This window comes from Biomphalaria glabrata, chromosome 11, assembly GCF_947242115.1.
Source record: "Biomphalaria glabrata chromosome 11, xgBioGlab47.1, whole genome shotgun sequence".
In the NCBI taxonomy this organism is placed as follows: Eukaryota; Metazoa; Mollusca; class Gastropoda; family Planorbidae; genus Biomphalaria; species Biomphalaria glabrata.
This window is the reverse complement of record NC_074721.1, coordinates 14,468,277-14,756,634: the sequence shown is the minus strand read 5'-3', so window position 1 is coordinate 14,756,634 and position 288,358 is coordinate 14,468,277. Positions and strand designations below refer to the sequence as shown.

At 34.8% G+C, this 288,358-nt stretch overlaps 4 protein-coding genes and 3 long non-coding RNA genes across 8 annotated transcripts; 1 reads left to right on the top strand and 6 right to left on the bottom strand.

The window, feature by feature from the left end:
• Positions 1 to 4,099: 4,099 nt before the first annotated feature.
• LOC129921830 (uncharacterized) lies at positions 4,100 to 7,401 on the bottom strand. Its single transcript, XR_008773812.1, has 2 exons — positions 7,145 to 7,401; positions 4,100 to 7,110 (listed from the first exon to the last, which is right to left on the bottom strand). It is a non-coding gene; the product is annotated as an uncharacterized LOC129921830 (long non-coding RNA).
• Positions 7,402 to 12,076: 4,675 nt separating this feature from the next.
• On the bottom strand, positions 12,077 to 31,804 carry LOC106054833 (uncharacterized). Its single transcript, XR_008773596.1, has 2 exons — positions 22,901 to 31,804; positions 12,077 to 22,854 (listed from the first exon to the last, which is right to left on the bottom strand). It is a non-coding gene; the product is annotated as an uncharacterized LOC106054833 (long non-coding RNA).
• Positions 31,805 to 101,804: 70,000 nt separating this feature from the next.
• Positions 101,805 to 103,938, bottom strand: LOC106054832 (uncharacterized). Its single transcript, XR_001215463.2, has 3 exons — positions 103,313 to 103,938; positions 102,614 to 102,756; positions 101,805 to 102,263 (listed from the first exon to the last, which is right to left on the bottom strand). It is a non-coding gene; the product is annotated as an uncharacterized LOC106054832 (long non-coding RNA).
• Positions 103,939 to 114,554: 10,616 nt separating this feature from the next.
• On the bottom strand, positions 114,555 to 124,023 carry LOC129921680 (eIF5-mimic protein 2-like). 2 transcript variants are annotated; one of them, XM_056004047.1, is made up of 12 exons: positions 123,891 to 124,023; positions 123,059 to 123,123; positions 121,255 to 121,431; positions 121,059 to 121,168; positions 120,809 to 120,874; positions 120,561 to 120,696; positions 118,243 to 118,352; positions 117,395 to 117,565; positions 117,214 to 117,279; positions 116,727 to 116,946; positions 116,289 to 116,411; positions 114,555 to 115,574 (listed from the first exon to the last, which is right to left on the bottom strand). In XM_056004047.1, exons 2-12 carry the CDS (start codon positions 123,117 to 123,119, stop codon positions 115,543 to 115,545), a joined length of 1,272 nt encoding a protein of 423 aa, XP_055860022.1. In that variant the 5' UTR covers positions 123,120 to 123,123; positions 123,891 to 124,023; the 3' UTR covers positions 114,555 to 115,542. The 2 variants fall into 2 exon arrangements, with proteins under 2 accessions (XP_055860022.1, XP_055860024.1); XM_056004049.1 differs by having other exon boundaries at positions 123,854 to 123,977.
• Positions 124,024 to 127,826: 3,803 nt separating this feature from the next.
• LOC106054829 (probable 39S ribosomal protein L45, mitochondrial) lies at positions 127,827 to 138,068 on the bottom strand. The gene is made up of 8 exons (XM_056004518.1): positions 137,916 to 138,068; positions 134,452 to 134,589; positions 133,534 to 133,681; positions 132,612 to 132,676; positions 130,490 to 130,638; positions 130,068 to 130,122; positions 129,261 to 129,410; positions 127,827 to 128,833 (listed from the first exon to the last, which is right to left on the bottom strand). Exons 1-8 carry the CDS (start codon positions 137,961 to 137,963, stop codon positions 128,549 to 128,551), a joined length of 1,038 nt encoding a protein of 345 aa, XP_055860493.1. The 5' UTR covers positions 137,964 to 138,068; the 3' UTR covers positions 127,827 to 128,548.
• Positions 138,069 to 141,449: 3,381 nt separating this feature from the next.
• Positions 141,450 to 278,317, bottom strand: LOC106054831 (zinc finger protein GLI4-like). The gene is made up of 20 exons (XM_056004516.1): positions 277,704 to 278,317; positions 251,054 to 251,738; positions 161,250 to 161,513; positions 159,137 to 159,260; positions 158,132 to 158,298; positions 157,453 to 157,581; positions 156,907 to 157,110; positions 156,081 to 156,274; positions 155,834 to 155,954; positions 155,087 to 155,232; positions 154,315 to 154,464; positions 153,684 to 153,848; positions 153,116 to 153,274; positions 152,542 to 152,637; positions 152,225 to 152,407; positions 151,129 to 151,255; positions 150,189 to 150,323; positions 149,957 to 150,071; positions 149,275 to 149,601; positions 141,450 to 148,932 (listed from the first exon to the last, which is right to left on the bottom strand). The coding sequence occupies exons 2-20, from the start codon at positions 251,154 to 251,156 to the stop codon at positions 146,619 to 146,621; spliced, it is 5,223 nt and encodes a 1,740-aa protein (XP_055860491.1). The 5' UTR covers positions 251,157 to 251,738; positions 277,704 to 278,317; the 3' UTR covers positions 141,450 to 146,618.
• LOC129921737 (octapeptide-repeat protein T2-like) lies at positions 260,743 to 262,331 on the top strand. The gene is made up of 2 exons (XM_056004329.1): positions 260,743 to 260,823; positions 261,978 to 262,331. The coding sequence occupies exons 1-2, from the start codon at positions 260,743 to 260,745 to the stop codon at positions 262,329 to 262,331; spliced, it is 435 nt and encodes a 144-aa protein (XP_055860304.1).
• Positions 278,318 to 288,358: the final 10,041 nt, after the last annotated feature.

Here is a 288,358-nt window from a genome sequence, read left to right as displayed (position 1 = left end):
TACAACACTAAGCTGTACATAGCCGACACGTTGTCCCATACAACACTAAGCTGTACATAGCCGACACGTTGTCCCGTACAACACTAAGCTGTACATAGCCGACACGTTGTCCCGTGCATACAACACTAAGCTGTACATAGCCGACACGTTGTCCCGTGCATACAACACTTAGCTGTACATAGCCGACACGTTGTCCCGTGCATACAACACTTAGCTGTACATAGCCGACACGTTGTCCCGTGCATACAACACTAAGCTGTACATAGCCGACACGTTGTCCCATGCATACAACACTAAGCTGTACATAGCCGACACGTTGTCCCGTGCATACAACACTAAGCTGTACATAGCCGACACGTTGTCCCGTACAACACTAAGCTGTACATAGCCGACACGTTGTCCCGTACAACACTAAGCTGTACATAGCCGACACGTTGTCCCATACAACACTAAGCTGTACATAGCCGACATGTTGTCCCATACAACACTAAGCTGTACATAGCCGACACGTTGTCCCATACAACACTAAGCTGTACATAGCCGACACGTTGTCCCGTACAACACTAAGCTGTACATAGCCGACACGTTGTCCCATACAACACTAAGCTGTACATAGCCGACACGTTGTCCCGTGCATACAACACTAAGCTGTACATAGCCGACACGTTGTCCCATACAACACTAAGCTGTACATAGCCGACACGTTGTCCCATACAACACTAAGCTGTACATAGCCAACACGTTGTCCCATACAACACTAAGCTGTACATAGCCGACACGTTGTCCCGTGCATACAACACTAAGCTGTACATAGCCGACACGTTGTCCCATACAACACTAAGCTGTACATAGCCGACACGTTGTCCCATACAACACTAAGCTGTACATAGCCGACACGTTGTCCCATACAACACTAAGCTGTACATAGCCGACACGTTGTCCCGTACAACACTAAGCCATTTACTGAAGAAATATTGAACCTCAATATCCAACAAATCGTCGATATTCCCGATCCACTGCTAGACCGAATTAGAAGCGAAACAGATGCTGATGAAACTCTACAAGCTTTCCGAAAGACCATTGAAGACAGTTGACCTGTTAAGAAAACTGCCGCGGGCTGTAGATCTATAAAAAATGTTTTACATATTTCGGATGTTCCTTCAGAGTTGAAGATAGTTTACTTCCTAGTCCAAACCTCCCGCAGGACGACGGGGGATGGGAGCGGGCTGGGTTTGAACCCTCGACCGTCGATAAATCCGAACGACAGTCCAGCGCGCAAACCGCACGACCATGCAGCCATCCACATGTTGTTTCTAAAACAGTTGTCCTAGCATATGGGATGAGGAGTGTGCCTTTATCTTTGTGTCTTTCTGAGTATTTTATTAAATTTTGTATTTGAAGATTATGGTTCAGTGTTTTATGTATAATTGCTACTTTACTTTTATGAGTCTTCTGTCCTGAAGGCTTTCTAAATTTAGTGATTTTACCAAAGGTGTTACTCGAGTCAAATGTGAATATTCGTTTGTTATGAATCTCACTGCTCTATTTTGTGTTTGTTCCAGTTTCTTAATTTTTTCTTGAGTTGAGGGGTCCCAAACAGAGGATGCATATTCTATTATTAGGTTTCTTATAGTTATGTTTTTTGTTTGGTGTAATGCACAAATTGTAAGACAAATTTCCTTACGGATAATAAAGATTATTATTATTATTATTGGCCTAACCAAGGTTAAATAACATCATAGTTTTCTGTTCTTATTTGATTTATAGAAATTGTTTTTAATAACCTCTAATGCTTTATGTTTGATTTTTGATAGTTTCATCAATGTGGGGATTCCATGACAGTTTTTCATTTATTATAACACCTAGGTATTTTTCGTTTTTAGTCTGTGTTACCGTACTGAATAAGATAAGTGGAATTAATTTGTCTTAGTTTTTTGTTACGGTACTCTTAATAACTGACATTTTTCTGGTTGGAAAGACAAGCTCCAATTTGATTCCCATTTCTGTACTTCAACTAATTCTATTTGTAAAATTTCTGTATCTTGTGTTGTTTTTATTGTTCTATATATTATGCAATCGTCTGCAAATAATCTGACTTTTGTTCCTGAACTAATGCAATTTGGTTAATCATTTATGTAAATTAAAAATTGTAGTGGACCTAAGATTGTTCCTTGAGGTACACTTGAGTTTACTGTTATTGGTGTTGATTTAGAGCCATTTATTATTACAGTTTGTTCTCTCCCTATCAGAAAATCTTTAATCCACTGATGCAATGGACCATTAATGCCAAATTTTTTAAGCAAATTATGGTGGTGAACTTTGTCAAAAGCCTTAATGGAAAAATCTAGTAAGATAGCATCTGTTTGCTCACCATCATCTAAACCTTTTGAAAAATCATCAATTAGTCCTATTAGTTGTGTTTCTCATGATATATAGGCTATTTCCTAAAGCCATGTTGGTATGGACAATGTTTGTCTAGGTGGTTTATGATGTTGCTACATATTATGTGTTCTAGGATTTTACATGTGATGCTGGTCTGTAGTTTCCTGGGTCAGATTTTTCTCCTTTTTTAAATGGGGGGGGGGAGTTGTAACATTAGCTTCTTTCCAGTTCCTTGGTACCTCTGCCCTGGTTAAGAGATGCCTGAAAAAGTATTTTGAACATTGGTGGTAGCTCATTGCTTAGTTCTTTGAGTAATCTAGCTGGATTACCATCAGGTCCAGATGCTTTATTAGGTTTGATGTTGGCTAATAGTTTTTGGATTCCATTTTCTTGTACGTCTATATTTCCTATGTTGTCTACTTGGTTCAAATTAAGTAATAAGTCTTTGTCTCCTGGGGCTGAGAATGCTGATGCAAACTATGTATTTAGGATGTTAGCTTTAGTTTCATTATCATCATGTGTGCCTGTTGTTTCCATTTTCTTAGTTTTTAATTAAATTTCATAGGTCATCGACTGGTTGGTTAATGTCTTTTTCTGATAAGAATGTTTGTTGAAAGTTTAACGCCGCTTGGTGTAGTTGTGTTAGGTTGCATTCATTCCAGAGTAAAATTTTTCTATTGGGTTTTGTATTGTCTACTGCTTTTATCTGACTGTGCATTTCTTCAGGGAGAAAATTATCGGTTGTGGATCTATTAGGTCTGAAACCACACTGGTAGTCACCTAGGATTTCTTCTGTATAAGATACCCGGTACTTGCAAATCTCTTAGTACCCGGTAATAATCTTTGTTAGGATCTTATACATTACATTCAAGAGAGATATTACTCAGTAATTACAACACTTTAGTTTGGATCCTTTTTTTATGTGTATGTTATTGGGTTACAAGTGCTGTTTACCATTTTCTAGTCCTCTAGCCAAATTTAAGTTGTTTATTTTAGACCGGTACAGGTACTTTGAAAAATTATAATGGTCAAACTAGAGTTTTCCCAGTGTGGCCAAGTAGCTTTTCTCAAAGATATACACCAGCTGTCAAATTTCTAGGAAAATCGTGAAAACTGTTTTCAAGATTCGTGTCCGTTTTTTCCAGGTTACTCGAGTAAAAAAGTTTCCCTTCAGACCTTATGGTTTATAGCAGATGATGTTAAGGTAATCTGTTTCTGTGGCCTACGGTTTAAGAGGGTGTCATGTCAACCAACAGCCTTTACTTTTCCCCAACTGATGTCAGAGCTGGGTGGACTCAGTGGCACCCAAAGATCCTGAAATTAAAAATCCCAGTCTTCACCAGGATTTGAACCCAGGACTCCCGGTTCGGAAGCTTAGCGCTTACACTCATTGCAGCCACCGCGCCTCTGACTTGAATAAAGAAATTGTAAAAATAATTTAAAATAAACTTATCAGTCTAATTTATAATGCTACTTATTACAACAATGACAACAAAATTTCAACCTTTCAAATTAAAAATTAAGTTTAACTTAGTTTTTAATTTTAAAAATTTAAAAAAGAAATTAATCTAGCCCATCTCATTTCTAATTCTTCTATATTAGTTGTTTGCAATTAGAAGTCTGTTAAAAATTAATATAGATGACTGAGATAGTGGTAGCTATAGAGAATAACAAAACAATGTAAATAAAAATAAAAAAAAATCCAGAAAAAAGATAATTAATGGAAGACAGTAACTTTATTAAAATATCATTTGTTATAGTCAAAGCATTTGATAGCCATTTACAATAAGAAATTATCTTTGAGAAAGAGGGTAGGATTTCCATCGGCTATGCAGACCTTGGTCTGGCTTCATAGTTTGTAACACGACTTAGTTGATTACTCTCAGGGGTCATTGAAGTTTTCATTGCATTGTTTGCACTGGTTTTCAGTTGGAAGATGCCCTAGAAGTCTCAACTCTTATGTGTTTGTCTTCAATGAATCACTGTTAGTAAAAGTGAGTTGGTGCCTGAACTGGTCTTTAAGCATTTCCAGAATTGATATTGCCACTACCATATACAAGCCTGTGATCTACTCCGATCACTATCATAGTATCATTACACTCTTTTGGAAAAGAGTACTTTATAAAATAAATTTGAATTGTTTGTGTTGACCTCACATACCACAATTGTTTTTGTTGTAAATTAAATGATAGCTTTTCTATAGCGCTACTTTCTTGCTTATAGCATGCTCAAAGCGTTATGGTTCAATCTCAGTTGTGGACCAGTGGGAGAGAGATTTTCCTTGCTGCCTTTAGGCGCTTAGTAAACACAACTCTGCCCGTGTCATTTGGCGAACCTCGAGCCCCCTTCATAGGTAGCCAAGCCTAGCGTATTTAGCCTTTAAACCATGCTTCCCAAATTGTCATGAAGATCATTTTTTATCAAAATGCCCTATTGTTGTTAAATAGCTGTTATGTCCTTGATCTTTGAAAATTGGTCAAAGCTGAATTCTTTATCACCATGACTTTGATATATCATTACTTCATTGTTTCTGTCATTTTATCTTTGATCATTTCATCCCTGATTATTTTATCCCCCAGCCATTTCATCTTTGGCCACTTCATCCCCTAGTCATTTCATCTTCTGATCTTTTTATCCAACAAATAATAATTGAAAAATTGTGAAATTAGCAATAATTAAAATATTTATTTTTATTTACATGACAAAAAGTGTACACATAAAAAATGTAATGCCACTAAAAACTTAAATACATCTACGTCTATAGATATAGGAGATAATGTAATCTTTGTGTGTGTGTTTTAATCTAAATCATGGAAAGAGAGCATAAAAGAAGGGTCTCAAATTGCAGATGCCTTACACAACAGAAGCAGAAAGAAGGGATAAAATGCAACGGTGCCTGTTGATTACGTATGCCCAACCTGCGACCCCAGCTGTGTATCAAGGATTGGCCTCTTTAGTCACAAGAAGTTGCAAAGGGAAAAGATCACCTCTGAAGACGTAAAATGCCTTAGAATAGAATCTAAATCAATAAGATTGATAACTGATAAGATAAGGCAATTGTTCGTAAGTACAGAAAATGGTCCATTGATTCATATTGTTGTACAATGTTGGTCATTCTTTTGGCTAGTGTTACATATTTCTTCTTTGGAATCTAAATCAATAAGATTGATAAGATAAGGCAATTGTTCTGAGAAACAACGTCAAAGCCTGGAATACCAACAAAGAATGTTGATCAGTTTTTGTAGATTTTGTACATCGGAATCAATCTGAAAAATAGGTAGAAAAAGTCATCTCATCACAATTTGTCCAGATTCAGCGACTTGTCTAAAGCAAATCAAGATATTGTGTCACAACAGACGGTGGAATTCTTCAACATTGAGACGGATATGAGATTAGGGTGCATCTTATCCTCATTTCTCTTTCTTGTAGCCACGAGATGACGGATAAATACGCCCTCAAAGTTATGCATATTGGATGCAGGTTACACAGTACACCATCAACATTGTTCCTACAGATCCTGAACAAATAGAAAAGTTCACCTATTTAGGCAGTGTCATCTCAAGTGATGGTGATACATATCATGGTGTTGCATGTCGGATTGGAAAGCAGTCTTTCAAAAATAACAGCATATCTGAAGAAAAATCAAATTAAAATACACCTACTAATACAATCATTATCCCAACGGCCACCTAAGTTCGAGACGTGGAAGGCTGCAAAGAGGCTAAGCAGTGATGGCTGAGCTAGAAAAGGATGCTACGAATAACATACTGAGATAATGTTACGAATAGAGAAATCTCTCGGGCACAGACTTTGCCTCTAAGGAAAGTGGCAACTGAACTCCGATTGACATTTGTAAGAAATATTAGACAAGACGAAACATTTTACCAAAGTCAGACTTAACATGAAAGCCGCAAAAACATGGCTGTCCACGTCTAACTTGGCGTCACACCTTTTTAAAAGTTCCGAATTTCATGGGAGCCAGCTGGGAAGTGGCTGTGAAAGTTGCCTTGGACTGAGTTATGTGGAGAAAACTTGCAGCCCTATGTGTCGAATGGCGTGCAAAAGGGCTTAAGTTTACATGTTTCTCAAAATTTCACACAAAAAATGTTACGTTTGTCACTAAACTGGTCAGATAAGATGTTTGAAAAGCTCCTTAAGCTCACACAGAGTTGTCCATGGCAAAACCCCGGGCGCCAAGCGTTTGTCTACATTTCTGAGCTTCAGAAACTCTTTCTCCTGGCGTCTACAGCGCATTATTTTTCCTATAATAGAAAGATTACAAGTCAAATAGAATTAAATTAAAAAAAGGTTTGAACATGTTGATACTAAACTTATTACAGAATGGGCGACAGTCGAGTCTGTCACTACAATGATGTTCTCCTTAAAACCGATGAAATAAAAAGTTTGCATAAATCTTCTCAATCCCACCATCACGTTCCCAAACGTTGCGATCAAAGTCCGTCTACAAAAGTGTGTCTCTAAACTAAGTGCTTCACAAAATATTAGATGAAATGAGAGCTTAAAGTCAAAGTCTTAACAACAAAATGACATAATGACTAAGAACAAAAATAATTGGGGATGAAATGAGTGAGGATGAGATGACCAGGGACTAAATGATTCAAAATGAAATGAAAGGGGATGAAGTGACAGAGAAAGAAATGACCAGTCGCCGACTTTATATATTGTGACATCACAGCAGCTTATCATCATGACTTGATACATTGTAACCTCAGAGCAGCTTATCATGATGATACATTTTAACATCAGAGCAGCTTATCATCATGACTTGATACATTATAACATCAGAGCAGCTTATCATCATGACTTGATACATTATAACATCAGAGCAGCTTATCATGATTTGATACATTGTAACATCAGAGCAGCTTATCATCATGTCTTGATACATTGTAACATCAGAGCAGATAATCATCATGACTTGATACATCACAGCTGCTAGTTGATGTTGGTAATACATTTTCCCTCCCATTTTATACGGGCTTGGGACCGTCTTAGGCATGGTTAAAAATGTATTACCTTTTAGTAAAAAGGTGTTTTGAAAACAGGGCTTTCAAATTACATTCTGGACAAAAAAAAAATTAGAAAAATGCACAATAAATTTAATGTTTAAAATGTTACTTTTTTTTTTAGATAAGCTTTACAAAATAGAATAATTGACTGTAAAAAAAAAACATTCAAGGAATATTTTACATAATAGAAGAAAACTTTACATGAAAAAAAAAATATTTTAAAAACTTTTACTAATGTATATGTAAAGTATATAAATGATAAAAGTGTACAGTATCTTTTACTTTTAACTTTAAGTGGGAAAAAAAACAAGTCAATTTTTTAAAAAATTTCAGCCCTGGTAAAAAAAAAGTAATAAAGATAAGTAACAAAAAAAAATTTAAGAAAATTGAAAATAATGATGATAATAATAAAAAATAATTAATGCACTTTTAATTGCTCTTATAAAATAATATAAAACTGATATGGTATGTAAAAGAAAAAAATTGATTTTTTTTATAGAAAAAAAACATATATGAATAAAAGAAATTTGATATAAAAAATATGTAATTTCTTTAATAAAAATAAAAAATAAAATATTGTAAAAAAAAAAAGGTTAGAAGGATATAACTCTGCAGCTGAAAAGCTATCCTAAAGAGCTGTGAGGATAATTATGCCATATTGAAATTTTAAAAATTGTATTTAGAAAACTCAACAAGTCTGAACTTGGAATATACAAGAATTGAGTTTATGTTTTAAAGTAAGAAGATTGATACAAGAATTCAGAAGTAAGTTGAATCAAATGTTTTAAGTAAAAAGACTGATACAAGAACTCAGAAGTAAGTTGTATCAAATGTTTTAAAGTGAGAAGACTGATACAAGAACTCAGAAGTAAGTTGTATCAAATGTTTTAAAGTGAGAAGACTGATACAAGAACTCAGAAGTATGTTGTATTAAATGTTTTAAAGTGAGAAGACTGATACAAGAACTCAGAAGTATGTTGTATCAAATGTTTTAAAGTGAGAAGACTGATACAAGAACTCAGAAGTATGTTGTATTAAATGTTTTAAAGTGAGAAGACTGATACAAGAACTCAGAAGTATGTTGTATCAAATGTTTTAAAGTGAGAAGACTGATACAAGAACTCAGAAGTAAGTTGTATCAAATGTTTTAAAGTGAGAAGACTGATACAAGAACTCAGAAGTAAGTTGTATCAAATGTTTTAAAGTGAGAAGACTGATACAAGAACTCAGAAGTAAGTTGTATCAAATGTTTTAAAGTGAGAAGACTGATACAAGAACTCAGAAGTATGTTGTATCAAATGTTTTAAAGTGAGAAGACTGATACAAGAACTCAGAAGTAAGTTGTATCAAATGTTTTAAAGTGAGAAGACTGATACAAGAACTCAGAAGTATGTTGTATCAAATGTTTTAAAGTGAGAAGACTGATACAAGAACTCAGAAGTATGTTGTATCAAATGTTTTAAAGTGAGAAGACTGATACAAGAACTCAGAAGTATGTTGTATCAAATGTTTTAAAGTGAGAAGACTGATACAAGAACTCAGAAGTATGTTGTATTAAATGTTTTAAAGTGAGAAGACTGATACAAGAACTCAGAAGTATGTTGTATCAAATGTTTTAAAGTGAGAAGACTGATACAAGAACTCAGAAGTATGTTGTATCAAATGTTTTAAAGTGAGAAGACTGATACAAGAACTCAGAAGTAAGTTGTATCAAATGTTTTAAAGTGAGAAGACTGATACAAGAACTCAGAAGTATGTTGTATTAAATGTTTTAAAGTGAGAAGACTGATACAAGAACTCAGAAGTATGTTGTATTAAATGTTTTAAAGTGAGAAGACTGATACAAGAACTCAGAAGTAAGTTGTATCAAATGTTTTAAAGTGAGAAGACTGATACAAGAACTCAGAAGTATGTTGTATTAAATGTTTTAAAGTGAGAAGACTGATACAAGAACTCAGAAGTAAGTTGTATTAAATGTTTTAAAGTGAGAAGACTGATACAAGAACTCAGAAGTAAGTTGTATCAAATGTTTTAAAGTGAGAAGACTGATACAAGAACTCAGAAGTATGTTGTATTAAATGTTTTAAAGTGAGAAGACTGATACAAGAACTCAGAAGTATGCTGTATCAAATGTTTTAAAGTGAGAAGACTGATACAAGAACTCAGAAGTAAGTTGTATCAAATGTTTTAAAGTGAGAAGACTGATACAAGAACTCAGAAGTATGTTGTATTAAATGTTTTAAAGTGAGAAGACTGATACAAGAACTCAGAAGTAAGTTGTATTAAATGTTTTAAAGTGAGAAGACTGATACAAGAACTCAGAAGTAAGTTGTATCAAATGTTTTAAAGTGAGAAGACTGATACAAGAACTCAGAAGTATGTTGTATCAAATGTTTTAAAGTGAGAAGACTGATACAAGAACTCAGAAGTATGTTGTATTAAATGTTTTAAAGTGAGAAGACTGATACAAGAACTCAGAAGTATGCTGTATCAAATGTTTTAAAGTGAAAAGACTGATACAAGAACTCAGAAGTATGTTGTATCAAATGTTTTAAAGTGAGAAGACTGATACAAGAACTCAGAAGTATGCTGTATCAAATGTTTTAAAGTGAAAAGACTGATACAAGAACTCAGAAGTAAGTTGTATCAAATGTTTTAAAGTGAGAAGACTGATACAAGAACTCAGAAGTATGTTGTATTAAATGTTTTAAAGTGAGAAGACTGATACAAGAACTCAGAAGTATGTTGTATCAAATGTTTTAAAGTGAGAAGACTGATACAAGAACTCAGAAGTATGCTGTATCAAATGTTTTAAAGTGAAAAGACTGATACAAGAACTCAGAAGTAAGTTGTATCAAATGTTTTAAAGTGAGAAGACTGATACAAGAACTCAGAAGTATGTTGTATTAAATGTTTTAAAGTGAGAAGACTGATACAAGAACTCAGAAGTATGTTGTATCAAATGTTTTAAAGTGAGAAGACTGATACAAGAACTCAGAAGTATGTTGTATTAAATGTTTTAAAGTGAGAAGACTGATACAAGAACTCAGAAGTAAGTTGTATCAAATGTTTTAAAGTGAGAAGACTGATACAAGAACTCAGAAGTATGTTGTATTAAATGTTTTAAAGTGAGAAGACTGATACAAGAACTCAGAAGTATGTTGTATCAAATGTTTTAAAGTGAGAAGACTGATACAAGAACTCAGAAGTATGTTGTATCAAATGTTTTAAAGTGAGAAGACTGATACAAGAACTCAGAAGTATGTTGTATTAAATGTTTTAAAGTGAGAAGACTGATACAAGAACTCAGAAGTATGTTGTATCAAATGTTTTAAAGTGAGAAGACTGATACAAGAACTCAGAAGTATGTTGTATTAAATGTTTTAAAGTGAGAAGACTGATACAAGAACTCAGAAGTATGTTGTATTAAATGTCTTAGGTAAGAAGCCAGACAAAACAAATAGTTTCCCCCAGACACATTGAAACAAGAAAACTTTTCTTTCAAATGAACTGCTACAACACAAAGACAATGTTTAAAAAAAAACTAGGTCCCAGGTCTGGTTAGGTTACAAAACACAACACTAGTTATACCAACAAAGAACCATGTTGCAAATTATAGAAGATACTTAGTTGATCATGAATATTGCAGCATTCGTGTTTGCCAGCAATTTTTAGATTTTATTTTATTTTAAATTTTGTGTTTGGAAAAAGAGTTAAATAAACTTTTCCATTTTAATGATGTAAGTCAGTACAAAGAATATTTGATTCTAGAAACTGTTAAGAGAAATTATTTAGTAACAAATAGCATGCTCTATTCAAGAAGATTTATAAAACTAGAACTGAGGTTTGATAGCATATGTCAACTGCAAATGATGTATCAATAAACACATTTGTTCTTAATGCCAGATATACACATGACAAAAATTCTTTAAATCCAGCTGAATAAAAACATGTTTTTGCAATGGGATGTTGATATGTGAATTCAACAGGTTAAAGGAGTAACATATCTTGATCTTGTGACTGTTCATTATGAAATGCAATACTTCTAATCGGCAGATAATATCGGATACTTAGTATTTTGTGTCGGCCAATAACAAGAGAATTTTAGAATGATATAATCTAGACTTGAACTGGTTACATTGAACACATTTTTAATACAAATTGTAGAATGTCACTATAAGTCACCCAGAAACTTAAATGATTAATATGTAAGTATTTTTGAAAATGGAGAAGACAATGGAGCTGTTCATCATTGGCATTAAGAAAGAAAGAAAAAACTAAATGCAGACAAAAAAACATTATTCTGTATTGTGCTCGGGACAAAATTAAGAAAATAAAGTAGCACATTGTACACAAATATTATTACTAGAGAAATGTTGTTAATAAAGCAACTCCAGGAAAAATGAAGTTCAGGAAATATTTAAATTCAAAAACGTGATTGATCAGACAAATAAGAACTCATGATGTGTGACCAAATAGAGATCTAATGTAATAAATACAACATTTATAGATAGATAGAATGATTAGTGAAACATTTATATTTGAGAAATGAGCATAATTAGATTTTTGTTTTTTAAATTAAGGAATTAAACATTAATTTAAACCACTATTTTTTTTTAATTAAACAATTGATTTATCTTTAAAAAATGTATTATTTTGAAAGGTTTCTTTTTTTTTTTTTAAGTGAAATTCCCACGAGCACTTTTAGTTTTCAAGTTTAGGCCAAATTGTGTCAGATGTCAGAGCTATACAACTCAATTCTAAGTTGTCTACCCCTGTCTGACTGTGCTCTCCACCACCCCCAGCTTGTCTTCATTTTTCACATAAAATTAACTCCCTCCTCCCCGTGGCTATTCACCCATTATTTACTTTTAGTGAAAATTCTAAGTAATGTTCAAAAGATAGCATAAATATAAATTATCCAACCATTTGAAAACAACATGATCTATTTTATAATTGTCAATGTTTAGATTTTTTTTTTCATTTTGTTCCTTTTTCATTGAATTAGTTTAGTAATATGAAGACAAGCTGGACTGTCAAAGATAAACAAACAGAGACAAGCATCATGGGATTCCACTAGACAGTGGTAAAGGGTTAGAGGAGTTCCTTGACATTCAAATAATACAACCAATAGTTGTATTTAAACTAAGAAGGAAAGTACAACCTGAATAAGTCAATAACTTCAAAAAATATATTTGTAAATACCACCTAAGATTTTATTATGTTACTAGTTGCTATGATTTGTTTAGAATAATCCATTGACTAAGTAGATAAATCAACAAATGATGTATGTTTAGAAGTTGAACAATTTTCATAAAAGAAGATATCATTTTGAAACTTTGATATGTAAAAACTTCAATTGGTATATATTAGAATAAACCTCTTGAACAATCTAATTACTAATAAAAATAATTGCTTCATTAAAAAAAAAAGGATAAATTATTCTCTATTTCAAGTTCAGTAGTCTGGAGTCATCTGTACTTTTAGATACTTAGAGATATCGAAACTTTTTTTTTGGTAGGGGCTTGTCTCACATTTGTTTATCTTAGAACACAATGGATCAGGTTGTTAGCCAAATATCCTGATACACTGTGATGTTTACTTTTGCTTTAGAGTTGTTTGAAGATTTACTAATAACCTACATGTCATGATGACTCTATAAGCAGGATTAGTTTTAAAGTATTTTATAGTAAACTCTTCTACCTAATCCATTACTGGTATTAATGACAAATGTAATGAGAAGACCTTTATGACATACTGCCGCAGAGACAAGACTGAATTTCAGATAAGATTTGAAATAATGTTTAGTCTATTAATGAATTCTTTTCTAACTTTATACAAGAACTTAAGCCAGTTTATTACAGGACAGGAAGCAGACAAATAATATAAATATGTTTGTATTGGTTGACATAACTAATAATATAAGGTATGTAAAGTATAATTTATGTATGAAAGTTTTATTAAAAAATCAAAATCATTTGACCAATCTTGATAAAACTTTGCTTAAATGTTTCTTAGATACTAACAATAAACTGAAGACCCTAGGTTGAATAGCCATGCTGACATAGCTCCTTAGGTCATATCCTGCTAGTATATATAGGAGATGTTAGTGTTTGATATATAGTATGTAGATGTTTTGAGTTTATATATATTATATAATGTATGTGTCAAGGTCTCATGATGTGTAAATAGGATTTTCCCTACACATTAGTTTGTACAAGATATGATACATTTCTCATACTACTAAAACTAAACACAAATTATTTCATTAGTACAGAAAGTAGCCAAGAAAGTTACAAAAATTTTTTTTCCTAAGTTAGAGAAGACAATTTTAGTTAGGATATATAAACAAGAGAAGATGATAAAAATGGTCAGTCAGGTTCATAATAAGTATTAATTTTCTGTTGTTATATTATGTGTTTAGTGAATGTACTATTGAAATCAGGTTTTATTATGTGTTTATTGTGTGTATATTTCAACTTGAGGATTAAAAGTGTTTAATTTTATTTAGGATTTCTGTTATATCTTCAATTAAACAAGTATCTCTGACAACATGGTGGAATTTAGGTCAGAAGACATAGTTCTGATATTACTAAAATATTATTAACACACACAATTCCATTATTACAATATAGTTGGATATGTTTGTGTTTAGATACATGTAGAATGGTGATGCTTGTGTTTAGATATACATGGTATAGTGATGTTTGAGTCCACTTATAAATTCAGTATGAAAATAATTGTTTATTGATATATATATATATATAGGATGAAGATGTTTGTGTTTATTGATACAGAAATGTTTGAGCTATCTTTGTAGTAGAAGATATATGTGTGTATTGATGTATGGAGATGTTTGCATTTATTGATGTAAATAGTTTGGAGATGTTTGAGCTTAATGATGTATATTAAATGGGGATGTTCATATTTATTGATATGTATAGTATAATGATGTTTGTGTTTATTGATATTTAAAGTATGAGGTTGTTTGTATTCATTTAATTTTTTAGTAGGGAGATATGTGTTTATTGATGTAAATAGTTCGGAGATGTCTTAATTGATCTATATAGTAGGAGATGTGTTTATTGATGTATACAGTTAGAGATGTTTGTGTTTATTGATGTACATAGGATGGAGATGTTTGTTTTTGTTAATGTAATTGTTTCTAAAATGAAAGTACCAGTAATAAAAAGTATTGGGGGTTAAAGAGACTTATATGTCAACAAATGGCTTACCATACAAAATAAAATCATATGTGTTATGATTTCACTGAACTCTTGTCTATAGACAGTTGAGATAGTGAATAATATTGATACGATACACTGGCATAGATACACTGGCATAGAAGACGTTGAAGAGAGAAGGAAGGTCCAGATATGAGATAATGGTACAAGAAAGATCGGTAGAAAAAGGCTGGCTCCTGAGAAAGATAAGTTATATAAATAAAGAATTAGAGAAAGGAAGTTAGATATGAATAAGAAGTGAATGGATAACTAGCAATAGAAATGCAAAGCTTATCTAAGGAAAAGAACAGCTAACTATTGTCATTTATCTAAAAAATGACAGGGTTTAGCTCCCTTTCTGCTATATTAAAAAAAATAAACTAATTAGTACTAAGTGATTAACTAATTGGTTAATATTTGGATTGATTCATGTATTGGCATCAACTATGAATAATTATGCAAAATTTTAACTTGATCTGAGAATGGGAAGCAGTAGAAAAACGTGTCAAAACATAATTAAATCCATAAATACATCCACATCTCATTAAGTAGCATTCATTTCCCTTATTTTGATATCAAATAAATGATTAATCACCAATAATTAATGAACTAATTGATTAATTTATTTCAATGATTCATGTTTTATCAGGTATAATGAATACTTATGAAAAGTTTCCCCTAGATCCGGGAATGGGGAGGTAATGGTAAAGTTTGTTTTTGAGAGGGCAATGACAGCATTAGAGGGCAGGGAAAAGGAGCTGATAAAGAAAATTAATAAAACTTTTTAAAATACATTAAAAAAAAGAGATGAGAGCTACATAAGGGCAATAAAAATATAAGGGTGCAGCGTTTGACAAAGACAAAGTACGTGGATACTTTCCTTAAGAAATGTAATATCAAGATGAGGAAATTAGAATATCTAAAAATAAATATTCTTACATTCAAGATTATTATGTAAATAATGGTTTTGGTTTTACACAAGTACGAGAATGTTAGGAACATATAACTCTAGTTGGTATAATAATTAATTATTCATAATTATTCTATGTAAAAGTATTAATCTACTTTGCGCTGCTATTGATAAAAGAGCAATGAGAATACATGGCTGCCAAAGCCAAATTACTTAAGACATGAGATAAATGTACTAATCCTAAAATGTAAAATATTGAAATTGTGAAAATTATATAAATATTTGTTGTATTTTGTTGTCTAATATACCGGTAGAAATGTTATTGATGTTTCATTTTTCATCGGAGTCTGTTAGAATCATATATGGGAAAAAATGTCATTTGATGGACATTCAATACAAATCAAACTTGTTATGGTCTGAGTGTAGCATGTTGTGAAGGTCAGTACTGCAAATGTATTGAAAAAAAAAAAGGATACAGAGGAAGAAGTTAGAATGTAGATGTTTGTTTATTAATGTAATTATGAGATTCTTAAAGTACCATAATTAATTAATTAATGATTACAGTCAAATGAGATAAGAAATTTTTAATACCAGTAATTTAATTGACTGATACGCAATGATACAATTTTTAAGACAGTTGCTATTCAACTTTTTTTTTCTAATGAAGCTCTATTTCATTTGAATATTTATTAGAATGGGAAAAGTGACAGTGAATTTTATAGGTAACTACTTAATTTATTGAAGTTCTTTTATGGTGCATATTTTTATTTATTATGATTGTATTTTAACAAAAACACAAGTGTCAAAAGACAAAAATATATGTAACATAACACTAGTTAAAAACACTATAAGAAAAATTGCTGAAAAAAGTAGGATACTAACTTATGATATTAATTTGATCTAAACAAGAAACTACAAATGTGTAAAGGTTTTGCTAATACATTTAAGTATTAGGGTGTTGATGGGCCTTATCAAAAGAGGTCAATAATGAAAGTTAATCTGTTCACAAACTAAAACTACCCAGTACACCTTACTCAATTTCTCACCTCAACATGAATATTAGATAAGCATTAAAATGGTGCATCAATGACACAACAAAAGTCAAACATTAGCACTAAAGTCCATTCTACAAAACAGTTGCACAACAATAAACATCAGTCGTACAAGTGCAACAGTTGCCACAACGCAAGTCAGACAGAAAGTTATTGTTTTTTTAAAGGTTTTTCAAATTAAGTGAAAAACAAAATCAGGACAAATTGATGCGTATCAAAAGAAACTTTGTTTATGCAAGTGGCTTATAAAAATGTTAAAATCTAATAAGAAAGAGTATGAGTAAATAAGTTTTCAATAAGATAAGATAAGAATTCCTTTTCTTGACATTAAATTACAAGCTATCAGTAAATAGCAAATCAACTACCAATACTTGATATTTTGAATAAAAAAGGAAAAGAAAAAAGGCTGTTACAGAAGCTGTTTTCTGTACTATAACTTTTGATGTATGAAACAAAAATTGAAATGTTAAAGTTTTGTAAAGTACAATGATGTGTCCAATGTAGTCAATGATATGTGGTACCCATAGCTAAACATTTCTTACAACACAATGTCCAATGTAGACAATAATTTGTGGTAGCTTAACATTTTTTGTTACAACAAAATGTCCAACGCTGATATCACCAAGTCCCTTAAAAATGTAACAGCAATGTTACCAAGTCCCTTAAAAATGTAACAGCAATGTTATCAAAAATAGTTTCCATTTCATCTAATAATGCAACATTCTTAAAAACAAATAAACTGTGAAAAATAAGCATTTCCAATTTTCTCAATTCATTCTACAACTAGTGGTCTATTTACATGTATCTCAAATTGATATATATATATTTTTTTTTTCTTAGTATCTATCTTCTTTTCTTCTCATTTACATGCAACAAGCCATATGTTCAATGCTTTCAAAAAGAGCTTATCATCTGCACAAACATGGAACAAAGCCATACCTTCAATGTTTCAAAAAGAAATTATTTGTTCAAATATGCAACAAGTATTTAACTTTGTTTAAAAAATAACCAATCTATAATTTGTGCCTTTGGTGACCATATGATTTATTTCTGTAGAGGAAAGATATATAGCTCTAACCTATTTTTTTATCATTTAAGGAATAATGCTGATTAAATGAAGCAGTGCTAGTACAAATGCATGCACATCAAGATTCACTTTGAATGCAATATATTTTTACCTACTTTCCATATTAAAACTAAATAGATGAGGAATATTCCATTATATTTGCCCATAGTGATCAGGAACTTCAGTAAACAAATTAAATGACAGTTATAACTATCATAACTATCAATCTAGAAACCTTGTAAAGTGTTTTATTGATTCCCAGTTGTTATATTAATGACGATTCAAAAAACACTTGCATGTCAAATGTTCAGTTGAAAGACAAAAAAACTCCACAAATATAAAAGGGTTGAAGATCATTTGATCCAGGATGGGAAACAGTCTAGATCTAGTCTTTGTCACTACTATGAATTGTCTCAGTGAAAGCACTACCTCACTTTTTAACTGTTATCTACAGTTTCAATTATGTCACATCATAAAGTCTATCTTTTATTGCTATGTTCCTAACTATTACAGATTACATAATAGAAAATGACTCCGCCCCACAAATCCTTGATAATGGCACATCTCAAAGCAATGTTGATCAGAAAATGAGATAAACTGCTTGTTAAACCTAGCCATCTTCAAACGACAAGGAATAGGTCTATCAGACTCTTAAATTAAAATGTATATCTATGGAGCAGTGTGTCTCACAAATTTTCTGTATGGAGACTTAGGTGCTACCAATCTATAGAAAGCATCTTCTTTAACATTTCCACAAAAGTCTCCACCCCATTATGGGCTTACCATGGCAAAAGTATTCAAAAATAAATTTGTTCCGGTGGATGCCACTGTGAACAGTGTAATGTTTGAAAGCTGTGCTAGGTAAAACATCTTTTGCCAAAGCCAATCTTATTTGGATAGCATAAATAAGAAGGCCTTAAGTCAGGTGCTTAAAAACGAATCCAGCCTTAACTTTTGCATAAAAGAACACTTAGTGGCAAATTTCTTCCAACAGACCTTTTAAACATTGTAGAAGACAACAGCTTTGTATGTATTAGATGCCAGTCAGTGTAGCCACTTTTCCTTCCATTTTTATATTCTGAGACTACCGGTAACGCTACGTAAGAAGCAGCTGGCAAAAGATGGCCTCTGAAAGAGACAACTGGAGCATTATGACAAAGATTGAAGGATTTGTGCCCTTGCTGAAGATAAATGTAGAGTGTCCTTGCTTAAGATAAGTGTAGACAACCAGATTAAAAGCTCCTCAGTATGGCGCCTCCATGGAAAGGGGAATCAAATAAGCTAAAATGAGAGCAAACATAGCCTCCAGTGAGCTAAAACAGTATGTTTTAGAGAACAAACATTGCACATGATGAGGATTTAAAAGAGGTTTACTAACCCCAGTCCCACCTGTAGCATTATTTCCCAGTGGGGACCTTATGGGTGGTGATGATCCTCCCACAGTACATTATAGGAATAAGAAGTGTCCTCTCCTGGGCTTGGTCAAGGAGCTGTGTTTCATGTGATACATGGGTGTGATTAAATGATCACTGTTTATGAGGGCCTTCTGACAGGGAGGATGGTTAATAGCCAATCCTTTATAAAAGACTTAGAGTAAAACAAAAAGGGAAATTTCTCCACTCTTAAAGGACACTTTGATGAGGTGCAGAAGACAAAAAGATAACTTAAGAAGACCCACCATGGATGTGGTAAATATACAGGTAGAAACTAGGTTTTGTGAAGAAGTCTGATATACTGCACTCATTCTTATCTTCAGAATCAAAGAAATTGCCTATGTAAGCAGAAGCTCCAATATATATTGTTATAAACCTGGTGGTGGCACAGAGGGGGTAGTGTGGGAGTGTAGTCATCCGAGGCTAATTGCCCCAGGCCAGAGCTAGACGAGCGGTCAACCGTGACGAGTTACGACAGTCTGCCGAGTCGAGTGTCAACAGGGCGGTTCGGGAAGGATCGCCGTCGTGAACAGAGCTCAGGGGCGTCACGAGGGATGTAGTCATGTGACGAAGCTAGAAACGTCAAGCGATGTTCCATCCGGTTCTAGAAGGCCAGTAGGGACCCTATATAAAGAGCGGAGGTGTCCAGTCAAGACGGTTCACGAGAGAAGGTTTACGACAGGGGCTCAGAACACGGTCGACTACAGCACAGTTCAGCGGTGTGGTTCTGTACGGAGCATTACGACGGTTCAGTGCGGAGTACTGTCAAGTACAGTTGAGACGACTGGCGTCTTGATCTTGATCTGCGATCGAGTCCGACACAACGAGCCTAGTGTGTGAAGTCAGTCCTGAACTGTTGAACCCAGTGCAAGCCCGGAACGAGACGGAGAGGCCAGTGCAAGAGTTGATACTGCGGAACAGTGTTATCGGAGAGATATTTGTACAGTGTACGTGTTGCCTATTGTACAGTATTGGCTGTTATTTATTCAACTATTAAAGTGTTACGTTACTCTGGAGCCCTGAGTTGTCAAGTTCTTTAAGTTGGTGGTGTATGGTGCAGTTTGCAGAGAGCCTGGATAGTGAGATTCGTAACAACATAAATAATTAATTTCTTCCATTTTCTTTTGTTTCTTTGTTCTCTCTCATTTACTCGTTTCATATGTAGTTCTGCAATTTCAAAAGTTTGCATTAAACAAGTATCTGCCATTTCCTCGTTTAACAAGTTTCTCCAATTTTCTCCCTTGACATGTATCTATATTCTCCTCAATCTCTTTATTTAACATATGTATTCCATATAGTCTGTTACCAAGTACCTTCCAATTTCTTATTGAACAAGTATCTCGCCTTTCCTTTTTCAATAAAGTCACTCTTTTTTTTTTAAACAAATATGTCTTCATTTAGTCATTAATGAAGTATTTCCTCTATCCAATTTAATAATTATCTACTATTTCTTCATTTAGTGTCTTCTGCTTCCTGATTAATGAGTACATGTAACATTAACTTATAGAACAAGTTACTCTTTTATTTCCTTCTTTAAAAAATGTTTTCCTACTCACTCATTCAACAAATCTCTTTTACTTAGTTATTTAAAAAGTATCTTCCAAACACTTAGATGCAATAGTATTTGGCCAGCTATCATTGGTACAAAGTGTATAATATCAAAATAGATAAAAAATGTTTTCACCACAATGAATATGGAACTCTCTTTTTTCCCATCATATTCCAAAGGCAAAGGAGTAAAAAAAAAAGTGTCTAACAGTGATGGAAGAAATGTACCCTGGGAAGAAGTTGAAGACATCAGCCTTTCTCCCATGACAATGTTAAGGTGGGTGTAAGGAATGGGTTAAGAGACAAAGCACATTTCAAATTGCTGCTAACAAGTCCACATGCATATCTGACAACACTTGCAATGCAAACAGGAAATCACAAAAAGAGTTGGCTGCTATGAGATGCATGCATGGAACCATCACTGGCAAAGACCTGTTTAAATAACTTTCAACCATCATAGAGGATATTAGTAGAGTGACTACTGATGCACCAGAAGTATGGCTGGGTGTCAGACTGGCAGCAAGAATTATTAGAAAATTTGTCAAAAGGATGGTTTCATTGCATTATTTACAAACAGTGGCAAGAAGTTAACCCTGGGGATTATTTGATGATGGTGTCCAGCACAACAGATTTCATCAAATCACACAGACATTGAACCACATACAGGCATTGAACCACATACAGGCATTGAACCATACACAGGCATTGAACCACACACAGGCATTGAACCACACACAGGCATTGAACCACACACAGGCATTGAACCATAAAACTTTTCAAGATTTAATATGAATTCTTAATTAATGTGTTTGTTAAGCAAAGGAAAACTACTAAACTCATTTGAGACAAGAAATTGAAATTTTTATGATTGAAATCAAAGCTATTGCCTCAACTGAACAACTCCTCATGGTTGTGGGATTTGGCTATTTTACATGTCATCGCAACACATCTAAATCTCAACGCCAAACTAGATAAGTAAGATAAGTTGATCCCAAACAAAAATGCAGCTCTTTATCCTGTTAATAAATGAAAGAACTAGAAATAAATACAAATACCGCATTTTCTAGTGAAAACTCACAGCCACTATCTGCAATGAACAGGTATCTTTCAATTTCCTAATCAGAAAAAGTTTTATCCACACCCTTCTCATTTGGCAAGTATCTTCCACTTCATAATAATAGTATCATGTATCTTTCCTTTTATTTAGCAACACTATTCTTACCAGTTTGTAACAAGTATATTCCACTTTCTCATTTAAAAATCTATCTTCAATTAACAAATAGCTTTCACTTCCTTTCTCATTCAACAAGTATCTTCCATTTTCTTTTTAAATTCAAAAGGTATCTTCCATTTCCTTAAATGACAATTATCTTTGACTTCCTCATTTAACAGTATCTAGTATCTTTATTTAGCAACACAAAAATCTTTATGTACCTACAGTAATAAATAAATTTAACTTCCTAATTAAACAATCCTCTTAAACATATCTTTTCAATTCTCATTCCACAACTCATTTGACAAGTATTTCTACTTTATCACTAAACAGTATCAAACATCTTTCCCTTTATTTTTCTTTTCAAAAATCCATTTGTAACAATTATTTCCACAACCATTATCTCATATGCCAAATATATTCAACTTCATTTAACAAGCATCATCATCCTCTTCCTTATTGAACAAATATCTTTCACTTCCTCATTTGACAATTATCTTCCATTTTCTCATTCCATATTGTTTAATTGTGAGAAGGTTTCCGTGCTTCCTTTAGGGATGCTCAAGCCATACCCAAGCAGTTTTGGCCTCTCAGCCAAATATCCCAAGTTTTGACCATCATTCTCCATTGATCTCAGACAGACAACATACTACACTACTTTCAAGAAGAACATTAAGACCTATCAGTTTAAAACTTTTTTACATTTGTTAGTCATTGTGTTTATGTCTGTAATGTTATTACAGCGCCTTGAGCCTACATTTTGTTTGTTAACAGCGCTTTATAAATAAAATTATTATTATTATATCGGTATATTTAACATATGTATTCCACTTCCTCATTCTGAACCACGTTCCCATTTAATCAATCATAAAAAAATAGGTATGTTCGACTTCCCCATTTAACAATACTAAATTAACAAATATCATCCACTTCCTCAATCAATAAGCATTTTCAACAACCTCATTTCACAATATCTTCCACTAACTCATTTATTAACCTATCTTCTTCCACTTCTAATATCTTCCACTAACTCATTTAATAACCTATCTTCTTCCACTTCTATTGACAATCCTTAAGTTCCCTATTTAACTACTGGGGTATCACTTACAGGTACCTTTCACTTAGTTTCAGGTTTGACAAATATTCTGCCCTTTCTCATCCAACAAGTATCCTTCACTTCCTTAATAAACAAATACTGATATCTTTCACTTTCTCATATAACAAGTATCTTCTAGTTAAAGTATCTTTTACTTCCTCAGTCCATAAGTATTTCCACTTTTTTTCTCTCACGTATTCTCCACTAACTCATTTGACAAGTACCTATCTTCAATGTCCTCATTCATTCCACTTCCTCTTTAACTAGTATTCCCACTTTCTCAAACAACATTCCATTTCGTCATTCTTATCTTCTAAATTACATCCATGTGTTAATCTAGTTGTGTTAGAGACTTCAACTCTGCGAAGTCAGTAAGGCAGAAAACCCACTTCATGTTCTACTAGCATTAGGGAAGAAGGAGCTTTTGTACAAATTTGTTGTAGCATATGAAAAGAAAAATATGCCATTATCTCAATGTCTTTCTCAATATTTTATAAGGTTATTTTTTTTTTATATTTAAATGATCAGCTTTAGTATTTTATGTATTATTGCTATTGGCCAGTCTTTTGTCCTCAAGTGTATCTAAATTTAGAGATTTTACTAATGTTGTTACTATAATCAAATGTAAATATTTGTCTGTTATAAATCTTACAGCTCTATTTCACAGGATTCATATTAAATATTGATCTAACCAAGGTTAAATAGAGACACAGTGGCTGAATGGTAAAATGCTTGACTTTCACTCCGAGGCATCCCAAGTTTAAATCCTGGTAAAGACTGTGGAGTTTTTAATTTTGGGATCTTTAAGGCGCCTCTGAGTCCACCCAGCTAAAATGGGTACCAGACATCAGTTGGGGAAAAGTAAAGGCGGTCTTTTTACTAGCCACATGACACTCTCATTAACTTTGAGGTTAGTAGCATTTTAATTTTATGTTCTTGATTTGTAAAAACTTTTTAATAAATTCAAATACTTTGATTTTTTAAATAATTTCATCAATATGCGGGTTCCATGTTAACATTTTATTTATTAAACCATCTAGGCATTTTGAATTTCGTAACTAGTTTTTATTTTGTTCAAATTTTTTTTATTACTTTCATTAATAGGCTTTTTCCCATTTCTGAAATTCTTATAATTTTCTTTGTAAAATTTCAATACCAGTATCTTGTATTGGTTTTTTTTGCTATATATTATGCAATCATATGCAAATAGTCTTAACTTTTGTTCCTGAAGTACGGTACTGCAATTAGGATGGTCTCATTTATGTGAATTAGAAGTAGTAGTGAGCTTTATATTGTTCCTCAATGTACATTGAGTTATAGGTGATGGAAGCCATTTATTATTAGAGTTTGTTTTGATACCTATCAGACAATCCTGAATCCAATGACCAATGATATTTTAATCCAATGACCAATGATATTTTAACTTTTTAGGCTAGCTTTGATGGTGAGCTACCATTCAGATAAGTCTAATAAAATGACATCTAATAGATAAATCTAATAAAATGACATCTAATAGATAAATCTAATAAAATGACATCTAATAGATAAGTCTAATAAAATGGCATCTAATACACATTTAATTAAAGATCTTCCACTGCCTCATTTAAACAGTACCGGTATCTTCCAGTTATAATTAAACAAGTATCTTCCATTTCCTCATTTAATGAATATCTTCCACTTACAGTATATTCCATTCTCTTAGCTAACAATATCAAGTATTTTCAATACAACAATACTTATGCCACTTGTGCACTTCCTTATTCATCAAACATCTTCCATATGACATCCCCATTTAACAATTCTCATTTAACATCTATATTTCATTTCATATAACAATCCTTATGTCATTAGTTTATTCAATTTCCTCATTTGACACTTATCCTACACACTATTTTCCACTTTCTCTTTAAACAATCCATTTCAAAAGTTTCCTCTTCTTCCTCACTTAAGTATTTTCCATGTCCTCATAAACCAATTCTCAATTTAAAGTTTCCGTTTCCAAATTTCCTAGTTTAATCATACTTTTCCAAATTTCCTAGTTTAATCATACTAAGTTTTTAAAAAAATCTTCTTAATTAAACAGTTTCATGCCGTGTCATATTCATTTAACCTACTGGTACTGGTATAACGTCTATTCCTCATTTAACAATCTTACAATTATCTTCCACTTCCTCATTTAACAATCTTTAGGCCACAATTATCTTCCACTTCCTCATTTAATTAAAAATCTTTATACTACAAGTAACTTTTACTCCTCATTTATACAAGTTCTTTCAAATCCTTTTTTTTTACAATCGTGATTTAACAAGTTTTTCCTACTTTCTCATTGTATCTCCCATGTCCTCATTTATCAAATGTCCAGCAAATGTCCAAAAATAATATCTTCATCTTTGATGCAAAACAAAACAAAAAATAACACAAAAGCATACCAATAATATTCTCATTCCCTAGTCTACTTGTTGTCAAAATACTTGTACAAAAGATTTCCAGGTCCAACTTTAAAATGCCAGTGTTTTCAATTTAGGCTACTTTCATGTTTCATTATTCTAACACATTTCTTCAAAGCTTGAATATTTATCTTCAAAATACTAACAAGTGCATCTGATACTTCATATTCTTTCACATAACCCCCAAAACAATAAAAAAAAATTATTCCAATTACAAGTACCATAATTCATAACACAGAGTATATTAGGCTTTTAACAGAAATAATAAAGACAAGCATGATCGGATAGTAAGTTAATTTAAATAAAATTGTAACGTTTTTATGTTCTCAATGTAGAATGCAGGTCGTTCACAAACTCCATATCTTAAAGGCCAAGAGAAAACAAGGACCTCAGACTGCATGTACATACTAAAACAGAACTAAGAGGGGAAAAAATGGAACTGAGATCTATGCAGAAAATGTGGCGGTATGAATCTACTTTACCAGAAACACAGAATGAACACATCACACAGCTCAGTATTGCCATTTTACACTCATAAGAAAATAAGGAGTGTTTAAGAAGGCAACTATTTAGTCATTAAGACATCTAATTTATAAAAATACCAGAGAAACTGAACATGTGACAGATTTGAGGTGCAATAATCTTGTTTAAGTTGACAAACATTCAAAGACTTTGTGAAGTAGATCAATATCTTCAATCCACAATGGTTCTGGAGTTTCAATGCTGTGATATTTCCTTTATTGATGCTGATATGACTTTTTAAGACTGGTACCATAGTTAAAAGCTTGGAGACAATGTTGAGGCAAGTTTTATTTAGTTTTAAGGCCATAATATCAGTATGTGCACATAATTAAACTTTAACATTATAAATTAGAGTGCTTCAGTTTTTATTATTCCTCTGCTTTCAATTGTATTTTCTTTCTAATTACAATTATGAATGCTAAAATGTTTCAAACATTTTTTTTTATCTAAAAAATTTTTAATTTATCTAACATTGATTTAGAGTGTGTTACTTTCATTTGTAAGTATCTCCATTTATGACCAAATAATTTTGAGAGTTTTCACAGTGAAATGAAAGTTTATGATCAGGAGAGGTCATTTACTTAATGGGTATAAACAGAGATTTGTCTTGGCACTCTAGATATTCAGTCTTTTCCCCTATGATGACAGGTGCATTCAGGGAAATATATTGGAGATAGAAGAATTATGAGGTTTCAAAATGATTGTTGTCTCTTTAACCCCATTGACTCTAAGTCAAACCAAAGATAAAACCACAAGTATTAAGTGGCAAGACTTCAAAGAATACCTCCTAAAAACAGGGTTGTAAAGAACATACACAAACCTTATACAATCTCAACTAAGGTGGGCATGACACATCCGTTTTGGCCAGCTAGCAAACAGAAAGTAAGCTCAAAATGATTGACAAAAAGAACTCTGTCCCAAACTTGTAAAAGAAGCCTCTAGGGAGACTAAATCAATAGATACAACATTATGACACCATAAAAATCATTGAAGACAACAAAGCAGCCATTGCAGAAGAGTATCATAACAGAGTCAATCCAAAGCTACAATAGCATGCCCAGTATGCATGTCTCCAATTTTAGGCTCACATATGCAGCACCAGTCACAGACACAACAATGGCAAGCCTATATATCCCGAAGTGGTATAATTTTACATTTCCAAATTAATCTCCCATTAATTTGTTTTTCCTAATAACATTTCCTAAGCTCCATTGTTTTATTATTTCTATTTGCATTAAATAAACTCAATTGCTTTGTATTTGCTATTTGAATTTTCCTAATCGCCACTGTTTTGTTTTCCAGTGCATTTCTATAGCTCCACTTTTTAAATATCCTATTTACATTTCCTTAGCTCCATTGTATTGTATTTCCTATTTACATTTCCTTAGCTTCATTGTTTAGTATTTCCAATTCACATTTCCTTAGCTTCTTTGTTTTGTATTTCCTTTTTGCATTTCCTTCACTCCGATGTTTTGTATTTCCTTTTTGCATTTCCTTCACTCCGATGTTTTGTATTTCCTATTTACATTTCATTAGCTCCTTTGTTATGTATTTGCTATTTACATTTCCTTAGCTCCATTGTTTTGTATTTCCTATTTGCATTTCCTTAGCTCCACTGTTTTGTATTTTCTATTTGCATTTCCATAGCTCCACTGGGTTTTTTTTAATTCCCTATTTACATTTCCTTAACTCCACTGTTTAGTATTTCCTATTTACATTTCATTAGCTCCACTGTTTAGTATTTCCTATTTACATTTCATTAGCTCCTTTGTTTTGTATTTCCTTTTTGCATTCCCTAAGCACCACTGTTTTGTATTTCCTATTTTCATTTCCCTAGCTATATTGTTTTGTATTTCCTATTTACATTTTCTTAACTCCACTGTTTTGTATTTCCTATTTACATTTCCTTAGCTCCACTGTTTTGTATTTCCTATTTACATTTCCTTAGCTCCACTGTTTTGTATTTCCTATTTACATTTCCTTAGCTCCACTGTTTTGTATTTCCTATTTACATTTCCTTAGCTCCACTGTTTTGTATTTCCTATTTACATTTCCTTAGCTCCACTGTTTTGTATTTGTTATTTACATTATCTTAGCTCCACTGTTTTGTATTTCCTATTTACATTTCCTTAGCTCCACTGTTTTGTATTTCCTATTTACATTTCCTTAGCTCCACTGTTTTGTATTTCCTATTTACATTTCCTTAGCTCCACTGTTTTGTATTTCCTATTTACATTTCCTTAGCTCCACTGTTTTGTATTTCCTATTTACATTTCCTTATCTCCACTGTTTTGTATTTCCTATTTACATTTCCTTAGCTCCACTGTTTTGTATTTCCTATTTACATTTCCTTAGCTCCACTGTTTTGTATTCCCTATTTACATTTCCTTAGCTCCACTGTTTTGTATTTCCTATTTACATTTCATTAGCTTCCATGTTTTGTATTTCCTTTTTGCCTTCCCTAAGCACCATTGTTTTTCCTAACTCCATTAATTTGTCTCAAACCTTACTTTTGTGTGAATTATTTCCAAAACAAACATCCTTCTGACCATAGCCAATTCCAAGCATTCATCTCTATTCTTGTAGCTATATATATATATATATGTATGTGTATGTTAGATATGTTCTTTAATTAATCAATGATATTATTATGTCCAAGTGAACCAGCTCACTAAAATGTATTTTTGTCAAACAGCATTAGTAATTATATGTCTAGTTAATGTCTTTATTTCCTCAACCACTAAGAGATTTAGAATTGTAAGATTTATGAATATAACATAATATGGTAAGATACAAATTTCAAAGTTAATTATCCATTTTTCTAATGGCTTTAAAAAAAATTTGATAAAAATAAGAATTTAGATTAGAGTAAGATAAAAGTTTAAAAAATCAACTCTTTTCCCTAGTGGATCTTTTTAAACAATGATAAAGATAGAGTATGTAATTATTTCATCAACCACTTCAGAAAGAAATGTATAGCAAGATTTTAGAGTTACTTATCCATTCTTTTGTAATTTAAAATAAGCATTGGTAACATTGCCAAATTAGAACAGAGTAAGTTCAAACCAGAAGTTATCAATTCATTAATGCCTTTAAGAGAACTGATAAACATTAAGATTAGAGTAGACAAAGTTCTCCATTGTACGAGTGACTTTGAATGTGTAGTAATAAAATGTTCAATTCAGAGAGTAATTCATCACAGAAATAAGATTGATAATGATAGGAGGTTACTAATACAAACTTTGAATAAAAGTATGGCCTGAATGCGATGCCAAGCTTAAACATCTAGCTAGAAAAAACATCATATAAAAAATGGAACAAGGAGCATTAGCATTTATTTACCTATTAGTTATTAGTTAATAATTGTTTATTAAAACAGCCAACAAAGGCCATAGTAATAAGTCTTCAGGGCTTGCAAAGATTTTCATTCAGGGAAAAGTACCAGGAAAAAGAATAATAGACAGATAAAGCAATGAGAAAAGAATGGACAAATCTGCCATTGAAAGAGGTTATATCCAAGGCAAAATACAGAAGAGGAAAGGATTTTATCAACAAAATTATTTTTTGCATACCATTCTAATAGAATTATATTGGACACAAAGGTATACACCTTTTCAATTTCATCTATTTATTACTTATGCAGAAACCTTTTCATGATCAATATATTATTTGTAAAAATAAAAACAGACCATTCATATATTATTTTTGTGAAGTACCATACATTAAGCAAAGGTTTGTACACAATTTGTGCTTTGTCAGAAGTATATCATTTAACTAGGTGTTTTTTCCAGGCATTCACCTAACGAAGAAATATCTGGAGCGCAAAGGTATGATCTCGCTAAAACAAATGGGAAAATTAAAAACAAATAGTTTTCTGTTCTAATTAATCTGGACACAGCTAACGAAGAATTATTTGGATCGCAGACTTATGTTCTGAATAAACTATTTGAACAAAATACACCTTAGTAGAATCAGTATCTAGAGTGCAGATGTATGTTTTCACTAAACTAAGAGATCTAAATACACCTAGCAGAGAAGTATCTGGAGTGGAAATGTGACTTAATTAATTGGTCTCACCTAGCAGAGAAGCATCTGGAGCACATAGGTATGTCCCGACTAAACTTATTTATGTTTATACACCTAGCGCAGGAGCATCTGAAGCACATGGGTACGTTATGACTAAGGTCTATGATCTGAATACACTTAGCAGTGAGTATCTAGAGTACAGCGGTATGTTTTTATTAAACTTGTTTATCTGAATACATCTAGCAGGAACAATCTGGAGCGCAGAGTTATATTCTGAATACACCTAGCAGACGAGCATCTAGAGTACAACTATATATTTTCACAACTTACTTATCTGAAAACACCTAGCGGGTAGAGTACAGCGGAATGTTTTCACTTAACTTATTTATCTGACTACACCTAGTGGGAACTATCTGGAGCGCAGAGTTATGTTATTCATACACCTAGCAGAGGAGTATCTGGAGCACATAGGTATAGTGTGACTAAACTTTTTGATCTAAATGTTCCTATCAAAGGTCTATCTTGATCTGAATACACCTAGCGGAGGATTACCTGGATGGCATAGGTATGTTACGACTTAACTTATTCATCTGAGTTTTTCTACTGGAGGAGTATCTGGATCGCAGATGTTGTGACTAAACTAACTGGTCTGAAATCACCTAGTAGAAATACTATCTGGAATACTAAGGTATATTTTCAATAAACTATTTGATCTGAATACACCTAACATGGACTATCTTGAGTGCAGAATGATGTATCTGGAATGGAGATTTTTCTTAACTAACTGATTTTTAATACATCTAGATAAGAAGCATGTGGAGCGCAAAGGTATGTTCTGACTAAACATTGAGAGACAACTATAATTCTCTGCTACCCGAAGGGTGCAGTATTAGGATCATTTAGTGATTCCATTTTCAATAAAGACATTTCATACTAATTTTCCAAGCAAAAAAAAAACATTTTTTTTCTACATGATCATAAATTTACCTTACACCTAACCTTAATTTCATTCCTATCAAGTTTTTTTTAAATATATTTTTCCTAACACATAATCTATACCTATTTACTATTGACTGCCTTAAAAGCATATTTCATTTCTTTATCTGAATCCTACACTAAAGGATGCATTACTTTAATTTACAACCTACCACTTATATGTTGGTTTTTTGATTACTCAATCAATGCCGGTAATTAGTTCCTACAGCTCTTTCAATGCAAATACTGAAATATATTTTTACAAGGTTACTACAATAAGGAATTGGTTCAATACAAGGGATAAATCCCTTGATTCAGTCAACAATAGAACACATTTTTTTGTTACCATGTTCAATTGATCCTAACTTTATGATTTGGGGGGTTTTTTTACCGTACAGATAGGGTTACAATTATCACCATTTTAAACATATGTCAATACCCCTTTTTTATTGTGACTAGCTACATTTTCATTTCAGTCAGGTCAATGTCAGTCTTCGTCTTATTATTTTATTTGAAATTGTCGACATCAAAAATAAGAAAAAAATTCAACAAGAAGTATTATTATAAAAAAAAAAATAAATAAATATGCATTTATAAGAGTAGTACTTTGTCAATGACTTCTGTTAGAAAACAACAAATATAACTCTCTTGATATACACACATAAAAGATTTGTAATGATTCATTATGACAATTTTATACCGGTACCAAATCAGTGGGGACGCAAAGGTATACACCTTTTCAATTTCATCTATTTATTACTTATGCAGAAACCTTTTCATGATCAATATATTATTTGTGAAAATAAAAACAGACCATTCATATATTATTTTTGTGAAGTACCATACATTAAGCAAAGGTTTGTACACAATTTGTGCTTTATCAGAAGTATATCATTTTACTAGCAGGTGTTTTTTCCATTTTAAATGATAAGAACGCCTAAAAAATAAATACACTTACAAAATAAAAATATATAATGACCAATACAATGCAACAAGATTCCATATATCAACAGTTTTTTCACATTTGTTTTAAATACTCAGAAATAACGTACAAAAAAGTATCCTAATTTTACCTTGCAAGGCAATAATAGGTGCGCAGAGTTACTGGTTTAATATCAATACATTGGTGATACCAAATTTTTTTATTCCATACATTGAAAACCTACAGTATCAGGAGCGCATATTTATTTTAGTTCTAGCGAACCATTCAAAGGCATTGACCCAACGGAGAAAATATTGGAGTTCTAAGGTATGTTCCTACTAAGAAAAATATGGGAAAGATTTTTTTTTTGTTCTGAATAATCTGTTTACACCTATCGGACAAGTACCTGGAGCGCAGAGATATGTTCTGTCCTAAGTTATAGGATGTCTTCCTATATATACCAGTAGCACATATTTATTTTACATCTAGCAGACCATTTAAAGGCATTCACCTAACGAAGAAATATCTGGAGCGCAAAGGTATGATCTCGCTAAAACAAATGGGAAAATTAAAAACAAATAGTTTTCTGTTCTAATTAATCTGGACACAGCTAACGAAGAATTATCTGGATCGCAGACTTATGTTCTGAATAAACTATTTGAACAAAATACACCTTAGTAGAATCGGTATCTAGAGTGCAGATGTATGTTTTCACTAAACTAAGAGATCTAAATACACCTAGCAGAGAAGTATCTGGAGTGGAAATGTGACTTAACTAATTGGTCTCACCTAGCAGAGAAGCATCTGGAGCACATAGGTATGTCCTGACTAAACTTATTTATATTTATACACCTAGCGCAGGAGCATCTGAAGCACATGGGTACGTTATGACTAAGGTCTATGATCTGAATACAGTTAGCAGTGAGTATCTAGAGTACAGCAGTATGTTTTTATTAAACTTGTTTATCTGAATACATCTAGCAGGAACAATCTGGAGCGCAGAGTTATGTTCTGAATACACCTAGCAGACGAGCATCTAGAGTACAACTATATATTTTCACAACTTACTTATCTGAAAACACCTAGCGGGTAGAGTACAGCGGAATGTTTTCACTTAACTTATTTATCTGACTACACCTAGTGGGAACTATCTGGAGCGCATAGTTATGGTATTCATACACCTAGCAGAGGAGTATCTGGAGCACATAGGTATAGTGTGACTAAACTTTTTGATCTAAATGTTCCTATCAAAGGTCTAGCTTGATCTGAATACACCTAGCGGAGGATTACCTGGATGGCATAGGTATGTTACGACTTAACTTATTCATCTGAGTTTTTCTACTGGAGGAGTATCTGGATCGCAGATGTTGTGACTAAACTAACTGGTCTGAAATCACCTAGTAGAAATACTATCTGGAATACTAATGTATATTTTCAATAAACTATTTGATCTGAATACACCTAACATGGACTATCTTGAGTGCAGAATGATGTATCTGGAATGGAGATTTTTCTTAACTAACTGATTTTTAATACATCTAGATAAGAAGCATGTGGAGCGCAAAGGTATGTTCTGACTAAACATTGAGAGACAACTATAATTCTCTGCTACCCGAAGGGTGCAGTATTAGGATCATTTAGTGATTCCATTTTCAATAAAGACATTTCATACTAATTTTCCAAGCAAAAAAAAAACATTTTTTTTCTACATGATCATAAATTTACCTTACACCTAACCTTAATTTCATTCCTATCAAGTTTTTTTTAAATATATTTTTCCTAACACATAATCTATACCTATTTACTACTGACTGCCTTAAAAGCATATTTCATTTCTTTATCTGAATCCTACACTAAAGGATGCATTACTTTAATTTACAACCTACCACTTATATGTTGGTTTTTTGATTACTCAATCAATGCCGGTAATTAGTTCCTACAGCTCTTTCAATGCAAATACTGAAATATATTTTTACAAGGTTACTACAATAAGGAATTGGTTCAATACAAGGGATAAATCCCTTGATTCAGTCAACAATAGAACAAATTTTTTTGTTACCATGTTCAATTGATCCTAACTTTATGATTTGGGGTTTTTTTTTACCGTACAGATAGGGTTACAATTATCACCATTTTAAACATATGTCAATACCCCTTTTTTATTGTGACTAGCTACATTTTCATTTCAGTCAGGTCAATGTCAGTCTTCGTCTTATTATTTTATTTGAAATTGTCGACATCAAAAATAAGAAAAAAATTCAACAAGAAGTATTATTATAAAAAAAAAAAAAATAAATATGCATTTATAAGAGTAGTACTTTGTCAATGACTTCTGTTAGAAAACAACAAATATAACTCTCTTGATATACACACATAAAAGATTTGTAATGATTCATTATGACAATTTTATACCGGTACCAAATCAGTGGGGACGCAAAGGTATACACCTTTTCAATTTCATCTATTTATTACTTATGCAGAAACCTTTTCATGATCAATATATTATTTGTGAAAATAAAAACAGACCATTCATATATTATTTTTGTGAAGTACCATACATTAAGCAAAGGTTTGTACACAATTTGTGCTTTGTCAGAAGTATATCATTTTACTAGCAGGTGTTTTTTCCATTTTAAATGATAAGAACGCCTAAAAAATAAATACACTTACAAAATAAAAATATATAATGACCAATACAATGCAACAAGATTCCATATATCAACAGTTTTTTCACATTTGTTTTAAATACTCAGAAATAACGTACAAAAAAGTATCCTAATTTTACCTTGCAAGGCAATAATAGGTGCGCAGAGTTACTGGTTTAATATCAATACATTGGTGATACCAAATTTTTTTATTCCATACATTGAAAACCTACAGAATCAGGAGCGCATATTTATTTTAGTTCTAGCGAACCATTCAAAGGCATTGACCCAACGGAGAAAATATTGGAGTTCTAAGGTATGTTCCTACTAAGAAAAATATGGGAAAGATTTTTTTTTTGTTCTGAATAATCTGTTTACACCTATCGGACAAGTACCTGGAGCGCAGAGATATGTTCTGTCCTAAGTTATAGGATGTCTTCCTATATATACCAGTAGCACATATTTATTTTACATCTAGCAGACCATTTAAAGGCATTCACCTAACGAAGAAATATCTGGAGCGCAAAGGTATGATCTCGCTAAAACAAATGGGAAAATTAAAAACAAATAGTTTTCTGTTCTAATTAATCTGGACACAGCTAATGAAGAATTATCTGGATCGCAGACTTATGTTCTGAATAAACTATTTGAACAAAATACACCTTAGTAGAATCGGTATCTAGAGTGCAGATGTATGTTTTCACTAAACTAAGAGATCTAAATACACCTAGCAGAGAAGTATCTGGAGTGGAAATGTGACTTAACTAATTGGTCTCACCTAGCAGAGAAGCATCTGGAGCACATAGGTATGTCCTGACTAAACTTATTTATATTTATACACCTAGCGCAGGAGCATCTGAAGCACATGGGTACGTTATGACTAAGGTCTATGATCTGAATACAGTTAGCAGTGAGTATCTAGAGTACAGCAGTATGTTTTTATTAAACTTGTTTATCTGAATACATCTAGCAGGAACAATCTGGAGCGCAGAGTTATGTTCTGAATACACCTAGCAGACGAGCATCTAGAGTACAACTATATATTTTCACAACTTACTTATCTGAAAACACCTAGCAGGTAGAGTACAGCGGAATGTTTTCACTTAACTTATTTATCTGACTACACCTAGTGGGAACTATCTGGAGCGCATAGTTATGGTATTCATACACCTAGCAGAGGAGTATCTGGAGCACATAGGTATAGTGTGACTAAACTTTTTGATCTAAATGTTCCTATCAAAGGTCTAGCTTGATCTGAATACACCTAGCGGAGGATTACCTGGATGGCATAGGTATGTTACGACTTAACTTATTCATCTGAGTTTTTCTACTGGAGGAGTATCTGGATCGCAGATGTTGTGACTAAACTAACTGGTCTGAAATCACCTAGTAGAAATACTATCTGGAATACTAAGGTATATTTTCAATAAACTATTTGATCTGAATACACCTAACATGGACTATCTTGAGTGCAGAATGATGTATCTGGAATGGAGATTTTTCTTAACTAACTGATTTTTAATACATCTAGATAAGAAGCATGTGGAGCGCAAAGGTATGTTCTGACTAAACATTGAGAGACAACTATAATTCTCTGCTACCCGAAGGGTGCAGTATTAGGATCATTTAGTGATTCCATTTTCAATAAAGACATTTCATACTAATTTTCCAAGCAAAAAAAAAACATTTTTTTTCTACATGATCATAAATTTACCTTACACCTAACCTTAATTTCATTCCTATCAAGTTTTTTTTAAATATATTTTTCCTAACACATAATCTATACCTATTTACTATTGACTGCCTTAAAAGCATATTTCATTTCTTTATCTGAATCCTACACTAAAGGATGCATTACTTTAATTTACAACCTACCACTTATATGTTGGTTTTTTGATTACTCAATCAATGCCGGTAATTAGTTCCTACAGCTCTTTCAATGCAAATACTGAAATATATTTTTACAAGGTTACTACAATAAGGAATTGGTTCAATACAAGGGATAAATCCCTTGATTCAGTCAACAATAGAACAAATTTTTTTGTTACCATGTTCAATTGATCCTAACTTTATGATTTGGGGTTTTTTTTTACCGTACAGATAGGGTTACAATTATCACCATTTTAAACATATGTCAATACCCCTTTTTTATTGTGACTAGCTACATTTTCATTTCAGTCAGGTCAATGTCAGTCTTCGTCTTATTATTTTATTTGAAATTGTCGACATCAAAAATAAGAAAAAAATTCAACAAGAAGTATTATTATAAAAAAAAAAAAATAAATATGCATTTATAAGAGTAGTACTTTGTCAATGACTTCTGTTAGAAAACAACAAATATAACTCTCTTGATATACACACATAAAAGATTTGTAATGATTCATTATGACAATTTTATACCGGTACCAAATCAGTGGGGACGCAAAGGTATACACCTTTTCAATTTCATCTATTTATTACTTATGCAGAAACCTTTTCATGATCAATATATTATTTGTGAAAATAAAAACAGACCATTCATATATTATTTTTGTGAAGTACCATACATTAAGCAAAGATTTGTACACAATTTGTGCTTTGTCAGAAGTATATCATTTTACTAGCAGGTGTTTTTTCCATTTTAAATGATAAGAACGCCTAAAAAATAAATACACTTACAAAATAAAAATATATAATGACCAATACAATGCAACAAGATTCCATATATCAACAGTTTTTTCACATTTGTTTTAAATACTCAGAAATAACGTACAAAAAAGTATCCTAATTTTACCTTGCAAGGCAATAATAGGTGCGCAGAGTTACTGGTTTAATATCAATACATTGGTGATACCAAATTTTTTTATTCCATACATTGAAAACCTACAGTATCAGGAGCGCATATTTATTTTAGTTTTAGCGAACCATTCAAAGGCATTGACCCAACGGAGAAAATATTGGAGTTCTAAGGTATGTTCCTACTAAGAAAAATATGGGAAAGATTTTTTTTTTGTTCTGAATAATCTGTTTACACCTATCGGACAAGTACCTGGAGCGCAGAGATATGTTCTGTCCTAAGTTATAGGATGTCTTCCTATATATACCAGTAGCACATATTTATTTTACATCTAGCAGACCATTTAAAGGCATTCACCTAACGAAGAAATATCTGGAGCGCAAAGGTATGATCTCGCTAAAACAAATGGGAAAATTAAAAACAAATAGTTTTCTGTTCTAATTAATCTGGACACAGCTAACGAAGAATTATCTGGATCGCAGACTTATGTTCTGAATAAACTATTTGAACAAAATACACCTTAGTAGAATCGGTATCTAGAGTGCAGATGTATGTTTTCACTAAACTAAGAGATCTAAATACACCTAGCAGAGAAGTATCTGGAGTGGAAATGTGACTTAACTAATTGGTCTCACCTAGCAGAGAAGCATCTGGAGCACATAGGTATGTCCTGACTAAACTTATTTATACACCTCGCGCAGGAGCATCTGAAGCACATGGGTACGTTATGACTAAGGTCTATGATCTGAATACACTTAGCAGTGAGTATCTAGAGTACAGCGGTATGTTTTTATTAAACTTGTTTATCTGAATACATCTAGCAGGAACAATCTGGAGCGCAGAGTTATGTTCTGAATACACCTAGCAGACGAGCATCTAGAGTACAACTATATATTTTCACAACTTACTTATCTGAAAACACCTAGCGGGTAGAGTACAGCGGAATGTTTTCACTTAACTTATTTATCTGACTACACCTAGTGGGAACTATCTGGAGCGCAGAGTTATGTTATTCATACACCTAGCAGAGGAGTATCTGGAGCACATAGGTATAGTGTGACTAAACTTTTTGATCTAAATGTTCCTATCAAAGGTCTAGCTTGATCTGAATACACCTAGCGGAGGATTACCTGGATGGCATAGGTATGTTACGACTTAACTTATTCATCTGAGTTTTTCTACTGGAGGAGTATCTGGATCGCAGATGTTGTGACTAAACTAACTGGTCTGAAATCACCTAGTAGAAATACTATCTGGAATACTAAGGTATATTTTCAATAAACTATTTGATCTGAATACACCTAACATGGACTATCTTGAGTGCAGAATGATGTATCTGGAATGGAGATTTTTCTTAACTAACTGATTTTTAATACATCTAGATAAGAAGCATGTGGAGCGCAAAGGTATGTTCTGACTAAACATTGAGAGACAACTATAATTCTCTGCTACCCGAAGGGTGCAGTATTAGGATCATTTAGTGATTCCATTTTCAATAAAGACATTTCATACTAATTTTCCAAGCAAAAAAAAACATTTTTTTTCTACATGATCATAAATTTACCTTACACCTAACCTTAATTTCATTCCTATCAAGTTTTTTTTAAATATATTTTTCCTAACACATAATCTATACCTATTTACTATTGACTGCCTTAAAAGCATATTTCATTTCTTTATCTGAATCCTACACTAAAGGATGCATTACTTTGATTTACAACCTACCACTTATATGTTGGTTTTTTGATTACTCAATCAATGCAGGTAATTAGTTCCTACAGCTCTTTCAATGCAAATACTGAAATATATTTTTACAAGGTTACTACAATAAGGAATTGGTTCAATACAAGGGATAAATCCCTTGATTCAGTCAACAATAGAACAAATTTTTTTGTTACCATGTTCAATTGATCCTAACTTTATGATTTGGGGTTTTTTTTTACCGTACAGATAGGGTTACAATTATCACCATTTTAAACATATGTCAATACCCCTTTTTTATTGTGACTAGCTACATTTTCATTTCAGTCAGGTCAATGTCAGTCTTCGTCTTATTATTTTATTTGAAATTGTCGACATCAAAAATAAGAAAAAAATTCAACAAGAAGTATTATTATAAAAAAAAAAAAAATAAATATGCATTTATAAGAGTAGTACTTTGTCAATGACTTCTGTTAGAAAACAACAAATATAACTCTCTTGATATACACACATAAAAGATTTGTAATGATTCATTATGACAATTTTATACCGGTACCAAATCAGTGGGGACGCAAAGGTATACACCTTTTCAATTTCATCTATTTATTACTTATGCAGAAACCTTTTCATGATCAATATATTATTTGTGAAAATAAAAACAGACCATTCATATATTATTTTTGTGAAGTACCATACATTAAGCAAAGATTTGTACACAATTTGTGCTTTGTCAGAAGTATATCATTTTACTAGCAGGTGTTTTTTCCATTTTAAATGATAAGAACGCCTAAAAAATAAATACACTTACAAAATAAAAATATATAATGACCAATACAATGCAACAAGATTCCATATATCAACAGTTTTTTCACATTTGTTTTAAATACTCAGAAATAACGTACAAAAAAGTATCCTAATTTTACCTTGCAAGGCAATAATAGGTGCGCAGAGTTACTGGTTTAATATCAATACATTGGTGATACCAAATTTTTTTATTCCATACATTGAAAACCTACAGTATCAGGAGCGCATATTTATTTTAGTTTTAGCGAACCATTCAAAGGCATTGACCCAACAGAGAAAATATTGGAGTTCTAAGGTATGTTCCTACTAAGAAAAATATGGGAAAGATTTTTTTTTTGTTCTGAATAATCTGTTTACACCTATCGGACAAGTACCTGGAGCGCAGAGATATGTTCTGTCCTAAGTTATAGGATGTCTTCCTATATATACCAGTAGCACATATTTATTTTACATCTAGCAGACCATTTAAAGGCATTCACCTAACGAAGAAATATCTGGAGCGCAAAGGTATGATCTCGCTAAAACAAATGGGAAAATTAAAAACAAATAGTTTTCTGTTCTAATTAATCTGGACACAGCTAACGAAGAATTATCTGGATCGCAGACTTATGTTCTGAATAAACTATTTGAACAAAATACACCTTAGTAGAATCGGTATCTAGAGTGCAGATGTATGTTTTCACTAAACTAAGAGATCTAAATACACCTAGCAGAGAAGTATCTGGAGTGGAAATGTGACTTAACTAATTGGTCTCACCTAGCAGAGAAGCATCTGGAGCACATAGGTATGTCCTGACTAAACTTATTTATACACCTCGCGCAGGAGCATCTGAAGCACATGGGTACGTTATGACTAAGGTCTATGATCTGAATACACTTAGCAGTGAGTATCTAGAGTACAGCGGTATGTTTTTATTAAACTTGTTTATCTGAATACATCTAGCAGGAACAATCTGGAGCGCAGAGTTATGTTCTGAATACACCTAGCAGACGAGCATCTAGAGTACAACTATATATTTTCACAACTTACTTATCTGAAAACACCTAGCGGGTAGAGTACAGCGGAATGTTTTCACTTAACTTATTTATCTGACTACACCTAGTGGGAACTATCTGGAGCGCAGAGTTATGTTATTCATACACCTAGCAGAGGAGTATCTGGAGCACATAGGTATAGTGTGACTAAACTTTTTGATCTAAATGTTCCTATCAAAGGTCTATCTTGATCTGAATACACCTAGCGGAGGATTACCTGGATGGCATAGGTATGTTACGACTTAACTTATTCATCTGAGTTTTTCTACTGGAGGAGTATCTGGATCGCAGATGTTGTGACTAAACTAACTGGTCTGAAATCACCTAGTAGAAATACTATCTGGAATACTAAGGTATATTTTCAATAAACTATTTGATCTGAATACACCTAACATGGACTATCTTGAGTGCAGAATGATGTATCTGGAATGGAGATTTTTCTTAACTAACTGATTTTTAATACATCTAGATAAGAAGCATGTGGAGCGCAAAGGTATGTTCTGACTAAACATTGAGAGACAACTATAATTCTCTGCTACCCGAAGGGTGCAGTATTAGGATCATTTAGTGATTCCATTTTCAATAAAGACATTTCATACTAATTTTCCAAGCAAAAAAAAACATTTTTTTTCTACATGATCATAAATTTACCTTACACCTAACCTTAATTTCATTCCTATCAAGTTTTTTTTAAATATATTTTTCCTAACACATAATCTATACCTATTTACTATTGACTGCCTTAAAAGCATATTTCATTTCTTTATCTGAATCCTACACTAAAGGATGCATTACTTTGATTTACAACCTACCACTTATATGTTGGTTTTTTGATTACTCAATCAATGCAGGTAATTAGTTCCTACAGCTCTTTCAATGCAAATACTGAAATATATTTTTACAAGGTTACTACAATAAGGAATTGGTTCAATACAAGGGATAAATCCCTTGATTCAGTCAACAATAGAACAAATTTTTTTGTTACCATGTTCAATTGATCCTAACTTTATGATTTGGGGGTTTTTTTTACCGTACAGATAGGGTTACAATTATCACCATTTTAAACATATGTCAATACCCCTTTTTTATTGTGACTAGCTACATTTTCATTTCAGTCAGGTCAATGTCAGTCTTCGTCTTATTATTTTATTTGAAATTGTCGACATCAAAAATAAGAAAAAAATTCAACAAGAAGTATTATTATAAAAAAAAAAATAAATAAATATGCATTTATAAGAGTAGTACTTTGTCAATGACTTCTGTTAGAAAACAACAAATATAACTCTCTTGATATACACACATAAAAGATTTGTAATGATTCATTATGACAATTTTATACCGGTACCAAATCAGTGGGGACGCAAAGGTATACACCTTTTCAATTTCATCTATTTATTACTTATGCAGAAACCTTTTCATGATCAATATATTATTTGTGAAAATAAAAACAGACCATTCATATATTATTTTTGTGAAGTACCATACATTAAGCAAAGATTTGTACACAATTTGTGCTTTGTCAGAAGTATATCATTTTACTAGCAGGTGTTTTTTCCATTTTAAATGATAAGAACGCCTAAAAAATAAATACACTTACAAAATAAAAATATATAATGACCAATACAATGCAACAAGATTCCATATATCAACAGTTTTTTCACATTTGTTTTAAATACTCAGAAATAACGTACAAAAAAGTATCCTAATTTTACCTTGCAAGGCAATAATAGGTGCGCAGAGTTACTGGTTTAATATCAATACATTGGTGATACCAAATTTTTTTATTCCATACATTGAAAACCTACAGTATCAGGAGCGCATATTTATTTTAGTTCTAGCGAACCATTCAAAGGCATTGACCCAACGGAGAAAATATTGGAGTTCTAAGGTATGTTCCTACTAAGAAAAATATGGGAAAGATTTTTTTTTTGTTCTGAATAATCTGTTTACACCTATCGGACAAGTACCTGGAGCGCAGAGATATGTTCTGTCCTAAGTTATAGGATGTCTTCCTATATATACCAGTAGCACATATTTATTTTACATCTAGCAGACCATTTAAAGGCATTCACCTAACAAAGAAATATCTGGAGCGCAAAGGTATGATCTCGCTAAAACAAATGGGAAAATTAAAAACAAATAGTTTTCTGTTCTAATTAATCTGGACACAGCTAACGAAGAATTATCTGGATCGCAGACTTATGTTCTGAATAAACTATTTGAACAAAATACACCTTAGTAGAATCGGTATCTAGAGTGCAGATGTATGTTTTCACTAAACTAAGAGATCTAAATACACCTAGCAGAGAAGTATCTGGAGTGGAAATGTGACTTAACTAATTGGTCTCACCTAGCAGAGAAGCATCTGGAGCACATAGGTATGTCCTGACTAAACTTATTTATATTTATACACCTCGCGCAGGAGCATCTGAAGCACATGGGTACGTTATGACTAAGGTCTATGATCTGAATACACTTAGCAGTGAGTATCTAGAGTACAGCGGTATGTTTTTATTAAACTTGTTTATCTGAATACATCTAGCAGGAACAATCTGGAGCGCAGAGTTATGTTCTGAATACACCTAGCAGACGAGCATCTAGAGTACAACTATATATTTTCACAACTTACTTATCTGAAAACACCTAGCGGGTAGAGTACAGCGGAATGTTTTCACTTAACTTATTTATCTGACTACACCTAGTGGGAACTATCTGGAGCGCAGAGTTATGTTATTCATACACCTAGCAGAGGAGTATCTGGAGCACATAGGTATAGTGTGACTAAACTTTTTGATCTAAATGTTCCTATCAAAGGTCTAGCTTGATCTGAATACACCTAGCGGAGGATTACCTGGATGGCATAGGTATGTTACGACTTAACTTATTCATCTGAGTTTTTCTACTGGAGGAGTATCTGGATCGCAGATGTTGTGACTAAACTAACTGGTCTGAAATCACCTAGTAGAAATACTATCTGGAATACTAAGGTATATTTTCAATAAACTATTTGATCTGAATACACCTAACATGGACTATCTTGAGTGCAGAATGATGTATCTGGAATGGAGATTTTTCTTAACTAACTGATTTTTAATACATCTAGATAAGAAGCATGTGGAGCGCAAAGGTATGTTCTGACTAAACATTGAGAGACAACTATAATTCTCTGCTACCCGAAGGGTGCAGTATTAGGATCATTTAGTGATTCCATTTTCAATAAAGACATTTCATACTAATTTTCCAAGCAAAAAAAAAACATTTTTTTTCTACATGATCATAAATTTACATTACACCTAACCTTAATTTCATTCCTATCAAGTTTTTTTTAAATATATTTTTCCTAACACATAATCTATACCTATTTACTATTGACTGCCTTAAAAGCATATTTCATTTCTTTATCTGAATCCTACACTAAAGGATGCATTACTTTGATTTACAACCTACCACTTATATGTTGGTTTTTTGATTACTCAATCAATGCAGGTAATTAGTTCCTACAGCTCTTTCAATGCAAATACTGAAATATATTTTTACAAGGTTACTACAATAAGGAATTGGTTCAATACAAGGGATAAATCCCTTGATTCAGTCAACAATAGAACAAATTTTTTTGTTACCATGTTCAATTGATCCTAACTTTATGATTTGGGGTTTTTTTTTACCGTACAGATAGGGTTACAATTATCACCATTTTAAACATATGTCAATACCCCTTTTTTATTGTGACTAGCTACATTTTCATTTCAGTCAGGTCAATGTCAGTCTTCGTCTTATTATTTTATTTGAAATTGTCGACATCAAAAATAAGAAAAAAATTCAACAAGAAGTATTATTATAAAAAAAAAAATAAATAAATATGCATTTATAAGAGTAGTACTTTGTCAATGACTTCTGTTAGAAAACAACAAATATAACTCTCTTGATATACACACATAAAAGATTTGTAATGATTCATTATGACAATTTTATACCGGTACCAAATCAGTGGGGACGCAAAGGTATACACCTTTTCAATTTCATCTATTTATTACTTATGCAGAAACCTTTTCATGATCAATATATTATTTGTGAAAATAAAAACAGACCATTCATATATTATTTTTGTGAAGTACCATACATTAAGCAAAGATTTGTACACAATTTGTGCTTTGTCAGAAGTATATCATTTTACTAGCAGGTGTTTTTTCCATTTTAAATGATAAGAACGCCTAAAAAATAAATACACTTACAAAATAAAAATATATAATGACCAATACAATGCAACAAGATTCCATATATCAACAGTTTTTTCACATTTGTTTTAAATACTCAGAAATAACGTACAAAAAAGTATCCTAATTTTACCTTGCAAGGCAATAATAGGTGCGCAGAGTTACTGGTTTAATATCAATACATTGGTGATACCAAATTTTTTTATTCCATACATTGAAAACCTACAGTATCAGGAGCGCATATTTATTTTAGTTCTAGCGAACCATTCAAAGGCATTGACCCAACGGAGAAAATATTGGAGTTCTAAGGTATGTTCCTACTAAGAAAAATATGGGAAAGATTTTTTTTTTGTTCTGAATAATCTGTTTACACCTATCGGACAAGTACCTGGAGCGCAGAGATATGTTCTGTCCTAAGTTATAGGATGTCTTCCTATATATACCAGTAGCACATATTTATTTTACATCTAGCAGACCATTTAAAGGCATTCACCTAACAAAGAAATATCTGGAGCGCAAAGGTATGATCTCGCTAAAACAAATGGGAAAATTAAAAACAAATAGTTTTCTGTTCTAATTAATCTGGACACAGCTAACGAAGAATTATCTGGATCGCAGACTTATGTTCTGAATAAACTATTTGAACAAAATACACCTTAGTAGAATCGGTATCTAGAGTGCAGATGTATGTTTTCACTAAACTAAGAGATCTAAATACACCTAGCAGAGAAGTATCTGGAGTGGAAATGTGACTTAACTAATTGGTCTCACCTAGCAGAGAAGCATCTGGAGCACATAGGTATGTCCTGACTAAACTTATTTATATTTATACACCTCGCGCAGGAGCATCTGAAGCACATGGGTACGTTATGACTAAGGTCTATGATCTGAATACACTTAGCAGTGAGTATCTAGAGTACAGCGGTATGTTTTTATTAAACTTGTTTATCTGAATACATCTAGCAGGAACAATCTGGAGCGCAGAGTTATGTTCTGAATACACCTAGCAGACGAGCATCTAGAGTACAACTATATATTTTCACAACTTACTTATCTGAAAACACCTAGCGGGTAGAGTACAGCGGAATGTTTTCACTTAACTTATTTATCTGACTACACCTAGTGGGAACTATCTGGAGCGCAGAGTTATGTTATTCATACACCTAGCAGAGGAGTATCTGGAGCACATAGGTATAGTGTGACTAAACTTTTTGATCTAAATGTTCCTATCAAAGGTCTAGCTTGATCTGAATACACCTAGCGGAGGATTACCTGGATGGCATAGGTATGTTACGACTTAACTTATTCATCTGAGTTTTTCTACTGGAGGAGTATCTGGATCGCAGATGTTGTGACTAAACTAACTGGTCTAAAATCACCTAGTAGAAATACTATCTGGAATACTAAGGTATATTTTCAATAAACTATTTGATCTGAATACACCTAACATGGACTATCTTGAGTGCAGAATGATGTATCTGGAATGGAGATTTTTCTTAACTAACTGATTTTTAATACATCTAGATAAGAAGCATGTGGAGCGCAAAGGTATGTTCTGACTAAACATTGAGAGACAACTATAATTCTCTGCTACCCGAAGGGTGCAGTATTAGGATCATTTAGTGATTCCATTTTCAATAAAGACATTTCATACTAATTTTCCAAGCAAAAACATTTTTTTTCTACATGATCATAAATTTACATTACACCTAACCTTAATTTCATTCCTATCAAGTTTTTTTTAAATATATTTTTCCTAACACATAATCTATACCTATTTACTATTGACTGCCTTAAAAGCATATTTCATTTCTTTATCTGAATCCTACACTAAAGGATGCATTACTTTGATTTACAACCTACCACTTATATGTTGGTTTTTTGATTACTCAATCAATGCCGGTAATTAGTTCCTACAGCTCTTTCAATGCAAATACTGAAATATATTTTTACAAGGTTACTACAATAAGGAATTGGTTCAATACAAGGGATAAATCCCTTGATTCAGTCAACAATAGAACAAATTTTTTTGTTACCATGTTCAATTGATCCTAACTTTATGATTTGGGGGTTTTTTTTACCGTACAGATAGGGTTACAATTATCACCATTTTAAACATATGTCAATACCCCTTTTTTATTGTGACTAGCTACATTTTCATTTCAGTCAGGTCAATGTCAGTCTTCGTCTTATTATTTTATTTGAAATTGTCGACATCAAAAATAAGAAAAAAATTCAACAAGAAGTATTATTATAAAAAAAAAAATAAATAAATATGCATTTATAAGAGTAGTACTTTGTCAATGACTTCTGTTAGAAAACAACAAATATAACTCTCTTGATATACACACATAAAAGATTTGTAATGATTCATTATGACAATTTTATACCGGTACCAAATCAGTGGGGACGCAAAGGTATACACCTTTTCAATTTCATCTATTTATTACTTATGCAGAAACCTTTTCATGATCAATATATTATTTGTGAAAATAAAAACAGACCATTCATATATTATTTTTGTGAAGTACCATACATTAAGCAAAGATTTGTACACAATTTGTGCTTTGTCAGAAGTATATCATTTTACTAGCAGGTGTTTTTTCCATTTTAAATGATAAGAACGCCTAAAAAATAAATACACTTACAAAATAAAAATATATAATGACCAATACAATGCAACAAGATTCCATATATCAACAGTTTTTTCACATTTGTTTTAAATACTCAGAAATAACGTACAAAAAAGTATCCTAATTTTACCTTGCAAGGCAATAATAGGTGCGCAGAGTTACTGGTTTAATATCAATACATTGGTGATACCAAATTTTTTTATTCCATACATTGAAAACCTACAGTATCAGGAGCGCATATTTATTTTAGTTCTAGCGAACCATTCAAAGGCATTGACCCAACGGAGAAAATATTGGAGTTCTAAGGTATGTTCCTACTAAGAAAAATATGGGAAAGATTTTTTTTTTGTTCTGAATAATCTGTTTACACCTATCGGACAAGTACCTGGAGCGCAGAGATATGTTCTGTCCTAAGTTATAGGATGTCTTCCTATATATACCAGTAGCACATATTTATTTTACATCTAGCAGACCATTTAAAGGCATTCACCTAACAAAGAAATATCTGGAGCGCAAAGGTATGATCTCGCTAAAACAAATGGGAAAATTAAAAACAAATAGTTTTCTGTTCTAATTAATCTGGACACAGCTAACGAAGAATTATCTGGATCGCAGACTTATGTTCTGAATAAACTATTTGAACAAAATACACCTTAGTAGAATCGGTATCTAGAGTGCAGATGTATGTTTTCACTAAACTAAGAGATCTAAATACACCTAGCAGAGAAGTATCTGGAGTGGAAATGTGACTTAACTAATTGGTCTCACCTAGCAGAGAAGCATCTGGAGCACATAGGTATGTCCTGACTAAACTTATTTATACACCTCGCGCAGGAGCATCTGAAGCACATGGGTACGTTATGACTAAGGTCTATGATCTGAATACACTTAGCAGTGAGTATCTAGAGTACAGCGGTATGTTTTTATTAAACTTGTTTATCTGAATACATCTAGCAGGAACAATCTGGAGCGCAGAGTTATGTTCTGAATACACCTAGCAGACGAGCATCTAGAGTACAACTATATATTTTCACAACTTACTTATCTGAAAACACCTAGCGGGTAGAGTACAGCGGAATGTTTTCACTTAACTTATTTATCTGACTACACCTAGTGGGAACTATCTGGAGCGCAGAGTTATGTTATTCATACACCTAGCAGAGGAGTATCTGGAGCACATAGGTATAGTGTGACTAAACTTTTTGATCTAAATGTTCCTATCAAAGGTCTATCTTGATCTGAATACACCTAGCGGAGGATTACCTGGATGGCATAGGTATGTTACGACTTAACTTATTCATCTGAGTTTTTCTACTGGAGGAGTATCTGGATCGCAGATGTTGTGACTAAACTAACTGGTCTGAAATCACCTAGTAGAAATACTATCTGATATACTAAGGTATATTTTCAATAAACTATTTGATCTGAATACACCTAACATGGACTATCTTGAGTGCAGAATGATGTATCTGGAATGGAGATTTTTCTTAACTAACTGATTTTTAATACATCTAGATAAGAAGCATGTGGAGCGCAAAGGTATGTTCTGACTAAACATTGAGAGACAACTATAATTCTCTGCTACCCGAAGGGTGCAGTATTAGGATCATTTAGTGATTCCATTTTCAATAAAGACATTTCATACTAATTTTCCAAGCAAAAAAAAACATTTTTTTTCTACATGATCATAAATTTACCTTACACCTAACCTTAATTTCATTCCTATCAAGTTTTTTTTAAATATATTTTTCCTAACACATAATCTATACCTATTTACTATTGACTGCCTTAAAAGCATATTTCATTTCTTTATCTGAATCCTACACTAAAGGATGCATTACTTTGATTTACAACCTAACACTTATATGTTGGTTTTTTGATTACTCAATCAATGCAGGTAATTAGTTCCTACAGCTCTTTCAATGCAAATACTGAAATATATTTTTACAAGGTTACTACAATAAGGAATTGGTTCAATACAAGGGATAAATCCCTTGATTCAGTCATCAATAGAACACATTTTTTTGTTATCATGTTCAATTGATCCTAACTTTATGATTTGGGTTTTTTTTTTTAACCGTACAGTTAGGGTTACAATTATCACCATTTTAAACGTATGTCAATACCCCTTTTTTATTGTGACTAGCTACATTTTCATTTCAGTCAGGTCAATGTCAGTCTTCGTCTTATTATTTTATTTGAAATTGTCGACATCAAAAATAAGAAAAAAATTCAACAAGAAGTATTATTATAAAAAAAAAAATAAATAAATATGCATTTATAAGAGTAGTACTTTGTCAATGACTTCTGTTAGAAAACAACAAATATAACTCTCTTGATATACACACATAAAAGATTTGTAATGATTCATTATGACAATTTTATACCGGTACCAAATCAGTGGGGACGCAAAGGTATACACCTTTTCAATTTCATCTATTTATTACTTATGCAGAAACCTTTTCATGATCAATATATTATTTGTGAAAATAAAAACAGACCATTCATATATTATTTTTGTGAAGTACCATACATTAAGCAAAGATTTGTACACAATTTGTGCTTTGTCAGAAGTATATCATTTTACTAGCAGGTGTTTTTTCCATTTTAAATGATAAGAACGCCTAAAAAATAAATACACTTACAAAATAAAAATATATAATGACCAATACAATGCAACAAGATTCCATATATCAACAGTTTTTTCACATTTGTTTTAAATACTCAGAAATAACGTACAAAAAAGTATCCTAATTTTACCTTGCAAGGCAATAATAGGTGCGCAGAGTTACTGGTTTAATATCAATACATTGGTGATACCAAATTTTTTTATTCCATACATTGAAAACCTACAGTATCAGGAGCGCATATTTATTTTAGTTTTAGCGAACCATTCAAAGGCATTGACCCAACGGAGAAAATATTGGAGTTCTAAGGTATGTTCCTACTAAGAAAAATATGGGAAAGATTTTTTTTTTGTTCTGAATAATCTGTTTACACCTATCGGACAAGTACCTGGAGCGCAGAGATATGTTCTGTCCTAAGTTATAGGATGTCTTCCTATATATACCAGTAGCACATATTTATTTTACATCTAGCAGACCATTTAAAGGCATTCACCTAACAAAGAAATATCTGGAGCGCAAAGGTATGATCTCGCTAAAACAAATGGGAAAATTAAAAACAAATAGTTTTCTGTTCTAATTAATCTGGACACAGCTAACGAAGAATTATCTGGATCGCAGACTTATGTTCTGAATAAACTATTTGAACAAAATACACCTTAGTAGAATCGGTATCTAGAGTGCAGATGTATGTTTTCACTAAACTAAGAGATCTAAATACACCTAGCAGAGAAGTATCTGGAGTGGAAATGTGACTTAACTAATTGGTCTCACCTAGCAGAGAAGCATCTGGAGCACATAGGTATGTCCTGACTAAACTTATTTATACACCTAGCGCAGGAGCATCTGAAGCACATGGGTACGTTATGACTAAGGTCTATGATCTGAATACACTTAGCAGTGAGTATCTAGAGTACAGCAGTATGTTTTTATTAAACTTGTTTATCTGAATACATCTAGCAGGAACAATCTGGAGCGCAGAGTTATGTTCTGAATACACCTAGCAGACGAGCATCTAGAGTACAACTATATATTTTCACAACTTACTTATCTGAAAACACCTAGCGGGTAGAGTACAGCGGAATGTTTTCACTTAACTTATTTATCTGACTACACCTAGTGGGAACTATCTGGAGCGCATAGTTATGGTATTCATACACCTAGCAGAGGAGTATCTGGAGCACATAGGTATAGTGTGACTAAACTTTTTGATCTAAATGTTCCTATCAAAGGTCTAGCTTGATCTGAATACACCTAGCGGAGGATTACCTGGATGGCATAGGTATGTTACGACTTAACTTATTCATCTGAGTTTTTCTACTGGAGGAGTATCTGGATCGCAGATGTTGTGACTAAACTAACTGGTCTGAAATCACCTAGTAGAAATACTATCTGGAATACTAAGGTATATTTTCAATAAACTATTTGATCTGAATACACCTAACATGGACTATCTTGAGTGCAGAATGATGTATCTGGAATGGAGATTTTTCTTAACTGATTTTTAATACATCTAGATAAGAAGCATGTGGAGCGCAAAGGTATGTTCTGACTAAACATTGAGAGACAACTATAATTCTCTGCTACCCGAAGGGTGCAGTATTAGGATCATTTAGTGATTCCATTTTCAATAAAGACATTTCATACTAATTTTCCAAGCAAAAACATTTTTTTTCTACATGATCATAAATTTACATTACACCTAACCTTAATTTCATTCCTATCAAGTTTTTTTTAAATATATTTTTCCTAACACATAATCTATACCTATTTACTATTGACTGCCTTAAAAGCATATTTCATTTCTTTATCTGAATCCTACACTAAAGGATGCATTACTTTGATTTACAACCTACCACTTATATGTTGGTTTTTTGATTACTCAATCAATGCCGGTAATTAGTTCCTACAGCTCTTTCAATGCAAATACTGAAATATATTTTTACAAGGTTACTACAATAAGGAATTGGTTCAATACAAGGGATAAATCCCTTGATTCAGTCAACAATAGAACAAATTTTTTTGTTACCATGTTCAATTGATCCTAACTTTATGATTTGGGGGGTTTTTTTACCGTACAGATAGGGTTACAATTATCACCATTTTAAACATATGTCAATACCCCTTTTTTATTGTGACTAGCTACATTTTCATTTCAGTCAGGTCAATGTCAGTCTTCGTCTTGTTATTTTATTTGAAATTGTCGACATCAAAAATAAGAAAAAAATTCAACAAGAAGTATTATTATAAAAAAAAAAATAAATAAATATGCATTTATAAGAGTAGTACTTTGTCAATGACTTCTGTTAGAAAACAACAAATATAACTCTCTTGATATACACACATAAAAGATTTGTAATGATTCATTATGACAATTTTATACCGGTACCAAATCAGTGGGGACGCAAAGGTATACACCTTTTCAATTTCATCTATTTATTACTTATGCAGAAACCTTTTCATGATCAATATATTATTTGTGAAAATAAAAACAGACCATTCATATATTATTTTTGTGAAGTACCATACATTAAGCAAAGATTTGTACACAATTTGTGCTTTGTCAGAAGTATATCATTTTACTAGCAGGTGTTTTTTCCATTTTAAATGATAAGAACGCCTAAAAAATAAATACACTTACAAAATAAAAATATATAATGACCAATACAATGCAACAAGATTCCATATATCAACAGTTTTTTCACATTTGTTTTAAATACTCAGAAATAACGTACAAAAAAGTATCCTAATTTTACCTTGCAAGGCAATAATAGGTGCGCAGAGTTACTGGTTTAATATCAATACATTGGTGATACCAAATTTTTTTATTCCATACATTGAAAACCTACAGTATCAGGAGCGCATATTTATTTTAGTTCTAGCGAACCATTCAAAGGCATTGACCCAACGGAGAAAATATTGGAGTTCTAAGGTATGTTCCTACTAAGAAAAATATGGGAAAGATTTTTTTTTTGTTCTGAATAATCTGTTTACACCTATCGGACAAGTACCTGGAGTGCAGAGATATGTTCTGTCCTAAGTTATAGGATGTCTTCCTATATATACCAGTAGCACATATTTATTTTACATCTAGCAGACCATTTAAAGGCATTCACCTAACAAAGAAATATCTGGAGCGCAAAGGTATGATCTCGCTAAAACAAATGGGAAAATTAAAAACAAATAGTTTTCTGTTCTAATTAATCTGGACACAGCTAACGAAGAATTATCTGGATCGCAGACTTATGTTCTGAATAAACTATTTGAACAAAATACACCTTAGTAGAATCGGTATCTAGAGTGCAGATGTATGTTTTCACTAAACTAAGAGATCTAAATACACCTAGCAGAGAAGTATCTGGAGTGGAAATGTGACTTAACTAATTGGTCTCACCTAGCAGAGAAGCATCTGGAGCACATAGGTATGTCCTGACTAAACTTATTTATACACCTAGCGCAGGAGCATCTGAAGCACATGGGTACGTTATGACTAAGGTCTATGATCTGAATACACTTAGCAGTGAGTATCTAGAGTACAGCAGTATGTTTTTATTAAACTTGTTTATCTGAATACATCTAGCAGGAACAATCTGGAGCGCAGAGTTATGTTCTGAATACACCTAGCAGACGAGCATCTAGAGTACAACTATATATTTTCACAACTTACTTATCTGAAAACACCTAGCGGGTAGAGTACAGCGGAATGTTTTCACTTAACTTATTTATCTGACTACACCTAGTGGGAACTATCTGGAGCGCATAGTTATGGTATTCATACACCTAGCAGAGGAGTATCTGGAGCACATAGGTATAGTGTGACTAAACTTATAGTGTGACTAAACTTTTTGATCTAAATGTTCCTATCAAAGGTCTATCTTGATCTGAATACACCTAGCGGAGGATTACCTGGATGGCATAGGTATGTTACGACTTAACTTATTCATCTGAGTTTTTCTACTGGAGGAGTATCTGGATCGCAGATGTTGTGACTAAACTAACTGGTCTGAAATCACCTAGTAGAAATACTATCTGGAATACTAAGGTATATTTTCAATAAACTATTTGATCTGAATACACCTAACATGGACTATCTTGAGTGCAGAATGATGTATCTGGAATGGAGATTTTTCTTAACTAACTGATTTTTAATACATCTAGATAAGAAGCATGTGGAGCGCAAAGGTATGTTCTGACTAAACATTGAGAGACAACTATAATTCTCTGCTACCCGAAGGGTGCAGTATTAGGATCATTTAGTGATTCCATTTTCAATAAAGACATTTCATACTAATTTTCCAAGCAAAAACATTTTTTTTCTACATGATCATAAATTTACATTACACCTAACCTTAATTTCATTCCTATCAAGTTTTTTTTAAATATATTTTTCCTAACACATAATCTATACCTATTTACTATTGACTGCCTTAAAAGCATATTTCATTTCTTTATCTGAATCCTACACTAAAGGATGCATTACTTTGATTTACAACCTACCACTTATATGTTGGTTTTTTGATTACTCAATCAATGCCGGTAATTAGTTCCTACAGCTCTTTCAATGCAAATACTGAAATATATTTTTACAAGGTTACTACAATAAGGAATTGGTTCAATACAAGGGATAAATCCCTTGATTCAGTCAACAATAGAACAAATTTTTTTGTTACCATGTTCAATTGATCCTAACTTTATGATTTGGGGGTTTTTTTTACCGTACAGATAGGGTTACAATTATCACCATTTTAAACATATGTCAATACCCCTTTTTTATTGTGACTAGCTACATTTTCATTTCAGTCAGGTCAATGTCAGTCTTCGTCTTATTATTTTATTTGAAATTGTCGACATCAAAAATAAGAAAAAAATTCAACAAGAAGTATTATTATAAAAAAAAAAATAAATAAATATGCATTTATAAGAGTAGTACTTTGTCAATGACTTCTGTTAGAAAACAACAAATATAACTCTCTTGATATACACACATAAAATATTTGTAATGATTCATTATGACAATTTTATACCGGTACCAAATCAGTGGGGACGCAAAGGTATACACCTTTTCAATTTCATCTATTTATTACTTATGCAGAAACCTTTTCATGATCAATATATTATTTGTGAAAATAAAAACAGACCATTCATATATTATTTTTGTGAAGTACCATACATTAAGCAAAGATTTGTACACAATTTGTGCTTTGTCAGAAGTATATCATTTTACTAGCAGGTGTTTTTTCCATTTTAAATGATAAGAACGCCTAAAAAATAAATACACTTACAAAATAAAAATATATAATGACCAATACAATGCAACAAGATTCCATATATCAACAGTTTTTTCACATTTGTTTTAAATACTCAGAAATAACGTACAAAAAAGTATCCTAATTTTACCTTGCAAGGCAATAATAGGTGCGCAGAGTTACTGGTTTAATATCAATACATTGGTGATACCAAATTTTTTTATTCCATACATTGAAAACCTACAGTATCAGGAGCGCATATTTATTTTAGTTCTAGCGAACCATTCAAAGGCATTGACCCAACGGAGAAAATATTGGAGTTCTAAGGTATGTTCCTACTAAGAAAAATATGGGAAAGATTTTTTTTTTGTTCTGAATAATCTGTTTACACCTATCGGACAAGTACCTGGAGCGCAGAGATATGTTCTGTCCTAAGTTATAGGATGTCTTCCTATATATACCAGTAGCACATATTTATTTTACATCTAGCAGACCATTTAAAGGCATTCACCTAACAAAGAAATATCTGGAGCGCAAAGGTATGATCTCGCTAAAACAAATGGGAAAATTAAAAACAAATAGTTTTCTGTTCTAATTAATCTGGACACAGCTAACGAAGAATTATCTGGATCGCAGACTTATGTTCTGAATAAACTATTTGAACAAAATACACCTTAGTAGAATCGGTATCTAGAGTGCAGATGTATGTTTTCACTAAACTAAGAGATCTAAATACACCTAGCAGAGAAGTATCTGGAGTGGAAATGTGACTTAACTAATTGGTCTCACCTAGCAGAGAAGCATCTGGAGCACATAGGTATGTCCTGACTAAACTTATTTATACACCTCGCGCAGGAGCATCTGAAGCACATGGGTACGTTATGACTAAGGTCTATGATCTGAATACACTTAGCAGTGAGTATCTAGAGTACAGCGGTATGTTTTTATTAAACTTGTTTATCTGAATACATCTAGCAGGAACAATCTGGAGCGCAGAGTTATGTTCTGAATACACCTAGCAGACGAGCATCTAGAGTACAACTATATATTTTCACAACTTACTTATCTGAAAACACCTAGCGGGTAGAGTACAGCGGAATGTTTTCACTTAACTTATTTATCTGACTACACCTAGTGGGAACTATCTGGAGCGCAGAGTTATGTTATTCATACACCTAGCAGAGGAGTATCTGGAGCACATAGGTATAGTGTGACTAAACTTTTTGATCTAAATGTTCCTATCAAAGGTCTATCTTGATCTGAATACACCTAGCGGAGGATTACCTGGATGGCATAGGTATGTTACGACTTAACTTATTCATCTGAGTTTTTCTACTGGAGGAGTATCTGGATCGCAGATGTTGTGACTAAACTAACTGGTCTGAAATCACCTAGTAGAAATACTATCTGGAATACTAAGGTATATTTTCAATAAACTATTTGATCTGAATACACCTAACATGGACTATCTTGAGTGCAGAATGATGTATCTGGAATGGAGATTTTTCTTAACTAACTGATTTTTAATACATCTAGATAAGAAGCATGTGGAGCGCAAAGGTATGTTCTGACTAAACATTGAGAGACAACTATAATTCTCTGCTACCCGAAGGGTGCAGTATTAGGATCATTTAGTGATTCCATTTTCAATAAAGACATTTCATACTAATTTTCCAAGCAAAAACATTTTTTTTCTACATGATCATAAATTTACATTACACCTAACCTTAATTTCATTCCTATCAAGTTTTTTTTAAATATATTTTTCCTAACACATAATCTATACCTATTTACTATTGACTGCCTTAAAAGCATATTTCATTTCTTTATCTGAATCCTACACTAAAGGATGCATTACTTTGATTTACAACCTACCACTTATATGTTGGTTTTTTGATTACTCAATCAATGCCGGTAATTAGTTCCTACAGCTCTTTCAATGCAAATACTGAAATATATTTTTACAAGGTTACTACAATAAGGAATTGGTTCAATACAAGGGATAAATCCCTTGATTCAGTCAACAATAGAACAAATTTTTTTGTTACCATGTTCAATTGATCCTAACTTTATGATTTGGGGGTTTTTTTTACCGTACAGATAGGGTTACAATTATCACCATTTTAAACATATGTCAATACCCCTTTTTTATTGTGACTAGCTACATTTTCATTTCAGTCAGGTCAATGTCAGTCTTCGTCTTATTATTTTATTTGAAATTGTCGACATCAAAAATAAGAAAAAAATTCAACAAGAAGTATTATTATAAAAAAAAAAATAAATAAATATGCATTTATAAGAGTAGTACTTTGTCAATGACTTCTGTTAGAAAACAACAAATATAACTCTCTTGATATACACACATAAAAGATTTGTAATGATTCATTATGACAATTTTATACCGGTACCAAATCAGTGGGGACGCAAAGGTATACACCTTTTCAATTTCATCTATTTATTACTTATGCAGAAACCTTTTCATGATCAATATATTATTTGTGAAAATAAAAACAGACCATTCATATATTATTTTTGTGAAGTACCATACATTAAGCAAAGATTTGTACACAATTTGTGCTTTGTCAGAAGTATATCATTTTACTAGCAGGTGTTTTTTCCATTTTAAATGATAAGAACGCCTAAAAAATAAATACACTTACAAAATAAAAATATATAATGACCAATACAATGCAACAAGATTCCATATATCAACAGTTTTTTCACATTTGTTTTAAATACTCAGAAATAACGTACAAAAAAGTATCCTAATTTTACCTTGCAAGGCAATAATAGGTGCGCAGAGTTACTGGTTTAATATCAATACATTGGTGATACCAAATTTTTTTATTCCATACATTGAAAACCTACAGTATCAGGAGCGCATATTTATTTTAGTTTTAGCGAACCATTCAAAGGCATTGACCCAACGGAGAAAATATTGGAGTTCTAAGGTATGTTCCTACTAAGAAAAATATGGGAAAGATTTTTTTTTTGTTCTGAATAATCTGTTTACACCTATCGGACAAGTACCTGGAGCGCAGAGATATGTTCTGTCCTAAGTTATAGGATGTCTTCCTATATATACCAGTAGCACATATTTATTTTACATCTAGCAGACCATTTAAAGGCATTCACCTAACAAAGAAATATCTGGAGCGCAAAGGTATGATCTCGCTAAAACAAATGGGAAAATTAAAAACAAATAGTTTTCTGTTCTAATTAATCTGGACACAGCTAACGAAGAATTATCTGGATCGCAGACTTATGTTCTGAATAAACTATTTGAACAAAATACACCTTAGTAGAATCGGTATCTAGAGTGCAGATGTATGTTTTCACTAAACTAAGAGATCTAAATACACCTAGCAGAGAAGTATCTGGAGTGGAAATGTGACTTAACTAATTGGTCTCACCTAGCAGAGAAGCATCTGGAGCACATAGGTATGTCCTGACTAAACTTATTTATACACCTAGCGCAGGAGCATCTGAAGCACATGGGTACGTTATGACTAAGGTCTATGATCTGAATACACTTAGCAGTGAGTATCTAGAGTACAGCAGTATGTTTTTATTAAACTTGTTTATCTGAATACATCTAGCAGGAACAATCTGGAGCGCAGAGTTATGTTCTGAATACACCTAGCAGACGAGCATCTAGAGTACAACTATATATTTTCACAACTTACTTATCTGAAAACACCTAGCGGGTAGAGTACAGCGGAATGTTTTCACTTAACTTATTTATCTGACTACACCTAGTGGGAACTATCTGGAGCGCATAGTTATGGTATTCATACACCTAGCAGAGGAGTATCTGGAGCACATAGGTATAGTGTGACTAAACTTTTTGATCTAAATGTTCCTATCAAAGGTCTAGCTTGATCTGAATACACCTAGCGGAGGATTACCTGGATGGCATAGGTATGTTACGACTTAACTTATTCATCTGAGTTTTTCTACTGGAGGAGTATCTGGATCGCAGATGTTGTGACTAAACTAACTGGTCTGAAATCACCTAGTAGAAATACTATCTGGAATACTAAGGTATATTTTCAATAAACTATTTGATCTGAATACACCTAACATGGACTATCTTGAGTGCAGAATGATGTATCTGGAATGGAGATTTTTCTTAACTAACTGATTTTTAATACATCTAGATAAGAAGCATGTGGAGCGCAAAGGTATGTTCTGACTAAACATTGAGAGACAACTATAATTCTCTGCTACCCGAAGGGTGCAGTATTAGGATCATTTAGTGATTTCATTTTCAATAAAGACATTTCATACTAATTTTCCAAGCAAAAAAAAAACATTTTTTTTCTACATGATCATAAATTTACATTACACCTAACCTTAATTTCATTCCTATCAAGTTTTTTTTAAATATATTTTTCCTAACACATAATCTATACCTATTTACTATTGACTGCCTTAAAAGCATATTTCATTTCTTTATCTGAATCCTACACTAAAGGATGCATTACTTTGATTTACAACCTACCACTTATATGTTGGTTTTTTGATTACTCAATCAATGCCGGTAATTAGTTCCTACAGCTCTTTCAATGCAAATACTGAAATATATTTTTACAAGGTTACTACAATAAGGAATTGGTTCAATACAAGGGATAAATCCCTTGATTCAGTCAACAATAGAACAAATTTTTTTGTTACCATGTTCAATTGATCCTAACTTTATGATTTGGGGGGTTTTTTTACCGTACAGATAGGGTTACAATTATCACCATTTTAAACATATGTCAATACCCCTTTTTTATTGTGACTAGCTACATTTTCATTTCAGTCAGGTCAATGTCAGTCTTCGTCTTATTATTTTATTTGAAATTGTCGACATCAAAAATAAGAAAAAAATTCAACAAGAAGTATTATTATAAAAAAAAAAATAAATAAATATGCATTTATAAGAGTAGTACTTTGTCAATGACTTCTGTTAGAAAACAACAAATATAACTCTCTTGATATACACACATAAAAGATTTGTAATGATTCATTATGACAATTTTATACCGGTACCAAATCAGTGGGGACGCAAAGGTATACACCTTTTCAATTTCATCTATTTATTACTTATGCAGAAACCTTTTCATGATCAATATATTATTTGTGAAAATAAAAACAGACCATTCATATATTATTTTTGTGAAGTACCATACATTAAGCAAAGATTTGTACACAATTTGTGCTTTGTCAGAAGTATATCATTTTACTAGCAGGTGTTTTTTCCATTTTAAATGATAAGAACGCCTAAAAAATAAATACACTTACAAAATAAAAATATATAATGACCAATACAATGCAACAAGATTCCATATATCAACAGTTTTTTCACATTTGTTTTAAATACTCAGAAATAACGTACAAAAAAGTATCCTAATTTTACCTTGCAAGGCAATAATAGGTGCGCAGAGTTACTGGTTTAATATCAATACATTGGTGATACCAAATTTTTTTATTCCATACATTGAAAACCTACAGTATCAGGAGCGCATATTTATTTTAGTTTTAGCGAACCATTCAAAGGCATTGACCCAACGGAGAAAATATTGGAGTTCTAAGGTATGTTCCTACTAAGAAAAATATGGGAAAGATTTTTTTTTTGTTCTGAATAATCTGTTTACACCTATCGGACAAGTACCTGGAGCGCAGAGATATGTTCTGTCCTAAGTTATAGGATGTCTTCCTATATATACCAGTAGCACATATTTATTTTACATCTAGCAGACCATTTAAAGGCATTCACCTAACAAAGAAATATCTGGAGCGCAAAGGTATGATCTCGCTAAAACAAATGGGAAAATTAAAAACAAATAGTTTTCTGTTCTAATTAATCTGGACACAGCTAACGAAGAATTATCTGGATCGCAGACTTATGTTCTGAATAAACTATTTGAACAAAATACACCTTAGTAGAATCGGTATCTAGAGTGCAGATGTATGTTTTCACTAAACTAAGAGATCTAAATACACCTAGCAGAGAAGTATCTGGAGTGGAAATGTGACTTAACTAATTGGTCTCACCTAGCAGAGAAGCATCTGGAGCACATAGGTATGTCCTGACTAAACTTATTTATACACCTAGCGCAGGAGCATCTGAAGCACATGGGTACGTTATGACTAAGGTCTATGATCTGAATACACTTAGCAGTGAGTATCTAGAGTACAGCAGTATGTTTTTATTAAACTTGTTTATCTGAATACATCTAGCAGGAACAATCTGGAGCGCAGAGTTATGTTCTGAATACACCTAGCAGACGAGCATCTAGAGTACAACTATATATTTTCACAACTTACTTATCTGAAAACACCTAGCGGGTAGAGTACAGCGGAATGTTTTCACTTAACTTATTTATCTGACTACACCTAGTGGGAACTATCTGGAGCGCATAGTTATGGTATTCATACACCTAGCAGAGGAGTATCTGGAGCACATAGGTATAGTGTGACTAAACTTTTTGATCTAAATGTTCCTATCAAAGGTCTAGCTTGATCTGAATACACCTAGCGGAGGATTACCTGGATGGCATAGGTATGTTACGACTTAACTTATTCATCTGAGTTTTTCTACTGGAGGAGTATCTGGATCGCAGATGTTGTGACTAAACTAACTGGTCTGAAATCACCTAGTAGAAATACTATCTGGAATACTAAGGTATATTTTCAATAAACTATTTGATCTGAATACACCTAACATGGACTATCTTGAGTGCAGAATGATGTATCTGGAATGGAGATTTTTCTTAACTAACTGATTTTTAATACATCTAGATAAGAAGCATGTGGAGCGCAAAGGTATGTTCTGACTAAACATTGAGAGACAACTATAATTCTCTGCTACCCGAAGGGTGCAGTATTAGGATCATTTAGTGATTCCATTTTCAATAAAGACATTTCATACTAATTTTCCAAGCAAAAACATTTTTTTTCTACATGATCATAAATTTACATTACACCTAACCTTAATTTCATTCCTATCAAGTTTTTTTTAAATATATTTTTCCTAACACATAATCTATACCTATTTACTATTGACTGCCTTAAAAGCATATTTCATTTCTTTATCTGAATCCTACACTAAAGGATGCATTACTTTGATTTACAACCTACCACTTATATGTTGGTTTTTTGATTACTCAATCAATGCCGGTAATTAGTTCCTACAGCTCTTTCAATGCAAATACTGAAATATATTTTTACAAGGTTACTACAATAAGGAATTGGTTCAATACAAGGGATAAATCCCTTGATTCAGTCAACAATAGAACAAATTTTTTTGTTACCATGTTCAATTGATCCTAACTTTATGATTTGGGGGGTTTTTTTACCGTACAGATAGGGTTACAATTATCACCATTTTAAACATATGTCAATACCCCTTTTTTATTGTGACTAGCTACATTTTCATTTCAGTCAGGTCAATGTCAGTCTTCGTCTTATTATTTTATTTGAAATTGTCGACATCAAAAATAAGAAAAAAATTCAACAAGAAGTATTATTATAAAAAAAAAAATAAATAAATATGCATTTATAAGAGTAGTACTTTGTCAATGACTTCTGTTAGAAAACAACAAATATAACTCTCTTGATATACACACATAAAAGATTTGTAATGATTCATTATGACAATTTTATACCGGTACCAAATCAGTGGGGACGCAAAGGTATACACCTTTTCAATTTCATCTATTTATTACTTATGCAGAAACCTTTTCATGATCAATATATTATTTGTGAAAATAAAAACAGACCATTCATATATTATTTTTGTGAAGTACCATACATTAAGCAAAGATTTGTACACAATTTGTGCTTTGTCAGAAGTATATCATTTTACTAGCAGGTGTTTTTTCCATTTTAAATGATAAGAACGCCTAAAAAATAAATACACTTACAAAATAAAAATATATAATGACCAATACAATGCAACAAGATTCCATATATCAACAGTTTTTTCACATTTGTTTTAAATACTCAGAAATAACGTACAAAAAAGTATCCTAATTTTACCTTGCAAGGCAATAATAGGTGCGCAGAGTTACTGGTTTAATATCAATACATTGGTGATACCAAATTTTTTTATTCCATACATTGAAAACCTACAGTATCAGGAGCGCATATTTATTTTAGTTTTAGCGAACCATTCAAAGGCATTGACCCAACGGAGAAAATATTGGAGTTCTAAGGTATGTTCCTACTAAGAAAAATATGGGAAAGATTTTTTTTTTGTTCTGAATAATCTGTTTACACCTATCGGACAAGTACCTGGAGCGCAGAGATATGTTCTGTCCTAAGTTATAGGATGTCTTCCTATATATACCAGTAGCACATATTTATTTTACATCTAGCAGACCATTTAAAGGCATTCACCTAACAAAGAAATATCTGGAGCGCAAAGGTATGATCTCGCTAAAACAAATGGGAAAATTAAAAACAAATAGTTTTCTGTTCTAATTAATCTGGACACAGCTAACGAAGAATTATCTGGATCGCAGACTTATGTTCTGAATAAACTATTTGAACAAAATACACCTTAGTAGAATCGGTATCTAGAGTGCAGATGTATGTTTTCACTAAACTAAGAGATCTAAATACACCTAGCAGAGAAGTATCTGGAGTGGAAATGTGACTTAACTAATTGGTCTCACCTAGCAGAGAAGCATCTGGAGCACATAGGTATGTCCTGACTAAACTTATTTATATTTATACACCTCGCACAGGAGCATCTGAAGCACATGGGTACGTTATGACTAAGGTCTATGATCTGAATACACTTAGCAGTGAGTATCTAGAGTACAGCGGTATGTTTTTATTAAACTTGTTTATCTGAATACATCTAGCAGGAACAATCTGGAGCGCAGAGTTATGTTCTGAATACACCTAGCAGACGAGCATCTAGAGTACAACTATATATTTTCACAACTTACTTATCTGAAAACACCTAGCGGGTAGAGTACAGCGGAATGTTTTCACTTAACTTATTTATCTGACTACACCTAGTGGGAACTATCTGGAGCGCAGAGTTATGTTATTCATACACCTAGCAGAGGAGTATCTGGAGCACATAGGTATAGTGTGACTAAACTTTTTGATCTAAATGTTCCTATCAAAGGTCTAGCTTGATCTGAATACACCTAGCGGAGGATTACCTGGATGGCATAGGTATGTTACGACTTAACTTATTCATCTGAGTTTTTCTACTGGAGGAGTATCTGGATCGCAGATGTTGTGACTAAACTAACTGGTCTGAAATCACCTAGTAGAAATACTATCTGGAATACTAAGGTATATTTTCAATAAACTATTTGATCTGAATACACCTAACATGGACTATCTTGAGTGCAGAATGATGTATCTGGAATGGAGATTTTTCTTAACTAACTGATTTTTAATACATCTAGATAAGAAGCATGTGGAGCGCAAAGGTATGTTCTGACTAAACATTGAGAGACAACTATAATTCTCTGCTACCCGAAGGGTGCAGTATTAGGATCATTTAGTGATTCCATTTTCAATAAAGACATTTCATACTAATTTTCCAAGCAAAAAAAAAACATTTTTTTTCTACATGATCATAAATTTACCTTACACCTAACCTTAATTTCATTCCTATCAAGTTTTTTTTAAATATATTTTTCCTAACACATAATCTATACCTATTTACTATTGACTGCCTTAAAAGCATATTTCATTTCTTTATCTGAATCCTACACTAAAGGATGCATTACTTTGATTTACAACCTACCACTTATATGTTGGTTTTTTGATTACTCAATCAATGCCGGTAATTAGTTCCTACAGCTCTTTCAATGCAAATACTGAAATATATTTTTACAAGGTTACTACAATAAGGAATTGGTTCAATACAAGGGATAAATCCCTTGATTCAGTCAACAATAGAACAAATTTTTTTGTTACCATGTTCAATTGATCCTAACTTTATGATTTGGGGTTTTTTTTTACCGTACAGATAGGGTTACAATTATCACCATTTTAAACATATGTCAATACCCCTTTTTTATTGTGACTAGCTACATTTTCATTTCCGTCAGGTCAATGTCAGTCTTCGTCTTGTTATTTTATTTGAAATTGTCGACATCAAAAATAAGAAAAAAATTCAACAAGAAGTATTATTATAAAAAAAAAAATAAATAAATATGCATTTATAAGAGTAGTACTTTGTCAATGACTTCTGTTAGAAAACAACAAATATAACTCTCTTGATATACACACATAAAAGATTTGTAATGATTCATTATGACAATTTTATACCGGTACCAAATCAGTGGGGACGCAAAGGTATACACCTTTTCAATTTCATCTATTTATTACTTATGCAGAAACCTTTTCATGATCAATATATTATTTGTGAAAATAAAAACAGACCATTCATATATTATTTTTGTGAAGTACCATACATTAAGCAAAGATTTGTACACAATTTGTGCTTTGTCAGAAGTATATCATTTTACTAGCAGGTGTTTTTTCCATTTTAAATGATAAGAACGCCTAAAAAATAAATACACTTACAAAATAAAAATATATAATGACCAATACAATGCAACAAGATTCCATATATCAACAGTTTTTTCACATTTGTTTTAAATACTCAGAAATAACGTACAAAAAAGTATCCTAATTTTACCTTGCAAGGCAATAATAGGTGCGCAGAGTTACTGGTTTAATATCAATACATTGGTGATACCAAATTTTTTTATTCCATACATTGAAAACCTACAGAATCAGGAGCGCATATTTATTTTAGTTCTAGCGAACCATTCAAAGGCATTGACCCAACGGAGAAAATATTGGAGTTCTAAGGTATGTTCCTACTAAGAAAAATATGGGAAAGATTTTTTTTTTGTTCTGAATAATCTGTTTACACCTATCGGACAAGTACCTGGAGCGCAGAGATATGTTCTGTCCTAAGTTATAGGATGTCTTCCTATATATACCAGTAGCACATATTTATTTTACATCTAGCAGACCATTTAAAGGCATTCACCTAACAAAGAAATATCTGGAGCGCAAAGGTATGATCTCGCTAAAACAAATGGGAAAATTAAAAACAAATAGTTTTCTGTTCTAATTAATCTGGACACAGCTAACGAAGAATTATCTGGATCGCAGACTTATGTTCTGAATAAACTATTTGAACAAAATACACCTTAGTAGAATCAGTATCTAGAGTGCAGATGTATGTTTTCACTAAACTAAGAGATCTAAATACACCTAGCAGAGAAGTATCTGGAGTGGAAATGTGACTTAACTAATTGGTCTCACCTAGCAGAGAAGCATCTGGAGCACATAGGTATGTCCTGACTAAACTTATTTATATTTATACACCTCGCGCAGGAGCATCTGAAGCACATGGGTACGTTATGACTAAGGTCTATGATCTGAATACACTTAGCAGTGAGTATCTAGAGTACAGCGGTATGTTTTTATTAAACTTGTTTATCTGAATACATCTAGCAGGAACAATCTGGAGCGCAGAGTTATGTTCTGAATACACCTAGCAGACGAGCATCTAGAGTACAACTATATATTTTCACAACTTACTTATCTGAAAACACCTAGCGGGTAGAGTACAGCGGAATGTTTTCACTTAACTTATTTATCTGACTACACCTAGTGGGAACTATCTGGAGCGCAGAGTTATGTTATTCATACACCTAGCAGAGGAGTATCTGGAGCACATAGGTATAGTGTGACTAAACTTTTTGATCTAAATGTTCCTATCAAAGGTCTATCTTGATCTGAATACACCTAGCGGAGGATTACCTGGATGGCATAGGTATGTTACGACTTAACTTATTCATCTGAGTTTTTCTACTGGAGGAGTATCTGGATCGCAGATGTTGTGACTAAACTAACTGGTCTGAAATCACCTAGTAGAAATACTATCTGGAATACTAAGGTATATTTTCAATAAACTATTTGATCTGAATACACCTAACATGGACTATCTTGAGTGCAGAATGATGTATCTGGAATGGAGATTTTTCTTAACTAACTGATTTTTAATACATCTAGATAAGAAGCATGTGGAGTGCAAAGGTATGTTCTGACTAAACATTGAGAGACAACTATAATTCTCTGCTACCCGAAGGGTGCAGTATTAGGATCATTTAGTGATTCCATTTTCAATAAAGACATTTCATACTAATTTTCCAAGCAAAAAAAAACATTTTTTTTCTACATGATCATAAATTTACCTTACACCTAACCTTAATTTCATTCCTATCAAGTTTTTTTTAAATATATTTTTCCTAACACATAATCTATACCTATTTACTATTGACTGCCTTAAAAGCATATTTCATTTCTTTATCTGAATCCTACACTAAAGGATGCATTACTTTGATTTACAACCTAACACTTATATGTTGGTTTTTTGATTACTCAATCAATGCAGGTAATTAGTTCCTACAGCTCTTTCAATGCAAATACTGAAATATATTTTTACAAGGTTACTACAATAAGGAATTGGTTCAATACAAGGGATAAATCCCTTGATTCAGTCATCAATAGAACACATTTTTTTGTTATCATGTTCAATTGATCCTAACTTTATGATTTGGGTTTTTTTTTTTAACCGTACAGTTAGGGTTACAATTATCACCATTTTAAACGTATGTCAATACCCCTTTTTTATTGTGACTAGCTACATTTTCATTTCCGTCAGGTCAATGTCAGTCTTCGTCTTGTTATTTTATTTGAAATTGTCGACATCAAAAATAAGAAAAAAATTCAACAAGAAGTATTATTATAAAAAAAAAATAAATAAATATGCATTTATAAGAGTAGTACTTTGTCAATGACTTCTGTTAGAAAACAACAAATATAACTCTCTTGATATACACACATAAAAGATTTGTAATGATTCATTATGACAATTTTATACCGGTACCAAATCAGTGGGGACGCAAAGGTATACACCTTTTCAATTTCATCTATTTATTACTTATGCAGAAACCTTTTCATGATCAATATATTATTTGTGAAAATAAAAACAGACCATTCATATATTATTTTTGTGAAGTACCATACATTAAGCAAAGGTTTGTACACAATTTGTGCTTTGTCAGAAGTATATCATTTTACTAGCAGGTGTTTTTTCCATTTTAAATGATAAGAACGCCTAAAAAATAAATACACTTACAAAATAAAAATATATAATGACCAATACAATGCAACAAGATTCCATATATCAACAGTTTTTTCACATTTGTTTTAAATACTCAGAAATAACGTACAAAAAAGTATCCTAATTTTACCTTGCAAGGCAATAATAGGTGCGCAGAGTTACTGGTTTAATATCAATACATTGGTGATACCAAATTTTTTTATTCCATACATTGAAAACCTACAGAATCAGGAGCGCATATTTATTTTAGTTCTAGCGAACCATTCAAAGGCATTGACCCAACGGAGAAAATATTGGAGTTCTAAGGTATGTTCCTACTAAGAAAAATATGGGAAAGATTTTTTTTTTGTTCTGAATAATCTGTTTACACCTATCGGACAAGTACCTGGAGCGCAGAGATATGTTCTGTCCTAAGTTATAGGATGTCTTCCTATATATACCAGTAGCACATATTTATTTTACATCTAGCAGACCATTTAAAGGCATTCACCTAACAAAGAAATATCTGGAGCGCAAAGGTATGATCTCGCTAAAACAAATGGGAAAATTAAAAACAAATAGTTTTCTGTTCTAATTAATCTGGACACAGCTAACGAAGAATTATCTGGATCGCAGACTTATGTTCTGAATAAACTATTTGAACAAAATACACCTTAGTAGAATCAGTATCTAGAGTGCAGATGTATGTTTTCACTAAACTAAGAGATCTAAATACACCTAGCAGAGAAGTATCTGGAGTGGAAATGTGACTTAACTAATTGGTCTCACCTAGCAGAGAAGCATCTGGAGCACATAGGTATGTCCTGACTAAACTTATTTATATTTATACACCTCGCGCAGGAGCATCTGAAGCACATGGGTACGTTATGACTAAGGTCTATGATCTGAATACACTTAGCAGTGAGTATCTAGAGTACAGCGGTATGTTTTTATTAAACTTGTTTATCTGAATACATCTAGCAGGAACAATCTGGAGCGCAGAGTTATGTTCTGAATACACCTAGCAGACGAGCATCTAGAGTACAACTATATATTTTCACAACTTACTTATCTGAAAACACCTAGCGGGTAGAGTACAGCGGAATGTTTTCACTTAACTTATTTATCTGACTACACCTAGTGGGAACTATCTGGAGCGCAGAGTTATGTTATTCATACACCTAGCAGAGGAGTATCTGGAGCACATAGGTATAGTGTGACTAAACTTTTTGATCTAAATGTTCCTATCAAAGGTCTAGCTTGATCTGAATACACCTAGCGGAGGATTACCTGGATGGCATAGGTATGTTACGACTTAACTTATTCATCTGAGTTTTTCTACTGGAGGAGTATCTGGATCGCAGATGTTGTGACTAAACTAACTGGTCTGAAATCACCTAGTAGAAATACTATCTGGAATACTAAGGTATATTTTCAATAAACTATTTGATCTGAATACACCTAACATGGACTATCTTGAGTGCAGAATGATGTATCTGGAATGGAGATTTTTCTTAACTAACTGATTTTTAATACATCTAGATAAGAAGCATGTGGAGCGCAAAGGTATGTTCTGACTAAACATTGAGAGACAACTATAATTCTCTGCTACCCGAAGGGTGCAGTATTAGGATCATTTAGTGATTCCATTTTCAATAAAGACATTTCATACTAATTTTCCAAGCAAAAAAAAAACATTTTTTTTCTACATGATCATAAATTTACCTTACACCTAACCTTAATTTCATTCCTATCAAGTTTTTTTTAAATATATTTTTCCTAACACATAATCTATACCTATTTACTATTGACTGCCTTAAAAGCATATTTCATTTCTTTATCTGAATCCTACACTAAAGGATGCATTACTTTGATTTACAACCTAACACTTATATGTTGGTTTTTTGATTACTCAATCAATGCAGGTAATTAGTTCCTACAGCTCTTTCAATGCAAATACTGAAATATATTTTTACAAGGTTACTACAATAAGGAATTGGTTCAATACAAGGGATAAATCCCTTGATTCAGTCATCAATAGAACACATTTTTTTGTTATCATGTTCAATTGATCCTAACTTTATGATTTGGGTTTTTTTTTTTAACCGTACAGTTAGGGTTACAATTATCACCATTTTAAACGTATGTCAATACCCCTTTTTTATTGTGACTAGCTACATTTTCATTTCCGTCAGGTCAATGTCAGTCTTCGTCTTGTTATTTTATTTGAAATTGTCGACATCAAAAATAAGAAAAAAATTCAACAAGAAGTATTATTATAAAAAAAATAAAAATAAATATGCATTTATAAGAGTAGTACTTTGTCAATGACTTCTGTTAGAAAACAACAAATATAACTCTCTTGATATACACACATAAAAGATTTGTAATGATTCATTATGACAATTTTATACCGGTACCAAATCAGTGGGGACGCAAAGGTATACACCTTTTCAATTTCATCTATTTATTACTTATGCAGAAACCTTTTCATGATCAATATATTATTTGTGAAAATAAAAACAGACCATTCATATATTATTTTTGTGAAGTACCATACATTAAGCAAAGGTTTGTACACAATTTGTGCTTTGTCAGAAGTATATCATTTTACTAGCAGGTGTTTTTTCCATTTTAAATGATAAGAACGCCTAAAAAATAAATACACTTACAAAATAAAAATATATAATGACCAATACAATGCAACAAGATTCCATATATCAACAGTTTTTTCACATTTGTTTTAAATACTCAGAAATAACGTACAAAAAAGTATCCTAATTTTACCTTGCAAGGCAATAATAGGTGCGCAGAGTTACTGGTTTAATATCAATACATTGGTGATACCAAATTTTTTTATTCCATACATTGAAAACCTACAGTATCAGGAGCGCATATTTATTTTAGTTTTAGCGAACCATTCAAAGGCATTGACCCAACGGAGAAAATATTGGAGTTCTAAGGTATGTTCCTACTAAGAAAAATATGGGAAAGATTTTTTTTTTGTTCTGAATAATCTGTTTACACCTATCGGACAAGTACCTGGAGCGCAGAGATATGTTCTGTCCTAAGTTATAGGATGTCTTCCTATATATACCAGTAGCACATATTTATTTTACATCTAGCAGACCATTTAAAGGCATTCACCTAACAAAGAAATATCTGGAGCGCAAAGGTATGATCTCGCTAAAACAAATGGGAAAATTAAAAACAAATAGTTTTCTGTTCTAATTAATCTGGACACAGCTAACGAAGAATTATCTGGATCGCAGACTTATGTTCTGAATAAACTATTTGAACAAAATACACCTTAGTAGAATCGGTATCTAGAGTGCAGATGTATGTTTTCACTAAACTAAGAGATCTAAATACACCTAGCAGAGAAGTATCTGGAGTGGAAATGTGACTTAACTAATTGGTCTCACCTAGCAGAGAAGCATCTGGAGCACATAGGTATGTCCTGACTAAACTTATTTATACACCTAGCGCAGGAGCATCTGAAGCACATGGGTACGTTATGACTAAGGTCTATGATCTGAATACACTTAGCAGTGAGTATCTAGAGTACAGCAGTATGTTTTTATTAAACTTGTTTATCTGAATACATCTAGCAGGAACAATCTGGAGCGCAGAGTTATGTTCTGAATACACCTAGCAGACGAGCATCTAGAGTACAACTATATATTTTCACAACTTACTTATCTGAAAACACCTAGCGGGTAGAGTACAGCGGAATGTTTTCACTTAACTTATTTATCTGACTACACCTAGTGGGAACTATCTGGAGCGCAGAGTTATGTTATTCATACACCTAGCAGAGGAGTATCTGGAGCACATAGGTATAGTGTGACTAAACTTTTTGATCTAAATGTTCCTATCAAAGGTCTATCTTGATCTGAATACACCTAGCGGAGGATTACCTGGATGGCATAGGTATGTTACGACTTAACTTATTCATCTGAGTTTTTCTACTGGAGGAGTATCTGGATCGCAGATGTTGTGACTAAACTAACTGGTCTGAAATCACCTAGTAGAAATACTATCTGGAATACTAAGGTATATTTTCAATAAACTATTTGATCTGAATACACCTAACATGGACTATCTTGAGTGCAGAATGATGTATCTGGAATGGAGATTTTTCTTAACTAACTGATTTTTAATACATCTAGATAAGAAGCATGTGGAGCGCAAAGGTATGTTCTGACTAAACATTGAGAGACAACTATAATTCTCTGCTACCCGAAGGGTGCAGTATTAGGATCATTTAGTGATTCCATTTTCAATAAAGACATTTCATACTAATTTTCCAAGCAAAAAAAAAAACATTTTTTTTCTACATGATCATAAATTTACCTTACACCTAACCTTAATTTCATTCCTATCAAGTTTTTTTTAAATATATTTTTCCTAACACATAATCTATACCTATTTACTATTGACTGCCTTAAAAGCATATTTCATTTCTTTATCTGAATCCTACACTAAAGGATGCATTACTTTGATTTACAACCTACCACTTATATGTTGGTTTTTTGATTACTCAATCAATGCCGGTAATTAGTTCCTACAGCTCTTTCAATGCAAATACTGAAATATATTTTTACAAGGTTACTACAATAAGGAATTGGTTCAATACAAGGGATAAATCCCTTGATTCAGTCAACAATAGAACAAATTTTTTTGTTACCATGTTCAATTGATCCTAACTTTATGATTTGGGGGTTTTTTTTACCGTACAGATAGGGTTACAATTATCACCATTTTAAACGTATGTCAATACCCCTTTTTTATTGTGACTAGCTACATTTTCATTTCAGTCAGGTCAATGTCAGTCTTCGTCTTATTATTTTATTTAAAATTGTCGACATCAAAAATAAGAAAAAAATTCAACAAGAAGTATTATTATAAAAAAAAAAATAATAAATATGCATTTATAAGAGTAGTACTTTGTCAATGACTTCTGTTAGAAAACAACAAATATAACTCTCTTGATATACACACATAAAATATTTGTAATGATTCATTATGACAATTTTATACCGGTACCAAATCAGTGGGGACGCAAAGGTATACACCTTTTCAATTTCATCTATTTTTACTTATGCAGAAACCTTTTCATGATCAATATATTATTTGTGAAAATAAAAACAGACCATTCATATATTATTTTTGTGAAGTACTATACATTAAGCAAAGGTTTGTACACAATTTGTGCTTTGTCAGAAATATATCATTTTACTAGCAGGTGTTTTTTCCATTTTAAATGATAAGAACGCCTAAAAAATAAATACACTTACAAAATAAAAATATATAATGACCAATACAATGCAACAAGATTCCATATATCAACAGTTTTTTCACATTTGTTTTAAATACTCAGAAATAACGTACAAAAAAGTATCCTAATTTTACCTTGCAAGGCAATAATAGGTGCGCAGAGTTACTGGTTTAATATCAATACATTGGTGATACCAAATTTTTTTATTCCCTACATTGAAAACCTACAGAATCAGGAGCGCATATTTATTTTAGTTCTAGCGAACCATTCAAAGGCATTGACCCAACGGAGAAAATATTGGAGTTCTAAGGTATGTTCCTACTAAGAAAAATATGGGAAAGATTTTTTTTTTGTTCTGAATAATCTGTTTACAAATATCGGACAAGTACCTGGAGCGCAGAGATTATGTTCTGTCCTACGTTATAGGATGTCTTCCTATATATACCAGTAGCACATATTTATTTTACATCTAGCAGACCATTTGAAGGCATTCACCTAACGAAAAATATCTGGAGCGCAAAGGTATGATCTCGCTAAAACAAATGGGAAAATTAAAAACAAATAGTTTTCTGTTCTAATTAATCTGGACACAGCTAACGAAGAATTATCTGGATCGCAGACTTATGTTCTGAATAAACTATTTGAACAAAATACACCTTAGTAGAATCGGTATCTAGAGTGCAGATGTATGTTTTCACTAAACTAAGAGATCTAAATACACCTAGCAGAGAAGTATCTGGAGTGGAAATGTGACTTAACTAATTGGTCTCACCTAGCAGAGAAGCATCTGGAGCACATAGGTATGTCCTGACTAAACTTATTTATACACCTAGCGCAGGAGCATCTGAAGCACATGGGTACGTTATGACTAAGGTCTATGATCTGAATACACTTAGCAGTGAGTATCTAGAGTACAGCAGTATGTTTTTATTAAACTTGTTTATCTGAATACATCTAGCAGGAACAATCTGGAGCGCAGAGTTATGTTCTGAATACACCTAGCAGACGAGCATCTAGAGTACAACTATATATTTTCACAACTTACTTATCTGAAAACACCTAGCGGGTAGAGTACAGCGGAATGTTTTCACTTAACTTATTTATCTGACTACACCTAGTGGGAACTATCTGGAGCGCAGAGTTATGGTATTCATACACCTAGCAGAGGAGTATCTGGAGCACATAGGTATAGTGTGACTAAACTTTTTGATCTAAATGTTCCTATCAAAGGTCTAGCTTGATCTGAATACACCTAGCGGAGGATTACCTGGATGGCATAGGTATGTTACGACTTAACTTATTCATCTGAGTTTTTCTACTGGAGGAGTATCTGGATCGCAGATGTTGTGACTAAACTAACTGGTCTGAAATCACCTAGTAGAAATACTATCTGGAATACTAAGGTATATTTTCAATAAACTATTTGATCTGAATACACCTAACATGGACTATCTTGAGTGCAGAATGATGTATCTGGAATGGAGATTTTTCTTAACTAACTGATTTTTAATACATCTAGATAAGAAGCATGTGGAGCGCAAAGGTATGTTCTGACTAAACATTGAGAGACAACTATAATTCTCTGCTACCCGAAGGGTGCAGTATTAGGATCATTTAGTGATTCCATTTTCAATAAAGACATTTCATACTAATTTTCCAAGCAAAAAAAAAACATTTTTTTTCTACATGATCATAAATTTACCTTACACCTAACCTTAATTTCATTCCTATCAAGTTTTTTTTAAATATATTTTTCCTAACACATAATCTATACCTATTTACTATTGACTGCCTTAAAAGCATATTTCATTTCTTTATCTGAATCCTACACTAAAGGATGCATTACTTTGATTTACAACCTACCACTTATATGTTGGTTTTTTGATTACTCAATCAATGCCGGTAATTAGTTCCTACAGCTCTTTCAATGCAAATACTGAAATATATTTTTACAAGGTTACTACAATAAGGAATTGGTTCAATACAAGGGATAAATCCCTTGATTCAGTCAACAATAGAACAAATTTTTTTGTTACCATGTTCAATTGATCCTAACTTTATGATTTGGGGTTTTTTTTTACCGTACAGATAGGGTTACAATTATCACCATTTTAAACGTATGTCAATACCCCTTTTTTATTGTGACTAGCTACATTTTCATTTCAGTCAGGTCAATGTCAGTCTTCGTCTTATTATTTTATTTGAAATTGTCGACATCAAAAATAAGAAAAAAATTCAACAAGAAGTATTATTATAAAAAAAAAAAATAATAAATATGCATTTATAAGAGTAGTACTTTGTCAATGACTTCTGTTAGAAAACAACAAATATAACTCTCTTGATATACACACATAAAATATTTGTAATGATTCATTATGACAATTTTATACCGGTACCAAATCAGTGGGGACGCAAAGGTATACACCTTTTCAATTTCATCTATTTTTACTTATGCAGAAACCTTTTCATGATCAATATATTATTTGTGAAAATAAAAACAGACCATTCATATATTATTTTTGTGAAGTACCATACATTAAGCAAAGGTTTGTACACAATTTGTGCTTTGTCAGAAATATATCATTTTACTAGCAGGTGTTTTTTCCATTTTAAATGATAAGAACGCCTAAAAAATAAATACACTTACAAAATAAAAATATATAATGACCAATACAATGCAACAAGATTCCATATATCAACAGTTTTTTCACATTTGTTTTAAATACTCAGAAATAACGTACAAAAAAGTATCCTAATTTTACCTTGCAAGGCAATAATAGGTGCGCAGAGTTACTGGTTTAATATCAATACATTGGTGATACCAAATTTTTTTATTCCATACATTGAAAACCTACAGTATTAGGAGCGCATATTTATTTTAGTTCTAGCGAACCATTCAAAGGCATTGACCCAACGGAGAAAATATTGGAGTTCTAAGGTATGTTCCTACTAAGAAAAATATGGGAAAGATTTTTTTTTTGTTCTGAATAATCTGTTTACACCTATCGGACAAGTACCTGGAGCGCAGAGATATGTTCTGTCCTACGTTATAGGATGTCTTCCTATATATACCAGTAGCACATATTTATTTTACATCTAGCAGACCATTTAAAGGCATTCACCTAACGAAAAATATCTGGAGCGCAAAGGTATGATCTCGCTAAAACAAATGGGAAAATTAAAAACAAATAGTTTTCTGTTCTAATTAATCTGGACACAGCTAACGAAGAATTATCTGGATCGCAGACTTATGTTCTGAATAAACTATTTGAACAAAATACACCTTAGTAGAATCAGTATCTAGAGTGCAGATGTATGTTTTCACTAAACTAAGAGATCTAAATACACCTAGCAGAGAAGTATCTGGAGTGGAAATGTGACTTAACTAATTGGTCTCACCTAGCAGAGAAGCATCTGGAGCACATAGGTATGTCCTGACCAAACTTATTTATACACCTAGCGCAGGAGCATCTGAAGCACATGGGTACGTTATGACTAAGGTCTATGATCTGAATACACTAAGCAGTGAGTATCTAGAGTACAGCAGTATGTTTTTATTAAACTTGTTTATCTGAATACATCTAGCAGGAACAATCTGGAGCGCAGAGTTATGTTCTGAATACACCTAGCAGACGAGCATCTAGAGTACAACTATATATTTTCACAACTTACTTATCTGAAAACACCTAGCGGGTAGAGTACAGCGGAATGTTTTCACTTAACTTATTTATCTGACTACACCTAGTGGGAACTATCTGGAGCGCAGAGTTATGGTATTCATACACCTAGCAGAGGAGTATCTGGAGCACATAGGTATAGTGTGACTTAACTTTTTGATCTAAATGTTCCTATCAAAGGTCTAGCTTGATCTGAATACACCTAGCGGAGGATTACCTGGATGGCATAGGTATGTTACGACTTAACTTATTCATCTGAGTTTTTCTACTGGAGGAGTATCTGGATCGCAGATGTTGTGACTAAACTAACTGGTCTGAAATCACCTAGTAGAAATACTATCTGGAATACTAAGGTATATTTTCAATAAACTATTTGATCTGAATACACCTAACATGGACTATCTTGAGTGCAGAATGATGTATCTGGAATGGAGATTTTTCTTAACTAACTGATTTTTAATACATCTAGATAAGAAGCATGTGGAGCGCAAAGGTATGTTCTGACTAAACATTGAGAGACAACTATAATTCTCTGCTACCCGAAGGGTGCAGTATTAGGATCATTTAGTGATTCCATTTTCAATAAAGACATTTCATACTAATTTTCCAAGCAAAAAAAAAACATTTTTTTTCTACATGATCATAAATTTACCTTACACCTAACCTTAATTTCATTCCTATCAAGTTTTTTTTAAATATATTTTTCCTAACACATAATCTATACCTATTTACAAATGACTGCCTTAAAAGCATATTTCATTTCTTTATCTGAATCCTACACTAAAGGATGGATTACTTTGATTTACAACCTAACACTTATATGTTGGTTTTTTGATTACTCAATCAATGCCGGTAATTAGTTCCTACAGCTCTTTCAATGCAAATACTGAAATATATTTTTACAAGGTTACTACAATAAGGAATTGGTTCAATACAAGGGATAAATCCCTTGATTCAGTCATCAATAGAACACATTTTTTTGTTACCATGTTCAATTGATCCTAACTTTATGATTTGGGTTTTTTTTTTTAACCGTACAGTTAGGGTTACAATAATCACCATTTTAAACATATGTCAATACCCCTTTTTTATTGTGACTAGCTACATTTTCATTACCGTCAGGTCAATGTCAGTCTTCGTCTTGTTATTTTATTTGAAATTGTCGACATCAAAAATAAGAAAAAAATTCAACAAGAAGTATTATTATAATAAAAAAAAAAAAAATATGCATTTATAAGAGTAGTACTTTTTCAATGACTTCTGTTAGAAAACAACAAATATAACTCTCTTGACATACACACATAAAATATTTGTAATGATTCATTATGACAATTTTATACCGGTACCAAATCAGTGGGGACACAAAGGTATACACCTTTTCAATTTCATCTATTTTTACTTATGCAGAAACCTTTTCATGATCAATATATTATTTGTGAAAATAAAAACAGACCATTCATATATTATTTTTGTGAAGTACCATACATTAAGCAAAGGTTTGTACACAATTTGTGCTTTGTCAGAAATATATCATTTTACTAGCAGGTGTTTTTTCCATTTTAAATGATAAGAACGCCTAAAAAATAAATACACTTACAAAATAAAAATATATAATGACCAATACAATGCAACAAGATTCCATATATCAACAGTTTTTTCACATTTGTTTTAAATACTCAGAAATAACGTACAAAAAAGTATCCTAATTTTACCTTGCAAGGCAATAATAGGTGCGCAGAGTTACTGGTTTAATATCAATACATTGGTGATACCAAATTTTTTTATTCCATACATTGAAAACCTACAGTATCAGGAGCGCATATTTATTTTAGTTCTAGCGAACCATTCAAAGGCATTGACCCAACGGAGAAAATATTGGAGTTCTAAGGTATGTTCCTACTAAGAAAAATATGGGAAAGATTTTTTTTTTGTTCTGAATAATCTGTTTACACCTATCGGACAAGTACCTGGAGCGCAGAGATATGTTCTGTCCTAAGTTATAGGATGTCTTCCTATATATACCAGTAGCACATATTTATTTTACATCTAGCAGACCATTTAAAGGCATTCACCTAACGAAAAATATCTGGAGCGCAAAGGTATGATCTCGCTAAAACAAATGAGAAAATTAAAAACAAATAGTTTTCTGTTCTAATTAATCTGGACACAGCTAACGAAGAATTATCTGGATCGCAGACTTATGTTCTGAATAAACTATTTGAACAAAATACACCTTAGTAGAATCAGTATCTAGAGTGCAGATGTATGTTTTCACTAAACTAAGAGATCTAAATACACCTAGCAGAGAAGTATCTGGAGTGGAAATGTGACTTAACTAATTGGTCTCACCTAGCAGAGAAGCATCTGGAGCACATAGGTATGTCCTGACCAAACTTATTTATACACCTAGCGCAGGAGCATCTGAAGCACATGGGTACGTTATGACTAAGGTCTATGATCTGAATACACTTAGCAGTGAGTATCTAGAGTACAGCAGTATGTTTTTATTAAACTTGTTTATCTGAATACATCTAGCAGGAACAATCTGGAGCGCAGAGTTATGTTCTGAATACACCTAGCAGACGAGCATCTAGAGTACAACTATATATTTTCACAACTTACTTATCTGAAAACACCTAGCGGGTAGAGTACAGCGGAATGTTTTCACTTAACTTATTTATCTGACTACACCTAGTGGGAACTATCTGGAGCGCAGAGTTATGTTATTCATACACCTAACAGAGGAGTATCTGGAGCACATAGGTATAGTGTGACTAAACTTTTTGATCTAAATGTTCCTATCAAAGGTCTATCTTGATCTGAATACACCTAGCGGAGGATTACCTGGATGGCATAGGTATGTTACGACTTAACTTATTCATCTGAGTTTTTCTACTGGAGGAGTATCTGGATCGCAGATGTTGTGACTAAACTAACTGGTCTGAAATCACCTAGTAGAAATACTATCTGGAATACTAAGGTATATTTTCAATAAACTATTTGATCTGAATACACCTAACATGGACTATCTTGAGTGCAGAATGATGTATCTGGAATGGAGATTTTTCTTAACTAACTGATTTTTAATACATCTAGATAAGAAGCATGTGGAGCGCAAAGGTATGTTCTGACTAAACATTGAGAGACAACTATAATTCTCTGCTACCCGAAGGGTGCAGTATTAGGATCATTTAGTGATTCCATTTTCAATAAAGACATTTCATACTAATTTTCCAAGCAAAAAAAAAAATTTTTTTTCTACATGATCATAAATTTACCTTACACCTAACCTTAATTTCATTCCTATCAAGTTTTTTTTTAATATATTTTTCCTAACACATAATCTATACCTATTTACAAATGACTGCCTTAAAAGCATATTTCATTTCTTTATCTGAATCCTACACTAAAGGATGGATTACTTTGATTTACAACCTAACACTTATATGTTGGTTTTTTGATTACTCAATCAATGCCGGTAATTAGTTCCTACAGCTCTTTCAATGCAAATACTGAAATATATTTTTACAAGGTTACTACAATAAGGAATTGGTTCAATACAAGGGATAAATCCCTTGATTCAGTCATCAATAGAACACATTTTTTTGTTACCATGTTCAATTGATCCTAACTTTATGATTTGGGTTTTTTTTTTTAACCGTACAGTTAGGGTTACAATAATCACCATTTTAAACATATGTCAATACCCCTTTTTTATTGTGACTAGCTACATTTTCATTTCCGTCAGGTCAATGTCAGTCTTCGTCTTGTTATTTTATTTGAAATTGTCGACATCAAAAATAAGAAAAAAATTCAACAAGAAGTATTATTATAATAAAAAAAAAATAAATATGCATTTATAAGAGTAGTACTTTTTCAATGACTTCTGTTAGAAAACAACAAATATAACTCTCTTGACATACACACATAAAATATTTGTAATGATTCATTATGACAATTTTATACCGGTACCAAATCAGTGGGGACACAAAGGTATACACCTTTTCAATTTCATCTATTTTTACTTATGCAGAAACCTTTTCATGATCAATATATTATTTGTGAAAATAAAAACAGACCATTCATATATTATTTTTGTGAAGTACCATACATTAAGCAAAGGTTTGTACACAATTTGTGCTTTGTCAGAAATATATCATTTTACTAGCAGGTGTTTTTTCCATTTTAAATGATAAGAACGCCTAAAAAATAAATACACTTACAAAATAAAAATATATAATGACCAATACAATGCAACAAGATTCCATATATCAACAGTTTTTTCACATTTGTTTTAAATACTCAGAAATAACGTACAAAAAAGTATCCTAATTTTACCTTGCAAGGCAATAATAGGTGCGCAGAGTTACTGGTTTAATATCAATACATTGGTGATACCAAATTTTTTTATTCCATACATTGAAAACCTACAGTATCAGGAGCGCATATTTATTTTAGTTCTAGCGAACCATTCAAAGGCATTGACCCAACGGAGAAAATATTGGAGTTCTAAGGTATGTTCCTACTAAGAAAAATATGGGAAAGATTTTTTTTTTGTTCTGAATAATCTGTTTACACCTATCGGACAAGTACCTGGAGCGCAGAGATATGTTCTGTCCTAAGTTATAGGATGTCTTCCTATATATACCAGTAGCACATATTTATTTTACATCTAGCAGACCATTTAAAGGCATTCACCTAACGAAGAAATATCTGGAGCGCAAAGGTATGATCTCGCTAAAACAAATGGGAAAATTAAAAACAAATAGTTTTCTGTTCTAATTAATCTGGACACAGCTAACGAGAATTATCTGGATCGCAGACTTATGTTCTGAATAAACTATTTGAACAAAATACACCTTAGTAGAATCAGTATCTAGAGTGCAGATGTATGTTTTCACTAAACTAAGAGATCTAAATACACCTAGCAGAGAAGTATCTGGAGTGGAAATGTGACTTAACTAATTGGTCTCACCTAGCAGAGAAGCATCTGGAGCACATAGGTATGTCCTGACCAAACTTATTTATACACCTAGCGCAGGAGCATCTGAAGCACATGGGTACGTTATGACTAAGGTCTATGATCTGAATACACTTAGCAGTGAGTATCTAGAGTACAGCAGTATGTTTTTATTAAACTTGTTTATCTGAATACATCTAGCAGGAACAATCTGGAGCGCAGAGTTATGTTCTGAATACACCTAGCAGATGAGCATCTAGAGTACAACTATATATTTTCACAACTTACTTATCTGAAAACACCTAGCGGGTAGAGTACAGCGGAATGTTTTCACTTAACTTATTTATCTGACTACACCTAGTGGGAACTATCTGGAGCGCAGAGTTATGTTATTCATACACCTAGCAGAGGAGTATCTGGAGCACATAGGTATAGTGTGACTAAACTTTTTGATCTAAATGTTCCTATCAAAGGTCTATCTTGATCTGAATACACCTAGCGGAGGATTACCTGGATGGCATAGGTATGTTACGACTTAACTTATTCATCTGAGTTTTTCTACTGGAGGAGTATCTGGATCGCAGATGTTGTGACTAAACTAACTGGTCTGAAATCACCTAGTAGAAATACTATCTGGAATACTAAGGTATATTTTCAATAAACTATTTGATCTGAATACACCTAACATGGACTATCTTGAGTGCAGAATGATGTATCTGGAATGGAGATTTTTCTTAACTGATTTTTAATACATCTAGATAAGAAGCATGTGGAGCGCAAAGGTATGTTCTGACTAAACATCGAGAGACAACTATAATTCTCTGCTACCCGAAGGGTGCAGTATTAGGATCATTTAGTGATTCCATTTTCAATAAAGACATTTCATACTAATTTTCCAAGCAAAAAAAAACATTTTTTTTCTACATGATCATAAATTTACCTTACACCTAACCTTAATTTCATTCCTATCAAGTTTTTTTTAAATATATTTTTCCTAACACATAATCTATACCTATTTACAAATGACTGCCTTAAAAGCATATTTCATTTCTTTATCTGAATCCTACACTAAAGGATGGATTACCTTGATTTACAACCTAACACTTATATGTTGGTTTTTTGATTACTCAATCAATGCCGGTAATTAGTTCCTACAGCTCTTTCAATGCAAATACTGAAATATATTTTTACAAGGTTACTACAATAAGGAATTGGTTCAATACAAGGGATAAATCCCTTGATTCAGTCATCAATAGAACACATTTTTTTGTTACCATGTTCAATTGATCCTAACTTTATGATTTGGGGGGGTTTTTTACCGTACAGTTAGGGTTACAATTATCACCATTTTAAACATATGTCAATACCCCTTTTTTATTGTGACTAGCTACATTTTCATTTCCGTCAGGTCAATGTCAGTCTTCGCCTTGTTATTTTATTTGAAATTATCGACATCAAAAATAAGAAAAAAATTCAACAAGAAGTATTATTATAAAAAAAAAAAAACAAATATGCATTTATAAGAGTAGTACTTTGTCAATGACTTCTGTTAGAAAACAACAAATATAACTCTCTTGATATACACACATAAAATATTTGTAATGATTCATTATGACAATTTTATACCGGTACCAAATCAGTGGGGACGCAAAGGTATACACCTTTTCAATTTCATCTATTTATTACTTATGCAGAAACCTTTTCATGATCAATATATTATTTGTGAAAATAAAAACAGACCATTCATATATTATTTTTGTGAAGTACCATACATTAAGCAAAGGTTTGTACACAATTTGTGCTTTGTCAGAAATATATCATTTTACTAGCAGGTGTTTTTTCCATTTTAAATGATAAGAACGCCTAAAAAATAAATACACTTACAAAATAAAAATATATAATGACCAATACAATGCAACAAGATTCCATATATCAACAGTTTTTTCACATTTGTTTTAAATACTCAGAAATAACGTACGAAAAAGTATCCTAATTTTACCTTGCAAGGCAATAATAGGTGCGCAGAGTTACTGGTTTAATATCAATACATTGGTGATACCAAATTTTTTTATTCCATACATTGAGTACCTACAGTATCAGGAGCGCATATTTATTTTAGTTCTAGCGAACCATTCAAAGGCATTGACCTAACGGAGAAAATATTGGAGTTCTAAGGTATGTTCCTACTAAGAAACATATGGGAAAGAGATTTTTTTTTTTTTGTTCTGAATAATCTGTTTACACCTATCGGACAAGTACCTGAAGCGCAGAGATATGTTCTGTCCTACGTTATAGGATGTCTTCCTATATATACCAGTAGCACATATTTATTTTACATCTAGCAGACCATTTAAAGGCATTCACCTAACGAAAAATATCTGGAGCGCAAAGGTATGATCTCGCTAAAACAAATGGGATAATTAAAAACAAATAGTTTTCTGTTCTAATTAATCTGGACACAGCTAACGAAGAATTATCTGGATCGCAGACTTATGTTCTGAATAAACTATTTGAACAAAATACACCTTAGTAGAATCGGTATCTAGAGTGCAGATGTATGTTTTCACTAAACTAAGAGATCTAAATACACCTAGCAGAGAAATATCTGGAGTGGAAATGTGACTTAACTAATTGATCTCACCTAGCAGAGAAGCATCTGGAGCACATAGGTATGTCCTGACTAAACTTATTTATATTTATACACCTCGCACAGGAGCATCTGAAGCACATGGGTACGTTATGACTAAGGTCTATGATCTGAATACACTTAGCAGTGGGTATCTAGAGTACAGCGGTATGTTTTTATTAAACTTGTTTATCTGAATACATCTAGCAGGAACAATCTGGAGCGCAGAGTTATGTTCTGAATACACCTAGCAGACGAGCATCTAGAGTACAACTATATATTTTCACAACTTACTTATCTGAAAACACCTAGCGGGTAGAGTACAGCGGAATGTTTTCACTTAACTTATTTATCTGACTACACCTAGTGGGAACTATCTGGAGCGCAGAGTTATGTTATTCATACACCTAACAGAGGAGTATCTGGAGCACATAGGTATAGTGTGACTAAACTTTTTGATCTAAATGTTCCTATCAAAGGTCTATCTTGATCTGAATACACCTAGCGGAGGATTACCTGGATGGCATAGGTATGTTACGACTTAACTTATTCATCTGAGTTTTTCTACTGGAGGAGTATCTGGATCGCAGATGTTGTGACTAAACTAACTGGTCTGAAATCACCTAGTAGAAATACTATCTGGAATACTAAGGTATATTTTCAATAAACTATTTGATCTGAATACACCTAACATGGACTATCTTGAGTGCAGAATGATGTATCTGGAATGGAGATTTTTCTTAACTAACTGATTTTTAATACATCTAGATAAGAAGCATGTGGAGCGCAAAGGTATGTTCTGACTAAACATTGAGAGACAACTATAATTCTCTGCTACCCGAAGGGTGCAGTATTAGGATCATTTAGTGATTCCATTTTCAATAAAGACATTTCATACTAATTTTCCAAGCAAAAAAAAAAATTTTTTTTCTACATGATCATAAATTTACCTTACACCTAACCTTAATTTCATTCCTATCAAGTTTTTTTTAAATATATTTTTCCTAACACATAATCTATACCTATTTACAAATGACTGCCTTAAAAGCATATTTCATTTCTTTATCTGAATCCTACACTAAAGGATGGATTACTTTGATTTACAACCTAACACTTATATGTTGGTTTTTTGATTACTCAATCAATGCCGGTAATTAGTTCCTACAGCTCTTTCAATGCAAATACTGAAATATATTTTTACAAGGTTACTACAATAAGGAATTGGTTCAATACAAGGGATAAATCCCTTGATTCAGTCATCAATAGAACACATTTTTTTGTTACCATGTTCAATTGATCCTAACTTTATGATTTGGGTTTTTTTTTTTAACCGTACAGTTAGGGTTACAATAATCACCATTTTAAACATATGTCAATACCCCTTTTTTATTGTGACTAGCTACATTTTCATTTCCGTCAGGTCAATGTCAGTCTTCGTCTTGTTATTTTATTTGAAATTGTCGACATCAAAAATAAGAAAAAAATTCAACAAGAAGTATTATTATAATAAAAAAAAAATAAATATGCATTTATAAGAGTAGTACTTTTTCAATGACTTCTGTTAGAAAACAACAAATATAACTCTCTTGACATACACACATAAAATATTTGTAATGATTCATTATGACAATTTTATACCGGTACCAAATCAGTGGGGACACAAAGGTATACACCTTTTCAATTTCATCTATTTTTACTTATGCAGAAACCTTTTCATGATCAATATATTATTTGTGAAAATAAAAACAGACCATTCATATATTATTTTTGTGAAGTACCATACATTAAGCAAAGGTTTGTACACAATTTGTGCTTTGTCAGAAATATATCATTTTACTAGCAGGTGTTTTTTCCATTTTAAATGATAAGAACGCCTAAAAAATAAATACACTTACAAAATAAAAATATATAATGACCAATACAATGCAACAAGATTCCATATATCAACAGTTTTTTCACATTTGTTTTAAATACTCAGAAATAACGTACAAAAAAGTATCCTAATTTTACCTTGCAAGGCAATAATAGGTGCGCAGAGTTACTGGTTTAATATCAATACATTGGTGATACCAAATTTTTTTATTCCATACATTGAAAACCTACAGTATCAGGAGCGCATATTTATTTTAGTTCTAGCGAACCATTCAAAGGCATTGACCCAACGGAGAAAATATTGGAGTTCTAAGGTATGTTCCTACTAAGAAAAATATGGGAAAGATTTTTTTTTTGTTCTGAATAATCTGTTTACACCTATCGGACAAGTACCTGGAGTGCAGAGATATGTTCTGTCCTAAGTTATAGGATGTCTTCCTATATATACCAGTAGCACATATTTATTTTACATCTAGCAGACCATTTAAAGGCATTCACCTAACGAAGAAATATCTGGAGCGCAAAGGTATGATCTCGCTAAAACAAATGGGAAAATTAAAAACAAATAGTTTTCTGTTCTAATTAATCTGGACACAGCTAACGAGAATTATCTGGATCGCAGACTTATGTTCTGAATAAACTATTTGAACAAAATACACCTTAGTAGAATCAGTATCTAGAGTGCAGATGTATGTTTTCACTAAACTAAGAGATCTAAATACACCTAGCAGAGAAGTATCTGGAGTGGAAATGTGACTTAACTAATTGGTCTCACCTAGCAGAGAAGCATCTGGAGCACATAGGTATGTCCTGACCAAACTTATTTATACACCTAGCGCAGGAGCATCTGAAGCACATGGGTACGTTATGACTAAGGTCTATGATCTGAATACACTTAGCAGTGAGTATCTAGAGTACAGCAGTATGTTTTTATTAAACTTGTTTATCTGAATACATCTAGCAGGAACAATCTGGAGCGCAGAGTTATGTTCTGAATACACCTAGCAGATGAGCATCTAGAGTACAACTATATATTTTCACAACTTACTTATCTGAAAACACCTAGCGGGTAGAGTACAGCGGAATGTTTTCACTTAACTTATTTATCTGACTACACCTAGTGGGAACTATCTGGAGCGCAGAGTTATGGTATTCATACACCTAGCAGAGGAGTATCTGGAGCACATAGGTATAGTGTGACTAAACTTTTTGATCTAAATGTTCCTATCAAAGGTCTATCTTGATCTGAATACACCTAGCGGAGGATTACCTGGATGGCATAGGTATGTTACGACTTAACTTATTCATCTGAGTTTTTCTACTGGAGGAGTATCTGGATCGCAGATGTTGTGACTAAACTAACTGGTCTGAAATCACCTAGTAGAAATACTATCTGGAATACTAAGGTATATTTTCAATAAACTATTTGATCTGAATACACCTAACATGGACTATCTTGAGTGCAGAATGATGTATCTGGAATGGAGATTTTTCTTAACTGATTTTTAATACATCTAGATAAGAAGCATGTGGAGCGCAAAGGTATGTTCTGACTAAACATCGAGAGACAACTATAATTCTCTGCTACCCGAAGGGTGCAGTATTAGGATCATTTAGTGATTCCATTTTCAATAAAGACATTTCATACTAATTTTCCAAGCAAAAAAAAACATTTTTTTTCTACATGATCATAAATTTACCTTACACCTAACCTTAATTTCATTCCTATCAAGTTTTTTTTAAATATATTTTTCCTAACACATAATCTATACCTATTTACAAATGACTGCCTTAAAAGCATATTTCATTTCTTTATCTGAATCCTACACTAAAGGATGGATTACCTTGATTTACAACCTAACACTTATATGTTGGTTTTTTGATTACTCAATCAATGCCGGTAATTAGTTCCTACAGCTCTTTCAATGCTAATACTGAAATATATTTTTACAAGGTTACTACAATAAGGAATTGGTTCAATACAAGGGATAAATCCCTTGATTCAGTCATCAATAGAACACATTTTTTTGTTACCATGTTCAATTGATCCTAACTTTATGATTTGGGGGGGTTTTTTACCGTACAGTTAGGGTTACAATTATCACCATTTTAAACATATGTCAATACCCCTTTTTTATTGTGACTAGCTACATTTTCATTTCCGTCAGGTCAATGTCAGTCTTCGCCTTGTTATTTTATTTGAAATTATCGACATCAAAAATAAGAAAAAAATTCAACAAGAAGTATTATTATAAAAAAAAAAAAATAAATATGCATTTATAAGAGTAGTACTTTGTCAATGACTTCTGTTAGAAAACAACAAATATAACTCTCTTGATATACACACATAAAATATTTGTAATGATTCATTATGACAATTTTATACCGGTACCAAATCAGTGGGGACGCAAAGGTATACACCTTTTCAATTTCATCTATTTTTACTTATGCAGAAACCTTTTCATGATCAATATATTATTTGTGAAAATAAAAACAGACCATTCATATATTATTTTTGTGAAGTACCATACATTAAGCAAAGGTTTGTACACAATTTGTGCTTTGTCAGAAATATATCATTTTACTAGCAGGTGTTTTTTCCATTTTAAATGATAAGAACGCCTAAAAAATAAATACACTTACAAAATAAAAATATATAATGACCAATACAATGCAACAAGATTCCATATATCAACAGTTTTTTCACATTTGTTTTAAATACTCAGAAATAACGTACAAAAAAGTATCCTAATTTTACCTTGCAAGGCAATAATAGGTGCGCAGAGTTACTGGTTTAATATCAATACATTGGTGATACCAAATTTTTTTATTCCATACATTGAAAACCTACAGTATCAGGAGCGCATATTTATTTTAGTTCTAGCGAACCATTCAAAGGCATTGACCCAACGGAGAAAATATTGGAGTTCTAAGGTATGTTCCTACTAAGAAAAATATGGGAAAGATTTTTTTTTTGTTCTGAATAATCTGTTTACACCTATCGGACAAGTACCTGGAGCGCAGAGATATGTTCTGTCCTAAGTTATAGGATGTCTTCCTATATATACCAGTAGCACATATTTATTTTACATCTAGCAGACCATTTAAAGGCATTCACCTAACGAAGAAATATCTGGAGCGCAAAGGTATGATCTCGCTAAAACAAATGGGAAAATTAAAAACAAATAGTTTTCTGTTCTAATTAATCTGGACACAGCTAACGAGAATTATCTGGATCGCAGACTTATGTTCTGAATAAACTATTTGAACAAAATACACCTTAGTAGAATCAGTATCTAGAGTGCAGATGTATGTTTTCACTAAACTAAGAGATCTAAATACACCTAGCAGAGAAGTATCTGGAGTGGAAATGTGACTTAACTAATTGGTCTCACCTAGCAGAGAAGCATCTGGAGCACATAGGTATGTCCTGACCAAACTTATTTATACACCTAGCGCAGGAGCATCTGAAGCACATGGGTACGTTATGACTAAGGTCTATGATCTGAATACACTTAGCAGTGAGTATCTAGAGTACAGCAGTATGTTTTTATTAAACTTGTTTATCTGAATACATCTAGCAGGAACAATCTGGAGCGCAGAGTTATGTTCTGAATACACCTAGCAGATGAGCATCTAGAGTACAACTATATATTTTCACAACTTACTTATCTGAAAACACCTAGCGGGTAGAGTACAGCGGAATGTTTTCACTTAACTTATTTATCTGACTACACCTAGTGGGAACTATCTGGAGCGCAGAGTTATGGTATTCATACACCTAGCAGAGGAGTATCTGGAGCACATAGGTATAGTGTGACTAAACTTTTTGATCTAAATGTTCCTATCAAAGGTCTATCTTGATCTGAATACACCTAGCGGAGGATTACCTGGATGGCATAGGTATGTTACGACTTAACTTATTCATCTGAGTTTTTCTACTGGAGGAGTATCTGGATCGCAGATGTTGTGACTAAACTAACTGGTCTGAAATCACCTAGTAGAAATACTATCTGGAATACTAAGGTATATTTTCAATAAACTATTTGATCTGAATACACCTAACATGGACTATCTTGAGTGCAGAATGATGTATCTGGAATGGAGATTTTTCTTAACTGATTTTTAATACATCTAGATAAGAAGCATGTGGAGCGCAAAGGTATGTTCTGACTAAACATCGAGAGACAACTATAATTCTCTGCTACCCGAAGGGTGCAGTATTAGGATCATTTAGTGATTCCATTTTCAATAAAGACATTTCATACTAATTTTCCAAGCAAAAAAAAACATTTTTTTTCTACATGATCATAAATTTACCTTACACCTAACCTTAATTTCATTCCTATCAAGTTTTTTTAAAATATATTTTTCCTAACACATAATCTATACCTATTTACAAATGACTGCCTTAAAAGCATATTTCATTTCTTTATCTGAATCCTACACTAAAGGATGGATTACCTTGATTTACAACCTAACACTTATATGTTGGTTTTTTGATTACTCAATCAATGCCGGTAATTAGTTCCTACAGCTCTTTCAATGCTAATACTGAAATATATTTTTACAAGGTTACTACAATAAGGAATTGGTTCAATACAAGGGATAAATCCCTTGATTCAGTCATCAATAGAACACATTTTTTTGTTACCATGTTCAATTGATCCTAACTTTATGATTTGGGGGGGTTTTTTACCGTACAGTTAGGGTTACAATTATCACCATTTTAAACATATGTCAATACCCCTTTTTTATTGTGACTAGCTACATTTTCATTTCCGTCAGGTCAATGTCAGTCTTCGCCTTGTTATTTTATTTGAAATTATCGACATCAAAAATAAGAAAAAAATTCAACAAGAAGTATTATTATAAAAAAAAAAAAATAAATATGCATTTATAAGAGTAGTACTTTGTCAATGACTTCTGTTAGAAAACAACAAATATAACTCTCTTGATATACACACATAAAATATTTGTAATGATTCATTATGACAATTTTATACCGGTACCAAATCAGTGGGGACGCAAAGGTATACACCTTTTCAATTTCATCTATTTATTACTTATGCAGAAACCTTTTCATGATCAATATATTATTTGTGAAAATAAAAACAGACCATTCATATATTATTTTTGTGAAGTACCATACATTAAGCAAAGGTTTGTACACAATTTGTGCTTTGTCAGAAATATATCATTTTACTAGCAGGTGTTTTTTCCATTTTAAATGATAAGAACGCCTAAAAAATAAATACACTTACAAAATAAAAATATATAATGACCAATACAATGCAACAAGATTCCATATATCAACAGTTTTTTCACATTTGTTTTAAATACTCAGAAATAACGTACGAAAAAGTATCCTAATTTTACCTTGCAAGGCAATAATAGGTGCGCAGAGTTACTGGTTTAATATCAATACATTGGTGATACCAAATTTTTTTATTCCATACATTGAGTACCTACAGTATCAGGAGCGCATATTTATTTTAGTTCTAGCGAACCATTCAAAGGCATTGACCTAACGGAGAAAATATTGGAGTTCTAAGGTATGTTCCTACTAAGAAACATATGGGAAAGAGATTTTTTTTTTTTTTGTTCTGAATAATCTGTTTACACCTATCGGACAAGTACCTGAAGCGCAGAGATATGTTCTGTCCTACGTTATAGGATGTCTTCCTATATATACCAGTAGCACATATTTATTTTACATCTAGCAGACCATTTAAAGGCATTCACCTAACGAAAAATATCTGGAGCGCAAAGGTATGATCTCGCTAAAACAAATGGGATAATTAAAAACAAATAGTTTTCTGTTCTAATTAATCTGGACACAGCTAACGAAGAATTATCTGGATCGCAGACTTATGTTCTGAATAAACTATTTGAACAAAATACACCTTAGTAGAATCGGTATCTAGAGTGCAGATGTATGTTTTCACTAAACTAAGAGATCTAAATACACCTAGCAGAGAAATATCTGGAGTGGAAATGTGACTTAACTAATTGATCTCACCTAGCAGAGAAGCATCTGGAGCACATAGGTATGTCCTGACTAAACTTATTTATATTTATACACCTCGCACAGGAGCATCTGAAGCACATGGGTACGTTATGACTAAGGTCTATGATCTGAATACACTTAGCAGTGGGTATCTAGAGTACAGCGGTATGTTTTTATTAAACTTGTTTATCTGAATACATCTAGCAGGAACAATCTGGAGCGCAGAGTTATGTTCTGAATACACCTAGCAGACGAGCATCTAGAGTACAACTATATATTTTCACAACTTACTTATCTGAAAACACCTAGCGGGTAGAGTACAGCGGAATGTTTTCACTTAACTTATTTATCTGACTACACCTAGTGAGAACTATCTGGAGCGCAGAGTTATGTTATTCATACACCTAGCAGAGGAGTATCTGGAGCACATAGGTATAGTGTGACTAAACTTTTTTGATCTAAATGTTCCTATCAAAGGTCTATCTTGATCTGAATACACCTAGCGGAGGATTACCTGGATGGCATAGGTATGTTACGACTTAACTTATTCATCTGAGTTTTTCTACTGGAGGAGTATCTGGATCGCAGATGTTGTGACTAAACTAACTGGTCTGAAATCACCTAGTAGAAATACTATCTGGAATACTAAGGTATATTTTCAATAAACTATTTGATCTGAATACACCTAACATGGACTATCTTGAGTGCAGAATGATGTATCTGGAATGGAGATTTTTCTTAACTAACTGATTTTTAATACATCTAGATAAGAAGCATGTGGAGCGCAAAGGTATGTTCTGACTAAACATTGAGAGACAACTATAATTCTCTGCTACCCGAAGGGTGCAGTATTAGGATCATTTAGTGATTCCATTTTCAATAAAGACATTTCATACTAATTTTCCAAGCAAAAAAAAACATTATTTTTCTACATGATCATAAATTTACCTTACACCTAACCTTAATTTCATTCCTATCAAGTTTTTTTTAAATATATTTTTCCTAACACATAATCTATACGTATTTACTAATGACTGCCTTAAAAGCATATTTCATTTCTTTATCTGAATCCTACACTAAAGGATGGATTACCTTGATTTACAACCTAACACTTATATGTTGGTTTTTTGATTACTCAATCAATGCCGGTAATTAGTTCCTACAGCTCTTTCAATGCAAATACTGAAATATATTTTTACAAGGTTACTACAATAAGGAATTGGTTCAATACAAGGGATAAATCCCTTGATTCAGTCATCAATAGAACACATTTTTTTGTTACCATGTTCAATTGATCCTAACTTTATGATTTGGGTTTTTTTTTTTAACCGTACAGTTAGGGTTACAATTATCACCATTTTAAACATATGTCAATACCCCTTTTTTATTGTGACTAGCTACATTTTCATTTCCGTCAGGTCAATGTCAGTCTTCGTCTTGTTATTTTATTTGAAATTGTCGACATCAAAAATAAGAAAAAAATTCAACAAGAAGTATTATTATAAAAAAAATAAAAATAAATATGCATTTATAAGAGTAGTACTTTGTCAATGACTTCTGTTAGAAAACAACAAATATAACTCTCTTGATATACACACATAAAATATTTGTAATGATTCATTATGACAATTTTATACCGGTACCAAATCAGTGGGGACGCAAAGGTATACACCTTTTCAATTTCATCTATTTATTACTTATGCAGAAACCTTTTCATGATCAATATATTATTTGTGAAAATAAAAACAGACCATTCATATATTATTTTTGTGAAGTACCATACATTAAGCAAAGGTTTGTACACAATTTGTGCTTTGTCAGAAATATATCATTTTACTAGCAGGTGTTTTTTCCATTTTAAATGATAAGAACGCCTAAAAAATAAATACACTTACAAAATAAAAATATATAATGACCAATACAATGCAACAAGATTCCATATATCAACAGTTTTTTCACATTTGTTTTAAATACTCAGAAATAACGTACGAAAAAGTATCCTAATTTTACCTTGCAAGGCAATAATAGGTGCGCAGAGTTACTGGTTTAATATCAATACATTGGAGATACCAAATTTTTGTATTCCATACATTGAGTACATACAGTATCAGGAGCGCATATTTATTTTAGTTCTAGCGAACCATTCAAAGGCATTGACCTAACGGAGAAAATATTGGAGTTCTAAGGTATGTTCCTACTAAGAAACATATGGGAAAGAGATTTTTTTTTTTTTTGTTCTGAATAATCTGTCTACACCTATCTGACAAGTACCTGAAGCGCAGAGATATGTTCTGTCCTAAGTTATAGGATGTCTTCCTATATATACCAGTAGCACATATTTATTTTACATCTAGCAGACCATTTAAAGGCATTCACCTAACGAAGAAATATCTGGAGCGCAAAGGTATGATCTCGCTAAAACAAATGGGAAAATTAAAAACAAATAGTTTTCTGTTCTAATTAATCTGGACACAGCTAACGAAGAATTATCTGGATCGCAGACTTATGTTCTGAATAAACTATTTGAACAAAATACACCTTAGTAGAATCGGTATCTAGAGTGCAGATGTATGTTTTCACTAAACTAAGAGATCTAAATACACCTAGCAGAGAAGTATCTGGAGTGGAAATGTGAATTAACTAATTGGTCTCACCTAGCAGAGAAGCATCTGGAGCACATAGGTATGTCCTGACTAAACTTATTTATATTTATACACCTCGCGCAGGAGCATCTGAAGCACATGGGTACGTTATGACTAAGGTCTATGATCTGAATACACTTAGCAGTGAGTATCTAGAGTACAGCAGTATGTTTTTATTAAACTTGTTTATCTGAATACATCTAGCAGGAACAATCTGGAGCGCAGAGTTATGTTCTGAATACACATAGCAGACGAGCATCTAGAGTACAACTATATATTTTCACAACTTACTTATCTGAAAACACCTAGCGGGTAGAGTACAGCGGAATGTTTTCACTTAACTTATATATCTGACTACACCTAGTGGGAACTATCTGGAGCGCAGAGTTATGTTATTCATACACCTAGCAGAGGAGTATCTGGAGCACATAGGTATAGTGTGACTAAACTTTTTGATCTAAATGTTCCTATCAAAGGTCTATCTTGATCTGAATACACCTAGCGGAGGATTACCTGGATGGCATAAGTATGTTACGACTTAACTTATTCATCTGAGTTTTTCTACTGGAGGAGTATCTGGATCGCAGATGTTGTGACTAAACTAACTGGTCTGAAATCAACTTATAGAAATACTATCTGGAATACTAAGGTATATTTTCAATAAACTATTTGATCTGAATACACCTAGCAGGGACTATCTTGAATGCAGAATGATGTATCTGGAGTGGAGATTTTTCTTAACTAACTGATTTTTAATACATCTAGATAAGAAGCATGTGGAGCGCAAAGGTATGTTCTGACTAAACATTGAGAGACAACTATAATTCTCTGCTACCCGAAGGGTGCAGTATTAGGATCATTTAGTGATTCCATTTTCAATAAAGACATTTCATACTAATTTTCCAAGCAAAAAAAAACATTTTTTTTTCTACATGATCATAAAGTTACCTTACACCTAACCTTAATTTCATTCCTATCAAGTTTTTTTTAAATATATTTTTCCTAACACATAATCTATACGTATTTACTAATGACTGCCTTAAAAGCATATTTCATTTCTTTATCTGAATCCTTCACTAAAGGATGGATTACCTTGATTTACAACCTAACTTTTATATGTTGGTTTTTTGATTACTCAATCAATGCAGGTAATTAGTTCCTACAGCTCTTTCAATGCAAATACTGAAATATATTTTTACAAGGTTACTACAATAAGGAATTGGTTCAATACAAGGGATAAATCCCTTGATTCAGTCATCAATAGAACACATTTTTTTGTTACCATGTTCAATTGATCCTAACTTTATGATTTGGGGTTTTTTTTTACCGTACAGTTAGGGTTACAATTATCACCATTTTAAACATATGTCAGTACCCCTTTTTTATTGTGACTAGCTACATTTTCATTTCAGTCAGGTCAATGTCAGTCTTCGTCTTGTTTTTTTATTTGAAATTGTCGACATCAAAAATAAGAAAAAAATTCAACAAGAAGTATTATTATAAAAAAAAAATAATAATAAATATGCATTTATAAGAGTAGTTCTTTGTCAATGACTTCTGTTAGAAAACAACAAATATAACTCTCTTGATATACACACATAAAAAAGATTTGTAATGATTCATTATGACAATTTTTTACCAGTACCAAATCAGTGGGGACGCAAAGGTATACACCTTTTCAATTTCATCTATTTATTACTTATGCAGAAACCTTTTCATGATCAATATATTATTTGTGAAAATAAAAACAGACCATTCATATATTATTTTTGTGAAGTACCATACATTAAGCAAAGGTTTGTACACAATTTGTGCTTTGTCAGAAGTATATCATTTTACTAGCAGGTGTTTTTTCCATTTTAAATGATAAGAACGCCTAAAAAATAAATACACTAACAAAATAAAAATATATAAAGACCTATACAATGCAACAATATTCCTTATATTAACAGTTTTTTCACCTTCTTTAATACCGTACAAAAAAGTTACGACTGAATTAAGAGGTATGTTTTGTCATTACAAGTTATAGGATGTCATCATACATGTTACCAGTATGGCATATTTATTTTAATTCTCGCAGACCATTTTAAGGCATTGACCTAACGGAGAAATATCTAGGACGCAAAGGTATGTTGTCACTAAAACAAATGGGAAAATTCAAAAGAAATTTGGTAGTTTTCTGTCCTAATTAATATGGACACAGCTAACGAACAAATATCTGGAGTGCAGACTTATGTTCTAAATTAACTATGTGAACAAAATACACCTAGTAGAGAAGTATCTAGAGTGCAGATGTATTTAGATATGTTAGACAAAGGTTACCGATCTGAATACACTCAGCGGTGAGTGTCTAGAGTACAGCGATATGTTTTCAGAACCTAGCGGGTAGAGTACAGCAGAATGTTTCAATTTAACTTATTTATGAATACACCTAGTGGGAACTATCTGGAGCACAGAGTTATGTTATTCATACATCTAGCATGGGAGTATCTGGAGCACATAAGTATGTTGTGACTAATTTTTATTGATCTGAATGTTCTTATCAGAGGAATATCTTGATCTGAATACAACTAGCGGAGGATTATCTGGATGGCATAGGTAAGTTAGGACTGAGGTTTATTTTTAATAAACTATTTCATCTGAATAAACCTAGCAGGGAATATATGTAACCTTAACTTAGTCCAATTAAGTTTTTTGTATACTTTTCCTAATCCATAATCTATAACTATAGCTAAAAAAAATGGCAGAGTAAATAATTACCGATACCGATATTACATTAGTCCTAGTAAGTCATATTAGTACCAGTAGTGTATATTTTAATGCTAACAGACAAGTATTGAAATAATAGAGAAATCTGGAGCGCAAAACTATGTTCTCACCAAAAATATATTTCTGTCTTCAATATAGATACAACTAGCAGAAAAGTGTTTAGAACGCTGAGTTAAGTTCTAATTTAACTGATCTGAATACACATAGTTCAGAAGTAATTAGATTGGAGACATTGTTATTGAACTGACTTAGCAGTAAGTGTCATGTGTATTATGTCACACCATCAGCTGACCAACAGGAGAGTCAACTATTATTCATATCCCATTATGTGTGCGTGGGAAAATTTATATGCTTATTTTCTAGAAAACAATCGATTTGCATTAATTAGATAAAGGGTGAGGAATTAAATCTGAGAGAGTGATAGTATGTACTATCAGTGCCAGCGACTACTATGCATTTCAGTTAACATATACAAGCCAATATCAAAAAGATTGTAGCAGTAAGGCATAAGTAGAATGTAAGACATGGAATTACGTAAAACAGACATTCAAGGGAAGCATAATATATACACATGACTTATGCATGTTTATACTTTTCATTTTTCTTTTGGGAAAGGGAGAAGGAGGAAGAATATATTACTGTATTCAAAGCAAATAAGCTATTTTGGCTAGTAGCTGAGTATACAAAGAGTAAAGTACCCTTTTCAGACTTTGCAATCTATAAGGCAGATTATGTAAAGGTCATCTGCTTCTGTGGCCCACGGTTATCAAGGGTTTCATTTGGCCAGCACAACAACCAATTGCCATTACTTTTCCATGACCAATGTCAGGTTCCCATCAGAGATATGAGTAAAAAATTAAAATGTAAGAAACTGAATAAATATCTTTTTGTCTCACAATACATGTACATGTACCATATCTATCTCAAGAATTTTGAAATCTGCAGGCACTAACATTGTTTGACATATATGATATACCAAGTGAAGGTTATATGGAAACATGTTATGTAATATAACATTTGCAGAAAAAAGGAAGTTAAGAAAGCTGTAATTGAGACACATAACAAAACATTGAGATCTGTAGGACATTGGACTGAAAAGGCACATTATTAAAGTTGATATTTTAATTACCGGTATGAATTAAAAACCATGTTTGTATATTTTCTAGGTTCAGAGATGCCGTACTTCAAACAATGTCAACTGAATAAGCCAAGTAGTTAAATGGTTACCCTAATGTTATTAAATATGAATAAATAAATATTAAATACCAGTATTTCATATTTTCATTTAATACTAAATTACAAGGATGACAAAAACAGTCAAATGAAAAATGCCATCAAATGCAAAATGCACTATAAAAAAGTTACCATTTGCATGACTATCAAGTACCAGTATTACTTTACTAAAACATACAATTCATTTTTTAGGAAACTTTTACTGTACCTGTAACGTAAAATCAAAGGTAAATTTCGATAGCTACACAATTTGATGATGAACGAAGATAACAATCTAAAACAAGTAATTGATGGTTATATTACTTGAAGGAGGTACTTTATTGGTTTTTCTACACTAAGTTATTTTATATGGAGAACAAATATTTAGAGCAATAACAATGCTTTGCTAGAGGCAAGAAAAAAAGTGAAGTTTTCATTCATCCCTATGATGATGCAGCAAATAAAGAAAGATGTATGAGAATATGCATATGAGACATTGAGTAAGACATTTTTGACCTGAGAGGCTAACAAAATTAGGACCTGAAAAAATGTGTACAAGAATTGAAACATTAAGCAACAAAAATTCTTAAACATGTCGCCTGCAAAGATAACAGCTTAAGCCAACTGTAACATCTTTAAAGCACTTGTGAACTTGTAACAATAGGCGCAAATTATTCTCAGAAGAACTCTGATGAGAATTTATACGAACATCTGTGGAATTTAGTGTTATAAGAGCATGTTTCACTAAAAAAAATAATAATCGCAAGTCACATTTTAAAAAGGCTACTCTAAATATTTAGAATTTGTAAATCTTAAATAGTTTTTAAACACCACCTTACACAATTCACTCCTCAGCTTTTTCTCCCTTAGTTATAATAAAGACATCAGCAAAACCAAGAAGAGCAAAGAGGGCTGCGCTTGTTTCTCTGTCAACATTAAGAGCTGAAAAGATATGTTTTAGGCACAAAATACGCTACACCTAAACAATTGAGACTTAAGAGCTATATCAGAGATGCTACATGAATATAGATTTTATTACAGAAGAACTAGAGAAAAATAGCACAAAGTTTTCAAACCTGAGAAAAGGATCAGTTGGCCGCTTTAGGGTATCGGTATGAAGCCTTAACTGCTCTAACCACAACCATCTTTCAGGCAATGACTTAGTGGATGTATACAGTATCTTGCTGCTTCTTTTGTTTTATTAGTTTCCACTGCTTAATTGTCTTGAAATATCACCAGCATCTTTACCATGTTTATGAGCTTTTTTTTTTATAATAGTTTGGTACTGAATTTTTTTTATCACTACTAAATTGTGTTATTTCAAATTAATTGCAATGTTTGAATTTTATCATTTAGTGTATTTACTCATTTTTGGTGCCAGGTATTTTCTTAATACAGAATCTTTAAATCAGGTACAAATAACAAATGCTTAACTGTATAAATTATTTTAGAAGCATTATTATCAATCAATATTACTTTATTTGTTTGTTTTTAAATTAAAATGTAATTATACATTTATGATTTACTTTGTTGTTGCCAGTAAAATATTGTGCCTGGAGCTAATGAATCAGGAAGTGATGAAATTGTATATTTTTAGATGTCAAAGTTAAATTATCAAGAACTGAGCAATGAAGACACTTAAATTACATCAAAAAGACTTAAAGAACTGAGAATTTTAGCAGACTAAATCATTTTAGATGATTTTCCTTAGAGTTTTTGTTTTATCTGATGTTGATTTATATCTTGTACATCATAATCAAACCTTAAAATCAGAATTTTTAATTTAACAGACCCCATCATTTTAGGGGTTAATGCTCGAAAATAATTCTTAAAATAATTCTTAAAATACTGTAGCTTTGCTACTTACAGTATTTTTACCACAGAAATTACTCTCAGGCTATTTAATGACACATCTAATGTTTTACTGTACTAACAAATTGCTAATGTTTGTTAATGTCAATTTGTTTTAATATAGACTTCAATAATGACCATTGATAGCATTTAGCCTTAAATATTTTGATGATGGAAACAAATAGCTTTTTTCTATAAACCACAAAACAAATACAATGGACTTGAGAAAAGATATAGAATAATTCCTTATTTAATTCACTTTTATCAAAATAAAAAGACAACTAGTCTTCAATAGGACATGCAAGCCAAAGTGGAGTAAAAGATGTCAGAAACAATCACAAGATAGATTTTAACAGATTAAAATAGGATTATAATTGTACAAAACTAGAGGTCTTTCATTTAATGTAATACATCACTTATCACATGTCCATGTATACAGTTCATATTCCAAACAAACAACTGCTCTCTTCTTTAGCCTTCCCTGGAGATATGATGTGTGTGCATACTATATTTTGTGGATACAACGCTAACGTAGAACTGTCCTAACCACTGCAAACTTCTAACTGGATCAACTCGTTATAATAGGCGACTGTCAAGTGCATCTATTCAAAGCACTTGCTATGCGTGGCAAGCAGCCACACTAAGTAGCGCAGAGTATGTTGACGCGGTATCTCATTAACATCGTGATATAACCTGTATGCCCAGCAAGGGAGGAAGAATATAGCAAAATTTTACTTTTATGCCAGTAAAAAAAAAATGATTAAGACAGCAGTGACTTTTTTTTTTTCCAAACATTTTAAGAATCATGACATTCATTGGTTTAATATTTTTTATTTTTGTCAGGTTTAAAACCTGAAAGGCACTACTGTCTTGATATTATTTCAATGATAAATTATTGAAATTTAGGAAGCTACTAACAATTTACTAATTTAGTTTTTGATTAAACAAGTGAATATAGATTAAGAAAAAAAATATATGGATAAAAATAGAATCTAATTACACAACGAACAAGTAGGGTAATGTAACTTTGAGGGAATAACCACCTTATCATAAAAAGTGAACCCATTCCTGACTATCAATATGGTTAGCAAGGTGCTGGTGTACTGGTTGTGGCAAGTCATAACTGGCTTTTGCTTATTATAAGCACTTTGAGATAGGTCTAGCAGATCAAGAACATACCTAATTTCTGAAATTATGAAGAGAGGATAACTTTGAAAATATTAAGAACAAAAATAAAGTCATTGTGTGTTGCCTTAAACAGTTCTGTAGGCCTATTTGTATTTTTTTTAAAATAACTATGAGCTGTTGTACAAACTGGCAAGATGTTGATCTATAATATAAGAAAAATGTAGATCAACCTATAATATTAATTTATAATAATTTTATTACAGATTTCAGAGATCTCAATCTTAGTAGCTAGATCTTGAACCAGTGTGTTATGTGTATGGCTAAATTATTGTATTTTTTCTTTTTATGTAGACCAAGTAAAAAATAAAGTCAAATAAGATCTAGATCAGATAATTAGATCTAGAAGGGAAAAAAACGTCATAAAAAAGATCTATATAGAATATAGATCTACGTCTATTATAGGCCTTTCAATAGTAAACCTAGATCATATTTTATATATTACTTAACAGATACTGATAAGCTCTATCAAAGCTTTAATTCCTTAAATTTTTAAATGCAGATGGCAAAGAAAAAAAAATTCATTTTTTAGTCTACAATAAGAAAAAAAAACTTACCTTTTCGCCAAACTGCGCGTCTTCTGAGTCTGGGCTATGTCATTCTAATTACTAATACTAGATCTAGATCTATTCTTTCAATTCACTATCTAGATCTACTTCTAGAATCTACCTAGGCCTAGGCTCTAAATTATAGTTAAAGACTATATCTTAAACTTAAACTATAGCGAAACGTAGATGTAGCTAGATTCTGCTAGATCTACCATATAATCTGGATTTTCTTTCTCCAGCGGACTACCATATATTTCAGGTCTACTGATTGACCTAAGCCTGATGCATATTTTGCATATAGCCTACTATATAGACTAACTTGCCATACCAAATTCATGTTAAGATCTTTAGTAGATCTAGTCTATTATAATTATAGATAGTTTGATACTGATACGCTCACATTTTCAGTATAAACTGTAGTATAAGGTCTCAGTCTCATGTATTGAAATAAGCGACAGACTTAAATCTAGATCTAGAATAAAAACTGCCGACAATAATGTAACAATTTATGAGTAAAGAACTTGACAAATTAGAAAACATCTCTAAAACACTATTAGCTTCTGAGACTAATATCTAACAGCTAGTTGAAATCGGACGTTGCTGTAGCGATTAGAATGGAATATAACGACGACGAGTGCGCGCAAGTCTTTATATAGTGCCCACGTTTTCTAGACGTTTCGCCTATCAGCATAATTTCTGAATTTCGACGTCACGAAAACGATTTTGAGGCTCTGAAAGAATTATTAAAGAAATTCAACTGATTTTTAATAACTATTTTGTAATGTATCTTCTTATCGCTATTTTTTTAGAAAGTTAATTTATTTCATTGTATAAAAAATATATAAAGATATGTATATTTAAAAAAAAATATTTAAAGAATAAAGTCTGAAATTCTCAACAGAGCCTCAAATATATTTTTAGAATCACGTCAACAAAGAAAAACAGGACGCAGTTGCCATGACTCATGCCACGTAGTCTTTGGAAATTTACAATCATGTCGCTTCCATAGGCGTAGACACAAACAGCAAGATCTTAGCGGAGGGTAGAACAAAAATGATCGCGTTTAGTGAATAGATTACAAGTTTATAACAATGTTGCGCGTTTGGCAGGGAGCGTTATTTCTCATGAGTTTCTAACGCATGGATGGGGTCTATAGTCGTATAGGACGTTTTATTTTTTTCTTTTAAGTTATATATATATAAGCAACATCTGCAATTTAGATTCGCAATATTTAGATTCTAAACCAATCGCCTTTTTAAAATTTTATTTTATACCAAAGCCCTACATTTCCCATACAAAATTTCATATGATTACATATAATATATATAGGCCTAGTGTCCGCCAAAGGCAAAGCCAAAGCACGATGCTTTTTTTTTTTACTAGGTCTACTACTATCAGTATTATGAATCTCCAACCTTTACCGGGTTTACCCTCATAGTCAAGGGAAAGCAAAAAGAAGTCAATAATGTATGTATATATGTGTGTGTATATATATAAATATATATAAAAGCAGTGGCGTCACTAGGGTGGTGCGGGCCGCACCGGGTGACAACCATAACTTTGAGGGCATCTTTATTCGTCATCTCGTGTATACATTTAATTGTATTTAAAAAAATAATACTATTTCGTCTGCAAAATCCAACTCGGTTTGGTTTACCCCATGGGAACCCAAATGCAGCCTGTTTAATGTATTTTCTATGACATCATCGAAGGCTACAAGAAAGAGAAATGGTGATAAAATACACCCTAATCTCATATCCTTCTCGACTATGAGGAATTCCACCGTCTGTTGTGATACGACAGCTTGATTTGCTTTAGACATGTCGCTGAATCTGGACAAATTGTTGCGAGATACCTTAAATTCTCTTGCTATTTTCCAGAGTGATTCCGAGAGATGCTATAAAACTTTTTTTTAAAGCTACAAAACCGATCAACATCCTTTGTTGATATACAAGGCATTAATCAACGGTGTTTTGCAGGATAATGTAAACCTGTTCAGTGCTTGAATTCCCTTTTCAGAAGCAGCTGAGAAACACTAGTATAATTAAAAAACCTTTTCCTTAAGGAGCTCTTAAATAATCTCTAATAGAAAAAATGTTCAACTCAAGGCTTCTCATTCTATAATTGTACATTTTTAATGTATGTAATAACTTTTAATAAAATGTCAAAGACGACCTTTTAAAATAGAATAAAAAACCATTTTCAGGTGTAACCAATTTATTAATTAAATTACAGTTTTAGTGTTCAACAAAAAGAAAGAGAAATAAACAAAAGCTGTTGGTTTGTTGTTGTTTTTTTTTTTTGGGGGGGGGGGAGATTTTTTTCCGTGTGTGTGTGTGTGACACCCCAAGCTTACTGCACTGGTTGACACCCACCCTAGAGACACCACTGTATATAAGGCTTATCTTTGAGCCTGAAGATTATGGACTGCAGTATTTCCTGCGGCTACACAGCCCAAGCTGGTGCCATATTTTGCCACATAACCATTGCCCAGCTGTGGTCGATTTAATTTTTTTTTAACCGTCTGTCTTCCATAGTGGATTTTCTTTTGGTCTTAAATGTGAATATAAATATATATAATTAAGAAATAATTTTTTTACTTTATAACTTTTACAATTTTACAATAAAAAAAAAACTAGTTGCAGAAATGCTTTCATTTTACCTATTGTGAGAATTTAGTGTGGTGGTATTAGGTTACTTGTAACATGATGTAGCATGGAGGCTGAGTGGTAAGGCACTTGGTTTCCAAATTGGGGGTCTCTGGTTCAAATCCTAGTGAAGACTGGGATTTTTAATTCCAGGATCTCTAGGCGCCTCTGAGTCTACTCAGCTCTAATGGGTACCTGACAGTGACAACGGTTGGGGAAAAGTAAAGGCGGTTGGTCATTGTGCTGGCCACATGACACCTTTGTTAACCATGGGCCACAGAAACAAATGACCTTTACATCATCTGCCATACATCACAAGGTCTGAAAGGGGAACTTTACTTATGATGTAGCATTAGTGTAAAACAGTTATTAGATGAAATAAAGGAGAAAAGATAGCAAATTAAAGGTAATTTCAAGCATTAAAAGGAGTAAGAAACCAAAGTTTGTGCTTAACTATAGTCTGTATACTATATTATGCAACCTGCAGGCCAAATTTATTTGGATATTAATTATATCTGATTGTTATTATAATTCTAAAGATTTTGAGAGCTGTCAGGGTTTTTCAGTGACATTACAAACATTATAAATGCACCGAATGATTCCGTAATTGCAAAGAAATTTATGTGCAGCTAAGGTAATTTTAGAGTAAATTTAACCCATTTTGAGTTAAAAAGCAGAAAATTAGTTTTACTTTGCTGCAAGGGTAAACTATTTTTGATTAAATGCCTTAGCCTTAAAAGTAAGCTGTGCAAATGAATGTCTCAATTGTGAAATTAAAAACAACATCAGAACCAGAAGTCATTCCTAAATATCCTGTTTTTTTCTCAGTCCAAGGAGCTTCTTGACATAATAGAAGATTATGACGAAAAAATAAGTATATAACATAAGTTATTCTTCTAGATTTGTATATCTGGATTTGATCTAGGAACACAAGTGGAAAATCTGTAATTTATATATATATTTTATAAGGCTCTGTGCCTGAAGTAGGGTTTTTTAAATATTGTCTAATCCTGTCTCTAAAGGGGTACACATACATTAGTAAACAATAATTTTTCTGTCTAATTAATCAAAAGGTGGAGATACCTTTTTCGCTTTGTCCTCCAGACTGCTGTCATCAACAGCTGGATAATTTATGCTACCTCTCACAGGCCCAGACCCAAAAGCCTATCACTTGGACATCTGGAATTTTGGCTTGAGATGAGCACAGCCCTTCTAAAGGGAGACATTGTTTGCAGAGTAATCTCCAGCCATCAACTCAAAGAGTTGGCATGAGTGATCTTCTTGAGCATAGGCTCATTACAATGGTGAGAAAACAGATGTGCCTGCCATTGGTGTATGAATATCAAACAGTTTGGGAAAAAGAACAGATCACATATGAAACTGTTTACGGATATCTCTGTAAAGGAGAATGTTTTGCTAAATTCCGTAACTCACTGACACTCCAAGTCATGCTTAACGTCAAGTGCTCCATAAACATTTTTTTTTTAAATATAAAGATCTTGATAAATATAAATACTATTTAGTTTATAAAAAGTCTTGATAAACATACTAAATCTAGAATTCTAGAAAAAAACTAGATCTACATATGAAATGTGATAAACTACACTCTACAGAAATGATGATACCGGTACTCGATTTCTATGTTAAATATAGATCTAGAGTCTAGATTTATGGATGTATTATGAAATGTTATATTCTAAAACATAATATATGATAATCATATGATTATGATTAATATTATTTATACTTAAAACTTACTTAATCCTGTGCACTCCCCGAGGAGCATAGGGTCGCAACCACAACTCTCCACCAAACTCGGTTCTGAGCAGCTTTCTTCATATGCTCCCATGTCATTCCAGTATCCTAAACTTCACTGATGACTGACCTCTTCCAGGTTTGCTAGGGTCAGCCCACTTTCCTCTTTCCTTGGGGATTCCAATCAAGTGCCTGCCTTGAAACACTGGTATCTGGTTTTCACAGGGTGTGTCCTATCCAGCTCCACTTTCGCTTTGTGAGGTCTTGGTTTATTGGCTTTTGTCAAGTTCTCTACCACAAATTGACAGTAGTGTATATTTTCTGGCCACCTAATTCCTAATATTTGGCATAGGCATCTGTTGGCAAAGGTCTGGAGCTTTTCCATATTTGTTTTAGTGACTCTCCAAGTTTCTGAACTGTATAGAAGGACAGACTTAAGGTAATAAAAATTCCTATCTTGTTATGTAGAGATAGCACCTTAGAGCACCAGATTGCTTGAAGAGTTAAAAGACCAGCTTTATTGATCCGAATTAGTATATCATCATCAGCTCCACCCTCTTTACTAACTCTACTTCCCAGATAAGTGAAGTGGTCTGTATCAAGGATGTTCACTACCTTTAGCATGATTGGGTTCTCTTGCCTGTTGCATAGCAGAGGATGTAGCATTTCAGCTGATGTTTTGGGGTCTGCTTTAAGTGCCTCCACTGGTATACTATCTGGGCCTGGTGCCTTTCCACTTTTTGCATCCTAGATGGCCTTGATGATCTCTACTTTAGAAGGAGAACCTGTGTTTATTACTTCTGTTGCTGGGGGTATGTCCAAAATCAATTTAGGAGGATGTCGGTTCAAAATTTCCTGAAAGTGTTCTGCCGATTTATTCTTCTATCCAGCATCCTTTCCTTGTTTGTCTTTCACTGGCTTGTTGGTGTTGGTATTTCTTCCTGAAATATTATTTATAAGTAGATTTAATTAATTAATTAATTAAATTTAATGATATGCTCTTTTCATTCCAGAAATAAACAGACCAGTGTCACTAACCAGCATCACAAGTAAAATCCTAGAACACATAATATGTAGGAACATCATAACCACTTAGACAAACATAATGTCCTTACTCCATTCCAACATATATGGCTTTAGGAAATATAGATCGTGTGAAACACAACTAATAGGACTTACTAATTGATGATTTTTTAAAAGGTTTATATAATAATGAGCAAATAGATGCCATCTTATTAGAGTTTTCCAAGGCTTTAATAAAAGTTCACCACTATAACTTGCTCAAAAAATTTAAATATTTTGGCATTGATGGTTCATTACATCAATGGATTCAGGATTTTCTGATAGTGAGAGAACACACTGTAATAATAAATGGCTCTAAATCAACACCAATAACAGTTAACTCAGGTACCTCAAGGAACAGTATTTGGTCCACTACTATTTTTAATTTACAAACGATTTACCAAATTGCATTAGTTCAGGAACATAAGTCGGATTATTTGCAGACGATTGCATAATATATCGAACAATAAAAACAGCACAAAATACAGACATTTTACAAAGAGAATCAGATGAATTACAGAACTGGAAATCAAATTGGAGCATGTCTTTCCACCCAGAAAATGTCAGTTATTAAGAGTAATAAAGGTAACAAAAAAACTTAGAAAACAAATACGTACAACTTATATTTATTCATGGTAAACCAGTAACACTGACTAAAAATGCAAAATACCTATAGGTATGAATAAAAAAACTATCAAGGGTTTTTTAAAAAGAAAATATTAAGAAACTAGAACATAGAAAAAAGAGCAGGGAGATTCATAACAAACAAATATTCACATTTGATTAGAGAAACAACTTCAGTAAAATCACTAAATTTAGAAATCTACAGGATAGATGACTTAAAAGTAATTAAATTATATATAATCTTCAAAAACAAAACCTAATTAAATACTAGAAAAATAAAGGCACACTCTATGTCTATGTTTAATATAGATCTATAAATGCTAGGACATATACCATAATCTTCAAAAATAAAACCTAATAAAATACTCAGAGACAAAGATAAAGGCACACTCCATGTTCCATATACTATAGAATATAGGTCTATATATGCTAGGGCAAATTTGTACAAATCCTCCTTCTTTCCCTATCCTATAGTCTAGAATAGGCTAGTGCTTAGACTCGTAATTAATAATTAGTTATTAGAGCATAAAATGGGTTGTCTTAATCAGCCAGGAAAACCAATGCCAATGACAGTCAGAATTTAATAATAATATTGATTAACAAGCATGTCAACTAGATTGACTTATTATGACTTATAGTTATAGAGTAATAGACTGATGTATTCTATCTCATAATCTAGATTCTAGATCTAGTATCCAGATGTGATAGACCTAGAGACCTAGAAATAGATAGAATGAATATCTAATCTACATCTAGAATCTAAGAGTAAGAGTAACAATAAGACAATTTATGATGCTCAGGTCTACTTGAAAATTAATAAGTTATTGGTAGACTGCTATGCCCAGAGTAGATCTATATTCTACACCAATAGTCTTTTTAATTATACTTTTGTTGTTATAGCATAGCTTCCAATAGATTCCCAAGTTGAATACGCCTATGTAAAGTAATAATAACCGCTTCGAACTAGAATTTTCCAGTTTCAGTAAGCGACAAGGTCAAGGACGTGAACAAGTGTTTTGAAACATTTTTTTTCCGATATCTAAAAATAGAAAGAAAACGGTATGCCTGCTTTATTGTGAAACAAATTCTCCTGCTATGTTTACGGTTTTGCGTTACCGTTCTCCAGCACTGGAGAAAAGAAAGCCTAGAGATCTATAAATCTATTATAAATCTGCAAACGATATTATATGGCCTCTAGATCTAGATTATTCTAGATTATATTGTTGGCATGACAGATCGAGTCCAGATTTATATAGATTACATCCTCCTCATAGTCTCATTTCCACCATAAGGCTAAGGCGCACTGGCGGATCCGGGGGGGGGGGGGAGAGGGGTGATTGCCCTCGCCCCAACTCTGCCGACCTCCCTCCCCCCCGGGGGGGGGGCGACTATAAAAAAAACCCACGGGAATTCCTTGCTAGCCGCTCTAATTTTATTTTTATTTAAATAAAGTTTCGAAAATAGCTTCTTATGTGCGAATGTCGTTTCTTTAAAGGTTTTAAAATGAGAATTAGAATTCATATAAAATATTTAAATAATTGTTGTTGTTTTTTATTAAACTATAATTTTAAAAAAAATAGCCTTGGAATAATGATTGGGCCACCCGCTAAATTCGGCCGCCTGCGTGCAATGCACACATTGCCCAGCAGCCATCGCTCTCCGCACATCGGACAAACCAATACTTTTTCTTTTTGTATTTTACTATTTACAAAAATTTTAAAAAAATCTGTCACTAATATAATTTATTTATGCTATAAATTAAATTCTTATATCGAATCGCCCCACCCCTATTCTTTAATGCCAAATGCAATTATTAGCAGAAATTATAAAAAAGAGCGAGGATTAATCGTTTTCACTCTAACGCCAACTCCCTTTCCAGATGAAAACATGACGTTTTAAAAACGAATAGTCAAACATGATTACAGATTTTATGTAATTCCACATGAATATATCATAATTATTTTAAGAAAGACTTTGTTTTGGACAATTTAGAATTATACGAAATTTTTCAGTAGGCCTATAAGAGTAACTATTGAGATGAGTTCTCACAAATTGCAGACGACACTAGAGAGCAGCACTGGCAGAAGAAAAGAGTCAGAGAAAAAAAAGCAAGATCAATGACACTAGCCCCAGCTGGAATAACATTTCGGGCTCAATTAGATCTCACCAGTGACTAGCCAAATAATGAGGAAACAGGCAAAACCTCCCCCCCCCCCGGGGCCATATAGGCTTTTTTTTTGTGAAAAAAAGGGGGGGGGGCTGATGTATCATTCTATATAGGCTAAGGTGTGTTTCTAGATCTAGACAAAATATTTTAAAATGTATAAAGAGTGGACTAAATTGTGAATAGTAATATTCGTTCTTTCAAACTGTACCGGGTGAATCAAAGCTTCTATGATTTAAAATTATTTACCAATATTTCTATAGGCTATAATTAACGAGTAAAAAAAAAATATGTGTAGTGATATGCTAGGATGCAACAGGTGGTTCGGTTACAATTGTGTATTAGTAGCCTTTTAATTTAAGGGGATGCAAAAAAAAAAAAAAAAAAAAGTGCGTCGGCTTAAAAGTTCGTGGTCGGGAATGAAGGCTTTCTGTTGGAAGGTGCCAAAAATGTAACATGACTAACACTAACTGTTATGAACATAAAGATAAGAGAGTCGAGAACCATGTCTGCATAGTATGGCTTTAATACACTGAATGACTACACAACATACATTTCGTGAACACATTCTTACGGACGAGTTACAAGCACATGTGAACATAAGAACGATAACCGATATAGAATATAATTTTCCTAACACTAACAAACAAGACTAACACTGCTTTATTGATCCTTATTGGAAATGTGATTACAATTACTCTTTCCCGGATTCGAATCCTGATGAAGACTTGGACTTTTTATTTCTAGATCTTATTAGGTTTCCTTGGGTCCACCCAGCTTTAATGGGTACCTGGCATTAGCTGGGGAAAGTTAAAGGCGGTTGTTTGTTGTGCTGGCCACATGTTACCCTCGTTAACCGTGGACGACAGAAATAGATGACCTTTACATCATATGCCCTATTGATCGCAAGTTCTGAAAAGAATACTTTACTTTTTTTCTCAAATAACAATAACAACATTCACACACATCACCAGAGAATGCTAACCATGTCTTTCAAAGCTGCATAGGCCTACTAGCCTATATCAAGAGGCCCGAACAAGACTGGCCCCAAAACCCTCCTATAGAAGAAAAACTATACGGAGAACTTCCTGATCTGGAAACCACTGCGAGTTTCATCTCAGGTATAGGATTACTGATTTGAACCCTCCGACATGAAAAATGAGAAGGAAGAAGAAGAAAGAATAGAACAGACACAACATTGAGTGAATACAGACAGACGTCATGATCTTTTTCACGTTCATTAGGGAACTAGTAGCGCCGATACAGTTTGAGACTAAGGAACAAACGAGGTTTTGTTCCGTACGGTCCTAGTTTTGGTAGAGAGAAGTCGATCACTTCGCGACGACTTGTCCAAGTTATAATGGAGCGGGTGAAGGTTAATTGTCTTCAAATTTTGTGTCCAACTTTGCTGATTTTTATTTCAAAAATTTATTTAAACATGGCAGTGTTGTGCGTGTCATTTTTATTACAAAGCTTCTATCAACTCACTCTGTCTTCTGGTCAAAAGTTTGTACACGTTATTTCTCCTACACAGAATCTTGGAGCAAGTTGAAATTTAGCACAGCTATTTCTTTTACATGCCAACACAAGAATCAATTTAAAAAATAACCAGTTAGTTACCATCTGAAATCTATGATGAGTTTTTTAGTTTTTATAACTTTCAGTTCAAAAAAGTTGTCAATACACCAGTTTGTAAAGTCTTCTATCAAACATCGATAACGAGTTTCGTCCCCTGAGCTAAGGGTGTCAGTATCTTCAGCAAATTTAATAAATTGAACCGAGCCGTAGAGTTAAGGCTTAGTGTAAAGTAACAGTAAAGAGTGTACAATACCGGAGAAAATGCACAGCCTTGTGGAGCTAATGTACGTAGTAGGCTACTCAATGCACGTTGGTGATTTGATGTTAACTTAAACTGAAGACGTTGTTTGTACCTAAGGGTGCCTTCAACTTCCTATACCGTACCTTTGAACAATTTGATCGCAAAGCAGTAGTGAAGCATACGAGAACTTACTTGATTTGGCATTAACCATTTACACAAGGCATTGACGAATCTCGAGAACTAGGATACTGTAAAAAGAAATGCAGGAAACAAAACGACTATTGTGGCAATTATCATGTAAAAGAAGGGGGGGGGGGGAGGGAAGAGCACACTGTGCTGTCTTGTAATAACTGTTTTAGAGGTATAACTAATTGATTGTGTCTGTTTAATGCCCTTGTCTTGATCTCACAAGATTACGACACTGGCACACATTCAAGGAATAAGATCAAGACCTGTGGAGACTTCAACGATGTTAATTTACAAAATGGGATTATCGGTCCTGTCTTCATCACCGTCGATATTTTCTAGTCCATTTACCATGCTTCAAGCCCAAACCATATCTTTTTGTATACCCCTATCCTACAACGTCATTTGTCTGGCTGCGTCACTAATTCTGTTATGAAACACAATATTTAAATAATTAATCATATGCTTTCTAAGCTAACAAGACCAATACAATAGGAGCGTATTTCGAAATAGCATAGTTGGTTTTTGAGTTTGCAAGCAACTTGACTTGTGAAAGAATTTTTTTTTTTTGGGGTGGGGGGTTCCAGTTAATGTCTAAGTTAAGAAGTGGTAGATTTATACAAAGCTATAACGTTCAAAATATACCAAAAACTCGAGTAAATGTGTTTAGTTACATTTTAGTCTTCAGAATCCAAGACATTGCCATTCTAGACTTAAGTCAACCAAAAGTTCTGATTTAATACCCAGATGAAGAAATTCCAGGACTAGGTGTCAACCCAGGCATGACAAATGTCGGATGTTCTTTCCAGAGTTGAAGATAATTTACTTTCTAGTCCCAACTTCCTGCAGGATGACAGTGGTCAAGGTATAAGTCCAGCGTGCATACTGCACAACTAGGCAGTCAATGCTAGTTATTCTGTTGACTAAGTTGTATATTTCTATCTAAATAACAATAAAAAATTAGATAGTGAAATAATAAAATCAACACATAGAAAGATTGCATGTTTTATTTACAGATACAGAAAAGGTTTAAAATCACTGTCAATAGTTGGGAAATATTTCTTAAGTAAAATTGTATTTAAATGAGGTGAGTAATTTTACAAGCACTGATTGATGGCTCATACATTGATTTTGAATTGAAAAAAAAGACAACCTTCCACCACCACATTTTCATCAATGACCTCTATGGAGTAAGGCAAAAAGTGAAGAACTGTATTTAAACAGACTCACACCTGCATGCATTCTAGGGCACACACCAAGATAGGTGTGCTATAGGACTGATATCAGACATATTTACATTGCCAGGCCATACAAACTATGCAGCTAACAAACAGTCACTTAGAAAAAAATAAATCCTGCATTCAAAAAAGAATACACATGGTCTAGCTAGTAACTCAAGTTGAAACAAAAAACATTTACAGTGAGAACACTTTTTCCTATTGATTTTCAAGTGATTTAACCGTGACAGGGGAGAGAGAACTTGCTGTGTAATGAGCTGAATGTCACCCTTGAAGGTGTAAGATGGAATAACTCACTTCCCTCAGTTCCAGGGGGGAGGGGGGGGGTTAACAACAGTCAGTTGGACATATTCACATCAATACAATGAAGGTAAAAACTAGAATAGTTCTTGAGATAAACCATGATTAATGTGTACAGCGATAACTAACAATGACTAACGTTCAAAAAATCATGTACATCTGGAATGACAACCTCTTTGACTATTAAAGCTACATAGGTAAAAAAAAAAATAAAAAGTAAATGCTGCAAGTAACCAAATTATGAAGAGTACATTTTTAAAATTATTTCTAAATTTTATATTTCACCAAAATCAATGACAAGCCAATTTGATTGTTCAGAAAACAATATAGAATATGAAGTGCTTTGTGGTTGGTACTACACAAAGTACTGTGAAGTGCAAAACAGATTTCAACTCTGGCCAAGATAGCCATATTCTAGTAGAGCTCATCAATCCAATAAATCTTTAATCTTCATCACCTTCTTCTTCATCAGATTCTAGGAGAAGAAAAATGAAGATAAATATAATTGACATTCTTTCTTGGAAATAATGAGCAGAATAATAATTCAAGTTTCATTTATCAAGCATTGTTAACAAACATGAAGACTCAAAACACAAGTTTTGTGCATGTTGTTTGTCTGAGCTCAATGGGAAGCCTGTACCAAACCATTGGTCCATGGAGCCCTGGGCTCTTTGAGGAACACAAGGAATCATCAACTTAGCATATTTAGACTCTTTCCTTGTGACACCCCTTACCTACATTAAAAATTGATACACCCATATCTTCTTTAAGCAAGTTTCCCAACCAGGGTTAGGGGAAGAGCAGTCTGAGCTGCAGAAATAAATTCTTGCATTTACAGCATGCACTCCATCACAATAGTCAAATAAGGAATCAATACTGATAATAAATAGAACAACAATGCACATATGACAAAATAATTGTCCCTTGAAATAAAAGATGGTGTCCTACCTAACATGTCCCATTAAATTGATACAAACAGAATTAGCTCTTTAAAAAAAATTCTAACACCCGAAAAATGTCTAATAATCTAAGAAATAAAAAATTGTAGCGTTTGTCACAGATTGAATTTATAAACACCTTGGTAAAAACCGGTAATTATTTTGAAAAGCATAAGGTCTTAGATCACTAAGTTTCTTAGACAAAGATGTGCCATAAACACAATTCACGTAAGAAAAAAGTGTAACAATACCTTCTTCTGCATTCTGCAACCATTCGACAAATTTGCTCATCTGTTCTAGGAAGACACTCTTGCCCTTTGAGCTATGGCTGTCCTTGTACCACTTCAGAATGACATCTTCACTGATAACATCATCTGAAAAAAAAAAGGAATATTAAAGCTACTAGAAATTACACATTTTTATTGCGCCCATAAACCGTTTTTTTTGTGTGTTAGGATACTTATTACTATTAGTGAAGCCAATGAAAAAAGTTTCCCCATACCTAGAAATTACTAATTAGATAAAAATATAGTCTTATTATATGTATACCTCATCATAACTGAACATGATACACAAAAAATTCAAACCTAAAAAGACTTCCCATTGAGACTACTCACTTTAGTGGTTTTACTTTATAAAGAATGAATGAATTAATCTAATTTCATGATGAAGACAACACGTTCACTAACCTTTATAAAGTAAAGTGATGATTTTTTGGAAGGATTTTAAGAAATTCATATTTTCATAGCAGAATTCCTGGACTTTAAGCATCAAAGCCAACTCAGACTTAGCAGAGCGGGCTGTTACTTTAAGAAGTGGGCAGTACTGTCGTAGATGTTTCAGAGCCTGCTCAGCAACAAGGTCTTCTTTTTTGTTCCACTCAACAGCAGCCATAACTGAATTCCAAATCTATGGAGGAAAAGTGGACATCATTCAGTAATTGCAGCATTGCCTAATCACCTTTATCCTTTAGTTATTGCAGTATTGCCTAACCTTTATCCTTAAGTTATTGCAGTATTGCCTAACCATCTTTCAGTGAGCAAAGATATTACAAATCAACCCTATTATATAGCAATAGGTCTAAATAATCAAGTAAGAAAGGATTTTAAAATGACTGATCTATAGTAACTTAAGTGACTAATTTAATAAGGTTTGAAGAAATAGGCATAAACTTACCGATATTGTGACCTCTGTTTCAGACATGCCTTGTTTTTCCAACAAATCTGTGACATATTCTGTCATCTGAAATGAGCATATACATTCCCATTTTTAAAACACAGAACATTAAGTTGACAAAATGTAGCTTTGATTACAAAATGATTTTAGGTAAAGTACATAAAAAAAAAAAAAAACATACATCAGGAATAGAGCTTTCATCTTTAATCATATCTGCCAGGTTTTTCTGGGCTTCTTTCTTTGCTTTCGAAGCCATCTGAGCAGTCTGCATATCTGCAATTGCCCCAAGGCCACGTTCCCGAAAGAATGAAGCAAAATTTTCCTGGTTACGCTTATTAGGGGGAAACATTTCCTGTAAAAAAAAAATTTTTTAAATATCACTAAAATGTGAGAATTCTAAATGAGATTACGTGCCCATGGTAAGCTGCAACAAAACCTTTAATAAGGTCTTAAGAAAGATTCATATAGTTTTCTAGGTGCTGAAAGCCCTAATTATTATTGTATGAGATTATTGAGGGCAAATAATATAGCATACACATCTCAACACATTAAATGTGTTTTAGCTTATTTTAGATAAAATATGTACACACATAAAGTGAAGTAGTGAGGTGTGTGTATATATCTAAAAACAATAATCTGACCTAACAATGAAAGACTGATTTTTCAAATAAATTATATTTCAATACATAAATTAGATGTCTGTACTTCAAGTGATGTTACATGTTGGTCCTACTCAGCATTGTTGCTAAAGGAAAATTTGCATTTAAATTTTCATTTGATGATCATGCCATCACATTTGTAAAATATTATTTTATGAAGAACAATGTTAATTACTATTTTAGTAAGTAAATTGAAAAATTACTTTTTTTTTGTGATCCATGGAAATAATTTTTCGCTAAATACAAGAAAAAAAAAAATTGCCACCAAACGTTCTTATACTTTAGCTTTGTTTTACATACTGGTATTGAATAAGACCACAAAAAGCAAAAATAAATGTTATAATAAGTACAAATATTTACTAGTATTTACCATCAATCTAGCATCAATCTGCTGCTTCTTTAGAGCAGCACAAATAGCATTGATGTCCTTTTCTTTCAACCAAGTTGAAAACATAATAGCAGCAAAATCCACTGAGATTCCTATTTTAGTAAAAATTCAGAACAATGATATTAACTGCTGTCCACTATAAATACTTTGAGTGAAACAACACATATATAATATAAAACCTTACTTCTAAACTAATTCATTTTCCACTAAGATTTATCCCTACTTTCAAGACTAAGAACGAGGAACACTCATTAAAAATTAGTACTTAAGACCACCAATCATTAACATACATGAATCTAAGAATTTTTCAGCAAAATAGGTAAATTGTACCATATATATTTAAAAAAAAAATATACTTGTATTATTATAAGTCCATGTAAACTGAGTAATATTTACTGTTCACCAAATTTGATGAACTGGAAATAAGGCTACATGATTAGGAATTAGATGCAAAAGATGTTTGCTTCATAAAAAGGGAAAATTTTGACTAAGAGATTAATTAATCAAATTAAAAAACAAAACTAGTATTTAGGAAGTAAACATAGAAGACTTTTGGCTGCCATAGAGTAAGGTCAGATTTTGTAACTGAAGTTGAGATTTAGAGATTTGACTGTTCCTTTCGTTACTATTACAGACATGCCTACCGTCCCGCATTATGCGGAACCGTCCCGCAAAAGCATCTAAAAAGCTCACATGTTCCGCATTCACGATTTTTTGTTCCACCAAGTCTGAATTCCAACACACACAAAAAATCGCCAATTTTTCATTATTTATTGATTAGTGTGAAATGAAAATACTGAATGCAAAATAAAATATTTATATATATATATATATAGGTCTGTTTTTATTGTTTACATTTCATCTCCTCCCGACCTGGTGTGTCCTAAATTTACGAAGATATGGTTTAACTAGACATAGACATAGATCTAGTACTCTAGGCTCTAGATACTATTACTAGCTCTATTCTTAGAATCTAGTAAGTGCTAATAAGCCAAATGTTCCATTTAAATCTTTTTCTTTTCCCGACAATGACTCTACTAGTAACTAGTCTAGTCTAGATCTAGAATGTGTAGATAGTTAAGATAGTGTTACTGTTAGTAAATCTATTCTAAAAGTAACACTAAACTGGTTTCTTAGGTTTCTAAGTATATAGATATCTAAAAAAAAGTAACTAGTCTAGTCTAGATCTAGAATGTCTAGATAGTTAAGATAGTGTTACTGTTAGTAGATCTATTCTAAAAGTAACACTAAACTGGTTTCTTAGGTTTCTAAGTATATAGATATCTAGATTTTTATAAAAAATACGTTATTTATTAAAAATCTAGATACAGACCTAAATGTAATAAATTTTATCTTAGACACAGTAAGGCTATTTTACTATTTATCTACTTTACAATTTACATAGTCTAAATTAGTATCTAGATAACTAGATGATACTGAATCTAGATCTAATCATCTATCTACACTAATCTATAGAAATAGACTTAGAAGGTGATAGATCTCTAGATTTCTATGTATCATTATGTAATAAATTTAGTTCTCAATAAGTCCATAGATCTAGACAAATATTTAGATCTATAATATAGATTTAATTATTATAATCTGTATTCTTAGACTTAGAGGACTTATTAGATGTAGGTCAAGTCCTAGACTAGTAGACTCTTAAATTATTTTAGATCTAGAACTAGAGACAACTTCTAGAGTGACTAGAGTAGAGCCCTAGTAAATGATAGATAATAAAGTAGATCTAAAATAATCTAGATCTAGTCATTAGATTTAGATCTAGTAGTAACAAATAAAAATAGTAACATTTGAGTCTAGGTCATTAGAATACATTTTTTTTTTAGAATTCATCATCTAGGAGTTAGAACTATTAATTTCAAACATCTACATCTAATTTATAAGAAGCAAACTAGTATTGTTATTAAAGTAATATAATTGAAGTTTTATTTATACTGCGTACAGTATGGCTGACAAACATAAACGCGTTTATGTTCCACATTGAGGCCCAACATTCCCCATTTTCAACCTGAGTGTTCCACATTCTGGGTCTTGGGGGTATGCATGTCTGCTATTATCTTTGTTTTGTATTGTTGGCCTTTCATTCAATGTTATTTGATTTTGTTATTTGAGTGTCACCTCCATTTGACTTATCTGCATGACATAATGCGGAAGAGCTTAACAATGTTTAAAATAAAACAATAGTTGCACAATAGAAATGTGTAACTCCCAGAATTCTTAAGATTTTAAATTTTAAAAAAATTGGATCCTATTTCATTAATAATCAATTTATAACTAACCTTCTTTGACAAGATGGTCTTCAAACAAACTCAGCAAGATGCTAGGTGTACAAAGACCATTGGCCAAAATAATACCAGTGATCTTAGCCAGTTTCTCTCTTTCATCAGCTGAAAAGCCTTTCTGGAACATCAGGATCTAGTAAAAAAAAAACAAATAAAAAGAGCTATTAGTATCAACACAAAAACCCTTTGCTAATTCAAAAAGAAATTCCTGGTACAAATGATACAGCTATCCACATAAAATTTACCTTTTTCAAGTCATCCTCAAATGCTTTTTCCAGATACTTGTACCTTCGGATGAGTTTGTAAAACACCTATTCATCACAAAGTTTTAAAAAATTAAATTTAGTAAACACTTTCACAGCAAAATAAACAAAGTTTTGAGACAAAATATGAATATATATGTACAAACAATATGAAAACCCCCACCTCAAAGGAAATTAAGTTAAAATTTTTTTTTTAGCACAACTTAAAAATCATTTTAAAAAAACAACGTACAGAGTAGAAGTTACGAAGTTTGTCCAGCTCTCCATCCCACCTGAACACACAAATATCTGACCTGACTGGCTTGCCAGAATCAACACTCTCAACTATAAATCCTCCAGGGGCTGAAATTATGATATTAATACTTGTTAACATTAATAAATTTTAGTAATAAAAAAAAATCTAAAATGTAATAGTTAATGAATATTACCAAGAATCCCTCCAGCAAATAATATATCAAAGAGGACTTCTGCATATCTTCTGTAATTTAACTTGGATCCTTCTCTGTCCAGATAGCGAGACACTTGATCTAAATCTCCCCCACATTCACTTAGCCCTGCAATGATGGAATCTCGAAATGCGGTTGGATCGTATTTTTCTTTTTCATCTGAAAAATAATATTTGTGTTAAATGGGACACTTATGATATCACAGAGTAAACAAAATGGTTTGTTTCTAATTAAGACTTAGACTGCTTTATTGATTCTTATGGAAATTTTTTGTGATTACAAGGACTCTTCTCTCATATAAAAACAACACAACAGAAACATTCACATAAATAAAAGACACGACATAAAGAGTTCAGTGAGCGACTACACACTGCATGGATGCAAGCAACGGTGCCCCGTTTTGCGTCAGACAGCATCATTATTCGTATGGCAATGATACGGATTACAGTAATTTAACCTTTTTAGGGTACTTCTAAAATCATTTTAAAATGTAGAAATAGATCTAGATCTCTAGACTTTTAAAGAAGATAAGTTTTTATGTCGACGGATCAAACTTATATAATTAGATCTACTAACTAACTTAGGCGTCTTAGGCCTTGGCCTTACGGATTTGTTTCTAACTTTAGTTTACATTTTTGATAAAAAGTAAAACTTAGGAAAAAAGCACAAGCACTGTAACTTAAGAAATGTAACTGCCTTTTGCCAGCAAACTTTTTTTTTTACTCTGATTTTGCCGGCATGCCAGCTATAGCTGGCGATCTTGCATCCATGACACACTGACATCTTGATCCTTTTCATGTTTTCTGGTCAACAATTGGTGTTGATATAGTCTAACCAAGTTAAGAATTAACTAGTTTTTCTACCGCTCAGTTCTAGTCTTGATTGACAGATGTCACCCACTTCGCAATGACTTGACCTATTTATGATGGAGCGGGTGGTTATAGTCTTCAAAGATTTTTCAGAGACATTTTTGTTCAAAAAGTTCATTTAAATATGGTAGTATTGTGCGTGTCATTTTATATGCTCTTTTTGTAAAGTTGTCTAAGTACTCATTATTAATTTGCCTCCTTCAGTTGTAACATAAATATAGTTCATCTCACGGAGGATGAGATGAGTCTTTGGGATTGGCTTTTGATGGGATGCTTAGTCCATGCAGCTGTTGGTTCCAAAGGAACAGTAATAGTTGAGTAATAGCCAATGCAGTCTGAGGTCACCAGTGCAGGAACTTATAATAATAATAATAATAATCTTTATTATCCGTAAGGAAATTTGTCTTACAATTTGTGCATTACACCAGACAAAAAACATTATAACTATAAGAAACCAAAGTGTGCATTCACACCAGACTCACTCATAATTTACATGTGACAAAGTTTATACTTGTGTTACAAGTTGCCTAAAAGATTCTTTCTCAGTGTTGAAACCCAAAACATTTTCCATGTGACCATGTTTAGATATGCTACGAGGCAGAGGAGATAAGGATTCAAATTCCTTTACTTAGGTATCCATGATTAATGAGCCCATTCTGCTCAAAGCTTTCTGATTTAGGTATGAGATACTCACCTTTGCCCCTTCACCTGTCAGTTTTAACAGTTACGCCAACCCTAATAACTGAGCGACACATGAAGGCCAGGAGTTGATCTGGCAGTCAGAGGCTAATTATAACGTGCAATTGAATTGGAAGCATTTCAAAGGTAGGTAGAGCGATTATATATCCATTTCCACAAATAATTTTACAAGTACTAGATCTACAACCTTAGAAATTATGAAATTACGTAAAACTTACCCCTTTTTCGGGTCTTCAGACGGGTGCCTGATAGTTGTGGTTTTTCTGCCTTTTGACTCATATACCTGTAAAATTATTGAAAATGTGGCAAACTGAAAAAGTATCTAAAGAGTGATTTCAAAATTACAAAAGAGAAACATGTTTCAGATGTATTTTTTTATATTATTAAACTGTAGACTTTTGACTTTAACCACTTTAAGCATAACCAAAGAAAACTTCATGGGCATGGTTGAAGTAGGAGGTTGACTGGTTGAGCCTTTTGTGTTGAGGAGTCTCAGGAGTTGACAGCAATGAAGTGGAATTACTTAAATTTACTGAGCCTCTGATGATGCTAAAAATAATTAATAATACTAAAATCATCCTTCAGCCAGGGTCGCAAGGATGTAGGATGGGACTGTCACTGTCTACCTTTAGGATAGAGTTAAGAGTAGGCTAGAGTCCTAGACCTAGTGAATTGGAATTGTGTTGTCACTGTGAATTGGAATTGTGAACTGGAATTGTCAACAAATCATCAGAGGCCTCGGAAATAGATTATGACTTCCATTTACATTTGATCTATTCAAGAGATCTTGATCTTATCTTATATATTTATATAATATAGATGTTACTTTTAGTAAATCTAGATCTGTATTATTTGTATCGAAATTGGGTCACCAGTGCGTCGAAAGCATTTTTTAAGAAGCCACCATACCATTGAAAAGCGAATTAATTCAATGAAAAAAAATGAAGGTTAAAAAATCATTTAAACGTATACATTAAAAATTATCGTGTTCCTAAGAGAGTATAGTTACTTACAGCAATAATTGTTTACTTATTACATAAATGTGTGTACCTGTTGTTAATATACTGGGATTATATTTTTGGCTAACACGCTCCTAACAGTCGAAGAGGTATGGAAGGTTGATTTCTGAGACTCGTTGAAATCACGCCGGTTGTGACGACAACGATATTACGTTCAAGAGTTTCTTTTTGAACAATGTACCGTAATAAACCGTAATCAACATAAAATAAATAAATAAATGTGATGGAACGCACCGTACGGCGTACCGGCACCTTTTTCAATGTTTTAACGTTTATTATTAATTTACTAGTAGTTAAAAAAAATAGGCAATCCATCACTGAGTAGGCTACTGGCACCAATTTTTTTGCAAAATAAAAAGCACTGTATAGGCCCTATAGCCACTATATAGGCCTATATGTCTATTGGATAAAGCGAGATTTGCACCTTAATTATATAAGTTCCAGGTGACCAAGTCTCGTTCGTTTGAATGATTTTTTAGGAATGCATGAGAGATACTATAGTTTTGGGGTGTAATACTATGGTAGCCTAGCCTACTGAGCCTTAAATCCATTCCAGTGGCGCTACAGCCCATGGAGGGCCCTGGCCTGCTTATAAGCACATCTCTCCATTGATCATATTCTAGCTTGTGCTTCACGTCTCAATGCCCGGACTTTAAGCTGTTGTAGATATCTGCCCGTAGACGTCATCAAGCCACCTTATTCGTGGTCTGCATTTGCAGGGTCGCCTAGCCCAGTGAACAATCTCTGCCCTTCTGTTCTCCACCGACACTATCGAGGTGAACTGATAAAACGTAATCTGTTCCTTTTATTTCAGTCACTTGGAGGGGTCATCATATAGCTGATATATTTTTTTGTTTGGTGCGATTTCCTCATGTATGGCACCTTAGCAGATTTTCTGTTTTTTTTTTGTCAGCGCCCAGGTCAGATGATGCCATGATTTTGTAATTTGTTTTCTTTGTTTTCTTAAATAGCTAGGCCTATAAGTTTGCTTTTAAGTGTGCTGTGTGTTGTAGAAAGCTTTGTTGCCTGCCGCTAGTCGTTCCTTTACTTCTGGTATTGTGTCGTTGTTGGAATGTATCATTCATGCTTCCTAAATATGTAAACGTTTCTACGTTTTCAAACTTGTGGTTATTTATTTCAATATATTGTTCTTCTGCTTGACTCTCTCTTGTCATTAGAACGAGATTCTTCTTCCAGTTGTGTGAAAGCTCTAGCAATGACAGTAGGTTAAATTGTTCCTGTTGGTTGGGGACCTATGTTTTCTCTTCTGAAGAAATCATTAATTGTGTTTGTATACCCCTTAATATTATTTTTCTAGTCAGATTGAAAAGCATGTACGAAAGTGAGTCTCCTTGTCTTAGTCCTCATTTAAATTCCCGCGAATGTTCTCCTTCTATTATGACTTTACTTTTTGAGTTGTTAATGTCATATGTATAAGTCTTGTCAGTTTGTAGGGTATTCCCTATCCCATTTGGACAAGCCAAGCCATTGGACTCGAGACAAAAATACACCTTCTCAACACAATCGTCATCCCAACAGCAACATAGGCATGTGAGACATGGAAGTCATCTGTCAAAATTGAGAATAAACTAAATGTGGCTCAACAAAAATGGCTGAGACGGATTTTGGGAGTCAGTTACATAGATCGGGTATCAAACAAGGAAATCCTATGCCGAACTGGGAGTCGAACACTTAGTGAGGTTGTGACAGAGCGTCGCATGAGGTTTGCGGGACATGTTCTACGACAAAATCAACTATGTAGCCTATACCAAGAGTTGCGATGACATGGAGGCCAATACGAGGAAAGCGCAAACAGGGACGTCCTCGTATTACTTGGCGCCACACCTCCAAGGAGGATCTCAGAACAGTGGACACCAGGTGGGAGGAGGCTTCAGACATTGCCAATGACAGATCTTTGTGGAGACATCTTGCCGCCCAATGCGCCGAACGGCGCGGGAGGACCTAAGTCTAAGTCTTCTGTAATGTGTCCTCTCCTGGTGCTTTGTTGTTCTTCATCGTTCTTATTATTTCTAATGTGTTGGGGGCAGTTCACTAAGGGATAAGGTCCTCTCTGGGTCAGTCCATATTCTCCATTGTCTCCATCATCGATTGAATTTAGGAACTCCTCAAATTATTCAGCCCAATCCCTCAATTGCCCTGCTGTTTTCTGTAATGAGCTCACTATCTCTGTTCACACGTGTCATCTGGTTTGAAATCCACTCTTTTCATGTACATTCCTCGCACATCTCCCTCTCTTGCTAAGTCTTCAATGTGAGTGATCTTAGCTTTTCCCATTCCCGTTTTGTTCTTTCTAACAACTTGTGTGGCCTTTCTTCTTGACCATTGTATCGCTGTCTGATGTTTTCTTTCTTATTTTGATGTCATGCTTTGGTACCTCATCATAAATTCTTTCCTATCCATTGTAGAGGGTTTCTTTAGTGTATCTTCTGCATCTTCAGTAGGGGCGTGAGCGTTTATAAATGTTATGTTGAAGAATTTCCCTCTTACACGTGGTAGGACTAGTCTATCATTTATAGGTTTAAATTCGATAACATTGCCTACTATTTCCTTTTTAACAGCGAATCCTCTGCCTAAGTTGTTGGTACTGCAACCACAATAAAATAGTGTGTATTCCTTAGTTCTGAGAATGTCAGAGTCTTTCCATCTGATTTCGTGTAGTGCTACAAGAGGTATCTTATATTTCTTCAGCACTTCAATGAGTTGGCTAGCGCTCCTGTTCTAGAAAAGCTTAGCATGTTCCATGTCGTAAAACAAAAGTCATGTCCATTTCCAAACATAAGTCGTTTTCCGTTGTGATCAGTCTGGTTTTTCAAATCTGTATCAGCTTTCTTAACAATATTTTTTTTTGACTGGGTTATTAACTCTGCGCATAACCATGGGGGGTTGGGGGGGGGGTATGCGCTGCCATTTTCAGCTCTCTGGATAGTTGCCTTTATTTTCGGATATATGGTCCCATAGCCTTTGTGTATCCCTCCACTTCCTGCAAGGCAGCAGGTTTGATTTGGCCCAAGGTGGGTATTTTATTTCCCCGGTACCCACTGAAGTACACAATGCATTGCAGCTGTTTGAAAAGAATTAAAAAAGGGCTTGTGAGTCCCTATCCCTTCCGCTACGCCGTTCCTCACGCACTCTGTGGATGTCTGTGTTGAAAACATGCTAACGGTGAGTGGCTCAATACATTGTAGGAGTACGATATCCTTTGTGTCCGAACCTCCCGTCTTTCGGGCTCAGTGACCCTAATAGATGATCATCTGGTTTAGAGGGGAGGGAATCTTCGGGCAAGAGGTTTGGCAAAAAACAATAAAAACAACACAAAAGTCTCATTCTTGGCTTCTGGAAAAAATACTTCCATTTGGTCAATGGTTTCAAGTGCACAGCTTCGGTGGGCTGGCGCGCCAGAAGGGTTGCAGACTCTGGCACTATAATAGATGACTTTAAAAAAATTCAATAACGCTAGGTGGCTTGGTTAAGGAAATAGTATAAATAAATTATTTGTACCCTGATAAGAACTAATTGTGTGCATGCAGTGGTGATGGAGTCAACCTTTGACTAATAATAAAGTGTTTGTGTGTGTGCAGTGGTAATTGAATCAACTTTTGACCAATAATAAAGTGTTTGTGTGTTAGTGTGTGCAGTGGTAATTGAATCAACTTTTGACTAGTAATAAAAATGACTTGACATCATCTTTGCAGTTGTAGTTCAACAATTTGAGGGGGGACTTCATTTTTCTCAAGGCTATTCATTATCTTTCAATACTCTTTCTATAGTTTTTCTTATTTCATTGACATTATCAATCATGTATGCAATGAAACGTTTGTCAAGTGAACTGCCTGAGGCCAATACAATTCTTCATTATCTAACATAGCACACGTAGGCATTCAAGCATATTTGTTTTTTAAAGGATTAAAGGTAGCTGCATAATAAAAATAGTGAATAGAAGATACAATTAATGGTGAATGAAATATTTATTACTATTATTATTAATAAAAACCTGTACAAACCAAATAAAAACAATGTACAACCCCAACTCTGTAATTAAGGCAAGAAAGATTGGTTTACATCTGATGCTCAAGTTCAATGAAATATAGTACAGGTATAATATGTCAAGAAACCAGATACAAGGAGCAGATTTAAAATTAGAAATCAGCCTGAGCTGGGTCTGTATGATGTCTTTGGGTCCAGCCATCAAGAAATAAAAATCCTAGAAAACACAAAACTTAGATGCTTGATAGTTTTGTAATCGAATATCACTCTAAATACTGATGACCACAAAGATGAGTAAACTTTACATTATCTACCTTTAGGATTTTTATGTTTTAAAATAATGTTACTTGATTTTAATCTTTAAACTAAGGTTTATTTACATAAAATTTATCAAATATTTTATTTATTTCCAAATTTCCAATGTACAGACCATGACATAATAACTTTATGTTTTTATAGTTGGATAGTAGTGTTTGTCCCAGGATCTGATATCATTTCCATTTAGTTGACAGCAATTGGGTACTGTGATAGCAACATCACATTCAAGTAACCAGTCATACTAGATTTACCGGTATAGCTAATTCCTTTCTTCGTAAAACATTCATATGTAACTTTCTTTCCAGTTCAGCTATAATGGTTTAGTCTTTTATTCTTTCAAACCACACACATTACATAAAAATGCCATTATGCTGTTGCCAACTCTGGCGTGTCCACTTTATCAACTTTTGTTTCCTTAGTGGTTTCTTTATTGATTTCTGCTGGTGGCAGGGGAGAGAACTTAGGGACCTTGTAAGTCTTGATAAGATTGTCTCGAGGTGTCGCAGAATCAGGCAAGATCTTTCCATGAATACGCCACCTGCCATATGTGTCAGATATCCATTTTTCCATAATTACATATTCCACAACTGACTTAGGTAAAATTGGGTCCCCGTACATTAGTCGACCAAATCGATCATAAATAGCTAAAATCTGTAAAAAAAAAAATTTTAAAAATCCAAAGTAAAAGAAATTCTTGAGAAAACAACAATTTCAATGAACACATTACTAGTTTATTTTCTATTTGTTTTGCAAGTTTAAAGTTAAAAAGCTGACTTAATGTTTCGATTTTTAAAAATTGATTAAGGAAAGTTTTGACATTATATTTAAAACACACACACACAAAAGCAATTAATGATTTGTATGATCTAGAATACCTAAACTAGAAAACTATATATATAGCTCTAATCACTCAGATTTATTGTTATTGCTTTTTTACCGCCCTGGGTGGGCCACTTCGGGGGCTGATTTAGACTTTGTGTTTCCACACAAACTGTCTTTGTAAACTGTTTTTTTTAAATAGGGATTTAGAATAAAAAGAGTTCCATTTTTAAAAACAATCAATGTCAAATAAAATTACCTGTTTGGTGTGCAAGCGTACAGTGACTTGGGAGAAAACATTGTCGTCTGTGATCATGGTCTCTGTGCGCACATGAACAACTTTTGGAGGTTCCACTGTTTCAACCAATGACCAGACCATTGTTTTATATTCTAGGCCATGCACCATTTCCTGGAATATAGTATATATAACTGTTTAGTAATGAAATCCCATTGATCAGTAGTATATCATTGACTACTTTCAATTGAACACATCAACATAGTAAAAATGGTTTCTGGGGTTCTCTTTGGTGTTAAATAGCTATTACAAAGTTCTGCCATGGTCACTCATTTCTCTTATTAAACATTTTTGTATAAAAAAAAAGGAAATGAGAAACTACTTTCCACAATGTCAAGCTTTGTATAAGTATTATTCATTTTGAGAACTATTCATCCAATCATCTTCTTTTTTGAAGTACTTTGTAATCTATTTCAGTCATACCCATACTGTAAGGGGAAAGAATGCACATTTTGTTTCTGCTAACTGCATAGTCAAGTTCTAATCAATATTGCTGCAAGTTACATTAATTTATTCTCACAAGATCAGAAAATGAGGTTTACGAAAGAAAAAAAAAGTTCCCTAAAAAAATGTACGTGAGTGATGTTTTGAGAAATTCTGGGAAAAAAAACATCATCAAAGCAGAGGATATTGGAAAAATGATATGGGAGCAGATGAAAATAGACATGTGAAAGGTGTAGTTGTGGTCCTAGGTTCCCTGGGGGTACAACAGGATTAACATTAAGTAAGTCAGGTTGACTGATAAAAAATTGTGTAAACATAAGAACTAACCGGAAATGCCTTTTCTGTGACTAATTCATGCAACCTCTCCTGATTCTTGAAAATACTAAAAACAAAAGAGAAAAAAAAAGAGAAAACAGATCAAGATTAGACTTTATCTTATTAACCCTAGAGTTCTTATTTATGGTTTGAAAAATCCTTAAATACCCTAAGCAAAGAAGGGTAACTCAGAATAAAAAAATTCTTAAAAAATACACATTTGAAAAAATTATTAAAATTTAAGATATAAAACTAATAAATAAATAAACAACTTTAAAATATTAGAACAATATGTCTAAATAAAAAAAATATAGATCTATACTTTAAATACCTTTAGAATATAAAAAAACTTTTAAAAAATATTCATTTCTCGGGTGATTCTATATTTTAATTTTATTTAAGAATACTATACATGGAAATGAAACAAAACTAACTCTTGCAGCAGCATCTGAGCTTCAATGACAATATTCTGAGCCTCTAGTGCAAATTCTGATTCATTAAAGTTTTCAAATTTTTTCAACTTTCTTATATGATTGAGTGATTTTGGACCTTTTAACATACGAGATACAGTGTCTGAGAGATGCTGAAACAAAAAAAAAAAGTGAATTTAAATAAAACAATGAAAAAATTTCTTAGAAAAAAAAATGCTTCAAATGAATAGATCTAGATACTGTCAGAGCTCAACTTTTAAAGATTTCTTATGCTTTACAAGTTTTATTGTAATCAATTCCTTTATTTTCTTTCATAACTGATTGTCCAGGACAATAAATGGCAATACAAATTGTTTAAAATCCAAACTACATGTAATAAAGAAATTCATTTATAATGACAATAAACATTTTTAATCAAATTTGTTTTTAAATTTATAAATTCAATAATTTTTTTTTAGTTATATTTTTTTTCTTTCTTTCATTATAAATTAATCTTATTTGAGTGCTAAAATGCACACCAAGAGACTTTAACCTTGCATTTTCAATTAAAACACAAACACATGCAAACAAACACACACACGTATATATTATCTTTGAGAAAATTATCAGACAAATTACTTAACTTAAAAGAATAGACAGGCCTGCCAAAAAAAGAGGTTCTTGTCAAGGCAAAAGACAGAGAGGGATGGAGGAAGTCGGTCTTGTGTAGTTCCCTAACAGTTCAACTGACTAAGGGAAAGGTGAAGGTGAATTTAAAAAAGAAACTCCAGACCAGTATGGACCCTCTTTTTTTTTTTTAATTCTAATTAAAACTCAGTTTTGTATTTGTTCTACACTACATCTTCATCTATGCAAAAAGTAAAGAACACACAAGCCTGCATCTAAGTGTCAATTTTGTGTGTGTGTGTAAATAATCAACATTATATTTGATACTTTTTTTTTTAGCTGATAAAGAGAGGGTTTGTAATATATACACAGAATCAAGCATAGCCAGTAATAGAAGAAGAATTTAGACAGAATAAAACATTAACATATGAGCAAACTAATATATACACATACTTATATCAGACCTGCCTACCAAAAAAAGTCCAAATTCGTAACGCTGATGGTCAAAATGCGTATTTTGGCACCAGAATGCGTAACACTTGCGCGATCCACTATTTTGTCATATATATATATATATATATATAATATTAGATCTAGATGTCATGATTAGATCTACAATCTAGATCAATACGACAATAGAAATGATATCTAGACTAGATCTGGATCTATGTCTATATAATAAATATAATCTAATCTAAATCTGGGCTCAAGAGTGTTACCGATGCCGTGGATCCGCTACAAACGTAGGTCTACTCCAAACTTTCATAGGCCTACCTTCATCCTTGATCTATTCTATACTAAGAATCTAGTCTAGATCTAGACTAGATGGTAGTAGATGTTATCCATCTAGATCTAGAATCTAGTCAATCTAAAATGATCTAAATCATACTAGATCTACAACTAAATTGGATCTAGATTGTAGAGTAATTACTAATGTAGAGAATCATGACATAACATAATGACTTGCTAGATCTATTTCTGTATAACAAGTTATCTAGATTCTAGATCTAGACTAGATATCTACAATGTCACTCAATGTGTTTTGAATCGATAGCACTTCAATATTTTTTTCTATACAAATGAATACGGGAATCAGGGATTCAACATAATTAATTTCTACTAATGAACTTACAAAAAAAAAAAAAAAAAAGTCACGTTGGTGTATCAGCTAACTGACGGTACCAACATGGTACCAACCCGTCACTCCCTCACTCTCGTGTTCTTCATTTCTTGACTAAATCTAATTGCTTTTAAGAACCAATCAACGTATAGATCTGGACACAATGTGTTCCCCACCTTTTCTGTTTATCCCCCCCCAACAAGACGGCTTAGCGTGACCTCTGTGACCGCTCGTAAGCTAGTCAAGAGAGGGGGGAAAAGATACGAAATGCGTAACGCAACAGGTTAAATGCGTATTTGCGTACTGACGGTCATTTTTGGGAGATTTTGCGTAACGAATACGCATTTTGCATAACGGTAGGCAGGTCTGTTATATGCATGAGTAAAACAATCTACTTACTGATGATAGCAGAGATGAGTGTTTGCCATCCCCTTCTGGAGGCTTGAAGGGCTCCATGACGGAACCTAAACAATTAGCATGACATGATTGAGGCTATGCATCAAAATAATTACCTACTTTTAAAGAATGGATAAAGACTTTGATTTATAGGTTAATAAATTTAAGTAAAAAATTTAGTTAAATCATTTCACAAGATCTCAAACAAAAAAAAACAACAAAAAATAGTTCATGTTCAGAGTTTTTTTTTAAATTTATTTTGTAGCATTGCAGCATGATGATAGATAAATTTGATCCCATTTTAATTTTGATAAAGCCTGTGTTACACTTGAGATATGGTAGAAAAATGTTGCCCTAAAATAGCAGTGCCTAACCATTTATAGTCTGAGAGGCAAATACATTTTCAGAGCCTTGTGTTCAAAGACTCTCTTGAAGACACAAGGCTGAATGTACTGGGGAACCTTACCCATTTTCCTTCAATGTACCACAGTAGACACATGGGTGTCTGTTATAGAATGACGACTTGAGAAAAGGTTGTTGGGGCTCTCTTACAATCCTTAACCAGTGCAATGAACAAAGTTCTAAAGCACCCTCCAATGGGAGTGTTATTTTGCTATTCTATTGGCCTGGACATCTCCCCTAATAAGTGTTTCCACTCGGGTGCCCATTGAGGCTGGGTCAAAATAGAATATTACATCAGCTAATTTGTTAAAATCATGTTCTTTTGTCATCTATTGGTTCAGTGTATTTGTTCCTTACAAATATGTTTTGAATGCTAAAAGTGGGTTATCACTCTACTCATATTATCCCTGTTAACTTAAACTTACGTGCATAAGAAATATTCAGGGGAACCTTACAAATATGTTTTGAATGCTAAAAGTGGGTTATCATACTATTTATATTATTCCTGTTAACTTAAACTTACGTGTGCAAGAAATATTCAGGGGAAGTTCTTGAAAAGTTCTTGGTGGAAGTCTCCCTTCTTTTTTCATTTCCATTCGAAGTTCATCTGGAGTTTTATCCTCCCGATTCTTTTTTTCACTTTTGAGTTCCACAAATTTCGGCAACTCAATCTTGATGAACAAAATTTTTAAATATGATGCAATGAAATTATCATACATTGTATTCTTCCTTAAAAGACAAGACAAAATTTTCTTAGCTCTAAGCCTTTTATGTCATGAAATTTAGATGTGTCTAACATTTAGGACCAGAAGCTATAATCCTAAAAATTAAATTTCATACCACAGCCTCTAGTTCATCTAATGCTAATTCTTTTTTTTTTTTTGCTATATTATGCAAATCAGCTGCACAGTAAGAAAGAAAACAACATATTTTGTTTTAAAAAATAACATTCAGTCCTGTAAGTAAACGTAACAACATATATTTTTCAAGCATCTACCTCCATGAATCTCCCAAACTTCTTGTGAAATTCAGTGTCATCTGATATTCGAATACAGTGACCTGATATTCGAGACAGCACCTAATACAGGAATTATCAACAGCTAATATAACTACTGTACAGCTTTTCTGTTCCTTTCTTTTTCTACAAGCATTTTCCCTACTGATTACATTTTGGTGTGTAGCACATTCTCTTCACATTTCCACTTCTTTGTCTTTGACCATAACACAGCAATGCTGATATCACAAAGAGATACTTGAAGAAATTCATACTGATTCACATAACAAAGAAATGGGGCAAATGAGGGAAACATTTTACTAGTATTAAAATGTCTGACACTTATTTGGATCAGACTGTTTTTTAGAAATTATAATTTCTAAGGTCATAGATCTAGTATTTACATAAAAATAAGACTTTAGTAAACTCAAATTTCTGTTTACTCACTTGTAAAACTTTTTTGCTTCTTAGCAATCGCCATTTTATCAACCAATGTTTGGATGTTGGAAAACCTCTAGAAGGCTGTCTGCCATCTACACCACCAATGTCTAATTTCTGACTAGCCAACACAGGTCGTACTGAACTCTTGAAATAAAAAGAAAATTTTTTTATAAAAAAATTCCAGGCATCTAGATCTATATATATATAGTGTTGTACACTAATTAATCCATGTATAAAATAGTAAGTACAAGACTAAAAAATTAGACTAATGTCTAATCAAATCTCTAAAACTATAAAGACAAAGACTACATTACTAAAAGTAGTTACTAGAGTAGAGTAACAACAAGAAGATCAAGATCTAGAGACTAGACTAGAAGAAACAGTCCTAGATGATAGTAGATCTACTACTAGACTCTAGTTAGATTAACTACAAACTAGTACTAACTAGATCTAGAGACACTACTAGAGTTAATAAAATAGTAACTAAGAGTCTAACTATATAGTATAATATACTATACCGAGTATACCTACTAAGCTTACAAAACTAGACTCATCACTCTCACTAGTCTCACTCTGTCACGACTTACATACTTTGTCACTACTAATGACTCTAGTCTAATACAGTAATTAGTATAAATTAGAATAGAGAATAGTCTATACTGACTAAATACACTGTAACGTGAATGTACTCATGTAGTCTGTACAGCACACATACACAGTAATCACAGTTTTAGTAACAGTCCAGTTAGGGTTTAGAAAGTGACATTCTCAATTTGACTCAAGATCTAAAGACTCTACTGTCTCTAGTGACCTAGTCTAGACTGTCTAGAGACTGACTTACTAGATCTAGACTTAGAGACAGTTAACTACTAACTAGGCTGTCTAGTAGAGTATTTAAAATTATCATACTATTTATAATCATTTCTGTCTAATGAACACGTTAAGTCCTGCTGCTGCAATTTTTACGTATGAATTTTTATAGCTCTGTAAAGGTTAGTCCTAGGAAAAAACTACAAACATCTATAAACTCATCCATTTGTCTATAAAAATAGATATATTTGTCCCTCCCTCTACGTTTTCTTTTTTACATTTGTAGAGCATTAGTGATGAAAGGCAATATAGATCTAGTAATAAAAAAGTTTTAAAAAATGTAGATCTAGCGTTCATTAATGCCAATGATAATAATAAATGAATATTAGTGAACACCCCCTATTTACACAAAGATTATGACATGTATGTGTTTTAGGACCTATTTAGAAGAATTTTAGATAGGTCTCGTTTAGTTGGTACCTAAATTTTCTAAAAAAATCTCCTTTACCCAAGACCTACCCTCCTTCAGTCCTAGAAGAAAAAAAATGTCATCGTCCTACCAGTGCTCTTTGAACCTTTGTAAAACCCTTGTTTTTAGAGTAACCGAAACTAAATGTGTGTCTGAGCTATAAAGAAATGGACCGTAAATACAAACAATAGACTAGTTTCGTCATAGCTATCAAAATTTGACAAAATAGAGGCTCATTTTAACAAAGATTGTGGGGTGTTCGTTAATGTCAGAAAATAGGGGGTGTTCAAAAGACGGAAATTACTTTACTAATTACTAGACTCTAAGACTGTTTTACTATACAGAGTAACTAAAGTGTTACTAAACTGACTAAAGTAAAGAGTAAGAGTAACAGTACTAAGACTTTCAGTTTCAGTAAGAGTAGAGTCACTCTACTCTATAAATATATCACTACTCTATAAATACTTTAACAGACCTGCCTACCAAAAAAAGTCCAAATGCGTAACGCTGATGGTCAAAATGCGTATTTTGGCACCAGAATTCGTAGCACTTACGCTATCCACTATTTTGTCATATATATATATATATATATATATATATATATAATATTAGATCTAAATGTCATGATTAGATCTACAATCTAAATATAGATCAATACGACAATAGAGATGATATCTAGACTAGATCTATGTCTATATAATGAATATAATCTACTCTAGATCTGGGCTCAAGAGTATTACCAATGGGATGCCGTGGATCCGCTACAAACGTAGGTCTACTCCAAACTTTCGTAGGCCTACCTTCATCCTTGATCTATTCTATACTAAGACTAAGAATCTAGTCTAGATCTTGACTAGATGGTAGTATATGTTATCGATCTAAATCTAGTCAATCTAAATCATACTATTTATAACTAAATTGGATCTAGATCTAGATTGTAGAGGTAGAGTAATGTAGAGAATCATGACATAACGTAATGACTAGCTAGACTCTAGCCCACTCTAGCTAGATCTATTCCTCAAATTCCTGTATAACAAGTTATATCTAGATTCTTGATCTAGAATCCAGATCTAGATCTAGATTAGATATCTACAATCTCACTCAATGTGTTTTGAATCGATAGCATTTCGATTTCTTTTTCTATACTCTATACAAATGAATACGGGAATCAGGGATTCAACATAATTAATTTCTACTAATGAACTTACAAAAAAAAAAAAAAAAAAAAGTCACGTTGGCGTATCAGCTAACTGATGGTACCAACATGGTACCAACCCGCCACTCCCTCACTCTCGCGTTCTTCATTTCTAGACTAAATCTAAATGCTTTTAAGAACCAATCAACGTATAGATCTGGACACAATGTGTTCCCCCACCTTTTCTGCCCCCCCCCCAAACAGGACGGCTTACCGTGACCTCCGTGACGGGGGTGACCGCTTGTAAGCTAGTCAAGAGAGGGAGAAAAAAAAAAAGGATACGAAATGCGTAACGCGACGGGTTAAATGCGTATTTGCGTACTGACGGTCATTTTTGGGAGATTTTGCGTAACGAATACGCATTTTGCGTAACGGTAGGCAGGTCTGCTTTAATATTACAACAAGTTATGTAAATACGAACATTTCATTTCTCTTCCTGTCAATTTCTCCCGGCTTCCCCTATTAAACATCCCTTCCATTCATTACACAAATTTGCACCATTATTCATGCACACCATGCTGCGCTACGACCGTAACAAGTAGTTTGAGTTTGAGTCATTTTTTGAGACTGGACTTTAACTGTATACTCAATTAACTCAATACTCAGGCTCAGAATGATGAATGAAGTGTAGTGTCAGTCAGTCACTCTCTCGTCTCAGTGTAGTCAGAACTAAGTACTCTAAGTCTGTAACTGTAGAGTCAAGAGTGACAAGAATGTAGTCAAGTCAGTCAAGACTAGTCAAGAGAGACAAGTGTTAGTGAGTTAGTCAGTTAGTGTTAGTTACTCACTGTGTCACTGTGTGTGTAGACTAGTGTAGTCTGAGTAGACTTACTACTTCTTAGACTAGATTTAGATGTACAAATCTAGACTAGATCTAAATCTAGCAACATATTATTCACTAGAGAGACTATTCTCGAATATGCTAATGAATATCTCACAGAACTAGATGTAGCTCTTGTTAAACTGAATATGAAATAATTTACTATTTTAGCTTACCCAAAATATCACTTGTGACCTCAACACTTTGTTGGTGAGCGCAGCCATTTTGTAAATCTATCTAATACGATTTGGTCAGCTCCGTGCTAAACATACAATTTCATTTTATTAGTCCGCGCCTATTCCCAGCCGACTGGAATGGTGGTTTAATCGTGTTATTTCCAACTATTCAGTTTTACAATATTTTAAGATGACATAATTCTGGAGCATTTGAGTCTTCCTGCTTTTCAAATAAATATTTCAAATTGTTTTTGCCTGTTTACGAAAATTACTGTAAAATAATCACCGGATAAAAGGGCGGAGAAAGAACGTTTTAGTGGGAAGGTATTAAGGTGACCAGATATTTGGGGAGTGAAAGAGGGGCACATGTCAATCATGAGACGTAAAAAGAACAGACTTAGATTTTTTCAAGAAATATTGTTTTCAACAACTTAGACTTTATTACAATACTCCACAATGTACATACACAATAATTTAAACAATTGCAGGCTTTCTAAAACTTTTCCCAAGATAGACCGTCTTTCTGTACGATCCATCTAAAAGCGTTAACCTGTTGAATAGCTGCTGCTCTCCCTGACACACTCGGCACATTTTTTGTAAAAAGCTAACTATTGTCTCTGCTACATCACTTTTTCTAGCCAACCCTCGCCATCCAAAGTAAATCTAGTAATTAAGTCGCATGCATACTTCTTTGAAGAGGAACCTTTTCAAAATTTCATGCTTCTTTCCGAGCATTTCTGTACCAATTCGTCAATGTCGGAAGATACTTCAAGAGCACAGCGCAGACACTTTGTCCCTCAATAAACAGAACTTCTGCATGTAATTTAAATTTGTCACAATGTTGTACACAATGCAGCCACAATTCAGCACATGGGTTTTCTATGAAGTTTTTGATTATGGTAGGACCATACTAGGACACTTATTTTGAGAAAAGAAATATGATTTCAAAGCAGGATATATAATTTAAATAGTCCTCCACCGAAGGCAGATCTAACCACTTTTTCTTTCCATAGCCCGAAATGGTGCTAAATTCTAAATCGACAAATTTGCTTACGAAGGGCACAAAGAATATGGTATCATAAGGGGAAACAATTTCATTTTATTGTGGGCTCGAAGCATCTGTGAGCACTATGAAAAACTGGGTATCACTACCACGCTTCTGTACTTTGTTAATTTTATATTATAGGGTCCAAACTCTTCAAACCTTTAGTAACGATCGCTTCACATTTGGTTCTTGCACATGTGTATTTTGGGTCCTACATTTCTAAGCAATATTAAAGTGTAGTCCATTGATTGAAAACTGTTATTATGGAAAACCGTGTGATAGGCTAAAGTAACCTACCTTTAGCGGCTGAGAATGAATTATCAAACAAATATTTAAATGTTGGAGAAGTACCTTACTTGGAGCTCCAAACTGAAAACTACGATCTGCACCCAGATGTTGGGTTTAATCCGCATGTGCAATAGTAAACGGTGATCGACATTTCTAGCATCGCATTCCACTGCGGTTGTTGATTTTTCTTGCCTTCTTCATTACCGGGGGCTCTGCTTGTGGGTTCCTATAAACTTCTATGTTCTTTTTGTTGCCGAAATTTTTTACCCTTTCATAGAATTAGCGAGAAACATGCGGAACGACAACACTCCAGAAGTCAAAAGAAAACGTGCTGACGTCAGTTTCTGAAAAGAGGACAGCAGGATGCAAGTAAAAGCACTACTGATGCTCCGAACACAGGAGTCTGCGAGGCAGCGAACATGAAATAAAGATCAAGGAGGAAACGTCTCAAGACGGTACTTTGAAGTAAAATTATTAAGAAAGATTTTAAAATAAAAGCGTGACATTGATCGACTTATTGATGAAAGCGAGACATTGGCTGTCCCGCCCGGACATTTTATGAAAAGCGTGACAGACAGTCCAAAGACGTGTGGTCACCTTTTAATAGGGATGGGGTAAGGGTGATTTTTTTTCTAAACACTAACGTATCCCTATCGCCAGATGGGGGAGGGGGATAAGAGAGGCTATCGCCCTACCGCACCTCCCCTGGATTCACCATTGACTGGACAGATGGGCAGAATAGGTCGGTGGTCATACCAACGGGTCTCAGTAAAAATCCTCTATAGGATTCGAGTAGCACCTACATAATGTTCTCGATCATTTAATCTCTTCCCCCCCCCCCTCTCTTTTATGCTACATTTTTTTTTCTCTCATGTGATATTTTCTTTTCCTGCTAATTTAGATTAGTCTTTTCCCTCTCTCTTTTTTTTCCTTTCCTGCAATTTTTGTTGCTTTTTCCTGTTCATCGTATCGATGTCGTGTAGTTCAGATTTGGGGCATTAAATTACTAACTTAATTTTCACGTTCTTCGAATATCTTTCTTTCATTCCTAATGGTGTGTCTGAATCTACACGTATTACCCATTTTGTGGATTTTGTATTGCACACCAATGTAGGATATCACGTGGTATAATGCTTTCTTGCTCATAGCGTCTTTTATAACTTAACTATGCATATTTCGTAGGCTACTGTTAGCCTATCGAGCAAGCCTTATGTGTTTGTGTGTTTATTAACTTATATAATACACGTTTTTACGTGTAGCTGCTATAAAAAAAGGAACGCTGATGAAAATAGAGACTGAGATGGAGACGGTGCAAAATAATTCATATAATTATATATAGGCCTATATATAGCCTACTATATATGCTACTTTTAAATTCATTTACATATTATGTATCAATGATTCCCGGCAATGCTTCTCAGCGTCAACGTCGCACTCGGGTGGAAACGGTCGCTAGAGGATACGATTAGGTCAATTGGGAAGCCAAAAAGACCCCCCCCCCCCGGTTGGGCGGAAGTAAGCCCAACAAACATATGTCATTATCCACACTTTGTTGGTTTTAGGTGTGTAAATGTTTGACGCACTAGATTTAAATTCCACCTGATACACTGGTTACACTCCCAAAGTATATAAAACTACCTACCTTAGAATCCAGTTGTATGTCCTCATTTCGTTTGTTGTTTACTTAAGGGGAGGTATCCCTAGAGAAAATTTAGTTTTAGGTTTAGGATATCGATTTTTAATTAATAACATAATCAAGTAGATCAATCATTTTTCTTTACATTACAATCATTTTTATTGCTTAAATCTGTGTCTAAAACATGTTTTTAAAAATGTTTTTGTAAGGGCTATGAGACAAAATCTTAATAAACTTTTGTTTTTTGGTGGCTTATTTTGAGGGCTACTTTTTTTTACTACTTCACTGTGACCTTTTCTTACATATCATGTAGTCTGTGGGATTATAAGGCTATGCTATGTCATCTGTCAATTCCAGATCTTCCCGCTTTTGAGTGAAAGTCCATTGGATTCCTTTCCCTGAATTAGAGTAAGCATTCTTTTGTGACCCAATCCACTGAATTGGACTCTTGTCTTAATTTATTTAGCCACTAGGAACATACAGAGACACTGCATTACAAATACACATTCACATTTAAATTAAAACACTGATCCAGTGAAGATCATACAGTAATGAAAACAACAAATTCTGAACATTTGAATAAGATATTTATTTGATTTTTTGTTGTTTTGTCTATGCATGAATTTATTAAGGTACAAGTAGATCATCTCAGTTTGACAGTAAGCAAATTTGGATATAACAATAAAAAATAGAAAGAGAATACATAGAAAACAACTAAATGTTTATATCACTATGAAGAGCATTGATTCACACTGACAACAAAATGGATTTATATGAAAACAAAAATAGTTTGGGGAAAACAAATCATAAACAATTTCACATGCAAAATAAAAATATGAACAAAAGAATAAGCAGCAATTTTGTTTTGAAATCAGTAAAATGCTGAACACAGTATTCTATGCATGCAAATGAATTTCAATATCAACACTATACAACAGCTCAGCAGTCAAAAAATATGCTCAAGAGCCAATTTATAACACACAAAAAAAACAACTAATTTTATATGAAAATATTTTCAATAAGAAGAAGATTTGATTATAATCTAATTGCTCTAATCTTTTTTTTCTCCTGAAAACAGAGGAATACAAAGGCATTTTAGGTAAAAATACTTTATGTAAGGCACTCTATGGGTAGCAACTAATCCATTCATAGAATTGTGAGATCAAAATATCTACTTAGAAACTACCATTTTTCAATTAATAATGCTTCAGAATCCATAATAGGAAACTTTGTAAACATATTATCATTAAATTTTTTTGCTGCATCAAAAAATTGGTTTTCAGAGAATTTTAAGAAAGAAAGAGTCACTTTGTCTTTAGTGCAAATTTGTATGGTGTAGATATGTATTCAAACAATATTTATGGTCCATTATTTGTACCATACAGTCATACTAACTGTCACATAATGACATATACTAACACATTTAGAAATATATTTTATGCTAGAAAAAAATCAGTTGAAAAAAAGAATTTCAAATACCCCTCCCCCAAAATAGTCTTATAAGAAATATGTATATATTTACAGTTTGACTACTGACAAAATTGAAAATGTTTAACTATTCTAATGGTTCTACTTCTTAAACAAAAATATAATTAATATATTTGTGTTGTTAGCATCTGCGCAACAATCAACAGCCCAATCATTAGATGTATTTAGTTTTAGATAATAGGCTGAATTTTTTAAAGCAATGCTATGATTCCAGGCTTACTTTTATAGACCTGCATTCAAAATTGAAAAAAAAAAAGCTAACTAAATCCTCAAAAAATGTATTTGAACTATTTTTTGAAAACACCCTAATGCATATTTTAATTTTTGACTTTTTCTGAAATGTACATCAATATACAATCAACAGAAACAAAATTATTGCAAAGTGTTCAACAATATATTTAAACACACTTATTATATACAGCAAAAAAAAATCAACTATCTAAAGGCTACAAATCTTCCAAAAATAACTCATGACAGTTCTCTTATATTACAAACAATGCCCCAACCCTCTGATAGATAATTCTATATTTAAATGTTCAAAACATTTAGATTTGTGCTGTCAACCCAATTATCTTGGTAGACCTTTATACACAAAACTATTATTTTTTACATTGTAAAAAATTTAAAAAAAATTTCCTTGAAACATTCTTTTCATAAAAAAGAAAAAAATTCACTCACATTTTTTTCTTTTTTAAATTTTCACAAAAAGTCTAATATCTAAAAAAAAATAATAATGAGTCACCTAACTCCTTCAATGTACTGAATTATTTGTTCTTAAGGTTTGTGCATTTATGTTTGCACTTAATGGTAAAGTAAAAAGTAAAGTAACCTCTTTCAGACCAGACGATTTATGGGGCAGATGATGTATAGTTCATCTGTTTCTTTGACCAACAGTTAAAAAGCAGGGTGTTATGTGGCCAGCACAACAATCAACTGCCTTTACCTTACCCAACTATGGTCAGGTACCCATTAGAGCTAGGCGGACTCAGTGAAGTCCTTAAAATCCTGAAATTAAAAGTCCCACTCTTCAACAAGATTTGAACCTGGGACCTCTCATTTGGAAGCCAAGCCACTCAGCAACCACACCCCTTGCCCTTTATGTTTCTTCAATAAAAATTTTCTGTCTTATAAGAAAAATGAAAATGAAATTATATATAATATTTAAATTTAACTAATGAAATATTTTTATCACCATTTTTGTATGGAATTATCAGTACAAGAGATAAATGTTGAAATGTGGTTAACTTTTATGATTTGAAAACAGAACTTTCCTTTAACTACAAGTTTTCAAAGTTTCATTTGTTCTCAAACTGTATTGACCCTAAACCAAAGCTAACCTTTATTTTCTAATTAGTAATAAATACAGGAGGTAGTAGGTTTTACTCTCAATTCAGTTGAATCAAATTATATTTGCATTTCAGAAACCAATTGAATATTTAAATTAAAAAAAAAATAAAAAAAATAATTCTGCAATAAACAGTAATTAAAGTAATTAAATAATTGTTTGCCTACATTGTTAACATTAAGGTGGTGTAGTTACAAGCACAAGCTAAAGTAAAGGACTGAGATAGCATTAGACAAGAGAAAGAGGAAGAAAGCTGCCCTATCCAATGGTCCTAAAAAAGATGTATTCACATGCATGAACTGTGGCAAAGTTTGCAGCTCCAGAATCAGATTGTTTAGTCACAACAGATCCTGCCTCGATTCAAGGAGAAACTGATAAAAGTAACTCATTTGGCCACATCCATGTCTTTTGAGACAGAAGGAGCCATATATATATATATATATTATTTCTAGATAGTCTTAACAGGCTAAGCATCCTTAATTATGTTCTCATTATATAATTATGCATATTTAGGATTAAAGTTTGTTTAACAATTGACTGCAATTAAAAGAATGTCCAAGAAATATAATGTACATTTTATATTAGCTAGACTAATTGTCCACCTAATAATTTTTATGTAGTCACTTTGATCTGTGCTCTCTTAATGAAATTGAAAAAAAGATACATGTGCCGCAAATATAAAATCTTTTGTCTGTATAAGATTAGTTTCTATAGATAAAATAAGAACAGGAAAGAAATGTAATTTTTTGAGTATAATATACAATTTTTACCCCGATAAACTTCCTGAAACAAAACTTCAAGAAAGCAATATCTAAGTATTGTTACATTCAATCTCATATTGGAAAATAAAATATACAAAAATAATCTATAAAAATAAAATATATACTACTAATATTAAAGGTGAGAATGGACTTTTTTTTTTAAAGCCTATTGAAAAGTTTTACAAAGTATAAATTACTTTAACAGCTCTGACAGTGTATCTGAATTTATTGATAAAGGTAACTGATTACAACGGACAGTATGTAATGTTTGACAGAGGGAGGTAAGTCATCACAAAAATAAAAAGGGTTGAAATTCTTAGCTCCTTTATCACCATGACAACAGGCATTATAAACAAAGTATAGAATTCTTTTTTCATCACCAACAAAATGGCACCTTACTGAGGGTTCTAGCCTCAATAACAAAGATATGAAATACTCTTTCTTTATATCAATTACAGTTCAACAAAATATAAAATGTTTCTTTTCAAAAATAGTTTTTTTTTTTTTCTCTAAACAACATTAAGATAAAGTAATAGAAAAAAAAATCAACAAGGCAGAAAAATGAGCAATAAAAAATATCATTTAGTTTGCAAAGAATTGAGGAAACTAAAATTAGAATACATTTGTGAAAGGTTCATGGGAAGGCACAAGTTTAAAACAAGCAATCCACCCCTTCCTTGTATCCAGAAAGCAAAAGTTTTAGTAAATATCTTTAAGTACATATTTCATTCAAAACAAAATGTTCTCTTGGTAATATCATCAGATAATCAGCAGTACTTCTCACAAGAGGCAATGAGTGTTACCATAATGCAAAGGAAATAAAAATATCAAACACTGTATACAAAGATAAGAATATAAACCATGTACAGAAATGAATGCCTTTAAAAAAAAGTTTGAATGCAAACTTGTCTCACAAGATGGGTATACAAAACAAAATCTCACATTTTCTGTGTTGTAAATATATTATGCTATTTGTTTTCACAAGTTTATTATGCATCTTTTAAAACATTTTATATAAGTAAATACATTGTCATTATGCTTTCTCAAAAAGACTAAAATTTCTCAAGCATCTTTAGGTCTTCTCAATGACTATTTAATACAAAAACCATAAAGAAACATTTATAGATTTAAAAATGTATTTCTACAACAAAACAAAAACACAAAAACTATGGTTTAATCACATTGATTCCTCAACACATGGGGAAGCATGGACAAGCCTATACAAACATTTGTATTTTGTTTTAAAACTCAAATCAAAATATTCTTGTTGAACACATTCCCAATGAACACTGCGTATAAAGAATTATTTATATTGGAGAGATAACAATAGAAATGTTGCATAGAGAAATATCTAACAGCAAATGACTGAGATTTCAACATGTACAAAAATATATGTTTGCAAAGAGATTTTAAAAAATCTTTTATATGAACACATTAAGGCAAGAAACCAGGTTTGTCTCCCTTGCAACCAATCATATGTTTACTTTTATTTATTTATTTTTTTCATTGTAGTAAATACTATTACTTAGTATTTCCACTTGGATTTTTTTTCATAGCTTCTTTATATATTAATATCAGTGGTTCTCCAGTATCAGAAGGAAGGTGTTGCACTAAAAGTCATGTATGTATTTACAAAACACATCAAACTCCTTCAATGACTCCTGGTACTGCTTGATATGTTTACACAAGGCGCAGAGCAACAATCCATTTTATTTCAGATTAATGCATTACATACCACATTAGGTACTCTTGGGTAGCCTAAAAACTACAGAAACTTTACCATTGCTATTCGCTCAGGATATGTGTAGAATGATGATAGAAAATTATCCAAAAACATCTGATACAGAAAATCCAATGTTAGAATTTAATGATTCCAAGGGCATATATACATTTCAAGAGAGATGATTCACAATTCAAGGGAAAGGAGTCATACAAATATACAGTTTTTCTAATACACTATTCCAAGGTTAGAATGATTCATCCAAAAAACAATCTCATGGATTATGAAGCATGAGTGTGCACAAATTAATTTTGAATTGGTTGGTAACATGGAAAGAATATCAGAAAAATAGTTGGATAACTATGATCTAAAGACTGAATTTATATAAATTTGTACACTGACTGATCACATTTAGATGTGCTAAGGCCTCATATTTAGAAATTTATTTTCTTCAGCTAGTTGAGTTAGCACAGAACTCATATCATTAACCACCATGTTTGATGTATTCATTAAAGCATTGTAACGCCCTGAGTTCTGTGATATTGAACGCATTGACACGGGTGTTGGGCTATATGCAATATTCTCCTGAGATATTGAGTGGATATTATCCATAAGGTTTTCAGTAGAGATCGATGTTAAGTTATCCATGAAATCCTCAATGGGATGTGAAGCATCTTTGCGATCTGTGGAACTAGTGACTTGGTTGCAGCCAGGGGACATCTCTGTGGGATTGTAGGGATTATTTCTTGCATACGGTGGAAGAATTTGATTAGAACACTGGTTGTGAGTTGGCAGCATGGATTGCTGCATCTGACTTGGGTGAAGAGGGTTCTGAGACATGTGGCCAGTCATTGGATTTACTGGATAAGGATTCATGTGGTTCGTGTGCATGGCTGGGACGGACATGTTATGGTTGGGGGTGGATGGCGGATATGGTGAAGTGGGATAGGGACACTGGTGTGGATGACTGGGAGGGTAAGGCACCATGTTCTGGTTCGGATACATCTTATCCGGGTAGCGCTCTGGCATGACAGAAGAGCTATTCTGGGAGAAAGAGTTGACCATCTGATTGCGGTTTGGCATAACAGTGTGCTGGGAGGATGGAGGAGGCTTTGGGATAGGTAAACCACGGTTTGCTGCTTTGGCATTGGCAGGAATTTGAGACTGGCTAATGTGAGGCACCTGCACCTGTGGACTAGCTCGTTTGGACCTTTGGTTAGCTGGCTTCTCACCTGGTGGAGGAAGAGGACTGTAGCCTCCCAATGGTGGATGTATCATGTTTTGATTGGGATACTGATGAAAATTATGGACTTGAGAAGGGGGATGGGGCATCTGGGAAGGTGGATGGGGCAACTGGGATGGAAGATGGGGCATTTGAGATGGTGGATGGGGCATGTGAGATGGAGGATGGGACATTTGAGATGGTGGGTGGGGCATATCAGCTGGCATGTGGGGGATCTGTGGGGACTGTTGGCTGTATACCACTTGCTGGTGTCTGTTGTACTGATGCTGTAACTGGTGCTGCATGAGGTTATGTTGAGATAGGTAGGCACCTCCACCTGCATCTACTTCCCAGGTCCTGATAGCACCCAAGGAAGCATTAGGCACTTGTGATGTTATGCAAGATGTATTGTGCTGCCCCATGTTACACCCAGTCACAGGGCCATGACCCACACAGCTTTTACCCACTATACCATGAGAGCAGCCAGAGTTTGGTGTGCAGCTGCTGCAATTGGTAGGCTCAGTGGTCACCCTTTGACTTTGATTAGAGGATGAGCCATTTGGAATCATCCTGCCTTGCTGCTGCTGTGGATTGCAATTGATTTGTTGAGAATGTTTTTGGTCACTTTGCTGCTGTGGAGTGCTTCCACTGACAGAAGGACTAACAGGATATCCAGGAGATCTCTGAAGATTTGGCTGATTGCTACTTGACATGCATCCATCTGATGGTGGCTGTAGTGACCAAGCCTCACTGGGGCTCAGATGTGAATCATAGTTTGGTCTGGCACTTGGACTTGAATTAAATTGATCATAGATGCCAGAAGCAGGTTCCTGGTGTAGGTCAGCAAACCCTGTTTGAAGTTGTAAATTGCCTGCCAACAAATGCACACCCCGGCCATTTTGCGTTTGGAATCCTGGAGTGTTCACAGCATTTGGCGGACACGGTACTGAAAATATTGCCTGATCCTCTGGGTCTAGGTCACAGGGGTCAAAGTTCAAATCAAGCTCATCGATTTCCTGCAGGGCATTGTCAGGGTTCAAGTCTCTGGGTGTCCTTGCAGAGCCATCTTCCCTGCAGCGCTCATTCAAGAACTGACGCATATCATCAGGTATGATCATATCCTCACTGTCCTCCAACATCTTATCCTCCAGCTCAGCTTCAGTCAGTTTGATCCTTACCCCATCTTCATTCATGCCAGACTCCGTAGCAATAGAGCTGCGAGAGGAGTGGAAGGTGTTATTGGATCCACCCATGTTGCTGCTGTTGCCAGCTTTGCTGTTCTGAATGTTGCCACTCTGGAGACTGCGCATGCTGTTCGGGGTAGGGAGAGGTTTCATAGTGTTAAGGCTGTGGTAGCGCTGCAAGCTCTTTAGGGAATTGAAGCTTGGATCCTGAGTCCTGACTGGGTCACTAGCTCTTCGGATTTCTCTGTCAGGTATTTCATGAGGTAGAGGGGTGTGGCTAGGTGTGCTGGTGCGAATGCCATCTATTTCTCGCCTAGCACTAAAATACCTGGTAATAGAAAAGAAAAAAAAAGAATCAGCAAGAGTAAATAAACATTTCATAGATGAAACATCGTTCAAATTTCCTATACAAGCAGGCAACACATTAACCCTGTTAACCCTTTATGTATAAAGTACAGAAGTGCTTTCTTCTAAAAATAGAGATAAATTTCATAAAGTTCAGATGCAAAGAAGGGTGTAAACATCAACATAGAATATTCATATATGAATCTGTATGGTTGATCACATGGTAACAATAAATTGGTTATTTATACCGCTCTGGTTGTTAGGCATTTGCAAACAAACTATCTAGATTAATTATATGAACAATATATTAGAGAAGTTTAAATACCTTGCAAGACGTTCATTGTAATATTTATTTCCTAAATTATTGCCAAATCCAAAGCCATTGGCAACACCATTATTTGGATTTCCTTGGTTGGGGGGCATGGCACCAGGAATAGGAGGCACTCCTAGGCTGGTTGGACTGCCCAGGTTTGTTTTCTGCATCAGTGCTGACACACTTCCTATGTTGGAAGAGCTTTCCCCACTTGATCGTCTCGAAACAGAATTAGGAAGATTGCCAGTAATGTCATACTCATATGGAGAATTGGCAATACTCAGCCGAGCTGAGACTCCACTTGATCTTCGAGATGAAAACTGTGATGCCCCACTGGATCTGCGGATGGAAATAATGGTTTATTTACCTTTAATAAAGTCAAATATTTATGATAAGATGAAGACATACATAATTAATTATCTTAGAATAAATTGCTTCAACTCTTTTTTCCTGGTTACAAAACTAAGCAAAGCAAAAAACTCAAATTACGTACCGCCAAATAATAAAAAAAGTATTACATTTACTGTAAACTACTGAAGTGATCTCATGGGGGATGATTTTATTAATTTATTTTTTCACTTTTAGTTTCAACATTCATTAAATTGAAATAATTGTCAATTAACAGAAGAAAATTTTTTTTATGTCTCCAACGAAAATCCTTCAAAATGTAAAATATGCATGCAGTTATTACTACCTTCTGGATGAGAAAGTGCTGCCCATTGACCTCATACTGCTCATATAGGAACTCAGTGTACTACTGTTGCTCTCACGTCTGCTGCCAGGAAGTAGAGTGCTGCCATTGTCTCGCCCTAGATAGATAAAATACTAGCTTAACAAAACTTTGCACAGGAAAGATAAAATGAAAGAACCACATTTTCAAACTTATGTGCAAAAACAGTAATGGCTTTTATTTAAAATGGGCTTACATGTGGCCTGCTGTTCACCCACTACAATATCTGTAATTCTTTTGTGTTGTGGGCTGTTTTTAGGCTGTGGACCCTTCTGTGTTAACTCTGTGATGGATATTTGTGTCATACCACCTCCATTGATTTGAGGGCACACTGTTGAAAATTATACAATGTTTCATTAATTAATAAGATAACAAAGTTAATTTGTGTTTTCACTAACTCTCTGGTTTGCTGTTTCATAATTAATACAAACAAAAAGTGCAGGTTTTGATACTGTGAAATTAGATAAACAACATTTTCATTTTTTGACAAATGAATGTCACCAGTGACCTATAAAGTAGTAATTGTTATTTTAAGAAACTTAGCAAACCTTTGACTTAACAAAATGTCATATGAATATTGAATGTGTTGATATCAGAAACTATGAACTGCAAAATCTCAACCACAATCTTCTCCATCCATACAAAATGTTTATTTAATTAAAGCATGATTGCCTGTGATCACTCAGACCCATTATTTCATCAATTAACAAGATAGCAAAGTTAATTAGCACAAGGTCCTGAATGTGGCAAGCATGAACATTGGATGATACTCTACAAGTAGACAAGAGTTGGATAAACAATCTTAATAAATATTAGTTTAAAAAAGTGTATAAATATGCATTCTTAGATATTTAAAAAAGGAATAAATGTTTTTCTGGTAATTCATATGTAGTTAGTACACCATAAAATATGTAAACAAAAAGACCACACACAATTTTTAGTAATTTTTGGGCCAATAAAGAACATCTTATTCAAAGGAGCAGTTTCCATAAATCTTTAGCTCCTTCCTCACCCTCTTCAGATTACAGCAGAAAGATAAGTAGAACTTTAAAGGAAAAATAGAAAATTTAAAAAACCTGTAATTGAAATAGTGTTGAGCATTACTGGAAGGTGGGAATGTTACAAAAATATTTTACCTGGTAAATGTGGCAATGGGGATATACATCCAGTCTTTGACCTGATTCGACCTTTAAGGCGATTCTGCATCACTTGACCTGCATTCATTTGATTTCTTCGGGTCAGTAGAGAACTAGAACCTGATACCTGAAAACATTTTTTTTTACAATTTTTTTAACAATCCTCACATTTGTTTTTAGAACATACTAAAAATAGTAGTGGAGCTTAAAAAGTAACACAGGCCTAATATATATATAGTTCTCAACTAGTTGGTAATATTGTATTCATTATACATCTGTGGCATTTTACGTCTCTAAAGACAATCTTTTCCCTTTGCAACTTCTTGTGTGGCTAAAGAGGCCAATCCTTGATACTCAGCTGCAGTCACAGGTTGGGCATATGTAATCACCAGACTTGTTCATTATATATAACAACATTACTAAAGTGCTACAGTAATATTGTATTCATAAATTACGCTACTGTTTAATATATTTCTTATTAAATTATAAACAAAAATCAAAGTGGAAAATATGCAACTTCAAATAAGTTTGAAGAAATTTAAATTTTTAAAATAAAAAGTCTAATATATGGGGCATAGATAAATAAATATAGAATAAAAAAAGTTTCGCTGAATAATGACATGGTGCAGTAAAGAGTTTATGCATCCTATGTTTGGGAACAAACACAACATAGAACCTTGAGATTTATAACAAAATGAATATTACATTTGATTAAGAGTAACACCTCTGGTAAAAGCACTAAATTTAGAGACTCTTCAGGATAGAAGACTAAAAAGTAAAGAAGCAATAACAAGTAAAACATAGAACCATAAATTAAATATAAAAAAACCCAATAAAATACTCTGAAAGACACAAAGATAAAAGCACATTTCTTATTCCATATGCTAGGAAAAATGTGTATAAGTGCTCCTTCTTTTCTTGTGCTATTAAAGAATGGAATGAGTTGCGGGAATCAGCCAGGAAAACAAATGGCTTGGCAGATTTTAAGACACTGATTAATATGTATGAATAGATTGATGCATGGATTATACACGTGCAATGTAATCATCTTCTCTTTAAAAAGTAATGTCTGAAATTTATAAGATAAGATACTCACTTCAGCTTCATTAGACTCTGGGATGTCCACTTCCTCTTCTTCAATGCCTAAACCTATTGAATTGCAGATGCCAACCCTGTCCTCAATGTCATGGCCAGGGCCGAGGCCACAGGTTACATTGACCTCTGGGCTGCTGTCAGGGGAGGGTTGTGAATGGGAGGAAGGTGCTGATCCAATATTGTCCTGTCAAATGAGAAAGTAAGTCCAAAATATGATTTTTTTTTATCACTTTGACCAACTGGTTCTATTCTGTCTTACAACAAAATTCTTTTAACGAAAAATAAAGAAATGTAGTTTTTGTGAACAGCAATACATACCTGAGACTGACGACCATCACCAGAGCTATGACCAACAGAACCAATCATGCCAAGACTATCTTCACCACGGCGACTGGCATCACAAGCATCATGATCCTAAAGAAATGGTTTATATAAAATATTTGGGTATGTTATAAATAAATTTAACTACCATTTAAACCAGTCAGATTATATATATATATATATTGTGAGACTGAAGAGACAAGTCTTGCAGGTAGAACCAATTAATCAAGTAAGATGATTTATTTAATAAATCCCTAACCAAAAATCTAGAACACTGAGGTATTTTATTTTCAACTCATATGCAGAGTGCAGAGAGAGACCATAATTTATGAGTTCTACATGACATCCAGATCTGCACCCTGGACTAGACACATCCATTGCTCTAAAACAGAAGGAAACATCAAAAGAACTAATCTGAGACAGATGGAATTCATCAGGGAACGTAATTCTTTGGGTCTCTTTTTCATTTCTGTTTCCTAGTCTGAACATGTAATTTAAATGGTGTACACAAAACCTTATTATATTACAAACATAAAGCAGATAGGAAACCAAAAGTGAATGAATTCTTTACCCCGTCAGGATCTTCTTTCTTGACATGGCACATTCCATCACCTTTGTGCTTCTTGTTAGCATAGAAGTCAGCACCATGAACTGTTTTCACATGCTTCCTGAGAGAGCTTGGATCTGTGTACCTTTTAGTGCATCCTGCTGCTTTACATACATATGGTTTCTGGAAGGAGATGTAAAGTTAACTACATCAACTGTAAGGATTCATATTTCCAATAGATGCAGATTTAAACTAAGGTTCATATTTGTATTAAATGCAGATCTAAAGTTTAATGTCGTAATATAATATCTTATTCTGTTCATGAATGTTGATTCACTTTATGTGACATACTTTTTTAACATATGCCATGATTGCAGCTATAACAACAAAATTAAAGTTTTTAAAAAATTACTTAATTGTAATAAAAAAAAAGACTTGGGGATCAGACATTAATGCTGTACAGTTGTCAAGTAATTGGCCATCTATGGGCCAGTAAACCATAGGTCCATGTCATATATTGGGTGTGTGATAAGTGGTCATGCAAATAAATGTAAACCAACAAAAAGTCAGCAATCTAAACAGACATACTTACAGCATTTGAATGTGTTCTGTTTTGATGCTTGGCTCTGTCTGAAGCATTACTAAAAGCTTTAGTGCATCCTGGGAACTCACACATGTAAGGTTTTTCTCCCGTATGGGACCGAAGATGAGTTTTGAGATTTTCTAGACGACTGTAAGCTTTAGTACAGCCTTCAAACTAGAGACACAAATCAAACAATCAATTTTTTTTTCTGTCAGTGAACTCTTTTTTTTCTAAGTAAGATTAAAATGAAAATCTACAAAAGTTTGAACAAAGACAAAGATATAATCTAATATAAAATGCTAAAAAATTTTTAATATGACCAGCACTAGGACCATCATTTTTTTCCCTCCCAGACAATGACCATAAGAGCAAAATAGATTCAGAAACAATAAAATTCAGAATAGAGAATATAAAGGTAAGTGTTTTCTCTCTCAGCACTCTCATAACCTTTTTCATGGATTAGTAGCAATGAATGTTTTAAACACATCCTTACATTCTGTGGACTTCCTTCCTTTAGCTCTTACCATTCAAATTCTTTAGACTTTTAACCCCCATCTCCTTCCCAATAGACATCCAATGGGGCTATCAAAAAATGTGAATTTAAACTTGAGATATGACAATGAAAGGTCACACAGCATACCGTGCAGCGGTGGGGTTTCTCCCCCGTGTGTCTCCTCATATGCACCACCAGCATATACTGGGCTTTGAATGGCTTCTCTTCTCTGCTGCAGTCCTGCCACCGGCAAACAAATGACTTTTTGTTGGACTGAATGTGATCTTGGTTCAGATGCTGCAGACCAAAATAAGCAACTTATTTATAGCATCATAAACACATCATCACACATACCATTAGTTGAAACAAAGTCATTTAAAACACATGTCGAAAATAATAATTATTTTCATATCTTGGGAAGCATGGTTGAGAGGCTAAGCATGCTTGAACTTGGCTTGGCATGGTTACCTATGAAGGGGGCTCGAGGATCGACACCCGACCCGAGTAGAGTTGTATTTACTAAGCGCCTAAAGGCAGCAAGGAAAAATTCCTCCCAGATACCCCCTCCCCCCACTGGTCCACAAAAGAGATTGGATCATAGCGCTCTGAGCATGCTATAAGCATGAAAGTAGCGCTATATAAAAGCTATAATTATTATTATTATTGAATATATATATATATTGTTTAATTATGTAATACATACCTTTATATGTATCTATTGTTTATTTATGTGATACTTACCAAGCTGACTCTTAAAAATCTTCTATAAAGAGTGGTATACTTTCACCATTCCAATATTTAAATATAAAAGTAGGCCTTCTTTTTTCAGTTGTTAACATTTGACTAAATACAATGTCTTATAAAGAATAACAAAAAGTAAATATATAATTACTCAATGACTAAAGTATCAGACTCTTACTTTTACAAGGTCATCCTGGGTTTCAAATTCTCTATTGCAATCTATCCAGTGACAATTGGTTTCTATGAAATCACTCTCCCCTTCCTGTGGAGCATGTCCAGGTTTGTCTCCAAAGTTATCATCATCATCATCTGGATCCATGGCAGCTGAGGGACAAAATAAAATACAAATAAAAAAAAAATCATCATCTTTATTATCAATAAGGAAATTTGTCTTACAATTTGTTCATGACACCAAAAAAACATTATAACAATAGAAAACAAAATATACATACACAGCAGATTCACTCAAAAGTTACATGTGAAATATCTATATCAGATAGTTGAATTGTATTTAATGATTAGATTGCCAGGGGAACAAAGGAGTTTTTGTGTCTGTTTGTCTTTGTTATCATTGTCTTGTATCTCCTTTGTGATGGTAAATCACAAAATCTACAATTCGTATCATTGTTGCTTTTTTTTTCTTTTAAATTTCAAAATGGTAAGTTTCCAGCTCCCTCAATATTTGGATAAGAGTCTGGATCATTTCAGGATCTTTTAAAGTACACTAAAGAATGACAAAAGATTCCATGGCTGAAGTGCAAAGCCATTTTTTAAAGCTCCAGCCAACAACATTCTATTAAAATATCCATCATGCAAACAAACACAATGATTTTCAAACTTGTCAGGCCGCTCTTTCTAATTGTTACAATGGCCATGTTATTTTGACAAGTTTCTCTCTTATAGAGAGTGTGATTCTCCCACTGACCTATATGCAATTGTTCAATTTCTTTCTTCACTTTGACTTTGCGAAGCTCACCGGTGCTCTCCATGGTACTGCTAACGATGCTACTTGAGCCTGGCTCTTTGGTTGTTGTGGAGATCTGAGCCTGAAAATAACAGCAATTTATATAGTCAATTTAAAGTATTTAACAAAATATCAAATCTTGTTAAAGAATGACAATAATTTTTCCTGATAAAAGAGTTAATTTAAAAAAATTGAGTTTTTTAGTTACCTGACTATCAAACTTGGGTACAGTATGACTCATCTGTCCACTTCCGTGAAGCATGGGACTTGTGTGCTGAGACTGCCGGCCCATCAATGGATGAATTGGAGGGTAGAAAAAACTTGATGGTGCCATGCTCCCTGATCTTAGGTATGGATTGGAAGGGAGGGCTGGATGGCCTGGACTTACGGTACCAACTGATGCTGAAATTTGATTACCTCAATTGAAAAAATATGTCTCAAATCAAAGCAAAAAAAAAACATGTACTCCATTGCAAACTAGCCATTAAGGACTCACTTAAAAATAATCTAGTGCAGTATTTCCCAAACTTCTGACTAAAGTGTACCCTTTTATATTTTTTGTAATGCTGAGTACCCCTTGCCTTGTATCTATGAGCAGAATGAACATACAAAATGGGTATTTAAAAAAAAAATCAGCATAGTTAATGAGGTGCAACGCGTACCCCTTCCAAAGTCTTCCTGTGCCTCTGAGGTGACATGTACCCACTTTGGAAACACTGATCTAGTGGCATCACTTATTCTGATTCTTAAATATTGCCTATTAGTAATTAGAAGAAGTTTATTTAAAGGTCTCAAGATTAAGAAAAAAATGAGCTAGACTAAATTTATTTATATGGACAATATATTATGAAAATTTCATATTACAAGTATAAAAAGTGATAATTTCCTTTTCCCATAATTTAAAATCATTTTATTAACATTAGAGCTGAAGATTTTACCTTCTCATATTTTTTTTAACTTTGTCTAAGAGAAAATGTTAATTTCATACAGATTCCTTCACATAAAGACATTTGTTCTGTAAGATTGATATTAACCTGCTGAGAGATGCCCATATGATCCACTCGCTGCACTGGAGCTTCGAGAGCTATGTTGCAAAAATGGAGCCAGCTGTAAAGAGCCTTCAGAACTGCGGGTTAGGCTTTGAATATCGAGGTAGTCAGAAATTGGGGAATGAGACAATGCCCTCTTACGGCTTTTACCTCCAACAATGCTGGGCCTTGGACTTGTTAAACGAGAGCCTGATAAATGAAAATATTGTTTAATTAAATGTATTCTACTGCTATTTATTAAGAAATATTTAATTCAATATATTTTTCTGAAATATCTAAGAAGCAGAAATACTTACTATAAAGGCAAACAAATAATATTAAAGAAATACAGAGAAAAAAGAATAACACTTTTAACATTTTATTTTAGCAATAATAGAAACTATTATATACAGCATATAAAAAAAGTTGCATTTCAACAAAATCAGGGAACTTTAACTAGAAGGGAGTAAAAGATTTTGAATGTCTACAAACATTCTTCCAGTCATTTAACTCACTGCAATCATTGTAACAAGCTTCAAACAAATTACTCACTATCTAATGACCCAGGTAGTGTTATACTTCCTGAACCTGGGGTTGGCGGAACATCTGAAAACAAACTTCTGCCACTGATAGATGGAGGAGGGTACTCTCCAATCAAAGGACTAGCACCTAAAGTAAAACCTGTTGGGTACATAGTATGAGAAATATTAATATTTATAGCTGATCGTTAAATATAATGAGATTGATTATGATACAATAAATGTTAAATATTATATTTCAACCATATTGTATCATAATTATTGAAATGTTTTTTAAATACTGGCTATATACAAAGGTAGGCATATATAAATCTCATAATTCAAGTTGCTTTTATCTATAAGATTCTCATACAGATCCCTAGGGCTGGTGAAGTATAGGTCATTTCTTTGGCCAATGTTTTATGAGAATGTTAGGGTATCAGGACAATGTTCAACCCATTTAATCCCCAAAGAGTCATTAGGTGCTGAATAAAGAAAAACGAAGATTCAAAGGGGATTTAAAATTCCAATAAAAAATACATTCTGGGACACCTTGTGACAAACCATCCCATAGGACTGGAATATTAAGTGTAACATAAGAAAATTAAAATATATTATTTTTTTAAGTTTAAAAGTAAAAGCATCATTTTTTTTTCTTCTATGACAAGTAACAGAACATGAAACAAAAGAAATGTTTGCTAATGATAACATACCAGGAAGACTAGCAGGACTAAATCTTCGACTAGGTAATTGATAGTAACTGCGCTGCAATTGTTCCCAATGTATCCTTGAGGCCAGTTGTGTCACAGGCTCCCCGGGCAACAGGGGGCTGCGCATACTTAGTAAAGAAAACTCTGAGGGGGTTGGACTGGACGAGAGTCTGTGGAATAAAGATCATGGTTGAGAACAATGTTCTGTACAATGTGCCAAAGTGTTCAAAGTAATTTTGTCTTTATACTTCAAACTAATGTGTTATGTATGTAACAAGCAGAGGGTCAAAAGAAAACATTTAAACAGGATTTGATTCCTGGAGATCTAATGTGAATAGCTAGCCTTTGATTATATAATACTATATTCTGATAGGTACATTATTTTTCTTGTGACCAATATATTTTTGATTTCCTTTTCTTCTAAAGATTCACAAGACATATGCCAGAATTATGTCTAAAGTGCATGTTCATCAGCAGAATGGTAATTCATTGAAATCCAAGATATTTGTCCACAACAAAAAAAAATTAAAAAAAATAAGCATCCCATAGGACTGGAATAGTAAGTGTCAAAATAAAAATGCATAACACTAGGCCTACTAAGGCACAGTGACCGAGTCTTTTGCAATACAGCACCATAGAACTTTGTCTTTGGCATTGCAAAATCTATAGACGCCTTTCCTCCAACATGCATGACTAGATTACCTAGGAGAAGTGCATAGGAAGTAATCATCTTTTTTGAAGTACTGTTTGTATTTTATAAGATAAAAAATAATCTTTTGCATTGCAGCACCAAATGAATTCTATGTATAGTTTATATTTTTGTAAAGTAATGTAAAGACTTCTGTATTGTAGCTTTGATGGACAGCTGAAAGATTCATATGTTCATTTATTTCCAAGGATAAGACACCAACTATTTACTTTATAACAATACATTTTCTTTTATTATGTAGCAGGGCGAATGAAAACATAGAAAATGAAAGTAAGAAACTGTATGTTAATGTTACTTACCCATGGAGGTGGTGGTGGAAGGGTGAGGTAGGCGGCCAGTGGTAGCGGCCTTCCAGTGTGGAAGGATTGAGAGGAAGAGGTGTATTTATAGGGTAAGGGTAGTGTGTATAACTGTAAGGAAGGCCTGGAAACAAAACAAAACACAGTCAATTAAATCAAAGAGGCATAGAAATATAATAGTAAACAATTACAACGTACTTGAAATTGAACAACTTTGAGTGTAGGGACCAATATCTAGGGAATGATCTAGTTATACAAAGTCTAGTAAGTAGATCTAAAATAGAGATTTACATTTGGCCTAAGGTAAACTGGTATAGATCTAGATTTATGTCTTACTTTAAAATTATGTTCGTCTACATTCTAGATCTAGGATAGGCCTATATCCATCTTTAATATAGCTTCAGATTCTACTGGCATACAAATATAGATGATTAAAGATCATAAATGATATAAATTAAAAGTGATAAATAAGATAGATCTAGGCTAGATCATAGAAAAAAAAAGTTAATGTGATTAAATCATTATACTTTAAATCAATTAATATATTCAGTAATTTATTATGATTATCAAAGTGATCACGGTGATAGTCAGGTCATTATCAAATCATATCTAATTCATAGTTACAGGAAACATTGCACGCTTAGCCATTGGGAAGAAAATTATACTGGGACCCAAAAATCGCTCCATATATCAAAGACCCTAAGGCCTTATCAAAGATTTTAGGGTCCTATCAGAGTTTAAGGCCCTACCAGAGAGTTCGGGGTCCCATCAAAGAGTTTAGGGCCTATCAAAGAGTTTAGGACTCTTTAACAAGTCTACTTGGTCCTGGCGATGCCCCTTCCCCCCAGGTAGAAAACAAAAAGCTGGGTATTTGTGTAGAAGAATAACTTGTACCTCGTGCATTTAATTTAGAAATAAATATTTCAATCAATGTTGATAGTTTTCAAAGTTTTAGCATTAAACAAACAATAATCGTGAATTTCAAAAGAAACGTGGTGGATTTAGATCTCGAAGTTCTACATCTGACTCAATCTAAGGTTTAGGTTTACAGAAAACTTTTAAAAGAAACCCGCTAAGGAAAAGAGGGGGGGGGGGGAAGGACTTAGGATTAAGAGGCGGCGCGGGTTCGTGGGGTTAGATCTTCAGTCTCCGTTTTAATGTTTCTTTTACGATTAAAGTTCTCAATTATATCTACAATGGGTTTTTTGCGGGATTAGCTCCTAGCCTCAAACTTTGATCCCAATCCAAATCTGTAAGGAACTTTGCGTGCCAGAGGTTCAGTTTTATCGTCTTGGTAGTTGAATGCGAAATTCCTCGCCTATGTCGCACGTTCTAGTCAAAGGGCGGTTACTCTGACATCAGTGTCGTTTGGTCTCGCGCTCCGAATACTCCCATCAATTCTAAAGGGTTTATCGTTCGTGAAGTTTATACCTCCCCTTTCCTCGTCACCAATTATCTCAGTTCTCCAGTACTATGCTAGTCTCTATAAGCAGTGTACGTTTTAATCCAAGGCTACTTTGTCAATAACTATCCAACAAAGCCCAACAACCACGACATTAGCATTTGAACATTTTAGCATTGATGGACCGAAAGTAGGGCCTATAATTGGAGACTTGCATTTAGCCCTAGTAAAACGAAAATGCAATAAAGCAGATTTCTCTCCCTTTAACAATAATAATGAAAAAAAAAACTGCTTCAAACTACAGCGGTTTATATTAGTTTCACATTTTTATCAATAATACGAACCAGGGCTTTCGGTATCTCCATTATAGTTATTGTTCTTCCTGTACTATTGGGTATACAACTTTTTGAGTTGGTAAGCTTTTGTTCCGATTTCGAATGCCACATATTACGCCAAGATTAAAACAACTTCAATTTTTTTAATGCACTTTTTGTTTGTAACAAGAACAGCAGACAACATTACAAAACAGGACTGGAACCCACGGGGAACAGAAAGACGGGGAGACCAAGATCCCTAGACCAAGAAGCAAAGATGGCAAGATGGGCATGGACCCAACAGAGGGGAATCGCGCCCAAAGCAGAGTCCGATGGCGAAGTACTGTTGCGGCCCTGTGCTCCACTGGCAGTTCAAATTATTTGTATCAATACTGACCGTACGCCTCCAGAAGTCCATTCCTCGGGTCTGGAAATGACTGGAAACTTAAGTATGCAGGTAGCCTGTGCTCGATGCCTGACGATCCAGGGTGTGGCGGAGGTGGCAGAGGGGTGGGCCCCACCCCTCGATCGACCGTTTCCACCGACCGGGCCCCGGACTTACGACCATCCGAGCCAGTGGGCTCCTCATCAACACGAGTGATGTGGCTGCTCGGTGGACGGCTGACTTGGTTGCCACGAAAACGGCCCTTCTGGTGAGAATCTGGGAATGATTAAAAAAAAAATAAAGTAAAATTAATGAAGATTATTGTCATGAAGAAAAGTAAAAAAGTAGAATAAATGGAAAGAACAACCAACATGGGAGACAACCTTATTAACCAATTAAAAACAAATGTATCGGTCTGTAAGACATTCGTCACCTGTATTGTTAGATTTTGGTTCAGAGTAGAGATTCATCATTTTTACAAAGCTTATATCAATTCACTCTGTCTGTCTGTCTGTCTTGTAAAAAGTCTGTACACGTTATTTATCCGACACCCAATCTCTGATCAAGTTGAAATTTGCCCAATTATTTCTTGCATTTGACAAAACAAAAATCATTTTTTTAAAATTAACTAATTAGATAATTAAATATTGGTAATAAATTATTTTGTTTGGTATCGAACAAGAGAAAGAAATTGTACTTGACAAATGTGTTGGCATAAGTTCATTGGTCCTCTTTATATTTTGCGTTTAGAAGTAGGTCGTGCCTTAATCAAACTAACAATACATAACTATAAAACCTTCTATTTTCTTAAGCACTTCGTTGGCACAAGGGTTAGTGTATTTGCTCGAGGAAGCTTGAGACCTAGAGTTTCAATTCAAGTCGTACAGCTTTTCTTTTCTTGTGTGTTTCATAAATCTTGTTTCATTAAGAAGTTTATATATTAATGATAGATTTATTTCGTGTGTAATTGAAACATTATCTTCTTTGGGTGTGTATGTATGTTGTGTTGTTAGTGTGTCTATCAAATCACTCAATTATGGCAGCTCCAAAACGTTATTTAAAAAGTTGTAAAGTTCCGATCTCAGACCCTGCAATCCAGGGGGCAGAGGATGAAAGATATGGCCGACAGAGTGTCCTATGGAAAGCACAACGACCAAGCGCCTCTAGAACCAGCTGGGAGGTCTCATGTACATTTTGAAAATTTTGAAGCTTTTATTAGGCCTCGAACTCTAATTCGATTACGGAAGCCATCGCTTTATCACTTGGCCACCAATATTATAAGCTGTAGCATACACACACGTTAAAAAAAGAACATTCTGTTTAAATACTTGTCAAGACAAGAAGGAGTTATTGTTCTTCATAATGAAATAACTTGTTTATTTATTTCGTGAGCCAAATATAATAGCGATAATACATTGAACACTAAATCACAACTTAAAAGTACAGAAACAAAACATTATTATAAAAAAAACAACAACAACAAGCAAAATAAAAAAAATACTTTAAAAAGGGCTTATATTGGGGAAGAGAACTGCACATTTATAGCCATATATTTCAATATAGTAGATTTATTTCAATTTTTATCAAACAAAATTAATTAATTACGACTGATTTATTAATTAATTGGTTACATTTTTTTCGTTGATTCATTTACTTTTGCTAGGGACAATTAATAATTGTGCAAAGTTTAACCTTGCTCCAAGAATGGGAAGTGGGAGAAATAGAAATAACTTGTAGAAAATGTGTACCAGACAGACAGACGGAATGAGTTGATATACGTTTTGTAAATATCGTATTCCGTATGCTAGGACAAAGTCATACAAGTGCTATTTCTTCGAAACTGCCATGAACATGACATGAATTGTCAGCCAGAATCAGCCAGGAAAACTAATGACCTGACTAGGTTAACATTAAAATACATGTACGCTTATGTCGATCAACTAATATTCTTCTTTTTGGGGAACAAATGTCTCTTATTTATAAGACAAAATAATATAAGAATCAATGTACATATATAACCTGAGGTGTTTTTTATTTCCTCTGTTAGTAAAAGAAGCAGAAAATGAGGAGTAAAAGGCACTCTCTGCTGACTGGCGGTTCGAAAGTTTATGTGGGTGAGATAATTTATCTAGGTCAGGGAGACTCATTGTATATATATTTTCTTTACTGAAATAAAATACTTTTTTTTTTTTAAAGGGACATCGTAATGTAATTAAATGTATCGCGATGAAGTGGTGAAGATTTCGAATAACAACTATTGGACATTTTCACGATAAACTCAACAATGTCAAGGACTTGAAATGGAACTGCTGCCAACTTAATTGTAAAAAATTGACTTTCAAAAAGAAGAGCTTAGAATGTTTGCTTCTGCACTGCTTCATAGGAAACAAAAATTATCCTAAAACTTTGAAAAAAAAAACAACAGCTTATCAACTCTTCAATAATTTAGTGATTAGATACCTTTAAAAAAAGCTTGCTATTCATATTTTCATTTTGTCTTTCCCTAAATGAAAATCTCAGCTAATTACAAATTGTTCTCTGACCCCCACACCAAAAGTTTCTCAAGACGTGAAAAGCGAAACGCACAAAAATCTTCATTAAAATTTGGGAGGTGAACATAACCCCTATTACATAACGCCGCTGTGTCTTGCCTGCGCCCCTCCCTCCCTTTTCATGTCACTTTTCATAAATGCCAAATATGATTTTCAATGTTCAAATCTTTCTCTCTCTCTCTCTTTCTTGGTCTCCCAATTCTTCCCCCCCCCCTCTCCCCTTTTCGTTCTGTACAAAATTGACATATTGGTGCATGTACAAAACGCCCACATTATGAAAGCAGTGCACGCACACACACACACACACACACTCATCTATTGCGCTTTGGTTTCTACCTTCACACCTGCCCTCATGTTTATACTGTAAAGCATCCATTTTTAGCACATAAAAAAAAGAACACATACGAAGAAAAAAACAAAAAACTTTGGAAAGTAAAAACAATAAAGTAAAAAAATAAATGAATTAACGTGACTTGGTCTGCGCCTATGTCCAGGTCATGGTCTGTGCCTATGTCCAGGTCATGGTCTGTATCTATGTCCAGGTACGGCGATGACAGTGAGCCATTGTGGGTAATTTTCAACTAAAGCGTAAGAGAGCTTGGAAAGAGAGAGGAGTCTTTTTGTGTGTGTGTGTTCTTCACTGTTCAGATAATTATATTTCGTGCGATTTCCCAGCTTCCAATACCCCGCTGTGTACATGTCACCGAATTAAACCGTAAGAACGTCTTGAAATAGCTTCATTATTTGAACTGCATTGAAATCTGAGGTTGGCAGATAAACTCGAGTTTCTGTGCAAGCAGGTGTGAGTCATACACGAAAAAAAAATCCATAAAATTAACTTAATTTACCTATTTAAAAATATCTTTTCCTTAAGCCCCCCCCCTCCCCCGGTTCTTTTCCAATCTTCTTAATCGCATCATTTTCTGTTCATCTTTTATCGAACCAAAAAAAAAAATTGTTGGAGAATTCTGGGTTATTTGCTTTCCATCAGTTGGGTTAATTTATGAACTATTTGAACATCGAAACGGTCGTTAAGTGTCTAATGATTAAACAAAAGACTCGAGACTACAGTTCCAGGGCACACTAGGAAAAGATTAATTAGAACAATGTATAGATCTGAAGCAATAGTCATATATATATATATATATATATATATAACTCCTAGCAAATTAAATTGTATTTTTCTTATTACTGAGTATCAGCAATATTCCTTTGGCAAATGATCGCCCTCATACTTAAGTTAAACTTAGAAACATCGGACAAGGAAACTAGAAAGGGTGAGGAAATGAATTGCATTCTATTTTACCACTTGTAATATTTATCACACATATATACAGTGCTTTTTTTTGCGTACCGGCATCTTTTTCAATGTGGGTGAAAAATTATTACTTTTCTTGTATTTTAACGTTTATTATTAATTTATAGTTAGAAGTTAGGCAATCCATCTCTGAGTACCGGTACCTATTTTTTTTTTTTTTTTTTTTTTTTTTTTACAAAAAAACAATACTGTACATATATATATCTTAGATCTGTTACACAATGATGAAAAAAAAAATATGAACGTTTAGTTTAGTATATTGTAGGCATATATAACTATAATACAAAGAAGGAATTGATTTAACAAAATATTCGAATTGTTTAGTTGTTAATTTTGAAGAGAATATTGCAAAGCAGGAGAGTGGGAAGAAAGTTTGATTGGCGTCCCTTTAGAGTAGAAACATTGGGCTGTTTTGGTCCTGAATAATACTTTTTAGATATAGATCCAGTGGCGTCCCGAGGGCGCCCCTTCCACTTGCCTTTTTTTTTTTTTTACCAGACAGACCGACAGATTGAGATGATATAAGCTTTGTAAAAATAAAATTATTTTATGGCTTCAAACAAATGGAAATTCAGTTGGACTAAAGTCCGCCTCAGCACTAGTACTGTAGGAATAACAATGTGGACGCATCATTTAAAACCCATTTGGGGGCCCATTGCTTTCCTTCACCCGGGCCGGCAGACCCACCTATCCCTCCCCTCCAGATTTTGTAGCCCTGTGTAAATGTGTCCAGTGTACACTTCAGAAACCTTTTTCACCCTGCGGTACTGAAGAGTCCGTCTGACTACAGTGTAGTATGATATTCCATTGTGTGTTCTTCAAAATTTCTCGATGAGAATCAGGAGAAAAAAACAAACAAACAAAGAAAGCGAACTTAGGTCATGTTAGGAGAAGTACTCCACATTTACAACAATATAACTCAGAACTGTACAATTTATTTCTCTTTTCGATATCAAACCCAATCAATTAATTACCACTAATTAATCAACTATTTTTTTTTATTCATGCTTTGTTAGGAACAATGTTTAGAGTTGTGCAAAGTTTCAACTTGATAGGAAAATGGTAACTGGGAGAAACAGTGTATTCAGAATTTGTACCAGACAGACAGACAGACAGAGTTGATATAAACTTTTTGCAAAAGGAGAGGGCTGGCGGCATAAAAATGGAATTTGAAAAGAATACAGATCTACTTCCAAGCCTAAAACAGTGATGAAAATATAAAGATTTAGAAAGAGTGTGCAACATAAAAGTTCCTTTTCTTAATTTTTTTTTTGGTCACCCTTGTGACACACATACACCTCCATCATACCTCCCTCAACCCTATAATTTTCAGCAATACACATACACGCACTCAAAATCACACACTCATTATTTCACTGTAGAGGCGTTACTTACCCAAACAGCTCCCCCCACCCCCAACCCTTCCGCTAATGCTCCTCCCGGTATAAAGGAACGCGAAACCCGACTTGAGAAACACTGGTCTAAATCTAAGTTCCAGGGGCAATAACTGTATCCTAATTCACGCTGCGTTTTCTTTTTATTTTTTTCATGCTTAATCAGCCGTACGCCTGCTTCTGAACTAAAAACAGGAAACTATTGTAAAGCTGAGAATATTAGCTTTGAATAGAAAGGAGTGGGCTGGAAAAACCTAAAACTAAGCTTCTTTATAGCTGTCTTTATAGCTGTTCAGATTTAAGAATGAATGAGACAACTTCTGTATGGGATACATGACCTGATTATATATTTTTTCCCCACATTTTTACTCTTTAATTGTAGATGTCTTGTGCGACTAGTTCTAGGGACACTTTCTAACACATGCGCCTTCAGTGTAATTGTATGTACCTCTAGCTCTCGATCGCTCCTCGTGGCGTGAAGCTGTGAGTCTCGGAGTCTCGAGATTTGAAGCAAGTAGAGGGTGGCCAGGGTGAAAGTGCGCCGAACCAACAAAAATCTGAGAGAAGAAGCTGGCGAGGATTGGACTTTAAAGTCATCTTCGAGTCCATAGGATATGAAAAATGTGCTCATCTTCGATCACGAAGGAGGAGCTGTATGTGTACAGTTTTAATTTACCTACCATTCTAAACGGGATTTCTAGCACAGTTTAGGGTTACATTTCCCCAAATCATCTTAAAACTAGGTCTAGATCTGTTTTACTCGCTCTAATCTACTGAGAAATTATTAGGCTAAAATTAGTAACACCCTCACGCACTTTGATATGGGCACCTGAGAACAATACTTGTAGGTCTAGGGCAGTACAAGGTTCACAAAGTGATCACTAACATCAACACTGGAACTATACACTTTACATTCACACTAGAACTAGACACTTCAGATCAACACCAGGCCAGAACTAGACTCTTTAGATTAACACCAGGCCAGAACTATACACTTTACATTCACACTAGAACTAGACAGTTCAGATCAATACCAGGCTAGAACTAGACTCTTTAGATTCACACTAGAACTAGACACTTCAGATCAACACCAGGCTAGAACTAGACTCTTTAGATTCACACTAGAACTAGACACTTCAGATCAACACTAGAACTAAGTTTAAATCGAGTAGGAATAGCTTCAATAGCATAACTGCAGAGATATCAAAGTTTGAAAAATAATTAATTAATTAAATAATTTACTACCCAACCCTTCCCATTACTCACATATCTTCTTATTAAGAAGAAATCTGAGGGAAAAATCACAAATCAAATCTTATTGATTTTGCGAAAAGACATTAGCTTTAGCCTCCAGTCGAAAATACAACAGACACGAGTTCAAAGCAACGACCAAAGGTAACAGACAGGAAGGAGGGCTAAAATAAGTCAGGATTAAAAGATAGTAAAACAATAAAAAAAGAAAAGTAGAATGGAGAAAATATTGAACTGCTCATTACATACAACAAATCCTCTCTGTGGTTATAGTTTACACAAAGTACCCCAGAGACAAAACTCCAGAGCTGCAGGACCCAAAAAATGCAATAGGAATTTAAGGTAGCTGTATAAATACGATCCAATTTAAAAAAACGAATGACTTCAGGTTAAAGTACTAACAGGTCATTCCATTAAGATGTTTTGTGATAATAGAAAAAACGGACCTTATGTTGAATGTTCTGGCCCCATATTCAGATGGTCACTTTTAGCCTGCCCAAGCACATCTCCTATAACATACCTGCAGTCTAACAACAGCCTCAAAAATTCAATAGAGCTTCTCAAGTTTTCACCTCAAAGTAGAACAAGGGAGGTGACCCCCCACCCCTTCGAAAGAAAGCGTGTGTCGCTGAAGGCGAAATGCCAGAATTGACCTGCACCCCCCCCCTTTTGTATGTTTTGACACAGTCGACTACACGTCTCATATTGTCACCATTCTCCCAACCAAAGTCTTCAACGAGACCACCCAGCCGTGACTGACACGCTTCGTCTCGCGACAAGGGACTTTATCAAAAGGGGGGAAGAGGGAAACGTTACGAAGAATATTGTTTGTGGCCAGGTATTGTCACATTTAGTGATGCTTCTGTCCCCTGGCGTGGAGGTGAGGGCTGGGTGGGCTGTCTTTCAGCTGGAATTTGTGAAAAGAATTATAAAAAAGAAAATGAACACCAGAGCCGGTGACCTAAAGGAATCCCAAGAATGAGTTCATCTAGGCTCCTGCTTTTTAGAGATGACCGCTTTCTTTTTCACGGTCATTACTTTTCTACTAAGGCATCTTCTCACAAGAAGAGTTTTAGACTAAACCTTATTCTACAGTTCTACGTCAGTTTTAGATATCACAGCATTCTAATGGGGTTTACATTGCACAGCATTCTAATGGGGTTTACATTGCACAACATTATTCCTCGGTTATAGACACCATTCTAACTCAATTTTAGGTTACCCATTATTCTGACTCAGTCTCACATTACATATTTTACCTCTGTTGTACGCTGCACAACATTATAAATCAGTTTTAGACTGCACAACATTATACCTCAGTTTCAGACTGCACAACATTATACCTCAGTTTTAGACTGCACAACATTATACCTCAGTTTTAGACTGCACAACATTATACCTCAGTTTTAGACTGCACAACATTATACCTCAGTTTTAGACTGCACAACATTATACCTCAGTTTTAGACTGCACAACATTATACATCAGTTCTAGACTGCACAACATTATACCTCAGTTTTAGACTGCAAAACATTATACCTAACTTTTAGACTGCACAACATTATACCTCAGTTTTAGACTGCACAACATTATACCTCAGTTTTAGACTGCACAACATTATACCTCAGTTATAGACTGCACAACATTATACCTCAGTTTTAGACTGCACAACATTATACATCAGTTCTAGACTGCACAACATTATACCTCAGTTTTAGACTGCAAAACATTATACCTAACTTTTAGACTGCACAACATTATACCTCAGTTTTAGACTGCACAACATTATACCTCAGTTTTAGACTGCACAACATTATACCTCAGTTTTAGACTGCACAACATTATACCTCAGTTTTAGACTGCACAACATTATACATCAGTTCTAGACTGCACAACATTATACCTCAGTTTTAGACTGCACAACATTATACCTCAGTTTTAGACTGCACAACATTATACCTCAGTTTTAGACTGCACAACATTATACCTCAGTTTTAGACTGCACAACATTATACATCAGTTTTAGACTGCACAACATTATACCTCAGTTTTAGACTGCACAACATTATACCTCAGTTTTAGACTGCACAACATTATACCTCAGTTTTAGACTGCACAACATTATACATCAGTTTTAGACTGCACAACATTATACCTCAGTTTTAGACTGCACAACATTATACCTCAGTTTTAGACTGCACAACATTATACCTCAGTTTTAGACTGCACAACATTATACCTCAGTTCTAGACTGCACAACATTATACCTCAGTTTTAGACTGCACAACATTATACATCAGTTCTAGACTGCACAACATTATACTTCAGTTTTAGACTGCACAACATTATACCTCAGTTTTAGACTGCACAACATTATACCTCAGTTTTAGACTGCACAACATTATACATCAGTTCTAGACTGCACAACATTATACCTCAGTTTTAGACTGCACAACATTATACCTCAGTTTTAGACTGCACAACATTATACCTCAGTTTTAGACTGCACAACATTATACATCAGTTTTAGACTGCACAACATTATACCTCAGTTTTAGACTGCACAACATTATACCTCAGTTTTAGACTGCACAACATTATACCTCAGTTTTAGACTGCACAACATTATACATCAGTTTTAGACTGCACAACATTATACCTCAGTTTTAGACTGCACAACATTATACCTCAGTTTTAGACTGCACAACATTATACCTCAGTTTTAGACTGCACAACATTATACCTCAGTTCTAGACTGCACAACATTATACCTCAGTTTTAGACTGCACAACATTATACCTCAGTTTTAGACTGCACAACATTATACCTCAGTTTAGACTGCACAACATTATACCTCAGTTTTAGACTACATCTACAGAAGCATTGGTCTCGTTATCTGCGATACGGGACAGCCACCTTGCCACATTTAAAAAAACAACAACTAAATCTATATATAATTCAATAATAATGAATAACTTCCCATAATTCTTTACTTCTGATACTTATAAAAAAGGGGGATGGCGCAGAGAGGGGAGAAAACATTTTTCTTTAGATTATGGACAATAACAACTTGTTTCTCCCCTTGGTGTTTACGTATTTGACAAAGTTTATCTCAACCGCTAAATACTCAGAATGTTAAGGAAAATGGTTGGGAAACACTGGTTTAAAGCATTAAATCCTGCAGCACGGTGCAAAAGTTTTCGTGGATGTGATGACGTCATCATGAAACGAAGTCAGAGGCAAAGAGGAAAGTATTTGAGATTTTCACACATGGCGGAAAAACTATAAATAAGATAAGATAAGATAATTTTATTGATCCTATAAAATGGAAATTCAGTTTGACTAGAATTGACAACATCGGTGTTACTACTGTACAATAACAGTAAAGATGAAAAATTGGAACAACATTCACACACGAAACACATTCACACTCACAACCAGCGCTTTATGAATTAGACTTATCGATGACGACAGCTGATATTGTAACACTCCGACCGAAAGTGGAATAAAGGAATTTTTAAAATCTTTCTGTTTTAGTCCTAATGGAAAGGAGACGACCACTTCGTTCAGATCTTATGTAATTTTACTTCTTATAATTACTTTACAAAACAACGCCTTGTTTCATCGTTTTAAAAAGATCTTTCACATTTGTCTATGTCCAGTCTACATATAATATATATAGGTCTGTGGCTCTGTGTTTTTGAGTTTTTTCCCCCCATTTTTTATCACTGCAGAATCAAATTTACGAAGCTCTCCTGTTTATAGAACAACATAATTTCAACATTTGAAAACTGGTATTACATCCTTTGGTACATTAACCTTGAAATGTTTTATACATAGTTTATACTTTTTTTTTATTTTGTCATTTTGTAAGTCCTCCTTTTTAAGGCTTTGTCCTCCAGTTTGTCCTCATTTGAGTGTGCAGGTATCTGGTAACCCCTAGCGCTTCCAGAGTGGAGTGGGAATGTTCTACTTAATCCGCGTTCACAATAAATTTATCTGTCCCAATGAATTTCTATTTCATCCTGAGACGTTCATGTGTCATTGTGTGCTTGTGAGTATGTGTGTTACATTTTGAAAGTGTCAGGGTATTTTTTTTTTCAATCTGAAAGGTTCAAGAGACCCTCCTTCCCTCCCCAAAACAAAACATATTTCAACCATCTCGCTAAGCCCAAAGGTCAGGCCAATATATTTAATGTTTAACACGTGTCTCATCTCTCACTACAAACTCACACATACGCCCCCGCCCTATCCCCCCCCCCTTTTCTTTCTTTTAGTCTACTTTCACTTCTGCTTCCTTTCTCTTTCCAAGCTACACACCAATACCGGAAGTGGAGCGTAGTTTTTTTTTTTGTGTTTTTTTTTTTTACGAACATCCGAGGAAGCACGGTGTCGAGTTACAGCCCCTGCACCTTAGTTTCGTTAAAGCATGAAAAAAAAAAAATATATATATAAAAACTAAGCCCGGCTCTAACGAGAAGGATCACCTTGGTTCAACAAGAAAAAAAAAAAAAAGCTTTCATAAACATATTCAAAGATGGCACCCAGACATAAAACAGCCCCACTAATTTCTCGTTTACTCCCATAAAACCTGAACGCATCATATTTAATGTGAGATGAAAGATGAATGCTAAAAACTCTGGCATGCGTGCAAACTGAGCTTAACTTTCAAGTCAGGAGAGCTGCAAGTCCAACTGCATTATTGTTAGCAAATGATCAATACACACAAATCAGTGATCTATTGATTATACTCAATCTTAAACATTTTTTTAAATATGGAAACAAGGGCGAGTATTGTTTTAGATTTGGGGGGCAGGGGAGGACGAAAAATCGCCTCCTATCGTATGTGTCATAATTACCAAGTAAATCTTTTGTCTTTTTTTTTAAATTAAAAAAAAAGGTGATGGCCATTTGTATAATGTTCCATACAGTAAGAGAGAAAAAGAAGACAGACTGATATTAAGAAATATGTGACTATATAATGGAACCTTAAGAAATAAAACGTAAGCAATTAAAAGAGAGCATTGTAAGAGATTATGAAATGGACAAAATAAAAAAAAAAAATACGGAAAAAAATATCGAAGACAGGCACAAGCATGCAAACGGCGCAAAGATTACTTTGATTATAAATATAAACTTAATGGTAATGGCTTTGTTTGTATTTTGTGTGAAAAAATATGTAGGTCGCAGCTAGGTCTTCATAACCAAGTAAATTTATGCGCTCTCCCTAATCTTAAATATACACTAGCTGATACCCGTGTTTTGCAACGTTGAAAGTGTGGAGAGAGATATGGATTGTTTTGCTGGAAACACTTTTTGTTTTCTTTCCATCTATCAATAGACACCGACACTTAGAGAAAGTGAGTTTTAGTAGAGCCCCAATGGATCAAATACCTATGGCCTAGTTCTTTTTTTTTTAACACAATACCCTTGATTCTTTGCTTTGTAATAGTTTAATTTATTTGTTATTATTTTGAACCAAATCATACTTCGACATCCTTCATCCAACATCATTAGGCTCCCACACACATTACTTTTGACCCGTAAATTCTAGTATCCATCAGGGGCGGCCTAAGGAAATTGGAGGCCCTAGGTGAAGTGAATTGGGTGGCCGCAAATAGAAAAATATATTAGACCAAAACTATGCAATGAACTAAAAAAATTTACTGTATCTAGGTCTAAATGAACAAATAAGTGAAACTCATGTAGCACAATGTCCGTAGCATTTAATTAAATATTCATACAGATGTCTTAAACTGATTTTTTCCACCTCAATCCAAGCGCTATTAGCACAAATGTGCCTCATCGACGATTCTATGCCTAAGGCCGGCCCTGTATCCATTGATATAGATATACAGATAGATATACAGATAGATATACAGGTAGATATACAGATAGATATTTTGAGAATTGAACATTAAATTTCTCGAAATGTTCAGCGAGCATTACACTTGTGAGACTTGAATCTCAAACTTCACCAATATTTATTTCAGGACCCAGTTTGTTAGTATCTATCATCTGTGGAACATTGTCGTTACTCTTATGTTCAGACTAAGCGCACATTTATTGATGTGCGTGTTTAGTGTTTAATACATTGTATAACTCTATAATTTCTGATACATAATGAGGGCGTTTTCGGCAAATACACCCGGCGATTTGTTTCTGTTTCTTTGTACTTGGTCTTAGCACGTGCAAGATGCAAACTGCATGCAGGAAGAGATTTGAAGAGAGTTAAAGAACACCGCCGATTTCTGGTAAGATCTTGATGGTGCTGGTTTAATTTCCATCGCCCCCTCCCATCCCACAAGTTTTTTTTTTTAATTCTGTTTGGAAGTGTGTGGATAAAAAAAAAACAACGAGGTAGAGATACCATCTCAATTCATCTAGAAGCGAACTGAAGGGGAGAAGAAGACTTTAGCCGCCATGATCAGCCCCTTCCATTATCCTTGACATGGAGCTAACCCAACGTGACAGGAAGCTTCGCTCACACTATATATAGCCGCCTCTGTTGATGTCAATCAAGGGTGAATCCGCGAGTGGAAGGGGGGATTCCTGCTGTCCATATATCTCTCCAGGGGTGTATATTACATTGAGAGTTGGCTGGGTGTAAACCATGTCCTTTACTTTTTTCCCCCCTCCTCTGCTTGCTCTCGTGTCTTGGCAATGCCTGACATTGAACAAAGTTCAAGGCGCGGTGTTACAGAGAAGGCAGGGAGATCTGAGGATAAGTTTGTTTTCAAGTGGAAAGAGTAGTAAAGTAGTTCCCCTTTCAGACCTTGCGATCTATCGGGCAGATAATGTAAAGGTCATCTGTTTCTGTGGCCCACGGTTAACGAGGGTGTCATGTGGCCAGAATAACGACCAACCGCTTTTACTATCCCCAACTAATGTCAGTTTCTCATTAGATTTGAGTGGACTCAGAGGAGCCCCAAAGATCCCGAAATTAAAAATCACAGTCTTCACCAGGATTTGAACCTGGAAGCCAGGCGCTAAATACGCTCAGCAACCGGTCATCCACCGAGCCCCCACCTTCTCTCAAGTTAAAGGAGGGGCTAACAAAATGCTAAAATTTGTTATCGGTTAATCATCAGAATGAATAAAGACAACATTTAAAGATGTGGAATACATGCATACTGACATGAACCACCTCCCAGGTATACAGACATGAACCACCTCACAGGTATACAGACATGAACCACCTCACAGGTATACAGACATGAACCACCTCACAGGTATACAGACATGAACCACCTCACAGGTATACAGACATGAACCACCTCACAGGTATACAGACATGAACCACCTTACAGACATGAACCACCTCACATGTATACAGACATGAACCACCTCACAGGTATACAGACATGAACCACCTCACAGGCATACAGACATGAACCACCTCACATGTATACAATGAACCAACTCAAAGGTATAATACAGACATGAACCACCTCACATATATACAGACATGAGCCACCTCAGCGGTATACAGACATGAACCACCAAACATGTATACAGAGATGAACCATATACTGACATGAGTCACCTCACATGTATACAGACATGAACCACCTCAAAGGTATACAGACATGAACCACCTCACAGGTATACAGACATGAACCACCTCACAGGTATACAGACATGAACCACCTCACAGGTATACCCAAATGTCCACGAAAGCCAGATTGGACCAGAGCACTGTTCATATTGAAGTAGCGATTAGACGACACATAAAAAATGTCCATTCACTATAAATACTTATAACTCAAAGGGTATTAGCAGAAGAAACATTTATAAATTGGTTTGTAAAAAAAAAAAAGGAATCTATTTTATTGTCTATTTATTTGAGTGCTCTCCTTAACCGTGGGCTAGTTCGCCAAACACAATCCTAACCCGGAGTAAATATCTGTCTTGTGTTGACAATCTGGGAGTTGTGGAGCAATTGATTGCATTTGTTTTATTTACATCTGTGTGTGTATGTTGTAGGTAACCCCTGTGTGAGATATGCGCGCCACAGCCATTAACGTCTTCTTGTTTGTTGTGCAGTCACGTGACACGTACAAGCGATAAGGCGGCCCACATGTCACAGCCGTGAGTACTCTCGCACGTGTAGATTCCAGTCCCTGGCTACTGACTCACCAGCGCCTCTGGCGGAGGACTGGCATGGCTTGTAGTCCTGAGTGCAAAATGTGTGTGTGTTTGTAGGTCACAAAACTCAAAACAAGAATTCTTCAATTAATTATTGAAACCATTTTTACTTAATGTAACTTTCCTCGGGGTCTCGATAGATACCAATGTCTTGGTACGAGCTTTATAGCTGTCATGTGAAGGCCAATAATTACCAAAATAAAGTTTTATCGTCATCATTACCGGGTGTCCCAAGTATGTCCATAAGAGCAGACTGACTCATGCGATGGCCTTTAAAACGTTTAGGGGGGAACGCTTCTGTTACACCCTCCTCTTTAGATCTGACCAAAACAAGAAGGTCTCGGCATATGGACATTTCAATAAGGGATAGTTTTGCACCAAAGCATATTTATCATGAATAAGTGCCCCGTGAAGTGACTCTATTAGGGATAAGCGCCTCAACAAGTGCACTTATCAGTGATAAGCGCCCCATCTAGAGCATCTATCAGGTATAGGTATAGGCGGCCCACTTATTGGATATATGATGGATAGGTCTCTATCTAGTGCATATATCAGGGATTGGCGCCCAGCCTAGTGCATCTATCAGAATATGATTCCCGACTACTTCATCTATCAAGGATAGGAGCCCCGACTACTTCATCTATCAAGGATAGGAGCCCCGACAACTTCATCTATCAAGGATAGGCGCCCCGACTACTGCATCTACCAGGGATAGGCGAGCCGACTACTGCATCTACCAGGGGTAGGCGCCCCGACTACTGCATCTACCAGGGATAGGCGCCCCGACTACTGCATCTATCAGGGATAGGCGCCCCAACTACTGCATCTATCAAGGATAGACGCCCCGACTACTGCATCTACCAGGGATAGGCGCCCAGCCTAGTGCATCTATCAAGAATAGGCGCCCCGAATACTGCATCTTTTAGGGATAGGCGCCCCGACTACTGCATCTACTAGGGATAGGCGCCCCGACTACTGCATCTATCAGGGATAGGCGCCCCAACTACTGCATCTATCAAGGATAGGCGCCCCGACTACTGCATCTACCAGGGATAGGCGCCCAGCCTAGTGCATCTATCAAGAATAGGCGCCCCGAATACTGCATCAGTCATGGATAGGCGCCCGACTACTTCATCTATCAGGGATAGGCGCCCCGACTACTGCATCTATCAGGGATAGGCGCCCCGACTACTGCATCTATCAAGGATAGGCGCCCCGACAACTGTATCTACCAGGGATAGGCGCCCAGCCTAGTGCATCTGTCATGGATAGGCGCCCCGACAACTGCATCTACCAGGGATAGGCGCCCAGCCTAGTGCGTCCGTCATGGATAGACGCCAGAACATCTTTATTTGCCCTGCAGTCTTGCCATTCTCATGTACATCACGCAGAAAGGGCATTTTCAGTGGACTGGTTACAGCAGGGTTGTAAAGACCAATTTCTGGATGGCACGGTCTATTTTTTTGGGGGGTTGGGGGAGGAACGAAGACACTTATTACTCCTTACAGTCCTTTAAAGGCGGTTACGGTTATCTATTAAATCTATTTTTCACGACAGATAGTCCAAGACAATACAGTTATTGATAGGGGTTGGAATTTTTTATTTATTTAGAAAATAAAACACAAACCAGGCAATGTGTACCCTTTTGTTGACTTTTAGCTTCCAACAGAAGCTGTCTAACTAATTGAACTCTTGCAAAGCCAATAAGGTCTGCTTCCAGTGGCGTAGTTTATCTTTCTATGTCTGTGTGTTTGCGCCCGTAAGGAAATCACGAAAAGATAATTTTTTTATAAAATAAAAACAAGCAAAATAAAAAAAAAAATTAAATAAAGCATATTCAAGGAGAAGAACCATAAGAAATTGCAGGCATATATCTCAATACTGCAATAATAAGCTCCCTTTTAAATAAAGCAAAATTAGTTTATTACTCTAGTTAATAAACTAATTGGTTAATTTTTATTGCTTCATGTATTGTCATCGAATAGGAATAATTATCTGAAATTTAAAATTGATCCGAGAAAAAAAAATGTAATAAGAAGAATAACTCCACATATACAGCCACATCACCAAATATGCAGCATTTATATCCCTTGTTTGATACCAAACATTTAAATTAGTTAACTTATTAATTAATTAAGTGGTTGCTTTTTTTATTTGTTTCATGTTTAATGTTAAGTTTCAACTTGATCCTAGAATGGGTGAGGGCACCGTGAGGGTGAAATAACATGCACGAAAATTGTACGAGACAGACAGACAGACAGAGTTGATGTAAACTTTGTAAGTAAAAAGATATTCTTGCTTGACAAGAATCGCCGCCACCTCAAACTCAACATCGGATTTAAAAAAAAATAAAAAAATTCAATCCTACTTTTGAAATAAAGTTTTGGCGTCACATGAAGACAGAGGGTAAAGAGGACCGGGGGGAAAATATACAATTTCCTAAAACCCCCGGGTCAGCAACATTTTAATGATCTGTATAGAACAGTGATGCCCAAAATACGGCCCGCGGGCCTGACGTGGTTTCATCCGGCCCGCCGAAACGTCTGCACAAAGTGTAGAAAATTCCCCCCCCCTGTTTTTTTTTTCTTTTTTAAGGTTGAAAAATGTATCTTACCTAAGTTAGGGCCCCAGACTTTTTCTCTGATGGATGGGTACCGCGACATTGAATATTTGTACGTTTACGAAATAGGAGAGCCCAAGAAGCTATAAGTAGAATCTACCATAAAAGTGAACGGATCTTTAGTTGTTTGTGGAACATGATAATAAGCCAGCATATTTTTTTTATAAAGAAAGAAAGGCCGTTTAAAAAAGAAATAATATAAACGGCATTAAAAACCAAATATGGCGGCACTCTTGGTTTGAGCCGCAAATAACAAGATTGTTATACTAGGCCTCGAGATTGGAGGATCGATGGGAATATTTACCAAAAAGAGACAAGAAAATTACTCGTTGGTAAGGCTAGCTACAATGTTGTTCACATTTTAATTAGAGAAAGAAAGCAATTTTTAGACGCGGAAAAAAAAAAACTTTCAATATCCCTTTAGATAATGTAAGTACTAGATCCAAAGTTTCTAATAAAATTGTTTCAGGTCAAAATGTCATTTCGTTTTTGTACATTTTCAGTCATGTGGCCCGAGACACAAGGGTCGGAAATCAAAATGGCCCGCAGGTCGAATTAGGTTGGGCATCACTGGTCTAGAATGTAAGTTAAAGTTCTGACTTAGTTATCTGCCTTTTATCAAAACGATGTGTCTGGACAGATCTCTGGAATCTAAACAGACGCTTGTGCAGTTGGTCGTTGGCAGATAATGCAGTCCGGCGCCTAAGTAAACGGACCATCTTTTAGCTTTTTGTACCCAGTGGCAACTACTATTAAATAGCTATGGCGCTCCAGGTACCGCAGATATTCTATCGCCACGGCGCCTGGGTGAGTTACTCATCTTTCCCCCCGAGCAAGAGTTTCCAGACCTCATTGTTATAAGGAGTTTTCTGGGGTTGTTTTGCTTTATTCTTTTTTTTTTTTTTTTTTTTACTCTACAAGCTGGTTGTGGGCGCGATGGCTGAGTGGTTAAGCGCCTGGGGTCCTGGTTCGAGTCTCAATGAAGACTGGGATTTTGAATTTCAGAATTTTTAGGGCGCTCCTGATTCCACCAAACTCTAATGGGTTGGGCAAAGTAAAGGCGGTTGGCCGTTGTCCAGGTCACATTCTGAAATCGGCCCCGATAAATCAGTGAACTCGTGACGACTTTACCATATTGACGCAATAGCTCACTAAAGTCTTCAACAAATTGACGATATTATATCTCACTAGATTCTTTATCAAATTGACGATATTATATCTTGCTCAATCCATTCCTGATCAGATTGACTTTTGGTTTTTAAGGCGAATAAAAAAAAGTAAATACAAACTACCGGTACTATAAATAGAACAAATAATAGAAACTCCATTAGCCTATTCCTCATGTGGCTATTCACAATACAAGGGGTATTATAATAAATTCTGTTTCCTTTTGACGAAAGTAAGGCTTACAAAAGTAATAGTAATAATAATAATAATCATTCCCGGCTTTATTACATGTTGACAATAATGACAGGGCTGCTTCCTTAACATGGCTCAAAAAGGTCCTCTCTACCCTGAAATAGAAGGCTTTGTTACAGCAATATAGGACAAAGTAATTAGGACAAAAAATTACGAGAAGCATATCCTAAAACTCAATGTTGTTGACAAATGTCGGTGAGTCAATTAAACACATATTGGCACAATGTTCAGCCTTATCAGAATCTGCCTACCTAGGTCGCCATAACCAAGTTGCAAAATTAATACACCAACACCTAGCTTTGACACATAATTTGATCAAGGAAGGTTGACCTCCTTGTTACAAATACTCGCCACAAGAGGTTCTCGAATCAACCGATTACTTATTATACTGGGATAGGCCTATTTATACTGACAAAACGGTGGACTACAATGGCTCTGACCTGCTGTTTATTGGCAAAAAAAAAAGGAAAAAAAAAACACCATTACCATCACTGACATCACCGTACCACTATCCCATAATATAAGAAAAACTGGAAATGGAAAAACAAAGAAAATACGAGAACCTAAACTTGGAAATTAAGCGGTTATAGAAGTTGTCTAAAATAACCATAACCATATAGGCTACATTTTCATCTCAACTGAGGGGATAATGACAACTGGCCTCACAAACACCGTCAAAGCTCTTAACATCCCTAAGAAAATTCTGTCAGAGAGCAAAACTGCTGCAGACCTGCCGCATCACCAGAATGTTTCTCAGTGGACACTGTTAAAGGGCTACAATGAATTTTGTTCCTCTCTAACGAAGCTTGACCCTGGCAGTGCCAGAGAATGAATATGATTTCGCTTTTTAACATAATAATAATAATAATAATAATAATTGCAGTGCTACTATTGCAAATCTTAAAATAAAACGAAAATAAAGGGCAGGCACATCTACAATGGTGATATGTGATCTTTTAATACAAATAGTTCAAAAATAGAAACCAAAAAAGCCAATCTAAAAACAAACTATTGAAGGCAGGGCCGGATTTAGACTTGAAAAGGCCCTATGCTATTTCAGAAGTCTCTTTTTACATGTCATATGATTTTCAGATATTTAGAAGGTTTAACATATACAACCAACAAGTATTATGAAATAACTAATCTATAAAAGAAATTATATATATATTTCTAAAACGATTATCGAAAGAGTTTACTGGATCTAAAGTTCTAAACAACAGTCCACGGCAGCTATACCAACAAGATTCCAGCTATACCAACAAGATTCGGAGAATGATCACCTCATGGAATATATTTAGCATGCTTGTTAATCTTCAATATTATTTCTTGCAAACTAAATTGACCACTCTGAGATTCACTGGAGTAGGATGAAATATATATATATATAGACGTACTTAAAAGATCGCACATAATTGAAATTTAATTTCAATAAAAATAAATAAAATACAACTTATCTTATATAATACAGATGTTACTTCAAAAAAGAAGATAACTACGTCCTACTTTCCAAAATAACATAGAAAATCATGACTGAATGCATGACGCGTAGTACGTAATCATCTTCTTTTTTAAAGTAACGTCTTTATTATATAAGATAAGATAAGATACCGTACACACTGTGAGTACTATATAAAAGGTCAGAAAATGGAGCCTTTTTCTGCCGACTTATTTAAAAGTTCAGAACAGTCTAGCCCTAAGGTGTAGCGAAGCAACACAGGGGAATTCTTGGGGAATCCCCGTGTTTAAAAGTAAAAGAAATGAGATGAAACGATGCTTACTTGTCTTCTACCAAGGACATGATCAACTAGGATGTTTGGCCTCCGTAGTGCCTACAAAAGATTGAGACAACACACTCTGGAAGCTGAAAATAGGAAGAAGAGAGACCTGCACTTGAATGCTGAGCACGCTCTTCAAAGCTGCCTATTGTAACAAGAGACCCGAGAGAGATAATGGCCCTAGAGCGGTCCTTTAAACGGCAAAATGAATGGAGAACTGCCTGATCTGGAAGCCACTACAAAGTTCTGATATAAGACTGGCTATCTGAACCCTTCTTAATGGGATGAGGGTGAATATTTAGTTTGAGTTTTTGAATATCCTTGCGAAGTCGCGATATTGATGGGGTGTGTTCGAGATTACAAATCGTACAAGTTCATTCAAGCCATGGTCACATCTTGAGAAGTGTGAAATAGGAAAGCTTTAACATTAAGGTTAAGGAATTATATTGCAGTATAATTTGATAGGGATGACGATTATTGGTTGTTTTTATTTGAAATCAAAGTTGTATCGATTATTTTAGAATATGACGCTACCGAACATCTAGACAGCACACTATGTTTAAGACACTCTAAGAATACTTTTCAATGTTGGTGATGAAAATGTGCATAATTATAATTTCAGTATATTGATTTAGAGGCTCCAGCTTGATGGCACTGGAATATAGCTAAAGACTGGCGACTATTGTCCTTCGTTTATGTCCTGATGAAAAATGTTAATTTCCCGCACGTTTCAAAAACGAAACAAGCAAAACAAAAAAAAATTAAACACAGCTTACAGAAGGAAAGAACCGCACAATTACTTCTCTATATAAAACAAAACTAATTAATACCAACTATTTATAAACTAATAGATAGATCATTTTTGTAATGATTCTTGTATTGTATTCGATTATGAAGGCAACTTATCCACTTGACCAGAGAATTGGAAGTGGGAGAAATAAAGTCTAAAAAATGTGTATAAGACAGACAGAGTGATTTGATATAACCTTTGTAATAAGAACCTTCAACTCCAAAATGAAATGGTGTTATATCGTTCCGGTGTATCATTCTGATATAAAGCTAAATGACAAAAGTGTTTATAGCTGCATGATAGAAATTTATGATAAAGGTGTTTATTGCTGTATGATAAAGGTGTTTAAGCTTGGCCAATAGAAGTGTTAAAGGCTGTAAGATAGAGGTGTTTAAGGTTGTATCATAAAGATGAATATGGCTGTGCGATAGAGGTGTTTAAGACTTTAAGATAAAGGTGTTTAAGGCTGTAAGGTAGAAGTGTTTAAGACTGTAAGATAGAGGTGCTATACGACTACAAGATAGAGGTGTTTAAGGCTGTATTATAGAAGTGTATAAGACCGTGTGACAGAGGCGAGAGTGTGTTATAAAGGTGTGGTAGCACGAGTCCTACACTGGTGTCCTAGTGAGGTTCTAGTAGCTAACTCCCCATCCCGAGACAAGTGACTACACTGGTGTCCTAGTGAGGTTCTAGTAGCTAACTCCCCATCCCGAGACAAGTGACTACACTGGTGTCCTAGTGAGGTTCTAGTAGCTAACTCCCCATCCCGAGACAAGTGACTACACTGGTGTCCTAGTGAGGTTCTAGTAGCTAACTCCCGATCCCGAGACAAGTGACTACACTGGTGTCCTAGTGAGGTTCTAGTAGCTAACTCCCCATCCCGATACAAGTGACTACACTGGTGTCCTAGTGAGGTTCTAGTAGCTAACTCCCCATCCCGAGACAAGTGACTACACTGGTGTCCTAGTGAGGTTCTAGTAGCTAACTCCCTTTCCCGATACAAGTGACTACACTGGTGTCCTAGTGAGGTTCTAGTAGCTAACTCCCCATCCCGATACAAGTGACTCTCTTTTGCTTTACCCATCTCTAAGACTTTTGGTGCCTAAACAAAGGGACAGGTGTATAATTGTAATACTAGCTAGACTTGTCTAAGTAACAAGTTGTGCCGAAAAAAGTCGAATAGGAGAGCTTAGAAAACTAATAAGATAAGGAAGAGTACAAAGTGTAGAGAGGAAGAGGCTTAGGAAGAGGGTTAGGCAGAGAGTAAAAAGGAACGTAGTGACCATTATTGCTGTCACTTACCTGACCAGCTGGAACAATTCTCTTGGACCAAAAGGTCAGTCTCTACCGCCAGGGTCGTATTTATCCAGGAAGACTTAACTAAGAGGGTAATAAGACCCTCCCTACAGTCCTATTTCATTCCTGTTAGCCCACAACAACGACACTACGTTAATCTCTCCACATTAAATGCCGCCGTCACAAATTTACTTCCAATTAATCCATTACTAATTAATCCGCATGCAACGAACTATTCCTTCAATAATCCAATTAATATATCCGCATTTAATCCACGTGTGTGATGCTTAATCCAGTTCAGACTGTAATCCAAGCAAAAGTCTTTTAATCCAAAAGTTTAGAAAAAGACCCTTTATTTTAATCCAGAATCAACATTCAGGGGACATGTAGAATTCGACACACAAGTCACTTTAACATTTATAAAACAAATTTTCTGTTGGTGAGTAGAAAATTAACTGAAACTTAATCATCATAATCACAGTGCCACCGTTAATTACTTGATGTAATACGAACAGTGATTTGGTTAGGACTAAAACGTGTGTGTGTGTGCGTGTATGTGTAGCCTTTAATATTCTGCTAAAGGTATAGCGAGCTAAAAGCAGCAGAAGTGTGGCAGATTTTTTTATCTCAATAGACATTGAAAGTCACTCTTATTTGGGTAGAATGGAATAAAAATGTATATTTATTTTAATTAGTCCTAAACTTGTTGAGAACTGTGTGGAAAAGAAACAGTACACATGAGTTATATATATATATAAGTAACATGAATAACAAAAATAAGTTTGAAACCAATGTTATATATATTTAATAATCTGAGCCAAACTAAGATGTAGGCACATACAGCTATGCCATCTCCTTGATTAGTTTAAAAAAAAAAAAGGACAAGCCTCAACTCATGTATATATATATATATATATGACAATATATATATGACAATATATGTATACTTATTTATTTACTTTTATTTTATGGCTAAGGAGATGGAATGGAATTGTATTTGATGTCTTAAAATTGAAGCTCGCAAGTTTTCTTTGGGTAAAGAGCAAACTCATAGAATCTTTAACAGCCATTGTGTTTTCCACTAACGATTTAGATCAAGGGTGGGCAACCTTTTTGTATCAAGGGCCGCATTAAAAAAGTTTGAGGAACTGGGGCAGCATATATATAGCCTATATGCACTTACAACTTAGAAAAATGCGCTAGCTGTGTATAATGTCTTTAATTCATAATTATACTGTATTACACATTTACTTTTCACTTTTTCACACTACCAATTGAGGAACTACAACAAGAGTTAGCAATTTCTGAAACTAATTTTACGATTTAAAAAAAAATATTGCTATTGTCTTTTTACTTCACATGTCACCACATATGCGAAAGTCATAGTTTTCTTGGAGTTATGTCCTCTAAAGCTGAAACCCCATCTACGCTAAATGGTGAGCTGAGGGTATTGAAAACTGTTTCCTGGAGTCTTAAAATTTGCTTTTATAAATTTCAAAATCAATGAATCCAATTAAGTCTTGCTCTTTTAACCATTTCACGTGAAATAGTTTCACCTTTCAGCAAAGGAAAATAACAAAACCTGTTTTCAGTTGCTTGCCTGGAGAAATTGGAAAGCTTTGTTTGAAAAGATTTAACATGCACATACATTTCATATTCAAACAACCCATTGGAATTGTTGCTATGAAAAACATGTAGTCTTGCCTTCCACTCTTCATTAGTAATATTGTAACGAAGTCAAAGTCAATGAACTTCAAGGAACATACACATTTCTTCCTTGAGATTTTATATTCTTCTTATTATCTTGTCCATGCCAAGCCAGCGGATACATCGGAATATTTTGTTTCTAATTCTTCAAGTCCTTTTCGGAACTGTCTGTGGTTAAGACGCCTAGCTCTAGTAAGTTTGATCACTGAGATATGTGAGTCACTAATATGTTGATATTTTATACAGCTTTGTGCAAACTTTCCCGTTTAGAGTTATATGGTCAGGATATTCTTTATTTAAAAAGACAAAACAAAAACGATGTTTTTCTCAGTCAAAGAACGAGCTCCATTAATTGTTATACTTGCCATCTTGTTCCGATAATACCCAACACTCAACACAGTTCACCATAGCATTGAATAACTACTGGCCTGAGATTGAGTCTTAGACTGAATGTATTGAAGTATAGCCACTAAGAATAATCTTCGTTTACTTGAAACTTTTTATAATCAGACTGTTTCACAAATTTATATAGATATTTAGAATTATTTTAATATGTTAGCATTTTATATGTATTTATTATGGGCACACCTGATTATGTAGGTGTCCTAGGGCTGCATGAAACACTCCGGAGGGCCGCATGTGACCCGTGGGACGTAATTTGCCCACCCCTGATTTAGATAGAATATTAGCGAATAAACATTGCTTCGTCCACCAGTCAATAGATTTCTATGCCTATCATATAAAATATGTACACAATTGTTGTTTTTTTTTCGAATATATCTATATTCATTGAAAGAAAGAAATGTATTGATATGTTGTAGTGAAAGTTTGTTAACTAAAAATACAAATGTAGCCCTATTACGTCTAAACACAACAAACAGACGAATGACTACGTGTGTCTGCTAAGTTGGCGGGATGTATGGAAGACTGCCTTTAGGTGCAGCTTTTTAAATTGTCGAAATAAGCGAAATAATTAACATAAATAAGTTATTAATTCCGGGTCGTCCTAAGACACATTCTTATATTTTATTAGTACCAAATATCAACAAAATGATATTTCTTATAGATGGTGTAGCTTAACCAAAGAATGTGTTCAATTTGTTATTTTGCCCAAATTAGATATAATATGATATCTATGTTCCAAGGGGCACTGGGTTGATGTTCATCACATCAAACTGAGCGAGTAAGTTATGTGTTTAGTTACTTGTGTGATTAGAACAATAATTTGGACGGCTGCGACATGCGTTTCGGACTTTCGTGAGGATTCCGAGTTCGAACCTTGCCCACCTCTACCCTCTGCCGTCCTGCAGAAGAATTGTACAGTTGTACTAGGACGTAATGATCTCCACTTTTGATGAAACGTCTGAAATGTATAAGACGTCAAGCAATCCTTTTTAATGACCGAGTGTGAGGCTAGCACGTCCTAAAAAGTGTATCACGATTAGTTCACTATTGAAAAAACAACCCACTGTTATCTGCGTATTCCCAATATTGTTTTGCATCAAAGAGATGCATTTATTACAACATTCCTATGTGTGTATTGGTTCAGTCCAATAGTCACTGAATCTAGTAAGTGAGTATAGGCCTACATTGTACATAGGTTCTAATGGCACTATGTCTGAACTGAGGTGTAAATGTGAATGTAAAACTGTAGCTACCTCTCTACAACAGTCGCTCTAAGAAACACACCATTTACTCCCCGGCACAGCCTTGATGACCTAATGATAATCCATTAAAATCGAAACGAAACAAATCGTTCAACATTACGGTTTCCAAGCGATCATAAGAGCATTCACATCATCTCGGAAAAAAATGGAATGAAACAAAACAAGATCATTCAAGGAAAACATGGAAATGATATGTTTGTAATCCAATTTCTGTTTGTCCTAGTTCACAAACAAGTCGACCAGTACGTTCTATCCATGCACGACTCGTTATGAAAGTAAATTGTGTTGGCTTGAGAGAGAGAGAGAGAGAGAGAGAGAGATGCACCGCTGTCTGTATCGGGCGTCACCACCATGGTGGTATTTGCCACCCAAGGCGTTACGGAACTCTGTTTCTATAGCACGCACAAGGCCGACCAATCAAAATCGCTTTTACTTCTCTTTCCGACTCCAGCGAGAGAAACAAAAAGGCGAAAATCTTCTGAAGTTTTTTTTTTTTTTTTTTAAGATTTACCTCCCCCCCCCCTTTCAGTTTTCCCCCTTTTTCTTTCATTATTTGGATCATCGACACCCGTCTTGTCAGTAAATAGACATATTAACTACTGGAGTGAACATTGAACAAAATAGACTAGCTCTTTATCAAACATGGGCACGGGGTTAGGGGGGTAGGAAGGAGAATCAGAGGATGTCGTTTTCAATGCTGCTGCGATAAAAATATGATCCTAATGACGTCATGTAATTTTGTGCCGTAAACTTCTCTTTCTTCATTGATGCTTTTATTCAACATCTCTGGCAGACGATGCAACAAAACAATGCCCCGCTTCGCCCTCGTGTAATAAGGGAATGGGCGGGGGGGGGGGGGGGGGCTAAGCGATACGTATATACATATCTCTATATAAGTATGTGGGGGGGGGGGGGGGAGGTCATGGACGGCACGAGAGACTCAAGTAATACGCCTAGCGCTAAGCGAACACACGACCTGGGCTGTGGGACCACCCATATCGTCCTTATTGGTGGGCGCACGGAGGCATTCAAGAAGACCGGATGGTAAGCAGAAAAAAAAGGGGGGGAGGGGGGGCAGCTGTCAAAATTTTTAGGAAACTTTAAGAAAAAAAGTGAGTAAGGGGATGCAGGGAGGGGGAAGGGGGCGGGTGCCGTAACCATGTCAGTTTATTTTTTTTTATCCTCCTTCCATTAAAGAAGCGATAGACCTGAGTTAATTATGTGATTAAATTGTGGAGGGGGCTGAACAACTTGAAATAGTCCAGATCAGTGGTTCCCACACGGCTGTTATCTGAAACGTACACTTCTGCTGGACCCGCTGAACCAACTAAAGCCAACTGCTTTTCTTTTACCAAGTGAAACCCCCCGAATCTTTCTTCTAAGTTTAAACCTAGATAATCCACTACACACCAGCACTTTGCTAATCTATACGGAAACTGTTCAAGCTCGAAAAGTTAGTGAACACTGTTTTGCCAAATTAAAAAAAAAACAAAACAAAAAAAAAACACAAGAAACCCAAAACTGGAGCGAAAGTTAAACAAAAGAGATAAGCTGTCCATTCCCAATGCTTTAATAAACCTTGTCAATCTGCAAAACTATTCAGCGTTATCAATATCTAGATCTGAAATTTTATGATATAAAAAAGAAACAAACAAATATGGAGATTATTTTTTATCTTCTTTAGAGGAGAGCTCCTCGTTAGTAAATATAATTAGCATATTTTGGCCATTAAAAAACAACTTCTGCGAAGGAAATCTCTAAAATCTTCTGTAACAGAGGTGCCTTGAAACGCCTGTAATAGGCTTAACTTCAACAAAAGAGGGGCCTATAAAAAAAAAAAAGATTTGAGAACCTTGTTTGGTATTGACTCGTGTGTATCGGCTGGGAACTAAATAGAGTGGATTTGACGTCTGGGAATACTCGCCAGAAGATACGTGAGGAGGGGGGGGGGGGGGGGAGAAGAATGAAATGAACAGCAGGGAGCGAGAGATTCTCTGATCTTCTTCTCAACGTGGACGTCTTCCTTTCTGGCAAACTCCGACAGACAAGAAATTTAGGGTTGACAGGTAGAACATGGTGCGAAGTGCAAGGGCGGACATACAAAAACAGGGTGAGAGGGGAGGGACCTGCGGTGGGAGGTGAAGCTAAAAAAAATCGGAACCACGTCATCTCATAAAACTAATTGGGCGAGGGGAACAGGGGCGACGTCGTATCAAGGCACGTGGTGCTCTGGGTCGTCTGGTCAATCGGAGAGCAAACAATGTTTTTTAAGTTAAAGAAGAGCAACCATTTTTTTTGGGGTGGGGGGGGTGTGAAGTGAGTGCAAACCAAACGTATTAATATTGACTGGAAAGTTCATGGAAACACTAGCCGAGACCGGAAGCATCTATTTTACTTTTTTTTTTTTTAAATCTTCTTAAGAGGAGAGCTCCTCGTTAGTAACCATATTCAGCTTATTTTGGCCGTTTTGAAAAAAAAAATGTTTTTGCCTCCACTAGTTTAGCCAGGAAGTGTAAAAAATATGTGCATCTTGTGCTGTGAGGAGGCTTTTCGAACTTAAGGAACACACATTCAGGACTAACATTTTATTTTCGAAAGTACTTTCTTTGGAATGACAAGAAATACGAATGGCTGCCTGGTCGAGTGGCATATGCTTCGGACTGTTGTCCTGTTGATCCAACCCTGCTCACGTCCATCCTTTGCCTACCTGAATTCTGTAAGTTAGGGGCCTATGGCTAGCACGAAATTAATCTTGCAGGAACGTATGAAAAATGTAAAACTGTGAAACAACAAAAACAGCGGAAGCTTGTCCCTACTAATGTGTGTCTTAGTGTAACGATGGGCTTGTGTAGATCATACAATGCGATTGTGGTTGAGATTTCATTGATTTCATTGGAATTCAACTTTAGAAATCTTTAAACGGCAAACTCTATAGCTTTGAGTATATTTGTATCTTCTCTTTTTTTGTTTGGACATTTTATTTGTCAAGATTTGTCTTTGTCTATATCACGACCTCTATCTTGTCAAAGTGACCTTGAAGTTTTCAACACGATGCTAATTAACAGCAACCTCCGGATCGTTGGAATGACCTCCCCAACAAGATGTCATCATTTCAACACGACCTCTGTGAGTTTTCCAAAAAGCACCAAGCAGCTGTTTGTATCATTAGTCAACTTGACCTCACACGCACACACGCACGCACGTGCTCGCACAGAGACCCACAGACGTTCTGGAATCTTCGTTTTCATTTTAAAAATCTCTGTAGAATTTAAATTATTTGTTATCTAAGTTTGTTTTTTATTTCGCTAGAAATTTTGTTAAGGAAGTGCTATATTTCTGGGAAATAGTTTTCAAAACTTTCTACTAAACGTAGACATACCATAGAATGAATGAATATGTAGTTATTTAATTGTTCCCTCCATTTTCATTAGTCTTCTATTTGTTTCATGTTTTAAGTTATGTAACTGGGTCAAATTTTTCATGAATTCATACACATAGAAAACTTAAAAGTGAATAAGACAGATATTCTTTACCAAAAAATAAATAAATAAAAATTGTTTCATTTAAAAACTAACGTTTTTCCACACTAGATCAAAACCAATATAAACTTTAGTCCCTCATTCCAAATCCTGCCAACTATTTGAAGACATTTTGTTGCTAGAAGCAGTGAGGAGAGAGCATTACATTCTTTGTCCACTGTTGAAAGAATTAATCTATGAATGAAAACAAAACTCCTTCAAGATCTCGCTAAAGAGGTGACTTCTCGTGAAACTGAGCTCATACGATACCAAGTCTTGTAGAATTAGTTCTTCATTGGGACTGGATTAGGTCCAGTTCCTACATTGGCGTGCTAAAGCGTTAGCGTTTTATTTGCCTGAACTTATTCAACCTACAGAAATATATACATTATAGTTTATCAGTTTGTTTGTTTTATTTGCCTGAACTTATTCAACCTACAGAAATATATACATTATAGTTTATCAGTTTGTTTGTTTTATTTGCCTGAACTTATTCAACCTACAGAAATATATACATTATAGTTTATCAGTTTGTTTGTTTTATTTGCCTGAACTTATTCAACCTACAGAAATATATACATTATAGTTTATCAGTTTGTTTGTTTTATTTGCCTGAACTTATTCAACCTACAGAAATATATACATTATAGTTTATCAGTTTGTTTGTTTTATTTGCCTGAACTTATTCAACCTACAGAAATATATACATTATAGTTTATCAGTTTGTTTGTTTTATTTGCCTGAACTTATTCAACCTACAGAAATATATACATTATAGTTTATCAGTTTGTTTGTTTTATTTGCCTGAACTTATTCAACCTACAGAAATATATACATTATAGTTTATCAGTTTGTTTGTTTTATTTGCCTGAACTTATTCAACCTACAGAAATATATACATTATAGTTTATCAGTTTGTTTGTTTTATCTGCCTGAACTTATTCAACCTACAGAAATATATACATTATAGTTTATCAGTTTGTTTGTTTTATTTGCCTGAACTTATTCAACCTACAGAAATATATACATTATAGTTTATCAGTTTGTTTGTTTTATTTGCCTGAACTTATTCAACCTACAGAAATATATACATTATAGTTTATCAGTTTGTTTGTTTTATCTGCCTGAACTTATTCAACCTAAAGAAATATATACATTATAGTTTATCAGTTTGTTTGTTTTATTTGCCTGAACTTATTCAACCTACAGAAATATATACATTATAGTTTATCAGTTTGTTTGTTTTATTTGACATTGAAGACTCGACACTTCCAAATTGTTCCAGAGAATTGAATGATTTCATTGTCACATCTGTTACGAAATACATTTTTGTAGATCTCAAGCAGACAAAGCACTTTTTTACGTTCTCTACTTGATAGATTAGACCTTACTATTTTGTTGGTCATTCCTTGACTTTCTCTGCTTGATAGATTAGACCTTACTATTTTGTTGGTCATTCCTTGACTTTCTCTGCTTGATAGATTAGACCTTACTATTTTGTTGGTCATTCCTTGACTTTCCCATTTCCTTTTACTGCAAGATCATCAATAAATCATCAATAAATCATCAACCCTTCTTAATCTCAACACGTTTGAGCTTTTTTTTTTTTTATATATATCTTTTTTTTTAAATTAATAAGTCAGAAACATCCATATTACCGGTAAAGGTACTTCTGACTTAAGTCACACTTAAGAACATCTTCACTTTCTACACTTTGTCACTTTGTAATGAGAGAGTACTTTTTATTCCAAATATATAATTAAAGGAGAGAACTGGGGTTTGAAAAGAATACAGTTTGAGAATTTAATAGAAGGAAAGAAGTTAGATTTGAAAAGAGTACAGTTTGGAAATCGAATTGATGGGTGTGATATTAGATTGATTTATGTGTCCTTTCCTTTTTTGTTTTATCTAGTGACTCCCAAAAAAGCAAGTGTCTAATAAGTGTAGGAAGAGTGACTCTCAAAGCTGGTATCTAATAAGTGTGAGAGTCACTACAGCACAAACAAATAACGGCACTGTGACGGTGCGAACTGTTCTAATCAGGCCTTCCCGGTCACGCGTGCTGAGGTGTAGTCATGGCAGACACATCTTGGCAGTAGGTTTGGAGAGTACACAAGAATATACGGAGAATATACAAGAACAGGATTTGGACCAATGGACGGGGTAGGGATGTCTTCTGTACCAGAGGCGGCACATTGTGGGTGGCGAGTTGTGCAAGCGCATCTGGAAAGGCGCTCGGTGAAGTCCCGTCCCCCATGACAGGGAGATTTCTTTTGTCACCATCAGTTCATCACACAAAGATGGGGTGGCCCCTGCGGGTTGGCTGTATACATTAACATTTTTTAACACTGCGTAATCCACAAAAGTAACAAAACTGAAACCTAAATTGCTCGACAAAAGTAAATTGAAATGAACACAATATTAAACCAACATTCAATCTTTCATCACACTCGCTCAGGGTCCCGCGTACTGCTAATACTGCTAGTCAGCCTGACCTAGCTTAAATCTGTTGAATAGATAGGTAATTGATCACATCAGTTCAGACTGCGGGGAGAAATATGATAGCGTGCCTCATTTTCTTTAAGCCTCTCCCAGACTTGCAGAATCCAGAGAAGTGGGGAAAGCTGCATGTTTATGACCTGCATTAAAACATGCGCTTATTGCACGTAACCACAAAACTGTATCCAATGCTTATAAAAAAAGGATGATTCAAGCCTATCAAGCCCTCGCTCCAATGGAGTTTGGTATGATGAACATCGGCGCATAGGAAGATGTTAGCGGTTAATTAGCTCCTCCTACAAGTCAAAGATCAATTAGCTCCCCTCCTACAAGTCATAGATCAATTAGCTCCCCTCCAAGATGTCATAGATCAAATGGGTCCATTATCACCAGCAATTAAGATAACTACGAGCCATCCACCAACTGTTTCGTCCTGGTGAGCTCATAGCAAAAAAAAAAAAAAGTGTGCGATATTAAAAAAAAAATACGGAGACACAGTCATCTTGAGTGGCCCCTGCAGGTTGGCTGTATATATTAACATTTTCTTTTAACACTGCGTCATCTACAAAAGTAACACAACTGAAACCTAAATTGCTTGAGAAAAGTAACTTGAAATGAACACAATATTAAACCACCAGTCAATCTTTCATCATTTTGCACCTACTGATAATCTCGCAAATGAGCAAAGTAAATCTTATAATCTCCCTTGTACGACTGATTTCTCTCCCTTTGTTTATATTAACGTCAGTGTAACGGATAAGAAATATAAAACATAACACCTCCCTCTCCCCACCCCTGAAAAAAAAAAAGCCCTCAAAAAGTATTAACTGTTGTAAAAGCCTTAAACATTTTACTTTTTTTTTATTTTGTATCTCTAGAATTTCTGACCATGAAGTGGTCTTTATCGTCACCTTAAGGACGAAGTCTGACAGTAATGAGAGCAGGAGAGGGTCTGTGTGTGGGTGTGTGCTGTGCGTGAGTGTGTCTCTGGGTGGGTGTTTCTATGTTGGTCTTATAACATTGTTACTTCACTTTTGGACGTTAACGGCCGACGCCAGGGCTCCCATGATTAACATTTCGGGGTGGGCCACGCCAAGGCAAAGGTTGGATATCACATTGTTTGGTATTGCTTGAGGATAACTGACTTTTATGTGAACATGGGCAAGAACTCTGTGTGTGAGTATGTGTGTGTGTGAGTATGTGTGTGTGTGAGTATGTGCGTGTGAGTATGTGTGTGTGAGTATGTGTGTGTGTGAGTATGTGTGTGTGTGAGTATGTGCGTGTGAGTATGTGTGTGTGAGTATGTGCGTGTGAGTATGTGTGTGTGAGTATGTGTGTGTGTGTGAGTATGTGTGTGGATGTGTTAAAAACGTAGTCTAGCTGGTACAAGAATATTTTAAGAGACTCTCGCCGTTTCTTATATTGCATTACTTTAAGTTTGATATAATAAAATGTTTGACTGCTTTCTCTAGTTAGTAGATTTTAAAAAAAATTGTTATGGCACGTCAAAATTTGTTCTTTAAGTTTTAGATCGCTCCTGGTCTAAGTTTGCCTATCACTGGGTTATAGGGTCACTTGAGCTATTAATAAAACTAAACAAGGGCAGATAACGTTTTTGTGTGTTTTTACTTACATTTTTAATACTTATGTTTATCTTTCCCCTGGGGGGCATTACGGTCTGAATATTTGAATGGCCTGACTCCGTGGTGTGTTCATTATCTGGCCATCTAGTCTACTCGTATATATCCTTATTTTATACAACTTATTTCTCTTGACTTTCAGTTGCTAGCCTCCCTTTCGTTCAGCTACACCATCTTCTCATTCTATTGTGAAATTTGCCATGAAAGATTAAATTATATGTAAGTTATCGAGCATGTCGTTTCATATTCATGATGTCAGTTTTGTGACATGTCACTCTCACTAAATTTATGACATCATGGCAAAACACTTTTTCTCCTACATTTCTTTTAGAATATATGTGCCAGGTATTCGTTTTCTTTTTCAAACTTTGAAGTGAAAAAAAAAAGGATCTATGTGAGAAAAGAATCAGACGAGATATGGGGTTGACGGATGGGAGATTTTCTAAAAATAAAATGTATGTGTTTAAAATTTAAAAAATAATAAAAATAACAGGTCGATAAACTGAATGAGATGCAAGTTTAATAATAATGTATAAGTTAATGTAACTTTCTATCTACTGTCATCAAAATAATGTTTAAAAACGGAGGCTTAGTAATGTTTTATTTTATTTTTTTAAAATAACGCCCTCACACATTTGTACCAATGATAAAGTTAGCAGCCCGCTACCTTATGTAAAATGCTGCGTCGTGGCCCTTGAAGTCCAAATTTAGCGACAGCCACTCTTATAATTTTGTTTGTTGTAAAACTTTTTTAAAAAGCCTTGAAATGGTTCGAGGAGTCCGCGCGGCACTCACTAAATCAGGCCTGGACTAGATCTAGTGGCCCACGTCAACTTCACGCGCTGCGGAGAGATGACAGTTAAATACAGCAGCAGACTGTATTCACACCTCCGTGGACGGCGATTGGTTCGCGGGCGCCCTCTGACGTGATCAATAAAATAATCTGGCATAAGGTGGCATTGTGTGCTGAGCTGTCTTCTTACCTGGGTTGCCAGTTTGAACATTGGCAGGGCGATGTTTTAATGTCACACTTAGAAACGAAGGGCGAAAGTTCTTCAGGCTGGGGATGTTCCTTTGATTTGCCTCACCAACAGTGGTTCTAATTTTATTAACCTTTTTTTTTTCTTGTTTTATTTTTAGTCTAATGGAGACTGCATCTAATTTGTTATTGTTGTAATGAATTTAATTCATACTTCTTTACATCCTTAATTCCTACCATATGTCACTGTAAGGCGTGGTGCGCGTTCTTAAAACTAAATAAATAAATCAAGTTTGAATTGAAGGAGATGTGTGATGTGTAAAGGAAGGCATCAAGAAGTTGTTCGCTTGATGAGCTCATAAAAAAAAACCTAACTTGTTGGTTAAAGACAACAGCTAAACCTAAATTCCCAAATAATTTCAATAGTCTTTATTAAATATTTATTTATTAAATAATAATAATCAATAATCATGAATTGTTATAATTAATATTAATGCTTTTAATATTTTTACAAAGCATTATTTTAAAAAAATATTTTTTTCAGCTAATTGTCTTACAATCTTCAAGCCTACTATTTCTATGTAACGAATTAAAATGCCGTTCAAATTAAATTGTAAACTTTTTATATAGAGCTTAATAGAGAGCTTTGATTGTACATAATACATACATGTTGGATATAATATTGTATTTAATGTTATAATTACTATCCAAAAAATGATGTAAGAAGGATATTTTAACACCTCTTTAAGTTACGGTCCATCGCACTAGCTCTGCTCATGTACAATGGACTAATGAAATGCTCGCATACAAATGTGTAAAGTAATATTGTTTCCAAGTTGGAGAGCTCCTACACTACCAAGTTTGCTTTCAACAGCTCACTGGAAGCAGGTAACAATAATGACGATGGCGTCATCTGTTCTTGTGCTGATTTACTGACAAGACCCAGGAAAGCTAGTGCTAGACAAATGTTTTTATAACAAAGAACTTTAAAAAAAAAAGCCTCGACCCGCAGACCCTTCGAATCCTTTTTTGTGGCCACAGCTGCGTCTGGGAAAAGTCAAAGCGGAAATGCATTTTGGTGTAGCAGAGAAAGGCCCAACATTATCAGGTGCAGGAGGTCAGGACTTCATAGTTTGGTGGGAAAAGTGGCAAGGTTCTCAGTTTGTTTTAGTTGACTCTTTCCCAGTATCCCGCTTTCAACGCCTCTATCCCGTTATCACACTTCAAAGGCCTCTATCAAATTATCACATTTTAAGGCCTCTATCAGATAATCACACCTCAAAGGCCTCTATCAGATTATCACACTTTTAAGGCCTCTATCAAATTATCACATTTTAAGGCCTCTATCAGATTATCACACTTCAAAGGCCTCTATCAAATTATCACACTTTTAAGGTCTCTATCAGATTATCACACTTTTAAGGCCTCTATCAGATTATCGCACTTATCGTATCATGAAACGTCAAAGGCCACTATCTGCCAATGTCTGTGAGAACCTTTCCTGAAGCCTCTATTTCAATAGACTCCCTTCCATTGTGTCCTGTAAGCTATTAGCGCATAGATTGGACAAAGTGATTACACAGCTAGGTCGCACTTCTCGGCTCACGTTAGATGTACCGGCTCAAAGCATTCCTTTAGACCATTCAATGGCACCTAGTCGACTCACCAAAATACCAGTTTTGTTGTCATTGCCCCCCCCCCTCCTTTTTGCAAGTACATACCTCCCTTTCTTTCACATAAAAAAAAAATGCCTGTCTTTTAAAACCCACTTACTCTACCCCCCACCCCAGTTCCCCCTTTTTTTCCCATCAAACATACCGATGTCCGTTGAGATTTTCAGAATTTTTTTAAAAGCATTCAGCATGAATGTAACTAAGGATGCAATTAATTGTTCACTCAAGATTTATGTAACAAAACCATTTAAGTCAACTTTTATAGTTACTATAAGCCAAACTACACAGTAGGCCTAAGCAACAACAACAAAAAAAAAAACACAAAAAAAAGACAACATCAAATTAAAAAAGAAACAGACTAGAAAATTACCACACGAATTTCTCTTTGAAACAGCTTTATTATATCGAAATAAACATAGTTTCTGACTTATCCATATTTTTTTTTTTTGCAGAGGAAAGAGAAGGGACGAGAATGGAAGCCAAACAAAAGTAACTGAGTAATGGCGAGCACCATCTGCCTGGGACTCCAGTGTCAGCAACGGAACACAGACATTTTCTGGTTTATTTAGCATCGGCCAAGCGGAGATAACTGGGAGATGCTGACTTAATAATTCAACTCAAAACGAAATTCTTTTTGGCTCCGAATCCGTATGAAAATTTTTGTCATTTAAAGCAACCAGTAGATTACAGCATGGGGCAGTAAAACCAATGACTTAGAAGAGTTTAAGTCTCTACTTAACAGGTACAACAAGATACTTTTGCTTTGACTCTGACGACTTGTCAGTAGAAGTCTTATTGATATTGAGGCTGTATAGTTTTTCAAGTGTACTGACCAAGAAACAAAAGACAACACAAACTATGAGAAATCTAAAATATTTGCAAAATAATGGTTACACTTTTCGTGACAGTTTCCGTTAAAAGTTATGTTTAAAATTAAAACTATTAGATATTTTCATCTATTCTATAGTTATCATGTTTTCTTTGGTGTTATGCACAAACTGTAAGACAGATTTCCAAATGGATAATAAAGATTATTTCTAGTATCTCTGAAGGAACAACTAAACAACTTGCGTTACGTGTTCCTGGTGTACAGAACAAAAGACGTATTGACAAGTTCTGTTTTTGAAAGTTATAGGATCATTTTAGAGAACTATTTGAGCACTGGGGAATCATATTTTGTAAGTTCTTCCTTTTGTAGCTCAATGTGCGTCACTTAACGGGCAACATTGTAGTTCATTTGAGAATCCTTGACATTATTTCGTTTTTCACGAAAGTCCCCAATACATTTCTTACTGGTCATTGGATATGAGTCCAATACATTTCTTACTAGTCATTGGATATGAGTCTATAAAATACTGGAGACTCTAGTCAGTCTAGTAGCTCACAATACATTTTACAATGCATAAAAAGTTTACACCAGTGGCGTAGCTAAGGTATACGATGCCCAGTGCGGCAGACCCTCATGATGCCCTACTCCGAATAAAAAAAAAATGACATAAAACAAAGAAAAGACGTTGTTTTTTTTTCTGAACTAATGTGTGTTCATGGTTAAAGTGTTGCCTATTAGCAAAAAAAAAATAATTTTTTAAATATAATAAATAAAAAAAAAAGATTCAATAATTGTACCGCATATAGCCACAGTTACCACACTTGTCAGCAATATGCAGAGACAATATTAGAAATAAATCACCTTGCCTATTTTTTTCTTCCTACCTCTTTCTCTCCTAATTAACGATATCATCGTTGATTTGACCTCATTAAATTGAATTAATGTTTGGTTTTATAACCTTTAATTTGTGTACTACATAAAGAGCATGCAGCAGTCTCCTACACTTCCAGACCAAAAGTAAAACGTTTTCTGATAACAAACAAAAATGTTATTGAAGTTGAATCATAATAGGGTAGAATGTACAAATGTGAAAAATGAATAATTCTGTCAGAACCTGGAATAAATAAAGTACGGAGATAAAGAGTTACAAAACTGAAGATTTCAAACATTTCCTTGTTTCAAATGTTTAAAGACTTCTGAAGAAACTGTGACAAACAGTTGAAGCATCTTTCACTCTAGACAAAATTCGCTTTTGTCAATTGTAGCTACATTTAAAAGCAAGTAGTTTGTCTTTGTTCATGTATGTAATATGTGTTGTTCTTACTGAGAAAGTTAGTTCTTAGTTTGGTGTCCCTCACCACTTGATGCCCCGTGCGGCCCGCACCACTCGCACATGGCTAGCTACGCCTCTGGTTTACATTAATTAGACTAATTAAAGGTTCCTCTAACTAGGTTTAATCTTGAAAAAAAATTTCAAACCAAAAAAAAAATATCTAGCATAAGTTGGATGTTATTGACATTTCCATCAGCCCCGGAGTCGAAAGAAAAGTCGAGGTGTTGACGAGACTAGTGCTACACCTGTATTCGTGTAGCCCCGCGAGCGTTGCCCGTGTTCTGTTTATTTGTCATCCCAACGTAGATCTGACATTTGGCCAGGATTCTACCAAACTGGCTACTGGAAGCCAAAAGGCTTGATTTCCTTGTTCACCAGACATACTCCTCTAATCTCAGCAGGCTTCCTTTGTGTCTCTTTGCGGGTAAACCCGGTGAACCAACGCCACGTATTGTTACAGGAAGCACTTGGCTAGAGATGAGAAAACATGGGTTAATCGAACCCTTGTGGATGCCCGAGACCTTTTCCTCTCTGATGGTCTCTGCCCTCCTCAGGGGTGTGTGTGCAGGAGGGAAACGTTGGAGTGGAGGGTGCGATGCCCGAAATTCTGAATGTCATCCTACAGAGGAGATAAATGGTTGGATCGAAGTTCACATTACTATGAATGTAAGATGATAAAGCAAAGAATTTTTTCTTGAATCAAATGTATGGGTTAGCAAGGAAAGACAGAGAGTTGGAGGCCTTTGTGATCTAATTAGACTGGCATTGTTAAACCAATTAGATAAACTAACACAATAAGCTCGACTCATTAACTCAAAAAAGGTTAACTCATTAACAGATTATGGTTAGCTCATTGACTCATTAATCATTAACAGATTAAGGTTCTCATTAACTCATTAAACAAAAAAAAAATATCAACTCATTAAACAGCTATATTTCAACACTGATTCTCAAACGCCTGGGTTATGTTTTACTTTATTTCTTCACCAGTTTGTTGGAATAAACGTAACGAAATATTTAGATCCCCTGCCATGTTCCAATCCAAATTTCTTGGGATTCATTTCTTCTTTTAAACGTTAATGCTTCTACGAGACTTGGTATTTTTAGCTGCCAAATTTTTTATATTCTTTTTTTTTTACATCTACTAGATATCTAGCCCCGGGGTTTATGTGTTTAAATCGTACGATTAAATGAGCACCTGAAATTAATCGGGCTAATTAAAGACAGTTGGCTGTTGTTCTGGCCCTATGATACCCTCATTGACTGTAGGTCATCGAAACAGATGAGCATAATCTGCCCCATGGATCGTAAGAAATTTTAAGATAATGAAAGTGCAACAGTATTGCGATGGCCAAAGCAAATTTTAAGCTGCAGCCATTAAAGACATTTTAATGTAGCAAATTTATGCAGAACTCCTTCAGACAAAATCTCACAATTTTGTGTTTCCTAGTTGACTACAATTGTCATTCAGTTCAACCGTTGGTGTGTTATCACCCAGACTATAAGCATATCTTTGACTTGATGCTAAAATACTAACATTGTTATCACACAGACTATAAGCATATCTTTGACTTGATGCTAAAATACTAACATAAGTCTTGAAATGTATTACCACAGAATCAATAGTTGCACCTTTTTTTGTTTCATGGTTTCAACGTTCAGGTCTAGAAAATTAAATTGATTTTTAAGCGAGGTTGCGAACTTCAAAAACTGAGAACCCCTGTACGTAAAGAAAGGCTGCGATTACCCAGTGACAGGGTACCAGACCGAGGGTTCTGAGTCAGAACAGCTGTACACTCATTGCTTTTCATTGTACTGGCAACTCCGTATCCTCATCAACTAACAGCGACAATCACTTAATAATTGTTAATCTAACTTTATTGTTTTCTTTAGATATTAAAAAGAAAGCAAAACCCACTTGAATTTGTTGCCCTTCGTTTTCCTAAGTGAACGTAATTGGGTCTTAACACAAATATTGACTTTAGATAATCTTCGAAGAAAAACAAAACCAGAATAGGAAAACAGTTTCAATTGAGTTTAATTCTAAATGAAGAAGCAGCACAATATGACCACACAATTTGTGATCAACTTTAGTAACCTGGGACAAGGTCTAATTATAATATAGCCCAGTGTTTCCCAAACTTTTTCCTTGACGGAACACTTCGCACATTTCGAGTATTTAGAGGAACACTTTGCTTATTTTTTTTTAAAGAGATTAATTCACGTGGTGGCCTACTAGCTAATTATTTCAGTAGTTCGTGGACACACCTATTCAGGCCTCGCGGAACACGAGGGTTCCGCGGAACACAGTTTGGGAAACACTGATCTAGTCATTAGAGAGGGAAAAGATGTGGGATGGGTGCCAGATAGAACTAGATCGCAGGTGATGGGGCGACATTGTCGGCTGACACCCTGTGGTGTCATCTGGTGTTATGTGGTGTTACCATTTCAAAATGTAAACTGCTATGACACTAATGTCTAAACAGTCATCTACTGCTCGCCATAACCTCCCCCCTCCCCCAGAACTAAAGTTCCGGTTTATAAAAACTCAGTTAAGGTGAGCAAGGGTGAGGCGGGGGGAAATAAGTGACCGGACTGGAATTCAAATGGCGACCAAGTATTACGCAAACAAAATGATCTTGGAGATTAGTGCCATTATGATTTCAATAAATATGTAATAACTCGCAGCCAAAATCACAGGTTGGTCATTGCCAAATCGTGATCTTTATTGAAGCAGAGTCCGAGGGACATCCCCTACATTCTCATTGGCATTGAAAACTAAACGTGAATGTATTGAAAGGTCTCTTGGCCTCGTGAAGATACATGGCTGCAATGACCAATGTGTCACTCAAGCAACTCATTGTCTTGCAATCCACTCTCGTTTTTCACCAACAATCATTAAAAAAAATACCAAGATAAAACTAATCACACCTTATCTCAGGGGAAGAACTCTGCATTTACAACTAGATATCTCAATAATGGGTAAGTTATTTCCCTTCTTTAAAAAATACCAATAATTAATTGACATATTTAACTGTATCTGTGAATACTGAAGGATTCATTTCCCTTATTGGTGTCAAACAAAAGAATACATTTCCAGTCATTAATTAACTAATTTTTTGTTTGATTCGTGTCTTGTCTATGCCAATGAGTAATTGTGCGAAGTTTCAACTTGATCCGAGAATGGGGGTGGGAGAAATAACGTGTACACAATTTTCACCAAAGAGACGAAAGATAGACTGACAGACAAAGTGAGTTGATATAATCTTTTTACAAAAAAAAAAAAAAAAAAATCTGACTCAATCAAGAGGAGTTCAATAGATAGACAACTAAGGATATGGAGGTGCATCAGTCTAAGAAACACCTTTTACTGCATGGCTTCCCCCTCCCCCTAAAACTGTCTTAGATGAAGACCACACAGATCAACTTTGGGGGGAGTCCACTGAGACAAGACGTGCTGTGGCTTAACACCACGGGATTAAGGGCGATGATCCTGCCCGAAAGGGGCGGAGGCGGCCAAGAACAATGGGAGCTGTTTGTCAAAAAAACAGGAGGTGGGGGGATGAGAGGGTAGGCTAAAAAAAAGTTGAAGATGTTCTCTAGCCGAAGGCGAAGGCTTAACGTCTCTATATTTAGGTAGAGCCTAGGTCTAGGGACGAGAGGTTTGTGTTTTACCTTTCTGTCGGAGAGAAAAAGGGGGGGGGGGAACAAAAGCTGAAGATGGATCGCAGTCTTACTTTACGTCCTTTTAGGAGCGTAGTCTGGGGGCCGGGCTGTGTAGGACAAACTCTCATGCATCTTCGCTCCTAAGTCTTTGTTGCCTGGTCCCAGTTGTCTGCATTCAATTATTTGTTCTTCAGCATGTTGTTTGAATTTCGCTCCGCTGTTAACATTTTGTTGTACATCAGTAGAAATAGTTTGTTTTTTTTAAAGTAAACTGTGATTTTTTTTTTAAACGAAAACTGGACAGACATAGAATCACACGGTGCAGTGAATAAATGTACACAAAATCCATGGGCTGATTTAATAGCAAACTTAAGAGTGGTGACACTGTACTGTTATATTTATACAAACACCCAACATCTAAATCCATCGACTCATTCAACAGCGAACTTATTAAGAGTGGTGACACTTTGCTATTTAACTTATACATACACTTAACATCCAATATTACATTCAATGTTAAATGTTATACTCATTTTATAAATTCCTGGTAGCAGGGAAAACAGAGACTGATATAGACTTGGAAAGGCTCCACGCTATTTGAGATATGGAGTTCCTTGTGTTCAACATAAAGGCATTTTTTTTGTTTCTTTGCTTTTCTTAAAAGTGGTCGACAGATCATGTGTGGTGCCTCAACGGTTTTACAGACTAAGGAACAGATGAAGGGGAAGGGGATATTTTATCCCCTAACACGGACCCTAGTCGTACCGGTATACTCAACTGTATAACAACCCAAACAAAAGTTTTAAAAAAAGGTAAAGCATAATTTGAATTTTACAGACTTATTTCAAAATTTAAATTCATCGCTTCATTTTCAAACTTCTACTGACTGCTTTGAAAGCTTCATGTTTCTATAGCAACGGAGTTTTGATTTATTTGATAACTCATCTTTGGTGTTTTGGTGCGTATATATATTCAACACTTATTTAAAGTTTCAGGATTTACATTGTCATCTTGAAAATTTCTGGACTTTACAAATGATGAATACAAACAATTTAATCATGACTACTTTCTCCATATCAGATTTTAAAATGTTTATTTTAATAGGAAAAAAAAAAGAGCGTTAACAGTATCGATACATTATTGAGAGATTTTGAGATGTAGGCCCCTATTGATTAGTTATTCTATCACTTCAGTTCTTGAATGAACGGTAGATCTGCTATGTTTTGCCAAGTATTAGTTGAACAGGATTTAATTGAAGAACTACCACATTACCATCCAACACGTGCAAAGATCCAGGCAGTAAGTCAAGTTCTAGATCTGGTGTGAGTCTAGGTTTAGTCAGTACTAGATCCAGTTTCCGCAACAGGCGTTCCAGTTTTTACTCACCCACGTGACAGAGAATGTTAAACAGACAAGGTGAATCAAGAGGAGATAACTAAAGACGAGCGTAACCTAATCTAATATTACCATTAAAAAAAGTAATCAGGAGTTCAATGGGGAATATACCCCACCTCACCTTCATCACCATCACCCTCGTCACCATTATCACCGTCAGCTTCGACATCATCATTACCACCAATATGTCATCATCCGCACCTTTGTCACCAACAACACCATTGCCACCATCATTAAATTCTGTTTGAGTGATAGCTTACGGGTTACCCCCCCCCCCCGCTCCTCCCGATTAATAAGCAATGTTTCCATAGAGCTCCAGATCACGTGACTACCGCTACTTGTAGAATCGGAAATAGAAAAGTCTGGACAGGTATTTTTTGTTTAGTCATTATCTCTTCCCTCAGCAAGTCACAGCAGTGGTATGGTCCATAAGAGAGACTAGACAGTCTAACCAACATCTACCTGATCCCAATCTCATTGAAAGTAACACTTGATCTGGCGGTCACGAAGTCACCTGCTAACAGGAAGCATCCCCTCCATTAGGCTTCAACAGATTCAAACACATGGAGACAAGAGAACGACGAGGACAGAAAAACAGAAAAAAAAAAGAAAGAAAAAGATAGAAAGAGACAGAGAAGAGACAGAAAGCTGAAAAAAAAAGAGAGACCGATAAAGATAGAAAGTGATTCAAAGAGAGCTAGAGAAAGAGAAAAAGAGAGAACTGAATGGAGAGAGGGAGAAAAGCGAAGAGGCGTGGAGAAAAAAAGACTCCGAGAGCACGAGAGAGAGAGAGAGATAAAGAGAGGGGATGTGAGAAAGATATACAAAGTTGTAACATCGAGCTAAGACCCAGAGAAACACGTTTCATTAAGAAATAATTGCCGCTCTATTCAAATTCTATACATGTGCATATTGTGAGTGCGCATGTGCGTATATGTGTAAAAAAATATATGTGTGTGTGTGTGTGTGTGTATGTGTGGGTATATATATATATATATATATATATGTATATGTGTGTGTATCCCATTTGTTTTAAGAAACATTTAGTCCCAACATCCTGTATTTAAAAATGTGGCCCGGATGCGCTGAGATTTTATTTTTCAAAGCGCGAAATACAAAATAAACAAGGGAGATAAAAGAAAGAAAAAACAGCGGTGTGAAAATGTTTCATCTTACCAACAAAAGGAAACAGTTGAAAACAATAAGAACATAGATCATCATTTAAAATAGAAATATTTGCTATGAAGACATGCAGGTGGTGGGGATTGGAGAGGTAGGGGTGGGTGGAGACAAGTTACTTATATGAACGTATCCCTCCATGTTGTGTCTCCCACACCTTTCTTCCCTTAATCTACCTGCACCCTACTTTGAACTTCTTTAGTTCACGCCTTCAAACACATAACAAAAAAAAAAACAAAAAACTCAGACTTTCACGTGATAAGCGCAAGAAACAAAATTCGTTTCGATTGCTAAGATAACAATAATATAGACTTAGCAGGTGCACGCACTGTTTCCCTTGTGTGACGTCATTTATGCTCATACTGACTAGGATCAAAATGGACTATATAGTATATATCACCTCTTCACTTCACCTATCTCTTAGTCTGTCGAACCGTCGGGGCACCACACACGATCCGTGGACAGTCTTTCTCCTTTCCTCTCTGTCTTTTGCCTTGAATAGAATTTCATTACGTGATAGCTCTGTCCATTGATTTATGTTCTCTTCCCATCTGCCTCTTCTTCTTTTTACTGCTAATGTTTCCTGAAGGAAGGTCTTTGTGAGCCCTGAGGACCTTGTGATGTGGCCATAGAATTTGAGTTTTTGACAGTGGTTAGCTGGTCTAAAAATCATTGTTTAGATAAGAACAAAAAATTGTTTGGTCTATTCTATACAAGAAGATTCACATTTAATAAAGGGGCCTGTCAAGATCAATACCCTGTCTCAATTGCATCCTCTTTTTATACCAATAGACTTACTTGACTTAATCCTGTGCACTCCCAGGGGAGCATAGGGAGGCAACCACACCTCTCCACCGAACTCTATTCTGAGCAGCTTTCTTCATCTGCTCCCATGTCATTCCAGTACCCTCAGCTTCAATGTTGACTGACCTCTTCCAGGTTTGCTTGGGTCTGCCACGTTCCTCTTTCCTTGCGGATTCCAATCAAACCTTGCAACATTGGTAGCTGGTTTTCGCAGGGTGTGTGCTATCCAGCTCCACTTTCGCTTTTTCATATCTTGAGCTATTGGCTTTTGTCAACAAATTAACAGTAGTTAACTTTTCTGGCCACCTAATTCCTAATATCCGGAGTAGGCAAAGGTCTTTTTATCCGAACCACACTTAAAAAGCGCTGGGTTCCGAGACGAGGAACTTGACTTAGGAATTCTGGGACTTTTAAGTCCACCAAGTGTCATTAGGTGCATGATATTCAGTGGGCAAAGTACACACTGTTAGTCATTGAAAGTATTGCTTCGTTACCTCATCTACCTCATAATCTAACAGGTTACTAGGTGGATTTTACTGCAACATCAAAGCAAAGAAAACGAGAGATTTTAAGGATTAACAGAATACAGAAGCAGCTGCTACACGAGAACCACTCTACTTACCATTACATTAGTCTCACGGTGCCTTCATCTCTCTCTCTCTCTCTCTCACGCTTTTTATCTATAGATTCTTGCTCCTTTTTTTTTTTTGCTCTCTCGCTCTGTCCCTCTAGGTATTCATACACTCTTTATCTCCACCTCTCTCGCTTCTTATACATACATTATCCCCCCCCCCCTTTTCTCTCTCTGACTCAACCTAACAAAAACCGGAAGTCGGGGAAAAAGAGGTCACGTGTAGGCTATAAGCCATATGCTCTTGAAAAATGTAAACGAACATTGAAACCAGAGGTAGTGAAACGAAGCAGAACAAGACAGCTACTTGTGTTCACCTTTACACAGTGGCCTTGCTTCATTGACCAGCACACAGTGGCCTTGCTTCACTGATCAGCACACAGAGGCCTTCCTTCACTAGCCAGCACAGAGTGGCTTGTTTCACTGATCAGCACACAGTGGCCCTGCTTCACTGGCCAGCACACAGTGGCCTTGCTTCACTGACCAGCACATAGTGGTCTTGCTTCATTGACTTTTAAAACTTTTTAAATCTACGTTGCTTGGACTCAATCTACAATTGTTATTTCCCTTTGGACTTATCTGCACGGTAACATTTCTTCCTAACTTATTCAAATGATGTCCAACTTCCATGCCAACAACGACAAAGCGTTAACCTTTCGAGCCCTTAAAAACGTCTGCCCGCAGTGCGCCGAGTCTGTTTAAATTCTTCTTTCGTCGTCTCCTTACACTTGACGTTATCGTAGGGATTGTACAGACATAAGTTTCAACACAACTTCTCAATGGCGGAAGTTCTCGTCCATGTACTGTACTAAAGCGTCGATCTGCCAAACCCAAACACTACTGAATGACTTCATTATACGATTGATTACTCGCAATGAGTTTCTCATCAAGCAAAGAAAGCCGCAGAGCATTAAACAAATATCAGCTTCCGCTCTATGGAATTACATCTTAATCACTTCACACATCAATGTCTCCCCCCCCCCCAACACACATTTTCCCCACTTCTCCTAGCTAACATGCTTAGTCTCTAGTTCGGAATGACTGCGTTCCACGTTTCCAACCCAAACTAAGTTTTTAAACTTAATTAGAAGAGTTTTTTAAAAAAGAGGGAAAAATACTGGAAAAACAAAAACAGAATCAATCCAATTCTACTCTCATCTTCAACCCAGACTATCTCTGTTATTTCTATCAACGACCCCATGTTTTATCCATATGCCGCTAACCTTTTTTTTCCCCTTTCTTTTCAGGTCGAGCTGGTAGCCAAACTGATTTAACTGGCTTCTTGAAAATCTAGCAGACTTAGTCCACATTTTCTGCTCAAGGGAGAATTACCTGGTCAATTAATGAAACGCTTTTGAAGAAAAATATTTCAAGGTATTTAGCAGGCTGTTTACAGAGTGAAATAACAGATTAGGTTAGTCATCAATCATAGCCGTCCGTGAAGATACTTTAATTAGTAGGATACATATTTGGATACTTTCTAATTTTCAGAAATATGTGAATTTAAATGCTAAATAAAAGCAAGAAAACAAAATTCTCTTGAAGATTTCCGTGTATCATTGATTCAAGTTATTTATATTATTGCTAGACCAAGCTTTAAAAATTGGGCTTTCTTCTGCGTCTGGCTTACATTTGATTTTTAAGATCCAATTTACACTCTTAAAGAAATAAAAAGCAGTTAGAGAAAAAAAAATGGGAAAGCGTAATGGAGAATGTGAGGGCGATATAATGGAACCAGAAGAAAATAAAAAGAAATGAAAATAGGAAGAGTTTTGAAATAAATAGACAAAATAAGCAATGTCAAGGTCGCAATATTGAAAGACTACTGTTGCTAATTAAATAATACAAATTATGGTGTACTACAAGCAGAAGATGTTGGACATTGGATTTTGTGGTGCTTAAGAAAGGGAAACAAATATTATATACTTTTTAAAATCAATACTTCCGTATATCGGAAACATTGGAGTATCCACTGACAAAAAAGTTTTCAATATGTGTTTGTTAATTAGTTAGTCAATCAATCACAAGGTCTCTAAACTTCTGGCAGTTTGAAATGTGAATACTGACACATTCTCATGCATTGATGTCTATACTAATAGATGAGCATATCGAATACAAGTACAAACACCCAATTATCAAACAGATTTAGCTATTCACCTACAGTACACTACGTACAGTGTTGTTTTAATAGCTGTTAGTTAAATTTGTAGTTCTGATGACCCTGTGCTTAGCGTGTTACCCTCAGAGAACCTTGTCAATTTTGACCAGTCATACACACTAATGCCTGAAAGCCCATAATTCCACGGGGACATTGTATTCCGCACGCATTATTGTATGCACCATGACTCTCCCTGCAGCTTCTGTCTGAAGATATTTTCCGAGATGTTTTCTTTTATTCGCCTGTCACGTGACATGTCAGACAGCGTTATTCAATGGCTTTCACTTGCCAACTCTTTCATGTGTCATCCACCACAGTCGAATGTCGGACGATATTTCTGCTTTTTTTTTTCTATTTTTCTACCCACATGCCTCTATCTCCTGAATGCACTGTGAAGGTTTTGACACTCCAGTCTACTTTGAACCTTCTCTGATGAATGTCCTTTTTTTTTATAAATTGTATTGAATTGTAATTATTTGAATTACACATGCAGAGTAGACGGTCAGACTGGAAGACAAACAGATAGATAGATAGATACGTGTATATATATATATATATATATATATATATATATATATATATATATATATATATATATATATATATATATATATAGATAGATAGATAGATATAGATAGATAGATAGATAGATAGATAGATAGATAGATAGATAGATATATCGATAGATAGATAGATAGGATAGACAGACAGACAGACAGACAGACAGATAGATAGATAGATAGATAGATAGAGACAGACAGACAGACAGACAGACAGACAGACAGAATGAAACAACCCTTCGTTCTTCCACTACCAACATGTCTGTTTTCCTTTAAGGTCTACCGTCTCTCTTTAACCTCCGCACCCCTAACATTTCTTTATTTCCCGAGGTCTCCGTCACGCAATTAAATAGAGATTCCAGGCTCCACTGAAGGCCCCATGTTTCCTGGTCGCTTTCTTGAACGATTTTACCGACTGGTTTATGATGTAAGCTATCCGCTTCTCGTTTCGGATTTGAATAAAGAAAAAAAAAAACAACATTGTGGAATGAGAAAGAAAAAAAAAGACTTGCATGTTTATCTGTGTGTATGTCCTCACGTTGAATTCAATGCTTGTTTTGGAGAACTCTGGAGATGGCTTCGTTTAGCTAGGAAACAGAATGACGGAGTGTTTGGGGGCCTGGAATACAACTGGGAAATGTAAATGAGGATAAGGAAATCTCGCTATCACTCTACACAAGCTTGCATCTAGGTTGTTAAGGTGTTCGTTTGCACGTTCAGGTTTTTACTGTTTGACGTACAAAGAACATTTCTGATTCAAATGGCCGGTCTTTTGTGTTATAGGTGAAATGGAAACGAGGCTGCATTTAAGACATTCTTACTGGTCTTCTTACAAGCAACGCTTCTTTTTTTTTTTTTTGGAGGAAGTTAAAATATTTTGTTCGAATTGGTCTATTTTTGTAGCTAGCAATGTTCTCGCTACTCGAGACAATATGAGATTTGCATTTATCGCAGATAACCATAAATAGTTTGCTGGGGTTTTTTTTTGGTGTTTCTGGTGTAGAAAAACACACACACATACACACTCCTACAATCAGGTCACCGGTCTATCATAAGATACAAAAAAAGAATATATTGAGAAAAAAACACACACACACTCCTAGAATCAGGTCACCGGTCTACCACCAGATATGAGTAGAAAACCTTAGATTTCTGTTTCCAGAAGGCAGATCATGTTCCACGAAGCATTTTTGTTTTGTTTTTCTTGTCCTAGTTCAACCCCCTAGTGTAACTTAGTATCCTCGTCCTATCCCCGTGATCCTTGTATCCCTTACTGACTATCTACCACTTCAGTCCCACCCCTCTAGTTATCAATCTGACAGTGACAGTGTTCTTTTTCTTTTTGTTTCATGAATATTTTGCGTTTCTTCTCCTTGCCGTAATTATCCTTTTGGACCGCTACTCCCAGACATCTAGTACCAGGTAACTAAGTACTCACGCTTACACATGCACAAAGCTCAGCTTTTAGACCAGTCTGCTGAAAGAACATGTCAAGGGAGGCGTGTGGCCGTTTTTTGATATAACCATGAGTAAAGGTGAGCGGATGGTTTGGTTGTGTAGGCTGAATAGTTTCTGATGAAATCACGAGGTGGAACAGAGAGGAAAAAGGAATGTAAGAAAGAAAAAGAAGAGAGACAGCAGAAAGAGGACATTGAAGAGCTACTGTGGAAAAGAGAAGACAGAAACACAGACAAAGAAAAGAAAGTAAAAGGAGAAAAACAGAGAAACGGAGAGACAGAGTAAAATAGAAAAGAAAGAAAATAAAAGGTAGAAAAGGACGATAGAAAAAGGAAAGAGAAAAGATTTGAAAACATCAAAAGACGAATTTCAATGTTGACACTAAAACAAAATGATCTATTATAGAACTCGAACGCAAACTCTTCAAGAAGATGAAATAACTGGTGAACTTAGTGACAACACTGCAGCCGATTGAATCTGTTCTAGGGGCGTTTCCCCCAGTGCAGTGCTATCAAGTTGTACAGCAGGTACACGGCTTGTATTTATACACTAAACTAAACGTACACTGGCAGTTGGCACCTACAAGAGTTCAGGGTACATAAAGAAACAATGAGATTTGGTCCATGCAGTCTGGTCTACACTGTTTCTTTTCTTCTGGCTAGACTCTTTATTTCAACACTAGAACCTTCTCTTTGTTTTCTTAAGGGTTAGTCTCTCTCTCTTTCTCTATCTCTCGCTCTCTCCCTCTCTTCTATAATCTCTCTATTTTTCTTTCACACTCTCTCTGTACATGTGTCTTCATCCTTATCTCTCTATTTGGCGCTCGTTGTTCAATGCAGGGTACCAGAGAAAAGATTTTTTAAAATTTCCAAAATGCAAAAAAAAAAAAAAAATAAAAATAAAAAAAAAAAAAAAAAAAAAGAAGAAGAAATATCTCATAAAACTGTTCCGTACACCAGAGAACAACTTCATTTAAAGAAATAATAATACGTCTCATTTATTGTATCCGTTTGATGTGAAGGGTATTGGTTCGAATCTCCCACTTAGTCTCACTTTCGTTAACTGGTAATCACGTATTTGAAAAAAAACAAAAAAAACTCCCATGCTCTACCTCTTCCACTACAATAGCACCAGAAATACACTGGGCCAGATTTAGACTTGATAAGACCCTAAGATATTTAAAATATGGGACCCCTAGTAATCAACATAAGACAACTTTTTAAAAACCCTTGAACTATTTTTTTGGGTCTCTCAAGTAAGTGGGGTCCCTAGGCTATAGATTATGTTGCATATAGATAAATCCAGCACTAAAAATACACTACAAATATATCTCAAAAAAAAAAAAAAAAAAAGAAATACATTGTGACTAGTAATACCTTTCTTCGGTTTTCTAGTCATCTTTAAAGACCTCAAATAGAATACTTTCTACCCGAAATGTAAAGGTCTACACCATCGGTAATTACCATTGTTACTTTTGCTTAGAGACTCCAGGGAACAGAAATTAGACTTCATTCTGACAAAATGACGGGGTCAAACGAATTACAGCCGAAATGATTACAAAGCAAGGCGGTTGAGAACCTATTGAAATAAGCAAGGACGTCTTGAAAAAAGACTCATACAACGGGTTGAAGTAGACCAAAAGAGAATGGGGGTAAGCAAACAAGAGCTGCCCCCCCCCCCCCGCACTTCATACGCGAGAAGAGAAGGGCCCATTTTCGGTTCTCGCGCTCTTTCGGCGTCCTCATTTTCGAACATCTGAGGGGTTAATTGTGTTTGGTGAAGTGTGGATACAAGAGTACACAAGTGTGGTCCGTATGACTCTCATTACTCACTCCAACTGTGAGGGGAACAGAGTGGAACAAATGCTCGAGACACATAAGACATTACTCTAGGAGCAAAGTGGAACAAATGGTCGAGACATATGAATGAGACATTACTCTAAGACCAGATGATGTTTGGTTAATGAAATATAGTTTAACGTCATGGTGTTTATTCCATGATTGAAGATTATCTTTTTTTTTTTATTACTCACTAACAATACCTCTATTCAAGTCACTCCTTCATTGGCCACACGGAGAAAACTCAAGTCTGACCTTATATATTTTTTTCAAATATAAAAATAAATACATGCAAATTTGGCTAGAGACTAATTCTAGGTCTAGAGCTAACATGGCGATGTCAGCAGTATTACCGTAATTATGCGATAACTAAATAAATTTAAAGTTGCTTCAATTTTATTGAAGTTTATAAGCGTTGCTTCTATTTCTACGCCAATCGAATATAGATTACATGTAGATTCTAGATATAGAAGTAGATCTAGACTAGATCTTAAGAGTTCTAAATCAGAAATTTTGATCTAGTGTTACATCTAGATGTCAATATAATGAGAATACCGAAAAATAATTGCCTTCCTCGCTGGCTGAATCAGAAAATGCCTATGTTCTAACTACTGAAGTTGACACTGGTTCGATACCCAAATTGAATAAAACTTTATTTTAATTATGTTTTTACTAATTATTTTATTATATTTGAAGTTGTTTTTTTTTTAATTTAAAATGTTTTTCTTGTAAGTATTATTTAACTTTTAACGTTCACGCCTAGAACTCTAAAAATCCTCAGAAATTAAAAAAATAGAAAAGTCTTTTTTAGTTGTTGCTGTTGTAAGAGTAACGACGGAGATTAGCAGCAAGCCCACATATGTTGGAATCGGATGGCTGCCTGGTCGTTTGGGATGCGCTCTGGGCTGTTTGTTCGGTCGAAGGTCCCGGGTTCGAACCCTGCCCACTGCCATCCCCCGTCGTCCTGCGGGAGTTTTGGGTTAGGATGTTAATATCTTCAGAATCTGAAGGAACATTGGAAACATGGCAAACAATCAAACAGAATAGAATTCACAAGTTTTACAAAGTGAGTGTTGAAAAGAAAACCGCGACCTTAATGAAACTTCAACTCTAAATGTTCGGAGGCGCAGTGGCTGAGTGATAAAGCGCTTGGTTTCCAAATCGAGGGGTACCGGGTTCGAATCTTGATGACGATTATGATTTTTAATTTCGATGTCTTTAGAGCACTTCTGAGTCCACCAAGCTCTAATGGAAACCTGACATTAGTTGGGTTAAAGCGGTTGGTCGTTGTGCTGGCCACATGACACCCTCGTTAACCGTGGGCCTCAAAAACAGATGACCTTTACATCATCTGCCCCATAGATCTCAAGGTCTGAAAAGGAGGCATTATAATACATTATTGTTTGTTTGATGCATTGAAACTAATTTTTCGATCTGTCTGTGACAAAAATGTCCCCCTCCCCTCATGACTAATGATTAGCAAGGATTTCACTAGCTGATAAACTGGAAGATCTCTTGCAGGTTCGCCGATAGGGGCGGGGGAGGGAGATAGAACTCTGGGGCCGCAATACGCTTTTTTTTTGTATGCATCTTGTGTAGGCATTTGAAGTTTTGTTGGCATGTGAAAGCAGACGAGCCCACACGTATCCAGTTGTCTGGGGCCCAAATAATTCTGGCGGGGTGCCTGGCTCCTGAAACGTTTGTACTCGTGAACTGAAATGTGTCAAAGTTAGTGTACATAAAAATAAAGAAATGATTGTCAAACAGGCAATAACAAAGTCCGTTACATGATCAGTCAATCTACAGCTATAGAAGTAGGCCTAACACAAAATTACATTGCCTTGGGAGGATTGAATAATTTATCGAATCTAATAATATAACAATAAAATATTTGTACATAAAAAAAAACTATTCTTTATGATTGTAAGCTGTCAGGTATATATCTCCTTAGAGTCCAGGAACGCTTAAGAAATAATAAAAACATTCGATTGGAGATTTTGATCTACAGCGTAGGAACAATAAATAGCTAGCTTTTCTTTTTAGTAGCTATGTACAGAATATAGTAATTGTTTTTAAGTTATGTTTTTTTTTTTTTAAAGCAAATCACAGTTATGTGTTTCTGTACGTTAAGCACTGCGGAATCTCATATCTAGGCATTTACCTTGTAGCAAAAAGTCATTCATTTCTCTTTCGTTGGGGATCGTGGTTTTTCAATTTAGCGTCTTTGAAATAGCTTTTCTTTAAAAAAAAAATGATCTTAAAGACTACACCAATCTTCTTCTTCTTTTCATTTTCTATCTTTTCTACTTAAGGCTCCCTAATATCTCCCCCACATTTTCTCACATCGAATCCTCTTCTTTATCTGTGTTACTCTATTTGATTGATGATGGACTGTACACCGGAACCAAAATGTGATCAAAGACTGTGTTCAAGAACCACCATGCAAAACACCAACAGAAAAGATGCACTAATTTAGAAAAGATGAACTAATTTAGAAAAGATGCACTAATTTAGAAAAGATGCACTAATTTAGAAAAGATGCACTAATTTAGAAAAGATGCACTAATTTAGAAAAGATGCACTAATTTAGATAAGATGCACTAATTTAGAAAAGATGCACTAATTTAGAAAAGATGCACTAATTTAGAAAAGATGCACTAATTTAGAAAAGATGTACTAATTTAGAAAAGATGAACTAATTTAGAAAAGATGAACTAATTTAGAAAAGATGCACTAATTTAGAAAAGATGCACTAATTTAGAAAAGATGCACTAATTTAGAAAAGATGCACTAATTTAGAAAAAATGAACTAATTTAGAAAAGATGAACTAATTTAGAAAAGATGCACTAATTTAGAAAAGATGCACTAATTTAGAAAAGATGAACTAATTTAGAAAAGATGCACTAATTTAGAAAAGATGCACTAATTTAGAAAAGATGAACTAATTTAGAAAAGATGCACTAATTTAGAAAAGATGCACTAATTTAGAAAAGATGCACTAATTTAGAAAAGATACACTAATTTAGAAAAGATGCACTAATTTAGAAAAAATGCACTAATTTAGAAAAGATGCACTAATTTAGAAAAGATGCACTAATTTAGAAAAGACGCACTAATTTAGAAAAGATGCACTAATTCTGAAAAGATGCACTAATTTAGAAAAGATGCACTAATTTAGAAAAGATGCACTAATTTAGAAAAGATGTACTAATTTAGAAAAGATGCACTAATTTAGAAAAGATGCACTAATTTAGAAAAGATGCACTAATTTAGAAAAGATGCACTAATTTAGAAAAGATGCACTAATTTAGAAAAGATGCACTAATTTAGAAAAGATGAACTAATTTAGAAAAGATGCACTAATTTAGAAAAGATGCACTAATTTAGAAAAGATGCACTAATTTAGAAAAGATACACTAATTTAGAAAAGATGCACTAATTTAGAAAAAATGCACTAATTTAGAAAAGATGCACTAATTTAGAAAAGATGCACTAATTTAGAAAAGACGCACTAATTTAGAAAAGATGCACTAATTCTGAAAAGATGCACTAATTTAGAAAAGATGCACTAATTTAGAAAAGATGCACTAATTTAGAAAAGATGTACTAATTTAGAAAAGATGCACTAATTTAGAAAAGATGCACTAATTTAGAAAAGATGCACTAATTTAGAAAAGATGCACTAATTTAGAAAAGATGCACTAATTTAGAAAAGATGCACTAATTTAGAAAAGATGAACTAATTTAGAAAAGATGCACTAATTCTGAAAAGATGCACTAATTTAGAAAAGATGCACTAATTTTGAAAAGACGCACTAATTTAGACAAGATGCACTAATTTAAAAAAGATGCACTAATTTTGAAAAGATGCACTAATTTTGAAAAGATGCACTAATTTTGAAAAGATGCACTAATTTAAAAAAGATGCACTAATTTAGAAAAGATGCACTGATTCTTTTAAAGCAATTTAATGTAAACTCCATTCATCTTGATCTATTACTAATGAACTCGAGTTATCAGTCTGGGTCTCTGACTTCCAACTTCCACGTCTGCGGAGTGGCTCTATCAGCCTGTATCTGGTATACATACATTGGGATAGCATCAACCTCTACCAATGGCCGGATGCATGATGGGAAGACAAGACAAAACTCCAGTTTACAATCAAGGCAAAAACAAGAGTTAGATTCCTTGATTGAAAGCTGTAAATAGAGAGAGCGTTAACAGACTGCAGAGCTGATACACTTTTGAAGGAATATCTCCTGGCGGCCATCGACGGCAGGTAAGATTTACATATTATATAAACACACACCGGCGTCTCCTTTCCCACACACACAGCACTTTACAGGTACAGAGACAACCCAACAATGAAACTACTTTGCGTATACATCGACACACAGGCGTTTTGAGATGCAAAAAAAGTTTATGGGGTTTTAACTCTTGGAGGTCAATGCTATGGTTGTAACTCAATTTGAGGGACATTGCAGCCCGCACCTCCTTTGTAATTACACAATTGGTTACCGCTAAGCACCAACTGTAGGTGAGCGCAAGTAATAAGTTCAACAAACGTTACTATCAATGTGACAAATGAACAACAAGTATTGAGCAGACAGTAAAAACACGGAATTAATGAGTGCAAAGCATTAAAAAAAAACAAGATTACAAAGACAATTTATGTGGAAACACAAACTCAAAGTCGGCCCCAAAGTGATCCACTTAGGCAGGTAAAAAAAGCAGGTTTCAATATTTTCAGCATGGATATCAGAAACTGTGAACTACAAACTATCAACAACTACAGCACAATCTCCGTCGATACAAAGAGACGTGTACGTTTTGAAAGTGTTTCCAATGCTGTTATATTGTTGGTCCAATTGACAACATGGGACCACAGGATACTGAGGTGCAATTTTTATATGGTACATTTTGAATCTACTCTTATTGGGTATCGCATTGCTTATTGATTGTTGTTTTAAATTATATTCGAGTTATCTAAATACTAAATGCATGCTTTCTCTTTTAAACAAAAGTCAACAAATTATTTAAAATAAAAGTAGCCCGTATGACAAATTTTTTAAAATTTAGTAATATAATTTTTTAATAACATCATGGTAAAAATAAAAAACCGTTTATATAAATGTGTAAAAAAATATACCAAGAAATCGTCTCGCTTATTAATATAGTCTCCCCTATTTTACTATTAATAGTGAATAGTAAAAAAAAAATGTGTATTGTTAGGAAAAAATGCTTGCATAGTTAATTTTTAAAAATTTAACTTTTCGCTTTCAGAAAAGAAAAGGTAGCCGTTGCTCAGAACTTTGAAAGATCTAAAATATGATATGATTTCAATATCTTTTCTAGTTTTTAAAATCTGTACGGGACGGACGGACTGACAGGCCACACAAAACTAATAGCGGCTATTCGCCTTTCGGGAGCGCTAAAAATGACTATAACAAAAAAAAACACATTCCAACTATGTACATTCTAATCTCTGGACAGTGTTTAAGATATTAAGATAAAGGTTGAGATCTACATCGGACACACACACACACATAAAAAAATACATGGTGAAACGTATATTATTAGCCGGAAGGGAGACAAGTCTCGATGTTTTAACTGAACTGGACGGAAAGATTTTCAAAATTTTTTCTTTCCTAATTTTAAGATTGACTGAAAACAAAGTGTTTAAAATGATAAACTTTCGTTTAAGTCCACAATTTTCTTTTGTTGTTATAGAAGTTGTAAACATTCAGAAGTGAAGTTTCTTAGGTCCTACCCTAAATGTCGTGTAGCACAGGGTGGGGGGGGGGGGAGCATCGGGGAGGGTTAGAACTCGGGACAATGGCATACCACATGACCAGACATTCTGTACAATAGATGTAGTAGAGTTTACATGCTCATGTACTGTATTTTCTTATTTCTAGTCTGACCAAACGTGTAATAACAAATCTGTTTAGCAGATCTGATTAATTAAAATTAATGAAATAATTGGTTTAGTTAATTAAATATTGGTTATTTTTTTATTGATGTATGTTTTGTTAGGAACAATGAATAATTGTGCAAAGTTTCAACTTGATCCGAGGATGGGAAGTGGGAGAAATAACATGTTCCAAATGTGTACCAGACAAACAGAGTTGATGGAAGCTTAGTAAAAACAGCTCTTCATCGCTGTAGCTTTAGAGTAATTCCATTCTGAACAAAAAATGAACCAAGGGAATTGAACAATTTGTTCAGACAATACGAGATAAGACGAGGACATTTTGTTTGCCAATGCCTTACCCATCTAACCCATGGAGGTGTACATAGAACAGGTACATTGAGGTTAAAGTTCAAGGTAGTCGGAGCAGACATTTATGTTTCGCATTTTAAGTACCTTTAAAATGTGCCTGCCAATCAGCCGGGATTATGGCTGTATAGAATTTACATAATTTATTAGGAGGATAGGACCAAAGCGGATAGGACCAAAGCGGATAGGACCAAAAACAAAAAGAAGGTGAAGGGCTTCTTTTTTTTTCTCAGTGCCTTTGAGTCAAGGGCTCTAGCCCAATCACTACGCCCTACTTTCACACAAAAACATAATCTTCAAACAACGAACGAACAAATTTGAGAGAAAATTTTTGAGCGGGGTTGAAAAAACACCCTCCTACCTCTGGGACCAAAGAAACACCCTCCTACCTCTGCGACCAAAGAAACAGATACGCTTTAATTGAAATGAACTATAGATAAATATGAGATTTCTATGATTCTCTGACCAGACAAGATCACCAATGATGAATTGGTCAAAGAAAAAAAAGCAGCATAAAGAAGATATGACTGTCGATGGATAGGACACAACCATCGCAAGCCTGCATGCAACATAAAAAGACAAGCCTTCACTGGAAGAAAGAGAGGACGACCCAGAACTGCACGGCGCCGAGATTCGGAAACAGATGCCATATAGATGGTCAAGACGTGGAGAGGCTCGCCCAGACCCAAGACGCCTGGATGAAGCTGGTTGGTGGCGCTTGCACCTAATGGGACCACGGACAGAAATGAGAGATGCATATAGAAATAGATCAAGTCTTGAGCCCAAGGTTTCTCTGGCTAAAAAGTTGTCTATTTGTTACATAATTCATTAATTGAAAACATAATGACTAGCACTGCATGGTGGAAATCAGTATTCATCAATTCAGAGCAAACATAGATACAATTAATAGACAGGTCTTTAGGTATGTACTCTGCAATTTTGTGTTCTAATTATGTACACAGTGGTAAGAAATACCCAGACAAGTCACACTCACACACACACACACAGATATATATATTTATTTATAAAGAGAGAGAGAGAGAGAAAGAGAGATAGAGAGATGTAGAGATACATGGGACAAATATTGTCAACTATGTCTGATGTTTTGTTCACCTCCTGAAGTAGATAAAGTTTGTTCAAATAGAGACTCATGTTCAGTTCATGAACAAGTGAATAGACGGGGACACGTTCAAATATTAGACTTCTCCTAGCCCGCGTCTCTCCAAGGAATGCTGAGATCTAGTTTTTAAATGTATCAAATACCTTGCTTACACGCCTTCAAGTTAAGGAATGTGAACATTTTCAACCATAATTTGACTAATCAAGCTATCTATATGTCTATATCTATAGTCTTCTTTCCATTGAATTGAACGATTTTCGTCATGTATTAGAAGATTTAATTTTTTTAATAAGACGAAAACCTAAGTTTAAAACCTAGTGTCAGTAAAACTGATAAACTAAGATTAGATAGATATCGCTTTTTGAAGCAGTATTTTTTTTTTAAATCTGTTTTCTCTTTTAATAGAATACTTTCAAATTTTGATATTTTCAAAATAGATTTTAATGAAATTGTAAATGCAAGTGCTACTTGAAGTATCCAATTTTATATGAATGTCATTGGCTGAGAGGAGAACATATCTATCTCAATGCTAATCTTATTGATAATATGTATAAATCAATGATACTATTTATACTTTAATGATACCATTTGAATTTTGATGATACTAATTAAATTTTAATGATACTATTTATATTTTAATGATACTATTTTATACTATTTTTATATGCTAATGATATCTAAATCTTAATGATGGGATTTATATTTCAGTGTTGTTACTATTTATAGATTAACGATTATTCTAAAGTGTAACAGTAAAAGAGTCGCACCGTAAAATTTGATTTACTGAAACTCCAAAGATAGAGTGAGAGAGAGAGAGAGAGAGAGAGAGAGAGAGAAATAGAGGGGGGTATACGGAAAGATTGACAAAGAGAGAAAGAGAGAGTGGATACAGAGATGTGAGAGTCTATCCCACACAGAACACAAGCTCATTTCAATCCTCCCCATCTCCATGCTCTCTTTAAAATTCCTCCAGTGATTCCGGTATTTGCCAGAGAAATTTGAGCCTATGTTTGCCAAGATGGCGATCTAGCGTTGACTAAACACAGGCGGAAATTCTCCCCCCCCCCCCCCCCATTTTCCCGATGGTGTCCTTGCTTCAACCCTGAATAGCAGGATATCTGTGTTGAGAGTGTGTGGGTAAAGGAGGCCCCAAGAGGCAACACGAGCTTGTACATAATGTTCGTTAAATTTGACTGGCAAAAAGACATGTGACATACTCTAGTCAAATTACTTCGGGGCCTTGCCCTTTGACACAGGTGTATGTCTTGTCACATATTACCAGGTTCACCTCTGACACAGGTGTATGTCTTGTCACATATTGCCAGGTTCACCTCTGACACAGGTGTATGTCTTGTCACATATTACCAGGTTCACCTCTGACACAGGTGTATGTCTTGTCACATATTGCCAGGTTCACCTCTGACACAGGTGTATGTCTTGTCACATATTACCAGGCTCACCTCTGACACAGGTGTATGTCTTGTCACATATTACCAAGTTCACCTCTGACACAGGTGTATGTCTTGTCACATATTACCAGGTTCAGCTCTGACACAGGTGTATGTCTTGTCACATATTGCCAGGTTCACCTCTGACACAGGTATATGTCTTGTCACATATTACCAGGTTCACCTCTGACACAGGTGTATGTCTTGTCACATATTACCAAGTTCCCATCTTCTTGTAATTGCCAATGACCGAGCGCTCAAGCGCGAACATTTTAAAGGATCACAGAGCCATAGTCTTAATTCTGGTGCACCCGTGGGAGCGCAGTTGCCTTCTTTGCCTTCGTCGAAACTCGCACTATTGAGACTTTGATAATTAAAACTAAAAGATGTTCTAATTTCATTTCCTGATATTTTTGTTTCTGTGTCATGTACCCAGGGAGTAAAATGTTCATGAACACAGACAGAACAGGTAGAACAAATGCAGAAGTTCTTTCTTATTTCTCTTCACGATTCTCAAGTGATCACTCTGCAAAGTTTCCGTCACCACGTGGCGAGTGAGGTGCATGATTCTACATACACATTTTTCCTCCTTTTTTTTTTTCCTTCTGCCCTTTCACATACCCCATGCCGGTCCGTAGAGTACATCCAAGGTACGCAAATACATGGTTGAGAATCGATGTCCACTACTAGCTTTACGTTTTGTCCACTAGTGTCCAGTATTTTACATTTAAAATTTGATTTTAAAAAATCAGTGAGCAAGCTCTAACGCAGACCTCATGGAATCATCGAGCTCGATAATTCAAATCCAGATTTGCGATACCACAGAGAAAAAAAAAAGACTAGTTAGATAAGAGTCTGACTTTGACAGACTGACTCACTGGCCTTCAATTTGCCGCCGCTACTATCAAAATGTCATACCCGCTGGTTTCACGGTTCGTCGCGGCTAAGTTTTTAATGTTTCAAATAACCCCCTCTTTTTTTAGTTTAACACGCAAAATCGAGGGTATGTTAAGGGGTGGCGTTGGAATTGAGAAGGAAGGAGAAACCGGGGGGGGGGGGCGCAAATCTACCAGTGTCGACGCCATTCATTCAAGACTCTTTCACGGGACTCGATCTCCGGCCGATTACAACAAATGAAATGTAAAAAAAAAACGCCATTGGTTCTTTCGACACGGCCTCGCCATCCTTGACGTAGCCGCTGAAGGGGACTCAGCATGTTGATCTAGCATGCTAGGAGAAGAAGACAGGACAATGCAAGAGCCCAGGACTGAAGAATGAAAGGCAAATAAGTCGACATATTGAGTTGGTCCTCGATTGGATGTTGGGTTTTACCATTGGGTTAGAAGAGGGGAGTGGAAGTTGAACACTTGAATATCTTTACGAGGGGGGGGGGGAGGGGGGACTGTGAACGCCTGAACACTCTGTACTGCTCGTTAAACGCACACACGCACCGACATATATATGCGATCACGTCTGTGCCGGTAGTTGGGGGTTAAATGGCGCTGACCGTGATCTAATCAACGACACACGAGCCTGAATCAACACGGATCTGGAGTTTGGAAAGACTTAGTATAGGGTGTGTGTGTGACCCCCAGGGAAAGTAAAGTTGTCTGCATGTCCCCAAGTACCTGACTATTTGAGATACTTAGAAGTCCCACTTAGAGACGAACTGAAAAAGTTTGAAATGTTGAACGTTATAACAATGCCAAAAAAATAATGTGTCTATGCTTTTTAATACCATTATAAAGGCCTGGAATATATTTGCGACGTTTTAGCACAGCCGTTTTGGCGCGATAGTCGTTTTGGCGCTGCCGTTTTAACGCGAGATGTTCGGTCGATGATTTCTAATTTAAAATTCAAATGATTTAGAATAGGCGCTGTTTTTTTTTTTTACAATACTCATGTATATAGTATTCACAACCCTTCCCCCCCCCCCACACCCAAAAAAAAAAGGTCTGTATAATTGTGGCTATGTCATGAACGCATATTGCAAACTATGGATGGCTATCTAATCGTGTGTACGAGCTCGTCAAATGTCATCTCGGTGGTCCCGGGCTAGAACCCTGCGGTCTCTCGACACAAACACATTGTAATTTGTAATGTTAGTGATATAACAACATTTGCAAAACAAACGTAAGTCTCTGATGGACACAAATAACTATTGGTCGTCACATTAAAGATACATTTGAACACAAATACATATATACAAAACATAGGTATGTCTCACATTCTTTTTAAGGACAACTAGTTTGTCGGATGATCAGTCGAAAATCCTCCAAAGTAATGTTTTAGTTTATTTTTGTATTTTGTTGTTGTTGTTATTGATAGACGGCGAAAAGAAAATCTAAATCGACCACCTGCGGACAATGGTTATGCTTGCCCTGGATGTGGCAAAATATGTAGGTCACAGCTGGGGCTGCGCAGCCACGGGAAATACTGCACTCCTCACTAATCTTCGGACTCGAAGACAAGCCTTATTATATCCATAGGCTAAATTTGCTATAGTAGTAGTTCCCCATTCAGACCTTGCTCGCTTAACGAGCAGGGTGTCACGTGGCCAGCACAACGACCAACCACCTTTACTTTCCCCAACTAACGTCAGGTACCCATTAGAGTTCGGTTAAGTTGGGGGCGCCCTAAAAACCCCGAACTTCAAAATCCCCGTCTTCACTGCGATTTGAACCCAGGAACTCAGGTGTTGAAGCCAATGCGCTTAACCACTCAGCCAACGTGCCACCTACACCTGGTATAGTGCTTCTAGGTATATTATTCTGAAGTCTACTGTGTTATGTATATTTTGTGTGTAAATGACTTTTATTCTTTACTGCCCTCTCCAATCGGAGAAAGTCATCTTCTTATCTTATCTTATATGGAGAGCTCCCTGATTTGGAAACCACTGCGCAGTTCATCTCATTTATTGGTCTAGTCATCTGAACACTCCAACATGACAATGAGAACGAAGAAGAAGAATAAATCTTCTTATCTAATAAATAACAGACGTTACATCAAATAAGAAGATAATTACGCTCTACGCATATTAATCAGTGACTTGAAATCTGACTAATCTTTGGCTTTCCTGGCTGATTCAGGCAACCCATTCCAGGCTCTTATAGCACTAGACAAGAAGGAGCACTTGTAAAAGTTTGTCCTAGCATATGGTCATTGTGGTAATTGCGGGAAGTACTTAGTGGATATAACAAACGTGTCCAAGACTAAGTGTACTAATTAAGTTCGAAATGAAAAGAAGCTTTTACATTTGTTTGTATTGAGAGAGTCCAAAGAGTTTGTATAGATGACGCATCTGACCCAAGTTATCTTGACACCCAAGTCAAACGTCCTGGCTACTAAAGCGCTTATCGTGCTGATGTTGCCAAACAGATCATAAAGTTTGGAACGGGTGACTACATACGCCATTGTGAGGGAACTAGAGCACAATGGGAAAAGATTAAATGCGCGGTATATTTGATGTTTGCAATTAGTACAAATTTTGCCCGAAACTCAAAGGTTAAAATGAATGCAGTCAGCGGTGTAATCAGCAGATTTCATCTTTGTAGGCGCCATAAATTTTCTATGCGCTTTTGTAGTCTCCATCGCGCTCTTGTAAATATCGTGAACACAGGAATCTTTAGATAGAAGAAGAAAAAAAAAAACCCACAACAATGTATTGTATTGTCTTGTTTGGAGACACAGTCGAGACCTGATTGAACAGATCCCAAGCATACAAAGATTTAAGTGAATCTGAGAACGCATATGTGATCTTTTCAATGGTTAAATGTTTTCCATTAGTAGCTTGACTTTAGAAGCTTAAGCTGAGCCATATGGAGCAGATCTAAACGAGTTTGGACACTTTAAAAAAATAAAGCATTGGAAAACATAGATGGACTGGTACGGATAGAAGAAGAACTAGCTGGCATAGACTAGCATATGGCTGATATGGTATGCAATTAATGTAAAAACAAAAATTATGATGAATAGCCAACAGGGCTTTAAAATAGAATCAATATTGGAGGCGAAATGGTGGCAAGTGTCAGTAGTTTTATATATATATATGCTATAGAAGGATCCCAAGTATTGAACAGATACTCTATAGAAATATCCTAGATATTGAACTGCGATACCATAGAAGGAACCTAGGTATGGAACTGAGATACCATAGAAGGAACCTAGGTATGGAACTGAGATACCATAGAAGGAACCTAGGTATGGAACTGAGATACTATAGAAGGAACCTAGGTATGGAACTGAGATACTATAGAAGGAACCTAGGTATGGAACTGAGATACCATAGAAGGGACCTAGGTATGGAACTGAGATACCATAGAAGGAACCTAGGTATGGAACTGAGATACCATAGAAGGAACCTAGGTATGGAACTGAGATACTATAGAAGGAACCTAGGTATGGAACTGAGATACCATAGAAGGAACCTAGGTATGGAACTGAGATACTATAGAAGGAACCTAGGTATGGAACTGAGATACCATAGAAGGAACCTAGGTATGGAACTGAGATACCATAGAAGGAACCTAGGTATGGAACTGAGATACTATAGAAGGAACCTAGGTATGGAACTGAGATACCATAGAAGGGACCTAGGTATGGAACTGAGATACCATAGAAGGAACCTAGGTATGGAACTGAGATACCATAGAAGGAACCTAGGTATGGAACTGAGATACTATAGAAGGAACCTAGGTATGGAACTGAGATACCATAGAAGGAACCTAGGTATGGAACTGAGATACTGTAGAATGATCCTAAGAATCCCTTATAATGATCGCATCACGAACGAGATTTGAAAAGGATCACAACGGCTTTTGGTGCACAGAGACGACCTGCTAAACACTGTCCTAAAACACTAACTTTATGACTATATCACAAGGTCGTCAGGGCTCGCAAAGACCTTCCTTGAGGAAACAGTACCAGGAAAAAAGAAGAGGCGGACAGAGAAAACGATGGGAAGAAAACATCAAGGTATGGGCGGGCATGTCATTGAAAGAAATCTTATTCAAAATAAAAGACGTCGACAGATCTTGTGTGGTGCCCCAACGGTTAAATAGACTAAGGGATAGGCGAAGGTGGTGATCATAATAAGAATGGTAATTGAGAATCTTCTGTTTCACTGGAATCAGTAAAATAAAAAATAAAAATAATGTTGTAATATAGGTTTTAGAGAGGCGAGTTGAGTCAAAATTATAATAATTATGATAAACTCCTAAACCAAGATTTAGCTGTATACATTACATGTAAAACATTTCTATTTTTAACTGCCATTGGCATGTCGAATAAATAAGAGATGTATGTGAGCAGTATTTAACTTGAGGCTAGATCTGACCAACAAAATCCCTACGAAATATCACTAAGAGCAGCGACACTACCAAACCAGCAGCAAAGTTGACATCCACGTGACATAAACATCTTAACCCCATGCCCCCCCCCCCTTTTCCCCAACAAAGACAACATCGTCCGTGCTAACACCCAAGCGACATCGGCACCATCTTTCAACAGCGGGGCGCCCAACACACCAGCGCCGACAACAACACCCAGGGAGCAAAGGCGCGAAGCTCGAACATGTTGTTCTTTGTATTCCCACACACACTCGTTGCCTTTTAATATCTCGCTCCCCCATCTGAGAGGCGCCCCCCCCTCGCCCTTACACCCCCCATTATCAGTCCTATCATCTCAGATCGTATCTGCACACACCGTCCCCCCCCTCTCTCTTCTACTTCTAAGTATTAAATGTTCGGCCTCCTTGTATTCAATGTTCAGCCTCCTTGATTCACCCCAAAGCCCTAACGTGACTCCGACACACTACAGAAGTCACAAGGTATTTAGTGTTAAATATATTTTTTTGGAAAAAAAATAATTTGCGTCTCGCTGTTTCAAGGTCCAACACTTTCTCAGATAGGTGGATTAGTTCATAGTCACTGAGTCATTCACGGAAAGTTGCTTATCACGAAGAGAGAATGTTTGGCAAAGTAAGAGAGGATTTTCATCGCTGAATTGACTCTCGTGTAAAACAACAGCAAAGCGTTAATGCGAAAAGTCTAGTTGACGTCTGACTTTCGATGGATGACTCCATGTCTGGTGTGGTGGATTGTCGGCCGTAAATGTTGCCATTAATATCTAGAGAATGTCAGGTGAACTCGATATTGAGGCGCTAAGAGGACACTAAAGGTTCGAACTCTTGACTCGTAAGAAATGACGATGACAGTGTCCTAGCACAAACTTCCTCGGCGGGTTGGCTTCGAATGGTTTGAACCCGGGATAATCAAGACGAAAGTCCAGAGCGCGTACCACACGACCAGGCAGCCATGTTTGAAACTTAGAATCAAAAGCAGAATTAATAATGTAAAACACAAAGAATGAAAATGTATACTTCAGCTACTTTGTACAAACAATTGAAAATGTGTCGGTATAGTGTGCATGTTATGTATAATGACCTGGAAGAATTCACAGTGCAGATGACAAAACTGTGCCAGTGATGGAATGATATGAGTGACCTTTTTATCCTAGTCAATATTTTTGTTGTAGTTGTAGAGCATTTCTCCTTGAAACTATAAAGCCCTAATTTGAAGACTCACGTAATCCTATTAAATGTGTGATGCTGACAATTAAAATCTTAACTGAAGAAATTTTCCAAACATCGACTCATCACTTCATCAGCCTAAAAGTGTCTTAACATCTACCTCCTTCTTTACACTTTCCCATCCTGTAGTAGCGCCACGTCGAGTGACACCGACCCTAGTGACGCCACTGCCATCGAATATTTTTTCCCCAAGTCAATCTATATTCAAACAACACCTTACATTACATTCTTCTATTTCATTTCCAGAAAGACGCTTGTAGCAATACTCTCTTAATACTTTAAGAATGAGACTTGTAAGCAATACTCTCTAATACTTTAAGAATGAGACTTGTAGCAATACTCTCTAATACTTTAAGAATGAGACTTGTAAGCAATACTCTCTAATACTTTAAGAATGAGACTTGTAGCAATACTCTCTAATACTTTAAGAATGAGAGTTGTAGCAATACTCTCTAATACTTTAAGAATGAGACTTGTAGCAATACTCTCTAATACTTTAAGAATGAGACTTGTAAGCAATACTCTCTAATACTTTAAGAATGAGACTTGTAGCAATACTCTCTAATACTTTAAGAATGAGACTTGTAGCAATACTCTCTAATACTTTAAAATGTGGAATAGAATGATTGAACTATTGAAATATTAAAGCTTTAAGCGTTAATATAATGCAGATTATCCTGCCAAGCGTGAGAGTTACGTTCTCTTGTCAAACAGACTGTCTACACTCTACAAAAACAAAATACATTCAATGTCGCAAATGATTATACCATTGCCTTGATAAAGAAATCTGAAGGGTAAAGGGGATACAGAAACTTAGGGTTTGAATCTCTACAGAAGAGTAACAATGACACAGGGGTGTTGCCGTAGGTGGAGGTCGATGTGGCACCTTAAGATTTGGTGTTAAAGTGGCTGTCGGATGGGATATGTGAAGAATGGGATATGTCAAAGATAGGATATGTCATAGAGAGGATATGTCAAAGATAGGATATGTCATAGAGAGGATATGTCAAAGATAGGATATGTCATAGAGAGGATATGTCATAGAGAGGATATGTCATAGAGAGGATATGTCATAGAGAGGATATGCTGGGTTTAATTACACAATAATGCGACGCAGTTGGGAGGCTGGAAAAAGGGGGGGGGGGTAATGTGATGGATTAAGATACACAGGTGTTCTAAGGTATTCACTAACGTTCCCCATAGACCTATTAAAACAGAGATACCTTCTCTGCCCAAAACGTCCTTCCCAACAAACAGACGTTTTTGTTTTCCCCTTACCAAACCCACTGGCTATATTTAACCTTTGACCTCAAATGACTGCACTCCTAGTATTGGGCGAAGTTGATTTCACGACTATCTCTAGTATCAACAGTTATTGGATAATCCATACCGATATCCTTTTAGAGCTACCGTTGGATCAAACCAAACATTTGTTACTGAGATGGCATGTTCATGGAATCGTATTTTAATGGGACATCGATTCTTCTTTTACTGCATCGATGCTAGGAATCTAACGGATCGATTAATGTTTTTTGAAGAGTTACTATGCACTATTACACAGCATTAATTTGAGTCCATCCGTGCCATTGGATTCGTTCAAATCGAGCACCCTAAGGTGAATCTATCGGCGCCTTGAAGCCCTAGCATTATTAATGAAGCCGTAAACAGCTGGAATCGGGCTACTGGAGCTGTTCAAGTACTTATGTAGCACCAGACTAATTAGCTGGTCTCAGGGGAGGTAACACGATCTCGTCCCGGGATGAACTGGCATTAATCTCAATCGAAAATCAGGTGCCAATAGATGTAGATAGAAAACACAACACCTTGGTCTAGAAGACGACACTGCTGAGCAGGATGAGAAGGCTTGAAGGGCGACGGCCCACGGGCATTTAGAGGGAGTGGGTGGAGGCATCCAACAACAACAACAACAACATCAACAACAACAGAAAACGAATATAACAAAACAAATGTATAATTTTATCAACAAATATAACAAAACATAAATGTATAAATTTAGCAACAAATATAACAAAACATAAATATTAAATTTTATAAGCATAGCATCTCATTTTTTTAAAAAAAGCTAGGACATAAAATCGAAGTTGCGGTCCCCGCTAAAAACTAAATCTAAATGTTGTTTGTGCACTGTGTACTGTCTGTGCACTATGTACTCTCTGTGTACTGTCGGTGCACTGTCTGTGTACTAATTAAGGACTGGTGACCTATAGGATACCCTGGATTTATGTACCAGGAGACTCCACTGCACCAGGAAGAGAGTTAAAAAGTCACTGTCCAGAGCGGGACTTAACACCTTTAGACAAGGTCAGACAGGAGAGCATCAAGTGGTCATCTCTGACACCTCGCTCGTCCACTCTCAGGTGCGGGAAAAGGTTAAAGTGACCTGATTAAGTCAGGCAGAAAAAAATGTTGAAAGGGAGACTTGTAGGGTCTGACTGGAAGGGGAACTATTCAAGGTCATTTAGCCTCTCATTTCTGTGAGGTGTGGGTTTTAGTTGAATGTGTGCGACTCTGTGCAGTTGTCGAATGGTGTCATTTCACCACCACTGAAGTCATCATTTCACCACCACTTACATCATTTCACAGAGGTTATTATTTCATTATCATTGAGGTCATCATTTCATCAACACTTACATCATTTCACAGAGGGTATTATTTCATTATCATTGAGGTCATTATTTCACCACCACTTACATCATTTCACAGAGGGTATTATTTCATTATCATTGAGGTCATTATTTCACCACCACTGAGGTCATCATTTCACCAACACTTACATCATTTCACAGAGAGTATTATTTCATTATCATTGAGGTCATTATTTCACCACCACTGAGGTCATCATTTCACCAACATTTACATCATTTCACAGAGGGTATTATTTCATTATCATTGAGGTCATTATTTCACCACCACTTACATCATTTCACAGAGGGTATTATTTCATTATCATTGAGGTCATTATTTCACCACCACTGAGGTCATCATTTCACCAACACTTACATCATTTCACAGAGAGTATTATTTCATTATCATTGAGGTCATTATTTCACCACCACTGAGGTCATCATTTCACCAACACTTACATCATTTCACAGAGGGTATTATTTCATTATCATTGAGGTCATTATTTCACCACCACTGAGGTAATCATTTCACCAACACTTACATCATTTCACAGAGAGTATTATTTCATTATCATTGAGGTCATTATTTCACCACCACTGAGGTCATCATTTCACCAACACGTCCATCATTTCACAGAGGGTATTTTTTCATTATCATTGAGGTCATTATTTCACCACCACTGAGGTCATCATTTCACCAACACTTACATCATTTCACAGAGAGTATTTTTTCATTATCATTGAGGTCATTATTTCACCACCATTGAGATCAACATTTCACCAGGTTATCTTTCCCTTCCTTGAATCCTGTGATGTGCAAATTATATAATGTGATTTTTTCGCCACATTCTCGTGATTGTCCTTTTTTATTTTTCGTTTTGTAGCTTTTCTTTTGAATCCTGAAAATTCTGTTAAAATCTTTACAGTTGGTATTTTTGACTACGGTCGTTAAAAAAATTAATTTTCTTCAAAATTAATCTCGCTAGTAAAGAGTGACTAATTTTTCTGTGCCTAATTTTCCGCCTTGTCAAAAAATCCCCCATTTAGAGGGGGCCTAAAATTCCAGTGCTTAAATTTCCAGACACCCATTTGACCACCAATGTGGTCATCATTCCACCACCACTGAGGCTATTAATTCCTTATCACTGAGTAGGTCATTTTTTTACAATCACTGATGCCACCGTTATCACAAGGCATTTACTTTCTAACATACACATCTCACCTGAGGACACGGGTCTGTTCCATTACTGTAAACAAACGTAATTCCAGATAAACAGTGCAAACAGGTCAGTTATAGGTCAGTAATAGGTACTTTTAACATCCATTCTTACTTTGATTGACCTAGATCTCACTATGGTATTTGCAAGGGTACGGGATGAATTCATTGCCATTACCCAATGTACTGTTAGAGCACAAAATGAAGCAGACCTGTTCTGTGTTGCCAACTCTACATACCATGTTCACACCTTAACACTGATAAAGCCCGTGGGTCTCACCGACAAGATTGACATTAAAGTGCATGACATAATTGCACTTGGAGCTTTTTCTACACAGGTCAAACCGCCATCCAATGTTCTGATAAAGACGCCTTGAGTTCGAAGATGATGAAAAAAACAACAACAGTATTTCTTGTGACCACGTAGATCCAATTGCGACCTGCATATTTTAATATGACTGACACAGACAAAGCTGTTGTCTGTTACAAAATAAAATCAGCACCTTTACAAAATCTGCTAATGTACTTCTCCAAAAATCGATGATTGGATCACATCAAAATCAATAGAAATAAGAATTGCTTTTATAGGTAAACGAAAGTTTGAGCATAAAGACCAACCACATTAACATTTCCCCAGCTAATGTCAGGTACTCATTAGAGCTGGATTGACGCAGAGGCGCCTTAAAGATCCCGAAACTAAAAATCCCAGTCTTCATCAAGATTCGAACACAGGACTCTCCGGTTTTGGAAGCCAAGTGCTTTACCACTCAGCCACCGCGCACCCACCTATACAATTGTCACAAGAAAACCCCCTCGCCTCCAATTCCGATATGTGGATGTAATCAAACTGGACCCCAAAGCAGTGGGTATCGATGTCGACTACAGGGAAGCTATCTCCCAAGACAGTACTGTGTGGGGGGAGAGATGGTGACAAATACATTAATGGACAGTGAAAAGGCATTGGCCTCAGCTCTGGAAGAAAAGCGTGCCAAAAGAAAATGGCTGGTTCCTCTACAGATGACCTTAACATCAGCTACCCTATAGATCGCATGGTCTGAAAAGTGAATTTTACTTTTTAACTTCTCTACCTCCTAAGCCAGTGTTTCCCAAACTAGTGTTCCGCGAGGCTTCAATAGGTGTGTCCACGAACTACTGAAATAATTAACTAGTAGGCCACCATGTGAATTAATCTCTCTAAAAAAATAAGCAAAATGTTCCGCTAAATACTCAGAATGTGCGAAGTGTTCCGTTATGGAAACGCACTAAGCAAAAAACTTTCCCTGCGTTGTATGTGGAAGGGAATGTCTTTACAGAATAGTGCTCGACTGTTAGAGTCGTTCTACGATTCAAAGAGGCCAACATAACAATTCACTAGAATGTGTACATCAGAAAAACTGTTAAAAATAATGTTTCAAGCCATAACGTCTACTTATATCTATATTATAATGATATTAACATTTTAACACAATTTTAGAATCTTTTGAGTACCTCAGCCAACAAAATTCACACACGCCAACATTTACCCACACAAAAACAGGCCAACATTTACCCACACAAAAACAGGCCAACAACAAAGCTTTGGAGTTTGTAAACAACAACTGGGATGTAATCAAGGGAACAACTCTGTTGACATAACACAAAGTCAGACAGCGGCCCTCGGGTATCGGGTAAATGTACTTGCTGTTGATAAAATATGCTATTTACACGAAGAGGTAACAAAATGAATGTACGGTTTAATACTTTACACACAAAAAAAGTGTTTGAAAGAGACGGCAGCGGTGCTGATAGAGAAAGGAACGAGCTTAACAGCGAACACATCAAAATAAGACAGATAAGCTCCACAGATGGGATGAGGTCTGGATGTCATGGTGGGGAGAAGGGGCTTGGGCGTGCGTGGGAGGAGGCAGCCATGATAGCAGAGGTCAGAGGATTGTAAATATTCAAGTTACTTTCTAATTTAAAAAAAAATCTTCTTAGTTTATGGGGTGGGGGTGGGGTATTCAGCTGGCAGTGAAAGATGAGAAGTATGAAAAAAAAAGAAAGGAAGAATGATGGATGGTTGGATAGATAGACAGATAGAAAGACAGACAGACAGATAGATAAATAAATAGAAAAATAGATAGATAGATAAATAAATTGATAGATAGAAAGATATATTAGATAGATAGATTTCTTAGATAGATAGATAGATAGATGGATAGATAGATAGATTTCTTAGATAGATAGATAGATGGATAGATAGATAGATAGATAGATAAAGATATCATAGATAGATAGATAGATAGATAGATAGATAGATAGATAGATAGATAAAGATTAGTTCATGGTGGGCTCTATACTCTGTGCATTTGTTAACTAAAAATGAGCGCTTCATAAAAAAACAAAGATCAACCAGAAAGTGAATCATGTTGATGTTGATGTTGATGTTGATGTAGATAGAGATGAAAGGAGAAAGAAAGTTGAAAGATTATAGTCTGACATGTTTCTCTTCAGAAAAAAAAAAGGCATGTTTCTCTTTAGAAAAAAAAAAAAAGGCAACTGAAAACTTATAAACAAACTGCAGGGCAAACAGTCTCTGTTCAACTCCACAACGCGGCCATTCAAAGCACTGCGGTCTTTAGATGTTGGCCAGGAGATTGCGCCTCAGTACAAACTTTTGTAACTATCTGAATTGATTTATGCTGACAGAGATGGCTATGACAGAAAGAGTGAGGAGTCTTGGAGAGGTGGCCATTAGGCTGAGATGAATCCGGATAACGTCGAACAGTATAAATAAAAATTTAGTAAATTCTTAGGTTACGCCATATTTCATCCGGCCTATTTTTAGAAAAGGCTCAGGTTACCATGGTTTCAACTGAAAGAAAGGACAACTCTCATCTTTTTATGTACATAAAAAAGGGGGTGGGGGTAGGGTTTGCTTAATATTGTTTAAAAAACTTAAACTAAGCATAATCGAGTTTAAAAAACGAAACAAAAGGAGCATAAATTTAAACAACGAAACAAAATGAATATAAAATCCTATACTCTTAAACGAGCAATTCTTGTATGTATGTATATATATTTATATTTATATATATATATAAATTTTATTTCAAAAACGGCTCTAACGATTTTCTTTAAAATTTCAAGATATGTGCATATTAGTGAGAAAAAAATTCTCAACTCATTGGCCACATCGGGAAAACTCGAGGTCGACCGTTATATCGGTTTGAAAATGCCTCATTATCGAAAAATTAATTTTGGCTAGAATGTTTTATGAATGAAAATTTTCCATGACGTAAACGGGAAAAACGCTGCTTACGTCACTAGGCTTATCGCAGTACACTAAAATAACGAGAACGAGTTTTAAAGAACCATTAGACCTAATTAAACATTTGCGCACCATCTTACTGTAGATTGATTTATTATGGAACTATGAAAGAGAAGTAATGAAATTAAATGTGCCGATGTATGATTAGTTATTGTGTTTTAAGTGCTTAATAAATTGTTTACTCTTTAATTGCGTAGAGTGGTGTAGATACCTTTTACATTGTTGTTTATTTTGCAGGTGACCTCCAGCTGTCTCGTTCTGTGCTATCTTCTATGTCAGCTAAGGCAAGTTGGCGCCTAAACTGGTCTTTTAAGCGTTACGGTGTTACGTCGACCACTTTTTAGCTCACCAAAAAAGACTGCCTTTGGCATACGTTCGTCTGAGATTCGTCTCCCATACAGGATACTGCTCTGTCCAGCGTAACTGTCGGACTTAAAGAATTCCATCTATACAAAGGACGCGGATACACATTTGAGACCAAAATAAAATCTGCTGCCGAGGTTATGCTTGCCCTGTATGTGGCAAAATATGTAGGTCACAGCTGCAATCCTCATTAATTTTCGAACTCGAAGACAAGCCTTATTATTATTATTATTTTGCTGGTGAATTATTACCATGTGTTCATGCTTCGGTGTCTACTGTCCTGTACCAAAAAAAAGGAAATGGTCATAACACAGCTTCTCTACGCCTTACTTGCTCACACTAAACATGATATCAATCTAGCGGTCAACGAGTTTGCGTACGCTGCAGCCTCTTTTGATTTAATTATAAACCTCGGTAAAAAGCTTGGAATTAGGGCGTGTTGACGGAAGGCCCAGGAGAGATCTGAATGGAGAGATCTGTAAAAGCAGGCCATATCCCTCCACGGGCTGTAGCACCACTGGGATGGATGGATGGATGACAAAAGCCGTTATGAACTTCTTATAGTCCCACAGTCAGGCTGGGCAGGGCACGTATCCCGTATGGGGGACGAACATATTTTTCGGCATAACAGAGGTGCCCCACGGAAACGTTTCTTTAGAAAACTAATGCAATGATTTAAGTCTATTAAGAAAAATTTTGCCATTTTACTTTGTCACAAAGTGCCTATTTTACCCTATAACGTAGAGATTTGCGTCACTTGATGTTTCATACTAAAACCATAATGAATGTATAGTAATTCCATAATTAAATGTCTGAACGTAACCATCTGAAAAGTAAGACTGCAAAGACTTTCTTCCAAGCCTATAATAGTAGGCCTACAATAGTTTTACGCAAAAAATGGATTGTAAAACTATAAGACGGATGTTGGTCTAGACTGTAGGAGGACTTAAGAGACTTTATATTTAATCGCCATGTGCAATTACATTTAGAACTAACAGAACACTAAAGCAACTCTTCAGATTAGTAGTCTTTATCTGATCGTTCATTTTCGTAATTACAACAATAGCCCAATGGTTTTACGCGAAAGAAGCAATGTAAAACATTAAGACGTGAGCTGTGGTTTTCTATAGGCCTACTGTTGGGGGGACTTTCTATTCAAATCGCCATGTACAATTACATTGAGAACTGACAGAACGAAAAAGCAACTCTTCGGATTGAGTCTTTACCCGATCGTTCATTTTCGTAATTACAACAATATTCCCAAAATGACTTCCGATATATAGGCTATCCTTCCTTCACAAATTATTCATCCGAGCGAGGCTCGGTCACCTGATATTTTATACAATTTACACAAAATGAACGTAAGTTTAATTAACAAAACAAAATAAATAAATAACAATTTAGTTCATTTTTATTATAACTTCTAAATTTATTGTGTTAATGATCTTGGCAAGGAGGAAATGTTTTGTTTTACCCGGCGATGAGGTGGGCGGTGGTCGTAGTTTAATGAGTAAGAACATACTTTCTCATTAGTAGGCCTTCTTTGAAATGAGAGTAAAGCCCCTTTTAACCGCCACATCCGTTCGCGTACGTAAAAGCCACTTAAAGAGAATAAGACAATGTTTTTGAAAAAAAAAAGTGGATCAACCATTTCAATTGTTCTGTAGTCAAAAGATTCTTGTGACGATATATGCTTGAGTGCCAGATGGCAATGATGTCTTGATGTTACAAGGAGATTGCGTTGATCGGTCGATGCGTTTCTGTGTGTAGTGTCCTGGTAGAGTTTCTCCTTTAGACAATTTCTGAATAATATCGTGATACAGGAGATACTACTTAAAAGTGTAAACTCAAATCTCAAACCATCTTTTAAATAAATACAAAGCTTTAATTCTGGAACTATGAATCATTTTACATACATCTACAATACCATGCAATTTAAATTCATTTACTCTAGTCGTGACTCTCTTTGGAAACTGAATCTCCAAGTCTTTAGATACTGCCCCTTGCCCCATTTCTAACAGCGTCCAGAATATTTTTAGAGCTTATGGAGAAACCGTCATCCTTTGAAATAAAACTTGGAAACAACATACAACCATGACCTTGCGCTGCAAATATACATCTAAAAATAAATTTACCGCAATCACTGCTTTACGTTACGTATCATAATGGTCCTCAAATATTTCTGTTGTGACTTTTGTTATGACCTATGTTATGACTTACGCTGTGACCTATGATATTACCCCCGATGTGACCTATGATATTACCCCCGATGTGACCTATGATATTACCCCCGATGTGACCTATGATATTACCCCCGATGTGACCTATGATATTACCCCCGATGTGACCTATGATATTACCCCCGATGTGACCTATGATATTACCCCCGATGTGACCTATGATATTACCACGGATGTGATCTATGATATTACCCCCGATGTGACCTATGATATTACCACGGATGTGACCTATGATATTACCCCCGATGTGACCTATGATATTACCCCCGATGTGACCTATGATATTACCCCCGATGTGACCTATGATATTACCCCCGATGTGACCTATGATATTACCCCCTATGTGACCTATGATATTACCCCCGATGTGATCTATGATATTACCACGGATGTGGCCTATGCTGTGAATTATCAATTTTTTTGACCAATGTTTTGTTTCAAAATAGAAAAAAAAATACTTTTTTTTTTGAAGTGCATAGATCTACATACATACAACAGTTAGAAGTCTACATAAATGTTGTTCTCTATAACAAGGCTACATAAATGTTGTTCTCTATAACAAGGCTACATAAATGTTGTTCTCTATAACAAGGCTACATAAATGTTGTTCTCTATAACAAGGCTACATAAATGTTGTTCTCTATAACAAGGCTACATAAATGTTGTTCTCTATAACAAGGCTACATAAATGTTGTTCTCTATAACAAGGCTACATAAATGTTGTTCTCTATAACAAGGCTACATAAATGTTGTTCTCTATAACAAGGCTACATAAATGTTGTTCTCTATAACAAGGCTACATAAATGTTGTTCTCTATAACAAGGCTACATAAATGTTGTTCTCTATAACAAGGCTACATAAATGTTGTTCTCTATAACAAGGCTACATAAATGTTGTTCTCTATAACAAGGCTACATAAATGTTGTTCTCTATAACAAGGCTACATAAATGTTGTTCTCTATAACAAGGCTACATAAATGTTGTTCTCTTTAACAAGGCTACATAAATGTTGTTCTCTTTAAAAACACTACATATTACCACAATATTGAAATTTCATGTCTTAAAGCCACTTAAGTTTTTTTTTTATAATTAAGTTTAATTTTCAACTGGTGACGCAGCAAAAGAGTAGGGAAAAAAAAGGAAATCAATGTCAACTTTAAAACATGTTTATCCTTAAAAAAGAAAAGACTCCACCATTTGACTTTCAGCTTGGTGTTTGCTGTAGCAGAATGTCTTTTAAAATATTAAAAGACAAGAAACAGAAAAGGGAGTTAAAAACAGACACACGACTCCAAAAGAAGATGTAGTTCTAAAGATTTTTTTTTTTACAGGAATGGCAGATGTCAGAGTAGAAACATTAACGTTTGGACGGATGGATGAGGTACCTGTGATTGACGAATGTCTTACGAAGCTATCTCCAGACTCCCTCCTCCTATCTACACTCCCTCTTCTCCTCTTCTTGTCCCGTAGATACTGAGGTTGAACTTACTCCTTCAGATAATTTTGACAGATGTTCTATTCAGTTTCTGGGGGCAACACTTTATGATCTCCTGTTTCTGGCCTTTTTTTTTTCTTTCTTTATTATGGGGTGAGGGGGGGTGGTGAAGGTCGGAGTGATGAATTGATTGATTAGGAATCTACGTAACATCTATCACTTGGCTAGCACATACACTAACAGCAAGCATTCGAACCATTTCTAAATGACCACTTGAGAGAAGTAATGCCAGACATAGGACACGCAATGACTTATCATGGGAACATCAGTGGAAACTACATTTCATGCAAAAGAATCACAGAATCATTCCTAGCACAATCTATACACGTGAGAAAGTGTTTATAAACAAGTATTCTAATAATAACCTAGTCTGCTCAAGTTTGAATTACAAAGCTTATATCAACTCACTCTGTCTGTCTAGTAAAAATATTTGTACACGTGATTTCTCCCACACCCAATCTTGGATCAAGTTGAAATTTTGCACAACTATTTCATTTATTTAGTAACACAAGAATCAATTTTTAAAAATTAACCAATTAGTAAATTAGCTATTGGTAATTACTTTTTAAAATCTCGAACAGGGAAAGAAATTGCACTTAACTGAAGTGGCGGTATAAGCTGAATTAGTCCCCTTTATAGGTAGCCGCTTTTAAGTAAGTTTGAAACAAACAATATATTAACTACACACTCTTCTTTAGTCATAAGCGCCTCACTAGCAGGGTGGTTAGTATGTCGGCTGGAGGAGGCGAGTTCGAATTCAGGTCGTCCTTCCCTTCCCCCCTTTTTTGTAGCTGCTTTTAAAAACTGATTACGGTACAATTCACCCAGATAACCCTTTCTTCCCCCCCCCCTTCCCCAACTGGTCCAGATAAGTGATAGGATCATAGCGTGTTCAGAAAGTTAAGAGCATGAAATAGCGCTAAACAGAAACAAATATTCCTGAATATTTCTAATCGCACAGATTTATTGTTGTTGGTCCAGATATACTGCTAATTTAATCACATGACTAATCCAAACTGATACAATTACACTTCGTGGGAGGCGTGGCCGAGAGACAAAGTACGCTTGAACTTGGCTTGGCTACCTATGAAAGGGGGCTCGAGCCTCGAGGTTCGACACCCGAGAGTTGTGTTTATTGAGCGCTTAAAAGCAGCACGGAAAACCTTCTCCCAGATACCCCCCCCCCCCCACCTCCACCTTTGGTCCACAAATGCTCTGAGCATGCTATAAGCATGAAAGTAGCGCTATATAAAAGCTATATATTATTAACTATGAATCTTTGTGTTTTATTAAGTATTTTTTTAAATGATTTTCTTATTTTGTTGCATTCAATGAATGCAAAACGAATTTGAATTGTAGATGTATTACATTTCCATTGCTTCGAAGGAAGACAACTACAATAACCCTACATTAATAACATTTCTAGTTTTACGACACAATCATTTGGGTATGCATTAGTGACCTCCTCCAGTAGAAATCACCTAACTTCTACATGAACGCCTAGAATTGTGTGACGAAAGACGACAGCGGACATTTTGGACGTCATTTATGGGAAGTTTGGCACATTTCGACTTGTATCAGTTCATAAAACTTTTTGCCAATTTACACGAAGAATTCTAGTCAGCATCCTCTTATATAGCCCACAGTGGAGTCTTGAATTTGTGGTCTAAACATCAGCGACACACTTCGACAAGAAAAACTAGACTAGCCACCAAAGCTCTATAAACCAGCTCAGCTCTAGGAGTAGCTGCTCTTTAAGAAGTGGGGCTTAACACGAAATTGAATTCGGACATTAAAGATTTTGTAAATTAGAGATATTTTAAACTGGTATTTGTGTAATGGGATGGGGGGTACAGTGTTCTAGAAAATAGATCCAACAAGTTTGGATCAAATTTTAAAATAATCTTTTTTTTTATAATCAAGTAGTTCACTTTTTCCCCCCAGTATTTTTACTAAATTTATGCAACAGAAATTAGAACAAAAAGATTCACATGTGATGAAAATGATAATATTTTACTAAAATGTGTTCCGTGACATAGTTATTTTTCTTTATCAAAGCGAAAATTTGAAGGGTCAAATTGTTGAAGGAATCTATCTAATCTGGGGTCGAGATTATCCAGAAAGCTCGTGGCTGGATGGATTTGATAAGCTGGTTTAGAGGCTACGGTCTCATATTGCCGTGTTATCTACACTGCCAGGCTGAACAAGCGGAAACACTGGCCTGCATTCTTTTCAACCCGTTACTGCTTCTGTTCTGGCACTGAAGATGGAGGCCTGGTCACGCCCTTCTGACCTGCTTACAAAATATTTCATTTGGTGTGTGTGTGTGTGTGTGTTTTTTTTAATGAGTTGTTTTTATGACTTCAGCGATAAACAAAGATGCTATCTGGCAATCCCCTGACATGATACGGACTTACTATAAATGAACTTCAAACAATGCCGGGCGACTACTAGTCTAAATGTAGATTATTTTTTTTTAAGCATAAAGTCTGAATCTAAACAACATCATTAATTTATTTAATGCTCTAATTACTGAGTCAAATTGATCAATACATTCTCATTTTGCAAAATTATAAGGTGCAGTCTAAGTTGTATAATAGAGGCTTTGAGGCAAAGGATCTACTTTTAGAATTCTATTTGTGGTTACTATGTTACCGGTAGAATATTCATAGAACTTATGGCTACTAAGTTACCAGTAGAACATTCACAAGACTTGTGGCTACCATGTTACTGGTAGTACATTCATAAGATTGTAGCTACTAAGTTACCAGTAGAACATTCATAAGACTTGTGGCTACCATGTTACTGGTAGTACATTCATAAGTATGTGGCTACTATGTTACCATATAAACATTCATAGAACTTGTGGCTACCATGTTACCGGTAGAACGTCCAGACAGAGCCAATGACGACCAACATACCTGTCTATTAATTGGCTACTTGACTTGGGTAGCCAGCTCGTGTCCTAATGAAGTTCTCAGCTAGAACCACGGCTACCTGCATACCGCAAAATTAAAAGAGCCGCCCAGTTCTGAGGTCGAGGGGTGGGGAACCTCTTTTCAGTTCCGAAGTGTAATTGATTTAGCCATCTTTTCATTTCTGAAGCACTTAGGGTAAGTCGGTTCAGCGGGAAACTCCGTACACTTGACAGACTTGGCTGGAAGTAGAGTGGATGCCGGGCACATTTCACTTACAGTGGCGAGCTAGCCAGAGAAAAAAAAATGGGAGGAGAGACTAAAGTTTCCCCAAAGTATTATTAAAAATCTCACAAATAGGAGAAAATATTTTTTTTTTAGCGAAGTGGCTGTGATGGATTCAGAAACTAGAGAGTGATGCCATTTCAAAACGTGCTGTCGTAGCAAGACTTTTTTTTATGTATGCAAATGAGGGCTCAGCAAGTATGGTACCATAACTGGTAAAGTGTCTTCGACGCCCATTTAGTTAAAAGTAGTGCAGTACCACTCTCATACCTTGTGGTCTATAGTGCAGATGAAGTAAAGGTCATCTGATTCTGTGGCCTACGGTTTACGAGGGTGAAATGTGGCCAGCACAACGGCCAACCGCCTTTACTTTTCCACAACTAATGATTAGAGCTGGGTGGACTCAGAGGCGCCCGAAATTAAAAATCCCAGTCTTCACCAGGATTCGAACCCGGGACCCCCGGTTCAGAACCAAGCGCTTTACCGCTCGGCCACCGCATCTCCTCGACGCCCATTTACGAAAACCTTATTAATGACACGGTACACTTCAGACGGCATGCTGATAAAAGCAATATATCAATGGGCCCATTTAAAACATCTTGAATACAAGATCTAGCTCAAATGTATTGTTAATTTATCATATGAAATTTATCTAGCACTCTAGTTAGAAAGGATCATTTCATATGTTGTTGTTTTTTATCTAAAAGTAACACAAGTTTCGTGGTTACAGTACATGAGCTTATGCAAGTAGACCATGAGTCTAAGTCGAAGATATGCAGATTTTCAAAAAGATGTTGACAAATACGTTACAGAGTGAACTGGGAGTCCAAGAAGTCTTGTTTGGTGGGATCACACATTTCCTTTTCAATTCGTTTCGCCTCGTACAACTGGAAATTGCCCACTTTTTGCAGACACTGTCTGTTTATTAGATTTAACTGTGTTTTAAATCATGGTCGTCACTTCAATTTAGAAGACCTCAAAAAAAAAAAAACAAAAAAAAAACAACAAAAGTTATCCCCCGGAACATAAAAACTAAGGGCTATTCATATCACCTCCCCATTTTACTTTTCATCTCTCTCTCCCTCTCCCGCTCTCTTTCTCTCCCACTCTCTCTCTTTACGTCACACCTGAGGTTTAAAAAATATAATCGAGAGAAGTCAGAAACTGAAACATGATATAATATGGGAGATAATCGGGTTAAAGGGGCATGTAACTGCGATAGATAAAATCGGATACACGGCTATGGGATACTCATAGGTGAAGGGTGAGTAACGTTGTTAAATGGGGGGTGGGGGAAGAAAAAGAAAAAAAAATGGGGAAGGGAAGATTTCGTGTTTTAACTGTAGCGAGGTCGGACCTTTTCAGAGACGCGGTTATCTAAACTGGCATGTCATCTGCGCGGTAATGGTAATCAAAGCGAGGCTACGTTGTAGATGGTGGAACAACGACATTGCCAGATTTTCGAAGCAAGAACATTTGCTAAATAAATCAGCTAAATTGGCAACATAAGATTCACAAAAGATAAGGTTAGTCAACAAGGAAAGAATTTTTTAGCATTGGGCTCTTTTTTTAAAAAAGATCTTTGAAACAGTTCTAGTTTTTCTGGAGCCTAGTTCTTTACAAGAGGGATAGAGAGAGAAAAAAAGAGAGAGAGAGAGAGAACGAGAGAAAGAATAAGAGAGAGAGAGAACGAGAGAAAGAATAAGAGAGAAAAGAAAGAGAGAAAAGAAAGAGAGAAAAGAAAGAGAGAAAGAATAAGAGAGAAAAGAAAGAGAGAAAAGAAAGAGAGAAAAGAAAGAGAGAGATGCTACAACGAAATAAAGGATGTGATGGGAGAGGTTGAGAACACTTTGTGACTAATATATTGTCAAAAAACAAAAAGGTGGCTGGACAACTAACAAGAATGGACCAGCCTCTCTTATGATATCTGCTTAGAACAGTACCTGGAGAAGTGGAGGGGCTTGGTTACGCAAACTGTCACAGCCCCTCCCCCACCACAATGAAAGTCAAGGGACAGATGATGATGACAATATTTTTTAACTAGGCTATTAATGTCACAACATTTTATCAGTTAATTTTTTAAAAAATATTATTTAGATCTATATACCAACTGAGAGATTTGAACCCTACTAAATGTTGCCCCCATTTCAACGATCTCATCACAAGGGCGGTACTAACAAAGAAGTTCCAATGTTTGAAAGTTATTTGAAACGAAGGAATAAACAAACGCTAACAATTGTTAACAGTCAAAATTAAAAGACATACTGCACTCCCATTTTGACATGTTATTTCTAAATGAATAACCTATCTGTGAGACCCGTGAGATGTAGATCTTAAAATTGATTAATATTCGACTTCAAACTACCCCATGCCCCCTTCTCCCAGCCCGAGAGAATGCAAGTATATATCCCTAACAATAGAACAAGTTTTGATTTACTTTATAAAATAGTAAATCTTCTTTGTTAAAAAAATGAATGCCCTTTTAAATTGTAAAAAAAAAAATGCAAATGAGACATGTTTTACGTGTAAGATAAATAGGTGTCAATAAATACCCCTCTAGCAATTCAATAAATGTATTTTTTTTTTTTGTTTAGAAAGATGAGATGGTCTAGAATGCAATTAAGAACAACTTCATTAGGTTACATAATTGCTGTCTGCCCAGCCGAGACCAATAGTCATAGAAGGCCTGAACACTGATATTCGACGTCGCAAACTGTGGGCAGTGGAGATCAATAGTTTTTTTGCAACGTCACAGGTCTGTACGACGTCTCAGGTCATTGTTGAGGCCTTCTAGAACGGAATGGTGTCTGGCCAATGAAGGGCCCAACAATTTTACTTCCTACTTGTGCTGGAGATGCCAGCTAAACATTTGAGTTGGAAAAAGAGCTTCTAGACCTCGTCAAGGAGGGTGTCAGCGGAAGATTCAACAAGGTTTTTCAATGGAATCCTTGCCTTTTTTCTGGGTATGTGGTTCTTATGCGATGGTTCAAACCGTTCTTTTTCAAGGGAAGCTGTTTCCTGTAGAGGCTTAAATATGTTTTATAAGGTTCGTTTACGGGATAATGGAGATGAATCAATGCTAATAAGTTTGGTTGTCTTTTTTTATTTTGAAAATATTTTTTTTAAATTAAAATGTCAAGACAACTGATGAGTTTCGCATATTCGTGAATGTCTAACAAAGACATTTAATCAAACAAATAATACCATTTTGATGCTATTTAGAGTCTAGCCGATGTTAAAAGAAAGTTAAACAAGTTTTAACAACAAGGCTTTAGTATTGTTCAGGTTTTCGGAGATTCGGCGCTTCACTCTAGAGAGGGTAGCAGACGCGATGACTCAACCGCTTAAAAATGTGGACTGGAATATTTTTACGGATATTAGCCTTACAAAGCGGTACCATTTCTGTCGGGGTTGACTTACTTATGGTCTTAGGCTCAAGCAGAAACAAGAAGGTAGGCTGTGCTGTGTGAGAGAAGGCTGGTAGGGGAGGGGGGACAGATGTGGGCTGTGTGTAGGGAGTGGGCTGTTGGGCGACGAGTGAGAAGGTTCTCACATTAGCTTATTACTGAAACGTTGGTTTTTTGTTTTTACTTGTTACAAGAATGCCTTTCCAGTGAAATGTGAGCCATGTTGTGTTTCTTTTCTTTTGTGTCAGGACACTCTGCTGACTAAATGAGAGGGGAGGAGTTCAAGTCTAGATCCAGGCCTGTATAGAGAGCTGAACAGGGTCTGCAGTTGAATAGAGTTTATTTTAGACTGTTTGGACTAGAACATAGTTCCTCACTGTATCCTGTTTAGAGTAGAATAGAGATTAACGTAGTCTGAGTAGAATACAGATTATGCTTGTTTGTTTAAAGTAGAATGGAGATTTTTGTAGTTAGTGACGTAGCTAGGGCTGGGGGGGGGGGACGTTCCAAATTGGAAAATCCTCCGGGCCACCTCTTGAGGGGGGCCCACAAATGAATGTCCGAAATGTGTTTATTTCCATTAAATATTAAGCCATTATTTCATGTCCTGATGTCGTACTTCAAACTGCAGGGGCCCCCCTAATTAGGTCAAGCCCCTCCTGATGACTTCCTACATGCGTCTATGTGTTATTCTAGTCGTACATATTAATTACAGACAAACTCTGCTAAGTCATTGGTTTTACTCTCATATCTCTCAATACTGCAAGATTTATTTCCACTTTTCTATACAAAACAAAATAATTAATTGCCACAAATTAATGTAACAGACAGATATTTTTTTTTATGTATTCGTGTGTAATCTTCGACAATGACTAATTCTGCAAATACTAGATTGAAAATTAAAGTTTTATCTTTTTTTTTAAAAATCAATAACAGTTAGGAAACGTTCAGATAGGATGTAACGGCTAATTGGGGGGGGGGGGGGGGGGGGTGAAGGGGTGTACATTTTTTTTAACGATTTGTTCCAAAGGTGGTAGGGGGGTCTAAAGATTTATTACGTAACAAGACAAAAAGATATATGCAAATGAAATAACTTGACTTTTGCGGGTCCGACTTTCCCGAAAAAAAAAAAGGGGGGGGGGAGAGCTATATACGGGTTTAAAAAAATATTAATAGAAAAAAATAGTCTTTTTTTTTTTTTTTTTTTTTGGGGGGTGGGGGGGGACGTCCGAAGTATTTGTACAGTATTTGAAAGAAAGAACTGAATACGTCCTCAAAAAGCCGGTCGATACTTTTCCAATCATAGATACCTTGATAAAAAATGTGCTTTGGGAATATAATTTGATAAATATTTTGTAAAATTCAAATTTTCTTGTAATGCTACTCTAATGAGGAGGTAGGGCGCATTGAGTCTTGTTACCATTTGTTACAAAGGAGGGAGGGGGCTGCAAAATGTGATTTTTTTGCGCTACGTAATATCTATATCTGAAAGTTATCTAAGAAAAAATATCTTCTCTATCAATCCCAGTTTTGTAATTAAAAATCATTTTTCAACATTCAGATTATGAACCTAATCTTTTTTTTTCAGTAGAAGATAACATTGCCAAGAATTCCTATTGTAAATGTTATTATGTCCAACAATGTGTACTTAAAACTGGGCTAATCAACGCAAACATTTTTTCTAATTCAGTAGAAGATTACATTGTCAAAAAACACATTGCTCAGAAATTGTTCAAACTTAACAATCATTAGGTTGTCTAGTGTTCTCTATTATAGACACATGTAGGTACAGATGCAATATTACTACCTTATATTAAAAATTGAAGTTTCAATAACTAAAAACGCATAATTTAGGAAACAAAATAGGTGTATCTTATTTGACTGAAACATTTCACAATCCTAACATTTAAACCTACCATTTATCAAAACTACACAAAAAAAAAAAAAATAACAGAAAAGTGAGAGAAAAGTTACCATAGACACAGTTGATTACATTTGTGTCCCACATTATGGCTGGTGAATTAACACACTTTTAGTTTGTTGAAGAGCTGAGGCTCAATCACAGAACGAAAAAAAAAAAAGGTTTGTGCAAAATACATAGATACATTTTACTTGAAAGCCAGACATTTTATTTTTAAAAACAACCTAGGGCGCTCAGCGTACTATTGTTGAGTGTCCAAAAAGAGTGGAGACAACGTCCTATTATTATAACTTTTGATCGAAGGGAAGGATTGAGGGATTGATTCTTCACTAGCCCCTCTGTTATTAAATAATCATTAAGTAGCTTTTATTCCTCTTATTTCAGTCAAATCAGATATCAAATAACAAAATGGGAATCCCTAGGCGGCTGCATATTTTTACTATACATAAGCCGACCCTGTGCTAAGCTTAGTTTCTCTTCCCCAGTAAGTCCGGAAGCCAAGACACACGAGGGATTCCTCCGTACTCCTACACTGCACCGTTACTAACTGTGAGAAGGCCGCCACAGCAGAATGCGACCATTTAAGAAACAGCTTGATGGATGAAACAGGGTTATCGAGCTTGATTCCACGTCTCCACAAGCAAGAACTGTTTGTTACAGACAACAAAAACTAAGGGAAATTAAAAAAAAAAAAAAAGAAAAGAAAAAACTAAATATTTGGCGTGCTTCAGACCCCAGTGGAACTGAACTTCATCGTATACTGGACTCTCCAATACTGACCAGACAAAACATTCGAACCAGTGACCAGTGTCTTCTAATGTAATGCACTACTGTGTTAGATGTTGACAGTATTGTGCTTATATTTAAGCGCAAGTTCCGCAAGGTTGCTTTCGCCAGAAGTGGTAATGGTTTTAACCAAACCCTATAAAATGCTTCTATTGGAATGCGTCTCAAATAGCCCCTGACAATCAGTCAGACTCCTGGCCTTCGCGTGCGGTTCAGATATTGAGCTCGGCGGAACTGTTACCATTGACGGGAGAAGAGGCAAAGGCGAGCAAGTGGTGCCTAAACCAGTCAGCTTCGCGAAGGAGGGGTACACTCAGAATCCAAACCTCCGCTGACTTGCGGATGTAACCAAACATGGAAAAGACTTAAGGAGACAACCCTGAGGGAGAAAAAAATCAGGATCTGGTGACCCTTAGGCAGCTTGAGGCACACAGTGCTACACCCTGGCAGAACCTGCGAAGCTAATGACCTCAAACGGTATCAGATATTTGCTGTTTTTTTCGACACATCAGCTGCGTGTAGACGTGGAACTGCTGAGTGGGCGACATCGTTCCAACCATAAACAATGCCCAGGCTTTGATCTAATTTGTTGTACGAAATGAACCACAGTCGTTCTACGACTGAAGGAGGCCAACACTATTTATGCGGCCATTGTTTATTTGTATCTATCGATACGATAAAACGCCAGGCCTCGAACTTCGCAATGTAAAAAAAAAGAAATGCTCTAATAGAAAACTAATGCAATTCAGTACACTTTCTGTTTGCGATGTCTGTTGTGTAATGAAAGAGCGGGGAGAGGGTGGTCGATTTGTAAAGGCAAATGTCTTATAGGTTTTAGACAAACAAGACAGGTAAAAAGTTTCAAGTATTTACTTTGCTGCCTTGATTTGTTTTCAGTAATCAGGACAGTTGCGAATGCTCTTTAGATGCGAATTTTGTTGTGATGTAATGTTCTAGTTTGACCCCTGAGTTGCACTCCTTGATGGGCATGTCCCAATGGACCTCATTCACCAATCGTAAACAAACAACATTTTGCCACGTGGTTCTCTTTATCTTCTATACAAATTACGCAATTCATAAAGGCTGTCACGTGATACGTAATTTTCATTGTTTTATCAATATTATCACGTGGCTAAATGTTGTTTGTTTACGATTGGTGAATGAGGTCCGTTGGTGCAGCGTCATGGACGTGATGACATACAAGAAGGCATGGCGTCAGAGTTACGAAAAGTACCTCAAATTCTAGAGAATGGAGTTCAGAATGTTGTGTCGAAATATGGAGGAATTAAGAAGCCGTCGATGATAAGTAGGTCTGTGTTAACGGAACAGTAACATCAGAATAGTGAGTGTTTGATAGGAGATCAACTATCTGGCAATAGTAGGAGCCATAAGTCAATACAATGTTTTTATGGCACGAGAGGTAAAACTGCAGCGTCTTTACGCGAGAAAGTTAGAGAGAGAGAGAGAGAGAGAGAGAGAGAGAGAATAATGAGAGTTGAGAGTAAAGGGAGGAAATAAGAACAAGAGAGAAACAGAGAAAGAGAGAGAGAGAAAAATAGTAAAAAAATATGCTGGCAGACGAGAGAGGGAAAGAGAGAGAGAGAGATGAAAGTTGTGTAGAAACCAAAAAAAAAATGAAAGCGAGAGAGAGAAAAAAAAAAGAAAGAGAGGAACAGAAATAAATTTGTTGGACTTACCAAATGGTTCCGCGCCATTACTCTCATTACTGTCCTCGCTGCTATCGACCACTTCCGGTTTGTCGTGACGAACAGGAACTCTCTTCTGAGTGTTGTCCGCCATTTTGTGAGTATCAGTCTTGCATGAATGCAGCTATCCAATTGAAAGCAGTGGACATGACTGAGCCATGAGGTTGGAATTTCTTAACAAATACAACAAACACGAAGAACCCAGATTTTTGTAAGAGTAAATCCAAAAGGAATCTCAACAAACTTGCATTTCAAAACGTTAATCACACACAACATGAGATCCACTGAATCATCAATTTTCTTATCCTCAAATTTGACTTGAAGAAACACATTTTGCACCCCTAAGAAAACTTAGCTATTCAATAAAAACTTATCCGAAAACATTAATACCAGACTCTCCGATTTAATTAAGTTTTTATTTTCACTATATGTTGTAAAGCCAAACGAATATACTAAATCTTTTTTTTTTAGATTGAGAATTATAAACAAGATGTCGTTGTCGTGACGTCCAGTAGGCTTATCTTTTTCTTGAAGCAGGCGACAAGAGCATGATGGGATAGTATACGGCTCATGAATAACTGGCCACCTCAGTGGCATTTATTGAATTTTTGAGGACGTCATTTCCAGTTGTTATCGCCTAGACACAATCATACCTCCACAATGACACCTGAGATCCCTGCGGAGACCAAGAAAATTGGTTAACAAGAAAAATATTTTTAAAAAATACTTAAAAACAACAAAGCTTATTTTAAGCGTAAATGTATCAGTTAGTTTGAATCAGTCGTATAATTAACTTTGTCATAGATGGAAACTAACAATAAAAAGGCATTATTAAAAAAAAAAGGGGTAACGACCTGAATTCGAACACATGGCTTAAGCCTTCTCAGGCAACGCGGTAACCACTCTGCTAGCAAAGAGTCTATGAACATGGAAGATTGTAGAGTTATCTATTGTTTCTATTTCATGTTTGTGTTCACTAAGCCTGAAACGGCAGCCTAATATAAAGGGGACTAGTTCAGCTTACACCACCACTTCAGTCATGTACTATTTCTTTCCCTTGTTTGGGATATAACAACCAAAGTAATTTATTGCCAATAGTTATTAACTAATTTGTTAATTTTTTTATTATTGATTCTTGTGATGTCTGGTAAAATAAATAATTGTGCTAAATTTCAGCTTGATCCGAAATTGGTTGTCGGAGAAATATCGTGTACTAACTTTTGGCCAGACAGACAAACACACAGACAGACAGAGTGAGTTGATATAAGCAAAATAAGATATAAACAAAACAAAATGTTTATATTCACATACTGTCATTGATCTTTGGTTTTATTAACAAGGATCAATACACATTTATAATGTAATATAATGTACGAGATATCGTTTCTATTAGACTTTAATTATTATTTCGATTCAAATAATGCACTTGAACTTTCTTGGGTCCAAATAATTCTGGCTTGAAATTCTTTAGACTATTTTTTTTTTACGTGATAATTCGATTTTGTAACCGAGGGTGTATCTATGTGTCTATCTATGTATATATGTATCTCTCTCTCTATATACATATATATATATATATATATATATATATATATATATATATATATATATATATAGAGAGAGAGAGAGAGAGAGAGAGAGAGAGAGAGAGAGAGAGAGAAGAGAGATAGACAGACATACAGTTATTTAAAGCAATGTACAACAGACAACAACGCAGAGCGACCAATGCAATAGTTGAAACAGAGAGTGGAGTAAGATCTGTCTCCTCAGAGCCAGCAACCTCCCATCGTCTGCCGCCTTAAGACCAGACAGTGTCACTGACACGGGCTGAGACAGCCAGGCGTTAAGGAGAATTATAGACTACTGGCTGTTTGACACTCCAGGTCTGGAGTTCACTTTGAGCTGGGGTTATACAAGAGGTGTGACAAGTGACAGTTGGAAGCCATTCTTTCTTGTGCGTGTGCGTGCTCGTGATAAAGATAGGCTTCTGTCTATCTATGAAAGTATCGACATGTCTATCTACCAACATTTCGTTGTGTTTACCCACCTGCATTTTCACAAACAACCCAACCTTCCAAAGTACATAATTACCTAACTGTAAGTCTACCTACTTAACTTTGTACCTTCATGTCTATTTCTAATTTCTCAACGGACTAACCCAAGTACAAGCTAGTTATCACTGAGCTTTTTAATTGTATTTACCTCACTTTTACATTCGCCGTCGTTTTTATTTGCTTGTTTATGTTCTTAATAATTTCAGTTGACAATTTATTTCCCACAATTCCCCATTTTCATTACGTCCAATGATAATATGTCTCAAATTGTCTTGCGAGTAAGATGTTTATGGTATGCGTTTAAACCAAGTACATATTTATGCCTTAAAAACAAGAACATTAAACTAACGAATCCAGTGATCAGATTGTTGTGAGGTTTTGGAAGAAATTAATTCACTTGTATGAAACACATTGTGAAGTCTTTTATTTACCTATGCTTCACATCTGACACCACAGACTTCATTAACTACAAAGGAGACGATCTCTGTCAAGTCCAACACGAGTTACATGTGTTCAAATTGTGCTTCACATGTACGTCTAGGAGCAATACAAAACTGAACGATTCTCTCCCCTGGGCTTTATAGTATGCAAGCTTGACATTGCTCCTTAAAAATTATTTATGGTGGATTTAGTTATTCTATGACCTTGAATGTTTCGGTGGATGGAGTAATCCTACAACCTTAAACATTTCGTTGGATGGAGGGTGGAGTTATCCTATGACTTTAAATGTTTCTGTGAATGTAGGATGAAGTTATCCTATGACTTTGAATGTTTCCATGGATGGAATTATCATATGACCTTGGATTTTCTATTGATGGAGCTGTTTGTACAATTTTAAGCAATAGAATGTTGTTACATCTTAAGCAAATGGTATGGTTCAAACTAACCCTAATCCCTCCCCATCCTTATTAGTATTAAAAATAAAAAAATAAAAAAATTTTAGACTACCGGTATTTATGCTCTGGTCTGTTACTAATTATTATAATTATTTATGTTAGTCAGCTTGTGAGTTGTGAATGCTCATTGTGAATTATCATTGTACATATCATTACTCTTGTGCTGCTTTTTGTATATGGCTGACAACATGTGGGGAGAGAGAGAGAGAGAGAGAGAAAGAGAGAGAGAGAGAGAGAGAGAGAGAGAGAGAGAAAGAAAGAGAGAGAGAGAGAGAGAGAGAGAGAACAGCCGAAATTAAAAAGGTGGAAAATTTTGATTGATGAAGCTTATCTAGTATTATGTCTCTCTGTCTTTCCCTCTCTCTCTCTCTCTCTCTCTCTCTCTCTCTCACACACACACTCTCCCAACTCGACCTCCCCCCTCTCGTTTTGCATTAGGACTCCCAGTGTGAAGAAAGACAAATTAGGTCTTAAGACAGCGACCGACAGCTAGTCAGAGACAACCAGGAAATGTATGAATGACCCGACACGTCTTGAGGTGAAGAAAGGAAAGAGTGTCTCTTATTTATTGCCTTTTTAAGAAAAAAAAAACATGTTTTACAGAAGTAAGTCGTCACTCTTGTAATAGCAAACCTTAGAAATGGCACCGGTAAAAAAGGCATTAACTTTATTAAATAAAGAGAAGAAGGAATAAGAAGGAAAGAGTCCGATATTTTCATTTGAAGACAAAAGAAAGTCACCATTTCTTACAAAAACATTAATTTTTTCTTTGGAGTTATGTAAATGATTTGCTGTACTGTTTTAAACTGAACACTGTTCCGAGCACTGATATTTAAAGAATGATTAGTATTTCAAACCCATTCATGAACGACTGTACTAGCAAAAATTTAAAAAAAAAGACAAGGTTACAAAGACAGTTTGTGTGGAAACACAAACTGAAAATCGGCCCCCGAAGTGGTCCACCCAGGCAGGTAAAAAGGCAGGTTTCAATATTTTCAGAAAGTACACCAGAATGAAATTCTATCAAAGACAAATGACATAGAAAAATGGAGAAAACGGTTTGACGGATCTTGTGTAGTGCCCCAGCGGTCCAGCAGACCAAAGGATAGGTGAAAGCGAATGTGAAGTTAGATGTGAACCTGGTGTAACTGATGTCAGTGCTCCATAGAGTACTGCAAGTATTACGGTACTAGCGATAATATGAAAAACGACCTATTTATAGTTGTTTTAAATTATGTCCAACTTATATGCATACTAAGTAGATTTCAATATTATCAGAATGAAATTCTATCAAAGACAAATGACAGAAAATAATGGAGAAAAAAAGATCTCGGGTGGTGTCCCAGCGGTCCAGCAGACCAAAGGATAGGTGAAAGTGAATGTGAAGTTGTGAACCTGGCCTAACTGATGTCTTATAATGAATATCTAATTGATCTAATTGTTTTGTAAAGGGCCAATCTCTTATTCCTCAAGAATAAAACATTTCCGTAAAAAAAAAAATTAAAAAAAATCCCACAATTTTTAGCGGCCCCCGAAAGGGGAAAAGACGCTATTAGTTTTGTGCGAAATGTCTGTCCTTCCGTCCCGTTTAGATCTCGTAAACTAGAAAAGATATTGAAAATCCGACATCACAATATTTTAGACCATTCAAAGTTCTGATGCAACGGCTACTTTTTTTTTTTTTCTGAAAGCGAAAAATCTAATTTTTAAAATCAAATATGCAAGCAGTTTTTTTTAAAGAGAAAAAGCTAATTAGTATGCATTATAAGTTAGACCTAATTTAAAACGAATAGTAATCTTGTAAACTTCATTTTCCTGAACTTTTTTTTAAATTATGACGAAAATTAAAAAAAAAAAAAAATTTTAGAGGATCTGAATGAGATTTAGCCTTTTCAAAACAATTACATCAATTTTACGACTTTAGTTAGGCCAGGAGAGGCGCGGTAGCTGAGCGGCAAAGCACTTGGCTTACGAACCGGGGTACTGGGTTCGAATCCTGGTGAAGACTGGGATTTTCAACTTCGGAATCCTTGGGCGCCTCTGAGTCCACCCAGCTCTAATTGGTACCTGACATTAGTTGGGGAAAAGTAAAGGCGGTTGGTCGTTGTGCTGGCTACATGACACCCTCGTTAACCGTAGGCCACAAAAACAGATGAACTTTACATCATCTCCCCCAAGGTCTGAAAGGGGAACTAGTTAGGCCAGGTTCACATCTAACTTTGCATTCACTTGCACCTATCCTTTGATCTGCTTGACCGTTGGGGCACTATACAAGATCTGTCAACCTTCTTTCTCCATTCTGATCTCTGATTTGTCTTTGATATAATTTCATTTGGATGTTCTTTCTGAAAATATTGAAGCCTGACTGGGTGGACCACTTCGGGGGCCGATTTTGAGTTTGTGTTTCCACACAAACTGTCTTTGTAACCTTTTTTTTTCTTTGGTTAGGTGTTGTATGACCGCTACCGCACTGCAGTTCACGCGATAATATGAAAAACTACTTATTAATTGTTGTTTTAAATAATGTCTGACTTATATGCATACTAAATATAGTTTTTCTCTTTTAAAAAAATAATAAACATTTTTTGGTGTGTAAATATAGTACTTAGTATAACAGAACTTACATAACTTAACAATACAAATATAAAAAAAAACAATTTTGACAAAAAATCTACAACCATTTGCATAAATGTGTTAAAAATATGATAACTGTCGACTCCCCTAATAAAGAGACTCAAGTGTTTGTTACTAATAATAGTGAATAGTTGTAAAAGTGTATTTTTATGAAAACAAAAAACAACTGCTTGCATAAGTGATTTAAAAATTAGATTTTTCGCTTTCAAAAAAGAAAAAGTAGCCATTGTATCAAAATTTTGAATGGCCTAAAATTTTGTGATGTCGGATTTTCACTATCTTTTCTAGTTTACAAGATCTAAACGGGACGAACGGACGGACAGACTGGCCACACTAAACTTATAGCGTCTTTTCCCCTTTCGGGGGCCGCTAAAAAGCATCCTTTTTAATTTAGGTTGCGATTTTAATATTTTATCATCACAGAAAAGGTACAACAGACTCAAGAACTTGTTTGTTCTTTTGGTAATTAATTCATTGAATACAATTTGTGTACACTTCACACTTGAAATGAAACTATTGGCAAATCAGGAAAACAAAGGAAAGCATAATTACTGTAAATCTTTTATTTTTCGGGCGAATGGAGATAAACATGACATGCGAAATACATAGATCTAGTTTATAGATTCACATGGTAGGCCTACTGTAAGAAATAGTAGGCTACCTAAATCCCTCTTCCCAACATATAGGCTAACTCTAAAAACTCCGTATTTAACCACCAAGCTGCCCGTTTTCCCTTTTAACCAAAAACTAATGCTGAAAATATGAATTCAATAAAATATAAAATTACGTTACATTTGTATTCCTAATTTCATTTTTTTTTCCTTCGTTAGCTTTCAGCTCTACGTCAACGTATTATGACAGTATTGAAATGGACCGTTTTAAACAAGGTTACAAAGACAGTTTGTGTGGAAACACAAACTCAAAATCGGCCCCCGAAGTGGTCCACCTAGGCAGGTAAAAAGGCAGGTTTCAATATTTTCAGAAAGTACATCAGAATGAAATTCTATCAAAGACAAATGACAGAAAAAATGGAGAAAAAGTTTTTGACAGATCTTGTGTGGTGCCCCAGCGGTCCAGCAGACCAAAGGATAGGTGAAAGTGAATGTGAAGTTAGATGTGCTCCATAGAGTATTGAAAGTAATACGGTACTAGTGATAATATGAAAAACGACCTATTTATAGTTGTTTTAAATTATGTCCAACTTATATGCATACTAAATAGATTTTTTCTCTTAAAAAAATAGTTAACATTTTTTTTGTGTAAATGTAGTACCGGTAGTTAGTATGACAGAACTTATTTCACTTAGCAATACAAATGTAAAAAAAAATATTTTTTTGACAAAAAATCTAAAACCGTTTGCATAAATGTGATCAAAATATGATGACTGGTGATCACCCCTACTAAAGAGCCTCCCGTGTTTGTTACTATTAATAGTGAATAGTTGTAAAAGTGCTGTATTTTTATGAAAAATCTGCTTGCATAGATAATTCTTAAAATTAGATGGTTCACTTTCGAAAAAGAAAAAAGTTGCCGTTGCTTCAGAACTTTGAATGATCTAAAATATCGTGATGTTTGATTTTCATTTTCTCTTCTAGTTTCTGAGATCAAAACGGGACAGACGGACGGACAGACAGGCCACACAAAACCAATAGCGTCTCGTCCCCTTTCGGGGGCGCTAAAAAAGACATGGCAAAAATTTGTTTTAAGAACTCAAATTTTTCAGCATGTTCTGTTATCTCAATACCAGAGTCTTTTTTTTTTTTTTTTTTTTTGGTTTTGGGCGCCGGGTCGAATTTAGGTTTGTATTCTAACAAAAAGTAAATCCTGTAAGTTTGTCTAATTTAGTGAATCTAAGTAGATCTAATTTAGTGAATTCTAAGAAGATCTAATTTAGTGAATTCTAAGAAGATCTAATTTAGTGAATTCTAAGTAGGCCTAGATCTAATTTAGTGAATTCTAAGTAGATCTAATTTAGTAAATCTAAGTAGATCTAATTTAGTGAATCTAAGTAGGCCTAGATCTAATTTAGTGAATCTAAGTAGGCCTAGATCTAATTTAGTTGATCTAAGTACATCTAATTTAGTGAATCTAAGGAGATCTAATTTAGTTAATACTAAGTAGATCTAATTTAGTGAATTCTAAGTAGATTTAATTTAGTGAATTCTAGGTAGATCTAATTTAGTGAATCTAAGTAGATCTAATTTATTAATTTCGCTATGAGACCACAAAGTATAAAGGCAAGTGCGTTTAGGCTTACCAGAGGTGTACCGGAGGGGGGGGGGGCAGTTAATGCATGACTAGTACAACCGGCTCTAGTTAGGATGAGGTCAGGTACATTTTTCATGAGCGACAATCCAATGGCCTTAGAATCGGCACTAATCGGCAGCCATTTTGTCACCAAGATTCGATTCAATAACATAGTGTACAGGAGAATCTAACTTGTTAAACTACTGGGACAAGAAGTGTGTGGGGTGGGTTAGAAAATTATAAAAGTCCACTTCATCCATTTGTTTTAAAATATATTTTTTTTTGCTGTTTTCATCAAATTACCGCCAACCGCCTTTACTTTCCACAACTAATGTCAGGTACCCATTAGAGCTGGGTGGACTCGGAGGTGCCCTAAAGATCCCAAATAAAAAATCCCAGTTTTCGCCCGAATCAGGATCCCGGGACCCCTCAGTTTAGAAGCCTAGTTCTTTCTCACTCAGTCACCACGGCCCATGTTAACAATTGTCTACTAACTGAGCGTCAGAATTAAGATTCGGTTATAACGGAATTCCGCAATGTTATAGAAGAATGTACAGGAGTCTGTTTTCTCTCTACACAATGAATAACTAGAGAGAGAGAGAGAGAGAGAGAGAGAGAGAGAGTGAGAGAGTGAGTGTGTGTGTGTGTGTGTGTGTGAGAGAGAGAGAGAGAGAGAGTGTGAAAGGCAGTGGGAGAAAGCATAAAGAGATATAGAGAAAGAAATATTTCACTACAATAAATGCCCTTCTTAAGGCATTATTAAAAGAACATTTTACAACCATCTCTTGACATTATTCTTGATGACAACCACCTACGTGACAGCCTTGGTTAACACAAGCCTTTACACTTTTTTACAGAAAGCTTAAGTCTACGTATGGCAAGGTTTCATATTTGATATTAATAATTAGGAACTCTCACGAGAACTAGCTTTCAATGCGAGAGATAACGTTTCAAAGCTAGGGGTCACGTGAGGTCATGTAAGTAAGGTTTGGGACATCCAGCGCCTAATAAAAAACAAACACATGAAACATCCCGACCGGAAGTTTCGCAAAATCCAGTAGTGAGTCTGACTTCTGCACCAGTCTAAACAACGAGGTTTCCCAAGGGCAACGCACAAAGAACGCCATTGTGTTCGTCTGTGATCATAGTTTTGAAATAAGCAAAATGTAAAAAAATCCTTTAAAAAAAAAAAAAACGTATTTAAAGGGGAAGAACTTCGTCCTTTAAACTATATCTGCCATTAATGTACAAGTTATTTCTCTTATTCAATATCAAATAACTAATTACCAATTATTAATTGACTAATTGAGTTCCTATTTTTATTTATTGATTCGTGTTTTGTTAGGTGTAATAAATATACATTTAAAGTATCAATTTGATCGGAGAATGCGTGAGGGAGAAATAGCCTTAACAATTTTTTTTTAGGGGACTAAACCCAACACATTTAGCCATGTCTGTTAATACTGAAGTATTAGTTTCCATTCTTGCTATTAAACAAAATAATGCATTGCCAGTAATTAATTGTCTAATTTGTTACTTTTTTTTATATTGATTCATGTCTTGTCTGTGTCAATGAATAATTATGCAAAGTTTCAGCTTGATCCAAGAAAGGGTGTGGGAGAAATAACGTGTACACACTTTTACCAGACAGACAGACAGACAGACTGGGTTGATTTAAGTTTTGTAAAAAAATAAAGTAAAATTCTTCTTGCAGATCTTGCAGTCCATTGGACAGAGGATGTTAAAGCTCGCCTGCTGCTGTGGTCAACTGCTAACGAGAGTGTCATGTAGACAGCACAACAACCAACCGCCTTTACTTTCCCCACTTCATGCTAGTTGGGTGGACACCATGACGTCCTGTCTCAATCACGAAGTTCCAAATCCACCTCTTCACCTGGACTCGAGAGCCCATCAGTTGGAAGCTAAGCAGGTCTTAAGTATGTGGAGGGGCAGGATGTTTGTGGAGGCCCCTAGAAATGTTTCCAAAGCTTCAATAAAGATCCACTTATAAATGAAACTACTTAGATCTAAAAGCAGGCTATATTTTAGAAGAAAGAAATGGAGTACTTGTACATTTCATCTCACTTTCCTTGACAAAATATTTAATATGCATATTTTAGTTTTAAAAAGTATATTTTCCAGTTTGTGGAAGGTAAGGCTCTGTCGTAAATCTGGAGATGTATTTACTTATTCCGAGCATGCTACAAGCGTACACTTCTTAATCACGACATTTTAGCCAGTCGTAAAAATGCGAAAAAACAATATCAGAAAAAAAATTTTCTGCCCAGTGAAAATTCGGATATTATATTGTTATCTATTTAGCTATTTTATTAATTTTTTTTTAAACGTAGTCCCAGTGTATAAGCCCTCACCTGGGAAATTGAGTGTTTTTTTAAAACCTTGCCTTTATTTTATAGTTATAAAAAGTATATATTATTTTAAACTAGATATATTTTTCAATATTTTAAATTTGTTTATTGATTATTGTTCTGCATTACATTTTTTTTCTTTTTTAAATAATCTTTCTCTAGATACTTAGATCACATTTTAAAGAGATATATGCCCAGGTGTGTGTATTAAGGTTATAAAATATTATGGTATTTAAAATTGTGCTTTAAATTATAAAAACGGTGCAGGATTTTATGTTTAATGATGTATTCTATACATGATAATACCTGCTCGCGGCAGACGATGTTATGTACCACCTTTACTGCGTGGCGCCATAGGGTGGCGTGAAAGGTGTCACATTAAGCCGATGTGGCTGTGGCATAGACCTACACCCAGCCAACTAGGGGCTAGACACAGGGGCGTACGCCATAAATTTCATATTTGACCCAGACATCCTGCATGTGAACTGCTCAATTAGCAAGAACACAAACTCTTGTATGTCTGTGCCGTGAGGTTTTTTTTAGTGCCGGCTTCGACCTGGTACGAAGCCTGCACCAGCCTGAAGCCGCGTTGCAACACTAAAAAAAGTTAGAATTAAATTTTAATTTTGTTTCATTAACGATCATGTACAGGAACATTCAAATAAATTAGCACACATTTTTTTTACAAGATGTTTGATTGGTTTGAACGTGAAAGTCAGAGAAGGAAAGAGTCAGCAAAGGTAAGAACCAGAGAAGGAAAGAGTCAGAGAAGACAAGGGTCAATGCAGGACAGAATCAGAGAGGGAAAGAGTCAGAGAGGGAAAGAGTCAAAGAAGGAAAGAGTCAGAGAGGGAAAGAGTCAAAGAAGGAAAGAGTCAGCAAATGTAAAAACCAGAGAAGGAAAGAGTCAAAGAAGAAAAGGATCAATGCAGGACAGAATCAGAGAGGGAAAGAGTCAAAGAAGGAAAGAGTCAGAGAAGGAAAGAGTCAAAGAATGAAAGAGTCAGAGAAGGAAAGAGTCAGGGATGAAAAGATCCAGCAAAGGAAAGTATATCTAATAGATATTTAAAAAATAGCACAGGATCATTAACATGTCAGACCACGGACTGTGGGACATATCCGGACATACACAATAGTGCTAGCTTAACATTTGTACATCTGTCTCTCTCTCTCTCTGTCTCTCTGACTCTCTCTCTCTCTCTGTGCAAAAAGTTATTAATATTTCTTTAATGTTTTCTTTTGTCTATGCAAGGTTCAAAAAAAAAAAAAGAAAGAAAGCAACTGCTCCACTATAGCAGCTTACTGCTAACATGGAATACATAGGAATTGTTCATTTTGTATATAGTTTTAAAAGCTTCAATATATTCGTTGTATTGATATAGGCACTCCCCCCCTTACTTCATGTCAAACATTAACACATAATAATCACATAAACGCACATATTCCCTTGGTATAGCTACATTGAGACCATCTACACCTCCTACTCCTCCACGGTCACACACATACAACACTCCCCCACAAACCCCCTCCACAGACACACACACCACTCACACACAAACCACTTCACAGACACACACACATATACCACTCCACTCACACACAAACCACTCCAAAGACACACACACACACACATCACTCCATAGACACACATATACATACCACTCCCCTCACATCACTCCACCACACTACAGACACACACACAACACCCCCCCTCACAGACACACCAGTCCCCCTCCCCCCACAAATCCCCAGACACACACACCACTCCCCTACACACAACTCCACACACCACTCCACAACACACAGCTCCACATACAAGTGTTTTGCGCCTGGAGCGACATCGATGACAAGATGGCGGAGTCACAGCCCAGCCGGGAAAGGGGTGAGGGGGGGGGGGGACCCACACGTTAAAAGTGAGAAAATGACATCAAAATGTCTTCTCTGGGTGTAAGAAGCCTCAACATTAAGAGCGAATACATTCAAGTTATTAGATCTTGTCAGATGAACTCCGTGAACTCTGTAGGCCTACTCCTCGTTTTCTTTTGTGTTTTCGTTGTCTCCAGGTAGTCACTTACAAGACAGACCAAAAAAAAAACAACTGAGCAACCTTTTGGCTATTCATCAACTATTCATGAAACAGGGTGAACTAGATGCGTACCATGGTATCGCGTGGCCCGCACATTTTACTTTCAATTGATTAATGCCCACTAATGGTTGGCTGTTGCGGTCGGAGTGGACGTGAAGTCCTATAACTACCCAGGCCTACTTCATGTCTAGGTATATCTAGTGTCTAAGACATTTAGTGAAGACTTTCCTCCATGGCGGAAAAAAAAAATTAAATGGCGAGCTTCTTTGGTGTCTCCGGTGTGCAGACTAAAGAAGTGTTGATACATTTTTGTTTAATGAATATGATAATTTTTTAGCACTTTTGAGCACTGTAGGATCAAATTTTCTTAGCGCGTCTGTTTGTAGCACAAAATAATTTCCATTTGGAGGAAGCATTAGGTCACAATTGTCTTACACTTGGTGCATTATACCAAAGAAAACATTATGACTATAGAACCACAATATACATTCACACCAGACTCATCTTATTTTATCTTATATAATACAGACGTTACTTTAAAAAAGAAAGAGGTTTCCTTCTTACCAATCATGCATCTAGTCATGCATTTTAAACAATGACTTAAATTCTGCCAAGTCACTGATTTTCCTGGCTGGCTCAGGCAACCCATTCCATGCTCTAATAGCACTAGGGAAGAAGGAGTTTTTGTACAAATTTGTCCTAGCATATGGGACGAGGAATGTGCCTTTACACGTGAAATGTTTAAAAACCAGACAGTTGAATTGTATTTAATGATTCGATTGCCGGGGAAACAAACGAGTTTTTGTGTCTGTTAGTAATTGCTATCGGTGTCTTGTATCTCCTTTACGATCATAGATGACGAGCTACACTTTCACTCTATAACTTAAAACTGATTTCAAACATATGAGTTACTAACTAGCGGTAATAAAAATGATTTGATACGAAGATCAACTGCCTCGCATTGAGATGTGGCCAAAATTCTAGTTCAATTTTCTTGTTGATTGAAATGGTCAAGTCCACGTTAGCGTCTTTGTGTTGAGTTTATTGTGAACATTTAGAAAGACGAACTGAAATAAATACATCTCCATACTGTAGGTCCATTGTCTCTTCTCTGAAGTTGAAGTCATTCAAACATTCGCACCAATCTACTTTCACAGAACCTAACAATAGACAGTGCTGTTTGGGTTAAGGGATATGAAATTAAAGTCACACACACACACACGCACGCACACACACACACTCACACGTGCTTCGTTTTGACAGCTCAACAAAACAAAACAGAAAATGAAACAGCTGAAAATGTAAACACCAGATAACAGCCAACAGCTGACCAGAACGAAACTAAAAGAAGAGCACGAATGTAGATTTTATTTTGTTCTCTCTGGCATTTAGTTCATTTATAAAGCTTATATCAACTCTGTCTGTCTGTCTGTCTGGTAAAACGTTTGTACACGTTATTTCTCCCACACCCATTCGCGGATCAAGTTGAAAATTTGCATAATAATTTATTGGCATAGGCGAGACAGGAATCAGTAAAAAAAATTAAACAATTATTCAATCTATTACTGGTAATTAATTATTTTGTTTGATACCAGCAAGGGAAATTAATGCTTCGATATTTACACATAAGATTAAATATGTAGCTTTTCGTGCCTAAGATAATTGAACATGTTATTTCTAACACACTCATTCTCATATCAAATTGAAACTTTAAACAATTGGCAATTGTACCTATAGAATAACATGAATCAATTAAAAAATAAACAAATAAGTCACTTAATTATTAGTAATTATTTTGTTTGATATCGAGTAAATTGAAACTTTAAACAATTGTTAACTGTACCTAAAAAAACATGAATCAATTAAAAAATAAACAAACAAGTCAATTAATTATTGGTAATTAATTATTTTGTTTGATATCCAGTAAGGTAAATAGCTTCTACATGATAGAGAGATATAGTTTTAAGTGTGGAGTTCTTTCCCTTAGAAAAGCTTTGTTTTTTTCTATAAAGGATTTTTTAAATACTAGTTTGCTCGCTTTCTCTTGCATTTAATTCCTTCTCACCATCTCTTTGGTGTCTTCGTTTGGATCTCAATCTTCTAGTGGCGACCTGCATCAGGCTCTTAACACTTGAGTGACATTCATGATAATGTCAGTATTACATGCTTCATGACCTTTCCGTTTGATTGACAGGTCATTTGTACTCCACGGTAAGGAACTCATACACAGACACATTTACAGTCGATGTTGTTTTCTCTCCTACATAATGTAAATGTTAGTGAATAACGCGAGCGAAAGAAATGGAAAAAAAATGCACTTGTTGAAAGTGTTTAAAGTTTTATTCTGCAGAAAGAAACCATTTCACCCCCTCCCTTTATCACCATTTCACCTCCTCCCTTTATCACCATTTTACCCCCTCCCTTTATCACCATTTCACCCCCTTCCTTTATCACCATTTCACCCCCTCCCTTTCTCCACCATACTTCCGTTACAAATATTTAATCAAAAAAAAAAAAATGAATCAGATTTAGTAGACATGTAGTACCAGACAGACAGACAGACAAGGTCAATTGATATAAGCTTTGTCATTATCCAGAGAACAGCATTGATATCATCAACAAGTACAATTTTTTTCAAACATAAACATAAACACTAAAATATTTTTCAAAAATATTGAAGCTCATAAAAATGTATATAAAATGTAGCCATGTGCATCTATTTGTCATAAGGAAACGTAACAAATGTAAACGCTACATTCTATTTTTAAAGGTCTTCAAGTGTACACTAAAACTTCATCCTTTATATTTCCAGTTACTTTGCATTCAAATCATGAACCTGCAAGCAGGACGGAAGGTAAAGGTTAGGGAGAGAAAGGCGGGAAAGAAATGGAGCCATCGTCTGCTGGGCTTCTTTTGATGAATGCACTGAAACAGGAAGATTCATCTGTAGGAAATGTTGCTTGAAAAGACGCTGTGAAGAAAGGGCAAAATGGGGGGGGGGGGGTAGAGAATAGGGAGGAACGACAGGTGGTGGCGGGGAAAGGGGTGAGTACCTAATCTTCTTTCAGTTCAAACACATACATACAAACACAAAACACACAAACAATGTAAAAATACGCCGATAGAAATATGTTCACAGAATGAGTTGTGGTCTGGTATTGATCATTTCTTTGAGGTTTGTATCATTTCTAACATAGGGCTCTTTTTTTTTTAATTATCATACATTGATATAAAGATATAAACTTATTTCGGGATTTACAGATTAACCCTCCCCACTCTCTTTTGTATTTTAATTGTATTCATAAAAAACAAAATAAATTTGTTGGAACACTGGACTGTGGTCTAGGCCGAGGGGCTGGTGACAACCAAGCTTCTCAATATCATCACCAGGATTCTTTTCTCCAGTGAGTGGACAGTGAGTGTTGCCTGGACGGAACAAATTGAGTGTTCACGTTGTGATGAATGGTTTTGTTCCATTAGGATGAATTATATAGGGAGAGAGGGCGCGTTAGGTCCCGCTCTTGCAGAAATGACGTTTGGGGAAATGCTGTCAACTCCCCCCAGCGACTTTCTGCATTCTGAGCTGCAGAACTACATAAAGTAATACCCCCTCCTTCTCCATAAGTCTGGGCCTGTTGCTGCATATACAAACAATTCTTGATACAAGTCCGAAGTGTTGAGGGACCAGAGAATGATTTTGTTTGTTGACTTTTAATAATCGCAGGGAACGTTTCGGGGACATTCAACGTTTATGTATGCAAGTGATGATTTTAAAATGACAATATTTGGTAGTGACAAGTATACATGACAAGTATAGATCTCTAGATCTCAACGGAAAAGTGATGGAGATTTTCATGACAAGTATAGATCTCTAGATCTCAACGGAAAGTGATGGAGATTTTCATGACAAGTATAGATCTCTAGATCTCAACGGAAAAGTGATGGACATTTTCATGCTACATTTTATCACGGTTATCTGCTTTTTTGTTTAGATTTGATTTTGTAAAAGAGCCGTTCAGGCGCGTTAAGAAATAAAATTTTAATAAAATAGGAAAAGAAGAGAAAGCGAACTGGTGAGATGTAGCCCTTCTTTTTCTTCTTTATCGTACTCATTTTTATGTAGGAGCCTTCAGGTGACTAGACCAAAAGATGAGATGAACTGTTGGAGCGTTCAGATGACTAGAACAATATGTGAGATGAACTGTTGGAGCGTTCAGGTGACTAGACCAATATATGAGATGAACTGTTGGAGCGTTCAGGTGACTAGACCAATACATGAGATGAACTGTTGGAGCGTTCAGGTGACTAGACCAAAAGATGAGATGAACTGCAGGAACGTTCAGATGACTAGACCAATATATGAGAGGAACTGTTGGAGTGTTCAGGTGACTAGACCAATATATGAGATGAATTGTTGGAGCGTTCAGGTGACTAGACCAAAATATGAGATGAACTGTTGGAGCGTTCAGGTGACTAGACCAAAAGATGAGATGAACTGCAGGAACGTTCAGATGACTAGACCAATATGTGAGATGAACTGTTGGAGCGTTCAGGTGACTAGACCAATATATGAGATGAATTGTTGGAGCGTTGAGATGACTAGACCAATATATGAGATGAATTGTTGGAGCGTTGAGATGACTAGACCAATATATGAGAGGAACTGTTGGAGCGTTCAGGTGACTAGACCAATACATGAGATGAACTGTTGGAGCGTTCAGGTGACTAGACCAAAATATGAGATGAACTGTTGGAGCGTTCAGGTGACTAGACCAATACATGAGATGAACTGTTGGAGCGTTCAGGTTACTAGACCAAAATATGAGATGAACTGTTGGAGCGTTCAGATGACTAGACCAATATATGAGATGAACTGTTGGAGCGTTCAGGTGACTAGACCAAAATATGAGATGAACTGTTGGAGCGTTCAGATGACTAGACCAATATATGAGATGAACTGTTGGAGCGTTCAGGTGACTAGACCAAAATAAGAGATGAACTGTTGGAGCGTTCAGATGACTAGACCAATATGTGAGATGAACTGCACAGTGGTTTCCAAAATCAGGGAGCTCTCCATATAGTTTTCTTTCTATTGGGGTTTAGAAGGGCCGTACACTGACCTGCCACTTCGCTACCTGTGGGCAGTTTAGACTAATAGCTCGTCGCCACGTTTTTTAAAACTCTTTACGGCGGTATGAAAACGCTTGTTAAAGTTCTAGATCTACCTAGTGAAAATAATACTTAATCTAGCTTTAAGCAAACCGCTACATGGCACTATAAGAACAATCGTTAGCTATTTTATCGTGTTTTACTGACACTGCTTGAATTGGTTCTAAAACCTCTTGCTCGATCCCTGGTGTACAGTAGAGCATCAAGGTAAACTTTTTGTTTTCCTTTTACCCCGCGGATGTCTAGATAGGGCGATTGGGGGATGGCTGTGGGCTAGCAGAGGAAGCACATTTCTTGGACCTCCTCATGGACGTGTCCTTTTTAGCCAGTAAACATTCAGATGTATGTAAACTAAAGACCCCAGACATATGTAAACAAAAGATAAAATGTAAGATTTTTTTTTTAAATCGTTGTTTCTGATAGATTTATATAGGTTAGAGTTCCTTTTTTTTTTTTAGTTGTAATGAAAAAAAAAAGCTGAGCTTCTCTCCCTTTGTTGCTATTTATAGCTACACTAGAGCATTATAAAGGCAATGCCGTGTTCCTGGTGTTCTTACAATGTATGCGATTATAATAAACTATTGGAAAATGTCAGACTGGGAATAATGGATTTTCATAGTTTATTGTGACCTGTGAAGGAATGACTGTTAATTATTAGATACAATAAATTCTGAGACCTGAGCATATACAAGTGCGTCACTCATTAGATTTTGAAGTAACGTATGTATTCTATAAGATAAGATCTATTATTTAAACGTTTGAAATCAAGATCAACATCAAATATCAATTTTAAAAAGCGCAGCTTTACTGCAAACGTGTTTAATTTACATTATAGCATACATATAAGCCAAAGATCTTTTGATTATTTCAACCTAGATGTAGTTATCTTATCACAATAATAAACCCAGATCTCTTTCGTTCATTTTAAAACCAATATCCACATAAAAGTTGAAATGGAATTGAGAACCTCGATCATAACATGATTTCAAAACTTGATTAAGAAATAGATGTTGTTTGATAGTATCAGAGAGACTTTCAACTATTTCGATAAAAAGCTAACATTTCGAAGAATATTCATATTATATGTAGGACTATTTTCTAAGACCTGGAGGGTGTGTGTGAGGAAAGAGAGGGGGGGGGTCAAATAAATGATATTGGTAATCGAATTCTGACACAAAAAGTGCTAGGGACAGGTAGCGTTACAAAGCGAGCCAACAAGAAGCTGGTCACAGATCTAACATTCAAGTGTTGGAGGAAAGGAACAAAAAAAAAATGGGGGGGGGGGGGGGGAGTAGATAAAAGTGATATAGAGTTTATTGGCCAGGAGTGAGTGTGGTTGGGAGAGCGATTTTTAAAGCGGGCCGCTCCAAGTAGATGTACCATATACTAGGATACACTGGCCATAAGAGGGGTTGTTGAAAGGCGGACAGCTTTACTGAAGAAACAGAGTTTGTTTGATTTACATGTTTCAGAGGTTCCTTTATATTATATCCAAGCCAAAACCTCCCGCAGGAAGGCAGATGAAAATGAAAAGGGAGGAGAGGAGAAACAGAGCAGACTGCATACCGCAAGACCAGTATGTCTATAATTATAATACTATACAAGCAAAAGTTAAAAATAATTTAAAAAAAAAAAGCTTAAAAAAGAGGAAGAACTCCACATTTACAAACACACATACGGTACATCAACACTGAAGATCTATTTCCCTTATTCGATATCAAACAAAATTAATTATTTACCAATATTTAATTAATTAATGGCATTTTAAAAAATTCATTCATGTTTTGTTAGAAACCATTTATAATAGAGCAAAGTTTCAACCTGATCCGAGACTGTGAAGTGGGAGGAATAACGTGTTCAAAATTTGTACCAGACAGACACAGCTGACATAAGTAAAACAAAATACTCAGAGAAATACACAGAGAACTACTTTAGAGAGAAAATAGAAAAAGTTTTATCCTCACCTTCTAGATTTGTCATTTCAAATTTCTGGAATAAATATTTCCATATTTCTCTCTCTTTTTTTTTTTTAATCCTGGAATATTTTTTTTAATAACGGTAATTACAAAATGTTTGTTTTTTTTATTATTTTACCTATTGCCGAAAGTCACAAATCAACATCTGACGTCAACGATGATGAATTTCGTTATATTGTCTAGTTATATTGTCTAGTTATATTGTCTAGTCTATAAGTTCAACATGGATTTAATTTGATGGAGAAAAAATCTTTTCCTCATACTTTCTAAAAATTTACATTTAACAGCCGAAATGAAGACTGGACTTCATGTATAAAACAAGAAAAATAAAAAAAAAAAAACTATAAAAACTACCAATAAAAACAAAGCTTATTTCAAGGGAAGAACTCCGCGTTTACGGTTATATATCTCAATTTACAAAAAAAAGTTACCCTTTCAGATCTTGCGATCAATGGGCAGATGTAAAGGTCATCTGTTTTGGTAGCCCGCGGTTAGGCTGTCATGAGGTCAGCACAACGACCAACCGCCTATACCTTTTCCCAACTAATGCCAAGTAGCCATTAGAGCTGGATGGACTCTGAGGCGACCTAAAGACCCCGAGATTTAAGATCCTTCACCAGGATTCGAATTCGAGACATCTCTGTTCGGAAGACAAACACTTTACCACTCAGCCACCGACACTGTTTTGTAGTTTTGTTTAGCTCACAGATAATGTCTTGTAGTTTTTTTTTTAGCTCACAGAAACTGTCTTGTACTTTTTTTAGCTCATAGACACTGTCTTGTAGTTTTGTTTAGCTCACAGACACTGTCTTGTAGTTTTGTTTAGCTCATAGTCACTGTCTTGTAGTTTTGTTTAGCTCATGGAAACTGTCTTGTAGTTTTGTTTAGCTCATGGACACTGTCTTGTAGTTTTGTTTAGCTCATAGTCACTGTCTTGTAGTTTTGTTTAGCTCATGGAAACTGTCTTGTAGTTTTGTTTAGCTCACAGACACTGTCTTGAAGTTTTGTTTAGCTTATAGACACTGTCTTGTAGTTTTGTTGAACACGCCTTAATCTTTGTAATTGTGTTAAGCAAATGGGCACTGTTGGGAACATCAGCGCCCCAGTACGGGCGCGGTCAAGCGGGAATCCTCCCTCTACCACACACTCTCCTACTCTCCCCTGCAACCCGCCATGCCCCTTCCCTCCACCTACCGCTGCCACCACCGCCAGACGTGCATTCAGACTACAGTATCGCGTTCATTCAAGCCAGTCGGGGCGGATACAATGCGACGATGGGAAATCAAAGCATCAAGTGTGACCGTGTCACAAACAGTCTCCAATACTCCTACGTCACGCTAAGAGGTCAAAGGTTGCTGTAAAGGCTGCAAGACCCATTGGATTATTCCCGTTTACTTTTAGAATCAGTTAACAGTATAGTAACCAGAGGGTCGTAAAGGATGAACACACGCGATTACATGAATATACTTCATATAAAGTTTCAATAACGGCTTGATAATTGATATCCTACATTGATCATACATTTTAAAATGTGTATTTTAAGATAATGTTAAACTTAAAATAACAAAATATTTCAAGTTCAACAAGTATTTACTGAAAAATAACTTCAATATATTTTTTTTTATTGTTTCTTAAGTATGTGTTTTATATGTTTTGTAATGGATTCGCACTCAGGACTGTCGTCACGATGGCTCCGAGAGCGAGTTCGAACCCTGCCTACTTCCCCCTCCAACCGTTCTGCAGTGCAGATGTTTTGGGCTAGAACCTAAGATCCAATAAGCTTTAGTTCGTAAGACACGTCTTAAAGTCATAGAACAAACAAAAAGAAATTTTTAAAGTACAAAATTACTTATGACACTTTAACATATTTTGTCCCTAGTGAAGCAATAAATTGGAATGAATATCATAAGAGGTCTGCTTTCCAACGATGTCAAGTGGACACTGAAGACCAACGGTTGGTTGAAACGCTGTATTGAACTAGTTCGTTGTTTTTTTAAATAATATTTCGTCATTAAAAATACAACAAAACTTTAGTTATTAAAATCTGATTACCCAATGGGATCCATCAATTCGGGTTTCAACTAATCGACGTACCTATTGTTCATTAACATTGCAAAATTTTGCTTTTCACGAATTTTTTAAAGCACACAAGGCAGAATCTTCCCAAGCGGTGCTCGCATAAACGAAGTCCTTATACATACGATAACTAAATATTTTTTTAATAGGAAACTTTATGCCACTGATGTAGGAGATGTAAAAATCTCTCCCCCAATTTAATTGGTTTAAGTCTGAAGACGATGTATCATTACGAATTAACAATCTAGATCTAGTTTACAACAGTGTGAATACCTTTGAATGAATGAAAGTAATTTGAGCAAGGCGTCATTAAGCTCGAGGACTGACATATACATTTATTGTTACAATGTCAAATCTAATCACGAAAAGAAACCCATAATATTGATAAGGGGGGGGGGGCCTCGCACTCCTCCAATTGTAACACCAACATTTTCCTCAATTTTCCCAGTCGTTTTTGTGAGTAAAGACTTTGTGATACCTCTAGATTTTGATGAAAAATAAGAGCACTGTCGTCTCATAATTATTATTTTGCAATTTCTAGATCCATAACTTACCTTGAAAAATATTAGTAATTAATCTATTTAAATGTACAATCCTAAATCATAAGATTCCTGTTAGTTTCCACTGAAATAGTGTTTCGAAAATCCTAGATCGAAATAATTCACGTCTGTTGATTTTAATCATCTTATGTACATTTAAATAGATTGATTACCTAGATCTTTCTAGATTATGTATCTAAAATTTGCAAAATAATAATTATGAGACGACAGTACTCTTATTTTCGATGTTTAATTACTAGATCTAGATCTATCTATCTATATATATATATATATGTCTGAGCACAGAACATTCATTGAAATGCAAACTTTTAATTAATTTAGACGTTTGCCATTATTCACACTCTTCGTCTCAAATTAAAATCGAAATTCATTAGAAAATCTATAGTCTATAGTCTACAAATCTTATTATTTTCTTCTTCTAATGAACAGAGCTAGATCTATATTCTAACAATAGGAGGATAAATTGTATCAAAACTATTTCGCGAACACAAACAGCTAGTAAAAAAAAAAAGATTTATTAGCTGCAATGGCGGTGCCTAACTTTATTTCTAATGGGGGGCCCTGGCCTTAGACATTTCCAACACTTAAATAATAATTATGTCATTTGGATCTATATCATAATATAAATCTATTAGAACAATTGAATTTTACACGCTGAGTTGATAACGATTGTAGCTGACCCACTCGCCACATCATAAGGCCGCCTCTGCAGTCCCCCTCTCTGTGTATAATATATAAAATGTATTGTTACTATTGTGTATATCATTTGAAATTCTAATAAAGAAAAATTATACGTAGAGCAGTTTTTTTTAAAGAGATGTGTACATGTCTCCATGTTACCTCGTAGTTTATCTATTGTGTTCAGTTGTAGTTGGTGTTAATTTTGTTTTTGTTAGTTAAGGTAAATATTATTGGATTAAAGGTAATATACTTGAATTATTTATAGATGTAAAACATTTCAACTTTATTCATTTAAATGGTAGATCTATATTTGAAAGTTTCTCTCTCTCTCTCTCCTCTACCAAGACAGTACAGGATTAATGTATAAGCTATACAAGCTTAGCTTAAAGCCCCCAAAATTTGTCTGAGTGATTTCGTTACTAATAACAAAGATTTAAGTTTAAGATGTATTATTTCACCATACTATGCATTTCTTAACTATAAAGTAGTTAAACCCTCTAGGAATACGAAAATTAAATTTGGTACTGGCTTTTAATATCTGAACTTATAAAGGGCTCAAATAGTTTAGGGCAGTATTAGATCTAAATCTCAAATAGTTTAGGGCAGTATTAAGTTTAAATGTCAAATAATTTAGGGCAGTATTAGATCTAAATCTCAAATAGTTTAGGGCAGTATTAAGTTTAAATGTCAAATAATTTAGGGCAGTATTAGATCTAAATCTCAAATAGTTTAGGGCAGTATTAGGTCTAAATCTCAAATAGTTTAGGGCAGTATGAAGTCTAAATCTCAAATAGTTTAGGGCAGTATTAGGTCTAAATCTCAAATAGTTTAGGGCAGTATTAAGTCTAAATCTCAAATAGTTTAGGGCAGTATTAGGTCTTAATCTCAAATAGTTTAGGGCAGTATTAGGTCTAAATCTCAAATAGTTTAGTGCAGTAGGAAGTCTAAATCCACTCCTTTAAATTGGCCGATTGAATATTTTAGTGTTAACGTTTAAGTTTAAATTAATTCTATTACATTTCTACGTTAAACCGTGACGCAATGTTACATTACATTTTGTAATTCTTTATTAAGAGTTTATTCATTGATTTCTAATTAGACTAGACTCTACATTCTTTAAGAGTCTTTCTGCTCAGTGAATCAACTTTTAATGTTATTTCAATTATTTTTTTAACGCACCGCAAGACCCATGTTAAATTGTACTTTCAATTTTTCCTAAATATTATTATTCTGTCATTATTATAAAGCATATAATAACTCATTCCGCCCGTTTCTCTGTCTGTCTGCTACAAATTTTGTACACGTTTTTTCTCCCAATTCCCATTCTCGATAAAGTTGAAACTTTGCACAATTATTCATTATGTCTAACAAAACATGAATCAGTCAAAACAATAACCAACTAATTTATTTCGTGGTAATTAATTGATGTTTGATATAGAAAAGAGGACATAAATCTTGCAGTGTTGAGAGATATGGCTGTAAAAGTGCAGTTCTTTTCCATTAAATAAGCTTTGTTTCGAATATAAATCCTTTTACATATTTTGCTTGTAAAGTTTAAAATTCAATGTAGTCTTAACCTAGTTAGTATTGTACACTATGAATATATTTTCAAATAGGCCGCGTAAATAACCATTCATAGAAGCATATATCTGTACCTCATCTGTTTTTAACAGATCTATTAAATAATATCCCAATATTTCTATTTTGTAAAAGGATTTAAAGCTGACATTTTTTAAACTCTTGTTTCCCTGTGTTGTTTCTGAGGTATGCGTTTCACTTCGCACTAGAAGGTGGTTTTTTTTTTCTTCATTCGTCCGTTTAGTTTTTTGTTGGTAAGATTAGAGAGTGTTGACTACATGAAAACATAATTGCACAAGACACGCCAGCACAGCCTCACTGACGTACAATGTCTGTCTCAAGTCTGCCAGATGACTGAAGGGGGGATTATGTTAATTTATGAAAATTAAAAAGTAATGTCCGGAATGCACACAAGAAGGTGACAAAAGGCGAGATTCTAGTTGTTAGGACATTTTATTTCGTGTTACTGGGCGTAGACCTTTTTTTTTTGTAAATAAAGAAAGAAAGCATCACCTTTTTTTGTTGTAGACAATCGGGCCCTTGTGTGAACAACGTACAACACACGCACGAGCACACATGTATGTAAATACTATTATCCACACTGTGTAATCAACTTCTAGATGGCTTATCTAACCAGTTTTTAGATTTGTTTATAGATGACATGTTTCGGATGTTCCTTCAGAATTAAAGATTATTTCTATAACCTAACCCGAATCTCCTGTAGGACTGCCGGGGGATGGTGTCGGGTAGATTCGAACCTTGGACCAACGAAACGACAGTTCTTATGGTGAGCTTAAACTGAAAAGAAGTCTGTGTCTGATTATTAGATCTACAGCTACAAACAGAGTAGTACATTGACTGTCTAACATACTCAATGGTCATCAATTTTTTTTTATCAACGGCTGAACACTTTGTCCGGCCCTAAATATAGTAGTTTAACGACAGAGGGATGAATTGAAGAATTGAATTGTTTATTTATGAGACTTATCAACTAAGCGTTTCTCTGTGTGTGTATTAATTCATGTACTATTTATTTTTGTACATTAAAAATGTAAAGATAAAAGAAATTAATAATGTTTTAATAGTAGTGCATGATTTTTAATTTGAAATAAATAATAGTCGAATGTATGAATATAAGCTATATAAATACTGTTTATTTGACATAGATAGACAAATTGATTCCAGGTGACCACGGGTATTTCATGCTCATTGTTTAGGCCCTCAGAAAGGTATGGGAAAAGGCCAATAACACATAGAACTAATCCAATAAATTCACAATTACGTTTAAAAGCAATACAAATTTGAGGCTATATATGAATTAGTCCTACTTATACTTCATATTTTTAATATAATATTAATCGTAAATAATTAATTACGATTGTATTTGTAATATTTGCGTTGTTGTTTTTTTTTGTGTTTTTTTTTTGTGAATAAAGAATTTTTATTGATTTTAATATCAATAATTTTTTTTAAAAGTTGTTTTTTAATATTTTAATTTCAACAATTTGGTGTCTCCTTGGAAAATATGAAGGGCCGTGTACTTTATATTTTATAACGCGATTTGTTACATAGCAACTGTGAAATGGAACCAAAATGTAGATCTATAACATTAATATCATTATAAGCAGATTTAGATCTAGTCGATTACAAAACAAGGCGGACGAAACAGTGGACATGTGAGATGGGTACATTATGTGTAGACCAGAGGCACGGGGAAATACTGTCAGCTAAGAAAGGGGAAGATTTGTGAGATCTAGATTTAATTAACAATACCGTGAGGCTTCTTTTATCTGCATAATTCAAAGTATATATCCTAAAACCATCTGGATCGTGTATTGTCACTATATATTCATTAACAATAATTAAAAGTATAGTAAATATATATAGTTAATACATTTAAATTTAGATTGATATTTTAAACTTCACCCAGAGCGACCAGACTCGGGTTACAATAACATGTGGATTTAAATTTTAAATGCATAATACCTTGTCAATAACAAAAACACACACCCTAGTAGTTGGACAGTTGGTACTATGCATGAGATTTTAAATGCACATTTCGTGAATTCGAGTAAAAGGTACCGAAAACTAGATCCATGCATAGTTGGACATGTAGGGTATTAGATATATAAGCCCAGGTCTATTATATTATATTACATCGCATTCTATTCCTATAGGCAAGCAAACTTTGTATACTAAGGGGAGTGTATTCTGAATGTTTAGACAAGTGCGGAACAAAATAGAGTTGTTAATGTCATGCAACACACCCGACACACAGGCAAGTTAGTTAACTAGGCCACAATGATCACACCTACCTCAACAGAACTACACACTACAGTTATCCGATGCAATGTTTGGAGGTCAATAAAAGCACTGCTCTCCTTCTGTTTCTTAACTCTTTTTTTTTTCCACCTTCCGTTTTCCCCCCTTTCGTATTCTTTTTTTTTTTTCTTCTCTTTCCCCCCTCTCTCTCGCACTCTCGTTGTGACCCCTCCCCCCAAACACAGACTCACTACCCGAGCGTAGAATTATGTTTCAACGGCTGAGACGCCGTACAGTTTGTCGCTAGGAATTTTTTCCCCCCTAAGCCAACTCGTTCAGATACTACAGTGTCATCCTTCTCTCTCTCTCTCTCTCTTCCTCTCTCATAAGTATAGATCTAGATTTTTTTTTTCTTAATCCTATTCTTTTTTTTTTCTTTTACATTGTAGTCCTACATTAGCAAACAAAAAATAGAGGAGGCCATGAACCACTAAGATAGCTGGATGCCGGCACACACTCGTTCAGACATACGCATGGCGAAGCTTCCCAGATTCCAGCATCTTCCCCACCTTTCCCGCTGGCCCACGCACACATATGCACAGGCGCGCAAACACGTTCTTTTGAATAGAGTTTTAAATCTTCCCAACTGTTTTTATTTCCAGGCTTATCTCCCTCTCTCTCTCTCCTGCTACCTCGCTCGGTTCTACATAACCCTCTCTCTGTTCACCTCTCGTTTTTTTTTTTACCTTTTCGTATTTTTTTTATTGCCCTCTTCCTTTGCCCCCATACTCTCCTGTACCTCTAAGCCATATGACCTTTGACCTAACTTGGGATCAGCCTTATTCCCCCCCCCCTTTTTTTTCCGTCCGCCCAGTCGCTTCTCCATCCATCTTCTTAGCACCGCGCTCTTTTTCTGTTCTCAGATTCCCCCCCCCCCTTTAAAACCTTTTTTTTTAAAGTTCCATCAGACTAACAGATCGCCCCCCCCTTTTCTTTGACCTTTAAGCTACTTCCATTCACAGTTTCTGTTCCCCCTTTTCCCACCACCTACTGCAGCACGTGACCCCTACTAACTGATGGTGACTGAACAAAAAACTCCATGAAGTACCGTTGAACTGAATTTTTTAAATTCAAAAATAATTCTTTTAATTAACTAAGTTATTGAGCATAGATTTTGTAAAAAGTGACTTAATACAATAATTTTGTCAATATTTCAAAATGACTAAACCTACAAATTTGTGGATTAATTTTTTTTTAAGTTAAAAAAAAATAAACATTAAACTTTGCGAAAAGACAACTAAAAAAAAATAAAATATAATGTTGTTATAACAGCTCTAAATTATCTTCTCTCCTTCAAAAACATATAAACTACGGGCAGGGTGTTTTTTTATTCTAAAAAAAAAAAAAAAAAAAAAAAAAAAAAAGAAGAAAAAAATATAACGAAAAGTTTAGTTCATACTATAAGTCATCCTCAGACGTTTTTTTAAAATCTCACTTCTGACACCAAGTTAAATAAATTTACAATACAATTAACAAGATAAGTGTTAATGAGGGAAAACATATTAGGAACTCCGATTATTATCTAAACGCAAGCGGTGTTGCACTGACACCCAAATGTACATAAATATCATTATGTTACATACCATGTAATTGTAAAAACAACAACAACAAAACAACATTGTTATAAGTTTACCACTTAAAGTAAAAGTTTCCCTAAGTAATTGTAAATTATATATGATATGTTTCAAGATAATAGTGCCTTAATTTGTTTCAAAAGTAGATCTAGAGCAAATGAACTTGAATTCCGACATGAAATTGTCTTGCTAAAAATATTACTCATTATTAAATACTTTAAATTCTATAAATACCATTGGAATACATGCAGGTGCATTTTTTCATATTTATAAATGTTAAACACAAACCTTTTTCATGTGACTATTTAGTAATGGATTTTATTGTGTACACTCTATTCTATATAGTTCTGTATATAAAAGTGTTTATAATTGTGTTCTTTAAAGATGACAACTGACTTTAGAATTGCCAATTAATCAGTATCATAATTTTATTTTAAAATTAATTCATTTTTTAAAGTGTAAACAAGTAAAAACATCACAACAGCAATTTGTGTCACATTTTTTTAAACGTAATCTATTTAGACATAAAAACAAAACAAAAAAAAAAAAAAGTTTTAATCGGATATAATTACAAAAAGACAAATAGAAAGTTTTATCTCCCCTGTTAATACTTTCACTTACTTGACTTAAATTATTCCTCTTCACAGCCAGCGTAGCGTAGGGCCACAATAAGCATTTCGCTATCCGACTCGGTCCTGGTCAATTCCCATTTGCTATGTCGATGTCCTAACAAGTTTTTAAAATGTCCATTACATAACAAATAATAGCTACATATATATCACTAGCTAAGACCTGGCCAAAGACACTTAGATTGTTTAAATATTTTATGAGCATCAATCATCGTCAGTCATTGATGTTATTTCTTATTAACAACTATTTGTACTAAAGCAATTTAATAGGATTTAATAGCCAGGAAAACCAGTGACTTGGCAGAATTTAAGTCATTGGTTAATATGCATGACTAAATGCATGACGCGTAGGACGTAATCATCTTCTTTTTTTGAAGTAACGTCTGTATCATATAAGATAAGAAGATAAGATTAAAACCGAAAGACATTTCAAAGAAATAGTTCACGAACAAGTAAATAAAGGGAGTTAATGTTAGACAAACTCCTAAGCGTGACATGCGGGCCAGTGAAAATCATTCTTTACGTTACACATAAAAAAGATAAATAATTGCGAATTAACACGAACTGTCTTGGTTACAAAATGCCTATATGTATGTAAAGTCAATATACATAATGAGTTTTAAGAGGGGAAAAAAAGTGCTTTTGAAGGACCATAAGTAGACCAACATATTAATTATGAGGAAAAAATTGTAGCACTATTTTAGCTTTACAAAGTTTATACAAACTCACACTGTCTGTCTGGTAAAAAGTTTTTTACACTTTCTTTCTCACACACCCATTCTCGGATCAAGTTGAAACTTTGCACTATTAGTCAATGACATGGACAACACGTGAATCAATTTTTAAAAAATATATACAATATAAGAACATTTTATTTCGAAAAAGTATCGTATGATTTTCTTTAAAATTTTTAGGAATACGAATACAAATTAGAAAACAAAAATCTTAAATCGTTGGCCACATCGCAGAACCTCGAGGTCAACCGTTATATACATTTTAAAATGTTTCATTTTCGTAAAATTCATTTTGGCTCTAAGTTTCTAAAAAGTAAAATTCCCGCTCATGTCCATATCAATAGACACACACGAACGTTTCTGAAATGAGCTCGGGAAGCAAATCATTCAACCGAGTGAGGCTCGGTCAGCTGGTACTTAGTTGATTAATTACTGGTAATTAATTATTTTGTTTGATAACAACACGGGAAATAAATCCTTCAGTAAGTTCAGTATTCACAGTTACGGATGAATATGTAATGTTTCGTCATACCCACACCCACTCTCGGATCAAGTAAAACTTTAAATAATTATTGATTGTACATAACAAAACATCAATCAATAAAAAACAACAACTTATTTATCATTTTGTTTGTTGTCGAATAAGGGAAATAACTTCCACAATATATTTTTTTAACATTTTGCTTGTTTCTTCTCTTTCTTGAAGTCTCTAGGAATCCTAATGTGTGACAGAGCAAGAGAACGAAAGAGAGAGGCAGTGCCGTAGCTAGGGATTTGCCATCATTTGAGGCCCGGGGGGGGGGGGCTTGACCTCTTTAAGGGCCCCTGCATTTTGACAGTCGACATCATGAAATGAGATAATGGCGTAATATTTAATATTCGATGTAAAAAAAGTAAATTTCGAACACTCATTTGGGAGCCCCCCTCTCTGGAGAGAGAGAGAGAGAGAGAGAAAGAGAGAGATGAAGCTAGAAACATTTTTACAAAGCTTTTATCAACTCACTCTGTCACTCTGTTAAAATGTTTGTACTCGTTATTTCTCCCACACCCAATCTCGGATCAAGCTGAATTTTCGCACAAATATTTCTTGTATCTGACAAAACAAGAATCTATCTAAAAAAAAATAACCAATTAGTTTATTATTTATTGTTAATTAATTTTCTTTTTTTTTTTTTTTGGTATGTAACAAAGGAAAGAAATTGTTCTTGATAGATATGGTGGTATAAGTTGAATAATCCCCCTTTTATAATTTCTCTACAGTCGTTGCGTAAAAGTTTGAAACTAACAACTTTCTATTTTCATAAGCACTTCTCTGGCACGGTGGTTAGTATATTTGCTTGAGGAGGCTTGAGCACGCGAGGTCGAATTTAAGTTGTTGTACAACTTTTTTTTGTAAAATGCATTTAACAAGCGATCACGGTAACATTCACCCAGACATTCATTCTTTCTAAAACCGTTTGCATAAATGTGTTTAAAAAATATGGTAAATGGTTATCTCCCCTACTTAGGAGCCTCCTGTGTTTGTTACTATTCCTTCTATTCCTTTTCCTCCGCTCTCTTTTATTTCTTCCTTTCTATTGCTATCGTCTGCACCGACATCGACAAAGTTTTGGCGGCTTTCTTTCGAATACCAGAGTGCAATAATCCATAAATAATTTGAGCTCATGCGACGACGTATTGACACTCCCCTCTGAAACGCCCCCTCTCTAAACCCCCTCTTCCCAGGACAAGCTTCCACATACCCCCTCTCTCCCTTTCTTTCCATCAACAATGATCTAACAACTCTCTCTATATGTCTTGTTCTACACCCAACAGATTCTCACACCGTTCTACCTCGGGCAATGTTCTGGACGCTTTGGAGGTGGAACGAATTTAAACCTGCATGGTAGGGGTAGGGCTGGGGGGTTCTTAAGATTCTTACACCGAGGTGAAAAAAACGTGATAATATTCCAGTGTGTCAGGTCAGCACACACACACACACGTGTTAAAAAAAGAACACATACAGACACACGTGTACACACATTCACACCCACTGGCTGTTTTTCTCAATTTCATGCACCAGAAACTTTGTTGAACAAAAATCTTGCACGCTCTAGTCCAGCGGTTCTCAGGCATGCTAAAACAGTGGTGCTGTCTTAAGCGCTTCTAAAACCTTCCTAAGAAAACATGTCTTTATGTGAACCTGTATGCCTGATATGTCTCACCGAATGACGTTTTTATTTTTCAAAGCCGAAGGCGATCGTATCTTATTGGGGTAAATATAACATGCATAATAAATAGTGTGTTACAAAGCCAACCTTTCAACTACCATCACTTGATTGTCAAACATCTTTTTGTTTTCTGAATTGCTGGGTCTTATGTATCAAAAACAACATCATACAGTCAACACGCAAACACAGTCAACATGTAACTTATAAAAACATAAACAAGAACATATTCAAAATAGAACCTTAAAATATAGTACAAATAAATATCTCGTTAGACTAGAGCAGCTCAAATAGTCAAATGATCAAACCTAGAGACTGCAAGACACAAAGCTAAGAAGTAAATAAAAAAATAATTAAAAACAAGGTTACAAAGACAGTTTGTGTGGAAACACGAACCCCAAAAAATCAGCCCCCGAACTGCTCAGGCAGGTTTTAATATTTTCAGAAAGAATATTATCCCCAACTACAACCCTATTTCCGTCGGTACAAAAAAGAAGAGACGTACTCATGTCGAAAGTGTAGCCGATACTGTTGTAGTGTTAGTTCTATCAACGACTTGATACCACAGCATACGGAGATCTGTTGATGTTTTTATAATTATATTGTTAATATTCATATTATTCAATGAACTGATAGTTATCAAGTTGTAGTTAAGCGTGTACCTGGCCTAATTGATGTTATTGAATGATTATCTAATTGATTAAATTGTTTTGTAAAGGGCCAATCTATCATTTCAAAGCCTCAATGTAAAGCCTCAATGTAAAGGTCCATTGTGATGGAGAGACATGGTCACATACCCCGGTACGCGATGTTATGGTATGCTACTTGTAAAGTGTTGTTTTAAATTATATTCGACTTATATGCATACTAAATAGATGTTTTGTCTTTTTTTTTTAAAGTGTAAGTAACTGGTATGACAGAAAAACAAAATTTGATAGTAGAAATTCTTTCAAAACAATTTTTGTCAAAAATCTAAAGTCGTTTGCATAAATATGTTAAAAATGTGCTAAACAATTACTTCCCTTACTAAATTGTCTCCCGTGGTTTTTTTTACTATTAACTCTTTCTCTCCGTAATTGTTTACCACATTCTGGTGGAATCAACGTTGGTATCGTTATTTAGGAGAGAAAGAGTTAATTGTGAATAGTTGTAAAAAAAATGTGTATTTTTATGAAAAAACTGCTAGCATAGTGAATTTTAAATTTATTTTTTTTTTTTTTTGCTCTCAGAAAAGGAAAAAAAAAAAGCCACTGCATCTGAAATTGAAATATCTAAAATATCATGGTATCGGATTTTTAATATCTTTTCTAGTTTATGAGATCTAAACGGGACGGACGGATAGATGGACAAACAGACAGACCACACAAAACTTATAGTGGCTATTCCCCTATCGGGGGCCGCAAAAAAATAAAAGCTCATATTGAATAATATTGCAACAATTATTTTTAATCAATCATGTAATTAATTTTTAGTAGATCTAGAGTCCTAGTTTGTAGATCATCCTCAGCTCGGGGAGGGGGAGGGCTAGTTTGTAGATCATCCTCAGCTCGGGGAGGGGGAGGGCTAGTTTGTAGCTCATCCTCAGCTCTGAAAGAACATCCGAAACGTGCAAAACATTTGACAAACATTCTGAACACCACTTACTTTAAAATCTTGACTCTTCATGGATTAGCCTACACGTCTGGAAAGTCTCCAATAAAAGCATTATGCACGTAGATCTATGTAGGATGCGTATTGGAATTGTACGGCTTTCACCTTCAGTCAAGTCGTTTGTTCTTTGTGTGGGATAACAAGTTTTTTACGAGTGAGTCGTTAGCTTTGTGACGGACGGTAATCAGCAATTAAACGAGGGGTGTTATCGCCCTTGTCCAGACCGATGGGGGTAAGGAAGATGCCTGGTCTCTTTGTACTTCTCAAATTATGATGTGGGCCAGGAGGGTTATCGCTGTCTCATAAAACATGGCGTCTTCGTTGGAAGGGCGGCCCAGACGTGCACACTTTTAATCCAGGCTTCTAAAATTACAAGAAATTTAGGCAGGTGTGTTGCTTTAACTTGAGTAAATGTGTGTGTGTGACTGTCAGGGGGGTAACTATGAATTTTCCATTGTTAGGGGGCCCGGAGGGCTTGACCTCCTTGGGGCCCCCTGAATTTTGCTAAATATTTTTTTTTGGTAAAAAAACTCATTTGGGGCCCCCCCCCCTCAAGTGGGGACCCGGCGGATTTTCAAACTCTCCCCCCACACTAGCTACGCTACTGGTGACTGTGTGTGCTTGTGTTAGCATGTACGTGTACATGTACATGTATGAATATATTTTGTAGCGTGTTGGTGTTGATCTTTTGGGTCATTTTGTTTGTTTCTTCAATTCGACTCATTTGAATGAGTCTTTTTAGAATACCTTTAATCAGGTCGCACATTCACACCTGGAACCTCTTGGGTGGACACTGGTCTAAAAAAAAACGGCTCTTACGATTTTCCTTGAAATTTAACAGTTGAGGTATTTTGTTGGAAAAAGAATTTCTAACTCGTTGGCAACACTGTGAAATCTCTGGTCTGACTTTTATAAATTTTCAAAGTAGAAAAGAAAATTAATTTAAATTTGGCTAGTAGACTAGAACATTTTTATCTTGAACTGATTAGGCCTAAGTCTTCAGGTACGTCTTCAGGTATGTTTGCAGGTATGGCCTTCATATTTATTCGATAGTTTACTAAATGAATGTTCAGGAACTATTTGGGCACCATCTTCTAGGTCTAGATCTAAAGGCCTATCATTAGAGTATCATAAAGTCTAGTAGATTTATACATTCGCTTAACCAGGAATTTTTTTCTCGGTTGGGGGTGGGGGTGGGGTGGAGATGCAGCGGGGCGGGGTGAAAATGTTCCATTTTTTAAAATAAGCCTAACATTCATTAGTTCTTTAGAACCAAATAATCGCTTTACAAGTTGACCCCCTTACAGTGAGTCCATTAAGGGATCTACACAAGCTGAAACCATTGCCTTCTTGAACTGCACAAAAATTGGTGGACGACAAAAGGGGGATAACTGTAGAAATAAAAAATGAATGTTTCCGGACTGCCTGTTTATTTGTTTTTCCAAATGTTCCTCATTGATTTCTTTTGTTCCATGATACACTTGAAGACTATTGAATGACCGGGGGGGGGGATACATTTTAAAACATTTTGTTGTAAGGTAAGAAAGGGAGAGAGGGGAATGGTACAAACGATCAAATATACAGAAAGATTTGGCCTTAGTTAACCATAGAGGGAGGCAAAAAGCCGCCCTAAGGTAGAGCAACATTCTGAAAGTAGAGTTGTCTTTTCTTTAGACAACATTAGCTCCAATGAATGACAGCATGAAAACTGTTTCTTTGTAAATGTTACCGGCAAAGTGCAAAATCCGACCATTCTATAGAATGACAACTAAAACCAAAACCACCCTCATAAGAGATATCCTCTTCGCAGACGACGCAGCGGCAGTGGCACACTTACAAGAAGAGCTTCAGTCACTAATGTTCTGCATCTCTAAGGCTTGAAAAGAGTATGGCCTAACCATTAGCACAAAGAAAACTAATGTTATGGGACCACCGGCTACAGCACCATCATCTATTCTCATTGACGATAACAAGCTAGATGCCATAAACGAATTCTGCTACCTTGGATCTACAATTCAAGGTGACCTGTCACTAGAAGAGGAGATTTTTAAAAAAATTCATAGGGAAGGCCGCATCGACCTTCGCTAGACTCAGGTCAAGAGTTTGGGAAAACCAGAAGCTCACCACAGCGCCCAAAATGGAGGTCTACAAGGCTTGCGTCTTTAGCACGCTACTGTAGGGCAGCGAGACGTGGACTACCTACACAAAACAAGAGATGAAACTAAACTCACTCCACTTGCCTGCGAAGGATCTTAAGAATAACATGGAAAGAAAAAGTGTGTAATACTGAGATCCTTGCGAGAACGGGCCTTCCCAGCATCTGTACAGTCCTCAGGCAACGCCGCCTGCGCTGGCTCGGACATGTTCGCCGGATGGAGGACAATCGCACCCCAAAAATCACTCTGTACGGACAACTTGCGTCTGGCTCAAGAAAAACTGGTCGCCCCCACCTCCGTTACGTTGATGTGATAAAATGGGACTTAAAATCAGTGAACATTGATACTGATCATTAGTGATCATTGGGAAGACATAGCCTTAGACAGCACTAGTTGGAGAGAGACGGTGACCAAGAAAGCTATAGAAAGCGAGAAAACATGGGCCTCGATTCTTGAAGAAAAGCGTGCCATACGGAAGATGGCCAGCTCCTCTACCACCAAAGCGAAAGCAACCTTGACCTGCAATATATGTGGACGGGAGTGTCTCTCCAATATAGGGCTCCACAGCCATATGAGAAAGTGTTCGAGATGAACCATAGTCGTTTCACGACTGAAAGAGGCCAATGAGATGAATGACTACAACTGCTTTAGGTACAGTGTTAAATAATGATAATTATTAATTAATTAATAATATTAATTTCTCAGAATGATATTTGTATTCCTCATTAATCTAAATAATTTAGTCTTGTTATTTGAAGTGTGGAGTAGCCTATGTTTAATTACGACTGTCTAAGTGTGCAAGCTTTGTACAACTTATTGTACTAGGACAAAAGTTGATACTAAAGATGTTTCATATTATATTGTGTGAAAGGCGAAAGAAAATATATCTATTATGTAATCAAAGCAAATACGACAACATTGTAAGAATCCCTTGACTAAATATTGACAAAGCTAAGAATGGTTTTGTTGTGATGTTTGTTGTAAAATGTTTTACATGTTTCGGATGTTCCTTCAGAGTTGAAGATAGTTTACTTCCTAATCCAAACCTCCTGCAGGACGACGGGGAATGGGAGCGGGCAGGGTTTGAACCCTGGACCATGGATAAATCCAAACGACAGTCCAGCGAGCAAACCGCACGATTAAGGGAAACGTTAGTTAATTTATCCTGTTAAACAAGGCATCAGTGAAATTCATTTTTTTTTTAAATATTCACACCATAGACATATATTATAGGCTACTAGACTGGAAACCGGAAATAAATTCTTATCGGAGATTGATCGATTGACAGACAATATATATATATAGGCCTAGAGAAAGAGATTTTTATGTACGTAAACTCTTTTTCAAGCTCTAAGGGGTGTCGCTCCAATCATCTTTTTCTGTCTCAGAAAAGTAATGATCTTTAGTTTTCAAAGTTTAGAAATAATGCAAAATCATTTCTCGGATATTCACGCAAATTTATGAAACAAAGCCATTTCCTGTTTGTTTCCATTGAGATAATGTTTCAAAAATCTTAGATCGAAATAATTCATGTTGATTTAAATCATCTTATGTACATTTAAATAGATTGGTTATCCAGATCTTTCTATATTATGTATCTAAAAATTATAATAATTATGAGACGAGAGTACTGTTGTTTTAGAGTAGCTGATAGGACAGCTTGACTAGACACTCAGATTGACCCAGTTACACAACTGT

Bases quoted from the DNA above. Each gene is read 5' to 3' on its own strand.
- LOC129921680 (XM_056004047.1), bottom strand. From the start codon at position 123,119: ATGAGTCAAAAGGCAGAAAAACCACAACTATCAGGCACCCGTCTGAAG. The intron at 118,353-120,560 runs GTTAGTTATAAA...TTACTAAAATAG, and splicing joins AGACCATCTTGTCAAAGAAG to GAATCTCAGTGGATTTTGCT. The intron at 116,947-117,213 runs GTAAGTTTATGC...TTTCCTCCATAG, and splicing joins AAACAGAGGTCACAATATCG to ATTTGGAATTCAGTTATGGC.
- LOC106054829 (XM_056004518.1), bottom strand. From the start codon at position 137,963: ATGGCTGCGCTCACCAACAAAGTGTTGAGGTCACAAGTGATATTTTGG. The intron at 134,590-137,915 runs GTAAGCTAAAAT...TTTTATTTCAAG, and splicing joins GGTCACAAGTGATATTTTGG to AGTTCAGTACGACCTGTGTT. The intron at 130,639-132,611 runs GTAAGTAGATTG...TTTTTGTTTCAG, and splicing joins ACTCATCTCTGCTATCATCA to CATCTCTCAGACACTGTATC.
- LOC106054831 (XM_056004516.1), bottom strand. From the start codon at position 251,156: ATGGCGGACAACACTCAGAAGAGAGTTCCTGTTCGTCACGACAAACCG. The intron at 157,582-158,131 runs GTATGTTATCAT...TGTACCCAACAG, and splicing joins TAGTCCTGCTAGTCTTCCTG to GTTTTACTTTAGGTGCTAGT. The intron at 151,256-152,224 runs GTGAGTATCTTA...AAATGTTTTCAG, and splicing joins CAGAGTCTAATGAAGCTGAA to GTATCAGGTTCTAGTTCTCT.
- LOC129921737 (XM_056004329.1), top strand. From the start codon at position 260,743: ATGACGTCCTGTCTCAATCACGAAGTTCCAAATCCACCTCTTCACCTG. The intron at 260,824-261,977 runs GTCTTAAGTATG...TGAACGTGAAAG, and splicing joins ATCAGTTGGAAGCTAAGCAG to TCAGAGAAGGAAAGAGTCAG.